At 37.3% G+C, this 216,273-nt stretch overlaps 1 long non-coding RNA gene across 1 annotated transcript; it reads right to left on the bottom strand.

The window, feature by feature from the left end:
• Positions 1-4,510: 4,510 nt before the first annotated feature.
• On the bottom strand, positions 4,511-137,941 carry LOC139084598 (uncharacterized). The gene is made up of 3 exons (XR_011542104.1): positions 137,738-137,941; positions 118,175-118,285; positions 4,511-6,412 (listed from the first exon to the last, which is right to left on the bottom strand). It is a non-coding gene; the product is annotated as an uncharacterized lncRNA (long non-coding RNA).
• Between the last annotated feature and the right edge of the window lie 78,332 nt (positions 137,942-216,273).

Below are 216,273 nucleotides of genomic sequence, written 5' to 3'. Positions count from 1 at the left end.
TGCACTTCTAATAGGAAGTATTTAACAAATGCTAAAAATATAAACAATCCAGATGACAGCGTTTTCAAGCAAAATTCACATGGTGAGGGTTTCTTTTTTTTAATCAAAGAGTTTAAAGCAATTTAACTTGTCTACATAAATTTTTTTCCTTATACCATAACCTGGAATAGAGCATTGATATTTTACTAAAGAAATAGATGTCAAATGATAACTTTTATTTTGCTATCTTATTTATACTAATAGTATTATCCCTTTTTTCAGGATCTAATTTATTCTTTCTCATTATATCACAGCTCCTTCATCCCATATATTTGTCTTCTAATCTGAATTCTTGATATCGTTGATAAAGTCTTCAAAAATATGATGGTGCGTGAAAGTCACTAGCATCCTAAAAACCTTAAAAACAGATATGATGACACCTAGTGGTCCCAAGAAAATGTATCTGGCTTGAAGCTAAGTAGATTCAATGAATACGCATAGAAAATAACTGAGAAAATTGACGAATTTCAAGCTTAAACATGAAAGCACACACATCTGCTGAGTATATACGTCCTTCACTTACTGGACTTTACATTCCAGAAGGGACAGGTCAAATTAATCCCAAAGTGATTTATCTTCTTACAAATCTTTTGTGTGCTGACAGAATACATTTGAACTTTCAATACAAAAACGTAGATGAGGCATTCTACAAAAAGATTAATCTAATTTGAATTAATCAATGAAATATTATTTAAGAGGTCACTCAGCGTTGATGCATAACCCCAGAAAAATCTCAAAGAGGCTCTTCATATTTCCCTATTTTTTATATTCATAGCTAACACAGAACTAAATTAAATGCTATACAACCTTTCAGTGTAATATTTACAAATAAACAAATACCCATCTTTCCCAATTCCTCAGAGAATTTAAAATGACAACAGATTTGAAATGCCAAAGTCTTCAGGATAATAATTTAGATGGTGTCTGTTATTGAAATTATCAGAGTGCCATCATAAACAGGACTTTGTGTTTAATTTCCTACCTGTCATATGAAAATGTCAAACTATATTATAACAGCTATTAAAGATGACCCAAAAATTGGATTCTGCCTTCTGTCCTGAGTTTTATTCAAGGTACATGCAATATCCACATTATTATGCTCAAGGAGAAAAGATAAACACAGTGTTAACTCTCAATTTTATCACATCATCATCATAGCAAATGGAAAACATGCCTGGCCTTTTGCTGTATTATTGGAAACAATAAAGTAAAACACGGTTTTAACTTGAAATAAAATTTGGTAATGTACCTGTGTAAGCTCTCGTGTGAAGAATGGAAAGCTGGGTGTCAGGAAACTCAATCTAGTTCTTGTTGTGCTTTCCCACCTGTGTGACCTCAGGCAGCTTCCTGATCAATTTATGCTTCAGGTTCCTCACCAGTCATACCAGCGTGTGCACCTAGATTATATTTAAAGTTTCTTCTGCTTCTATGATGATACACTGTTAAAGCTGTCAAAATCACAACTAATAAAAGACTAGTTGATTTTCTGCATAACTGTAAAGTTTCAGAAAATCACTTTCTTTTTCGTTTAGCTTTGTAAGGCTACCGTGTTCATTAATCACATTTTCTCCTCCTGAAAAATAAATTCACCAGGAATAAAAATCCCGCTTACAATCTCCAGGAAACACTAAAAAAGATTCATTAAATTTAAATATGCAACTTTAAGGCAATGAAACTGATTTCTGTAAGACTCTCCATGCAGAAAAAAATTCATTCACTTCTACAATATTTTCTTGAATGACATCACATTACAGATAATTATGCAGCAGAGAATTTCATTGGCTACTTTGACATATTTAGGGGGAAGTAGAGAAAGACACAAATAAACCACTGCATTTGAATTCATGTAAGAAAGAGCTGTGAGCTCTATTGCATTACATTTACAGAATCTGATTAATAGTATACCGCTATTAAGATTCTGGCTTCTGGTGGGAATTATAATGTATCTTAAACGTGACCTAACTTCTTCTTTCTACATTATTATTAATTAAGATCATCTTGGGAAAAAAAAGAAGCTATTTTTGCATTCCACACATACCCTGCAGGGAGAAGGCATAAACACATTCTTTAGGAAGGGCAATCAATTTTCTAATCATCTACTAAAGACAGAAGTTCTTGCTCAGGTTCATTTCATTCCAGCTCTCCATCAGCAGCAGAGCACAGAACCTGGACCAAAATATGTGCCACTCTCATTTTAGAGCAGAAAGGCCTTGGAAGAAATTATGAAAATCCACATATATTGTCACAATATGATACCCTTAGATCAAGAATTTATACTTGTTTTTTATAGGCTCATATCTCTGTACAAGCAATCATCCATATTTCACTATAATTCAAATATAAATATTTAGAAGAATGAAATTTGATTGTTTTCTCAAATATTATATTAAATCTCAAAGAATAAATCAAGATAGTCTTTGCATATTCATAAGTTTCAAACAATGCTTTTCTCCCTTTCAAATTAGCGAACATTAATATCTGCTTAAATGTATAAACATAAAACACAAATATGTATGAATTTTGATGCATGATGTGAAAAGGCTCTATTTCACTGAGTTGTTAATGATGATATAAATAAAATTAACAAGGCTAGAGTATTTTATACTTTCACTAAAATGCCAAGATGCAAATATATCTTTCTAATAAGTTAAAATGGGTATCAGCTTATTACTTATAATAAAGTTGCTGACAAATCTATTTACCTTAGAGTAATGTTAATGAGTGATACTTTGGGTTATCTATTACTCAATCCAGGACTTTTTTTCTAGTTCTTCTTAGATACTTTCAAAATCTTTCCTGGAGACTACTATCTGGCTGCAGTACATTACGTCCATTTTACAGATGGCTAAAGCAACACAACAGCATATTAATCAGCAATGAGATAGTTCTTTCTGAAAATAATCACTTTCTCATATTTTATAAACTAAAAATAAATGGAGCAATATTTATTTAACATATCTGATGTATCTATATTCAACACGAACCTTTTTGTCTGAAATAACACACATATCGTAAACTAGTTAGCAATTCAAGTTCATTGAATAGGCTATAAAAAGTCTATGATATTGGAACTATTGTAGGAAAAAAGTGGAAAATATAAAAATAAGGAAAAAAGTGTAGAAAGAATAAGAAATTATTATTTTGGTATGTATTTTAAACCCAAAACAGCTTGTTGAGAATTTTAAAGTTACATGAAGAAACTACTTTTTTTACAAAAACGTAATAAATTATTTGATGTTAACAAAACTATGGCACAATGATTGGTGGCTTTGCTATCAAAACAAACAGGTAGATACAGGGGCTATAACTTTAGTTCCCAGAAATGACTTTGAAAACCAGTCAACTGTAAATTAATCTTAACCACCAGGCATTGTGATTACAGATGTCCTCTCATTCATTCCTGTCTGAAAGGTTCCGCTCCATCTACCCACTCCAAGAACCCCACTGTGGTTCTCGCACTGATCTGCTGTTGGGCTGAGACAGGATTTTTCTTCTCTCCCTGGGACTATATTTTACCCACAGAATGAAAATAATATCACACAGAATTATTTAGAAGAACGGTTACTGCTGATTAATTCATGACTATAAAGTACTTTTCAGCTACTCTACATTCTTCCCAGGGAATGCAGCCAGAGGCAATTTTACCTTTTCAGATAGTCTTACATAAAACCTAAAAGATTCTGAACATAGCATTTTTCAAACAGTTTTATTCTTTCCAACCATCTGTAATGACTGGTTGTTTTACATTTCTAAAAGGCAAAATATTATATCATCAAAAACTTACTCCTGATTTCATAAGGGTAAAAGGCTTCCAGAAATTGAGGTTGTTAAAATGATGTGAAATAAAGTTAGCTCTTAATATTTAACTGAAAATTATGGAAACGAAAATAACACTGTCCTATGCAAGTTTAGCTTTAGCACTTTTTTGATGTCTGGCTCTCTGCTGTATGTTTCCTTATTGTAATTATAACTTTTCTCGGCTGAAAAGTCTGAAGAGCAGAATGCTACAGCAAAAGCCAAGTGGAACTGTATGGTCTATGACATATGGGACTTGGATATCAAATATTCTGAAGTTAGTAATATTTAAGCAATATTTAAGTTATTAGCAGTATGCCTCAAGGTTCCCTACTTCAGAACTTTTTGTAAGTTAACCTAAAGTAGAAATATACTATAAGGAAAAATAAATAACCTTGCACAGATCATTCATTAAGGTTTTCATTTGAAAAAAAAATTGAGAACATTTCTCACTTGACAATAATACAGGTGTAATTGGGGCAAAACATTGAAAAATAGCTGAATTTATCTGTAGAATATGTATCCTATGCAATATATTTGGCTTTGTAATCAATTGTATACTTATATCTGGATATGGGGTTGTCTGAGATTATTGGAATTCGGAAAAGATATTAAAGATGTAAAAAGAGAGAATGTGTTTAAAGGCCAAGTTCTGGAGAGCTGAGATTCTGCTTAATTTCTTTTTTTTGACGGAGGGTATTTCTATCAACAGTAGACTTGAATTGTGTGGTGGTTTGAATAAGGTTAGAGAATCAAACCGATAATTTGTATAAAAAAATGTTTCCAGATATTAGTTACCTTTGTTTTCAAGCGATAATAATTGCCCACATAAAACTGGGGAAAAGGAGAAAAACAAAAGTAATATTCATTGAAGATCTATTCCATATCAGACTATTCTAGTACTTTAAACAGACTGTACTCCCTCATTTCTCTGCCCTTCTGGAGACAGAGGGAGAACTTATCTTTCACGTGGATTCTCAGAACTCTTCTCAAAATTTGCAGAATATTCTATACCTCTTAGTAATACTTAGTATTGCTCTTTTCGCTTAGGCACGTTGTCTTCTTTATTTCTAGGCTCTAATCCTGCAGGCTACATTGCAGGAGTAAGAATAAGCAGAGAGATAGTGCTAAATTATCTGGTCTCCCCATCTCCATATCAGCAAGACTGATGGTTTTCACAGCCAATTGGTGATGAAACTACCACGTGAACAAGCTGTGCCTAGCATGGGGTGGGGGACCTCCAGGCAGGAAGATCACAGACTCTCTCACTTTTTCATGAATAAACAATTCTCAATTTACAGCTTGCCATGGTTGATTTCAAAAGCGCAGAAATGTTTGTTTTCACAGTTTTACCCAGTTTAACACTTATCTGGGGGGAGTGAAGAGTCACCCTCTTCTTCACACCATCATAACCAGAGGTCAATCCACTTACTTTTCTCCTTACCTTTTTCTATTTACTTTTCCTTGTCAGTAAATCATCAAAATCTGTAAATAAAGAAATCTTTTGGGGGGAAGTTTAGGTACTCAGTAAGTTACTTAATTTTTATAATTTATAAAGCACATCTATCTTGTCAAAACAGTACTTTACAAACATAATAAGCATAATAAACTGTTGATTTAATGGCAGTGCAAAAGAATAATCAGTGGCTTACTTGCACGGTAAGATTATTTATGCAGTTTATTTCTACTGAGTATTTATGCAAATTTGATGAATATGAATCTATAAGGCCAAAGCCAAAAATTGCCTTGAATTATCTATACAAGCTGTTTACAAACTTCTTTGTTTACACATTATCAAAAAACAATTTCTATCCAACACTATCCTTTACAGTTTTGTCTCTAAAAATTTTTCATTCCCAATTTAAGTAGTTGAAATGGATAAGATTTCAATTTTATTTCAACTATTAAATTTTTTAAATAAAAATTACAAATCCTTTTTTCTATAGATATCCAACAGAGATTGACCATAAAAACAAACAGGCAATTTTGTGGATAAACTCTCCTTTAATTCTTTGAAATTGTATAACATTTCTTTTTTTCCTTGAACTCCTCATTCCCCACTACTTACTCCTGAGACTTTTATCCTAATCATTCATATATATCTTATGCTTATTTTTAGCAGATATCATCTCTGTAACAAAATTTTGCATTTTTCTGTCTAACTTTAATTTTTACGCAAAAATTTCTTCTTTATTGCAACACAATTATAACTTATATGTAACTTATCAAAACTAAATAAATATGAAAAATAACTATGAGACAAAAATTAAAATTTCATTAGAATTATATCTCAATAAATGGCTGAGGATTTTTAAAATTTGTTTTGTTTGATACATTTCTACAAAGAGTTCAGGACTCCACTGGGGAACACTATTTACAGCTAAAATCTGACAGATTTAGAGCCAGCCCTGATGGCCTAGTGGTTAAAGTTCCGCGCTCACTGCTTCAGCGGCCTGGGTTTGCTTCCCCGACTGTCGTGGAACCACACCACTTGTCTGTCTGTAGATATTCTGTGATGGTGGCTCACGTGGAAGAACTAGAATGACTTACAGCTAGGATATACAGCCATGCACTGGGGCTATGGGGAGAAAAAAAAACAAAATGAAAAAGACGAAGATTGGCAACAGACGTTAGTTTAGGGTGAAATTTTCCCTGAAAAAAGAAAAAAAGACATCTAAAAAAAAAAATCAGACACATTTAAGCATCAATTCTACTCTAATTCCTATGTTTATAGATGTAAGCATTAAGAAACATTGTTTATAGAAATTAGGAACTAAAAGGCTTTAATACAAGAAAAATATGCAATACTTTCAATTCCTTCTGAGTTAAATGTCAAAAATCACATGTCTATTTATCAAAAATGTTTCTGCTGTGATCTAGCACCAGACAGCACTATTAGGTGCTTGCTTGTAAAATTTTGTTGAAAATAAACAATTTCTTAGGAGTACCCTGTAGAAGTATTTAGTACCCAGTCAATAACTCATTCTACTCAATATCAAGAACAGTAGTTTCCACTGTAATTTCTTTGTTGGTTTTAGGGTAAAGCACCAGAGGGAGAGTCAGGATATGTGAGAAGCATAGATTTCTTTGGTACACTGGAGAAGAGCAATGGCAAAATGAAAGGTGGAAAATTAAAACCAACATGATGCCTTGACTAAGGGATTCAGGTTCAGGAAGATCAGTTTAGAGAATGAATATATATGGAGCTGTAGGCTCTCGAAATTGATTCCTTATACCTGCCAATGCCCAGGTAACTGTGTCATGTACACTCAGTGATAAGTGTAACTCAGTTTTAAGACCATTGACCTACATCAAGCCCTAATGGTACAAAAGTAGCCTACAGTAAGTCAATTAAACATGTTTAACCTGAAGCTACATGTGAAGGACGGACGTGAATACACCATTAAATATGTGGTGTACGTAAAAAATTGCAGGTTTAATTCATTAGCATAAAGTAAACTTAAACATGTTTTCACATAAAAATCAAATGACTTGCAAACGCCAGTACTCAATTTCAATTCCTGCAAAATCACTGTGACTAAGAGGATCCATTAAGATGCTCTGAGATTCCTCCTTCTCTCAAATCCTAAAGCATGTATTTTACTATAAATCTTTTCTTCGTTAGGACTAAAATAAGTAAAATTTAAAGCAGGGACCCTTTCCCTACATATTTTAGACAATAGAGAACAAGCAGAAATAGCGAGGTTATTTGTTCCAGGAGATACCTACCCCGAGAAAAAAGAATGTGAGCCAATTAAAACAGCTAATTTATCAAGATTCACAACTCATTTACCAGCATTGCTTCAAAATCTTTGGCTCACTGTGCACACTAATCATGAGCCTTGATGAAAAAGACCTAATCAGAAGGAACTATTAATATTAGTATAATATTAATCTCTTAGACTTTTGGATACACATCTCTCAATTAAAGAGACATAAGCCTTCCTCGAATTATTTCCTTGAATTTGAAACTGTTCAGATTGGGGTCCAGAAGCTGAGAATTTTTAGGAATCCTCCTAAAGCAGACAATCTTGGAGAAGAAGGTAGCTTCTGAGCAAGACCTTAGGATCAAGACAATGAACATGTCTCGATGTTCAAAAACGAGCATGATGAAGTAGACATCTTCCACCTAAAATCCACAGAATACGATCCAGAAAACCGAAAGGTCTCCTTGTCACATTTTAACCTTATATTTTTAATTTTTGTCTACTCGACTGTTTTCATTTATCTTTGCTGGTTTAATACTCTGCATTGTCTTAGACACTCGAAACTATAGTTATGAAATTACTGAGCTTTAGTGCTTTGGGTTGTTTTAATGCCTGGTTCTGAGAGCTCTAGGGACTGTGATGGGATCAGTTCATTCACGTGGGTTAATGTGAGCATTTTGGGCTCCTGATGTAGTGGTAGACTTAAAATTGTGATCAAATCTTTCCTTAATATGCATATTGCAGGGCAGAAATGCAATTTCTCAGGAGTCTCAAATACTGCCCAGCAGCGACTGTACCAAACGATCTAACAAACAATATTCCATTTATAGATAAAAAAAAGAAAGAAAATCTGACATGTTTAAAAGTCAGAACTGCAATAAAAAATTCTGTATGCAACCATGACACACTGAATAGTGATGAATATCTGATATCTGGATTGATCATATTCCCTAACAATGATATTCTATCCTCCAGCTTAGGCTGAAGAATGCAAAAAGGGGGTACTAAAAACTGAAACCAACAAATTTACCTGCTCCTTTATTAAATAATACTGAAATCATATGAACTGTTCATCTCTAAGTAAAGCACTGCTGAGAATGAGTAGAGATAATTTGGCTATTTACTCCAGGAAATACTTGCTCCTGGAAAATAACACTATTAGGGAAATAAAATAGCTTACTTGTTGATATTAATTCTTTCCTTATCCATATTTGCTTCAAAACTTTGACTCACTGTGCCCAATCTAAAGCTATTCTATGTTAAATTTTGCCCAATCCCATCCTTCTCCCTGCCTTGAAAGACTTGCCTTAAAATCACTCCATGCGGGCCCTAAAGCCATATTAATATCCTCCCTTGACTTCCCCTTGTAAAACACTACTCACATTCTGCCAAGATGGTGTCCCTACTCATTGCATTATGTGTAACAGACTTATCTTCACTAGATTAAAAGTTGTTCTTGTATTTTGTGGAAAGTCAACAGTTGGCAATATGTACTGACACTGTAACACTCTTTGTAATTATGTATAGAAGTGTGATTTACTTTGATATTGTTATTCTACTATTCTTATTTTTTTTATTTACCAATCAGATTTTGAATACTGTTGTCAGAGACTATATCTCATTTGGTTATTTATAGTGCTCCATAGCACTATATCTTAAGCATCTAATATTTCATTTATTCAGCAAATGCATAGACAAATATGACTAAAGATTTTAATAATATGTACACATTCATTAAATTCTCACTGCATATATGTACAAACGTGTGCACACACACAGAAATATGTATGTGTATATAGTTTTTAATAGATACACATTCTAAGTATTAATTAGTAAAATATACATGATACACAATACTGAATATATTTTACATATTTTTAAATGTGCTTGTGGATACATAGACACAGACACACCACACATAATTTTGAGACTATATATAAATATTTGTGAGACAGCACATATTTTCCAATTTGTACTTTTGTTTTCTATCATTGCAGATGTTGCATACAAAAGAATATCCATTCAAATAAACATCTGAAAAAAATCTAGGCACCTTCATAATCTCACAAGCCATCATTTTAACATCAAACTTATATAAAAGTAAACTTATGCACAAAATGAAGAGAAAGCAGAGTCATAATTAGTTTTTTACTCAAAGCCTAATATGTGATATTAGACATTGATGATGAAATGGCACATAAATTATCTGATTCCCCAAAATAAAACCTACGATCGTATACATTTATAATTATCTTTCAAATATAAACATGTTTTCTTTTCCATATTTGCCCCATATGCAAAGCTATAAATCACGATTTCCTTTACAACTTCTCCTGATGCTCTGTGCCATGCGACTGTTATAACAAGCTAGTGATTCACATATGAACGTCTAGATTTAAGGTGAAAGTTTGTTTATTCTTCTGCACCTGTGAGTTTCAAGCCAGATAACTTTTTGCCCTGAAGAAATAAAATATTCAATTTAATATATTTGCGAAAAAAAATCAGTTGAAGCCACAAGAAATTCCTATGAGATTTCTAAATATTCCTGGAGCATATTTCATAGTCCCTAAGCAATGAACATGTATAAAGATATAGCAGCTTGGTAGAGGCAAGATGCAGCCCTTATTCACATCTGTCAGCTAATAGAAGACTAAAATGCTACAGCTGCCAGGGTAAATATTAATCACTCGAGAAAAGAAAACTGTATTAATCTCCTATGCATGCTATGTTTATATATGAGTGCTATTTATGCACCGCATGCTATGCTTTTGCTAAAATAACCCTGCCCTTGATAAGCCATAGGGAAGTTTTGTGATTGGAAACAAATCACGCATTTACGTGAGTTAAAGCATCAGCATGCACCGGAGATAAAGAAAGGCCAGCTACATTACTAAGTGCAGAGAATCACAAATGTAATCGAAAATCAAAACTGTGACTTTTCTTAAGCAGGATGATAGAACAGTACCAATACAAAACTTAGACTTCTGAAATAACCAACCTTTATTTTTCTTACCACAAACAATATAAAGCCAATTATTTGATACTGCTGTGAATTTCTTTTTGAAAAACAAGTATAACTGAGGGGTAGAGATTAATTTTAATTTCAGCTGGAAATCCTGATTTAGAATATGTTTAGGAAATCTTTTCAAACAAAAGTAAAAAAATCTGATATCTTCCCCTGTTTCTTGCTGTGACATGGTTGGCAGCTATTTCTGAAACACAACAGAGAGAGAAAGCTGGTATACCAGTGCAACCCTCTGTGGATCTTCCAGGAAGACTGTCCTCCGACTCAGCGCTATCCAGGTCCAGCATTACCTTGTTCTGCTCCTGCAGACCTATACACACCAGCTCCCTAAGGGCCAGTGAACTCCAAGAGAGCAACGTTAGAAGTGATCTTGGAATCGAGCCCTCAGCATTTAAAAGTAATATCTACTATTTCTTTCTATGGATTCCAAGCACCAGGAACTAATGTTTTTTACTTTCCTCCTCAATAGAAACACATGCGGAAAAGGAGACAGGCTGAGTTCTAGGTAATCAGAGAATGATCACATGACTAACAACTCAACTCATTTTCCTAAAACCTCACTAGGAAATAAATATAATAAAAACAGTGAGGAGACACACTGCAAAGCGTCATAAGTGGAGGAGAAATAGAATGAAGGAGTGATGGGGAATGGTAAAGAAGAGTGAGGTAGGTAGAAATACTTGGACAGGAGCAGACTGTTGGATTGGAAGCAAATAGAGCTTGTAATGACAGAGCATTTGGCTTGAAAATGCCAGAGAATGGGAATGAAATTTGGGGCTCAAAACAAGGGGATAAATTGAAAGCCCTATATATGGATTTTTAATAACCTCCAATATCATACTCCTACTTCAACAAGCAGAGAGAGAACCCAGGTTTCTAATTCCAAGTTAAAAAGAAATTAATAGTTCTTCTTTAAAGGATTTGGAAGATACTAGAGAAAAAAAAAATGCCTCAGACATGTTGAGATCTTCAGAGTAATAGCTGGTTTCTCTCTGGTTACCCTAAAATGCAATAGGGCAATCAGGGGGCCCTCCCTGACCGTGTGCTCGTAGTTCCCAATGAGTTCCTCTGTCCTTCCATCTTAAATATAAAGAAACAAGTAAGGACCACAAGACCTTGTTGGAAATGACAAACAAACAACTAAAATGACCTCTGAAAACACAGACAGAAGTCCTTAACGATTATGAAATATCCCCAATTAGATTCCCTAGACGTACGTACCATTACATCTCAGCCAGAAAACAAGATCCATGTTAAAAGAAAAAAATGAGTAACCAAAGGATAACACTGCTCTGAAAATAAAATATAATTACTAAAATGGGAAAATCAATAAAAAATTTGGAAAACCCTACTAAATATTTCCCAGAGAGTTGAACAAAAGATCAGAGATAGAAAATATGGAAGACAAAATACATAAACCATGAAGTTCAACATTAAATTAATAAAAGTTTCAGTGGAACAAAGAAGAGAAAATAGAAGAGATAGGTCTAAAAGAAATCAAAAAACAAAGAGACCTGGGCCTGGCCTGGTGACTTAGTGGTTAAGTTCCCGTGCTCTGTTTCAGCGGCCCAGGGTTCAAAGGTTCAGATCCCAGGCACCATCCTACACACCACTCATCAAGCCATGCTGTAGCAGTGTCTCACACATAAAATAGAAGAAGATTGGCACAGATGTTAGCTCAGGGCCAATCTTCCCCCAAAACAAAAATTAATCCCCAGAGCTTAAATCCAGGAGTCTCCAGATTAAAAGATCACACCAAGTGTACAAACTAATTTAAAAAAAATAAGGTTAATACAAAAGTGTGACCAAGATGATCTTAATGTTCCCCTGAGCTTGATCAAACTTTAGATAGGTTTCTTCCTCGTTCTGACTTCCATTTCATTAGAGCATTTACTTTAGAAAACTTGTAATTCTAAATCCTTTCTTTGCTCCTTTGAGATATAAATCCTCACCCCAGACTCTCCACCAATTTTATAATTGAGGAATATCGGTCTCAAGGTCCTGGGAGACATCCCTTTGAAATGTAATCATAGAAGAAGATAGCACCTTAATCTCCTTAGGGTGATAAGGTGAGGGTGAGGATAGGAGTCTAACTTCAAAAGCAACAATTAGCAAACACAGAAGGTATAATCACATTGGTCAACCTCCCTACTCTCCTTATTGTCCCCCAGTACTTTTCCACTAGCACACTCCAGTGCTTAAGCACTCTTCCAACTTTTGTTTCAGCAGAGTTGAGTTCAATCTCTCAATTTGCAATAGTCCTTAATAAAATCTTCCTTTCCTGTTTAACTTGTCTGATTCAATTTTTCTTTGACAAGTGCATCATCAACAATTTTCAGAATATCAGGGATAAGGAAAGGATCTAAAATAACTCCAGAGAATGGAAAAAGATTATCAATATTCTAAACTTCTAAATAACATTACTAGATACTGAAAGAAAAAGGAGCAATTCTTTCAAGTTATGAGAGAAAATAATTTTAAACCTAGAACTCCACCTTTAGCCAAGCCATAAATCAAGAAAAACAAAGAATATAAACAGTATTATAAACACAGAGAAGCTTTCTTCTTTAAACCTCTATTTAAATGGAATTAAAATAAAAGTATTGGTGTTAAGCTTGGTTGGCTTAAAGAAGAATAGTAAAATAGATATAATGAGACAACTAACATCTATCGTAAGATGGCACTCAAAAAATGTTGAGAGGATTTAGAGACTGGGAAGACTACTGAGGTATGATAAGCACACATAACATTAAAAAAAGTAAATTACTAATTTCAGAACCTGTTTCTCTACCCCTCTTTTAAAACCAGACAGATAAAATGGACAAGTATGTTAATATACTAGAGATATGGGTAGCACAAATAGAAAGCACATTTTAATTGACGTATAAAGATATAGATAGGGCAATTCTTGCAACCACAAATAGAAAAAAGCAAATTAGTTTCAAGCACATATGAAACACAAAAATTGACTATACATTTGATCACAAAGGAAGTCTCATCAAATACTAAAAGAGAAATATCATACCCCATTAAATAAAAAAGAATTCTTTTTAAATCCCCCAAAATCAACATGACCTAGACCACATTCTCTTACTATAATGAGATTAAAATTTATTGATAAAAAGGAGTCAATGCCCAAAACCATTTCATAATAAAAACTCTGAGTAAACTAGCAGTAGAGGGAAATTTCCTGAACTTTATAAAGAATATCTACAAAAAACCTACAGCTAACATAACATCTAATGATGAGAAACTCAAAGCTTTTCCACTAAGATCAGGTACAATGCAAGGATGTCCCCTCTCATCACTCCTTTTCAACATCATACTGGAAGTTATCGCTAATGCAATAAGGCAAGGAAAGAAACTATATACATATTGGGAATGAATAAATAAAACTGTCTTTATTCATAGATGATTTGATCATGCATGTAGAAAATCCTAAAGAATCAACAAAAATACTCCCAGAACTAATAGGTAACTATAGCAAAGTTGCAAGATGAAAACATAATATACAAAAGTTGTTTTCCTATATACTAGCAATGAACAAGTGGAATTTGAAATGAAACACACAATACCACTTACATTATCACCCCCAAAAATGAAATACTTAGGTGTAAACCTGATAAAATATATGTAAGATCTATATAAGGAATACTACAAGACTCTAATGAAGGAAATTAAACAACTAAATAAATGGAGAAATATTCCATGTTCATGGAGAGGAAGACTTCATATTGTCATATGTCACTTCTTCCTAACATGACCTACAGATTAAATGCAATCTCACTCAAAATCCCAGCAAATTATTTTGTGGATACTGACAAGCTGATTCTAAAGTTTATGTAGAGAAGCAAAAGACCCAAAATAGCCAACGTGATACTGAAGGAGAAGAACACAGTTGGAGGACTGACACTACCCAACTTTAAGACTTACTATAAAGCTACAGTAATCAAGACAGTGTGGTATTGGTGAAAGAATGCACAAATAGATCAATAGAATAGACCCAAGAGCTCAGAAATGGACCCACATAAATATAGTCAACTGATCTTTGACAAAGGAGCAAAGGCAATAAAATGAAGCAAAGAAAATATTTTCAACAAGTGGTACTGGAACAACTGGACCTCCACATGAAAAAAGAAATGAATATAGAGACAGACCTTACATCCTTGAACAATTTACTCAAAATATATTACAGATACAGGTGTATAATGAAAAAGTATAAAACTCTTAGCATAGGATAACATAGGAGAAAACCTAGATGACCTTAAGTATGGTGGAGAAAACCTAGATGACCTTGAGTATGGTGATGACGTTTTAGATACAACACCAAAGCCACAATCCATGAAGGAAATATTCATAAGCTAGACTTTTTTTAAATTGAAAACATCTACACTACCAAAGACAATGAAAACATTAGCCACAGACTGGGAAAAATATTTGCAAAAGACACCTCTGATAAAGGACTGTTATCCAAAATATATACAGAACTCTAAAAATTTAACAATAAAAAAAAAAAACAACCGGGGCCAGCCCCAATGGCCTAGTGGTTAAGTTCAGTGTGCTCTACTTCGAGTGGCCTGGGTTCAGTTATCAGGTGCAGACCTACACCACTCATCTGTTAGTGGCCATGCTGTGGTGGCAACCCACATACAAAAAAGAGGAAGATTGGCAGCAGATGTTAGCTCAAGGCAAATCTTCCTCAGCAAACACGTTTTTAAAAAAGAAAAAATCAATTAAAAAATGAGATAAAGACCTGAATAGACAGCTCATCAAAGAAGATATGTAGATGGGAAGCATATGAAAAGATGGTCTACATCATATGTCATCAGGGAAATTCAAAGAATAATGAGATACCACTACACACCTATTAAAATGGCCAAAATCCAGAACACTGACAACACCAAATGCCAACAAGGATGGGGAGAAACAGGAACTCTCATTCATTGCTGGTGGAAATGCAAAATGGCACAGCCACTTTGGAAGACAGTTTGGTTGTTTTTTACAAAACTGCACATACTCTTACTATACAGTCCAGCAATCACACTCCTTGGTATTTATCCAAAGGAGTTGAAAACTTACATTCACACAAAAACCTGCACACGGATGTTTACAGTAGCTTTATTCATAATTGTCAGATCTTGGAAGCAACAAAGATATCCTTCAGTGGGTAAATGGATAACTAAACTGTGGTACAGCCAGACAATGGAATATTATTCAGTGATAATAAGAAATGAACTATCAAGCCGTGAAAAAATGTGGAGGAAACTTAAGTGCATACTACTAAGTGAAAGAAGCCAATCTGAAAAGGCTATATACTGTATGATTCCAACTAAACGACATTCTGGAAAAGGCAAAATTATGGCGATTGTAAAAAGATCAGTGGTTACCAGGGTTGGGGGGGTGGGGTAGGATGAATAAGCAGAGCAGAGGATTTCTAGGGCAGTGAAAGTACTCTGTATGATACTGTAACAATGGATACGTGTCATCACACATTTATTCAAACCCATAGAATATACAACACCAGAAGTGAACCCCAGTGTAAACTATGAACTTTGGGTGACTATAATGTGTTAATGAAGGTTCATCAATTCTAAGAAATTTGCCACTCTTATGGGAGATGTTGATGATGGGGGAGGTTAGGTACATGTCAGGGCAGTGGGTATATGGGAAATCTCTGCACCTTCCTCTCAATTTTGCTGTGAACCTAAACTACTCTAAAAAAATCTTAATTTTTTTAAAAAGTAGCCAATGCCTACACTTCTAAAGTTAAAAATCATCACATTGAGATTGAAAAATTTCAATAGATATAGAAAAAATCATTTGAGTGTTTCCAGGACTGTGGTGGACTACATCTTTCTTTTTAAAAAATTATGTTCCCATGGACCAGATATCAGAAAGTAGCAAAAGTATGTACTTAAAACAAGTTATTGAGCTCAAAAGAAAGTTAGGGACAACTCTAAACAGACAGAAAGATAAAATAAAATAAAAGTATATGAACCTGAAATTGGAAAAAGACTGTTCTTCCTTAATGGAGATGTCAATGCTGGAAACTGAGACACAGGGAGAGAAGGGAGAAGGAGAGACAAGGTATTGTTCTAATAAATGAGGGGGGAAGCTGATACAGAACATCAGGCATAAGAAATTCAAGAAAAACACTTAGTGGAAGGGTCACTAGGGAATAATTTGTCTTCATGTGAGGAGACCCACAAATGAAACTGCCTCTGCCTGTGCCATCAAGAAATACAACTACTACTGATGATGATAATGATGATGATGATGATGATGATGATGATGAAGAAGAAATAATAAAACCAACAATAGCAATAACAATACTAACAACAATAATTGTAGTGTCCCTTAATAATTTCTATCCATGGGACTAAAACATTTGGGTCTGGGATTCAAATTTAAAAAACATTTTATTGCAGGAAGAAAATCACCAGGTGAAGAAATTAAACAGAATTTATTTCAGCTTGGTAATATCATATCAGCTGATACATATTAAAGAAAATACCAATCTTCTTTGGATATAATCATCCTCAATCAAGGTATTCCATGATCCCACAGGTGAAATTCATCTAAGTATGAACTAACTACAAAGAACTGATGAAACAAAACATTAGTAGCAAGTGTTGGCATAAGTATACCAAAAACAAGGTCAGATTTAAACTCCTAAAATCTTTAGACTTTAGAATTATGAATTGGAGCAAAACACCACTATGACTAAAGAATTGTGAAGCATAAATGATGAATCTACAAAATTATGCAAGCAACAAGACAATATCAAAAATGGCCAGAGAGATTTGAGGAAGAACCAAAATACTCATAGAGTATGTGTCGGGGGGTGGGGGGGGGGCGTGAGGGGGTGGGGGTGTGTGTGTGTGTGTATGTGTGAAAGCAAAAATTAAATCAACAGGTTAAACATCACTTTAGAGGCAGCTGAAAAGATCATTACTGAATGTATGATCCAGAAAGCAGACAGAGAAGTAGAAATAAAGAATATGATTGAGGTTAAGGGACTTGAGGATAGAAAAAGGAGGTCTACTATATGCCTAATTGGAGTTCTAAAGGAGAGAATGGGGGAGGAGTTATTAGGAGAGACAATGAATATAAATATCCCAGAATTAACGAAAAACATAAATCCAAACATATAGAAAGCACAATGTGTATCAAGTGAAATAAATAAGAAATGTCCACTGAGATATATTTATTGGAATTGCAAATACCAAAGAAAAGTGAAGATCTTCAGAGAAATCAGAGACAAAATGGAGACAATCTCTAAGGAAGTTACTATAACTATAAAAAGTAGAATTCCTAAGAATAAAAATATAAGGCAAAGCTAGTAGAATTATATCTTCAAATTGATGAGTAAAATATATATATATATAGTGAGATGTACATATATATAATATGGTTATATTTAGCAACTTACAGTTTAATACACAACAGGAATATTATTTTAATGATTATGGTGAAATAAATACATTTTTATCAAAATTAGGGAGCAAAAGATAAAAAGGAAAGAAAAAGTGGAAAAAATGAAATATAAGAAAATATAAGAGAAGAGGTGAGAATAAAGGATTGAAAAATTAAAATAAGCAATTACAAACCAAAATATAACTGGCATAGTTATATTGAAAAAAAAGGACTAAGAAAAAAATGGAAAACATCATTAGGGATATACAAGATCATCGTATATGAGAAATTCAAATTCTCCAGGCTGATTTAGCAACTCAAAACACACATGTACTAACAGCGTAGACTTAAAATTACCAAGTAAAAATTAAGAGAAACAAAAGGAGAAATAGCCAAATTCATCACCATATTGGGAAATTTCAAAACATCTATCTTTTATAAAGGCCAAAAGTCAGTAATGGTATAGAAAATTTAAAAAATATAAGTCATATTTAATGGTAATTTAGAGAACCCATACGTGACAATCACAGGATATTTTTATCAGGAATGTTTGTTTTGTTTAAAATGTTTTGTTGAACATTTTAAAAACTTGTCATAAATAAATCCTTAAAAAAAATCTTAATACACTTCTAAGAAGTGATATCATGCAGATAAGTTTTTGACTGCAATTCAATTGTCAGAATTTTTTTACAGATAACTTTTAAAATACTACATACTTTATAAAAATCACACTTTAAATATCTTAATTTATAAATAAATTCATAAATAAAATGACTGAAGAAATAAATAAAATTGTATATAAACCAGTGTACATGCCAAAGGAAGAGTAGATAATAAACTAATAGACTATATTAAGAAATTAGTAAAATTGTAATAAATGCAGAGTTAAAAAAAGAGTGATAAAACATGGACAAATATACGTAAAATAGAAAATAAAGATACAAAAATAATTCAACGAAACACAAAAAACATTGATGCCCAATATTTCATGTTGAGGAAGACACAAATCACCCAATCTGCTAAGAAACCTTGGATCCTATCTTCATCCATCGTATACCCAGAGTCTGACTACTTCTCAGCCCAGTCTGGTCCAACCTGCCGCCCCAGCTCCTCTGCGATGACTGCAATGGCCTCCTAACTGTAGCAGCTTGCTTCTTCTTCCTTTTCCCCATGTAGTGTAGTCTCAGCACCACACTCAGAGTGTTGCCTTTAAAAGAGTAATTCCTTTGTGCAGAATTCCTCACCTCCATTTCACTCAGATAAGGGCCCCCCCCCCACTTTCAGTGGCCCACAGGATGCTATGTGAGGTGTTTGTTAACTCTTGGTCCTCATCTCCTGCTACTCTGCCCCTTATTCCCTTGCTCACTCCCTACCAGCTGTTTCTGGAACATTCCAGACATTCTCTAATTTAGGGACCTTTGTTCCAGGTAGTCCTTCTTCCTGAAACTTCTTCCAGATGCCATTTGGCTACATTCCTCCATTAATTCAAGCTAAAATACCTCCACTTCAAGGATGTTGACAATGACCACACTAGTTACTATTTGAAGCTTTCCACAACTTCCAACCTCCCTATGTGTTCTAGCTTTTCTTTTTCCTACAGCACTTATTAATTCTAACATATTATAATATATACCAGTAGTAAGTTTATGGCCTGGCTCCCACCAGAATGTATATTCTGAGTCAGAATATCTAGTTGGATTTTAATAATGAAAAAGTCCTGCTTTATGTAATTTACCGGAGACACACCTAAGACACAAGGATTCGAGAAATCAAAAGAATCATAAGAGTTTATTTTTCCCGATATTTATTGCAGGTTTATTTATTATCAAATGATCAAAAACAACTGAAAACAACCAATAAGGGACTAGTTAAATAAATTACAGCTCTTCCATACAATGGGAAATCATGTCTTCACTAGACAGGATCGAGCAGCTCTAATTATAGTATATGAAATATTATCAAGATATATTGGTACAAAAATAAATATGTAAATAAATAAAGCAAAGTGCAGCGTGTATATATAGTATGCTACAATTCCATGTGTGTAAATACATGATTTACTTCCAGAAGCATATGATCTATTTCTGAAGGGAAACACATGTACCTTGTAACACTGGTGGTCTTCAGAGTGAGTAGACTATGTAGCTGGGGGATGGGTAGGAAGGGAGACTGCCCTTCCAAAATTGTGTGCCCCATGAATATAACTGCTATAAAACAATTAATTGGATATACCTACTAAAATATGCAACTAAACTGGGGCAGAAGTCTCTTGCTTTTAAATTTAAGTATATATTAAGTGGATAAATATACAAGAAGCTAAAATAGAAGGCAAATGATCTGATTATGCTCTCTTTCCCAGAAAAATAGTACTTTTAACACTTGTAAGAGAAATGGCTATCCTGATTGTCTCCAGAGCATCCTACATATTCCCCCGGACCACATTCCCATCCCTCCTAGAGACGTACTATGACTTATGAATGTTTTCTCTCCTGAAGATAAACAAGTGACTTTCTTCTACCTCTGTCTGCTTCAGAGAAATAAATGTGCACACGTGCATGCCCACACACACAATTTTAACCTTAGTCAGCACTTTCCTGTTATACTGCTTATTTTTCTCAGTTGTGTGCTTCATGTTTCATGGACACATTTACAATCAAATATACCACTAGGCTTTGATAGGTGTTTTTCTCTTGCTCAACCTGGCACACAGCCATCAGCATCCAAGACCATCTTGTGAAGTTGCCGTCCTCATGCAAAGCCCTATGTAAAGTGAGTTTCCAGTCTATGTCCTTGTGTGACACATTGAAAATGTATCGCAGAAGACATACACTGCATAAAACAGACAGAAAGAGTAGATCAGCAGTGAAATAGTGAGCTGACATTAGGGTCAAACAATGTATTTGCTCTGAATACTAAGGGCCAAGTTTATTGTGTCAATGAAAAGCTCACAGTAAACATACAAAGTTTTTGCTTCTCTTCCATTACAGATAAATCACATATTTATCACTTGTTCAACTCGATCACTTAGGCCTTGTAAGGCAATATTTAATTTCAATACAGTCATCTTCACGAGCCTAATCACAATCCTCCTGTTATTTCTGAAATGCAGAAAAGACCCCTTGAGGATTTCCACAGGGGCCAGATATCCTGGAGAACTTCCCTGAATTTCAGAACTCCTGCCTTACACATGTGTTTTTGTTAAGGCCCTACATGTTGCTTTCCAAGGGGGCAGACGGGCATTATATGCATTCCCTCTACAGTGTGAATGCGAAACAGAAGAGCACCAGGCAGGCCATCAGGAAGCCAGAGTTCTTATAATAGGATCCCAACACTTAAACGGTCAGATATTTTGAGAAAATATTTTAAGAACCCCTTATGGGAAAGTAGTCAGCTTCATCATTTCTAAGACTCTAAGTTCTAAAATTAAGTGAACGTCCATGTGGACATTTGTATATGAAGATGATTTAGTTGGTCCGTAGGGGAGTATATTTGTTTATCAGGCTGAGATAACACAGTACCACAAACTAAGTGGCTTTGAAACAATAGGAATTTATTCTCTCACAGTTCTGGTGGCTAGAATTCTGAAATCAAGGTGTTGGCAGGGTCTGCTCTCTCTGAAGGCTCCGGGTGAAATTCTGCCCCATGCCTTTCTCCTGGGTTCCGGTGCTGCCTGCAATCCTTGCTGTTCCTTGCCTAGTAGATGCATCACTCTGATCTCTGCCTCCATCAGCACATGGTGTTCTCCCTCTGCCTGTCTCTGTGTTGCTACAACTATTCTTATAAGGACAGCAGTCCTATCAGATTAAACCCACCCTACTCAGTATCCTATTCTTAACTCACACCTTAATTACAACCAACTAGGTCACATTTTCACAAGTACTGGAGACAAGGACTTCTACATATTTTGGGGGGAACATAATTCAACCAATAGCAGTAGCACAGAGGATATTGCATACTTCCCCATATATACCTTTAAAATCAGATACTCAGTTTACCAATCTAATATGTGGAGAAACTGAAATACAGACAATTAGAACTTAGAAACCTAAAAATCCCATAGTCATGAAGAATATCTCAAAGGACATTATCTGTCATGCCTCTGCATTTTATAAGAAAAATGTGCCTCTCTAAAATATTGCTTCTTCAGGAAAATATATTGAAATTGAAACATAAAAATAAAGAAGATCCCACATCAGATATTATTGCAGGAAATTCAAAATCTTCCACACTCATAAATATCTAAGGAAACAATTGACTTTCTTTAACAAAATTACAAATCTGGTAAAGTTTAGATGATACAATTGTAAAGAACGTTTTATAGTTCCTGATAAGGTAATATAGTGCTACTGGAAAGAATTCACTAAGGAAAATGAGATTTACATAAACAAATTTTCACTTATTTATGCAAAGTAGTATTATAATAATGTTAATTCTTGTATATATTAGGATCTAATAAATAACTGTCAAATTAATCCGTTCCCTTGTTTTCAATAGTGGATGGAATGTCTGGTTGATGTGTGTTCAGAGATGTCCTTGTTAAACCATAAACAGAATGTTACAAATGTTTTCCTGATGGTCTTCCTGCTTCTTGCACAGGGATCTCTATGAATACAAGAAAGGTCAGGCTGGGAGAGGTGGTTAAGAAGGAAAACTGTGTCGGTGTAATGGTAAATGAGGCTCAATGTAATGTGCTACTTTGTCATCTGGTAAAATCTAGAAGCCTCAAATGGCCTAACCTCAAATTTCGCCCCCCTCCCAACTCTGCTCCCATGGATAAGGTCCCTTAGCCAAACCGCCCTCCTACCTAACAGAGGAGGCAGAATGCCTGCTTCTTCCTGAGGAATGGGTTTCAGTTCCTTGGCAGCCTACAGAATTATTGGAACAAGCTAATCACATCCTCCCCTAGGAACCAGGGGTGGATTCACCCTCTTGATACTACAAAGCCTGCCTCCTACAACCCCTGGTTGTTCCTCCCATAACGCTATGTAGTCCTGCATGACATGCAATGTCCTCCTCCCCAGGCTGTGAATGCACATGACTAATGAAACTGCTGTTGATCACATCTGTCCAATGTCAGGTGTCAAGCATTTAGCCATCCACATAACCCTAGAGCAGGAATGCCTCCTTCACCAAACGGGTGAATAGGAGGCAATTAAAACAAACATTTAGTTAAATGACCACATAAACAAGGAATTCCTAGAGGCTCACAAAAGTATTTAGCATCTGACTGGATAAGGAGCTTGATCTCCTGGGGCATGAATAAGCAGCAGCTACCTGTGCATGCCCATCTTCTTACAAGCCATGTATTATACCAGGATATAAACATTACTTTATCAACTAACGTACCAAAAGGGAGCTAAATGGTCTACCTGTTTATAATTGTTTGGAAATAAAGAGTATTCTGGTTAAAGAGACTGAGTTAATTAAAGTATGGATTTAAACTTAGAAGCCTTGAAAGAAAGAGATTTATTTATTTTAGCCAAAGTTGTCATATTTACTTGTCTATAAACCACTTTTTTTGAGGAAAATCTAGTAACATTTAAGAGCATCTAGTCTTTTGCAGAACACATTTTAGGAACACTATTTACACTTTTGGCTTCTATTTACACCTCTGCAATCCATCATTCACGCAGCAAACAGTCATCTATCTAAAAAGCTAATATGACCATGTCATGCCCCTGCTTGAATCCCTTTGGTGGCCTTCCATCCCCCAAAAAGGTATAACCTCCTAAATATCACATACACAGCCTTGAGTGACTGGCTCCCATTCCACTTCCTCAGTCCCACCTCTAATTACGGATAGTGGCTTGTAAGCATGTTTACAGCCCGAGAGGAAGTGCCGGGAGGAAGTACATAAGAGAGGGGACAAATAAGAGAGAAAGATTCTATAGAAGGTTGGAAGAGGGCTCAAGGTTTTAAATGGGAAGAGATGTAGCTCACACTCTGATCTTGATATAATGGAGGTAAGATATGAGATGAAAGAAATAAGATTCAATGTAGGGAGTAGAAAAGAAGCAAGATTATTACTGAAGGCCCTAATATTCTCCCTGAAGTAGGAAGAAAGGTCATCTGCTGAGGCCGAAGGGAGCAGGGATTGAGTTGGTGTTTTGAAGAGCAAGGCAAAAATTTGGGATAGTTGTTCACGCGAATAGGAGGGGGATCTTACCAAGGGCTCAGGAAGGACCAATCTGAGGTAAGAATTTGATCTGTAGGGAGAAGTGTGTCAGCTAAACAGAACTCAATCACCTAGGGGCTGAACTATCAGAGCAGAGAATGAGAATCGTTTTATTTCTCCAAAGTTATAGTTTAACTGGACTATGCAGTAAAAAGTGGTTTCCAAGGCAATTGACAAAAACATAGTTCAGATCACAGAAGAAATGGAATCATGGATCTGTGTGGGTGAACAAAAGGAAAGAGAAGGCTATGACTTGGAGATAAAGCTCCTAATGAGCAAAAACCTCCATAAAGTCAAATATCATATGGAGACAGGAAATGTTGGGAAGCTTATGCTAATATAATGGACTTTTAACACTTCCCATTTCTGAGGTTATAGTATTTCTAAAGGACAAAAAGTTCTAGCCAATCTCTCTTAATGTCTCCTACAATTATGGCAACACTTGAACTAAACAGAGAAATTATGAAATTGTCCCCAAATCTTCCGTGAATGTGGGTAATGTATCATTTAAGATACTTCAATTTCAAGAGACAGAAAAACCTATGAAATCTGGAGAATTTATTGGCTCATGCATCTGAAAAATTTTGTGATAGTGCTGGCTTCATGGATTTAAGGGCTCAAATAATATTATAAAGATTAGATTTCTCTATCATTGAGTTCTGCTTTGCTATTCTTCGCATGTTGACTTAGATCAATTTCCATGTGGCAGCAAAAAGTCTATAGCATCTCCAACTACAGATGATATCATATGCAAGTCTGGCAGGACAAGTGCCTCAAATGGAAGCCCTAGAGTCAGCTGTAACTGTACCTAACCCTGAAACACACACTGTGTCCAAAGGTTTCAGGCACTAATTGGCTCGAGCTGGACCACACACTTTGCTCCTGGAAAAGGATGAAACCTCACTCAAACCAGAAGGATTGAGACTGGGGAAGGCATGGATTCCCCAAATGGAAATCAGAGTCTGTTAAAGGAACTAAGATGAAAATGATAAGGAAAAAAATTTCCCAATCTAAAAGCACTCTAAAGTCCCTAACCTCAAAAACGACGTGATACAAGCCCAAGATATGACACAGAACAATTTAAGCAGCTATGTTGCTCTCGTATAATAAGAATTTCCAACTCCCTAACCCTCCGTATAACCTCAACTCAGCCAAATTCATGTTTTATATTCTGTCACTTTCAAAATCCCACGATGGTACAAATTTCCATTTCTGTTAAAATTAGTTGCAAGCAAGAGAAAACAACACTAAATAATTTAAGCAAACAGCAAATAAACTGAAAGTAAATATTAGAAATCAATCAATTTTTTGGAAGCCTGAAGAATTAGTCTCAAAAAAAGGACATGGATAACAGTAATTCTGGATGTTGGATACCAAGAACTCATCTTCACTCTCATCATGGAAATGCAGGATTGAATGAGCTGTAATCTGTTTCAATATTTTGTGCAACTCTGTTCAAGATTCAAATCCCGGGACAAAGCATCTTACAGGCCTAGCTCGGGTGATGCTGATCTTGGCTAGAGGAGAGGCGGACATGTTAATTAGAAATCACGTTAGAATGATCCAAAGGTTAAGAAGTGAGAAATGTTATATGTACCAGGATACCAAAAACAAATGGCCACCATAGGTAGTAATGCAAAAGCCTGTGGATGAGAAACACCAGAGTACACTGGTAATCATTTTACAATATCTAAGTGTATCAAATCAACATGTTGTACACCTTAAACTTACACAATGTTATATCTCAATCAAAAATAAATAAATAAAAATAAAAACTCATGGCAGTGGTGGGGAAGCATAGAGAATGGTAAAGCCAGAGAGAGTATAAGCTCCAAAGGAGAATGGGTACAACCACAAAAGAATAATGAAAGCTCACAATCATTTATTATTCCTGACAGTTATTAGTGAAGAACCTGAAGAATGCAAAGGGAAGCCAGGGGAGCGGCTGTTTAAAAAGAATAGCGATCACTGTGATGGACTCCAGAGGGCAGTGACATCTATGTGGGAGAGCTGGGGTCTCTCTAGGAAATGGATGTGGAAAGAGAACTCTTTGGTAGAATGAAAATGATCAAAGTTTCACATAATGGACCAGATTGAGGTTTGGTTTTCTGGCAGTCAGGACAAGCTCCAGTGAAAAGGAGAAAAATTGCAAGACATCGTTCAGTCAACCAATGTCATGAGATGCATAATTGTTCCTGTCGTAGCACATTGGTACATTTAAAAGAAATATATGATACGGTCCCTGATTTCAGATCTATGTGCTCTAGCATTTCATCACTGTTCTGCAATAATGAAAATATTCTGTAATCTGTGCTGTCCAATTTGGTAGCCATTAGCCACATTTGTCTATTGAGCGCTTGAAATGTGGTTACTGTGACAAAGGAATTGAATTTTGAATTGTACTTTATTATAATTATTTGATTTGTTTAAATATAAACAGCCATGTGTGACTAGAGGCTACAGTAAAAGACAGCACAGCTCTGGATTATGTTATATGAAATAAACGGTGAGACTTACAAGATAAAATAGCATTAACTCGTATGACGTAAAAGTCTCCAAATTTTGTAAATGGAAATTTAAAACAGTCTTTGGATTTATACTTGTATGAATAAGAATTCAAAAATGAGTGTTAAATTCATCAAAATTCCCAAAGGTGGCTTGATAAAAAGCTGAACTTAAGTAATCTTTTTATTACACTTTTTCATCTTAGAATGCAGCTAGTGTAGCAGTAGTATGGGGGCATTCACAGGAGAGAAGACAAGGTTCAGATAATCATGGAGAAAAATTTCCAGAATCGGGGACATTCACAGCTCTGAAGATGATGACAGGTGGTGCATATCCAAACAGTAGGCTGTTCCAGGGACACCTCAAAGAACTCCTCCACCAACAACGTCGAACTATCACGGGGTTGTTCTCCAAGTGTCCTGTGAAAACTACTTCTCTACTACAAAAGTAACAGGATTTCTAGTAGTCTTCTTATTCCCTCTACCTGTCAGATACTATTCCTACTGATTTAGTTAACAAGAGGTTCAATCAGACAAATCTGAAATTGCACACCCACTGACTTAGATGATTTGGATAAAACTGCTTCATAGGTGACTGCCTTTTTTTCTCCAAAACCAGTCCTAGAGAGGTCACCAGATGAATTGGAAAAATATACCAAGGCTGTAAAGAAAGAATTTCTTCTTCATATTTCATTTCTCCTTTTAACCAAGTGGAAGTAAAACCCAGTCATTTTTTTTTTTTTTGAGACATTTTCCTATGTACCAGCCCTTTCATTAAACGATACACATTTATAAACTCATGTAATCCTCTATGCAACAGAATGAGGGAGGCTCCATTATCATGCTCACTCTAGAGAAAAGAGAACTAGTGTGCTGAGTGGTTAAGTAACCTGTCCAAAGTGAAGAACTTGATGCGGTAGAACCAGGACTCCAACAGGGCAGTCTGGTTCTAGAGCCTTTGCTTTTAAATTTCCCATCATACTGCTTCTCTCAGCTCACACATACACTTGCACGATCACACATACACACACAACAACGACAACAATGAGAGCACCTAAAACTGATTTTGGAGAATGAAGAGACGCACACTATTGTTACCACATGCCCTCCATGACCAGTTCAACTGACCCTGTCTGTCTCTTATCAACAGAGTGATTAAGAACTGTCTTTCAGAAAACGGGCAAGGTCCTATAGCCAGAGCATGCACAAAAGAGGAAATCTTGACCTGAAATGACTGCGGAGCCAAAGATCCTCCTCTCCACAGGACCAACGGCCAGGGACATGACTGGAACTTGAAAGTCAGACTTTTATCAGAAGCAAGGCATCCCTCATTCAGGAAGATCTGGTGTTGAGTTACCGTGGACATTTAATTGGAACTATGCAATAGGCAGTTGACGTGTTTGCTTCATTCGTACAACTTCTAGAATGGGCAATTTTATGCTTATTTACATATTTCTTTGTTTGATGCTGATTCTCCTACTAGATGTAAACTCCTTAAGGCAAACATGTAATACGTGCTTAATAAATAGATTTTTGTGGAATACATGATTCAAGTTGTGGAGAAATTTGTTTTATCGAGGATTTGCTACAGAAAGAATGCTTACATCCCCGTGAAATTCATATGTTGAAACCCAATCTCCAATGTGATGGTGTTTGGAGGCAGGGCCTTAGGATGGTGATTAGGTCGTGAGGGTGGAGCCCTCATGAGTAGGACTAGTGCCTTCAGAAGAGAAACCCCGGGGAGCTCCTTTATCTCTTTTGTCATATGAGGTTATAGGGAGAAGACAGCCATTTGTAAACCAAGAAAAGGTCCTCACCAGACACCAAATCAGCCATCACCTTGTTCTAAGATTTCCCAGCCTCCAGAACTGGGAGAAATAAATTCTGTTGTTCATAGATCATTCAATCTATGGTATTTTTCTTATAGCAAGCAGCCCAAGCTGACTAAGACAGTAGGAAAATGTACAGTTTTTAATCAAAGATGATTCCTTTCTCTCCTAGAGAGAGAGAGCAGAAAGTTGAACACCGTATCCCTTTCACAGACTAGGATGGGTTGAGGTTGGTGTGCAGTGTTAACAACAGTTACCTTTGTCTCACCCCTGTTCTAAGAAAATGACTCTTTAGAATTCTCAATGGAGACCCCAAGGGCATTCGTCTCTTCACCACTGGGGGCTGCAGGAAATGCACTGAGATTTACAGATCTCTTCAGACTTGGCTCTGAGCCTCTTTAGAATTTGACAAAGGCCCAAGGTAGAGACAGGCTGAGTGTGTGATGTTGCTCAAGCCTCCAGTTTATAAGACACCCAGTCTATGATATTTTGTTATAACAGCCTGAATGGACTAAGACAGGAGTTAAATAGTATGATAAAATCCAGTAATCTTGCTGCAGTGTTTAGTTGGGGGTGGTCGCAGTGTTGTCGGCTACATCTCCTCCGTCCTTTGTTGCAACTCACAGTGAGGAATAGCTCAGGTAGCACCACAAACACAACATGTAGAGCCATACACCTTTCCCAGACCAGAAGATGGGGAGCCGGGGGTCAAAATGTTGTTCAGAAGAGAGAAAATGCCATAAAAATCTCTTCTATCACTTCACATCCTCCATGATTCTCTCTCCATTCTGGACCTATGGGCTCCATCTCCTAGGAGGAATCTAGCAGGAGACTCTAGAAATCTGATACAGTAGGGTCCGAAAGAAAGAGATATATCATTTATACCATGGCTGGGGCTCACCAAGCCAAGAAAGGACATGATGATTTGGGATAGGAGACACTAATGGAGTGAGTACTTGGCAGGAGAACCCGCTGCCTTTCTTTCCAGAATCTAGGTATGGAAGTGGGTGATTTAAGGGGCGGAAATATTTACACAGGTGGCAAATGCCAATCCATTCCAAACATGACAGATTAATAAATATTATCTAGCTACAACAGTCATATATAGGCAAATTCCTTGATGCTTTAAATTCCTGGGATGACTCCTTCACACCCTGAAATTTTTCAACAGCAAAAAATGATGAAAACATCTATGTTTCTATTCTGTCTATATGTGCCATGCCTGCATAAATAAGACAATGAAAAGTCCACTAAAATATTTGCAGAGCATCTGTTGAAATCAAAATGCACACCAAATGGGTCTGGCAACTAATTAACACAGGCTACACACTTAATATATCTTAAACAATTGTCACATCATTTAGTAAGAAAATACTTTAGAGTCTACTAGAAAACTTCCAGTATTTTCAAAAAGCCGTCTACTAACTATCTTTAAACTATTTTTCATACTTCTTCAACGTACTACTTATAAGGACACCAGTCATATTGGAATAAAGACCCACCCTACTCCAGTATGACCTCATTTTAACCTAATTAACTACAACCGCAACAATGCTAATTCCAGATAAGGTCACATTCTGAGGTACTGGGAGTTAGGACTTCTACTTATCTTTTGGGGAACGCAATTCAACCTGTAGCAGGCACCTTACTAGAATATTATTTGATCTGCATAATAGACACAATTTTAGATTTTGATGAGAAGAAACCTGACTTGATCTACCATAGCAGATAATCATAGCCTTTTATCCCCTGAGTTCACAGATCCAAAACGTTTGATTTAAGGGGATGTGTCACCCCTTTGGAAAAGATATGGCAACACTGACATGAATACACCCTAAATCTTTCTCCACCCTTTCCCCCAAGAGATCTGCCATCACATGCTAGGGTAACTAATGCACTAAGGAACAAAACTGGCTCAATCTGCGTTACTGGAAATTCGTTCTGAGTTGATGTTAATAAACAGCGACCCCAAATGCCACATTGGTCTAGTCAAAATGGAGGTTTGTGGATACCAGATTATAAGTGGAATTTTGACACATCAGGGCTGCAACCCATGTGGTTATTTCCCAAGTTCCTGAATTTACAAAGAAAATGGACATATTCAGCAACTGGCAGAATTCCCACACTAATGTCCTGGCTTATGAAATGAAGGCTACAGTAGAAAGAACCAGGTGAAAGAGGAGCTTCCTTTCCCTTCAAGGATAGCAAACCAAGGGCAATATGGTGTCTCTGGAGGAATTGGGAAGATTAGTTTCACCACCAAAGACTTCAAAGATGGTGGTGATTCTTATCACGTCCCAATTTAACTCAGCCATTGGATTTATGCAATTCATTTATATCATTTTTCTCCCTTTTCTTGTTGTAATATCTCTTTGCTTTCCACCACCCTAGTGACTTCAGAAGCTGGTTCAACTTCATGTTCTCTTCCTAGATCCTGAAGTCATTCTCCATTTTTAACTCTCTAATGATCCTTTTTTTCACAATATCTTTTACCTTCTCAAAGTCAATTAGTGGTACTTCCACCCATCCCAGTTACAATCTGAACTTCATCATCACTCAAAACTAAGTCGTATCTGGATCTCTAACTCTGATAGTCCCTTTTTGATCACAGCCTTCCTATCTCTTTGCTTCCAGTTCTCAGTGAACACATTAGTTATCTACTTTCTAGTACTAGCATTCACTGATTATTTCTAAATCTTTGCATGGTTCGTAATTTTAACATACAGTCCCTGCTACTTGGAATTTTTAAATCACAGTGTCTTCCATTATTATCGCTCTATTATTCTCCAATTCTAAGTAAGCCGTAGTAAAGTTTTTCCTTTATTTCTCAAAAGTAATAAATTTTGATGATTGGGACCATTATAAGTTTATGTAATCATACCTTAGGTAGACTCTCACTGACACCTGGAAATTCACTTATCCAGACTTTATAGGTATCCTGATGCATTTTCATAATAACTGTTTTAAACTTTCTCCTGTTTTTTAAAGCTCATAAATCTCCATTTTTGTCTCAAAGAAAACGTCTCTATTTTTTATTTAAAAATGTTTTATCTTCACATTTCTTTCTTATCATTTGACTATTAGAAAACATGGCAAAATGCTTGAAAGGGGGAACAGCCGTGTCTCCATTAACCTAATTATTCCAAAAGTAAATAATAACCTGACATTCAAATTCAACACCCTTTACCTATTCCTAATCTCTTTTAAACAACTGCAGCATGCCACTTTTTACTAAATTCTTTTTCCTATTCTATTCTTCTTGTGTCCAAGTGTATACATCCAATCAGGAAAATACAACCTCACTAGGTATTTTACATAGAGGAGATCGAATGCAGGGAACTCATTATACAGTTGTGGGAAGGCTGACAGTGAAAAATGGACTGTGGAGGTAACAAAGAAGTAATAACAGAAAGAAGAGGTAACTACTACTATAGCAGGAGAGATAAGAAGTGATGAGGGGGCGCTACCAGAATCCAGGAGCTCAGAGCGGAGGCCCCGAGAGGAAGGTGCTTAGATTTTTAAAAGTCCATGTAGCTGGTGTCCATGCTGCTACCTTATGGTTGGTGTTCAGAATGCTAAAAGAAGCTGGGGGTAGGGTTAAGTCTGTCGCTGCTAGAGTCACACTGACAGCAACTGGAAAAATGGGAAGTCCCTCTTCTCCTTCTTCCACTTTTCAGTCTTCTCTGGTGTCTTGCATTAGCAGAACCTAACCGCACAACGCTTGTCAAGTGAATTTAGGAAATATCACTTGCTGAGTCCCAGCCTCATCATTACGAAGTTGAGCACAGAACCATGGGCTTGGAGCAAAGAGACAACAGGTGAATTTGTGGCACACCATGGTGAGAAAGCATCTTACGCCAGGCTGGGACAAAGCACTGTCCAAGAGAGAAAGCACAGGTTTTAGAATCAGCTCAACATGGAATTAAAATTCAGCTTCACATTTCCTCACTAAACACCAAACTTCCAATTCTCAGTTCCTACTTCTATAAAATGAGAATTAGAATGCATTATTTAGAGAGATTTTGAAGGGTTAAATTAAGTAAGGAACTGCACACTGAATGTGTATGAGTAGCCAACAATTAGTAGGCACTCAACATGTGTTTGTGGCTTCACTCCTTGTTCTACTCCATGCATCTATTTTTCCTGTTCACTCTTATTCCAATTGCTATTTCTATGTCTTCTCCATTGAATAATCTTTGTACTGCTTGTACTCCCAATGTCCTGTCCCTGGACCTATTCTTTACTCCTTCTACATTCCTTCCCCTGTAATTAATTTAATCAAGTTTTAAATCTTACTGCTGTGTGAATGCATCCCAGTTCTGAACATACAATTCAGACTCTCTCCTGGGTTCCAGACACATATATCCAATTACTCACTGAATTGCACCATCTGATCATCTGTAGATACCATAAACTCAGTATTTTACAATGGAACTCAACTCTTTCCACGAAAGCTCAATTCCTTTCCCCACCCAAACCAAAACACACACATACACATATACAGCATTACTCAATCCGTGTTTTCTTTCTGGGCTAATGCTACTACAAAATACTCAAGGCAAAAGACCTAGGAGAAATCTCTCAAGTATTCTTCCTCCACTCCATTTAGCCAACTTTGTCCCATCAACGTTGATTGTCTCAACTTACTTATCTGAAACTTGACCACTAAATTATCATCTAACTAATATTCCAAACATGTCTTTTACTGCTTCTACCCATCCTACACACTATTAATTTAAGGAGCATTACTGTAATGTTAATAGCATTAACATTTTTATTTCTGCCTAATGAATTAGAGCTAAACATCCACCCTGACACTAAGGGCCATTTGTAATACACATCTACTCCAACATTTTAGCATTCCCTTTCTCTATCCTTAAAGTTCCGCTCAAAAAAACCTAGTCATTCTATCTTAAGTATATTCCTTCCGTAGTGTACTCACTCCCATTTTTCTTCCTTGTAAGTTGCATCTCAAATAATGCCTGTTACATGAAACTCTGTTGGATAATACTGCTTCTTCCCGTGGTCTACATAATACTAGTCACATTTCTCTTAGGACCCTTCCCGTATTTTATTTTAGCACACAGTAATTGGAAAACAGAAAATAAAAGTTGAGGAATACCTTTATTGACATATACATCTTTGAACAATACTATTTACTTTTCGGAATAGGAGATGTGATTCTGTAAAAGGATTTTATGTACAGATTTAGAGGCACAAAGAATGAGTGTACTAATGAGAGTAAAGCAAAATATTAGGGCCTTTCCTGAAATTTCTACTTCCTGGGATTAAATAATGATTCTTAGGGCCAAGGGTTGGGTTTAAATTTATACAATTTAAGATCTGAGAGAAGAGAGCGAGATTGCCAATCTGTCTACATTCAAAGAGTCACTCTGGGAGTGAGTGCTATTCAACCAGGGAAATGCGCTGCCTGATGCTTCCACCTGGAATGAGGTCTTGCTTGCTCTGGACCAGGGCCACGGCTACTGGATTGAAGAGGAATGACAGGGACAAAATTGTTCTTTACATGTTGTTTGTTCTTGTTTTATCCCATCTACTAAACAGTAAAATGTTGCAGAAATGAAAGGTTCATGGGTATAATTCTACAATTTATCGCAAGACTCTTACCCAAAGTAGGTGATTGATGTTTATTGAAATAAATCATTAAATTTTCTCGTTTTGAAAAATAGAAATTTGACTAATTATCTTGGACAAGCTCTAACTGACACATCCAAAATACTATCTTTTTGGCAGAATTCTTCCTCATCAATCTTTCATCAAAAAGGACTTACTAAGGGGGCTGGCCCAGTGGTGTAGTGGTTAAGTTCGTGCACTCTGCTTTGGCAGCCCAGGATTTGTGGGTTCAAATCCCAGACATGGACCTACACACTGCTCATCACGCCATGTGGTGGCGGTGTCACACAAGCAAAATGGAGGAAGACTGCCACAGATGTCCGCTCAGGGACAGTCTACCTCACCAAAAAAAGAAAAAAAAAAAAATAGTAGTTACTAAGGCAGCCTCTGCTGTGGTTTTGAACTTTGATGCCTGAACAGGAATCCAGGACTGCTGTCTATGAAGCTGCTGCCACCAATGACTCCAACACATATAGGAGTCTCCCTTCCTCTTACCTTCCAATATCCTGCTTGCCTCCCACTGGCAGACTCTCCCCTTCATTCCTCCAGTCCTTCTAATAACATTATAATTAACGCCTGTATTAAAGTTTCCTTGTCTGGAAAAAAAAAAGTAGGTGCTAAGCATATACAATCTCATGTGTCTGAAATAGCCTCAATTTTTTTGTAAGGCACAACTTATTGGTGGATTCCTGTTTGATTGTCCATAGGTAAAATGGAATTGAGATTGTCAAGAAGAGGCTTTGGAATAAAGAAACCTGCTGAAATCTCTCTTCAACATCTCTGATATGATTAACAAAAGAAGTCTTTGTTTTTTTTTTCCTTTTCACATTTCTCTCAGGTGGCTACGTCTGATTAGAAGAGACCCCAGTGAGAACAGTTAGGAATTTCACAGGACTCATCTCCCTAGAAGAGTCTGAAAGTGATGTGATTGACTAAATGGACTTTGAAACAAGCTACTTAGAGAGTAATAACAGAAATTTTGAGTGTAAAGTTGAATGGCAGCCAGGTCCCCTATGGGATATTGTGGCCAGGGACATTCTATTATTCTCCAGGCCATATTACTTTGGATAAAAAAAGGTGTATCAGTGATTTATTAAAATCAATGCCACCATATTACTCTAGGGAAAAAAATGTATCAGGAAATTATTAATATTGGGTGCCTTCCCTCCCTCTCTTATCAAGCAGCAGTCGCATTTCAATTGTAGGATCTGTGTTTCACTTTCTCTGTTTTTGCCTTCGTATTTTCTTTCTCAGTCTTAGGAAGCTAAAGTTGGTTGTTCTTAATGCCTTCACTGCTGGCTTTACCTCCTCAAGCGCTGTGTATGGTGGCCACCAGGGAGATTATTTGATGGGATAAGCAAGACCACGTTCTAGAGTAACGAAACAACTTGAAAACTTCTATTTATGTCTTCTTAAAATCATATTCTTTGAAAATTTCCACTTTTAATATAGCTTCCACTGTTACTATATTAACACAGTAGAATAGGTATATAATGGACAAAAACCCATATAAAACATGATATATATGCATATGTGTGTGTGTATATATATATATATATATATATATATATATAACACACATAAAACATATCTCTAAATATCTGTAACTTTCACCAATGGAGTGTCATCAAAACTTGTGGACCCTACAGTGCTTACAAGCCACATAGGGACAGGCCTTGGTATAGAAGAAAAAGGGAAAACCAAGAGTGGCCATCAATGCCATCAGGAGGACTGTCTCTTAAACAGCCGTGTTATTTTAAAGGTTTAGAGGACATAAGCTATCAGTAACCTAATTCCAGACTTTTCTGACCAGCACCAGGTGACTGATGAACTGGTTCCTGAGTCTCGAAGTATTCATGATTGCAGTTATCCTCTCAGATAAGTGCCATGCTACCTTTTTATAATGACAGCTCTGCTAAAAGAAAAATACACATCTCAAACCATACCATTAGTTCTCCTCTCTGTTCTAGCACCACCAAATTGACCACATATGCCATCTTCAGGCTCAGTTTCTACAAATTTCCAGTCAATTCCTCGCCAGGGCAGATGATGTGGCTACATACCAGCTGGTGGAGTCAACGAGTCATCTGGCTCTAAGACTGATTTGTGGTGGCCCCAGAACCTTCCTGTGCACATACCTGCTTACCACTACAGTCTCTCCCTCAAACCTGATTCTTTTGCCTATTCCTTTGAATTGGACCTCTGCTCCAGTTGTGTAACCCTTATTGTCCTACAGGTGCGGGAGCACTGTCCCAACATGCATTGCACTGATTACTCACCTAGCCTTTGCCAGCATCCTCCTTAGATTGATATTTCCTCAATTGTACTATTGGCTGACACCATATTCTAAATGAGCACTGCCTCCACGAAGACTAAGTATATATACTTATATACTTAGTATATATATAGCAATATATAAGTATATACAAAGTATATAAGTATATAGATAAGTATATATAAAGCAACTGCCTAGAAATTTCTACTGCCATTCCGTACTGACATGCCCTGAGCTTCTAGCATGTTCAAGATATTCAACTAGGCACTGATAATACAGCATGGAATAAGCCAAATCTGTTCCTGGTGTTACGGAACTTACAACTAGGAAGAACTCTCTTAAATCAGGATTCTCACTCCCTCTTTAGCTGCCATAACTCACTTGACCTTAAGTATTCTTTTGTTTATGAAAATAAGTGAACATGGTAAAAATTATAATGGACCAATGTGTATACGATGAGAAGTTCTTCTTCCTCCAAAACTAGTCACGACCCCAATTCCCAAAAATATTTTTAAGCTCATAGAAATTTCCCATTTACATGTATGTATATATATAAAAATATAAATATGCCTACAAGTCTGAGTAAGCATTAAAGTCATGGCCACAGAAACTGCTAAGCCCATACACACAAACACACATATACAAAAATAAAAGTACTTTTTGAAATGGAGGGATGGAATATTGAAAGCTAGGAAAAAAGAACACTTTCAAAAATAAAATCTCTCATTGATTCATGAATTCTAGGATAATTTTAATAGTCTGATTTTGTGAAATTAAATGATTTAAATACCATATTAATGTCATTTTCATTTTTAATGAACTTTTTTATTTTAAAAGAGAAATTACATAGAAGATACACTTCAACCTTAGGTTGTGTTTGGTTGGTCTATAAATTTCAAGGCAAAGACAGCATCATTCAATATGACATTCTGGAGTTGCTGCAGGCTTTCTCCTACCTAAATGGAGCATTTTGCAATGCAAGTTGGGGTGCAACCATTAGTTATTTTATGAAAAAAACTGATTTCTGTGGGTAATACACTTTGAGCATAACACATGATGCAGCTCAGCATCCATGAATTTAGAGAATATAACCTAGTAGTATATTGAATACTTATTGAGCAAAGCAGAAAATTCTAATCTTGGTAAGCCACCAGATCTATGGCCTCTCAGTACCCAAAAAGCACTCCCTTGAAAAAGGCCACGTGATAAAATTACTTTCAAAATAACATTCTTCAAACTTATGAGGTGGCATTTCACCTACATTATAAAATATATTTTGATTATGATACTAAGTCATCATTTTATACTATAAAGAGACCTAAAATTGGTCTCAGATGTCATCCCTATGATTTTTGGCTAGATCCCTAAACATAGTCTACTTTCTTATCTCTAAAATGTGACTAGTAAACTTGGTATACTTTTAAATTTGTTTATAATAGATATAGAAACACTTTGAATTATGGAAAGCACAGAAAATAACTAAAATGCCAAAAGAATGAGGAAGTGAGAGCAAAATCAAGGCTGAATAACACGTGCAGAACATGAACGAGTATTCCGTTCTTTATTCCTGCAATAGAAAGTTGAAATGAAATTGTTGGCAGTTTCCACCATGCACAGGAAATTGGCATTGACTTCCACCGTGTTTACTGATTGGGTGAGCATATAGCGTTCTTGACAATGATAAAAGACATGGCAGTTGAAACATGCCAGGAAATCTTTCTCTTAGCTTTATTCCAAAGAAATGAGTATTGCTGATTTTCTTGGCAATTTCCTCAAAAATCTCACATGGCTATTTTATATAAGAAGAATAAGCACCATTATAAAGAGTGTTTTGCTTCACAGTCAACAACTTTTGGTTAAGATCTGAGTCAGGCTTTGCATAAGTGGAGGGTTAGAAAACGTGAGGAACCAAGAGTGAAATTTCTAGTAAACAACTAAACTTTTATCAAAATAATGATTTTTCTGATAGGCAAATTGATTGTGACCATAAGATCTTCACATACACAGATCAGAGTTTTGCATAAAATATTTTTCTCTGTCTCCAATGACACATCTATTCATACTTGTGACCATGAACACAGTCTTAACAACCAATATTATACAGGGAATAGAGGACCCTCAGCATAGGCTACAAGCACTAGTAGGACTCTGAGACCGAGAAATTGACTTATAACTCACTTTCTAAATTGAAACATATTATGAAATTTGAGGAAATTGTGGCTTCATGACATCATCAAGAACCTGTGAGATTCTTCCTGATTTTATAAGAAACGGCCATAGAGATTTGTTTCAGGTAGGATGGTTGATGTAGCCTTTTACCTATGGTATATGTTTTCTATTGCTGTATAACAAATTACCACAAATTTAGCAGCTTAAAATATCAGTTTCTTAGCTCACAGTTCTATGAGTCAGAAGTCCAGCGCAGCATAGCTGGGTTCCTTGCTCAGGGTTTCACAAGGGTGAAACAAAGGTGTTGGCTAGGCTGAGTTCTCATCGGGATGCTCTCGGGGACATCTGCTCCACACTCATTCTTTATATGCAGAGTTCACCTCCTTGCAATTATAGGGCTTAGGTTTCTGATTCCTTGCCAGCTGCCAGCTGAGGCTGCTTTTAGCTCCCAGAGCCCTATTCCCTACTATCAGGCCCCTCCGTCGACAAGCCCACAACAGTGTGTCAAATCCTTCTTTTGCTTCCACCTTTGACTTCCATCTTGTGACCAGCCAGAGAAAGCTCTCTGTTTTTAAAGGGCTCATGTGCTTAGGTCAGGCCCAGCTGTGCCATCTTCCTATCTTCAGGTACTTTAATTACATCTGCAAAATCTCTTCACAGCAATACCTAGATTAGTATTTGACTGAATAACTGGGAGAAGATGTGTGTACAACAGTGGCAAGGAATTTGGGGTCACCGCAGAATTTAGCCCAACACACATCTCCAAACTCTATCTAAAATTATGTTCCATATACATACACAAAATTTCACTCTAAGAAATTGTCCTTTTCCCATACGATCCTGTGAACAGAGGAGCCCTCTGAGACACCACAGGTCCTAAATACATCCTTCTGGAAAGAGCTGAGTTCTGCAGCTGAGTACCCCTGGTCCCAAGTCTGAAAGCCAGTACCAGTGATTGCCAAAATCCAAAACCCAATGTCTCCCTAAATTTCTCAAAATTGTAGCTCCCCCAGATGCCTTTGGCAGTACATGATTCCAGGATAGAAATACATAGTGTATGGAGAACACTAAATTGCTACCTTTCTAAATGTTTATGTATTTCCATTAGCTATTTTCTTAAATATCCATTCTTAGAACCAGTGAATAATATTTTATAACATAAAGTGCTTAAAAGACAATTAATACTCCTCAACTCCTGACCCTATATAGTTTAGGCCAAAAGTATTTACAAGAAACAAAGTATATTTTCTTCTTAAAAATCACATGGAATTTCAAGGGCCTGATGTTTGATATTTACATATATTAACATTTAGTAATATCCTACTGCTTTGTAATTAGAGTCGACTCCCAAGAGGTGGAACATAATTGCTCATTTTGTAGATGTGGCACTTTTGGATCAAGAAGTGATTAAAATATTTATACTGCACAGCTTGCTCAATTCACTTATATTATCAGATTAATTTACTTGGATCCTCTGCATATCGATATTTTTGTTTTTCCTCTAAAATGGCACTTGAAAGAAAATAACTTTTCATCATAGTCTTAACACCTGATTATGCATTTGAAATAAATAAATGATAAAAGATTAATATAGAGTTTGTTCTATATTAACACATTGTAAATATATTTATGTACAAGATGTAAAACACAAAAGGGACTAATAGTTAAAATCATTTTGAGTAGGACTTCCCTAGGGGATAGAATTTGAATTAGTAATATGAAAGTGATACATGATTTTGAACTTTTTGTCTATGTTAGGAAAATTTATTTTCCATTGTTCAAAATATTGCTAATTATGATGAAAACATTAAAGAATAATATGATGAATACATTTATTATCTTACTTTCTGGTAATGTTATAAATATTGTTCGATTTCCACTCAAGTGAACCTACGTATATTTATCATAGGGAATTGAATATTCAAGTGGAATTTGTAGGAATACTTTCCTAAATTCATTTCTATATTGTACCTTGGAGTTATAAGTACTAGATGCTGTGCTTGGGAGAATATTTTAATTATTAGATTTCTGAACAGTTTAATGAAAGTAGCCCCCAAAATCACACTCAGGAAAGATCTATATTTGGAAACTGATTTTCAAAGGGCTTCATTTCAAGTTATCTGTGTTACAAGGACAAAACCCAGTAAGGGAAATAATTATCCAGGATTGAGAATGCACAGCCATGGTCTCATCCACAACTAAATAAATTAGTTTGGGGCACTTCTGACAAACTAAAATAAAGAAGTGAGTATGAGAGGTTTACTTAAGTGACCAAAAAAAAAGTCCCCTGTTAGTAATTTTTATGAAATTATATTACTGAAAATGAAATCTGTCCACAATCAATTTTAATATCATTTTTGACGTATGTTAAGGAAATATAGACTTCAGCCTAGGGGCCATGGGAGGGGTGACTTTGTATCTTTGAGCCTCGCTGCCCCAAGGAGAGGTACAAAAGACGGAAGAACCGTCAGAACTCGGTGCCCCCATTCCTGTTAAACATTCACTGCCTGCAGTGTCTGACAACATGAAAGGAAAGAAAACAGAAACTTGTCCAGTTAGACCATAATATCTTTTAGATGACATTGTTGTGGTCCCTTAAGCAAAACAGAAAACAAGAATTAGGTTAGGAAAAGAGACATGCCAAAATATGAATGCACAAAATCTCTCTAGCCAGCAAAAGACCTCTGTAGTCAACATTATTGATTTCACCTGGAGGCAAAATGTTCTTTGCTGTAACAAACTAACCCAAAGAATAAATTCCAGAGAGATAAAAAAAAGCCTGTAAAAGATGGAGATGGCAACATCTGGAAAGAACCAGGTAAATGGAGAAGGAATCCAGTAAAGAAACTTTGAAAATCAACAATAAACATGGGAGTGCAGTGCTGTTAAGCTAAATTTGCTCCAAAAATTTTTAAGACGTAATCTCTCATTATAAAAAATAAATTAATTAAATTAATTTAAATTAAATGTCACTTACATACTTTGGGTAAAAGCTGAGGCCAACACTGAGGCAACTCTTGGGCAGGCTTTGGGGTTTCCCTGAATCCCCAAAGCTTGCCTTTGTGCTGAACGAGCAGAAGGCACCAGACAAGCGGTCCAAACTTGGGAAGACATCCAGATAACAGAGAAGTGCCTTCAGGGAAAATCAATGTGTTGGATGGATTTCTCTCCACACATAGGTGTACGCGCACACGTACATACAATGCCAATTATCAAGGACGATACTAGTGCAATGTAGGTGACTCTTGTCCCTTCCCCATGGCACAGAGAGTCCCTCTTTCACCCTTACCCATTCTGTGTTCCCACATGGGGGGAATGCTGGCGTCAGCCCTTCAAAGACCACCCCTATCAGGACCACCGCCCAGCTCCAGCCCATCATCTCCACCTATCTCTAGAACTTTGTCCTTGCGTTGCCTTCAGTCCAGTCACATCTTCTACCCTGCTGCCAGTTTGTAAAAACTGATGAAACAATAAGATGTTAGTAAACAACCTCTCTATAAAAATCCTAGTCACTGATCTACAGCATTTGCTGATTTCTGTGGTCTAAATACTCCCACCACAGCTAAGTGCAGACTGCCAACCTGATCTCACCAAACATGAAATTGGGAAGAGATGCACACAGTTGTCTCTCAAGAGCCAGTGCAAGCCATGGTCGCACACCTCTGAAGGTAAATGGAGCAGCCCAAAGAAAGGAGCTTTACGTTGAATGCCTTGAGAGCCATAGAAACCACCGTCCAGCCTCTCTTTCTTCTCCAAGACTGAGTGCTGGATTTAAACTTCTTAATAGATTATTTCAGAAATACACCTCCTCACACTTTGTCCTTGCTGTCCTTGGAAGTGTGTTGTTTTTATGGGAGATACATGGACCCCAAACATTTCCTTTCTCATCCCCTTCAACAAGCATCTCTATAGAAACCCCTCCCTTTCCTGGAGAGAAGAGCGAAAGTAAGACAAAAGGAACTGATCATATGAATACCGTTACAGTGAGACAGTGGGCTAATCGTTTTACCCATTCGTTTATTCTGCATGCATTCATGGTTCACTTACTCCTTCCCTGAACATTCATTTTAAGAAACAGAACTAATGTTCCTTCTCTTGGAACGTTTTCTCAACTTATCTTTGCAGCGTTCTTTGTTTGATTTTTTATAATCCTGCAGAACGTTTTTCCCACCTGCATTAAAGTTTTTAACACACTGAAATTACTTCTTTACTTATAGGAGACCGTAAGTTTCTTGAGAGCAGGGAACATCTTTTACTCAACTTTATACACCCAGAGCCTAGCACATAGCCTGGTGCATAGTAGGAGCAAAGAAACAGTGAACAAGGTTGGTAGACAGTGGAATAGCACTGGCCAGGAGGTCTGAGTCCCATGCCCAGCTCTGCTGTTATAGGCGATGACATTTTAATTGCTCATTTCACCTGTCAGGCTCTGTGCATTATATATAAAATGTAAAGATGAGCAGACACTTTTAATAATAAATGCTTACAAATTTACCTTACACTTCTACCAGGGATGATACTAACATCTAATAAAAGATGTCTCTGTCAAACCCCAGTAAGAAAATAGATATTGTCAATTGAATTGAAAATAAGTTCTTTTATTCTCAGCATTTTGATTTTCAGTATTGTGCTGCCTCTCACTGAACACAGACAATATGTGAGAGAAATGAATGAGGTGACCTTTAATTCCTTAGTCGGCCAACTATTTGTGGTCTAAAAATCTGCTGACACTTTTTCATGCTCTAAAGGGAAAAACAAGTGCCAAAATTTATGTATATTTTTGATTCAACTTTTATTTTTCCATGGCCAGGAAAAAGAATCAGATGAATCTCGTCTCTTGTGTTTGAGGAGACTCCACCCAAAAGTCAAATTTTAACAAAATATTTAAGAAATGTCAGCTGAAATAATCCATTTGCCATTTTATATAGTATATTTTTATAATTCTTTCAGACTGGATAAATTTCAAATTCTAAATAACCGTGAAGGAGTTCACCCCAGCAGTTTGCTTCTAAAACCTGCTCTAAGGGGAAAATGTTAAAAGTTCTGATTTTTAGCATTTGCTGATTTCTGTGGTTCAAATACTTCCACCAGGGCCAATTTCAACACAATAATAGTTTAACAACTGGCTCACAAAATTCCTTAATATTTAAAAATTGGTTCTCATGAGCTGGTTGTAGAAGGCTCCAGCATACCCCTGGAACATAACAGACTTCACAAGAATTTATGTATTGCTGCTGTGGACCTCTGCTCTAAAACTTTGCTACTGAAAGCGTAGCCCCTGAACCAACGGCGTTGGTAGAATTAAAGATAGGTGTCAGCAATCTTCAGTACCCAGGTCTGCCACCTTTTTTTGTAAATAAAGCTTTATGGGAGCAAACCACATCCATTCGTTTATACCTGGTCTATGGTTTTTTTGGCAATGCAACAGCAGAAATGAACAGTGCTGACAGAGACCACACGGCTCAAAATATTTACTACTTGGCATTTTGCCAAAAAAAGTTTACCAACCTCCAAACTAGGAGATTGTTGAAAATGCAGACCCTCAGGCCCCACCCCAGACTTACTAAACAGAATCTGTGTTTTACAAGATCTTCAGATGACCTGTATACAAATTAAAGTCTGAGGGGCACTGCTCCAGAGCATGCCGAGATGGGAGAAGCACAGTGAGGACCTAAAACATCAGGCCTGTGTGTCAGGCAGGCTTCAGCCAGAGAAACAGAGCCAGAGGAGGCATACTTTAAGATAAACATTGTCAAGGACTGGCTCACAGGATTGTGGGGGCCGGCAAGGCAAGTTCAAAAACCATAAGGCAGACCATCAGAAAGGGCATGATGTGAAACTTCTGTCCAAAGGCGGAATTGCTTTCTCCTCAGGAAATGCTCAGTTCTACTCTTAAAGCCTTTCTACTGATTGAACCAGGCGCACTCAGATTAGGATAATCTCCCGTATGTAAAGTCAACTGAGTAGGGACTTTTATCACATCGACAACATATCTTCATAGCAAAGCGCAGATTAGAGTTTGACCGAATAACTGAGGACTATCACCTAGCCAAGTTGACACATAAACTGGGCTTCCCAACAAGTGGGAAATAGCTGAAGCATGAAGGGAAAGAATCTAGACAGGATACACCAGAGAATAAATGTGACAGGGCTAACCAGTTAATATCTCCTAATTCATGATATCGCAGAGGGATACATATGACTCTACGGGTTTAAACAGTAAATGCAATCACCACTTGACTCTGACACCATAAAATGATTTGGGATCTATTATTCTATAAATTCTAATAAACCTCAGTAAAATAATCTTTTCTAGAAATTATGTGGTTAATTTTTTTTTTTTAGAAACTAGGCCCCTGAAACATCTATGGTCTCCAAAAGAGTAATTTTATGTTTCTATATATTAACGAATGATATCAACACTCTCTCCCCATCGAATCATAATATATAGTTTATTTAAAGACGACATTGGTGGCTGTTAAACTCCAAGGGACTATTCTTGGACCCAAAGATCATGAAACAATTTTTTAATTTTCAAAGGCAAAAAAAAATCACACAACAAAAAATGTTTTGGAGGAGTTAAAATGATAAAGGTTTCCACTTGTAATGAGATGCTAGTTGGAACAACTCTAGATTTCTCCTGGGGTCTTTACTTGACAAAGACAGACATAATATTTTCTCATTATTAGCTCTTCAGCAGAAAAGAAACCAGATATCATGTTCTTTTCCATCTCACTGAGGAAAGGACATTTTGAACCAGTAGTTTAGAGGGCCAAAATGAAGGAAAGACGGTTCCAGAACTTACAGTGATGCATAATTATTTCACTGAAAGAGATGGGCCGTGAATACTTCTGTTGATTCTGCTTCAAGTGGAGCTCTCCTGAGGAATGTGATTTAGGGAGAGAGGAAATAACTGGAACAACTCTGTTGTCAAGCACAGACACCTCATTTCTTTATTGTGTCTGGTATTATTCTAAGAGATATTTGTGTGACCACCAAAGGAGATATCAAACAGCCCAGGGTATATTTAGACTTGAGTCAACTTACTGTGTTTATGTGTATGGTAATCTGTATTTTATTTTCATACTAAAATCCATATAGTTTGAAAAACATTGAATTTTTTTAATATAAATGTTTGACCTCTGCAAATAGTAAACATTCATCTTAAGACATAAGTGCTGATCCACGTGTTGAGCTCCCTAAAAGAAATTGGAGGATCCAGAACAGGGGTTAACTGGGACTTTACAATAGAATCTGCGGGGGTGCTTTATAAAATAGGAATGTCTGCACAGTATCACAAATGCATTGATTCCCTGGGAGTGGAACTCACGGGCCAGTAAATTGAAAAATTCTCCAGCTGATTGCAAGGTGTAGTCAGGGCAGAGAATTACCAGGCAAAAGCCTGAAAACTTTGCAACGCTTCACTTTTACTCTATAGTTGTTGCTTTTCAAAGGGAGTAACAGAAATCCCGACTGCCCATAGTTAGGCATTAAAAATGCACAGTCTTCGGAACAGAAGTTGGGATACTGTTTACGTGCTCAGGCTTTGACTCAAGACAGACCAAAGTCCCCTTTCCTGCAGCACGACTTAGCTTCTCATCTCTAATCTCTCCGACAGGCCACACGCCTCTCACCCACTCCATTCTGTTTTCTCCCCTGTAACTAGAATGCTCTTTTAAAAATGTGAATATCGTTACAAATCACATCCCTCTAAACTTCAAATTCTGCAGTCTCTCTCTATTGCTCTTCCAAGACAACAGGTTTAACCTGAGCTACCACTTTTCTTCATACAACCTGAGCTCACTGTCCAGCCTCACCTTTCCTCCAGCCACACGACCCTTCTTTCCATTTCTCAAATTCAGTGACACTCCTTCCTATCCCAGGGTCTTCAAAAATGCTGTCTTCCTAACTATTGCTTTTTTGTGTACCGAACTTGTCAAGTGTCGCTTCCTGTGGGAAGTCTTCACGCAACCTCTACATTTCATGGGACTTTACACAATTCACAATTGTCTACTTACTCGAATGATACAAACCTACTTTCCTCCTGCCACCTAAGTCTCATGAGTGCAGTGGGCATGCTCCTTTTGATTTGGCTTCCCCTCAGCGCTTAGACACAGGGCCACACCCACAGTAGGCATGTGAATGGATAAAAATTCCTCGCATTACACATGATAATGCATAGAAAGTGCTTAGAAGTGTAGAAACTCACGGGCTTCATCTAGCATGATTTGTTAAGCACAATGCAGTATATTCTACATATGACGTGAAAATCTCTGTAAAAATATGAAATATACAGAATTTGTACACCAATTAACAATTATTCATATTCTGGGCTGTCAAAAATAAATAGCATAGATAGTAGAAACTTTTATTTGTAATGGTATTTGTGAAAGATTGTTGGAAATCCTATGGAAACAAACACAAAATCACAAATTAAAAATAAGCTTTATTTGGGTCTTAAGGAAAGAAAGACTAGAAGAGGAATGAGATGTACCACACTATGCTTATCTGAACTCTCCAAGTTTCTAATATAACAGAAGTTTTAAAAAAAAAAAAAAAATCTAGAATAACTATGATTTAAATCATGGCAAAGAGTTAAGGTCTCAACCAGAAAGACTGCAAAAAGAGGTGCATGAAGTTAAAAAGAGTATTTTGCTGTGAACAGCCCTGGGATCTTCCCTTTCTCAGTGCTGAGTCTGATGAATTGCAACTGCTGTCTTCAAAGGCATATAGTGTCATGACACATAGTTGTTTCAGTTTTACTTGAGCCAAAACTGGTAGTTTCTTACCATGCATGATTTAAGACAAACCAACTACCCTCAAATAAATAGCAGTCAAATGATTTAAATACATTAACATTTAGGATCTTTAAAAAAAATACCTCTAATGGGAGTGTAACAGATAAAAATGGAAAGAGTTGCAACAGCCTCCTGCTTTGACTGGCCAACACCAGATAAACTCATGGTCCAATAATTTTTTCTCTATGTGGCTATAACAGATGATAAATTAATATGATGGGGATGACTACTACTGGCCAACGGCTTAACTTAGCCATTGCTCAGCTCCCACCTCAGTTCCTTGTTTGAAGGAGACAAAGATCAAGCATCACCCAAACAATCAAGGTACACTCCATTCACAGCGGCTGAATTTTTTATGATGTTTATTTTTTTCTTCATTCTGCCATTTGATACTTGGGGGGGGGGCCTTTATCCCCCAAGTTTGCCATTTCAGGAGTAGGAATTTACGATCCACTGGTTCACTCTTTCCTAAGCTTGCCATCTCAGAACTGGTGCTTATTTCTTAATTCCTCAGTGGCTTTTACTCTGGATCTTACTATTGCATACAGATTTCTTGGAGGTACAAGGCTTTTATATCCAAAATAATTCCCCCAATAAAAGAAATATTCTTTGGTGAGATTTACTTTTGTTGTGTTGGGCTGTAAGGTTCTGTGCTTGATATAACAAAATAAGATAAAACTAATTTTTAGTCATGATATCTGTGAAATTCTACAGGGGTTGACTAAAGATGAAAAAAATGTATTTATATGAGCAGAAAATTCTGATGTAAAAATGGAGTCCATTTTTTGCTGCAAAGATGATGGCTACTTGTCATCACATGTGGAACACAAGTAGAACAAGGTGCTAGACAGCATTGTCAGTAATGTGTCAGCATTCAGATAAACCTGCCTTCATGTCTTCAGTGAATTCATGTTTTTATATTCTAATAACTAAAGATGCTGGCTAAATGCTGTGGGTTGCCTCAGATGTATTATTTTAGAGCAGCGACCTCTTCTCATCAGTGTCCAGATATCAACCAGAGAAAGGATGAGAGAAAAAGTGAGTTATTCTAGTATCACCTTTCTGGTTGACCCAGATATGTGTTCTCAGTTATATTTGTTGAGTAAATGAATCAATTGACCTATCAGCTTGAACAGAAACTTTCTTCAGGCAAAACTACCTCGTGAAGAATATTATTTTTTGTTTCTGGAGGAAAATATTACACTGTAGAGCTTATGTGATTTAAAAAAATCAATGGTCAGTGACTCTTAAAATATATTATTCAATGTCAACAATAATAAACATATTTTTTAAACAACAATAATAAACATCTATATGCATACTCACACATAATCACACAAATACATAAATTTGGATTGTATGACAGGTTAATTCTTTTGTTTATGTTTCCTTCTTATTGGAATATATTGTCTAACTGACTGTTGATGTGTTTCAAATCACAGTAAATTTAGGGCATGTCGAAAGGGCAGAGGAACTTACTTGAAAGGGCTACCAATGGCCAAATATGAGCCAATTTGAGCAAAAATGTTACTAACGGATTATATCCCATAGAATTGAACAAGAAACCATGAGAGCATACTAATATAAACAAGCAACTTAATAAATAAACAAAAAAGGAGTCCTTTGTTGTAGGATAATTCCAACTAACAAATGTGTAAGGAATGATAAAAATAGAAAAGTCACTTTTGGGCATCAGACAAGTAATAATTGTTTCAGACAAGAATCATCAGTGAATGCTAAAATGAGCACACTAATGCAAGACAAAAAGCAGGATATTTATATGGTCCCAAAGAATCCCCTCAGAATATACTTGTTTATTACAAGAAATATAGATAAACTCACAGTAGAGAAACATAGCAGACAACACCCTCACCAAGTGATTAAAGTTAACATCACCATTAACTGAACAAACAAATCAACATGACATGCCTCCTGATATGATGCGCTGAAATGGACACATTCTTGCTTTGTGATTTTATTTCCAAAACTGTGTAACATGAATTGAATCATAAGGAAACATCATACAACCCAAATGCAGGGGCATATTTTTCCAAATAACTGGGCCAGTGCTCTTCAAAACTCTCAAGGACTTAAAAGACAAAGCCTGAGGAGCTATTACAGATTAAAAGCCACCAAAGAGACATGAAAGCTAAACGCAATGCATGATACTAGTTCTGACCCTGGACCAGAAAAGGAACATAACTGAAAATTGGCAAAATTTGAATAAGTCCTGCATCTTAATTAATAACATTTATGAAGTTATCATTTTATAAGATGTAATATTTGGTACATCTGATGAAATTTATAGGACAATTCTCTGTAATGTGTTTGAAATTTTGCATAAATTTGAAATAATTTCGAAATTAAAAGTTAAAGATGTTTTGTGGGTTTTTTAGGAAGATTAGCCCTGAGCTAACTGCTGCCAATCCTCCTCTTTTTGCTGAGGAAGACTGGCCCTGAGCAACATCCGTGCCCATCTTCCTCTACTTTATATGTGGGACGCCTACCACAGCATGGCGTGCCAAGCGGTGCCGTGTCCACACCTAGGATCTAAACCGGCGAACCCCAGGCCGTCTAAGTGGAACGTGCACACTTAACCACGGTGCCACTGTGCCGGCCCCTAAAAATGTGTTTTCAAAGATACAACAATAAGAAAATTTGTTTTAAAAATAGGCAGAAGATCTGAATAGACACTTCACCAAAGAAGATATATAGTGTATGAAAATATTCTCAACATCATTTGTCAGTAGAGAATTTCAAGTTAAAACAACAGTGAGATGCCACTACATAGCTATTTGGATAAAACTCAAGAAGCCAATAACCGCAACTGCTGGAAAGATATGGTGAAACAGATAGTGATGCATTGCTTAACAATGGGGCTATGTTTTGAGAAATGCATCGTTAGGCAATTTCATCATTGTGGGAACATCACAGAGTGTACCTACACAAACCTAGATGGTACAGTCTGCCACACACCTAGGCTATATAGTACTAATCTTATGAGACCACCATCGTATATGCAGTCCGCGGGTGACTGAGACATCATTATGAAGAGCATGACTGTATTCTCATACATTGCTGATGCGAATGTAAACTGGTACAGACATTTTGGAAGACAGTTTAGCAGTTTCTCACAAAATCAAACAGTTATTTACCCAAGTGATCTGAAAACTCATGCCCACGCAAAAGCCTGCATGCAAATGTTTATAGCAGCCTTATTTAGAATTACCATTAACTGCAATCACCCAAGATAACCTTCAAAAGGTAAATGGAAAAACTGTGGTATCCATGTAGTGGATTATTATTCAGAAATTTTTTAAATGAGCTACAAAGCCATTAAAAAGCTACATACTGCATGACTGCAATTGTATGACATTCTGGACAAGGCAAAACTATAGAGACAGAAAAAAGATCAGTGGTTGCCAGGTGTTTGGGTGGTGAGCGATGGAATAACACATCTGGCAATAGATGGTTTGGTTCTCACTTCAGAAATGTATCATTAAGGCAGTTTATTTTCTATATGAACTAAAGCATTGTACTAACTTCCAAAAGCTGTCTAAGTACAATGAGAAAGAATGGTCTATTAAAATTCAAGAATAAAATCCTAGCTAGTGATATGGTGTGGAAGATAAGATGTGTTGGTTTGTTGAACTCCATTGAAAGAAAAGATGTAAAAGGATACAGGCAGTGGATGGATAAGGATACATACCAAATTCTACCCTGTTCTTTTCTGCTATCTAAATCTACATGGCGTAAAAGTGGTGTGGAGATGCAGATTTGGGCTGGCATGTTCAGAAATGTCAGAGGGTCTCTTCAGACTTAGGATGCTTGCTGTAAGTGAGAGGACAAAACATATTGCCACAACAGGGGTAGGGTACCAAAAATTGATGGTGAGGATATATGGAATTTTAAATTAACCTTGTCACATGACTTAAGATTGGTTGGTCATGCTCTTCATCTTTCATGATATCCAGAGACCTGATCAACAGTCGGCAAAATTTTACAGAATTGTACACATTGAATATGAAAATATACAGTAGTGAAAACCAACCCATTAGACTAAGTAACAAAAACCTATCTCGAGTATAAAAATAGTCATAAATCAAAACGGAAAAAAATATCTGTGGTTTTCTTCACTTGGAATAAACAAGAATCCAAAATAATTTCTGTATCAAGTATTTAAAATTAAACAAACTAGATTTTATGTCTACCAAATTTCCCATTTCTCTACTGCAAACAGACATGGATTTAAATTCCAGCTTCACTGCATACTATCTATGCAACCACAGGAAAATTATTTAAGTTATCTAAGAATTATACTTCTACCTTTGTACAACAAGGATACTACTACTTGCTACTTTATAGATTTGCTTTTAAGATTTAGGTAATGCATGTAACACACAGAAAAGAGTCTAACCATAATAACTATACAAAAATGTAATTTATTTATTGTTTATTAATTTACTGATTATTTATACTTTTGGATCTCCAAATTATGATATTGAGTCAGTTAATGAGAACTATATAGCTAGGAAAAATGTAATAGATATCTAGTAAAATTCTGCTGTATTTTCAATCAATAAGATTTTTTAAAGTTAATGTTTTAATATATTCTAAAAAGTTTCCACATAAACTCTTACAATACATGTCAATAATGCATAACTTATGCACCAATACACATCTAAAGTACTATACACAGTGCCTGACACATAATAGTTTGTCAATAATTGGTAGTTAGATAATGATGATGACGATGATGAGAGATGGATATGAGGAGGAAGAGGACAGGAAAAGGAACCAGATAACATATTTCCCCAGTTATACACATTCTCATCCAACAAGCTAATAAGGAAATATGAGAGTCATTATAGATGGTGAAACAAGCACAAACTGGTGAAAAAAATTTAATTCTGGGAAATACTTTTCAAGGTGAATACTTTCTTGTGAAAGTCTTTAAAAACATGAGATTCTTAATTATTGAGGCTTTAACATAATTCTTTCCAGTCTTAGAGAGCCTTCTCAATGCTTTCTCTAACCTGGGGGTCAGTGCAAACATACGTGATTTCTGGGAGCATCAGCTAGGAGAGCTCTTTGCTCTACAACAGGTATCAAGTACTTAAGAAGTTTCATGTAAATACTGTACCGACATTAAAGAAATTGTCACCCTTTCGTCAGGAAAACATGTGCCTTCTGATGCTCAGTCAAGAATTAGAATGCCCATCCTACAGTGCAGAATTCTATTATTCTACCAACTCACACCACGTAAGTGGATAGCAAAGTGTTTACATTAATGATCCAAAACAGCTCATAATCCAAAGTATAACACTGATTTTAATTTTGAAAATGTAAAAATTTTAAATAGTGTTTATTACAGCAGAGTTATGAGTCCTGTGTTGTTTGGTCAGGTTTTATGTTCCTTCCACATCACTCTATTCTAAAAACTCTAAATTTAATATTGCACACATAAGAAGACAATCAGTCCAAATTAAGAACATACTGAGACTGTTATTTTACAAAAGTTTTAAAACTAAAATAAACTATGCCATACGTTGGACAAGATAAAATTAGAGAGTCCCTCTAATGGAAACAAAAATAAGTCTATTTTAACCATGACCAGTGCAGCATATACATCATCCAACATGCAGTGCTTACTATGATGTTATTTAGAAACAAACAAGGAAGGGAAGCCAAACACAAGCTGACTCCCGTTACTCAAAAGAAACAGGCAACGCAGATAACCTCTAACTCACATTTCCAAACTTCCAATTCCCAGGGCCTTAAGAAACCACCAGTGATCACATTGCTAAAAGGCAAGCATTTTTGAAATTTTATCTGACCAATTTTTAGCCCCAATATGAGTCTGCAAAGTTAATTGAATACTGAAAACAAGTGTTTGAAGAATTAGTCCAATTCCAATTACTTTATAATTAAAGTCTAAGAAAATATGATAAAATCAGTTCTTTTACTTTTAATTTCTATTACAAATAATGCAAATAATCATTTTAAATAAATTTTTCATATATCACTTTTCATGCTATTTTACTTACACCTATTTCAAGGATAACAATTAGTATGTTTGAAAATAAATCCAAATACACTGAAAATCTTTAAGCTGTAGAGTTGTAGGTTCTGAACAACAATGTCAAAAGTTTTAGGGCTATGACAATTAATTAATAATCTATTTCCACATTCTGGACTCTGGGCTGTAGTTTGGAAAATATTATATAACATTCTGAAACAACAACTACCTGAGAAACAAAGTAATTTGAAGAGCAAAGCAATAACCAATAGGAATGATCAAAATATTACTTTTAAAGTACCACTTACTTTTGACTGTGCAAAACTTTCATATTAGGTGCTGAATCTGAGAGGGGAAAAAAAGAGAGAAAATGGGAGAGAAAGAGGAGTAGAAAAGAACATGAAAGATCCCGAAAAGAAGAAGAGGTGGAGAAACACCAACTGCCTTCCTAGATTTGTCTTTCTCAGTACATTGGTGAAGCTCTGTGTTTGTTTCTTAAAACATGTGTTTTCAGAAATCCACATTTGAACACTGAGGACTTCTGACCTGTTCAAGGTGATGTAAACTCTCTCTCTCTGCTCCTCTCACTGAGCACAAATATAAACTCTGAAATAATATACAAGACAACCAAAGGAAAACTCAAAAAGGTGGGAAGACAAAGGCAAACTTGGTTAAGAACAAAGGACTAAAGGAGCAATATAGCAGCAGGTTATGATCTTATGATTTAATGAAGACCCACCTAACAGAAGAAGGAGACTCAGGTCTCTAACACCCATCCTAGCCACTGAAGACAACTCAACTATGCTCATTGGTCTGTGGGATCGAACAGGAGTCTTGTCAACAACACCAGGCAAACCCAACACCTCTGGCAAGAGGGATCAATAAACACCCTAGGACATACTCTCTCCTTTCCCCATTCCCCACTGAGACTTCCTTCCCAGGCCAAGAGATACTGGGAGGCTAGAGACACCAGCAAGGGGGATCTTGCCATGACAAGTGCCTGTCTGGGAAGCCCACTCCACATGTTGCAGGTAGAGGGGATTCTACAGCAAAAACCACTGACCAGGGAAACTCTCCCTTTCGGCCAGAAGGGATTTTTCCATCCACAGGCAAAAGGCACCCTCAACTGGGAAACTGCCTTTGGCCCCCATCTCATGTACCACCAGCAGGAACCAGTGGGAGCCCCAATGACACAAAATAAACCAAGCAGACCAAATTAGCATAACAAGGATTCTGAAAATTAATTATCATTAGAACCACAGCTGACAAAGGCAGGCCAGGACCTGCATACTAAACCTAAACAGGTGAATGCCTGCTAAAACATAAATTAATTAATTCAGTCAGTAAGACCTAGTGTATCCTAAGAGCCAAAATGTCCAAGATATAATTGAAAATCACCCGTTATACTAAGAACCAAGTGACTAGTTGAATGAGAAAAGATAATGTAAACTGATGTGAACATCAAGGTAAATCAGATGTTGGAGTTATCTGATGAGGATGATAAACTAATCCTAAAAATAATTCAGCAAGCAATAACAAATTCTTTTGAAACCAATGAAAAACTAGAAAATTTCAGCAAAGAAATTGAGTTATAAAAAAGAACTAAATTGAAATTGTAGACATGAAAAGTAAAATAAAGGAAATGAAAAGCAAAATTCACTGGATGGGCTCAATAGCAGAGTGGAAATAACAGAGCATATAATCAGTGAATTTAGAAATAGATCAATAGAATTCACCAATCTCAACAATAGGGAAAAGAGTGTAGACAAAAATTAACAGAGTTTCAGGTACCTGTGGGACAATAACAAAAGGTCCAACATTCATATCATTGGATGCTGAGAAGGAGAGGAGAAAACCACTGGGATTAAAGAGCATTTAAAGAAATAATGGCCGAAAGATTCCTGAATTTAGCAAAAGTCATACACTCACAGATTTAAGAAGCTAAGCAAACTCTGTATAAGATAAACCCAAAGAAATTCATGCCAAGACTCATCAAAATAAAACTTCTAAAAACTAAAGACAAAAAAAAAATCTAGAAACTAGCCAGAGAGCATTGACATATTACTGCTAGTGGAACACCAATTCCAATGACAGCAAATTTCTCATCTGAAATCATGCACCAGAGGAAGTGGCACAACAATTTTCAAGTGCTCAAAGAAAAGAACTGTCAACTGTGAATTCTATATCCAGTGAAACTACCCTTCAGGAATGAAGGGAAAATAAACACATTTTGTGATGAAGAAAAACAGAAAAAAAAATGTTACTAGCAGATCTACCCTTAAAAAATGGCTAAAGGAATTTCTTCAAACAGAAAGGATATGATAAAAAAAGAAAATTGATGCTTTAGGGTGCAAGAAAGAACAATGGAAAAGAAAAGCAATATAAGTAAATTTAATCCTCCTCATGAGTTTTCTAAATGAGCAGTGATCTTTGAAACAAAAATTATAACATCATCTGATACTAAGGATGTTATTTAAAAGTGGGGACGATACAGGAACCTAAGTGGAAGTAAGGTTTCCACACTTCATTCCAAGTGTTAAAACACTGACATCAGTTACATCTATGTCACAATACACATGTCTATTGTAATACCCAGAGTAATCACTAAAAAGCACCACTTACAGCATAAGCACATTTAGCCAAACCCTTAGTTATCAAGACCTCCATAACAATTCTAAGTCTTGTTCATCTGCCTAATATCTATAATTTCTTTGTGGTCCAAATGAAGCTCCCTTCCTTTCCAAAATCTTCTCTGGCCACCCCAGTGTTCGAAGATAAATGAAAATCTATAGTAGAGATAATTCATCCCACACATTTCAAACATACTGTATGATATTCTAAATTGTTACCTATTTTTTCATACATGCCCTATCTTCCCAACTCGTTTGGAAACATGAGTATTGTAAAAATATTTTTGTCATCTTTGTGAATCCTCAGCCCTTGTTAAATAAATGTTTAATAACCATTGAATGAATGGTTGCTAGTTCTTGAAAGGAACCTAAATATTATCTAATGAAAACACATTTCAAAGATGAGAAAACTGAGGCCACTGAATTATTTATAAGATCATAGAGTTTGAATACAAAAAGTAAATAATGCAAAATGTATAAGAGCTTAATAGTGGGATAGGATGATAGCAGGGTACAGAATGATGGTCCAATTACCCCTAATTGTGACAATAGCAGAGCCAGCAAAGGCTGGATATAAGATGCAGCTTTGGCATATGTCATGCCATCATAGGCTTAGAAGAGGTAGAAAGACTTGAATCATCAGATAAACATTACATGACAAAAAATGAAAAGAAGAGACAAGTACAAATTATAAAGTAGCCATTTCTTCTGTAACCAAGGTTAGCACAAACCCCATTACACAGTAAATGCTCTATACCTAAAGGATGTTGTAAAGATGAGATCATATTTTACATCTGAAAAGTATAATAAGTTCTCCAGCTTAGTTATGAATAAAATTAGAATAGCTTTATACATTTAAGTCCAATTATTAGGTAATGCATCGTATTATTCTTCAAAAGGCACAGTAATATTAATTTTATAAATGATTATTATCAAAGGAAAAGGATTTCCCTCTACCACATAAACTATCTGTATGAATGATGAGATGTAAATAGTGTAGATGGAAATATGATTTTAATCAAGTACCTATCACATCAAATTATTCAAGAAAGAGGCAATAAAAGAATGATGAGGACATAGAAACATTCATTTACATAAAAAAGTGATGATCAATACACAAAATAGACACAGACTAAGTGAAATATTTGCTGAATGCAAAAGGAATCACGGGAGCTCATATTTAATTCTTCTGAAGTTGGAGCGGATATAGATTTCCATTTTACTTCTGTTGAAGGACTGACCTAGAGCCTTTCTTATAAAAGATGCAGCTCAAAGAGCTCATGTTTCCAGTTTCATGATGTGTTAAAGAAGGATACAAATCAAAGGGAAACGAGAAAACCTCAGAGTGGAAACATCTACATATCTGCCTTTGGAAAATTACATAAATGGTAATTGTGGATTATATTTTGCATCACGTTTTCAGTTGAAATTAAGGGCAAATAATATGTTTTCTGAGAACTAGCAAATGATAATTTGAATATGAGACATAACATGATTTTTAATATTTTTAACCAAAAGCATTCTTTCTACATTTTTCACGCGCTTTGATCTCCAAAGCATGGAAAAGAATCAATGTGCTAAAATATAACCAGTAGGGGAAAAGAAAGATGACTCAAAGGCTTCCTCCTTCACCTGCACTACAGATATTTAAATAAAAGCCATCTGAATGATTCTTTGCAGAAAGTTAATTTTTATTTTTAAAAAACCATGGAGAGGGAATGACTAGCACAAGGATTTTAGATATCACTCACCTTCTAAACATGGAGTTTGTTACTATCTGACTTATTTTCCTTTGGGTAGATGTTTGTACCTGCTGAAGAAGTCTAAGGTAGGATAATGGTAGCTGCCCACTCCCACCAAACCAAGTTATGAGGAATGCTACCCTAAGACACAATTCTGCAAGATAGCCAGGCATTTACCAACCAAATACTTACTAGCAATTAAGTACAAAAGGTGGTCTTACAGCCTATCTGTAAACTGGATAAGTTTTAGGTTTCTATCCTTTTAACTGCTCTAGTCACCAGCTTACACTAATTACTCATTTAAGACAATCAACAAAATCCAGAGGCAAGTTTCTCTCACCCTAAGGCTACAGTCAGGCAATCACGTTCCTCTAGATTACTTGGCTGGAAACTGGGCCATTGAGCATTGTTCATACATGTTGAAGATAGAAGCCTTAGTCCCCATCCATGCATAGGTAGGAATGTCTTTAAAATATTTTTGCCAACTCACATGTTTAGAATTTTCTCATGTCACCAAGAAGAGCCCAATTCTGAAATTCATCGCACTAAGTAATAGGTCATCATTTTCAACAACAAAATCTCATTTCTGATATTCAATAAACAAAATGTCCTAGTTGATGCAAATACGTGGAACAAAACTGCTCAGAGTGGCCACTTCTTATGCATGTGCTTCCTGTTTAGAACCACCGTAAACTCTGGTTTCCTGATTAGAACCTGGGTAACAAACACGTAATTTCACACTCCATATGCTGAAGCATTTAAAGTAAACTACAACCATCATGACAGCATATTTTCTTGTTCTAAAAGTAACTTATGTGCAAGTTATAGAAAAACTTAAAACTACAAAACATTTAAAATTTTAAAAAAATTCTAAATCAGAATTGTCACTCTGCTCCCAGGCTTAAGGTGTAAACACTTTTAACATTTTGACCTTTGACAAATACACACATACACACACTCACACACACACACACACACACACACACACTGGTGCATTTTGGTTTACGCAAATACAAAAATACTGAGTGGCCATAGTTTTCACCATCCTATGCATAAGAGAGATCACATTAACATACAAGATTAAATGTCACTACCTTATGAGCACCACTTGTACAAGCAGGACTTTAAACCCTTGTTTTGAGGATTCCCTTGACTCCATTCCTTCTAGTGTCTCCGTTTTCATTGTTCTATTTTCTTGTCATTTGACTTAGACTATTAATTTTATTTCTGTCTGTTAATTCTCAATTCTAGAATGTATTTCCCACCACGGGGCTACTGTGGCCAACACCTGGTCTCAGAGTAGACTGATTCACTCATTCATTTACTAGTATGAAAAATATTTATTTAGTTCCTACTATGGTGAACACACCTTTCCAATTTCTGGGACTGCAGCAAAGAAAACAGAAAAACATCTATTGAGATTTGGGTGGAGGGGTTAACAATAAATAAAATAACTGAGTAAAAAAGATATGTTATCTAGTGACAAGTAATAGAAAAAAAAGCAAGGAAGAGTAATGCGAAGTGCTGAGATTAAGGGAATTGCAACTTCAAATAAGGTGACAATAGAAACTGAGTAAAATCTTAAGAAGTTGGGGAGTGCAAAATGCAAATGTCTTAGTATTAGGACAGAAAGTGCATGTGCAAAGACTCTGAATCCGAACTATGTGTGTTGCATTTAAGAAATAACAAATAGATGTGGCCAGCCTGCTGGCGTAGTGGTTAAGTTTGCTTGGGCTGCTTCAGCGGCCTGGGGTTGGCAGGTTTGGAATCCGGATGCAGATCTAGCACCACTTGTCAAGCCATGCTGTGGCAGCATCCCGCATAAAATAGAGAAAGATTGACACAGAGGTTAGCTCAGCAACAATCTTCCTCAAGCAAAAAGAGGAAGATTGGCAACAGATATTAGCTCAGGGGCAATCCTCCTCACAAAAACAACAACAATAAAGATATAGCAAAAAGGCACAAATAGTTGGAGCAAAATGAGCTGGGGATGAGTAGAGAAGGATGAGGTTGGAGATAATTGAGGTCTAGATTACACAGGACTTTGTCAGCCAGGGAGGACTTTGGCTTTTATCTAGATGAAATGGAGAGCCATTGGAGTGTTTTCATCAGAGAAGTGACTTCACCTGGTTTTACCTTAAGACGATCATTCTGGTTTCTGTGTTGAGAATATAAATACGGGAACAAAGGCAAAATACAGAAACTATTGAGCTAATCAAAGCAAGAAAAGATGATGACATAGACCAAAGTGGTGGGAAGTGAATGGATGAGGAATATAATTGAAGGTGCAACCAATCAGATTTACTAATGGATCAGGTGTATGATTTGAGAAAGGAAGGAACACATTTTATGCCCATGTTTTGGGGGTGATCTAAAGACTGAAGTTACCATTGACTGAAACTGGAAGACTCTGTTTAAGGTATGAGACTTTATGAGATTACCAAGAAAGGAAGGGAGTGAAGATAAAATAAGAAGTCCGCAGACTAACTCTTAAGGACCTCCAATGTTTAGAATCAGAGGAAAATCAAGAGAATGTACTGCTCTCTCCCCATACAAGCCTTTTCATTAATTCCCCAGAGCACAACTGAGATCAGTTTTAATGTGTTATGCAACTTTACTAAAAGCTTAATGATAACCGAATTCAAGTTGTAAACAAGAGATAAAACAGGAAGGGCTACACTACCTGATGGACCTACGTAACCCCTGGTGAAAAGCCAACCTCCTGGGCATGGTGGTTTCAAGGTTATTATTATCCAACATTCCACTCTCCTGTATGCAGGAGAATGCTCTTTTTCCCGTTGGGGGAAACATAAACATGTCCAGACACTCTGAAAATAAGGCCAAGGAGAAGATGAAACCAGAGGGAAAAATGAATTCCATCATTATGTCAGTCTAATGCTTAATTTCCAAGACCTCATTTCCTAAAATTCAAGATATGTGTCTGTTCACACAGATTAACAGTGGGAGTCTATTCTTGTTCATCCTCATCTATGGACCTTACTTCATGACCTACTTTTAGAATATGTGTTCAGAACACAATCAACCAGCATTAGTGTAAATAATAAGCCTAGGTTAAGAGGGTACAGTCTTGCTGTCTTCTGTTTCCCCATTTGAAATTTGGAAATAAAAGGAAAGAGAATGTCTTTGAGCATCAGCATTGCTCCATGTCCTTCTTATGTTGTCTTTAATATCTCCAGATGTAGGCATCACTTGTCCAGCCCCAACTAGTTCTTCCTCCAGCCTTCTATGAAGATGATGACTTGACTTCTGTCCTGCAGTCCTGTGGGCCTCAGCTGCTGATCCTCTGTAAACTGGATCACAAACATCTTCACAGGAAAATGCCTAACTTTGCAGCCATAAATTCATGCTTAGGAAAGACACTTTTCTCCAGGAGAAACATAGTCTTCAGAGGTACATCTGTGTATCCTCAAAAGGATCACTATTTTAGGAGGACCTTAGTAAAATTTCCTTTTATAGGCACAACCCTTCTCAATATTCACCATATACTTAACGTTTTATCTTTCCTCTTTCATTAGAAAAGAAAAAAAGATGAGATGACAAATTGATACTGTTAACGATTATTCTTGGTAAGTCAGATGAGACTTTTGCAAACCTTTTTAAAGAAGAAAAAAATGTCTATTGCAATAAATGACCATATATTGCTTGGAAAGTTGCTGTGAGAAATCACTTTTTAAAACTTGTGCCAGCTTACTGTTCAACATCACCTCTAAAGTGCATCCATTCATTAACTTAGGCCAGGCACTCCTCTCAGCACTAGAGAGAGTGCAACGAACAGTACAGACAAAGTCCTCCTCCTCTTCTAAGTGACATCCTAGTTGAGAGAAAAGTGCCCAGGAATCTGGCTCCAATGAAATAATAGCTGTCTGAGCAGAACTCATAATAGGCACTCACATGCCTGAAAATAGATGAAGACAGAAGTCTGTTAGTGTTTTGTTCTTGGCCCCACTGAGCTGAGGACGAAGTGAACAGTTGGACAGCATCCTCTCTACCTCCAGGGTGGTAGAGTCATAGTCTCCTCCTGTCTAGGAAGGGAACCAGAAACCTGCCAACAGCTGTACAGCTAGTGATCCATGTTCATGAGATTCTATTTTGTATCCCAGCCACTGGACCTCAGTGGGCAGAAAAGAGAAAATACCTGCCCATGGGTGCTCAGCTGTCAGAGAAGACTATAGACAGACTCCTAAAGGGAGAGATTCTGGTAGAAGACGGCAAATGAACATACACAGACCACAGGAGGATGGTGCCAGAATGGCACACACATGGTGATGACGTATTTGTCTCAGATTGAAGACATAGCAAAGACTCTGTCACCCACAAAGCTCTAATTAAGAAAATAACTGAGAAAGACTCTATCCAAATATCAAAAACTCAGAAAGGAAGCCTGAAATCACCAAGACAGAAAGCAGTGAAGAACTGTACTGGGTTGCATAAAAAAGGATGATATTCTATCTGGGAGTTAATATAAAGGCTAAATAAGGATTCTGATTTTTTTTAAAGAAAAGATATATTGCAAGTACATTCTCTTAATGTTTTGAAAGTATGTAAACTAAAATATCAGAGCAAAACTCAGATTTGGGGCCACAGAGAAAGGGAGGAAGTAAAAGTGTTTCAAAGTGTTCACAGGGAGGGGAAAAGAGCGTGGGGAAATGATCTTATTAGAAAGGAATCACCCTTCTAGGCTGAGAAGGAAGAGTGTGAAAATCATATTCATGTAAACAGTTATTTTCTTTCCAAATTATAGTAAAGAAATGCACGTATGATTACGGACACTGTAAAAGTGAAGGTACAGAGAAGTTGAAAGACCACACGATACATCATCCAAGCAGGAGTACCTCTGAGAGCAAAGGGTCTGTATTAATGATTCCCTGGGATGACAGCCTCCCGAAAGCTTAGAGGACGTGTGTGCAGTCTAACTTCTACTGCCGGATGCGGGGTGTTCTTCATACGATAGCCCCAGTTTCTCATTTATTCCAAAAGCATTATAAGTGATTCTTAATCATTTGTAGTCACTAATCATTAAGAGTCTGATAAAAGCCAGCAGACCCATCTCAAGTAAAACACACATATGCATCTATGATTTGTATTTTGCACATCATTTCATGGAGGTTGCAGGCACTTGAGGCCCATCCATGGATCCTTTATGAATCTAGGTTAAGAGACTCTGGTTGGGACAACTAATAAAGTTTATAAAATTACCATAAAAGACGAATTTATGAGAAGATATAGGGTCTGTGTGCAGGAGGAAATAATAAACCTGTTATCCCCAGGTTCCTTCAGGAGCTAATATACAAGGCTAAACAGAGTTCAACAAGTTTGATTCTGCACATATCAAATAATATGGTTAAATTGGCTTTTATATTTATGATAATATATTTAGAAAAGAGAAATTTTATCCCTCATGTAGTTAGGCTATTAACAGTTAAAGTCATTCATATGCTAAGCCAGATTTTAGAACTGGTATTCAAAGCTATAATCTTGACACTGAAGACAGATTTGAAGGGCAAATCTGGGAGGAAAAGAAAAACAACTAAGATAGTTTGCTTGATTTCCTAATGGGATAGACTTCCACTTGGCCAAAACCATGGTGCTCCCACCAGGAGGCAGATAAACATGTCCTCTCCAAGAGCTTTTATAATGGAGACCACAGGAAAGGGGTTGGTGCGCTACAGAACTGGTAGAAGAAACTACTGAGACAGTGCTCAGTTATGTGTGGCCACACGTAAGTATCAGAGAAATCAAATCAAGAGAGGAAAAGCAGAGTGGATGGCAGGAGTAATATGAGAGCATCCTGAAGGGCCCGTAAAGAGACCAGCCCCATAATGGGCTCAATCATCAGAATGATGGCCATGAATGAGTATCACTTCTCATTTGCAGGATTGCAAATCAGAGGTAAACAATCTGTAATTACTGTTAAGGTGCTATAGCTAGTGAGTGATTTATTGTTTATGTAAATTAGAGTGAATTCAAGACTATCTCAACAATAGCATTACCCCTAACTTACTTGCATTCCAATATACCTTAAGCTGGCAAGTATTTCAAAAACATAACCTAAAACACATTGAATGATGCTAAAGGCCTCTCACCTGGTAAGAACATGGAGGTGGAATGCCCGAATTCAATTCCTGACTCCTCAACTTAATAGCTGATTGATTCACCAAGATTATTGACATTTTAGCACTTTAGTTTTCTCATCAGGAGAATAGTGGTAATTATAAGATTTATCTAAAGGTTTCTCCAATAGTTAAGAATAGTAGTTATGCAAAGAACTGAACATAGTATCTGGCTTATAGAAGGCATTCAATAAATGTATTCTATTAACTTTTTATTATCACTATCAGTATTGGTTTTAGCAAGCCACACTGAGAAACTCTTACAAATATACTGCAAATGTTTATGAGTTATGGATTATTTCAGTGGTTTACTCAGCCTCCATCATGGGAATTTTTGTCAAAATCTAGATATATCTACAGGAGTCTATCACACCTATTGCCATCACCTAGATGTGATATGGCAGGAGAGGAAAAGGAGATAATCCCCCTCCTAAAGGATCAGGAAGAGTGAACCCTGTAGGTGGTCATATATAAGGGCAATATAGACTCAGTTCAGGAAAAGGCAAAGAGAGAACCTGAGCTCAATTTCAGGTCATGAATTGCACAAATATGCCAAGAGCTTGGAGAAAGTAGTAAAACTGCAACAATTCTAGGGTAGCAGGTATATTTATAGTAACATGAGCAAGCTTTCTTTATTCTAATAACCAATGAGCAAATAACTCTACCTAGTCAATGATACTGATCATCAGAAAGTACAATTATGAATATAGGCATGAAGAATTCTTGCGAATTTTCATGTAACACTCAGAAGTCATTCATCTTAAACTGAATTTTCTCACAAAAAATAGACTCCATCATATTTTCTTACTACAGGTGACCAAAAAATAGCAAGAGTTAGGCACTGTCAGCATTTATATCCCACTCTATAAACATCCGGTAAAGGGCTAATAATGTTAATAAATTGCTATATGAAAATACTGTTATGTTTAATCAATAGCAGACCATCTCAAATCACAGACCAGCCACAAAACTTACAGGTGAAGGACACTTTGTGGAACACAAGCAAAATCCCTTAGTTAATGCCTTAGACAAGTGAAATATTCCTTTATTAAGTAGAATTAAAAAGGGATAACCATACAAGGGTTTCAGGAGTATGAGGTCGAGAGTTGTGGAAAGACTGCACTGAGACGACCTATACTCACATTTGACTGATTCAAGTTATTTTTAAAGAAAGTTTGGTGACTCATCTGCCTTATGAAAATAGGAGAGCAAGAAACATTCTCTGCACAGTATGAAATTCCTCTGTCTTTCATATTTCTAATTCCAGGCAGCATGCCGTCTGCTCTGAAGAGCAAGAACACAAATGCCAAGCTTTAATCAGAGTGGTATGGCTGTGGGACTTTCAGATCATTTGCTCAAACCTAACAAAGTTATTCAGATTCCCATCAGAATATCAATGCCTGGACCTTTGCTCATGCTGCAAAGAGAAGGTTGCAAAACACTGAATATGAGTAGCAATTCTGGGTTAGCTTGATATTCTTCTTCTACGTTCAGAAAAAAATAGTAACAATTTCAGTCTAATTTAATTCTATAATGAAACTAGAAATTAGAATCCCTGTAGTGTTGAGCTAACCTTTCTCAAGTCAGGCTTCTTTTTTTTCCCTTTAACTGTATCTTAGTAACACTGATGGCCCAAGGCTATCTGAGGAATAGCAAAAAAAAAAAAAAAGAAAAGAAAAGAAAAAAGTCTATTAACAAGAGAAATAGTTTAAATTCTCTTGAACCTTAAAAAACTGCCTTTTAACAAGGATCTTTGTTTTTGAAAATGCTCAAGCACTAATTATTTTTAACCACAAAATATTTGATCATTTTATTCTGTAGCTATTCTTTGTGAAATGAGAGAGACACAAGCACCAGTTTATATTAAGGCTTGAGACTTCTGGTTCTCTACAGCGCTCAATTTTGAATCCTAATGCTATGGATTTTTTTTGGATGTATTTTGTCCCCTAAGACTTTATATCTCTCTACTCTCAGTGCAATAATTGGAGTTCCTATTGGAAAGGAATTTAAAGACTATTTTTCCCATTGTCAAAGAAAAATTGCATTGGACAAGTTAAACAGGCAACGAAGACTTTGTTTAAGACTATGGCAATAGAAGAGAGAGAATGAACTCAAAAACCCTCCTCCTTTTTGTTTTGGCAGAATTAAGTGGCAGGAAAGTGGAAAAGTCCTGGAGGAAGTTGGGGGAGGTTGGAAGACCATCTGTGCTTCTAACAGGCATTTATCAAAGTTAGGTTCCTACCTTCCCACAGAAACCGGATAGAGGGACACAACCCTTCTTGAAGATTAAATTTCAAAAGGATGCTCCCAGGTCCTTGAGAGAGACTCTCTCTCAACCTGTAAAATCCTGCAAAAGGCTCTTTAAAAATTTACATCTCAAAGGGGCAGAGAAGGAGTTTACAAGTGTAAGATTTCTCAAGTAAATGCTCTAAGAAAAGGGACATCAGGGGCATCTAGTCAGAAAGAAGCCTGTGTAAAGCTTAGTCAAGCTAAGAACTTTAAGGTCATCTTTATCACCACAGTCATTATAAGAGAAAAGACATTCTACTTCAGGTTAATATGCTCATTTCTAAGAGTGCTAAAACTTCCATTAGACCTGAGCAGGAGATGCTATCAGTCTGAAAGCTAACAAAGTAAGTCTCCAAATATTTCAGTCCTTGTTAGGAAATTCACATGTTGCATGCTTAAAATATTTATATAACCAAATTAAATAATGTATAAAATATGATATATTCTACTCTTTATCAACCTATAATGGATTGTGTCTGAAGTTTGATATTTTGTGTGTAGAATATCAAAACTATTTTATTTATAGTACCCTAGTTTAGGATTTGCCTTTACAATGAAATAGAATCCCCCGTTTAAAATTGCGTGATTCAATCTAAGTCCATTTTTATTCAGGTTCATCGTGTTGTTGTTATTTCTACTTAGTTATATACTGTTTACAACAGGAATGATACTTCTAACCAACGATACAATTTGAGTGTCCTATGTCATGAAAAACCATATTTAAGTTCCCTGTGACTTTTAAAAATTACTCTGATATACGATTTCTTCTGCTGGTCAAACAACAGGAAGCGTAGTTGAGAGCCTCTGTTGAGGTACAGTTTGCACCATCTTCTGGTGCATTCATCTTCGTTGAATACTGATTTAAAGAGCTTTAGGACTTTAAAACTTCTTACCAGGTCTATTTGATCACAACAGATATTTTAATAGATTTTTTCAAGGCCATTTTAATACTTAGATTTTTTAATGATTATTATCACATTTTTATTTAATTTAGTTTTTTATTATTATCCTGTTTTATAAATTAAAGAATTGGAGTAATTCATAATAGAAAATTAGCAAACCACTGTTTCCTTCTCATACGCTCTTCATTGAGGAGAAAAAATGTGGAACTAGAATTTGTCCCTATTCGGTATGTACAGTAGGCAGAATATCCCCCCAAGGGTGCCCGTGCCCTAATCGCAGAAACCTGTGAATATGTCACATTATAAGACAAAAGGGACTTTGCAGCTGTAATTAAAGTTATGGACATTAAGATAGAGAGCTTATCCTGTATAACCCAAGCAGGACCAATCTAATAACATAACCCTTTACAGACAGAATTTTCTCCAGCGGGAGAGAAGGTAAGAGACTTGAGGCAGGAGGAGGAGTCAGAGATAGTCAAAGTAGAACAGGGACTGGACCCTTCATGGCTGGAGGGGCCACCTGGAAAGCATGGGAAGTAATGTTGGCAGCCTCTAGGAGCAAAGTCTGCCCCACTATGACAGCCAGCAAGGAAACAGGAACCTCGGTCACATCAAGGGATGGAATTTAGCCTGAATGATTTTGCAAGCAGATTGTTCCCCAAGCCACCAAGAATGAACTCAGCCCTGCCAAAACCTTGATTTCAGTCTTATGAGACCTGGAGCCAAGGAAGCCACCCAACCACACTATGCTCAGATTTCTGATCCACAGAAATGAAGAAATAATGAATCAGTCTTGCTTCAAGCCAGCAAGTTTTTGGTCATTTGTTATGGCAATCATAGAAAGCTAATACAATATGTTTATATAATGTATTTCCATATCTTCTTCTTATCATACTTTACAAATGTAAAATCACAAAATCGACCATATTTTCCAAACTGTATTACATGACAGATACACCTGGCAAAGTTTCCAGTCTTCTGTCACCTCTGTTGACCTGTAAAAGAAGTGAATGAATTTGCCTAGGATGAAATGATAGGCAAGGTCATTAAAATCACATATGTATGCTTATTTTTAACTTTTGGTTCTTGGGTGACAGGTAATTTTATTCTTTCATGTTATATTAAAACAAAATTTCAAATAAGAAAACTGATAGAAGGTTTTATTTTTTTTTCCTTTTTAACCTCAAAGATAGTCATCTTTATTTCTTGAGTAACTTTATATGAGATTAATACCTCTGCATCCAACAGATGTGAATTTTATAAATATATTTGTATTTATCCTGGCAGCCTGCAGTCCCTCACAATCTCTGCCAAAACTTATGAGAAGAAACAGCAACTGAAACATGCTCTTGCCTTTAATTAACAAAGAATCAGAAATAGAGAATTTAAGTACCTTACACATCACTTAGGTTGACAATATCACAGTTTTAACTGAAAATGTAGATGTATATTAGTTTCTTGTAGCTGCTGTAACAAAGTACCAGAAACTGAATGGCTTAAAACAACAGAAATTTATTGTCTTACAGTTCTAGAATCTAGACGTATGAAAGCAAGTTGTCAGCAAGGCCATGCTCTCTCTGAAACCTAGGGGAATTCCTCCATGCCTCCTACCAGCTGTAGTGGCTTGCTGGTCATCTTTGGGGTTCCTTGAATTGTAGTTGTGTGACTCCAGTCTCTGCCTTCATCATTACATGGTGTGATGTGTGTCTTGGTCTTTACATGGCCATTTTCTTATCAGGAAACTAATAAGTCATATTGGAATAGAGGTCTACCTACTCTAGTACAACTTCATCTTAACTAATTGTTTCTACAATGACCCTATTTCCAAAGCAGGTCACATTCTGAGATGCTGATGATTAGGACTTCAACATATCTTTCTTGAGGAGGCACAATTCAACCCATAATGAGAAGTTACCATACATTTTAATATAGAGAGTTTTAAGAATTAAAAATTATTCTTGGATTTTGAGAGTTTAAACCAAGCTCTTATTATTATGATTTCTTCTCTTTTTCTAGGAAGGCCAGATAGGGCTCACTGTCCCTTTGTCTCTATTATGAGCCCCTCCTCCCCAACTGCACTTTGACCGGGCACCACTCACCAAAATTAGAAATACAAAACCAGTTACATTTGATCCAAAAAAATGAAATATTTAAGTGTGAATCTAAAAAAACAAGCAAAGTACATGTATGCTAAAAACTACATCGTCAAAGAAGCTTTAAATATATCAAGAGATGCGACATGTTCATGGACTGGAAAATCAACATAGTAAAGATGTCAATTCTCCCCAAATTTAGACAGGTTTAATGTAATTCCTATCAAAATCCCAGCAAATTTCTTTGTACGTACAGACAAGATTATTCCAAATTTTATATAGAAAGGCAAAAGAATTAGAATACCTAAAACAATTTTGAAAAATAAGAATCAAGTGAGAGAAATCAGTCTACCTGATTTCAAGACTTATCATAAGCTATAGTAATCCAGGCAGTGTGGTCCTGGTGGAGGGACAGACACATAGATCAATGGAACAGAATAGGTAACCTAGAAACAGACCCCCACCAGCATGCCCAACTGATTTGAGAAATGCGCAAAGCAATTCAGTTAAAGAAAGATAACCATTTCAACCAACAATGCTGGAGTAATCGGAAATCCATAGGAAAATAAACAAGCAAATAAACAAATAAACTTTGTCCTAAGTCTCACTACTTAGACGTAATTAACTCAAAATCAATCATGGATTCAAACGTAAAATGCAAAGCTATAAAACTTTTAGGGAAAGAAATAGGAGAAAATCTTCAGAGTTTAGTGTTAGGCAAATTTTCTTAGACTTAACACCAAAGCACAATTCATAAAAGGAAAAAAATTGATAAATTGGACTTCATAAAATTCAAACCTTTGATCTATGAAAGATCCCATTAAGAAGATGAAAAGACAAGATACAGACTGGAAAAAGTATTTGCAAACCACAAATCTGATAAGGGACTAGATTTAAAATATATAAATAACTCACAAAACTCAACAGCTAAAAAATTAACAATCTAATTCAAAAATAGGCCAAAGATATAAAGAGATGTTTAGTGAAAGAGTATATACAGATGCCAATTAGTTACATGAAAAAATATTCATCATTAGCCATCAGGGAAATGAAAATTAAAACCACAGTGAGATGTCACTGCACATCTGTCAGAATAGCTGAAATAAAAAATAGTGGCGCCATCAAAACGCTGGTTGGGAAGCATAGCAACGGGACCACTACAGTCTGGTGGTAGGAATATAAAATGGTACAGCTCCTCTGGAAAGTAGCTTGGCAATTTATCGAAACACTATACATGCAACTACAATACAACCTGGCAATTGCACTTCTGGGCATTTATCCCACAAATATGAAGACTTCAACTCACACAAAAACCTATACAAGAATGTTTATAGCAGCTTTATTCCCTGCAGCCAAAACTAGAAACAATCTAAATGTCCTTCATTGGGTGGTTAACCTATAGTACATCTGTACCATCGAATCTTACTCATCAAAAGAAAATGAGGAACTATGATACCCACAACAACCTGGATGGGTCCCCACAAAATTATGCTAAGTGAAAAAAAAGCCACTCCTAAGAAGTTACATATTGTATGATTCCACTTATACAACACCTTTAAATGATAAATTTATAGAAATGAACAATGATCTGGTAGTTGCCAGGGATTAAGGTTAGGGTGGGGGCAGGGGGTCAGTGTGACTATAAATGGGCAACGTGAGGGATCCTTGTGGTTATGGAAATATTCTCTATCTTGGCTAAATCAATGCCAGTGTCCTAGTTGTACTATTGTATTATAGTTCTGCAACTGTTGCCATTGGAAAAATTGGATAAAAGGTAAATAGAATATCTCTTGTTATTTCTTACGACCACATATGAATCTACAATCATCTCAAAATTTTAAAAAATACTTTTAAAAACCCATCCTTCCTCTTCTGTTATTCAGTAAATGCCGCCATGGCATGACTTGATGAGTGGTGTATAGGTCCGTGCCGGGGATCCCAAACTGTGAACCCCTGGCTGCCCAAGCGGAGCACGGGAACTTAACCACTATGCCACTGGCCCAGTCCCCTCTGCTGGAATTCTTAGTGTTACCTCTCACCTGGTGACCTCATGCTCAACCTCAATGCTCAACTGACTGAAAACTCTTCCCTAAATTTTTACTTCTTTGTCGTATTTTCATTATACATTTCTATTTGCTTCCTCCTTTAAACTATGAGCTCCTTGTCAGAAAGCTTTATCTTCAAATGACCAATGACAGCCATAGCACATGGTGATAGTACCCAGCAAATTTTAGTGACATTAATAACTGCCATTTTATATCATAATACAATTTATTTTATGGTAGCTTCTTTATCCCTAATCTTCACAAGAAATCAGCAAGATGGCTGTCTGCATTTCCATTTTCTAAGTGAGAAAGCTGGGGTCAAAAAGGTGAAGCAATTTATCTGAAGTCTCAGAGCTAGAAAGTACCAATCTGGAATCCATACTTTTAAAAGAAATAGGTTAAAAATCTTTAGATAAATCTAGTAAGAAGTTAAGCTTCCTTATATACCTATCATTAGATCACCTAGCCCCAGGTTGTAGTAATCCTCATTTCTTAGCCATGGTTAGAATGTCATGTCTTAAAGATACAATTAAATCACTGGAAGAGCAGAATTTGAATGAGACTTTACATTTTTTTCCACTTATAAAAGAATAAACGCAGTGTGGCAGTTTCATACAAAACTAAATGTAGTCTTACCATAGGAAGCAATTGTGCTCCTAGGTATTTAACCAACCAACTTTAAAATTTATATCTACCAAAAGGAAAATGCATGCCAAAAACTAGAAGCAACCAAGATCTTCTTAAACAGGTGAATGGATAAATAAACTATGGTGTATCCACACAACACACTACTATTCAGCCATACAAGTAAGTTCACTATCAAGCTTCAAAAAAATGCATGAAAATTCAATGCATATTTCTAAGGGAAAGATCTAATCTTAAAAGATCACATACTGTATGATTCCAATTATATGACATTCTGAAAAAGGAAACACTGTAAGACAGTAAAAAAATTCAGTGATTCCCAGCAGTTTCGGAAAGAGAAGAAAGGAAGGGTGAGCAGGTGAAACACTGGGGATTTTTAGGGTGGTGAAACTACTCTGTATTATAATGTAATGATGGATATACAACATTATGCATTTGTCAAAACCCACTGAACTTTACAGCACAGAGTGAATGTTAAAGTAGGCAAATTAAAAAAACAAATCATTTAGGAGGTGGAATGATCCCAGGAAGGAACACAGACTGACAGGGGACTCCAACTGTATTACAAATGTATGAAACAACTTCACTGAAGAAGGTGAGGGGAAAAGGTGTGACCAAAGTAACTCCAAAATGCGTGGAGTCTGTAAGACTAAAGGCAAAAGGAACCACACATAGTACTGTACTCTACTCGAAGTTACTTCCCATGGGAGTACTGGTTAACAAATCTGCTATCGCTATACCTGTATACTGGAATTGAACAATTAAGTAATAGATGGCAGATGATGGGAGCCAGGTTTCTCACTGTGAGAATGGGAATTTATAGATATGCAAGGTGAGGAAGATAGAACAGTCCATGTGGTAATATATTACAAGTGGAGACATCAATATGAACTCATATTTAGCTTAATATAGATACAGATAGTTACAAATAGAAATATCTATAAAATGTGTATATACATAGATTAGTATATATGCACATATATTTCCTTGCTGTGTCAGATGACAGGACCTAGAAGCAAAAATACCACAGGAGGAATGAGCACACCTAGCACCCAGTACTTGATTTCTAATACCATTCTCCAATAAAAGGAACAAGGGCTCCATGGAGAGATGGCTCCAGGCCTGGGGCAGAAAATATATTTGTGGATATATACACATACATGGATTAGTATATACATACATATTTCTGTGTTCTGTCAGCTGAGAAGCCCTAAAAGAAATGACAATATCGTAGTAACGAGTACAGCTGTTATGCAGACCTTGGTTTCTGAACCATTCTCCTATACAAAGAATCAGGTATCTATAGAGAAATGGCTGATGCCCAACTGTGGCAGGAAGCATAGAGGATGAACATGGAGTACCTTGTAACACCAGAAAGTCAGAGAGTGTTAAAAAATAAAAAGCTACACTGATGGGGGTTATGTCAAAGGGACACAGGAACCAACTGAAAGATCCCAATGACCAAAGCTAGAATAATTTGAGTAAGAAAATGAATACACTAGTTTTGGATTATAACACAAAGTATAAAATATCCATGAGTCCATGATACCGATACAAATAAATGATTAAATAAATGAATGGGGGAGTAGAAATAAATGTCCCTCGCAGAAGAATTCCAAATAATTTATGTGGATACTACACCCTCGAGGAGGTTGGCACATCAATCCACAATTCTTAAGTGTGGGCTGTTCTTAGTGACTTCCTTCTAAGAAGGACAGCATGGGTGGGAGCTGGAGAGGGGAGGGAGAAGGTAGCTTTACAGTGAAGAACCCTGGCAAGCACTACTTCAGCCAGGTGATCAAGGTCAGCATCAACAGTGACAAACCCTGTTGATAGTACATACCCTTGATATGAAGTGGTGAAAATGACACTTTCCCTCTGTAGGCTTCCTCTTCCACACCATAATCTCTGTCTAATCATGAAAACATCAGACAAATCCCAATAGAGGTGCATCCTACAGAATATCTGACCAGTACTCCTAAAACTGTCAATGCCATCACAAAACAAGAAAAGTCTGAGAAACCATCACAGCCAAGAGGAGCCTAAGGAGACATAACTACATGTAATGTGATATCCTAGACGGGATCATGGAAAAGAAAAAGACATTAGGTAAAACTAAGAAAACCTGAATAAAGTATAGACTTTAATACCAGATCATTAATTGTAACAAATGTACTGTACTAATATGTTAATAATAAGGGAATTTGGGTGTGGCAGATATGAGAGCTCTCTGTACTAACTGTTCTATTTTTCTGCAAATCTAAAACTGTTCTAAAAAATAAAGTCCATTAAAAAATAAACACAATGGTCAATTCAAAACTTAAACAAAACAAAAACCTAGTAAGTCAGTGCTTTGCGCCTACATGTGGCCTTCATTTCTCTAGTGCTTTATGCTGACAATAGACTGCTTAGCATCTCGGTGTGCGCCATATTGGTTGCCAGTGGTGTTGGATCAGGGGCTCAGCTGGTTCAGGGATTTAATTAACAGGTGTTGCTCTCCCGTTCTAGCTTTTGCGTAGGGTGCAAAATGACTCATTCCCAAGTGGGAAAGTAGAGATTTTCATATCTGAACTTTTTAGTATGAACTAGCATTTTACCTTGATAGAAAGTTTGCCAAATTTTTATATTTATAAAAGTTTTAGCTTAAGCATACGGTGGTCAGTATTTATTTTCCATATACATTTTGAGTAAATATTAGGGTGAAAGCATTTATCATCTACAGTGCATACACAATAAATTGCTTTTCTGAAGTAAATTTTTCACTCTTCCTCATCATCAAAAGATGTTTGCCACTCACAATTAACATATACCTTTTTGGTTTCTGCACACAAGTTACTAAGCAAGTATGGTCCCAATTATCTACTCATTTATAATTAATTTAACTCAAATTCTCACTTTAAGGTAGTCACGCTTGTGTTAAATGTGTAAATGCTGATTATTTAATATAGGAAAAGAAACTGTCAATTAAAAAAATGTCAAGAGGCAAAGCCATCCTTCAGGGAAAATTTTTAATTATGCTGCTTAGGTACAAAAAATCCCCTATTTATTATTTTCCCTTGCTTAAAAATATCTTCATCTACTAAAGTAGTCATCTTTTATTCAACAATTTCAATTTTCTTTCCTGATGATATCATTAAAATAATTCTATTTAACTTTGTGCTAGTTTTCTCAAGCCAGTAATCAGAATACAAAAAAAAGATCATAAGTATGTCTTGAGCATGTATAATTTTTTAAGTCAAGATTGCCTGTGTTCAATCTTACACGATATTTAAAAAGAGAGGAATGCTTTCTAAAGGCCTCAGAAATAAATGTTCTATTATCTGTTAAGCACACCAGATGATTTAGGAATGTTATTACAAAATAACCTCCCACATGTTTTGCTTTCTGACAGGCAGCCAATCACATATAAATTACAGAAATTCAGGCATCATAACCTCTTCAAGTCATTTCTGAAAAACACGTTTAACAATCTTTAAAAACTATATTAATAAAATGTATGTGTAGCACCTTAGAAAAATCAGAAAAGATAAATTAAATGAAAATAGGAAGTAACTGATTAAGAGAAAAAAAGTATTGTTAACTCAGTCCTCATCTGGTGCTTTTAAATTTCTCTTTCCAAGAAAATCTCTGCTGACAGTGCATTCTGACAAGGCATTTGCCTATTGCCAAGCCTGGGCGAGGAGCCAAGCAGCACAGGGAACGTCAGGTAGAGGGAGGCACAGCAGTGGGAACACCCCAACGGAGGGTGGTCAAGGCAGAGGTGACAATGGAGAGAGATGGGCAACACCATTCCAGAGGTTTGGAATTAGAACAAGTCACGGAGTCAGTAACAGGCAAAAGTCAGTCCTCAGAATTGGCTTTGAAGTAAAACTGTGAAACAAGCCACACCTACAGTTAAGAGCTCAGAAACCCATAGGTCCTGGAGATCAAGGTAAAGCTACAACTGCCACACATAGGAATACAAAAGACTGATACTGGAAAGCAGGGAAAAGTAAATCAGGAAATTCACAGGACCTGAAATGGAGGAGCAATGCAGAGGCCAGGCTGACTCAGAGCTCCCGTTTGCAGTCGGGAAGCCGACTCCAGGTCTCCTGCCAGCGTAAGAACCGTCCCACACCTTCTCCTTCAACAATCCCAGCCTTACAGGGCAAGCAGGCAAGTCCACAGCCAACCAGAGCAGAGGAAGAGCCTAAAAGCAAGCACATTTCAAAGCTTTCCCTACTAAGTGTTATCATAGAATTTGTAATTCCCTTCCTCACCCCACACAGCCAATTACAATACTCATGAAATAATGAAAAGCAATAGGACATACTGGAGTATATGAGGAAGCCATTTGGTTTAAAACTAATTTGATCTGACCTCACATTTCTACAAGAGCCTGACATGGCCTGCTGAGCATGCATTGTACATCTTCTGTAAACATTGATGGTGTCCCCAAGCTGAGAATAATGCCCTTAAAAATAGGGATGTTGTCTCTCCCCATATCAGCATTTCTTTAAGGATAAGCATTTCTTCCCAGAAACTAAAGATTAATTACTGACCTGTTTTATCTTGTTACCAGTGACCAGCTGACCACCGATGCTGTCCTCACCTTGTGACCACTGACATGCTGTGCTAAGCATTTCACGACAGTAGTAAAAGAGATAGTCCTGTCATATGTGATGTCTATTCTTTGTTCCAAGATAGTATATAACCACGCTCTGTGCCCCACTTCCTTGGAGAGCTTCCTTCTTTGGTGGAAAATTTCTCCTGGGCTATAGTGCTCAAACTGGCTCATATAATAAACTCACCCCAATTTTGACTTATATATTGACTATGGATTATTTGCGTTGACAATAAAATAGGCCTAAAAGGCTCAACCAGATCCCTCAGATTAAGCCAACTTCAGTGGGAATTCAGAGTCCAGTTCCTTTCTTCTCACATAAGTAAAAGTCTTCCTAAAATTAAGCTCCTGGAGAATGTAAAGCAATTTGTTCATGGTGCTCTCAGTACATCGTTTTTTAAATCTATAAACAAAATAAATTGAAAAATATTTTTTGACAAGAGCTGCTCATACAAGAGAACTAAAACAATTCAAATTGTCCAAAAAGTCATTGAAAATAACAAATCACAGGATGTCCTCTGTGTTGGGGCAAAAGTCTTCATTTTTTTTTCAGATTACATTTTCAATTTCTAATGAACTTGAGATGGAAGATGGGCATTGTTTGCCCTTCACAAGGATATATTTTCTTTGTCTTTAACGTGTGTTGTGAAATAAATGTGGTGAATGAGGGCTTACTGTGAGCCTTGAATTTTCGCAGGTCCTGGTGGCTGGGATGCTTGAGGGAGTCTAAGCTCTCTGCTGGCCTGGAACCCCGCACGGCCTCGGGGCACAGCATTCATCTGTGGTCTAATTTGTTTCCACTTTTCAGAAACAGTATAAAGTCATTCACTTTCCATTCCAAAGATTTAAATATCTGGTTTTCCATCTCATTGATGATGAGTTTACAGAAGCTGACAGAGAAAGGCTTTCGATGAAGTGTGCCTGCCCCACCCTCCTGGGGCTCACAGAGGATTCCGTAGACTTCTGGAGCCTTGCTCTACTTTTTCAGATTCTGTTTTGGATCAATTCATTATTTCAATAAACATCTATTGGCTGTCTGCTATACCCGGCACTATATTGGTGACTGTTCCCCAGAGGTGTTTTGAGGAGAAAATATGAGTTAATAGACAATGGCAATATAATGTGTAAATATTTTAAAAACGGTGTCATTAGAGTGGGGACTCTGGGAGCTCATTGACTTTTTGAGGGTTCCCAGAAAGCTTTCTGGAGGAAGTGATATCTAAGCTGAGGTTTAAATGTAAAAAGGAATTAGATACACAGATTTAAATGATGTGAGATGTGTTCCAGTCAGCTGAAATGTTCTGTAGCCTAGTCCAGCTAGAAGATAGAACAATACAAAGAATTTGAGATGAGAGTAAAGAAAAGGGGGTTCCAAATCATGAGGAACCATTTGACTAAGAGCAAAATTAAGTGAATAGGAAGAGAAAGAGGACCTCCTGAATAAGGGCATGCAAAAGGACCAGAAGTAAACCCAGGAGGGTTGTGGTAACTGAAGCTAAGGAAAGTGTGTTTCAAGGATGTGAGAAAATGATGAATAGCAGATATGAAAGGCTGATTACACGATAGGACATCAGCCAGACCCTAAGTAAAAATAGAACTCTGACCCACAACCTACAGCAACCAGCCCCGGAATCCAAACCACAGCATCTGATCAATAGACCCCATTTGGCCAAGACTTGATCAACAACTGAGAGCTTCCCTAATTTTTACCCTTACTTTCAACTTGCAACCAACCAGAGAAAGCCAAACACACACCCTTAACCAACCCCATAGGACACTCTGCTTCCAGCTAGTCTGCCTACAGCTTCTCCATACCCACAGCCTTCAAGACACACCTGAAGCTTCCCTTTTGTTTTCTCACTATAAAGGTTCTATTCTTCCCTGCCTGCCTTTGAGTCTCTGTCAAACACAAGCGATGGTGGGGGACCCTCTTGCTACAGGAAATTCTGAATAAATAGCCTTTGCTTGATCTCATTTGAGTGGTATTTATCTCCCCAAGTATAACCAATCTTTTTTTAAAAGGAACGTGATTTGGAGAGGGAAAAGAAAGAGCACAGAATCTGCCAAGATGATGGCAGGCAGCTCGATGATTACTGTCCAATGGCTTCTAATTTCTTTGACAATGGAGGGGGAGATTATTTTCTTAGGTCATCTCAAGAAGTAGGATGTCTGAAGCAAGTAAGAAGACTTAGTTTGCTGCTGGTTTATCACCAAGACTATGATCTAAATGTTGGAGTGCCTCAGGGCACCAGGAAGGGGGTCTCCAGACCTCTGCTTGCTTTAGTCTTGACTCTTTCCTCAGACAGCACAGCATAGCAATTAAGAGCTTGGACTTTACAGTCAGCCTGCATTCACAATCCCAGCTCTACCACTTACTAGCAATGTGTCTTTAAGAAGTCATTTTGTTTCCCTGCGCCTCAGTTTCCTTCACCTATAAAATGGAGATGATACTAGCACTAACTTTTGGGGTTGTTTTGACAATTAACTGCTTTTGTAAAAGCATGTAGAACAGTGTCTGGGACATATTAATTACCATATAAGTATTTCTTAAATAAATAAAATTATTCTCATGTCTTCGGAGGATTGCTAACTTCTATCTCCAGCCCAGATAAACCTTCTAAGTCCAAATCAGTACATCTAACTACCTAAGTGACTTCCTTTCTTGAATGTCTCCCAAGCAACTGTCACAGGACAAAAATCATAATTCTACATCTCTCTATGGATTATCTTATATTTGATAGAAATTATACAGTAATGGAGAAGAAAATTCGAATCACAAAGTTTCCATGAGAGCTTTTTCTCCATCTCCATAGGATGTTGCCCTCAGCTTCTCAAGCAGGGGTGATGAATAGGAGTGGAGGAAACTTCTATAGGGTGGGAGGAACGCTATGAGAAGTTCCCTGCGATTCATCAATTAGAAAGTGCATACATGTCCATGGGAATGTGTCCAGCTGTTGTGCTCACTGATAACAATGATGCAGCTCCAAGGCACCTCCCTGGGTTTTACAATTACTACTCTAAAGTTACACACCTGTGACATGATGGCATGTTCTCAGGGGACTGATTCCAACCAAGCCTTTCTACCTCCAGTAGCCTCAGTGGATTTACTATTCCTTCTAATCTACACTGTAGAAACAGACAACACAACAGGCTGCCCGTCATCCTGCATTCCTTTTCCCAGGAAATGGCACCACCAAAGCCCCAGACTGCCCATGCAGAGACCTGCCAATCTCTCCTGGAACTACTTTTTACTTTCACACTCACTTTTTCCAAGTGCTGTCAATTTGACTTTCTCCAAACTTTTCACTTTTTGCATGGTCAAAGCCACCACTGTGATCCAAGCCACCCCCATCTCCCCAATATCCTGCAGTAGCCCGCCAATATCCCAGGGTCCTGCCTTCAGACTCCTCCTCCAATTTTCTCCATTAGCAATGGATCAAAATACAATCTTTCTTCTCTGCTTAAAACCTTAAAGAACTTCCTGCTTCTCTTAGCATAAGGTACCATAATATCCTTAGCTTTTCCTAAATAATATCTTGCATGAACTGGTCCCTGATTTCCTCACCAGTCTCTTACTGAACCCTGTCCTCTCTCCCCAGACTTCAGGTATCTGGTCTTCTGTGAATTTCTTCTTCAAGGGCTTTGCATAAGTGGTCCTTCATTCCTGAACTGACCTCTACAACTTTGCCTAATTAACTCCTTCTAACATTTGAGTGTCAAATGAAATGACACTTTCACCAAGAAGATTTGCCCTTCATCTTTCTGCTTAACATGGCTTATGACACCTGCAGGAAAACAATTTATTGTGCCATTGTTGTCTGATGCCTGTTTCGTCTCCTTGACAATTAGCCTCATGAGAGCAACATCCAGCCCATACCTGGCGTTGGTTGAAAGCTTGTTGTATAAATGTGAGAGGGCTATGGAGAAAAAAGAAGGATTTGCACAGAGAGAGAATGATAGATTATATAACAACATTAACGGTCTGCTTTAGGTTTAGGACATAATTTAGGATGACATCGTACAGTGCAGCAGTTGAGACTGGAGGTGAAGGAGGGTTTTGTTGAGTATACAGGAACAACAGAGCAAGGTAGCTAAAAATATGTCAAAAATTATTCAAATTTATGAGATTTAAAAAGAATAGCTAAGAAATAAATTTTTTTCTGGTCTCATGCATATAAGACTTGGTAGTATAGGTAGATTCATAAATTTCATTTAGAAATTCTAAACTTGATCTCAACTTAGACCAGAGCAGAGCAAATTGTTGAAGGAAAGGGAATACTTTTTCTGTTTTGAAACTATATTTTAAGCATCTGTTGATTCATGGCAGAAACAAGTACAGTGAAATCAATAAGAAAATAAAAATTACTGGCAAAGAAAAGGATAATGATAATTAGATTATGTATTTACCTGCATAAAAGACCAAGTTGATTAATATAGCACATTACTAAAGTTGTGGATACAGACATCATTAATCCTTTTTTTCTCCTAAGTAGTATTTTTAGAAGAAATGAGCATAAATAGTATAATTCACTTCCAAAAAAATGCATGAAAACAATTTATTTATAAGACCTGGCTGGTTGATGCTAGATTAAAATTATATTAATTGCCTTTACCAATGAGGTAATGTTAGTTAAAAGGAGTTTTTTTAATATTTTATTTGATACTAAGAAAATGCTGAATTGGTTATCAAATTACCCGAGGCAGAGATAGTTAGAAACGAATTTTACAGGAAGAGCTGATAGATATTTCGCATTCATTTAAGAAGCTATAGGACAAGTAAACAATTATGCCAGATGTTTTGTGTCAGAGCAACTGCGTTTTGTTTTAGCTGAGCCCAGCAACTCTCACAGGGCATCCTGGGAGATGACATCTCGTGCAGGGCAATATATGAAATCAGGTGTTACGCACAGAGGGAGCACAATTTACTGCAAACAGCTTTAACAGTCTCAGCAAAATATTTGTTTCATGAAGAAAAAAAAGTTCAACTCATCTCTCCTTGCAAAAGAGAGTGTTAATAACTTCACAAGATAAATGTTTGCCTTTCTTTAGACTTTTGCCATCTTGTGCAGGCTTTGTGGGATTTATAAGTGGGATTTTAAAACAATTTTCTGCATCTTTGATGTCATAACCCTTAAGCCCCTCTCAAGGAATCACAGATCTAAGGATGTGGTGGCAGGGTTGGGAGGTTAGTAATGAAGATGGCCAATACATATGACGTTTTTAATTGTCAAAGAGCAGTGTGAATATTCAAGGAAATAATTCTGTAGATTTCCCTTTCCTGGCCTATTTCATTTTCACAGGACTGCTTCTATAATATTTCTTACTTCAATTTTAGGAAAATCTCAGAAAACTGACATCTATCCAGACTATGTAAGCACCTCAGGCAGTCGAGTTATCAAGCTGTTTACATGGCAACAGTAGCTGTCCAAATATCTCAAAAAAGCTATCATAAGTCATCATGTCATGCTGTAATTCTATTTTTTGTGAGGGCATATAGGCAGACATTAAGCAATCTGGCAAGAAAATCACAAAAGATAATCATGCATTTATGTTACTCAGTCTGGCTCAAAATTACAGCTGGCAGTAATACTGTAGCTCATTTGTGTAACACTTTTCTGGAACTCTCCAAATGCAGAAGCATACCAGAAGTAAAAAATATACCCACAAATTAATTGCCTAAATATTTTGAAGATTGGAAACTCATAGTCAAATGAGCAAGGAAAAGTTTTTTAAATTGTGTATTTTGAGTTAGTGACAATAATTTTATCTGTGTATCAATGCAATCTTTCTCCAAATAACCACTCGTCATAGTCTAAATGAGAAGGAATTTCTAAATTGATTCAGGAAAAATGAGGACATTGTTATATGTTTAAATTCATACTGTATTCTAATATATTATTTTTCCCTTTAGGAATTTACAGAAAATCACCAGGAAAAAAGGAATAGTCTAATGCTTAATGTGTCTGTGCAGCACAGAGGAAAAGTAGCAGTTCATAGACCTGATCTGTGTATGGGATGCTTACTGGGGAGGGTAATGGGTTGAGTTGTGTCTCCCAAAAAGATATGTTGAAGTCCTAACCCCTGTACTTGCGAATGTGACCTTATTTGGAAATAGGGTCTTTGATGATATAATCAAGCTAAGATGAGGTCATTAGGATGGGCCCTAACCCAATAACACCTGTGTCCTTATAAGAAGGAGAGAAGAGGGACTGGCCTGGTGGTGTCGTGGTTAAGTTCCCATGTTACGCTTTGGTGGCCCAGGGATCGCCAGTTCAGATCCTGGGCAGGGACCTACACACCGCTCATCAAGCCATGCTGTGGTGGCATCCCATATAGAAGAACTAGAAGGACTTACAATTAGGATATACAACTACATACTGGGGCTTTGGGGAGAAACAAAAAGAGGAAAATTGGCCACAGATGTTAGCTCAGGGCCAAGGTTCCTCACCAAAAAGCGTACCTTTAAAAAAAGGAGGGGAGAAGAGACACAAAGACACACACACATACACACAGAGGGAAGGCAGTGTGAGGCCACACAGAGAGAATGCTATGTGATAACCAGCAGAGAGACTGGAGTGATGCATCTGCAAACCAAGGAACACCAAGGGTTGACGGCAAGACCAGAACCTAAGAGAAAGAGAAGGAACAGATTCTGCCCTGGAGGCTTCAGAGAGACCACGGCCCTGCAGACCACTTGATTTCTGAACTTCTAGCCTCCAGGGCTGTGAGAGAATAGATTGTTGCTTTAAGCCACCTAGTTTGTGCTACTTTGCTATGGCAACCTTTAGAAACTAACACAGGATATGTCCTCAGAAGCAACACCTAAATGGAAGTTAGAGGGAGAAGAAACTCTGATGCAGTTACAGCAGGACCTCAGGTGATCTCACCAGAGACCCGGGAGCTGCAGTGGCCCTTCAGGGTTGCTCCCAATTGAGTCCATGGGCCAGGGCTTGGTTCCCAGTTGTGGCCATGGCCTGGGCCTTTGTCCCCCTGCACAGAGCACACACTGGATGTAGGTCACCCCAGGATGTAATCTTCCAGCCAGGGATGATGCCCAGACAGAGACTCGACTGTGACCCCCCAACAAGCCCGCTGCCAGGAGCTTAGGGAAGTGAGTGCCTCCATCTGGAAAGGAAGATCTGGACTGGCCACCACAATATTTACTACACCCTTGTGCACACATGTGAATATTTCTGTAGGACAGATTCCAAAATTACTAACATTGTTTGCTCAAAAATTGTGAGTATAAGTTTGATAGACATTGCCACGTTGCCCTCGCTGAAGTTAAACACCAATTTACTCTCCCATCACCAGCACATGAGAATGTCCATGTTCCCTCATCCACCCACGGCCAACCAGATGGATGAAATAGTGTATTTTATTTTAATTGATACTGCCAAATTATTAATACAGCGCAATATCTTTACAATGTAATTATTGACCACTTTTTGTTTCTTCTAAGTTTTATGCATATTTTTGCACATTTCTTATTGTGTTTAAATGATAGTAAAAATATATATTTTCAATTATTTGCAGGAGTATAAATGGTAAATATTTTTTAGCCCCATTTTTGGAGCGATTTTTATCTTTGTAAAATAATATCTTTATAATACTGGAAAGTTCAATATTTCTGTTTTCAAATCTCAATAGTTTATGTGTTTGTGTTTATTGCCTAGTATTGTCTTACATAAGATTATAAAAGCATTTGTGTATAATGTCAAAGTAATATCATTACATTTATCTTTTAATCATTTGGAATTTATTATTATGAATAATACCAGGTAGGGGTTCAACTTTTTATTCTAAATTGATCGTCAATTGTCCATATAATGCTACTTGTGCAGTGATTAGTTATACGATAAATTTTCACATATAGGTGTTTTACATTATTTTATTACTATAATTTTATAGTATACTATGATATCAAAAAAGTTTTTAATCCCTTAAACACTTCCTTGGCTTCATTTCTCTCTTATATACTTGCAGAGAAACTTCAGCTTGTTCAATTTTATTTCCAAAAAATTCACTGGGAATGTCATTGATTGTACTCCATTTTCAGATTAGCTTTGTGTTATTTGACATCGTCACAATCCTGATTCTTTCCATTCAGGAACTTCCTTGGTGGAACTGTATAGGTTTCTTCATAAAGGTCTTATTGATGCTTTTAATGTTTTCTTTGCTTCTTAATCTTTTAAAATTTATTCCTAGGCATTGGAGTCTTTGGTTCCCTGTTAAGACATGAGTTTTTGTTTTTCTTCATTACACTTATTGATTGTTATTTATCACTTGTGTATTAGCTAGTTGACTTTATTTCCAAACTCTTTTTCAAAATATTATTTATTGGAGATTTTCTAATATGGCTCAGGTTTTCCAGAGAGAAAAATAATGTCATCTGCTAATTATGACAATATAGTATCACTCTTACAATAATGATAATCACCCTTTTCCTATTTGACTTAGAATTATTCTAAAATTTAAAAATAAAATACCATGTCTCTTACAACATTTTGAGACATAAATTTTTTTCAAGGTAAGAAACTTTTCTCTCTTTCTCAGCTTAGGAAAAAATTTTGTTATTTTTGGCTCTTAGAATTTTTTTTTAGCTTCACAATAGGTCATGGAGAAGTCCAGCTCCAGACCAAAATCCTATATGTGATCCTTCAGACTCGACTCTAGGCAGTTTACCTGGCAGATCTCATAGTGGAGGCTGCCTTCCCTTGCCAGACGGTGCACAGACAATGCCTTGCAGTCTCTGGAGGGAATTTCAGTCAAGGACTCAGACCCCACCCTCCAGGCTAGCTGTGTTCTTGGGAATATTTACATTCAATGTCTATGCACTTCATTCAGAGATGGCCCTTGGCCAAGACCTTTCTCAGTTGTCTCTGCTAAGACCCCCTTATCAGGGGAGTTGAAGATACCATTCTCACTATGACTCAGAACTCAGCAATTTTCCTCTCCTAGTCTAGTCTTCCCCTCCCCCTTTTGCCAGGCCCTGGGTCCATAAAATGGCAGAGTCCTTCATTCAGGGTTCTCTTGGCAGTGAGACTCATTGTTTTAATGGACCACCTCGACACCTGGCAGCTCCGATGATCTCTCTCTCAGCTCTTGACAGTAATAGAGTTTATCAAATTCTCTTCATGGATCTTTGAAATGATAATATGATTCTTCTACATTAATCTGTTAACATAGTGAATTGCATTAATAGCTATCAGAATGCTGAATTACACTTGTACTCCTGGGAAAAATCTCAGTTGGTTACGGTGTATTCTTCTAATAGACAGGCAAGTAAGCTTTTTGTTGTTTTATTTAGGTTGTTGGCCTCTGTGTTTCTAAGTGAGACTGAACCATAGTATTTACTTTAGTTGGCGCTCTCTCTCTCCCTCTCTACACGATCTCCTTGTTTGGTTTTCATGTCATTCAGACCCTATGGATGTTTTCCTCAGTTCCATGCTCTGAAATAAGTGAAAAAGCCTGGTTATTAGCTCTAATATGCAGCTGTGTCAGGTGTTGAGGTAGAACTTAGATGTCTGAAGTGAGGATGGAATATTCACTTTTGTTTTGTTTTTCATTTTTACAAAATCTGAGCATCTTTGTGTTTTAAGCAGGGGTTTAAAAAAAACAATTTTTTTGATGGCTGGAACTTTGGACTTACTGTTTTCAATTTTTTCATTTACTGGATGTTATGTTAACATTGTTTCCGTCTCTTTTCCTCTTTTATCCTGAGAATACACAATGCCTTTTTTATTCATTTTTATTGTTTTCTCAGCATTTTGGTAATTGAATATTAGATTTCTATTTTTCCAATGTTCTTTCTTATACTAAAACATATATTTTAACTAATACTTTTGTATTGATGAGAATTTATCCCTATCCATCTCCATTTATAGATACACTTTTCTCAGCACCAAAAAGGTTTTATTAAAATCATATGGAATTTTCATTCCATATTTTTTTCTACTATGCTTTGGCTGTTTTAGAAATTGTTTAGAATTCAAAGCCACAGAGTATCAGCAATTACTTGCTTTGCATAAAGATTGTAAGTCTAGCTGCACCATTTTCTTTGCCAAGCACTCTTTCTTATAACCCATGATATCCTCTTTCTCTCACTCCTTTATGCTTGGCTGCATTCTTGTGATTTTCTGCTTTTGTTTTCAGGCAAAGTGGATAAGTGGGAGGTAAAATTTCAGATTCGATGCATATTTCTATTTTCTCATACAATTTAAATGACAATTTGCCTGAATACATCCTTGTAGATTGTCTATAAGCCTGACAAAAATTTGAAAACTGCATAATACAAAATGTAGGTGTGTATGGATATGGGCAATAGAAAGGCTCATGCATTGTCAGTGTGAAGTAGACTAGTGTAGCCATTTTGGAAAACTGTCTAGCATTAGTTAATCAAATTAATTATACAAATATATTATGACCCAGTAATTCCATTTCTAGATATATATAATAATGAAAATTGTGCATACATACAAATAGAGACATGTATGAGAAATTCCCTACAGTGTTATCTGTTGGAGTGGCCAATTAAAGGCAAATGCAGTTACACTAATAGGAGAGTAGACACTTTAAATACAGTGAGTATGCACAATAGAGTATCATAGAAGGAAAAGACAGAATGTACACATAATAAAAAATTTTAATTACATCCTACTTGGTAACATGCAAAAAAAAAAGAGAATGAAATATAAAATACAAAAAAATGCATATAAGAATTCCTAGTAACATACAGCCTACCAAGACTAAATCATGAAAAAACAGAAAATCTGTACAGTCCAATAATTAGAAAGATGAATTAATAATCAAAAACCTCCCACCAAGGAAAAGTCCAGGACCAGATGGCTTCACTAGTGAATTCTATGAAACATTTAAAGAATTAATGCCAATCCTTCTCAAACTCTTCCAAAATTTGAAAAGGAGAGAACACACCCAAACTCATTTTACGAGGTTAGCATCAGCCTGATACCAAAGCCAGATAAGTACCCTATGAGAAAAGAAAACTACAGACCAATATCACTGTTGAGTATAGATAGAAAAATTCTCAACAAAATATTAGAAAACTGAATTTAACTGGTACATTACAAGGATCATACACTATTATCAAGAGGATTTATCTGTGGGATGCAAAGATGGCTCAACATCCACCATCAATATGATACACCACATTAATAGAACAAAAGATAAAAATCGTATGATCAACTCAATAGATGCAGAAAACATATTTGACAAAATTCAACATCTGTTCATGACAAAAAAATAAAAAGAGCTGTCAACAAATTGGGTATAGAAGGAACATACTTGAACACATCAAAGGCCATATAAGACAAGGCCACAGCTAACATCACACTCAATGGTGAAAGGTTGAAAGCTTTTCCTCTAAGATCAGAAACAAACAAGGGTTCCCACTCTCACCATTCTTATTCAACAAAGTACTGGAATTCCTAGCCAGAGCAATCAGACAAGATAAATAAATAAAAGGCATCCAAAATGGAAAGCCAGAAGTAAAATTGTCTTTGTTTGCAGATGATATTACTTTATATATAAAAAAGTCTAAAAGTTCCACCAAAAAACCGCTAGAAGTAATCAATTCAGTACAATTGCAGGACACAAAAATCAACATAAAGAAATCAGTGGGATTTCTATACACTAAGAAAATATCTGAAAAAGAAATAAATAAAACAATCCCTTTCACGATGTCATCATAAAGAATAAAATTCCTAGGAATAAATTTAACCAAGGAGGTGAAAGATCTATACACTGAAAACTACAAGATTTTAATGAAAAAGAAAACAAAATGGAAGACACTGGCAAATGGAAAGAGATCCCATTTTCATGGATTGGAAGAATGTTGTTAACATGTCCATACTACCCAAACCATCTGTAGATTCAATGTAATCTTTATTAAACTTCCAATAGCATTCTTGCAGAAATAGAAAAAACTCCTAAAATTCATATGGAATCACAGAAGGCTCCAAATAGCCAAAGAAATCTTGAGAAAGATCAAAGCTGGAGGCATCATACTTCTTGATTTCAAACTATCTTACAAAGTTATAGTAATCAAAACAGTATGGTAGTGGATAAAAACAGACACATAGGCCAATGGAACAGAATCAAGAACCCAGAAATAAACCCCTGCATATACAGTCAAATAATATTTGATAAAGGAGCCAAGAACACTCAACGGGGAAAGGATTGTCACTTCAATAAATGGTGTTGGGAAAACTGGATAACCACATGTAGAAAAATATAATTGGACCCCTTTCTTACATCACTCACAAAAATTAACTCGAAATGGATCAAAGAAACATAAGACTTGAAACCATAAAACTCCTAAAAAAAAAACATAGGGGACGAGCTCCCTGACATCAGTCTTGGCAACAATTTTTTGGATATAACACCAAAAATACAGGCAACAAAAGCAAAAATAAACAAGTGGGACTACACCAAACTAAAAAGATTTTGAACAGCAAAATAATCAACAAAATGAAAAGGCACCCTATAGAATGGGAAAAATTTGCAAATCATAAATCTAAGGATTTAATATCCAAAATACGTAAAGAACTCATACAACTCAATTGCATTAAAAAACTCACAATTCAATTAGAATATGGGCAGGGGAACTGAATAAATATTTTTCCAAACACCAACAAATGGTGAACAGGTGCATAAAAAGATGCTCAAAATCACTAATCATCAAGGAAAGGTGAATAAAAACCACAATGAAATATCACCTCACACCTGTTAGGGAGTCTGTTATCAAAAAGAGATGAGTGTTGGCAAGGATGTGGAGAAAAGTGAACCCTTGTACATTGTTGGTGGGAATGTAAGTTGGCACAGTTCCTATGGAAACCAGTATGGCGGTTCCTCAAAAAAATTAAACATAGAACTACCATATGATCCAGCTATTCCACTTCTGAGTATACATAGGAAGGAAACGAAATCACTATCTTGAAAAGATAGCTGCACTCCCATGTTTATTGTAGTGTTATTCACAAGAGTTAAGATAGAAACAGCCTAAGTGTCTGTGAATAGATGAATAGATAAAGAAGAAAAGGATATGTGAGGATTATACATACATGCACACACACACACACACATATGCATACACACACAGGCATATACACATACTCATATATATACATACACACACACAGGAATATTATTCAGCCATGAGAAAGGAAATCCTGTAGTTTAAGACAATATGGATGGACCTTGAGGGCATTATGATGAGCAAAATAAGTCAGACAGAGAAAGGCAAATATTATATCATATCACTTATATGTGGAATCTAAAAAAGCCAGATTAGTAGAAACAGAAGTTAGAATGGTGGTTGCCAGGAGCTGGGGATGGGGAAATGAAGAGATGTTGGCCAAAGGGTACAAGCTTCCAGTTAGAAAATGAGTAAGTTCTAGGGATCTAATGCACAGCATGGTGATTATAGTTAACAATACAGTATTATACACTTGAAAGTTGCTAAAGGAATAAAACACAAACATCCTTACCACAAAAACATGGTAATTATGTGACATGATAGAGGCATTAGGTAATGTTACAGTGGTAATCATTTGTATCGAATCGACAAATTGAAATATAACATTGTGCAAATTTAAGATGCAGGATTATATCTCAGTAAAACAGGAAAATAATAAATGAGATTTCCAAACAAGTTCTTAGATGTTTGTCAATTCCATCCTTTAAATGTTTTATTATTAATATATTGCTTTTATTCTTTATTATCTTGTTCCTCCTGCTTATGTCACTTATAGGGACTTTAGAAGTATGTCCTTCATAGCAAAATCTTTGAAAAAGCAAAAGTTTTGAAAAACTATAAGTGATTACGAATTCTTAAAGTAAGCACAATGTCTCATTGTTTATTTGTCCTAATTTTCTTTAGGTGGTTTTTAGTCATCTGTTTCTGAAGGTTTGCCTAAATATCAGTAAACATTTTAAAGGGGAAGCTGGAGAGATGTAGAATAGAGAAGATATTCTTCATTTTATTTAGGCAACAAATATTTATTAATCAATAATATGCAAATAATGACAATAAACATTTATGCATATGGTTATTTCCCTTTGAAGACCTCATTATAAACAGGCATATGGAGAGAGGAAAGATAATCGTGACTAATTATTTTGGAATTAGGATGTGTGTTTAAAGAAACAATGCGTATGAGTAATTCTGAGATGAGCAGTTAGGAAAAATGTGACTACAATTTATCCCCATACTTTTAAAACTGCATTTATTCCTAATGCATTTTAAAATGAATGGTATGTAACAAGCAAGGACAGATACTAGCCAAACATGAATTATTTTCAAATATAACTTGCCAGTTACGCAAATAATTTTAAATCATTTATAAAACATACCAGTGAATATTAGACTTCACAAAAATTCACTTTTTTCTCCATGGCTATGCCATTAAATAGTAAAATAAAATTGGTCCCAACATTGTTTATGTCTTGAAAATGAAATATTTTTAAATGTTAAAACTAAAACAGAGTCAAAGGATAGAAGTGGCTGCATGGAGCTTTCAAGCTCTCAGAATCTTTGCAGGATAATCATTCTCTATAAAAACATTCTATCTAAAACAACCACCAAAACTACCCCATTTGTTCCCAATTTTCACCACCATTTTTTAATTTTCTCCACAAAATGTATCACAGCTGACATAATATACATGATGACCCAACACAGTGATTAAGGGTACCACGCAGAGCCTCATGGATCATCTGGATGTGCTTTGGCTTTTAGTGTAAGTGAAAGGGGAAGGATTGGAGGATTAAAGCAGAGAAATGAAGTGATCTGACTTACATTATAAAGGGATCACTGGAGTATCCATGGAGAATAGATGGCAGTGGGGCAAAGGCAGATGCAAGGAGACCACACAAAAAATGGACCAAGCAAGAGATGATGGTGACTTGCAGCATGGCAGCTCAGGAAGAAAGCAGTGGACTTCCATCTCCAACATCAGAAGTGAAGACAACAGCCTTCAGAGACAACACAGACTGCTCAGCCAGCTCCCACAAGTACAGAAGTTCATGTCCCTGTGACAAACCCTTAATATATGTAGCAGAGAAAAAGATGGAGAGAGGAAAAAATATATATACGTACATACATATACACATACATACATATATACATTTCCCAGTGGTTCTGCTTCTCTGATTGGAATCTGACTGATACAGGTAGTTAGGTAAGTAATATTCAAGCAAAATTTACAAAGTGAAATAAAGATAATCTAATCATTGACTTGATGGGAGTGAGGAGGTCTAAAGGAGATGGAAGAATTAAGCATGGCTGGCTTGGAGGACTGGATGGATGGTGGCGGCATTCACTGAGATTGATAATGTGAGACAAGCAGCAAATTTACATGGGGAAGCCCAGACCCCATTTGAATCTAATATTTGACTGAATATCCTGTAGTATCAAATACCTATTAGAGTATTGGGTAGAGAAACAAAGGGTGAGTTAGAAGATGAACATTCTGAGTTAAGAAGAGGAATAGGAGGAAACCGTGTCCAGGAGCAGAGCTGCAGAACTTGAAGGTGGAAGGAGGAGTGAACTGAGTCAGTTGCAGCGGAGGGTTTAAGTAAGGAAGAAACTGACAATGTCCTCTGCATTTAACAATTAGGAAATCATTAACAACCTTAGCTAGAGCAACTTACATTTTACATTTACATTTATTTTCTTGGCAATAGGTAATGAAAAACAGTCCCCAAAATGGACATCAATGTGTCTTATATGTGATTTTATGTGCATTACTTTTCTTCCCAAATAGATTTTATATATCTTAAAGGAATAAAAGTGCCTATGGTTCGGTATTTACCTTGGAGATCAGTATAATGCAAAAATACACACAATGCACTCAATCAATGTTTTTGACCTGACATGGTTTTGTAACCCTTGGCCTTTGCTTCTGCTCCACTGTAATGCTTTTGTTCTCATCTTGCTGCCTCTCATTTCCCACATTATACTCCTGACCCTTGATCTTATCTTTCTGTATTCGTAGGTTCTTCTCCAACTTTTAAACAATGACATTCAACACTGGATATTCCAATACTAATGGCTCTTCAAGATCTACTGATAGCTTCAAGAATATTTTTTTTACTAGCTATTCTTTCTTTTGTCCTCCAGAGTCATTTTATTTCACAAGTATTGGTAACACCTCCCCCTCCCCCAGTTCAAACCTCCCTTTAAGGATTATTAAAGTATAGACTCCCTTAAAATACGTTGATAAGCTTTAAAATATTTTTTCTTATGGAATTGGGAGCAACTATTATAATATTAAAAATAAAATAGCAAAATGACTATTTTAAGCATACACACTATAGACCAGAAACTGTTGCAAATATTTTATAGGTATTATCTCATTTACTCCTCATAAAAACTCTATGAGAATATTATTATCCCCAATTATAGATTAGCAAACTAAACAGAGAAGTTAAATAGACTTTCCCAAATCCACACAACTAGTAACAGTTGAAAAAAACATTGAGTAAAGTCTTTCGGACTTCAGGACCCCAAGATATACATTGATATGTATTTAATGTGTACATTAAGTAAGAGATGACCATTTTGGGATTCACGCAAATAACATGAATCACTCAAGAGCATGACTTATATGTCGCCAGTGAAATTTCTATTCCAGAAAAAGTTGACATTTTAGAAAGACAGCTGAATTTTCTATGTAGGCAACATTTTCTGAGATAAAGTAAGTTTGATCACAGTCTTGGTACTCTCATTAAAAAACACAGTCGTTTTAGAAGGTGAAATCTGAACAGTAACCAAAATTTTCTTTGTTACAAAATATCTCTCTCAAATTACGTACCCAAATTTTTGAAATTCTCAAGGTAATTACACAGTTGTGCTAGTAGATCAAAATCTGTCACACATGACAAAATGGTGTTTGAGTTTGGAGGGAATGGGAGAGAGGCAGGTACTTGGATGAAGGGCAGAGTGAATACGTACTCGGAAGGAAAACTGGTTAGAAAAGTAACAAAGGATGATAAAATTGCCTCCTGGAAAGTAAGAGAAAAGAAATGGAAATTTTCCCTGGGAAAATTGGAAAGGACAGACAACATCTGCCCACAGGTTTCAGAGAAAGCAAGAAACGCAAACACACAACTGCCAGGATTGCTGTCAACAGATGTATTCCAAGACCCAGAAAAGGGAACTGGGCCACATGACAATGACACAGGTGCTTTTTCCTGAGCCTGGCCTCAGTGCGGCCCCTCCCCATCAATCTGCTTTACAAGGTTACACAGCAATTGAAAATGTCTATGACTGATGAGTCACCCCAAGGAGGCCACAACCAGGAAGAGGGTCCACAAATAATCATTTGGTTGAAAGTCTAAAGATATGATCCTTTGGGCTAATCTATTGATAATTTATAAAATGAGTAGGATAACATGTTAAAGTATAATTCGTCCCTAACCCCTTGCTAGCTATTGTTTTAGTAAAAGATGATTTCCTCCATGTTGCTGAGGATATGGAAGTTTTGAATGATAAAGTAAGATAGGCTTTATTTTGGAAGACTGAAAAATGTTATTTGGGGATGGGGTAGAAACACTAATGCTATGCCAGAGGCTTCCATCAGCCAGGTATGACCATGTCTTGCTGAGGTAAAAAGCACTGGGAAAATGTGTTGCCATAAGCAAGAAGGATTAGAGTGGGTACAAATTTCTAAATCAAAACTTGGCCAAAAGGAAAATGAAAAACGTCTAGTATAGCAAACACCTTCTGCTTGTAAAGGAAACATCTTTGACCACAATGGGCCATTCCTTTCAGTCTACTGTGGAATCAGGAAGTGATCAAAGCAAAGCATAATTCCACAACACGGACAGTGAGAGGACACAGCTCCCCTGTGCCTCCCTCATTCCACAGGGAGCCGGGTCAGAACTTCACTGATAAATGCAGTCCTGTGTGTGAATAATGAGGTGAAGATGAGACCAGAGCTGGGCTCCCTGCATTTCATACCAATAGCCATGCAAGGGGATGTATCATCCTTTAAGCATCTTCCCTAATACCTTATGAGGAAATTTTTGCTATGCCATATTTCACATTTCTACGTTCATCTTTCTGAAACAAAGGTCTTACAGAATGCCCCATCCATAGCATACTACAACCTATAATTACCTTGATTCATACAACATTGTTATGGTCAATTAATGTCCAGCAAAAATGTTCTGTCTTTTATAGAGTAGAATTGCATTGAGAAGTAGCTTCTCAACCAGAAACTAGATTTAGCCACTAGGCGTGACCACATGATCGGACTTCTTTGAATGGAATGTGAGACACTTTCTGGTCTGGCCCAAAAAAGGTCCCACGCAGTACTGCTGTATGCTTTTCTCATTCTCTGGCTAGAATACATACACTCCCTGGTGTGAGCTTAGAAGCCATTTGTTGAAGATGGTAGAGTCCCCTACCACTGCCAGATGTCTGTGTAAAGAGGGCTGCCCTGCTGACCTTGTCAACCCTCCCAATATTTTAAGTAGACAAGAAATAAATTTCTACTGTGTTTAAGCCATTAATCACTTGGAAATCAATTTCTATTGGATTTGGTCCCCTAACTAATAGAAACACCTAGAACAACATGACATCCCAATGCTAGCAGACTACCTCTACGCTTTGATGTAAGTGGGAAGATTGCCGATCCCATTATGGTTTCATTTCTTTTTGATGAGGCCTCACCTGCTCAGTCACCAGCACAAGTAGTTAGAGATGATAATGCACTCAAGAAATTTAGAAGTGCTCAGGGGGGTCATTTCAGAAAAATTAAAATAGCCTAACGGATGAGCAGGTATTCTGCTCCTCCACTACCATAAAAGACAGTTATTAGAACCAGCGATTATCATTAAGGACAACTTTCTGACCCAGGGGAGTTGGTAAAAATCATCTGGGCTTCACTTGTAACTATCTGGCTTCCTGCACCCCAGTGACTTTTCAGAATGACCAATTAGCTCTGTGGGAAATGTAGCTGGAGAAAAAGATATAAGCATGACAGAAAAATTTGAGCGATACCTTTCATTTTCTTAAAGTTAAATGTCCCTTTTTCTTCCCAGCAATATCATGCCAGCCATTCAGTTTCAAAGGGAGAGAGGTGATTTCGTTGGCCCCTAAAACATGCACTTAGCCACAGGCACAGTGATGTATAATCACTCTGTCTGACAATGGCTTTTCTCTGTCATTCCCAAGCTCTTCCCTGTGTCCCCTTCACCCCATTCAAGTTTTTAATTTGCTTGTCATACAATCCCTCTAACCTCACCAATAAATGAAAAATATATAAAAAGCTCTCAGTGTGACAGAGCATCACTGTACACCAGAGCGCTCAAAATGGCTGTATTTCACTCAATTTCCAAAATCCCTGTTGCTATGGCTGCTGCTGATCACAAATTCTCTAATCCAGCCAAAGATGCTGCTTTCTATGATCCCCATGGTTGAGTTGTCAAAATACACGATCCCCTTTTTGAAATTTCCAGCATCTCCCCCAAAGTACTTTACCTTAGGCCTCCCTGCCACAAGTCTCAGCTGCTTCAAAGACTGACAACTTCCCCAAGAGGGTGTCTGCTTGATGAAATCATGTCTGCCTCAAAGTGTGGGCTCTGTGGCCTCTCTTTGCCTTGTTCTGTGCTGATATAGCAGTGGGAAGACTGATTCTAGAATCAGAAGTTGGGAGCTTAAAGGGATCTAATGAATCATATAGTACAACTCTCTCTGGGGCCTGGAGGGTAAGTGACTTGTTGAGGTCACCAGATTAAATAATGGAAAGTCAGATACATTAACCCAAGTCTCCCAGTTCCAGTCCTCACTCTTTCCTATGCTGTGTATGAGGATTGGTATTACGAAACCCCACATAGTCTAAAAGAGAGTAGGTCGAAGATCAGTTCTTTGCCTGCGCTGCTCTATTCCCAAGATTAATTAGGGAGTTCCTCATGTAGCTCTCATGTCAGTGATGATACACAGCTCACTTTATGCAGTTGAATTGGCAAATTTCTCCATAATTTAGCTTCCAGCTAGAAACGGAGGAAAGCCTCAGCACTGAACATTTCAGTGTGTCAACATCAATTTACCACTGGACAAGCACATGATCAACAATAAAGCAGGAGGAAATTTTATGGGAAGGAGATTTTTAAAAAATGTAAACTATGTATCTATTAGAACAGCCAAACTCCAAAAATACTACCACCACCAAATTGCTGGAGAGGATGTGGAGCAGCAAGAACCCCCATTCATTGCTGGTGGGAATGCAACATAGTACAACCATGTTGGAAGAGAGTTTGGTAGGTTCTTACAAAGTGAAACATGAGCTTACCATACATGATCCAGCAATCATGCTCCTAGATATTTACCCATAGGAGTTGAAAACTGTTCACACAAAAACCTGCACATGAATATTAATATCAGCTTTATTCATAATTGTCAAAAATTGGTGGCAACCAAGGTGTCCTTTAGTAGGTGAAGGGATAAACAAACCATGGTACACCCAGATAATAGAATATTATTCAATGATTTTAAAAAATGAGGCATCAAGCCACAAAGATACATGGAAGAACCTTAAGTATACATTGCTAAGTGAAAGAAGCCAGTCTGAAAAGGCTACATACTGTATGATTCTAACTATATGAAATTCTAGAAAAGGCAAAGTTACAGAGATAATAAAGAGATTAGTGGTTGCCATGGGTTCAGGGGGAGGAGAGGAGGGATGAATAAGTGGAACAAAGGTCATTTTTAGGGTAGTGAAATTATTCTCTATGATACTGTGACATTGGATACATGACACGAATTTGTCAAAACCCATAGAACTACACAACACAAAAAGTGAACCCTAATGTAAACTATAGACTTTAAATAATAACGACATATTAATATTGGTTCATCAATTATAACAAATATACCACATTCATACATGATGCTAATAATAGAGGAAACTATGTGCTGGAGAGAGGAGGTAAATGGAAATTCTTTCTGCTCAATTTTTCTATGAACATAAAACTGCTCTAAAAAATAAAAGCTACTTTTTAAAATATAAACAATGCATATTCAACAAGAAGAAAAGCATTACCATGTTGATACAGTTCTGGCTGACATAATCTTTCAACTGTAAATTCCCACAGTTCAATTCAAGTTAATGAGGCCATCCCTAAGCCTCCTGAATCACTTATGACTGGTTGATTCAACAAATATTATTTAAGCCTAAGTCACTGCCCTTGTGGTTATTGCATTCTAGTGATAATAGCATCACACACTTATGTATTGCTGACATACTTGTCAGACATTGTTCTAAATTCTTTGCATGTGTTAACTCATTTAATACTCACAACAAAACTACAAAGAATGAGATTATTAGTATCATCCTTATTCAGACATGAAAACTCAGGCTCGGAGAGCTAAGTAACTTGCCCGTGATTACACAGACAGAAAGGTGCTGAAAGAACTGAGCTCCAAACCCAAGCCACCTGCATCCAAAGTAAGTGCTCATAACCACTGCATCATAGCAGGTGAAACTAAGGCAAAACTTATGAATCTGACAAGTGATTACAGCTCTTCCAAGAAAGCCCAAAACTTAGTGGCAGAACTAAAGAAACAAAAATGAACAGAATAAAATTAGGAGCCTCAAGGAACTCAGTATCAACTAACAGTGTTAAACGCTTGGACCAGGAAGACAGAAGACCTAAAGGAGATCTTGGGAAGTCAGATCTCACAGAGGAGACTTCAGCTAAAAGATCCTTAAAGGCAGAACATGGAACAGAGAGGTACGAAAAGGCACTCACACTTGGAAACTGAAAATAGTCTGATAAACCCACCTGAGCATGAGGAAATGGTCCAAGATTAGGGCAGCCTTGGTCAGACCAGGGAAAACATTCTATGCCAGTGCTTCTCCAAGTGTGTTCCCCGGACCAGCAGCATCAACACCACCTGCAACTGTTTAGATGTGCAAATTCTCAGGCCCTATCTCAAATCTACTGAATCAGAAAGTGAGGATGGAACCCAGCAATCTCTAGTTTAAAAGCTCTGCCAGGTGATTCTGATGCACGCTAAATCTTGAGAACTACTGGTTTAAGCCATTCTCAAATGTTTGGACCTAAGTTCGTTAGCAGATGGAAAGCTACTGAAGGATTTTATGACAGGGAGAGACATTACAGGTGTAGCAAGCAAAATCCTTACTTGGTAGTCAAACGGAGTCCCAAGGTTGTTCTGAGGTGCTTTGAAAATATAAAAGATTTTAGGATCAACTGATTATTTGCATCTCCAATTTTCAAAAAACTGTCTCTCATGCTATTATTTACCAAAATAAAGAAAGGGACTTTTGGCCACAGCTCACACCTCACAGCATCCCCACTTCAGACATGAACACACAGATATACATTTCACTTACAAGAAATGCTCTGATATGAACCCAGAGAACATATTTGGGCTATGAAACCAGGAAATAAAGGCTTTGGGAGTCAATAAAGAGCCAAGTGTTTTGTTCCCTTTCTTTTCCTTTTGAACGCCCCATCTTAGAAGTGGCTGCTTGGGGGCTACATGCATGTATAACGAATCCATCCCCTTTTAAATCCCAGAGGACCACTGGTCTAGGACGCCAGGACTGGATTTGTGGGGAGAGGGGACTGTGTCATTCACCATGTTTCCTCTATTCCCTTGGGAGAAAGGCTCTTGTTTTTACTCCAGCTGGTTGAAGACTTAGGAATTTGGGGTCTTCAATAATTAATTTGCAACAAAAACATCACCTGACAAAACAAATCAGAGTATGAGTAAAATCTTACAAAAAAATTGGTTCGTGATAGAATATGGAAAAATGGAAATAATAAAATTATGAAAGGCGGAAATGACGATCATAAAATATTACCATGCTCTTGTTGGCAACTGTAACTCATGTGGAGGAGAATTAGACACTATCACTAGGGAAAGGATATATGAGCAAAATTTTGAGGAAACTATTGTTATCACTATCAAAAATCTGTTGCCATCTACGCTGTTCTTGTTCAGCCAACATCTTAGGAATCTACGGGAAACCCCAGTTTGAGATGACTATACAATTAGGTAGGTTGCTTCCCTGTATGGTCTATTCCATTTGTTTAGGACTTTTCAGTTTATAGGCCTAAAGGATTATGGGGAAATGGAAGCATTTATTTACTATAGAGTGATCCATAATAAAAATAAATCCATCACTTTGCTTTATGTGATTTCTAGGGCCACTAGAACTGAATTTGCTGTCTTACTGGTAAGTACCATGAACTTTCCACCCGTGCCTCCATGGCAGCATCTGTCTCGCACATGACATGCTCCAAGCCCCTCAGAGTCATTTTTCAAAGTCAGTTATTCAAAGTGCAGTAAACTTTAGAACAAATATTAATAATATTTCGTTCCCTTGCCTCTGGTCTGCCTACTAAAGAAACATCAATCCCACTTTCTCCTTTCCTACCTAGGGTTTGAAGAAACTATATACACACTTCACTGGTTTTCTACTTTAATAATTCCTTTCCCATGTGAATAACAAGTAAAATAATCTAACATCAAAATTAAGGAAGTGAGTGATCTACAATACTAACTACTACTTTTTAATCAACCATAAAATAGATATATTATGACAAAGCAAATATATGATTTTCTCTCAAAAAAATAGAGATTTTAGAACACTTCCTTGAAGTCTTTTCTGAATAAAATGCCCATTAGGATGTCTCTAAAAAGTAATGTGTAAATAACTTTAAATCAAATCACATTTATTTAGAGAGTTAACCAATTATGTGGCTATATCTGTCTTTGAGACAAAGTAACTCAAGATATACAATAAAACTTTTCTCCCAAACACTATTTTTCCCTTTTTTCTTGTTACAGAAAATCCAAAACTAATGCCTAACTCTCTTAGATTACTCTTTATTTTGTTAACACAATGAAAATTTGTAAGTCTTTCAATTTTAGAAATTCAGAGACAAATAAATCCAACTGATGAATTAAATTTTTGAAAATATAACTGAGAACAGCATTATTGTTTCTATCAGTTTTGTTGAATCAGTTCTCACTCATGTTGCATATGGACAAGAGCTTCCAAACTTGACTAACTTTTGAGTTCTATTGAATATACTTTTAAGAAAAGTTATAACATCATAGAACAGCACAGTTATAAAAATTATTAAGTTTACCAAATTCAACCTCTCACCAGAAACTCCATAGAATTTTCAATAAACTAACCAAAACTTCATTAGCTCTCACTGCACATTTTCTATTTAGTCTGATTTGGTAGAAAGTTCTTCCTTATATTGACCTCAAATCACTTAAATTTCATTCTGCATCATTTCTAGTTCACTTGGGAATAATAGTATACTTTTTAACAGTTTCATGTTTTCTTATTTTCTGCTCTGCCAACTAATGACTTTTTTTAATAGTTCTTAATATGCCAAAGTTTTAGGCCCTCTTGCATCCATGTCATTCACCTAAAAAGAAATCATATTTTTTAAATGCTATTTTTGAGAAATGAAAGTACATGATTTTCCCTGTACATAATGAGAAACCATTCCCTGAGCTTGATGTTCTGGGTATGGTTTAACAAATTAAGGACTCAGACTACCAGAAATAAATCCATTTTTATTAGAAGCCCAAGATCATCTTATCTTTATACTAGCTTTTATGCACCTTTCCTCATATTAGGTTTGGAGTTAACAACAAAGACTTTTTGTCTTTTGGGGGGTTTTTTTGGTGAGGAAGATTGGCCCTGAGCTAACATCTGTACCAATCTTCCTCTATTTTTGTATGGGACGCCTGCCACAGCATGGCTTGGTGAGTGGTGTGTAGGTCTGCACCCAGGATCCAAATCCACAAACTTTGGGCCACTGAAGCAGAGCACGCAACATTAACCACTATGCCACCAGACTGGCCCCCTTTTTTGTCTGTTTAACGTTAGTCATTGCTAAGCATAATCTCCCACATTCCGTACTTTACAACAGATTTATTGTAGTAAAAGTCGGCTCATCAAAAATGGTTTATAAAGGTAAATAATGATGAGAAGGCTACAGAGAAATAGAGATTGCTATGAGACTTAATTGGAACAAAACATTTGAAAATCAATTTGTCAGTATGTAATAGGAAATGTGTTTTTACCTCAATTTCTGAATCAAAATTTCCATTTTGGGGGATGTTTCCTCGGGAAATACCAAGAGCAAATGCATAAAGATATGTGTAACAGCAATATTTTTAATGTAGATTTCTTTTGGTAAAAATAAAACCTAAATAATTTTAAAAAATGGGTATCCACTATAATTACAACTACTAAAATCAAACACAGAGATCAGACTTGAAAATTTCCTGAGCAGACAAAATCACTTTAGTCATACAAGCAAAGTTTCATTTAGCTTATATTGCAAGACAAGCAAGATCTGACCTGGGTCACTTCTTGTTAATGCTTCTGAAAATCATAAGCAAAACTTAAATTGTTCCCCAAAACTGATATGAGGTAACCACTAACCAATTCCCTATCATCAAGAAAACTCTAACATTATAACCAACCACTGTGCAGAATAAGCAGTCCCTACCTCCTCACTCTACCAGCTGTTTTGGAACAATATACTGGGAGCCTCCTTCCGCATTTCTTTGAGTCTTTTTGGTGTGTGCACAATCAATTTTGCTAAGTAATGTCTTGGTGATAGCAGTTTTACTTCTGCTATTTCTCAACTTTTGACACAACTGTGTAAAACAACAAACAGAATTCTGGATGGAAAAACAAGGACAGTAAATGCATATTCTAATTACATTAGCTTGGAATTTTAGTACATTTGAAAAAATTATTTTCAATTCACCCAATACTTCATAATGCTTTTGCTACATTTATTATTATAAATTTCTGCCTTTGGAGTCCTGAGACTTGGGTCAACTTCCACCTCTTCCATTCTCTAATTGAGGCCAAGTTGCTAAACTATTTTAAGCTTCATTTTAGAGATGCAGTTTCTTCATCTTTAAAGTTGAGATAATAATGCTCATTTCACAATGTTCCGGCAGCTAAATATTTATTTCTCTTAAGTCTAAAATGCTATGTCAGCATTTCCCAAAACTGTGTCAACATGACTAATGAGATTTTTCATTGTTTTCATTTTGTTTCTTTTCCTAAAGAAGCTACTATAAAAATATTGTGATCCAAAGAAGACAACTGACATGTCTACCTACCTTCTGTATTTCTTAAGGTCCCACTGAAAGAGCAAAAAGGAAATATAAAGGAAAGCAGAAAATCATCAAGAGGCTGGAAAACATGAAGTAGAACAACAAGAATCCAGTACAATAGAAAACAGACTGATGGAAAAAATAAAAACCAGGAGAAACACTCACTCAAGACAGTAGAAGGAAGAGTGGTCCTTCCCCAAAGAGCTCTGGACAAACTTCAGCAGAGAAGCAACAAATATAAGGAGCAGGTGTGGACCTCAGAACCGCCAAGAGGGTAATTACTTAATAACCTTTTTCATGAAAGCTGGCCAGGTGGGTGCTGCCTCTCCTCCTTCCCAGGTTATGTGAAGAACAGAGAGAAGCTTTAACTTCTTGAGTACAACTCGAGAACCACTCTCAAAAGAAAGTGGTTTGTCTAGTTAGCAAACTAGTAGTACAGGTGATCAAGTCAAGATAAAGGAGCAAAGTTTGAAGAAACTCCAGACTTGACATATGTAACAAAAATGTAGAAGGAAGCTCGACTCAGGAATAAGATGCAAGCAAGTGCTCTCCCTGCAGATGAGAACGGCCTTTATATGTGCTGTTGTGGGGATCCACAGCCTGGCTCCCCCGTCATCTATGCACACCTGTGCCCACTTTCAACAAACACCCATTGGTCCTTCCATTGAAAGGAATGGGCTGTTAGGAAAACAGATCTCCACATCTGCAAAGGAAAACCACCCAAGTCAGCTATTCTCATCAACTTAATTTTTCGTGGTAACAAATTTTAAGGGGTGATCACCAAGTTTCTGAGGAAAATTAACAGCATGTCTTAAAAAAGACAAGTCTAAAATGGAGTTGCTTATGCTAAGCCCCACAACACCAAACCAAGACTTGATTACAGTTTTGGCTCTCCCAGAAGTCGAATCCTAAACCAATGAATAACTAGTGACCTGATGGACCCCCACCATCCTCCAAAGGAAAGTAACTTTGCAATAACCAACCCACGTTTTTGCCAGTATAACTTCCTTGTTCCTGCTCCCTTCTGCCTCGGAGCTCCTTTCTACCCACTAGATTGGATGCTGTCTGATTCAAATCTATTTTTGCTCAAATAAATTATTAAAATTTTTAATAAGCCTCAGTTTATCTTTTAACAGTTCTGGTGCCAGAAGAAGGAACACAAACAGACTCCTAACAACCCCCAGGAGAAATGAGCAAATTTATCATTTCTCAAAAAAAAAACCTGGGGTAGGCTCCTGTTGAGCCCCTTGAGCTCACTGCCTCTGCAGGTCGTGGGTAAGTTCCTCTCGGATCCTGAATCCCAGCCCCAAAGCTTTTGCCTTATTATTTTTCAGACATTATTTGAGCATTTCTTTTTTCCAGGCTGGTCCAGAAACTGGCCAGAGTTGGACTGGGTCTGACTTAAAAACTAACTGGGTCCAGCGTGAGGGCTTGGATAAATAAAATTTTGTTTTAAGGCTGAACAAGCAAGTTAACGTTACCAAAGATGATCTTGCATTACAGTGGCCACAGGGGAGAACTTTTAACCATGTTAGACAAGCTTATCCATTTAGGAGACGCCCTGGAGAAAAAGGGCCCTCACACAGGCACTCACTATAAAGGGCAGAGGGGAAATTATTTTTGTTTAAATAAACTCAAAATTTTTAATATGCCCCAATTTATCGCTTAACGCATGAAAAAGGATCAATATTCAATCATTTCCTAATCCAATAATCATAGCCATTTAATTTTTGAACACAAAGAAACTGAGATGTAGATTTTGTCTAATGCTTTGCAATAATTCGTTAACTGCTAACAAGATTCCCCTTCAATGAATCTGATGTGACTTGTTCATGGTGAACTCTGGAGTTAGTGTGCTTCAATTTATGTCTCCCATACATGCAACCATTCCATTCTTTAAATAATATGCATAAAAATCCTGCCAAAGATCTTCATTAAACAAACTAATCTCTACTTTTTTAAGTCTGACATTGTCTCCAACTTAAAAATCAGAAAGGCATTGTGTTGACACTTGTTCCATTCTCCATGTCTCAAAAATGACCCACCTGATCAGCAATTTCCAATTTCACATGCAAGTGCCTTTGGCAGGATAAAAAGAAATCTGAGGCAAAAACTTGACTTTTTTGAAAAATAACATTTTGTGTATCTGCACAGAGTTTTATAATATTATTGATTATCCATAACAAATCTATGAGTCAGATGTTTTTCTGCCCACTTCTAAGATAAGAAGAACAGAAGAATGATGCTCAAAGAAGTAAAGAACTTCCTAAAGTCCCAGAACTAGCGAGTGACAGTGCCAAGTTCCAATCCATGTCTGTTTGGGGAAAACAGTCCTCTTTCCATGGTATTTTTGGTTTTATCTATGTCCTTTCAACATCTTTTTTCTTTATAAAAATAACTTAGAACATAGAAATAGAATAGCAGTTAAAGAGGTCAAGCCTTGCCATTTCACCATATACTCTACTAGCAATACCTTCCTCTTCTGATCTTTGTAAAGGGAAAAACTAAAGAGATAAGTAAGTGAATAAGCTTGTGTTGTTGTTAGCGTTTTGGCCTCAGCTCATTTCAGGACACAAGCTTCTTTATACCCTACAATTCTGTGCCAACATCTTATATTTACCCTTGAATAGATAGTCCCATAACCTCTTCTCTATCTTGTGCAGATCCTTTCAGAAACTGGAATTCAAAAAGCTCCTGCCCAGACAACCACAGTGGCATCTTTAGATACTGTGCCCTATTCATCACATGGAAGTTCAATAATTGCACACTGAATTGCATTTCAAGAGAAGCTCACCCCTCTCAAGCCATTTCTTTTCCAGAGATTTGTTCTTTGAAATGGAGCTGACATTTTACTTAAGCTTTTGAAATCTGCTATCATATCAAAGAGCAAAGCTATCTGGTTAGCCTCAACTTCTCCTTCCTTACTATAATATATCCTTGGATAAAACAGTCACATCTCCTTAAGTTCCCTCTCCAACTTCTGTTAGACTGCATCCGGAGAATCTGTTCAGTCAATTGTTTCCTAGGTCTTGCAGTTCTCGTGTGCTCTATGTACATATAAGTATCACGTAGGATGTCTGGTTTAAAAAAACAGAAACTTTGGTTGCACATGTAGAATTTATTGCATCTTTGGAATGCCCAAGAATCTGAATTATAAAATGTATACTGTTAAGATTTTGGTGTGGGGGGTGTTGCATATTCATATTTTGAGAAACAATGTTCTACCTGGTAAGAAATAAAATTTTCAAGGATCTGTCACGATTTTCCCTGATTCTCTACATTTAACCCAAGAAGCGATCCAGCTAAGGCCTAGAACCTAGCCACTCTGAGAGCTTGCCTACATCTCTTCTTCCCTGTCATTAATGTTATCAGTTTGTCCATCTGGCCATGTAGTGCAATCATTTTCCTAGACTAACGCTTAACGTCTCCATTTAGCCTCCTGAAATGTCCACTGATATCTGTAATTTTCTGTGCAGTACAGATATTTTTGACATGTCAGATTACTCTGCCTTCTCTTTCACAGTTCTTTGTATAATGTATACACTTACATTGTGGTTGAATCTCAAGGACTTACAGGGGTTCCATAAGTTGAGTGACTGAGTCACTGTCTTTAATCCTTAATTCCATTGCATACAACCTCACTGATATCAGTGAAAGGATATCCTCTACCCTTGGTCAAAATCTGAAGGTCTTTTTCAACTCACATTTTACACGTTGTAATTGGGTAGTAAAGCATATCTTATAGAGGATGTTACTATGAAATTAGGCCATAGCCAGAACTATCAGAAACACTCAAGAGTGACTGTTTTCACAGTAAATATGTCCCAAAACACTATTAATTCTCTACTTTTCCTCCATGAACTCCATTCAATATGTGTTGGTAACTCACCACAATTTTGTGTCAATAACCAACACAATACATAAGAGGAGGGGAATTTTGAGACTATATTTCTATCCCCTTTACGGAAATATAGAACGAATTAAGGAATACTACTGAATAAAATCAAATGTAGAGGACTTATATACTGTGATGAAGACATACAAAAGCCATATGTTTTCACATACTGAGTTCATTGAAACTTACCTTCCTGCCAGGGGAATGTTCTGTTCTCATCAATCACTTTATTCAAAAGTCAAAATGACTGAAATTATAGTGGCAAATGTGCCTTTGTTTGGATTTTTGAGTCATCTTATCCCAACTGAGCTACTCAGTCCTTCCACGAAAATTCATAGAGAGAAAAATGCACAGGGAAGCTGGGCAAGGGTACATTCTGTTTATTATTACAAAGCTTTCGCCCCCAAGTCATCACTATGATGTCTGAGCATCACTGAATAATCTCTGCAAAGCTGAAGGCCGAGGAGTAAGGTAGACTTAGCAGCATCCCCAGCCCCTTCTCCTAGGCTATACTCTACTCTCTAGTCATCCTCTAGTATCAAAAATATCCTCCCAAATGGCAAGTTTGAACGTCCAGTTATAGTTATCTTTTTATCAAAAAATTATTGGGAACAATAAATTATACAAATGTTTATTATATGGATTGAAAATGGAGCCCCCCTCCCAAGTTTGTCATAAATATATGACCATTTGCATTGGGTCAAATTTGTGAAGTTATAGATTATATTTCCTGGTTCTAAATTAAACCACAAACTGGGAAGTTGGTTCTAAAAGATGTCTGCAAAGAAATCAAAATTGAAGCTGATGTTAATAATGCAAGCACAATTTAACAGCAAAAATATATTAGATGTGATCACTCTGTTGTCTTAGTTGAAGCTCTGTTTTATGAGTTTAGAAACAATGGTGAGTGGCCCAGTGGCATAGTGGTTAAGTTTGAGCACTCTCCTTAGGAGGTGCACAGTTTGCAGTTTCGGATCCCAGGTGCAAACCTAGCACAGTTCATCAAGCCACATGAGACAGTGTCCCACATAAAACAGAGGAAGATTGGCACAGATATTAGCTCAGGGCCAATCTTCTGCCAAAAAAAAAAATGGTGAAATAATTAGGTCTGATAAAAATTAGACCAAAAATTTGTATCAAGAAAACCATTTATCATTTGTAGTATTCTTCCATCTAAATGTATGTTGTGAGATATTAGCTAATAATCAGAGCTTCACTTTTGTTTTTTTCTATTTATTTTTTTGTGGGAAAAATGGTTTATAACAGTATACAAATTTCAGGTGTACATCATTATATTTTAATTTCTGTGTAGATTACATCATGTTCACCCTCCAAAGACTGACTAAAATCCATCGCCATACACATGTGCCTAATCCCCCTTTTGCCCTCCTCCCTCCCCTCTTCCACTCTGGTAACCATCAATCCAATCTCTGTCTCCATGTGATCGTTCGTTGTTGTTTTGATCTTATATTTGTACATGAGATCATATGGCATTTGACTTTCTCCCTCTGGCTTATTTTGCTTAGCATAATACTCTCAAGATCCATCCATGTTGTCACAAATGGCTGGATTTCATCATTTCTTATGGCTGAGTAGTATTCCATTGTGTATACATACCACATCTCCTTTATCCATTCATCCCTTCATGGGCACCTAGGTTGCTTCCAAGTCTTGGCTATAGTGAATAATGCTGCAATGAACATAGGAGTGCATGTATCTTTAGGCATTCATGTTTTCATGTTCTTTGGATAAATACCCAGCAGCAGAATAGCTGGGTCAAATTATAATAGAATAGTAGTTCTATTCTTAATTTTTTGAAGAATTTCCATACTCTTTTCCATAGTGGCTGCAACCAGTTTGCACTCCCAACAGCAGTGTATGAGGGTTCCCTTCTCTCCACATCCTCTCCAACACTTGTTACTTCCTGTCTTGTTAATTATAGCCATTCTGGCAGGAGTGAAGTGATACTTCATTGTAGTTTTGATTTGCATTTCCCTGATGGTTAATGATGTTGAACATCTTTTCATGTGCCTGTTGGCCGTCTGTATATCTTCCTTGGATAAATGTCTGTTCAGATTTTTTGCCCATTTTTTAATTGGGTTGTTAGTTGTTTTGTTGTTGAGATGTATGTGTTCTTTATATTTTGTATATGAACCCCTTATCAGATATATGGTTTGCAAATATCTTCTCCAAGTTGTTAGGTTGTCTTTTCATTTTGTTGATGGTTTCCTTTGCTGTGCAGAAGCTTTTTAGTTTGATGTAGTATGATATGTCTATTTTTTCTATTGTTTCCCTCACCTGGTCAGACATGGTACTTGAAAATATGCTCCTAAGACTGATGTCAAAGAGCATACTACCTATGTTTTCTTCTAGAAGTTTCATGGTTTCAGGTCTTAAATTCAAGTCTTTAATCCATTTTGAGTTAATTTTTGTGTATGGTGTAAGAAAATGGTCTACTTTCATTCTCTTGCATGTGGCTGTCCAGTTTTCTCAACACCATTTATTTAACCTTGCTCCGTTGTATGTTCTTGGCTCCCTTGTTGAAAATTAGCTGTCCATGGATGTGTGGGTTTATTTCTGGGCTCTCGATTCTGTTCCATTGATCTGTGAGTCTGTTTTTGTGCCAGTACCATGCTGTTCTGGTTACTGTAGCTTTGTAGTTTATTTTGAAATCAGGGAATGTGATACCTCCAGCTTGTTCTTTTTTCTCAGGATTCCTTTGGCTATTTGGAGTCTTTTATTTTTCCAGATAAATTTTAGGATTATTTGTTATATTTCTGTGAAAAATGTTGTATCTTTGATAGGGATTGCATTGAATCTATAGATTGCTTTAGGAAGTATGGGCATTTTAACTATGTTAATTCTTCCAATCCAAGAGCATGGAATATCTTTCCATATCTTTGTGTCTTCTTCGATTTCTTTCAACAACGTTTTATAGTTTTCAGTGTACAGATCTTTCACCTCTTTGGTTAAGTTTATTCCTAGGTATTTTATTCTTTTTGTTGCAATTGTAAATAGAATTGTATTCTTAATTTCTCTTTCTGCTACTTATTGTTAGTGTATAGAAACGCAACTGATTTTTGTATGTTGATTTTGTATCTGGCAAGTTTACCATATTCACTTATTATTTCTATAAGTTTTTTTAGTGGATTCTTTAGGGCTTTCTATATATAAAATCATGTCATCTGCAAATAGTGACAGTTTCACTTCTTCCTTTCCAATTTGGATCTCTTTTATTTCTTTTTCTTGCCTAATTGCTCTGGCTAAGACTTCCAAAACTATGTCAAATAAGAGTGGTGAAAATGTGAATCCTTGTCTGGTTCCTGTTCTTAGAGGAATAGCTTTCAGTTTTTCTCCATTGAGAATGATATTAGCTGTGGGTTTGTCATATATGGCCTTTATCATGTTGAGGTACTTTCCTGCTATACTCATTCTATGGAGAGTTTTTGTCATAAATGGCTGCTGTTTCTTGTCAACTGCTTTCTCTGCAGGTATTGAGATGATCATGTGATTTTTATTCTTCATTTTGTTAATGTGGTGTATCACATTGATAGATTTGCAGAGGTTGAACCATCCCTCCACCCCTGGAATGAAACCCACTTGATCATGGTGTATGATCTTTTGAATGTATTGTTGTATTCGACTTGCTAGTATTTTGTTGATGATTTTTGCATCAGTGTTCATCAGTGATATTGGCCTGTAATTTTCTTTTTTGTGTGTTGTCTTTTTCTGGTCTTGGTATCAAAGTAATGTTGGCTTCATAGAATGAGTTATGAAGATTCCACACCTCTTCAATTTTTTGGAAGAGTTTGAAAAGGATAGATATTAAGTCTCCTTTGAATGTTTAGTAGAATTCACTAGAGAAGCCATCTGGTCCTGGACTTTTATTTTTTGGTAGGTTTTTAATTACTGTTTTGATCTCCTTACTGGTGATTGATCTATTCAAATTTTCTATTTCCTCTTGATTCTGTTTTGGAAGGTTGTATGATTCTAAGAATCTATCCATTTCGTCGAGATTATCCAATTTGTTGGCACATATCTTTTCATAGCATTCTCTTATAAACTTTTGTATGTCTGAGGTATCCATTGTAATTTCTCCTCTTTCATTTATGATTTTATTTATTTAAGCCTCCTCTCTTTTTTTCTTGGAGAGTCTAGCTAAAGGTTTGTCAATTTTGTTTATCTTTTCAAAGAACCAGCTCTTGGTTCATTGATTTGATTTTTTCTATTGTTTTCTTAGTCTCTATTTCATTTATTTCTGCTCCAATTTTTATTATTTCCTTCCCTCTACTGATTTGGGATTTGTTTGTTCTTCTTTTTCCTGTTGCTTTAGTTGCACTGTTAGATTGTTTACTTAAGATTTTTCTTGTTTGTTGAGGTAGGCCTGTATTGCTATAAATTTCCCTCTTAGAACTGCTTTTGCTGTATCTTGTAAATTTTGGCATGTCATATTTTCATTTTCTTTTGTCTTCAGGTATTTTTTTTTATTTTTACGTTGATTTCTTCATTGAACCAATCGTTATTCAGTAGCATTTTATTTAATCTCAACATATTTGTGGCTTTTCTGGTTTTCTTCTTGTAGTTGATTTCTAATTTCATACTGTTGTCTTCAGAAAAGATGCTTGGTATTATGTAAATCTCCTTAAATTTATTGAGACTTGTTTTGTGGCATAATATGTGATCAGTCCTGGAGAATGTTCCATGTGCATTTGAAAAGAATGTGTATTCTGTTGGTTTTGGATGGAATGCTCTGTGTATATCTACTAAGTCCATCTGGTCTAATATGTCTTTTAAGGCCAGTATTTCCTCATTCATCTTCTGTTTGGATAATCTATCTGTTGGTATAAGTGGAATGTTAAACTCCCCTACTACTATTGTGTCACTGTCTATTTCTCCTTTCATGTCTGTTAATAATTGCTTTATATATTCAGATGCTCCTATGTTGTGTGCATAGGTATTTCAAAGTACTATATCCTCTTCTTGGATTCTTTCCTTTATCACTATATAGTGCCCTTCTTTGTCTCTTGTTACCTTTTTTGTTTTAAAGTCTATTTTGTCTGATATAAGTATTGCTCCCCCAGCTTTCTTTTCATTTCCATTTGCATAGAGTATCTTTTTCCATCTCTTCGCTTTCAGTTTGTAAGTGTCTTTAGGTCTGAAATGTGTCTCTTGTATGCAGCATATCAGTGGGCCCGGTTTTTTATCCATTTGGCCACTCTGTGCCTTTTGATATAAGCATTTAGTCCACTGACATTTAAAGTAGCTATTGACAAGTATGTACTTATTGACTTTTTGTTATCTTTTTTCTGGGTGTTTTCATAGTTCTTCTCTGCTCTCTTCCTCTCTTCCCTTATGGTTCAATGGCTTTCTTTATATTATGTTTGGGTTACTTTCTATTAACTTTTTGTGTATTTATTATGGGTTTCTGGTTTGTGATTACCATGAGGTTCATATGTAATAACCTAGGCATATAGCAGTCTATATTAAGTTGATGGTTTCCTTAGTTTAACCTCTTTCTAAAAGCTCTACTCTTTGACTCCCATCATCCCATATTTTATGCTTTTGATATCATATCTAACCTCTTTGAGTATGTGTGTATCTGTTACCCTTTTATCATAGAAATAGGCAATTTTAGTACTGTTGTCTTTTTACCTTCACATTATCTTCATAGGTGGTTGATCTGCTACTTTACTGTATTTTTGGCTTTATTAGTGATTTTATTGCTTTTTATTTTGATGATTTCCTTATTCCTATTTGTGGTCTTCTCTTTCCCACCTAAATAAGTTCCTTTAGCATTTCTTGTGAGACTGGTTTCTTGGTGATAAACTCATTTAAGTTTTGCTTGTCTGGGAAACTCTTTATCTCTCCTTCTATTCTGAATGATAACCTTGCCAGGTAGAGTATTCTTGGCTGTAGATTTTTTCCTTTCAGCAGTTTAAGTATTCCATGCCACTCCTTTCTAGACTGTAAGGTTTCTGCTGAGAAGTCAGCTGATAGCCTTATGGGGTTTCCTTTGTCTGCCACTTGTTGCCTTTCTCTTGCAGCTTTTAGGATTCTCTCTTTATCTTTAATTATCAACAGTTTAATTATAACATGTGTTTGTGTGGGCCTCTTTGGGTTTATCTTGTTTGGTGCTCTCTGTGCTTCCTGTACCTGGATGTCTCTTTCCTTCCTTAGGTTAGGAAAGTTTTCAGCTATTACTTCTTCAAACAGATTCTCTGCCACTTTGTCTCACCCTTCTCCTTCTGAGATACCTATAATATGGATGTTAGTGCACTTGATGTTGTCCCAGATGTCCCTTTGACTGTTCTCATTCTTTTTCATTCTTTTTCTCTTCAGCTTGGGTGATTCCCTCTACTCTTTCATCCAGCTCACTGATCTGTTCTTCTGTATTATCTACTCTGCTATTGAGTCCCTCTAGTGAATTTTTCATTTCCAGTGTTGTATTCTTCATTTCTGATTGGTTCTTTTTTATATTTTCCAATTCTTCATTGAAGTTATCACTGAGTTCATCCATTCTTCTCTCAAGATCAGTGAGCATCCTTATGACTTTTTGTTTGAACTGTTTTTCAGGTAGATTGTTTATTTTTGTTTCTTTTAGTTCTTTTCCTGTGGTTTTGCCCTATTTCCTTGCTTGGAACGTATTCCTTGCCTCCTCATTTTGCTTCTTTCTCTGTACTTATATTTATGTATTATGTAGGTCAGCTATATCCCCTGATCTTGAAGAGGTGGCCTTATGTAAGAGCTGACTTATCAGGCCGAGCAGTGTGCTTTCCTCTTGTCACCAGTTCCAAATGCCCCTGTGTGGCCTATGGATGTCCTTCTGTTGTGGCAGGGTTGCTTTTGCTCCAGGGAGGCTGTCAACCTAGCCAACTGGTTGTAATGCTCAGCTGCATGTGGCTGCTAAGGACTCTTTAGTCACTTTATTGGTCATGGGGAGCCCCAGCACAGTTGGCTGCAAGGTCTAATAGCACATTCCTGTTGCACTTTTTCTGTTAAATGAGTAGGCCCCCAACATGGCTGGCTGTTAAGCTCAGGGCCTTACAATTGCTGTAGGCCTCCAGCTTGCAAGGCTCTTACCAGCTCTCTCAGGATTGCAGCTGAGTGGGTCTGGCCCCAGGCACAGGAGCACCCAATTGTTTCAGGCTTTGGAAGGTGAGGCCAATCCCCTATGTGGCTGTTTGAGAAGCACAAACCTCCTGCAGCTGAGAAGCCCCACCAGTCACAGGGCCACACATATTTTCAATACAGTCCTGCACCAAGTGTGTGCCCTGACCCCCTGAAGCAGACCCAGTCGCCCCACTGCAAAGGCCCCACACACTTCAGCAATGCCCCACACACTCTACCCACTCCTCATTTATGCCCTGCCTGCAGAGGCAGACCCACTCAGCAGACTGAAGAGGATCCAGGCACCCGGCCTATGCAGGCCCACAAGTTGCCTGAGGGCTTGCTATTGGGTAAGGCCAGTCCTAGCCTTCCCTGGTTGAGCTGGATTAAATCAGCACTTTAGTGGGTGGGGCAGACCCTGGGCTAACATGCCAGTGGAAAAACTCCAATGGCGTCTGCAAGTGTCTGAGTCAATGCTCCTGTAATAGGTCACAATAATGGCTGTCACCAATGTTTCAGTCCCTGGAGAAGGCTCACCTCTCACCGAGATGCACCCAGAGCCTATCAGGGGAGTGTCTTTTCACGAAAGGACTGCATTTTTCTTTCTGGTGATTTTAGGTTGCTTTCTGAAATGAGTGAATTTGTATGTGGCTTTTTTTCCCTTATGCTCGATAGCTTTTCTAGGGGTATTCCCCATTGTTGTTAATAGCCAGCAAAGCCAGATATTATGACACTTATCTCGGTTATGCTGAGTCCAAAAGATGCTTATAGTGGTAATGCTCCCCCACTGAGGTCCCCCACTCCTCCAGGGAAGGCTGCATACCTTAGGATTGCTCCCAGCTGGCCACGAAGCACCATAGCTTGTGAAGGTGGCTTTTTTCTCTCCAGAAAGGAATTTCTGCCTATTCCACCTCAGTCAGGACTGCCCCTTTTGTGGGGGTTCTTTTTATCCAGTTTTCAGTTCTCTCTCAGGGGTAATTATTCCAAGAGTAGTCATAAATTTGTTGTGTCTATAGGAGGAGGTGAGTTCAGAGTCCACCTATGCTACCGTCTTGACACCAGCCCCTCCTGAGCTTCATTTTAAAATTAACTATAAAGAACGTGAAAAGACCTCTTTTTAATTTTTCAGCAAATGATAATACTGAACCTTAAAAACTTTCACTGACCCTAATGATAAATGCCAAGAAGCATTTTTTGAGGTTTCTTACTTAAAAATAAAAGACAAAACCCCACAAATTTAGGAAATGCTTGTTCTTTTGGATGCATTAAAAATGGCTAAAATAATACATGAAAAACAGTGTAAAGGCAAAATAAAATATATTCCTTTGTCAGCAAATACTGCTAGAAGACATGGAAAATATTGGTGAAAAGTTGAAAAAACAATGTTAGAAAAATATGTAGTGTGGGAAAACTGCTATGTAGTTGGATGAAAATACAGATATTGCTAATACATCAAGCTTATAGTACTTTGGTATATTATAGATTCTTTTGATAATGAAACACATTGAAAAGCTACTTTTTGTGAGACAATAGAAGAAACAAATACCAGAGAAGATACAGTCTCAATACTAAATTATTTCTTAGATAGAAAACAATGTTTTATGGAAAAAATGTGTAAACAACCATTGATAGAACAGCTGCTTTGGCTGGAACAAAGACAGAATTCCAGAGTGAGTCTATGAGCTAGCACCACAAGTGAATTTTCTTCACTGTATTATACATAAGCAGGCAAATGCAGCAAAAATGTACAATGTGTTACATGGATGTGGTTAATTTTTATGAATGGCACATTTAAAGTGTATTAGAACCATTATAACATTTGTAGTGAGATGGGAAATGACCGTGAAACCCCTTAGTACCAGAGGTATACCAGTTATCTTGGGATAAATTACTTAACTAGTTGTCAGATTTCAGTGTTCCAAAATTACTAATCTTGTTTGGGAAGACTAGTGGCCAAATGGATGTTCTTCCCAGTTGATATTTAAATGCACTTGCTCATACACACACGCGCGCACACACACACACACTTACCCTTCACAAAGGTGACAGTTTAACAAATGAGAAAATTGACCATTTGTCTAAAGAAACTTATGCTGCTGAGGTGATATTTTGAAAAAAGTTACTTAAAAAACACCTGATCTCCAATCGTGGCTTTGCCCCACTTATTTGCTGTATGCAATTTGGCAAATTATGGAATCTCTGTGTCCCTCAGGTTCTTTATCTGTGAGGGAGATCATAGAACCTACTTCACAGGATTGTAGTCAGGATCTTATGAAATAACCATATGAAAAGCTTAGCTCAGTGCTTAACAAATGGGAAGCATTCATTCAATAAATGTTGGATCCTGTCCATATCACTATCCCCACAACTATCATCACAGATTTTACAAGTGTGGTTACCTTGGTAATGTGCCAACATGACTAGATGGAACTACATTCCCCAGAACTCCCTTTCTTGTATGTTTCTGGTTAGGATGGGCCACAGGGAAGATTCTGAAAGCATTTGGAGGTTGGAAGGAAGGCAACAACCACTTTGTAGCACATACACACTGTTGCTGACCGGCTGAATCACCTGACTGGTGTAAAGCAGTGACTGGGCCAGGTGGATGTCTCAGCTCCATGATACCCTTGTCACCAAGGTCAGAGACAGCAAAAATAAGCATGGATATCAATCTATTCCAAGGGATCTGCAGGGCTCCTGGACCCAACCTCACATCTATTCCATCATCAGTTTTCAGAACATTCTTCCACTGTTGAAAGTCATGGGCTCCAGGGAAATGTGTTGCTGGGATTTTTCACACTCCTGTTTGGTCTTGATCTCAAAACTCAGATTTTTCATACTCCTGTTTGGTCTGGCTATCTCTCTCTCTCTTCTCATCCACATTTCTATACATTAACCATTTCTGCCTCTTAAATTATTTCTCCTTGTCTCCCAGCATGCTTCATGCTACATAATTAGCACTAAGCATATTCCTGGTAGCTAACAGGAACTTACTGGAAATACTTGGCAGAAAGATAGATAGATAGATAGATAGATAGATAGACTTATGAAATGCACTTTTCTTGTGTGGAACATTTCTGGTGACCACAAGGAAAATGATAAAAGGAGAGAAGAATAGACATTTTACTGAGGAAATATGTTACAAACTATTAGGCCAGATGGAGGAAATGAATGCTATGTTCCACAAAGAGATAACATAACTGACATGAGGTAAAGATTTAATTTGCTCATTGCTTTTAACCAGAGCAATTTAGAAAAAAATAAAGCCACTCTACTTCGTGAAAGATTTGGTCAGTTCTGTTGCAGGCTCTCCCTCCCACCTTCCCTACCATTACGGATCTCCTATTGTCTATAATTCACTTTCAAGACTTTGATGGCATTCTCATAATGGTCTTCTCAACAATATTGCCATTAGAGTTTATTCAAAAAGTCAGATTGGCAGAAACTCTCCAAGAATAGGAACATTCTCTCAAGCATCATAAGCACTATTGGAAAAGATCTGCAATGTCTAGCAAACAATTAAAACCCCTAAAACAGACTGTGCAGCTATTCATCCTCATTAAGAGGTGGTAAAATATAGGTTGAATTACCTTACAGCAAATTAGACGGAAAAGTGGAGAACATAATCATGTAATAAAAGACCTCATTAACTCCTCCCATTTTTCAAAGTACACCACCAGTTGTCATTCTAGCTTCCCAAATAGACTAATACTCCAGATCCAAAGCAGAGGATGGTTGCGGAACAAGAAGCAGCATTTTCTCTTTAAATCAACCTTATATGCTTCAATAAAAGTCCAGCTTAGAACACCCAGAATGAGGTGCAAGCAGTGGTCATCACCCTTGGATTTTATACTTCATAAAATATTCCTGGATTTTATGAGGTGTCTCTGCACATCAGGAGAGTCGCTTCTATTTTCTTACATTGGGTCAATTTCATACCCAAATGTTCCATGTTCAGTATACGAATAGAAGTTGAAGAGAAAACAGAATTTTCTATTCAAAATGCTTGAAAAACTGAACTGAAATACATCAACTTCATTGTTGACTAAAATACATCACAATAAAGTAGAACATAATTTATTAGTCTTTTAAAGTTCAATAATTTATTTTGCCTAATCCTTTGCCAGTAGAATGTGATTTATTTGTATAGCCCAATTTTAAGGTCACTGTCTACTCTTGAGAACTACATTTTAAAACCTTTTTGATTAAATCTTAAAGAATATATTAATATTTATATTTTATACTAACTCTATGATCAAAAGGGTATATGAAACACATACTTTGAAAAAAACTTCCTGCAATTTATTAATTTAGAGGTGATTTCATTTTCTTTTGTAGGATCTCATAGCTATTTGTGCCTCTGAGCTCTGGAACAAACACTTTCTTCCCTGAGGAAGCATTTATTTCTCAATCATCTCAGGTTTTAGCCACTCAAGCCATCACTGCTGCATTTATTCTATCATTCTGTTCTATAGTTCAGTTCTGTTCAGGAATTCTGTAGCAAACAATAAGGCCAACAGCATGTTATCAGAATGGTTTGCTGACTCACCAGAAAACAGTGGAACTTAATGGTCAGTTTCATGTGTCAGTTGAGGGTGTTAGTGCTTCGAAGGTCGCTCTTGGATGTTTTTGGCTCATCTCCTTATCTCAAAATCTATAACTATAAAGGATAGATAAGAAATAAATCCATTCGAATCAATCACCAATCAATCAGGCAATCAAATGATATCCATTAGAAAGTCAACTAAAATTTATCACTTAAAATTTAAACAGAAATAATGAACTGCAAATAGGGTCAGTTAATGCATGAAGTGAAAAAAGAAGGTAAAAGGAAACTTTAAGTTTTTTTAATATACATTTTTCACTTTTTATGAAATGGTGCCAATAACTACACAAATGGCAAGGCTGGTGTTACTTAACCAATCTGGATGGAATAGGATATAAAATGGGAGTTTATTGTTTCATTTTCATCCAGAACCCAAGGACTTAGATCAAAACAACAAATGATAATACTTTGACATTCCAAAATGAGGAGCTAGACCATTTAAGTAAGACTTGCACATAAGTGGGGAGAAGCCAGTTATGCAATTCTTAGATGACAACCCACTCCCTGCCTATAAAAGAAGTTAGAGATTAGAGAAAGGGTCTATTAAGCATTATCAGTGTGCAGTTAATCTCAATAAATCTTCACAAGTCGACCCACATCCACTTTTCCCATGAACCAGACACTGGCTTGGGGTTGCCTAAGAGGACCAGCTAAGGAGAAAGGCAAGACGTCAGGGGTTGAGGGGAAATTCAAAAGTGAGCCAGAGGAGATGCATTTTGTAGGATCCAGGAAATGTCTGGTTAGAAATCTCCAGCTTCAGGAAGAGAAGAGAGGTGGTATCTCTGAGGAAGCTACAAACATGTCATGAAATTAGTGTCTAATTTAACAACCTTCTCTGTCCCTTCTCATCTCCACCATCAAATGGCCCCTCTCTATTAGATCCCAGAGGGGTCAGAAAGTATGGAGAGCTAGCTGGTGAGAAGAGAGAGAAATGAAAGGCATAAAGAGGAAATTGATCATGCCCCATTTCTGACTATTGGCTTCCCATCTGGAGGTGGCCCAACCTGTGAGTGGCCCTGGGAAGACAGATAAAATAATCTCCTTTTTAAATCTCATAGGAAAATTAAGTACACTCCCCTACCAAAGAAAAGATTCACAAAAGGGCCCAGGGTTAGTTAGTGGCAGAGCCAGAAGCTCTGATGCCTGGTTTAGACTTGCTCTACTGCTGTCCCTACCCAGTGGATGCAAGCATCTGACCCAAGGTGATATAACTCAGGACTGTGAGCATTGGTGATCTGAGAGTGAAATAACCTTAAGTTACTGAGAAATTATAAGTAATATTTCATTTAAATAACATATGCATGTTCTATGGAAATAAAATTATACTAAAATATCAAAAGAATGTTCACATAGTAATAACTACCATTTATTCAGCTCCTGCCGTGAAGATGAAATTAACTTCACTTGTGTATATATGCATATATAGTGATAATATATGCCAGGCGATTTGCACACATTTACTCATTTGTCTCCCTTCAGGATTATGATCAAAGTGTGATTTGCCCTATCTTACAGATGAAAAAAATAATATTCAAAAAGTTAACTCATTTTTCTAAGGTTACTCAATAGGCATGAGGTTTCAGGAGAATTCAACTCAGGGCTGCTCTCCAAGGCTGCACTCTTCAATACACCCACTCCAGAGAAGAAAAAAAGGAAGGGAGGGAAGGAGGGAGTGGGGGAGGAGAGAGAAAGGAAGGACAGAAGGAAGGGAGGGAGGCATAAGGAAGAAAAAGAGAGAGAGAGTGAGAGAGAAGGAGGAAGGGAGGGAGGAAAAAATGGAAGAGAGAGGTGGCAAGGAAGAAATACTAACAGCCATGAACTGCTGGAAAAGAGATACGCAGGGCAGCTATGAAATACTTTTTATTCCAGGGACAGCAGTTATTATTTTAAAGTGCAGATGGTGCATAACTCCAAAAGGGAAAAAAAGGCCCTCCCCTCTTATCATAAAACTTTTGTTAGTGCCCTTGAGTAGATTCTGACTTCTAGGGCCCCCGTGTACAGCAGAGCAGAACCCTGCCTGGTCTTTTTGCGCCATGCTCTGTCCTCTCACCTTCCAGCACTATATAAGACAATGCTCTGCTGCTATTAATAGGGTTTTCATGGCCAATGTCTTTGGAAGTGGGTGGCCAGGTCCTTTTTCCTAGTCTTTCTAGTCTGGAAGCTCTGCTGAAACCTGTCCACCATGGGTGACTCTGCTGATATTTGAAATCCTGGTGGCATAGCTTTCAGCATCCCAGCAACACACAGCCTCCAGTCTAACAACAAACAGACAGGTGGCATGGTTCCTTGATGGGGAAAGGAACCCGTCTATGATGGTGAGAATGCCGAATCTTAACCACCAGACCACCAATCTTAAAATTAGGGAAAGGGAGATATATGAGGTAAAAATTTTAGGGATAATCAAGGTTAAGTGTGTGTCACTGCTTTCAAATGGAATTGCCTAGAAAAGGAAGTCTTTGGGTACGTATTGAGAGTGTATCAAATGTATAATTAAGAAAACAGATATGTTCCTCTTTTATGAACAACACCTTCATTATCGGCAACACCCACTCGAAAGCAGACATTAGTGAAAATTAAACCCCAAAATCTTTAAGTTGTTGTCATGAAAACAAAGAAACAGTCTTGCTTGGGGTTTATGTCCCGGTCTATTTTGTTCAGGCATAAACATTTCCCTAATTTTCAAACATCAAAAGACAAGAGTATTACATGACTTCATGCACGAAGTGACATGCCATTAATAGGCAAATTAATCAGTATGACTAATTAATCTCTGTTTTCTATAACACAGGATATTGGAAATACTTCTGAAATTCAGTATCTCATCCAGCACAGTCTTTGAGAGCCCTAGCTCAAAACCAACGTGAACAGAACTCTTGATTATGCACCCTATACTGCCATCTAGAGGCAAAAATCCCAAACAACAGGCAAAGCCACCCTGAGGAGAGAGAAATTAGCCTAAATTGCTAAGGGAGGCACATACAAGCACAATCTTAATTGTATCTATGAAGGCAAACCTCAAGGATTACATTTTGATAAGTTGTAACCAAATGAGTAAATTCTATAATCAAAAACAGTAACTATTCATTTATAGACAACTATCCATCTGTAATTCAGTATTCCCTGCATAGTATAGCTTTCCTTTTTTGCATGTTCACTGTCCAACTAATGTGATGTCCACTACTTGGAAGCTGCCTTCAGCTACTGTGACAACCTCTGTGCGAAGGAGCTGGAAATGAGGTCCTGGCATGGTTTGGGAATGCAGAGAGCTAAAAGTGTCCTGCAACACACTCTGACTCAAGTACTCTGCATTATAGCAAAGCACCGATAAGTGGGTCATTCTGAAGACACACGTGAGGTGTTTTTAAAGGAGGGGGCAGCATTCTTTGAAAATAAAGAGGAAGATTAAGTCAATCTTATTCTTTTTTCAAACCAAATACCACAAAACTGCATTATTCTGATAAATGGTGATTGCAGTGTTGATAGAGTCACTAGCAAGATGCTCTTTGATTTCATTACAATAAAACAACTTGCCTAATCTTGATTCCTGAAGCAATTAATCCTTAAATTACCATGAGATAAGCTTGAAAGATGTTTAGCCTAGCAGGAGAAATATATTACTAGCCTAAGGTCATGGTTGCCATTGAAAAGTACAGCCATCTGCATTTCTGAAAGTTAGGATCTTCAGGTTTAATTACATAAGTTATTTCATTTTAATCTGTGTAGAAAATATGCCTTTTATTATAAAAATGATAATAGATAGTGAAAACTAACATAGGGCTGCTTGATGCTAATGTCAGAGGAAGTCTGATTATGGAAAAAAGCAAAGGAAATTATCACTTTACCTTGACACCTTGGTAACTTCTAATTTGTGTTACTTAGTTGGAGTTTTTAATACATGGAATTTTCTTATTTCTTTGTGTTATTTTCTAATATACAGAGCAATTAAGCAAAAACTACTCTGACTAAGAATCAAAAGGTGAGCAAAATATTTGAACAAATATGCAAAAATATGGTTAAAAGGTAAAAATATGTAAAATATTTACAAATATGTAAAATATATGCATAGTTATATGTCATGAGGTTTTCATTTTAAAGTAAAATGTATCCTTAAATTATCATTTATTGTATGTTATGATTATAAAGCCTATTTAATAAAAATACAGAACTAGTAGAAAGAAAATAAGCCTTGTACTGACCTCCCTCCTAGAGAGAACCTACACACACAGAGGCCAACGTTGAATCATAAGTCACATAGTCTATTACAACCTGTTTTGTTCTTCTAAAAATCTGCCTTCATGGTTACTCTAAAATATAATCATTAATTATGAAAACAATTGGAAAATAATACATCTTTCTAAGGGTAAGGAAGTTAAAGCAATGGATAGTGAAAACACTAGAAAATGCCGATTGTCTTATTCATCATTCTCTTTGCCCTCTTAGTTTTACGTATGAATCTCACTCAGTGAGCCAAATAAACCATAAACGGCATGAATGGAAAGGAAAACAGTTATTTAAAAGACATTTAGGAGTGATAAGTGATTGATTGGGTGTGCTAGTAAAGGACAAATCTTCTCTTCTTTCTGTGCAGAACTGAGTTTTAGTTCCCACCTAAAATGTGTGCTTCTTCTTAAGTCTGGCTCCACACAGAATCAACCAGAGAGCTTCTAAAATGTACCATTTCCTGGGCCTCAGCACAAACCAATTAAATCATATTATTTGTGGTTTCTGACAGTTTTTACAAAAGCTCCCTGGGTCAGGATGCAATGAGGATTAGCACGCAGTAATGAACAGGTGGTGAGGATTGATAACTACTGATCTAAACAATGTTGAAACCATGAGACTAAATGAGATCATTAAGAGATTGGTTATAGATCAGAAAGAGAAGAGACCTAAAGAGCGAGCCCTGGGATATTCCAGCAGTTAGGGAGGTCAGAGAGATAAGCAAACAGTCACAGATGCTGAGAAGGAGCTACAAAGGAGTTCCAGGAAAACCAGGAAAGCATCAGTTTCCAGTAGCCAAATGAGAGAAGCATTGCAAGGGATAGGTCAGGAAATGTAAGGAGTGAGAATTGACCATTAAATTTAGCAAAACAGAGGACACTAGTAACCCTGAGAAGAACAGTTTTGGCAAACTAATGGGGACAAAATTTGATTAGAGTCTGTTTAAGCAAAAATGGGAGAAAATGAACAGTAGAAACTATTTCAAGGATTCTTGTCACAAATAGAACAGAGAAATGAGATGGGAACCCAGAAGATGTAGTGTCAAGGAAGATATTTTCAAGGCAGAAATGATAACAAGCCTGTATGCTGACAAAAATGATCCAGAAAAGAGGAAAAAATGTTAATGTAGAAGACTGAGGGGACAAATGTTGGAACAACATCCTTGCGTATATGTGGTTTTGGATGGCTCGGCTCAATGGTGGTTCACATACAGGAGGAGGAATGGCAGAGCATATGGTGTACAGTGTGGAGGCAGGGAGATTGGAATGGATACATGAGGAAACACCTTTTGACTACTTCTGTTTTCTCCGGAGAGAAAGAAACAAGGTCATCAGCTTAGAGTGAGGATGACAGTGGTGCTGATGGAGGTTTGAGTAAAGAGATGAAGTGAAACAGGATGCTAATAGTGACTGACATTAAATGATCTAGGTAAATGGACATCCTCTACCAGTACTATCAGTATTTTGCACATCACAGATGCTCAATAACTATTTAAGCTAAGACATGAATTTGTTTCTTCACGAAGTGTTGCTCCGAGGCAAGCTAAAAAATAACTTTGATAGTCTAGGTTTTATCTTTGTATCCACCAAAATCATCAGAAAGATGCCTAGTTGAGCTGTATTTCTTTGCTGTGCCTGAATGACATGTGCTATTATATCCTTGGTCTTTATGGAGGGGCAATAAAAGAAATAGCCCCTGCCTCATTAGAGGTTTTGTTTGTTTGTTTGTTTTCTTTTGAGGACTTTATCCCTAAGTTGCTTATTGCCTCTTCCATGAAATTCTAAGTAAAATTTTTATTTCAGAGATGTCAGAAAGGGTTATTCATATTCCATACTCAAACAAGCACAGCGTACGTTATTAAACAATATGATCTATATAAGTGAATATCTCCCTTTTTTGTTATGTCTTCAAGAAACTCAGAACCAAATTCATGCCTCAACTATAACCGTTATTTGGCACATCTGGCCTGCACAACTGGGAAACAATATTCCCCCAGAAGCTACTTCCTATTCTAATTCACCTTTTTTCAATTTTAAGTTCATTCAAATTTACATTTTACCATTTTCTTCTAAACTGCCAAGAATTTATTTATGATTTAAACCAGTGTATAAATAGAAGTAAATTAGTACAAAAACATATAAAGTTGGAATTGCAAATATGATTTGTCTACAAAATATTGATGCTTTACTATATATACATAGTTTTTGATACTTTTATATTTATCATCTCATTTTGATGCTCCCCTTAATCCTTGACTCACACAAACCAGTTAAGATTGCCTGAGTTTCCTAGGTAATGAACAAAGGTTCATATCTGAATTAGCATCTTGCCTCTCATGCAGCCAGTGTGTGCTGAAGTTTTCACCGAACCAAGTTCTTCTCACTACATTCAATGTCTCTAGCTCCCCACAAGCAAAAGAGGTTAGAAATTCTGTTCTCAAACTACAAGTGGAATGTAGTTCTCCAGAAAGTTTTTATATTTCAATTTTTTCTTTCCAATATAAAGTAATAAACAGGCAGCTATCTCCTGCTGGCACTGACCTGTCAGTATAGATTTTCTTCTTTGTATTTCTTTCTTTATATTAACAGCTGGTTTTTCCCTACCAATATTCTAAATTATTTTGTATTTCTGGCATTTGCTTTTATTTTTGGTATTTGCATCAACATTACACAAATAGATCTGCAAACATGCTCCTCATACTACAAAATTATTTGCTCATTTTTACAGAAATATCTTGAGAAAGAATGAGAGGGCTTAGAAAAGAAAATTTCCTCCAAGTGCAGGTAGATATATAAATACTAATAGAAAAGGACAGTGTCCTTTCATTTTGCTGACATTTAAAGGACTATATTTCTCCTGGTGAAATGGTGACCCCCTAAAGGCTTCTGACCCACCGTTTCATGGACCTTCATTTAAAGATGTCATCGTGTTGTGTTGACCGACAGAAATAGCACTATCACATATAAAATCAGGCTGCACAAAACTTGTTCAGCCTCAAAGGCACAACAGATCCAGAGCATTTTTAACATTTAAATTCTAAACAATATTTTCATTTTAGGCTTTAAGCTTATATTTTTACAGTTACCAGTTTAGCATTCTTTTTACAGCTCACACAAACAGGGCTGTCTTTGTAAATTCCCAAAGGGACCACTGAGCCAGTGATGTTCAAACTGCACCATGACTGTTAATTCTTAATCTCTGCAGGAAAAGTGCTGGCTTCAGGGTGAGTTCTTAGACCTGACCATGGAAAATGGAGAAAGACAGGAGTGGGGAATGGGGGACAAGGGAGACAAAAGAGAAAACAAAGCAGTCGCAAGAATCAGGATCAGAAAATTAGAGCTTGAAGGAGGTGAAATTCCTGCATTAGACAATTGAATAAACTGAAGGCCAGATGAATTCCAAGACTGGTCCAAAGTCACTGGGCTAATCTGTGTTCAAGCTAGGACTGTTCTGTTATTCTCAGGCCCTGCATATTACATGACACTGTCATAAGAGAAAGAGTTAATTCACTGAAGGAATTAAAAACGAAAATTCAAGTGTTACCATCATTATGATAATTGAAGTTTCATGGTGTAATTAACATTTTATTCAAAACGCTGTTGTTGAGTAATAAGTCATTATAAGACTGCATTAAACCGACTAGATTTTTAAATGAAGAGAAATTTTATTCCCAATGAGAAAGGTCTTACTAATAGAAAGCAATTGAGAACGACATGATAAATATCTCCAGGTAAGGCAGAGATACAACACAAAATGCTAAATACCAGCCAAGGAAATATCAAGATTATCAGAAATACAAAAATAAAAAAGCAATTCCTAAGGTAGGAAAAATTATAATAGAAGTGCATTTTAATTAAAATGCTCTGTCACGTGTAATATCTTGATTCCAGCATTCTCTACGTTAGGTCATCTTGACGATCATTTCTCTCCATACTAGGAATGTTCGTTTGTGTATCAAATTCTCATCTGTAGCAAAGAATAATAGAGAAAGGAAGGGAAAGAAGTGCCCTTTCTTGCTCTGACAAAATATTTTCCAAAATGAGACTTGAATCCCATGTGCCAATATTGTAATGGGATGACACGTAATGTTTCTGTAAATTTTCCAAAGGTTGAAGTATAAGAAATCTTTAGTCACAAGAGGGTTTCCTTGTGCTTATCCATTTTAGAATGTGTGCAAAACCAAAAGCTCAAAAAATGAAAATTAAGTAACAAATGAACAGTGTTGCATTGTGGAAAACATTATTACCCGTGAAAATGAAAATTTGTAATGAAAATCCAATATTACACTGAGTTTAATAAAGCCAGCAATCATCCAAACTTAACAATAAAGGAATCTCATAAAGTGATGAATTGACAATATACAGTAGTTGTGAGCTACTTACATGCAATAAAAACTTTCAGGAAGCTAAGATATTGGTATTCCTCAATGTTATTAATAATAATAGTAAAAGTGTTTAGCTTATGCTTAGCATAGATCCTCCTTCTAAAAAACATGAAGGACTTCACATATGCACAGTTTCATTTGTATGACAATTATTGTGTGCTTACTGAGTACACAATGATAGCAATATAAAGATACGTGTGATTTGGTCCTTGCCATGAAATCTTTGGCACAGAGAAAGCACTTGAAAAATGGTACCTATTTTTAGGCTTTCCTCATCTCCTTGACTGCAGCTAGCAGGATTTCCTATTCATTAGAATAATGAGGACAAATGAAATTATACCCTCATTGTATATAGCATGAATAATCCCTTGTGGAGACTAGATAATATCATCACATTATACTAATACGCTGCTTTTCCAAGTTACCCAGGAAGATAATCCTATATCTTCTCTAAATAGAAGGATCACAATAAATTTACCTTATTTAACAAGAGTCCTGAAGAATTCAATGATAAACAGACATTTTGCTCAATAAAAATTATAAATTAACCTGACCTTTTTACTCCATTCCTTCCTTGTCAGCAATCTCATCTGCTGCCATAGTTTCAACTGCAAACCACAGGCAGGTGATGCCCACTCCAGACCTCACCTCTGAGCTTCTCTAGGTTCTTAGGGCCCAGTCACATGCAGCTACATCTACCTCAATACCCCACAGCACCTCAAGCTTCATATGCTTCAAACAGAACTCATCACATGCCCCCTAAACCCTGTTTCTTCTCCTGCACACACTCTCATCTCATAGCATCACCATCTAATCTGTCATTCCAGCTAGAAACCTTGCCCTCACCTCTCACCTTGGACTCTATCTCTGCTTCAAGCCCTATACCCAACCAGTCAGCAAGTCCTAAAAGCTTTTTCTCCAAAATACTTCTTAGAAGCATTCCTTCTGCTGCATCCCTAGCACTATTTTCCTGGTTCAGGCCCTCACCACTTCTCACCTGAGCTACTCCAATAACTTCCTCACCAGTCTCTCTGCTTCCTCTCAAAATAGCATGCCGAGGGTCTCCATCTTGTTCTGTCTGTTATCCTGGGCACGTTTCTCTGCTGTAAAGTTCCAGCAATGCTCCCTCTCACCAGCCGGCCAGAGCCAGATCCCTTAGCACGGCCCACGCTCTTCATGATCTGGCCCTGTCCTATTTTATTAACTTTATCTCCTGTCACTGCCAGTGACACTGTCCTTCACAGAGTTTATTACTATTTGTTCACCTTGCTCATGCTCCTTTTATCTACCTGTACCCTCCTTGACTAATCAACCTGTGCTCAGCTTTCAGGCTCAGCTCTTCCAAAAAGCCTTTTCTGAAACCAGAGACTCACATAGATGCCTGAGCAAATGCATAGAATCATATTGTCATTTCAGACTCAAATGAACCAAAGATCTTATCTGTTAACAGGTTTTACTAACAATTTCAAAGATATAAGCAATCAGGAAGCTCAAATTAAATATAGAGAGGTCTGGGGCTTTGAGGGTGGTTCCCAAATCCTTTCTTCTTGCCACAGACACCTGTTCTAGGGCCCACAGTAAGCGAGGTATTTAGAAGTTACTTCCTCACAGTGGGATGTTTAGTTTATGAAACAGATCCGTTTTATACTCCAGCTTATGTGAGATTATTTCAGGGAACTTATTTACCACAGGCAACCTTTAAACAGAGACATCCTGTTAAGAGCATTCCACAAATAAGAATGTTCTAGCAAATATCATTAATCTATTTGCCAGGAGGTCCAGTTATTGTATTGACAAAGTTACCCAGGTCACCTGTCGTTTCTGCTTTCCCCCAGGAGTCCACATCGACACCCATCCCCAAGGTAGAAAAACTGAGAATAAAAACAACAGGCCAGCTGACTGAACTCTGTCCTCTCCACTGTCCCCATCTTATATTTTGACAAGAATACCTGAAATTTTGTCAGAGCTATTTTGATGTGGCTATATTCACAGAGGTGTTCACATTGGGAGAATGGATATTTTTACACAGTCTATTAAAACAAATTAAACCCTTGTTCCTCTTAAAAGCTCATTACCCTGTAAATGTGTATAGCAGACACCTATAGCGCATCCCACACTTCAACCCAATACACCTCAATGGTTATATTTCTGGATGGGATAAGGCTTAAAGAAGAGGGAAGAGTCAGGATTGAAATGGTCAGATATCTGTTGTATCCCCTAACAATTAAAAAAAAAAAGGTCACCAAAATAAATATCAAGGGGCCGGCCCGATGGCATAGCGGTTCAGTTTCTGCGCACCCCTTTGGCAGCCCAGGATTCACCAGTTCGGATCCCAGGAGCAGACCTACGCACCACTCATCAAGCCATGCTGTGGCAGGCATCCCACATATAAAATAGAGGAAGATGGGCACGGTTATTAGCTCAGGGCTAATCTTCCTCAAAAAAAACAAACATATAATAAATAAATATCAAAAGAGTAAGGTGGAATTGCTTTTTTGTTCAAACACAACATGTCCACATCACTGTCTTTAACAAACTTGTGTTGAAACTCTCTGATAATATATGTATTCATAATTAACCTGTAAGTTTCTGAATTTCAGATATTTCCAAAAATCCTAAACTTCTTCAGTGATATTTCCCTCTAAGCCCCTTCCCTGATTGAAGGAGAACTTTCCTCTATTAGCACAAATTCCCTGCTGCTCTCTCTAATAAAGGTGACTCATGTGTTCACATCTCAGAGCCCTCAAGTTCCAGAACTGGTGTGAGAGTCTTGCCTGCTCCATAGTGCTAGTCACATCCATTCTTGTAAGAAACACTTGTTCTTTTCAGTCGCAAGCTTCTCATTTATAACAACTTATGCCCCTCCAACTTATTATGGAAATCTACTGAAGCCTGGATACTTTCTCTCTTTTCATTTATAATAGATCCAAGTACTTAAACCTAGAATTATTCAAACTTTCTTCTTTTCTCAGTTTTAATAAAATACATTCTTCTTGAACTTTACGTCATCTAAATTAAAAATCTGTTGTCATAGAGTTGTTCTGAATTTCCTTTTATATTATTTGTAATTTCTGTAGGATTTGTTGTGATATCTCTTTTAAGTTCTCAATAGCAGTCATTTATAACTTCAATTTGTTTTTATTAGTCTTACTATGAGTTAGTCAATTTTATTAGTCTTTTAAAACCTAAATTTTGTCTTTGTTGGTTTTTGTCTATTGCAATTTTGTTCTCTTTTATTACATTTTTTCTGTATACGTGCTTTAAATTTAATTTGTTGTTCTTTTTCTAACTTCTTGGGACAAATATGTAGGTCACCGATTTTCATCTTTTCTTCTATTTAAGGAAATCAATTCCCTGCTAAGTGCAGTTTCAGCTGTCTGTCACAGGTTTCAATGTGTCATAATTTTTATGACGCTTTAGTTCTATATATTTTCTACTTGTCATTGCATTTTTCTTGGGCTCTTTAGGGGTAAACTGTCTAATTTAGAAACATTTGGGTATTCTTATTTAGCATTTTGTTTTTTATGACTAGCTTGTTTCAATTGTGGTCAACAAGCATATTCTGCAAGATTTTAATGGTTTAAAATCTATTGACTTGCTTTATGGCCCTAAATATGGTTGATTTAGTTAAATAATCCATAAGTACCTGAAGAAGTGTGCATTCTAATTGCTGGGTGTGGTGTTTTACATAACAATCATGTTGTTAATCAAGACATTGAGCTCTTTTATATCTGTTCCCATATTTAATCTGCTGCATTATCACTTTCTGAGACAAATTGAGTTTGTATATTTTTCCTTTTATTTTGATCAATTTGGGCTCTAGATAATTTTCTTTATATATTTATATACTTTGAGCTATGCAATTTGGTTTATTTTAATTAAGAATTGTTAAATCTTCCTGGTTGTTTTATCCTTTAATCATGATGAAATGTCAACCTTTCTCTCTATGCCTGTTGCCTTAATATTCACTTAATCTGATATTGGCATATCCACACCAGCTATCTTTCATTAGGTTTCCCTGAATATGCTTTTCTACCCTTTCATTTTTAACATTTTTGTTTCTTATATTTAAGGTATATCTCTAGGAAACAGTAAATAGTCAGATTTGGTTTTTCACTCAGTAACAGTTTTTGAATTTGTTTTTATATAAAGTAATTCATCATATAACTTGATTTAAATCTGCATTCTTACTATTCGTTTTCTATTTGCACCAATTCTTCCCCTGTTTAGTAGCTGTACTATTTAAAACATATGACCTCTTTGGTCAATGTGCTAGGGGAAGAATGACATGGAGAATTGTAAACCAACTCTTAAATTCTTCCACCTGGAAGTGACATGTCACTTCTGATTACATGTCACTGGGCAAAGACAGTCATGTGGCCATGCTGAAACTGAAGGAAGCCAGAACAAGAATGTTCTGTGTTCCCAGGAGGAGAAATGAACCAGATACATCAGGAACACTAGTAATATCTCACATGCTGTACATAAATTTTAAAAACTTCCGTATGTCAGAGAGCACCATAAACAGTATTCAAAGTCAAGTGACAACTGAGCAGAAACTATTTCAAACATGTATTGTAGAAAAAGATTGCTATCCAGAATATATAACAAAATCTCTCTTTTCATTTTTAATAGATTCAATTACTTAGATAGAGAATTATTCAGACGACCTTGTGTCAGTTTTGGTGAGTTGCATTTTTCTTTAACTTGCCCCATTTCATCTAAAATTAGAACTTTGTTGTCATAGATTTCAGACATTTGAGTACCCAAAACATTCATTTCCCCCATATCTTTACTCAAGCACTCCAGCAAAATGAGAAGTAAATCAAATAATCCCACAAAACAATATGAATTGACGAATTTAAAATTAAACAGTAATGTAGTCTTAATACATTGATATATATTTAATACATTATTCTCACCCTTGGTAGATGAATATTTAAGGAAACAGCATTTTCATATACTCCATGAGAGAGTATAAATATAAAGTTTGAAATGCATGTATCCTATTGCCCAGAAATTCTGCTCCTAGATATGAGAAAATGAGAGCACAAAAAGGAATATACTATGGAGTAAATCTAGACATATTGACCTGAAAATCTCTCTGAGACATATTGCCAAGTTAAAAAGAAGTTGCATATCAATATTTAGAGTGGTCTATTTATGTTAAAATTATGCACACAAATAAATCACAATCATAGGAGCTGTCTATGTACACAGATGTGTAATATAAGTATAGAAAATGGTCTCATAGGACCAACCACAGAATATGACCATTGGATGAGGGTTAAGAGGAATTTTTGCTTTATCAGCATTATTTGAATATTTCACAATGATAATTTAGTAGTTTTTGTATATGTATAACATGCTAAATAATACCAAATATTAATATATACTAAATAAGACACATTCTAAAGAATAACCAGATTGTTTTCATGTTTATAGATTTATACTCTATGTATTTTCAAGTGATTTTTCATGTTTCATCAAAGCACTATATGCACATAATAATAAATCAAGTGATAGAGAGGGCTCATGACAAAAAGCAATAGTCCTTTTCCCCATCCTTCCCCAGAGGTCACCATCCCAACACCATTCATCCAAGACAAACTCTTAACTCTTTCTGTTTCGAATCTTCTTATACTTAGGAAAAAACATTAAGGAATACATTTATACCTCCATTTGCCAGTTTTAATAATATTTTTGATAACTCCCTATAAAAGCAAGAACATTGCTCATTCTACTGACTCATACTACCTTTCCTTTTCATAAAGTTGTATAGTTATAATTATATAAACTTTTCTATCGATTACTTGAGTTGCTTTGAATAACATATTTAAATATTTCCCACTCCATCAATTTTTTACAATATCAGTCACCTTTCACTCTGTAAGGTGCGAACATTAGCACCCTTACCATTCTTTCCACTTTCCATGCAGCTCCCTCACATCTGCTCTCTGCACAACAGGACTTTCACACTTTCAAAGTGGAAAACACGGATATTTTGTTCCGCAACCACAAAAAAGTCTTCTCTGCTTAGTTTATAGGTTGATTCTAGAAGTTGAAAGACCAGTCAACAGAATTACGTTATTATGACTATATAAATATTAACTATTTGGTTCACTTAGCGTGTGAGGATTGCATTTCCTTTCTTACATTCCAATGTCATGAGCTTGGGATCCTTGAAAGACAAAGTTCCTAGTACAAATGTCAAATGAATTATTCTTTTGTTATCCTTTATCAGTGACTTATTATTGTGATGCAATTTAGTTTGCTTTGTACTTGGACCATAGCTTTGAATTTGCCATTTGCTTTTCCCCAGAGTTTTTGTGTGCTTTAATTTCTCCGTCCTCTCAATTATATTATTTATCCAGTGGAATACTCTCTCCTTTCTCCGTGGGGGCCTCCATCTTCATGCATCACTCTGTACTCTGGTACTGCTTTGCGCTACCATTGTGAAAATTCCTTCACTAACTCATCTAGGATGGATCCATTCTTTCCCAGATCTCATGGTCACCCTTGATTTACTTCTCAATTTTCTGGAGTACTTAATTTACTTTCTAAGCAAAGGCATGGAAGGAGTAAATATTTTGAGTACTCAAATGTGTGAAATTGTTTTTTTCTCTGGCACACTTGATTGATATCTAAGACTTATTTCGAAAGTAGCTTCCAAATAATTTCCCCTCAGACTTTTGAAGGCATTCCTCTATTATCTTCTAGCATTGAATTTTAGAGATAAAAAGTGTGCTTTCAAACCTAGGTGCCCATCAAGGGATGAATGGATAAAGAAGATTTAGTATATATACACAATGGAATATTACTCAGCCATAAGAAATTATGAAATCCAGACATTTGTGACAACATGGATTGTCCTTGAGGGTATTATGCTGAGTGAAATAAGTCAGAGGGAGAAAGTCCAATACCATATGATCTCACTCATAAGTAGAAGATAAAAACAACGACAAACACACACATAACGGAGATTGGATTGGTGGTTACCATAGGGGGAGGGGGGAAGGGGGAGGGCAAAAGAGGTGACTAGGCTCACATGTGAGGGGATGGACTATAATTGGTTTTTGGGTGGTGAACAGGACGTAATCCACACAGAATTCGAAATATATTATGATGTACATCTGAAAGCTATATAATGTTATAATCCAATGTTACCTCAATAAAAAAATAAATAAATATTAAAAGTTTGCTGTCAGTCTGATTCTCATTTCTTTGTATGTAACCTGAATGGTTTTTGCTTGCTTTTTCTTCCTAAGATTTTAGAAACTTCTCTTTATACTTGTTATTCTAGAAACCTTGAAGATATGTTTAGTCTGGGTTTATTCTCTTTTTCTTCATTCTTTAGACTCTCTCAGTGTGAAGATTTGGATCCTTCTTCAGCACTAAGAAATTCTTATTATTTTTAATTTCCTTGAGAAATGTGCTCTTATCCATGTTCTTTTTTCTCTCATTTTGGAATCCTTGTAGTCAGACGCTGCATCTCCTAATCATCAATGCCTCTGAGGAGAGACAATCTAGATGACCCTGGAGGCCTTTCTCTTTGCCTTGGTAGCCTAGCAGAGAACAGGCTCAGGATATCAGAGTTAGTTCAACAGAGAAACAGGATGACAACAGCCAGTGGGCTCCCAAGGACCCTCCTCCATAGCAAGATTACCCACATGACCGGGGAGTTTCTGCTGTTGCAAAGTCACACAGATGTTCCCTCGCTGTACCCATAAATACCCAGCACATTAAGGGACAGCCCCTCTTGGCTGCAGCATTGATCATCATCATGCAGACCACCCACACCTGGCCTACGTGTGGGACAATGAGAGGTAGGGAATGCATACACCCTACTATTTCTATCTTGGTAAAATCCCCCCGCTCAATAAATTCTGTTCACATCTGCACTGCGTAGTAGTCTAATATTTTTGTTTTTTATCTTGTTGCTCTACATTCCTTGGAGTTATCTGAATTTATTTGTTAATTTCTATGAACTCCTTCTTGTTCTTGAATTATTCATTTTCCATACGATTCTGGGTTTTTTACATTGATTGTAATATCTTCCTACATCTCTCTGGATATATTAATGAAAGAAATGTTTTAAGTTGGTATGTTGTATTTCAGCTCTCTTTAGTTTCTATATTATTTCTGTCTTCCTAGTACCAGCTTTGTTGTTCATTCGTCTTCATTTCTCTCTTTTGTGCTCTTGGTTCCCCTCATATGCCCGGGGATTCTTAAGAGCTGGCATGGATTTCCTCTGCTGATTTGTAAACAGGTCTGTTTCCACTTGAGCTCTTTCTCCTGAGAGAGGATTCTAATGGGAGCTCTGTGTAGGAACACAAACAGCTGGCTGTCAAGCTGCAGGTCTGACATAACTTTTTCTTAAGAATAAGCAGGTTGGCAGCAACATAAGAGAATGGTCCTGATAATAATACAACCAACATACAAACTCATGGCCTGACTGGCGGGCAAGGCATGGCCCAGAGGCACCAATGCACAAGAAGACCATACTGAGGAGTGAGCAGGGCTGAAGCCAGCGGCACAGCCATCCTGCCAGTACAGTCATTTCCCCGGGGGATGCTGCTCTGGGGGTGCTTTCTTTTCACTAAGACACCAAGCTCTGGACCTGCAGGGTTGCATCCACCCAGAGGGAGAGCCTGTTCTAATTTATTCAAAGACGTCCTATAGACTAGCTGTGGTCCTGTAGTCTTGCTGGAATCTTAGGAGAATAAATGACCGAGATGAGAATCAAAGCCTCAAATCCCAAAAGCGGCTAAAAGATAAAGCGGGTCTCTAATCAGATTAAATAAATTTACATCACCTATTTCTTCTCCTTACTTTGCATTTGAATATTTTTTCTTTCCCATGTAAAACGAGATATGAGAATTTTAAATGAGACTTTTACAAAACTGAGGAATCATAGCAAATCTCTTTTAGACCTCCTCAGTTTATAATAGCACATGAAAATTGAAGTCTATTCTTCAATCTCTTCTCCAGAGCTAAAATGATGAGGCTTTTAGAGTATTTTTCCATAAAATTGTCAATTCTAAATCTTCATTTTTTTTAAACAAAGACCATTTGAGCCAAAGCACACATTTTTTTCTTGAAAGCTACAAACAGAAATCTAAAAAGTAACTGGGAAGCCTAATTAGCCACTATGTTTTCCTCTTCCTAACAATCTTAAAAACCTATTTGCTGAGCATGCATTAATAATCCACAAGTAATGAATTAATCCTCGTATCAGTGGGATATCCACAAAACCTCCTTTATATAACTCCAAAAGTATTAATTTGCCCCTGCATGGTAAGGCAGAGAGCTCTCTCCTTCATTGCTCAGCACTCTCTTCGCCTGACCTATGGGCCTCCATAAACGATGGCAGGGGCCTGGGAGGGAAGAGACTGCGCGCAGCCTGGGCCAGCTCGTTGCACAGACACCTCCTAACCCAGAGGCTGGGACTCAAGGGCTTGTCTCCACAGCCCGCAAAGAGCAGTCCTGAGCTTAACAAAAAGATAAATTCATAACTTTGCAAACCTGGAGAATGGTGTAAATGCACCTACCATCTAATATGCATGCTTTCTGTTAGTCAGGAATAATTATACAGAAATGGCCTCTTTTTAAAAAAATAATGTGATTTCTCTGTAATGATTTAGACATAACTTGAGATTTTAAAAAAATTAATCAGTAATTGATAAGCGTAAAAGGATTATGTTCAGTTATTTCTCATGAAAGGCAAAGTACTGAAAACAGATGTGATAAAGGAATACTCTCTTGAAAAGCAATCTGGGGCCGCACATCCTCACAGCCGCCCACGCACACACGCTGAGAGATCTTGATTAGCATCCCATAATGCCAGAGATGGACGCTCAGCCAACGTCCTGACACAAGAGATGTTCTGTGTGTTTCAGAAGATGTGTCTCAGGCTTATGGTGGAAGAGAACGTCATTAAGGCATGGGGGAAATGTAAAAGGGTCATCTGCAAGTGTGTGGGCGAGTGACTGGAAAATAACAGCCAATTTGACAAAGAGAAGAGGAAAAACAGGTAATTGCTGGGCTAAGAATACAAGACAAAAACGTAAAATGTTAGAAGCATTTTAAAAATGTGGAAAATAAACAAGGTACAAGCATTAAGAAAAAGCAATCACTTTGAAAAGCCTCTAAATAAATAAAAACCAAAAAGAAACCCAAAATAAGATTTTTGTTTTGTAAAAATATAGGTCTCTACCTATTTATAATCTGATTTCCTACACAGAATTAAGTGCTACATAAAACAGTAGACTAGGTTTCCTATTCATATATAGTCCTTTTGAAAACATGAAAGACTAACCCTAAGAGACTGTTCTCATTTTTTTTGGACCCATAATTGACGGATGTAAAAATCTTGCACTGTCCTCAATATGCTTTGAAATGTCAGATAGAATTAGCGTTGCTTTCTAATCCACATAAGTATTAATAATAATAGAAGATAAAATTCTCATTCGGACCTTTGAAGACTTTTGGCTTTTAGTACAAGTCACATCATATCCGGGGTTCCCTGAGCCCACTACGTTTTCTGTCTCAGATAACGTGGAAGATGGAGCACCATTCTCCCACCTGAAAGTTTATTTTGTGGCTTTGTGTCCATTATATATATATATGAATATCCAAAATAACCCGAATCATCTCCCTATCTTAAGGTTCATAACCTTAATTGCATTTAAAAAGCCCCTTTGCCATGTGACACAGCCTACTCGCAGGTCTAGGCATTACGGTGTGCACATCTTTGGGAGGCCACGCTACCTACCACACACACAGGTACTGGAGCAAGTGGATAAGTGATAAAAAAAAAAATTGTCCATTAGTTTTCTAGGGCTGCCATAACACAGCACCACAAACTGGGGATCTTAAGCTATAGAAATTTATGGTCTCACAGTTCTGAAGGTGAGAAGTCCAAAATTAAGGTCTTGGCATGGCTGGCTCCTTCTGAGGGAGGTGAAAGAAGGATGTGTTCCAGGATCCCTCCTGGGCTTCTTCATGCTCCCCGAGGGCTGTCTTCATGCTCACATGGCATGCTCCCTGGATGCTTGTCTGTGTCCATGTTTCCCCTCTTATGAAGACACCAGTCATACTGGATTAAGGGCCCACCCTACTCCATTGTGACCTCATCTCAGCCAATTACATTTGCGACTACCCTACTTCCAAATCAGATCACATTAGGAGGTACTGGGAGGGTAGAACTTCCACATGTGAATTTTGAGGGGGACACAATTCAACTCATAACAAATTGATAAATGCTATTTCTTTGAAATTTTAAAAATTAAGTAAAAAATATTTTCATAATGTAATTCTTCTCAGATACATATTCTTAGCATTCTGGGTCATGAGAAAGAACCATAAATAAAGACTATAGAAGATAGAGGATGTTTTTAATATAACCATCTATAGGAACCTTCTCTTTTTCCTCCTGAAGGAAAACTGCTCTGGTACAATAAAAAAAGTCAAATTTCACAGTTAATTATTCCTGGAATATTAGAACTCTGGCCTCAAATTTTTCCAAAAGAAATATCTATTTCCTTAATATCAGGAAACCTTAACATGATGTGTATGTTCCAAAATTAAATTATTCCTGCGCAAAGAAATGCATTGCGTGTCCTTGCTAGCCAGCTCTGGAGCTTGTAGGATGCTTCAGTTTTATAGATGTCACTCTGGTTAGCTCCGTGCACACCATGGAGTCAGATGTCCTGCAAGCACAATCCCAGTACAAGTCCTCAAGTGGTGACAAATCATTGAACCACTCCACAGCCTGAGAAACTGATGACTGCTCCAAGTTGCTGCTCCTTTGGCTTTCGGGTAAATCCTACACTCAGAGATCAGTGTATTGTATGTGGAGCAAGAGCAGAAGCACTATGAATAAGAAATATGGGGCCAGCCCCGTGGTGTAGTGGTTGAGTTCAGCACACGCCACTTTGGCAGCTCAGGTTCACAGGTTCGGGTCCCAGTCACGGACCCACACCACTCATCGGCCATGCTGTGGCAGTGACCCATATACAAAGTAGAGGAAGATTAGCACAGATGTTGGCTCAGGGATAATCTTCCTCAAGCAAAAAAAGAGGAAGATTGGCAATAGATGTTAGCTCGGGATGAATCTTCCTCAGCCAAAAAAAGAAAAAGAAATATGAGACATTTTCCCTCCTGTAATGAACAGATATGGTACATTATGTGAGCCATTATATACGGTGCACCTGGCACAGTGCAAGGTTACAATTTTTGCATAAAATTAGAATTCATCAGCAGTGACATAGCCCCCAAAACTTAAAATAAAATGCTGCTCGTGTCATTATTCATTCACTCTACAAACCTTTACTGAGCACTAGCGAGTTCAAAGAACCACAATAGGAGGAGTTGGAAATCTCATATGAGTGATGAGACCTGATCTTAAAGGTAGAATTGTTCAGCCCCATGGGATTGCAAGCAAATCTGGCAAAGGAATCACTCTCTTCTCTGCAGCTCCATTTTAAATTAAAAGGACCGATTCAGAAAAACAATAACCCTTTTTGTCAACAGCTTGCCTCTTTTTATACTTCCACTGAACAAAATGTTCAAGGGCAAAATCTGTTGCGGAGATAATAAGAGCGGAGAACTCTGCAGCAGCAGGTGTTAAATGAACGGAAGCATGACAGGGTTACCTATGGCTTCCAATTTTCCAGGGAGGGTTTTTCTGCCTGGTTAGGCAAGCAAGTAAAAGCAAAGGATAGAAGGACACATTTTGCCAAGTTTAAGACTCTCAGAATATATTTCTTCAAGATTTTCAAGAGAGTTCAAAGCTTTTGGATTCTGAGGGATTTTTTTCTACTGAGAAACTGGAACATTTCTTAGAAAATGGACGCCGGAAACAAAAAAGATATGTGGATAGATGTTTTCCATAAAATATTTTAAACATCGATGTGTTTAATCAGACATTTAATCCATTCAATCTTAAAATGGCAAGACTATTGTGTGTTTAAGGAGGCCATTAGATTGATGTGGCTTTAACGCCATGGCAGCCTACATAAGGACACAAAATCTAAGCCTGTAAATGCCTCAAGGTTACGAAATCAAAATGCTAAGGACAACCCATCACAAACAGCCAACTTGGCTTTAAACTAGCCAACCAGTAACTTCCTTTCTTTCCTTCTGCACTTTCTTCATATGAGTCTTTCTCTTGGCTCCTGTCCCTTTTGGCACTGCCCTATTCGAATCCATTTTTGCTCAAATAAACTCTTAAAAATTTTAGTATGCTTCAGCTTATCTTTTAACATGGGTTAGCTTTTTACTACCACCCTAACAAATTACCACAAATTTAGTGGCATAAACTACACCTGGTTTTGGCTCACAGTTTCTGTTCATCAGAAGTCAAAGGACAGCATTGGCTCAGTTCGGTCCTCTGCTGGAGTCACAAGGCCCCCAAAATCAAGGTGTGGGCAGGACTAAGTTTCTCTCTGGAGGCTCTGGGGAAAATCCCACTTCCAAGCTCATTCAGATTGTTGGCAGAATTCAGTTTCTAGCAGCTCTAGGGCCGAGTTCCTCGTTTTATGGCTGGCTGTCAGCCGGGAGTCTCTCTCCGCTCCAGAAGGCCCACATTCCTCATCATGCTGCCGCTTCCGTCTTCAAACCAGCATACAGAGGGTCCAATCCTTCCTGTACTTCAGATTTTTCTTCCATACTTCTACTGCCTTCTCCTGCCACATCTGTCTTTTGATTCCGGGTAGAGAAAATTCTGTGCTTGTAAGGGCTCAGGTAATTAGATTGGGCCCACCCAAATAATCTGAGAAAACTTCTCCATTTTAAGGTCCATAAACTTAATTGTATTATCAAAGTCCCTTGTGCCATGTAATGTAGCATATTCACGTGGACCTTAGGTTGTGGACATCTTGACAGGCCATCTGCCTACAACAAATACAGTTATTAGGGCAAGTTGATAAGTGATATTTCTTTCAAACTTCAAAAATTAGACATGAAAATATTTTCATAATGTAATATTTTTCAGATCCATATCCTCAAGCATTCTGGGTCATGAGCAAAAAAGACATACGTAAAGCCAACAATCTTGCTTTGGGATCATGTTCACTAAACTCAAAAAATTACCCATGAATTGCCTCTATATGAGTTATTACAGTCCAACGAAGGGTGTAAAATGTATCATTAGCCTTATTCTTGAATCTGATAGTGGTTGAGTCACCCATCACTCATCAATGACTTCCATGTCTTGGCTATGTGAAAGATCAGTTCATATTGATTAATGTGAAAATGAACTCACGTCACTTTTCTTGGTAATCTAAGATAGAAAATATTAAAAGCAGTGCAAATAGCTTCTGTTAATTAAAGGTTATCCGTGGGAAAAAGTGACTGGTAGCAATGTTGTGATCCGGTTTCACTCTGCAGACTGGGCATTCATTAAAGACGAATGAAAGGAGATTCTCTGTTTTGATATTCATTTCCCACCTCTGGGCTTAGCATGTGATGCTGTTATGGAAGGCTCTATTTCCAGACCTTTGAAACTCCAGGAATGATATAATCAAGTAAGATGTGACAATGCGTGGCATTGGTAATAAATTACCAGCACCCCATGGGTTACAAACCTGTGTTCAGGGGTGTTGCTTGAGGCCATAAAAATAGGCTTAAGTATATTTGCATATTGTCAGGAAATTCATTAACCTTTTTGTTTTCAGATACAATTGAGTGAAGTATTCCTGCACATTAGAAACCATGGGAACATACATAAATTGGATCACCTGGATGTTTAGGCTTCTAGTTTCTTGTCGTACTGAAGAATAAGCAGGGCCACAGGATTTCCAATACCCACCTCTCTCCACTTGACGCAGAAGGCATTTTCATCCATAATTAAATTTGTGCTCTTTCTTGCTAAGAGAATTGAAATATCCTACAGTGTTTTATAAGAAGTTTTGACATTATCTTTCCATTTAGAGCCATGTTACAACAGCTCAGAATTTTCCCTCTAAAAGGGCATGAAAAACACATCACACACTAATTGAGGCCCTGCCTAATCAGGCAAAAATCAGATTTCTTTCAGCCAAACTGCAGCTTATGGTAACTCCAGATGTGTCAGTGAACTAAGTCAAATCACCTCCAAAAATAATATGGTAAGGAAATATATTTTATGCTACTATAAATATTTCTCATTATGAAAGTTGCCTCTTTCTGCCCTTCTCCTCCTCTGCTGTCTCTTCCTCCTCTTTTTCTTGTTCCTCCTTCCTCTCCTCTCCTTCTCCTCCTTGTTCATTATAATAGTCTGAGCTCTCAGATCAACAAGATCCAAGGGTTATCTGATTTTATGTATTAAGAAACTTAAAATAAAGAACGCTTCCATATGGGGGAGAAATGAAATGCCCAGTAAGTTCCACTAGTCATGAAACAAAACCCAGTGTCAAGCACCTCTACTAAAAAGATGATGCAGAAATTTGCAGTTGAGGTATTTCTGCTTACTATTAGGAATGAATGAATTTATATTACTTGTTCATTTCATTCTTTTAATCTTTCAACAAACACTCTACCAAGTGGCTACTACACGCCAAGCATTGTAGTCGGTGGCCGGGGATAAAATGGTTGCAAATCTGATGCAGCCATTGTCCTTGTGAATGAATCTTACAGTTTATTAGGAAAAAAAGTTAATAATCAAACAATCACACTGAGAGATAAGTGCAAATTAGTATAAGTACTATTAGGAAAAGAGCATATATCAGGGGCCAGAGAGGCTATTCTAAGGATGTGACCTTTTGGTCCTGAGATCTGAATGAGCGGAGTTTATCAGGCAAGGCAGAGTGGAGGCCAGCAAGAGAGCATTTCAAGCAGACCCTGAGGTGAGAGGTGTGTTTATGTGTGTGTTGCTTTGAGGAGAAAAGAGAGAGAGATTATTAAACTTTAGAAAGAGGAGACCATCAAATTTCAGTTTGTTTCAGGAACAGTTCTTCAAAGATGGGACCCAGAAGAGGGAAGAACTAATCTTGTGATTTGAGAGCCTTTGCTTGGGCAATTTAGGTTTATCAACACATGTGGGCACTAAGTTCATGCAGGGACTGCCAGGAAAAGAAAGAAGGAATGGTTGTGGGAACTAAAGTCACGTGAGGACCAGAGTAGAAGATTTCAGGCATTCAAGGTTTCTCACAGTCTCTCTTTTTGGTCCACAGGGATTCTGAGTCACATCATGTGACCATATCTTGTTGTTTTTTTATTCCAGTATTCCTGATCTACACATCTGGTCAATAGCAGTCTTAGCCTCTTTGTTGATGATGCCATCACGGCTTCTTGTGACTTTTTTTCTTTGTAGTTGAATTTCAATCATTTGTTGAGTGAGTCACTGCATAAAAGCATTTCAGTCTCTGGAAGAAACAAAAGCAAAGACTATGGAGAGAAGTATTAACTTAAGAATTACCAGAAAGCCTTGAACAATGCCTCTTAACCAAGATGCACTCTGAACTGGGATCACCTGGGAGAGATCTCATCCCTACCTCAGGTCTATAGAAGCAGAGGTTTGATATTAATAGATCTGTGTAATAGCGATTTACCCAACATGACCTGAATAGGGGAAGGAATTTAAAGAATCTCATTTTTACGATCAAAATCCTTAAACCAACATAGCAGGAAAATGATTGTCAGGAGAAGAAAAAAGAGAAAGAGACAAAGAAGAGGATGGTGATCTGATTCATTGCGCCCAGCAGTAATGGGTTTTGATCTGAAGGACTGGAAAAAGACAACTACTTCATCACGCCATCTGCTACTGGAGACCCAAAGACAGTCTCAGTGCTTGATCTTACATTGGCATGGATGTCTGGGCAGTAAGTGTATGCTGCTTTTTTAACTAAGAGACCTGAATCCAAGGGGCAGTTCCCAGGAGTCTCTCTGCAGTGTTTGTGGTTCAGCATCCCCTCCACTAAGGTTCAAGAGCAGTCTTACATTGATCTCATTTTCAGTAAAGTAGGTCTCCAGGCTGAAGGACACGCAGTACTTCCTTATAATTTATCTTTGAGTAAAGCCACACGGGCTTAATGAAAATAAGCTTGGCCGCAAGGTTCTATAACACTTGGCTATATTGGTCTCTAAACAAGCAGAGTCATATATGGGGATGATATCCCCAAATACATGGGCATCCAGGGGCCAGTCCACATGGGACAATCTATTAGTTCCTGTTACAACGGGCCTAATAGCCAGGGGAGCTAAGAGTAAAACCTTTGACCACAGCAACTGAAGTTGCTTAGAGATTTTTGCAAGTTTCCATTTTAATGGGCCATTCATTGCTCCTGATTTCTCCGAGGACTGGTGATCCTAGGACAAATGAGGCTTCTAGGTGACAGGCAAAGCCTTACAGAATCCCTTGATCACTGCTCTGGCTACATGGGGACCCCTAAAAGAAGATAAATAGGTGAGTATTACTCAGGTGGGAAACAGTCTAAAAGTTGCTTTGCTACTGTCAGACAGTTACTTTATGGAAAGAAAGCTATTCCAGCCAACCAGAAAATAGACAATATTCCGTGATTAAGAACATATTCACAATTCACAGCAAGCAACTGAATGAAATCCATTTGCAGATGTTCTAAACGGCCCAAAATTTTGGCTTACGTCTTTGTCCCAACTTTACAGTTTTTAAAGGGTTTGAGCCCCGACAGCTAGAACAAAGACATGCTCTGCAATCTCATTGAGGCCTCCCTGTTAATACTTATTTAGGATGTTTTTACATTTTCTTTTCCACGGATGGTTATAGCTCGTTTTTTTGAGAGACTTTATTTTAATCTCTCAACACAGACCAAATAACCATCTTAGTGCCACCAGATACCATTTGGTGAAGCAAACAACCTGATCTTTTCCAATGTGTTATTACAGAATCAGGTGCTTGATTCTGGAATTGACTCAAGACCTGATGCCATTAGCCAGGAATTCATTTTGGCTTTGGATTTTTGACTTGTTGGGCAGTCTGGATATGTTAATATAGCTTGTTTAGTATATTAATCTGCTAAAAGATGAACCTTTGCTTCTTGAAACTGCTTTTACGTAGTTTCCTTGTTTAACTGGAGTACACAAGTTGCAATTAAGAAGCAGTGTTTCTTCCAAAGCATGTCAAAATCTTGAACCATTCCAAAAGCATTTCTGTATAGACATTTGCTCCCTTATCTCTAGCTGACTGGCAAGACTTAGTAAGGGCCATAATTTTGGAAACTTGTGCAGATTTTGTGTCTTAGAGAGGGTTGGATTTGAACAAGTCTTAGTGGGTTCTGATTGCATATCCAGCTTGATAGCTTCCTTGTTCAGTTCTAAAACAGGACTCATCCACAAATAACTCACAATCTGGGTTGTCTAAAGGGGTTTCAAGGAGGTCAGATGAAAGCAAGGAAAACTCCCAGATAAGTTCATAGCAGTCATGAGTTTCTCTCGCCTCTGGGAGAGAAAGAAGAGTGGTAGGTTTTAAGGTATTTCAGGATGGATAGAAATACGTGCAGGTAGGAACTAAAGGCTTTCAAAGGAAGTCAGTCTAGACACAGAAAAATGTCCTATGTTTTCAGTCAAAAAGAAGGTCTGAATGGTATGAGGGAGCATGGGGTTAAGTGGAGATCCTAAAACTAAGTCAGCAGGGGCCTCTGTTGACCTTGAGCACCTGCCACTGTGTGCAAACAAGGAGGGCAGACTTTTGTCATGAAATCAATGTGAAGATATAATAAGCAATGGGCCTCTGATGTCCATTTTCTTGTTAAGTTAGAATCCGCAAAACTTGTCTCAATGTACAAATAGAAAGAAAGATTTATGATCACTGGACAGTCTTTCAAGTTGTAAAAACCATTCTCTAGTGAGTCTGTGTAATGCAAAGGCTCAGGAATGTCAGCTTTCATTGGCTTATAGGAAGAAGCAGCTGGTCCAGAAAAGTTAGGAATCCAACGTCTACAATATCCTATGGGACCAAGAAATCCTCTAAGTTGTCTTTTGGTAATTGGTCAGGAAATTCATGAAGAGGTTCAAGTCTTTAGGGGGAAAGAGACAATTTTTGTTTGATGTCATGGCCAAGAAAATGCACTTGAGTCTGGTGAAATTGGAGTTTATCCTTAGAGACTGTGTGTCCCTGTACACTAAACACGTCAGCAAGTGGAAGAAATCAATTCTGCAACACTGTATATCCGGATTACAAGTAGAAGATCACCTATATATTGTATAAAAGTGGAGTGTGAGAAATTGGATGCCCCTAATGATTCAGGTATAGTTGAATATTTGCAAGAAGTAAGAGGAAGCTTCTTCAAACCCTTAGGCACAAATGCCCAGGAGTATTGTTGATTTTCCCAAGTGAATACAAATAGATACAGTGAGTCTGGGAGGAAGAAGGTACATAGCAAAGAATGCTGAGCATAGATCTGTCACTGTAAAGTAAGCAGCGGTCTCAGAGAGTGAGGTTAGGATGTCAGAGACAACAGAGAAGCAGGGAATTAAAATCTCACTGATGGCACTTAAATCTTGTACCAAGTGGTAGCCATCCCAATTTGTCTTTGCAGTGGACATTTCAATAATAATAATAAGCCCTTTCTGGAGGCACATGGATATAATGGGCCATAGTCCTTCAATAGGTTCCTTTTTCAGTGGGTATCGGGCAGTTTCAGCAAGAAATACCTAGATGTATATTGAGATATTTACAGGTTCAGCCTCTTTTGTGTGTCCCACATCTGAACCTTCTTTGGCCAAGAGGCTATCAAGCACAGTCAAAGTCTGAGATGTCCATATAAGAGACATCAGGGAGTCGTGATCAAGCCGTGCCATTATCAGGTTGTAAGCCAGAGATTCTTCTGCTTTTAGGAGTTCCAGAAATATTCCATCTGGTCCACATTTAGTAATACTACCCCATTTGCAAAGTAAGTCTCATCACAACAGATTCACCACCTGGCTTCTATTACTCCAGAGCCCCATCATCCCATGGATGATCCTGATCCATTTCTATGGCCACTGATCCTCCTGCCAGCCCCAGCCTACAGAGGAGCACTGCCACTGGACTTCTTGGTGGTGCTGGTGCTGGTTCCCTCCTGCTAGTGAGTCATTGATGCCTTTGTGAGTAGTGTGCGCTTCCGGCCCTCTCAGGGCTCTTCTGGTCTTACCTGAAATATCCATTACTTCTTTCTACCTCCCCCTCCCTCTGTTTATTCCCTCCTCCGCCACCTGCCAGAGTAACTCAGGCATTTCCTTTTCATTGGGGACTGGCCATCAATTTTTTCCAGGATTCTTAGAGTCACTCTAGCCATAAGTTTATCCCATTACCTGGGTTCCTTGCCATAATGTTAAATTCCAAGGCTTGAGAAAGTGCCTCTAAGTCAATGAATTCTTGCTCATCCAACATAATGTTCCAAGCCCCCTGATCAAACAATCTCAAAATCCAACCCCAGGGATGCTCCCTGACTTCTTCCAGCACACACTAGCTAAGCTAATTCATACTGCAGCTTTGGTGTAGAGTTCCATCCTCCCTTATCAGGCCCAGCATCTCTCCAGCTAGGTCATGCTGAGATTTACCTTAGTTATTGGCCTGGCACTGATTTATAATATAGCATATTAATAGAAAATGTGAGCTGTAGTAAGACCACTAGATCAGGAAATGACTGTGATTGAAAGGATAGTTTATTACTCACAATTCCCAAGAGAGGGGGAATGTCACGCCATGGGGTGGGGAGCACACAGAGAAGCCCTGCGGTCAGTAATGAGGCAGAAGGAGAGGGAGGAACTGTGGGAAAGAGCCTTTATTGTGGTTTTTGCAGAGAGGACTAGGCAAAGCAGGGTAAGCAGGCTTAGGAGAGGCTGATTTGAATACTTTCAGCAGGCTCTGGGGCATAGGGACTGTCCCTAGTTGTCTGGTATCTGGCCCTGGAGTGATTAGGGCAGGTAGAAAGTGCCCTGAGTGTGAGAGCCCAATAGAGGAGTATAGACTCTGGATTGGCTGGTTTATATTAGAAAAGGACTTCTCCCAAGGGTGGGGAGGGAGATGAGGGAGGCAGGAGGTCAAGGCAAGGTGACTCAGGTGTATTATGAGGTTGTCCAGGACAAGGCGTATCCAGCATATGCACGTAGGGCAGATATTGGATTAGCATCAAGTTTACAGAGGTTAAAAGCATGGTTAATACAGGTGCCCATGAGAGGAGGCAGGGAGAGCTCCTGAGGTAGACACCTGTTTCCTTGCAGGGGAGAGGCTTCTGCAGCGTCTTCCAGCAGGTCTTAATATGGAGGGATGGGCCCTCTGCAAGCTCTTGTTCAGGGAGGTTTATGACATCTCCAGAGCCAAAATCTTCAGAGGCATCCATTCAGATCTCCCCACCCCATATTTCCGGGTCCTGCATTTTCCTAATCATGCACCTGAGCCTAATATTACAGACCTCCATTGGCTGAGCATTCAAACATCTCCAAAGCTCTGAGACCCTAATGATAAAATCTTTAGTCTCCTGCTCTTCCACTGCAGGAGAAATGGCTTCTTTGTAAGCCACCATAGAGGCTCTTTGGCTCTCACAAATTAACAAGTCTTTATCTTCTAGTTAATGATCCTTGATTCATTATTATCCCTCCACAAGGCATTTCTATATACATTAGTCTGAAGCAGCTGATTCCACTGCTTTCGTAAGCTTTGTCACTCCCCCCCTCATGTCTTTCAAATGCCTGAGTCAAGGCACTGCAAGGGACCACTGCAACTGGGCTGCCACCTAGTTCCAGGGACAACCCAAGCTCCATCCACCACTCAGGATTCTGTGTTCCTCACCTGCTGTGTGGTGAGTGAGCCAATTCCAAATCCCCATCTTTTTGCCAAGTTTTTGGACCATTTGGGGACCATTTGCATTACTCTGGGTCTGCCAAGAAGCAGACATCAAGATGGGATTAGACATACAAGAAATTTATTGAGGAAGGAGGCAGGCAAAGGGAAGAAGATAATTCAGATCACAACACAAGTCTGATACCTGCAGAAGGAGAGACGGAAGGAAGTAGCATTGAATAGAATGAGTATTGGACTGCAGAGCAATTCAAGAAATGTTCAGCCAAGTTGATGGGGCGTCCTCAAGTCAATGTCACCCTTAGAATGAGTCCTGCATCTCACCAGAGTGAGCCTGTCTTAGTATTTCTGCCATACTTAGTCAGTGGCCTGGAGCATCCAGTAGGAAGCATGGCCTTAACATGAACACTATGGAGGAATCAGAAGGCATCAGCTGGGGCCATTCTTAAGTGAGTCATCAAATGCATGCTAACAAATGTAGAAATATAGCATTCAATTTAATTAGCTTATCCAAATTCAAATTAACCTGTACAAAATAGGAATGTAAAATTATCCTTGAATATATTACATGATAATACATTTAAACGTAAGTATATTTATTATTCATTTTTTAAAACATCATCTTTGAGAATTACTATCACAACTGCCTGTGTAGTTGAATAGATGGGCATATCAGAAAAGTTTCCCTCTATATACTTTGCTCTGTGTCTTCTCTCTGCACATCATATCATTGCTTATGTTTCTACCTCAGAAATCCTCAGGAATAGTAGGCATTTTACAAATCCATGAGCTCCAATGCTATGAAGTTTCACCCATTCGTTTACTCATTCTTCCATGTTTTCATTTATTCAATGCCACTATCAATCATCTTCTATGTACCAGACCCTACCAAGCTCTGAGAGCCCATAAAGCTGATGGCATGTAATTATTGAAGACACGGAATAAGCAACAACATCTCAGAATCTTTTCCTCTTTTCCCCATTTACAGTTTACCACGGATAGCACTACATCCTTTACAAATTATGTAAGCTATCCTATCCTAAGCAGCACATCAGACTCAATCAGAAGCAAAGAATTTCCAATTGTTTTTCCCACAAAGAACACAAATATATGTTTTGCATTCAAACACCCAGCTACATGAGTGGAAACCTTCTATATTTTTCTCAGGAAAGATTTTCTAAACCACTTTCTGAGTCAACTTTGTATGCAGTCACAGCATATTGCAAATCAAGGAGAGGTTTCATATCAGAATAACCTTAGGGCAAGTAAAAAAGCAAAAAGTATTTCTCAAATTATTCAATGGATATTCAAAGAAACTGGCTACAATTAAACCTCACCTCCAAGAGTGCCATGCTGAAAACCACAGAATATAGATACCATATAGTATAGCAGACTGGCAGGCTAGCTGATGTTTTGACAGTAATTGAAAGGAACATTGTATTTGCTGGAGTTGAAATTTCTGAGACTGTCAGCGCACTTACTGAAAATTCATTTGAGACTTCCCTTCTGATGTCTGTTTAACCTGAGTTTCAAACCCCCAGGAAAACCATGATCTCTTCATCTATATCTTACACAGCAGGAGGCAAGACACTTAATAAACTGAACAAGACTTTAGAAAGATGGAAGTCTTAAATCTGAATTCAACCCATGGCTTACTTACTACAGACACTTTTTCCTGGAGAAACCTCAGGCTGTTACAAATGAGAAGAAGAGGTGGGAGCCTACCCTATCACATACAAATGTTTCCTCTCTGTTTGAGGGCTGTGGCTGATGGATTGGTTTCTCCTGAGGCAGACCATGAGCAGTGTCTCTCTGTAAAAGCAGTTGGATGCAAATTTGTGACAGGTCAGAATGATGACAACAACAACAAAGGACAGAAGAGCACCAATTAGCAGAAGAGCCAATTAATACAAAATAAATGAATGATTTCAGAGATTTTTAATTTTGTAACAATTAGCTAAAATTTTCACAAGAGGTATTTTTTAATTTAAGGGTCACCAAACAAATCCATGAGACAAGGTTTTCTCTAACTCATGATCATTAGTCTCATGACCCCTAAAACTTCTGTTTACACAAGTGAGTTGGTTCACGTATTCATTCATTCATTCACACATTGTATTCTTTGGATGTATAACTCATGGATGCTATTCTTGAATGACTGCCACTTTTTAATGCTGAAAAGTCAATGGGATTTGCAGCTGTCCTTCATATATGGGGATATATGGGAATATAGGCAGAGGCTCAAATAAGTCTTTAAAACGATGGGACTAAAACCAGCCTATGTTTCTTCCCACAGCTCTAGTGACAAAATAAATCTATACAATAATTTCAGGTCAGACATTTTGGCTTTACAAAATAATAATAGATTGGAAACACTTGCCAAAATTTTATTGAGCCAGTGATCTACAAATAACCCATACAATTTGGCATCTGTAAACAATATGTGAACATGAACATTTAATGCCCAAACTCTGCTATATGAAGACTCTAAAACTATACTACATTTCATATTGTCAAGGTCAAAAGAATAAATCAAATCCAAATAAAATTGTTTCTATAATCCATATGCACCAAGAAACTCTAAAAATCCCTGGGGTAAAAAGGACTCTTTCTAGTCTGGCTTTGTATTTCCTCTCTGTTCCCAACTGTTCAGAAACATACCCAAGTGATTCAACAGCATCACAGGCTACTCACCTCCACATTTCTAGCTTTCAAATAGTTTATATGGTGAAATCACAAAGGCACTGATTGTCATTCTCAAAAGACAGAATCACTCTGCTATCACATCAAAAGCATTTGAATAGTTCCTCTAGTTATGGAGAAGGTTAGAGCTAAAATGTTGAAACTGTTGCATTATTATTTTGAAATGAAATAGCAAACCACATCAGACAGCTCAATTGACACGGAATTGTGCATGCCCGGAAAACTAAAGACAAATGCTTAGACTACGCTCAGTATCTCTTATACTTGATTTATGTTTATTTTCCATGCGCAAGTCCCCATATGCTCTAGTTTTCCATTAAGAAACAATAGGGGAGTCCTTCTGAAGCTAATTTAACACCTGTGAATTCCCATAGGCTATAACCAGAGATAGTAATCTGTTTGATTAAGTGACTGCGTTAAATTTCAAAGGTACTAAGTTCAACATCTGCACAGGGACTCTATTTTCATGAGAAGCCCATTTTTAATTTTAGTGATTGTATGCAATGGGACAGAATTTCAGTGGCTAACAGATGTACATTTTTAGTTTCCTGATAATGGAAGTATGAAAATTTCCTCAACTTTGACATCAATGCAACTTTTTGAAATTCATACACCACCAAAAGTGTAGAATAACCAAGGAATACTTAGGTTAAAAATAAAAGGATCTTGTATCACTAGGTTTCCTCACGTGTCCTTCACCCATGAGCACGTCGGACACATGGATTATACATAAAACACAGCATACTCCCTTTTCTAGATTTATCTTCCCACTAAATAAGAGTTGGACTATTTCCCCAAGCTTTTAACAAATTTCAGAGTAAACTCTCAAATAGGGTAGGCCACTGTGATCTCTTTTTCTGAAAGCACAGATTACCTTATGGGTACCACAAAAGTATGTCAATTTTTCTCCAAGTAACTCAGCACGGAGCCAGGCTGTGTTGGCTTCGATGGAAAAACTTTCTCTTAAAGAATTTACACAGTTGCAATAAAATACTAATATTTCTAACAGTACAGTTCTTCCAAGGGAGCACTCGTTGGTTTAGGATTTCTTCATGAAATAAGACTAAAAGAATGACGATCTGTCTGAGGGTGGCGATAACATTGTTTCTTGGCCTTTCTAATCTACTGCTCCTTCTGCAAAGCAAATCATTAATCCATATCTGGCTTTGCAATCAATTCAGACCTGGAAATAAATTAAAGCTTTGTAACGTGAGCAAATGCATTTTTCATCTTACACCATCCCCTCACTACAGTGCCCACTTCTCCTTCCTTCCTGTGTGAGCCATTCTCCAGAAAATGAAATCACACATGTTATGACGAGTGAATGTATCTCATCGTCAAAACTAGAGAGAAGTCTGCAAGCTGCAATCTAAGGAATTTACTATCAACATAATACAAGCTAAAAATATAGGTCCCCAAAATGGTTAATATACCCACAAAATATAGACTCATGAGAAACTATTAGAGGACATTAGAGACAGGGTACAGTTCTGATCTTTTAGGGTAAACCACATGAAGCTGATCTGAGAAAATTCATTCCCCAGATCTCGGCAAGACTTATTTCTTCCCATCTTCCAGGTCTTTCAAATGCCACATCATCAGAGAGGCCTGGCCTGAATATGGTATCAGAAGTAATGCCTCCCTCTGAGCACATCTCTCACGATGCCCTGGTGTTTTCTCCTGGCAGTGATCATTACCCAACTTTATATTATGTATTTACTCGTTTTCTGGTTGTTTCTCTCTGCCCCTAGAATGCAAGCTCTATGGGGGAATGGTCCGTTATATTCATCTCTACTCCCCAGTCCCTGGGACGGTGGGACTTGGTGGGCACCCAAGAAATGTATATTAAATGAGTAATGAATAAACATGTTCCAAAGCCCTCACGCACCATTAGTGCAATCACCAAAGGGCAGAAAATGAGCTAGGATGAAAGTCCAAAGATAGTACTTCTTAAAAAAACAAACAAATATTATCGCAAGGATTATGCCTGAAAACCTAGAGAAGTAAATAAAATTAAACTTTGCAGCTTCTGGAACACACACAGATACATTAAGTTATTTATATTTTCCTGCAAGCACAGAAATCCATAGTTTCAGAACCACTAAAATCATTTTATATTACATAATTATTTTAGAAACAATACTTAAAACATACAAATAGCTGATTGCAACAATGAAGCACTCAAGAGCTCAGAGCCTCTAGCTCAGAGTATGCAGCTCAGTCTGTTTTGTCACATTGGTTAGCACATCGATTTTAGGTTTCTAGGAAGGAAACTAGGAGTCTGGGAATGAGAGCTTCTTAGGCCAGGAAACAAGTTGTTTCTGCTGTTTCCTTACGGTCTGAGAGTAAAGGCATCTGAGTCATCCTCTACAGCAAACTTGCTGAGGCTTTCCGGCTTGGAAGTATGAGTTCTGGTGATTAAGGCCCTTTAGCTAATCAGAACTTTACCATCAGAAGATATGCCCTCTTTCAGTGTCCTCTAAGCAGCATCACCCAGAGCTCTCCTGGATGGGGAACAGGGTCTCTTAGGTGACCCTATACTGACCATACCATCCTTCCTCCCATTTCACGGCTTCTTGCATGTGCTTTTATTGTTGGGTGCGACCACAATCGGGACAGATTTCGTACGGTCTCCTACAAAAAGTTAGAACACCAGCACACTTTGTATTTTCCTTTTACACATCAATGTTACATAGAATCTCAGGATCGTTGAGTAAATAAAATCATTAGCAGCAATTATAAATTACTTAGTCTCTGATTTGATGCATGATAAGATAGTTATCTTTTTATAGTCTTATTAAAATATTCTAAAGGATGCTTCCTAATGTAGCCCTTAGGAAGGACTTTCCTTCCTCCCAATTTATGCCTTCCCCTAAACACTCAATTTGAGCATAACCATATCCTTGCACCGTCTTGTGGTTACTCTGTCCTAATTTTTCTTCATCAATCGGTCAGGTTAACCTTTACCGAGAGTCTTATCTTATCTGGATTGCTCTTCCATCATTCACCAAGTGCTGTCTTCTTTAATATTTCCACTTTTATCACCTATTTTATTATTTGGTGTTAAATATAACCCTACTTGCCAATACCTGGTAAGCCGTCGCTTGATGACTGTCTTTCACACTGCACCTCAAAGCACTACAGAGCTAGCCCCCACCTGAAATAGTCTCAGGCCTCATTTATAGACCCAACCTTCCACATGCAAATTCATGAGGAGACCATTCATCTCTTCAGATCCTGGATGTGGGCACGAATGGAATGGGGCACTTGAACCTCTAATTGCTAACACCTAAGTAAGGGCAATCCTCAATTTCCTAGAGCAAATTCTTGAGAAAATGAGTTACTAATTTTTTATGAAGGAGAAGGAGGGTAATGTGAAACGAGTAATGTAGATAATAAAATGGGAGGCAGTTTTACCAAGAGATAACCTGTTTCCATTGTTTAATTAAAAATATACATTTTTACAGGCTCTACATAAATGATATGGCTGTATGGCACAATAGAATCTTCATGAAAAGATTCTAATTACACTGCTGAATTACCTGGGATTTTTACAGGCAAAATGAATGCATTCTTATCTTTTCAATTCTGTATAGGCAAAAATGACTTCCTGCTTTCAAATATCTCTTCACATTCTTTCTTACCTTAGCAATAAAAGCCAGACCTGCCTGCTGTATAAACAGACATCCTTGTTTCTAAGTCCCGTGTCTTACAGTACATAAGAGCATTATTAATGAAATAAAATAGAACACCATTCACACAAAGAAGGCAAAGGAAGAGCAAGCATGTAGCAAATGATTCCTGGCAAGCAGACAAACAATTAATGACTGACTACCAACAAGGTACAATTATCCGGAACACCGTAATGATTATAAGTCATGCTGCTGAGAGGGGTTTTGTTTCTTTCTTGCCCCTAAGCAAGTACACAAAAGCATATGAGAAAAATGCATATTCAACCTGATTCCTCTGCATCTGCCCGTCACTGCATTTCCGATTGTCACGCCTTGTCGGTGCTCAGGGGATCAGCCCCCTGGAAGCAATGCAAGGTTTCTAAATAATACATCAAAACTGGGCTCATCATTTACCTTCATCATATTTTTCTATGTCACCAAGATGGAGTTCTATTTTATGTTTGTTTCAAATTTCCATAGTCATCCTGGGTTGCAAGGTGGGGGAGAATGAAGAGCCCTGTGAGAGAGGGAGAATGTCAGGTGGAAAGAATTGTGTGGGATCAACAGGCAAACAAAGAATGGCAGTGAAAACTGCAGGTGGAAAGAAAGATGCTCATTACCCCCGACACAAAAATCGATGTCTTTCTGTCTGCGCAGCAGCATGGTCCACAGGGACTTGGAGACCATCAGTTGAGTCTGACACTGTGTTCTGTCATAGCTGCAGAGAGATGGCTGTGATATGGAGACCACATAGGCAATGGCATCTGATAGATGGAAATGAAAACTCCTATGAAATAACCACTGGAAATCCAAGCAGCATTGATTATAGCTTTGAGTGTCATTTGCATTCCAAACCCTATATTAATCAGAATTTTCCAACAGTTATTTTTAACTATTGCCATGTCATATTTACTTGACAAAAAAGTCATTTGATATGTTTGGAACAAAGGTCTTGATAAATCTTTGAAATCACACTTTTCTTCTTATGTATGGTTTTCTCTCAAGCCTAGTGACACTACCAGGAAATTGAGCATCTAATGAAATGCTCAAAATAGTAATTTTCATTCCTTTTAACATATTGAATATTTTCAAGTAATTGAGCTCCCATTAGGAAATCTGGAGTAAAATCAAAATAATGATTTATTTTGGGGCCAGTCCAGTAGCGCAGCGGTTAAGTGTGCACGTTCTGCTTCTCAGCGGCCCGGGTCGGATCCCGGGTGCGGACATGGCACCTCTTGGCACACCATGCTGTGGTAGGCATCCCACATATAAAGTAGAGGAAGATGGGCACGGATGTTAGCTCAGGGCCAGTCTTCCTCAGCAAAAAGAGGAGGACTGGCAGTAGTTAGCTCAGGGCTAATCTTCCTCGGGGAAAAAAAAAAGAATAAAAAAAAAATAAATAATGATTTATTTTCCAAAAAGTTTTTACTCTAGCAATCTTTAATGCCAAACCTGTATTCTGCTAAATGAGCTTAAATAATATATTTATCAATATTAATCCTCACTAGGATGTAGAGAAGAGAAAATGAAAAAAATCTCCTACTATTTGGCAAACCTAGTATTGTGATAATAGGTCCTTTCTGCTTTTCTTAGAAAACATTAAAGCCTTGGCTTAGGTGGTTGCATGATTACAACAATTAATTTCAACCGACATCAATTGAAAAGGGTACGACATCCCTCAACAACAAAATTATGGTAAGAATTAAGCAGGAGTCGTTTGAGAATCAACATTTTTAAGTTGTTTCTCCATTGTGACAATCCTTTATTCTCACTTTGTAATATCAAAAGCAGAAGCACTGCCCTAGAAAATTCTTTGAAAAAGGTAAAGGGATTTTGCTAGCTTAAGTAAATATCCATTTTGGTGGCTCTCATCCTTTTATCCTCTCCAGTGTTTAGAGTCTCTGATGCCTAGTGTCCCCCAGAGAGTAACATTGGTCCCAACCAACAAAAGATACCATCACTTCTGTTCTTCTACAGCCACTAAAACATCTGCCTTTTATGTCTTGCCTCTTCATAACTAAGAATCCACTCAGGCAATCCAAATTTAAGGAACAGGCTAGTTAATTTAAATTGACTATTTCAAGTTAAAGCGATATTGCTGGATAATTACTTTTATGATGATCAGATATTTTAATGTTATTATGCACTGGACTGTCAGTCTCTTAGAGGAGAAGGTGTCTTACAACCTTGTAAAGAAAACACATGTATTATTTTATTAATTTAACGCAAAACTACATTATATGTGTCAGATGCTAAAGTCTTTAAAAACCTTAAGGGTAAATCCATATATTAAAATTATTTTTTATTTCCCTCATATATCTGAGGGCATAATGGGAATTTCTGGAACCTTGAGAAAAACATGTGATCAATAAATATTTGCTGAATTGATTTATGTTTGATGTTTAGCTCTCAAGTGTGTCAAAGACGGAATTAGACAGCCTGGGTTTAAAACCTGATCCCAAGAGCTACTCTATCTGTGGTCTGGGAACTTACAAACCCCCTGTACCTCAGTTTCCACCTGGACAAAATGTGCCCAATATCAGAGTTTAGTTTGTTTAGCGGGCATGGTGATCAAATGGGATCATGTGTAAACTGTGCTGAGAATGATGCCTGGTCGATGAATGTGACCTATGGTTATCATTTTTATATTATATACTGACTTTTATTTTAAATAGCATATTAGTATATTTAGCTTTTAAAATGCTGCATAAATTTACCTCAAGGTAATCTCGCTCTCACATTTCCCTTTAAAAATAAGAATCTCTCTGCCCCATCCTAGACAATAAAGACAAATTCTACAGCATCACAAAAAAAAAGTGACAGAAATTTTTAATAGGCTTCAAATTTCATAACTAAATAATTAAATAGTATTTGAAGTAGTACTAGGTTAGCATAATTTTTCCCTATTGAGAATATATTAAGTTTTCTATGACACACTGCATCATTCTAGAAAAATAGTAAATGTAGCAAATGGACATTGTGTTTTCAACATCTATTGAGTGGGCTGAAGTGCAGTTTAGTATCTTGCTTAAGGCCACACAGCAGTTAGATCTAGATCTCATATTAAAACCCAAGCAATCTGTCCCTAGATGGGCCATGATCATTAATCATTATCCTTCCTGGTTACCTTTATTTTCCATGGGGGTCTTGGGAACTGCCATGCTAAAAATGTCCTGGTGTAAATTAACTATAACTACCTCCACCTGCAAAGAAAACTAGAGCATCTTCAGACATTTGCTATGAGGAAACATCATTCCCAGGAAAATAGATGCAACTTTTCTGATGAGAATTGCATTAAAATTCCACAAAGTATCCAAAACGAGGAGTGACAAATGTTGGAGAGGTTGTGGAGAAAAAGGAACCCCCATACACTGTTGGTGGGAATGCAAACTGGTGCAGCCACTATGGAAAACAGTATGGAGATTTCTCAAAAAGTTAAAAATAGAAACACCTTATGACCCAGCCATGCCACTACTGCGTATCTATCCTAAGAACCTGAAATCAGCAGTTTCAAAAGTCCCATGCACCCCTGTGTTCATGGCTGCATTATTTACAGTAGCCAAGACGTGGAACCAACCTAAGTTTTGGAACTGTTTTCCATAGTGGCTGCACCAGTTTGCATTCCCACCAACAGTGTATGGGGGTTCCTTTTTCTCCACAACCTCTCCAACATTTGTCACTCCTCGTTTTGGATACTTTGTGGAATTTTAATGCAATTCTCATCAGCCCAGCAACTGACGATTGGATAAAGAACATATGGTGTATATATATATACAATGGAATACTACTCAGCCATAAAAAAGGATAAAATCGTCCCATTCACAACAACATGGATGGACCTTGAGGGTATTATGTTCAGTGAAATAAGCCAGACAGAGAAAGACGAACTCTATATGATTCCACTCATTGGTGGAAGTTAACATATAGACAAAGAGAACTGATCGGTGGTTACCAGGGGAAAGGGAGGGTCGGGGGAGGGCACAAAGGGTGAAGGCGTGTACCTACAACATGACTGACAATAACGCACAACTGAAATCTCACAAGGTTGTAAACTATCATAATCTTAATAAAAAAACAAACAAAAGAAAGAAACAACAGATACCAATAAAAAAAAATTCCACAAAGCTTTCAATTATCAAATCTTCTTGGAAAATTTTAAACACAAAAATAAATTTGCACATATAGTTACAGAAATATATGATTAAAGCTTAAGTTTAAGAAACAACCTTACAGAAGAAAATAGTTGCTCATATCAGAGAAAATATCAAATTGAAAACTTACTACTGCCATAAAGAGTACTAATAGTTGTGTTATGAAATCTTCCTATTCTAATTCTTTACAGGGAGAATGGAAATGTCAGAAAGCTGGCTAGCTTTGGTTAGGGGGAAATCTTTTTTACCCAAAGAAATATAAAGTCATCATGTCAGCAGTCCCAAATGTGGACGATTTTCATCCCTTGAACTGGTTCTCTGGTAATCCTAGGCTGACATATCAACTCTTTTTACTGTTGTATTAAAATTATAATTTTAAACTCAGCCAGGGAAGAAGACTCAAAATTATACTTCACCTAGAAATAGTAATTTAGGCCCCTGCACGCACACGTGGCATTTCAGGTGAGCACAGTTCTCAGTGGTGCTGGAATGACTCTTGGTGTGATATCACTGTTGTTATAAAGAGAGAATGGCAGAGAGTGAAAACTAGGGAGCCTCCGGGATCCTATATTTTTTCAATTATCATTTTTACTTCAAGGTAAACTCTGGTTTCTAACACACCACTGTGAAGTAAGGAATAAAATGAAATGGTGCAGGTTGGTCTAGCCCCTGCTCAAGTGGACAGAACGTGCGTACATTGTGCAGATGCTCTTTTATATGTTCAACTGTCAACATCGACTCTATAAGATGGTGGTATTTTAATAGGTTTATTATTACTTAGATATGGTAAGGCCAACAGATCAGGGGGCAACTGCCATTGAAAAGATCATTTAGGAGTGATGCCAGCAAAATGGCAGAGTAGGAGACACCAGCATTTGTCCCCCACAAAAAAACAACAGACAGCTCTCCACAAGTGAAAAAAGCCCTGGGAGGGTTCAAGAGTCCAATTAAGTCCATAAAACCACAATCTCACGGAAATACCTACATTCCCATTTCATTGCAGCATCATTCACAGGAGCCAAGATATGGAAACAACCTAAGTGTCTGTCGACAGATGAATGAATACGGAAAATATGTATATATATGATGGAATATTATCCTGTCTTAAAAAAAAAAAAGAAGGAAATCCTGACATTTGCAACAACACAGATGAACCCAGAGGCCATTATGCTAAATGAAATAAGCCAGACACAGACAGACAAATACTGTACGATCTCATTCATATGTGGACTCTAAACAAGTCAAACTCATAGTAACATAGAGTAGAATGGTGGTGACCAGGGGCTGGGAGGAGGGAAAATGGGGATGTGTTGGTCAAAGGGTACAATTTTCAGTTATAAGACAAGTAAGTTCTGGAGACCTAATGTACAGCATGGTGATAATAGTTAACAATACTGTATTGTATACTTGCAATTTGCTAAGGAGTAGATCTCGCGTTCTCACCACACACACAAAAAAAAGGTAACTATGGGAGGTGATGGATATGTTAATTAGGTAGACTGTGGTAATCATTTCACTACATACAAACAGAACATTGTATGCCATAAATATATGAAATTGTTTGAAATTGTTATTTGTCAATTGTACTTCAATAGAACTGGGGGAAAAAAGATAATTTATTCTCCCAAGAGTGGGAGTACATGTCATGCCAGGTGGGGCCACACAGAGAATCAGAGAGTTGGGACACAACGCAGAGGGAGAAAAGAACTGTGGGAAATGTCTTTTCTGTGGTTTCCATGGAAGGAACGGATGAGGGAGGGTGACCAAGTTCAGGACGGGCTCGTCTGAATCATTTCAGTGGGCTCTGGGCAAAGGGGATGTCCCTACTTTTCTGGTACCTGGCCTTGGGGTGATCAGGGCAGGGTCATTAGGCTGGAGTGTGAAAGCCCAATAATGGAGGTTGGGGTGGACTTAATCAGCTGTCTAAGAAGGGGAAATGACTGGCCTCCATCCAGGGCCTCAAAAGTGGGTCAAGATAGCATTTTAAAAACTATATTACACATGGTTTAATGAATTCGGGAACAGGCAATCTAGTTCATTGTTATCCATGAGAACACTAGAAATTCTTTTTGAAAAAGGGGGAAAAAAGATATCTTAGCATCCGGCCTATAGATTTTCTCTCTTAAACAACTCCCATCAAATGTAGCACAGTTACTTCCCACCTCTTCCCAAATCTCCTATATTCTGATAGCTATGAATGCCAATGAAGTTTTTTTATCTTTTGCTCAAGGTTTCACTCAACACATATAATAAACACTTATATTTAATCAAAACTGGTGCAATGAACATTTTACAATTTAAGAATCAGTCATCCTAATAGGACAATGCTATTAAAATAATAGTTACTATATTTTTAATGCCTTCTATGGGTCAATACGCTGTGCGGGCTGCCTTACGAGCATAGAATCTAATCTATTATTGTCTCCAGCTTACAGATGAGAAAACCAGTGCTCACAGATGTCAGACAGCATACTCACTGTTCCTCCACTATCAGGATTCAGAACTGGTATTCAAACCTGGGTGTATCTGACTCCAACATACACACGTTCCTCTTAACCACCTCGGTATCCTTGCTTGAATAAATGGCTACCTGAGTGTGTCCAAACCAAAACATTTTTTTTTTCTTCTGCAGAAAGGTTCTTTCTTCCCATGGAAAGGTTTTTTTTTTTTTTTCCTGCTTTCACAATTGCATCAATTTTCTCCTTTGAAGATATTAAAGCAATTAGTCAGTATTACACAGATACATCACTTTAACCCTAAAAGAATAACAGAGATGTAGTCTTTCCCCATAATAATAGATCAGTTTAGTATAAAAGCTGAGTCAATGTTTCCACTTCATATAAAAATGTCTTGGATATGTATGTCAAGGGCTCAGGACATAATCCAAACCGACAACGAGGCTGCTCTGATGAAGTGGACAGAACTAATAGGCCATTCGACCTTCCTAACTCCAGGCTGACTGAGACCGGGAAGTTACGCACTTTGCCCTTGGTGTCTGTGTCCACAATGAGGAGCAGGCCTCTCTGGGTGCAGAACCCGTGTTCTTTCCACTAAGCTGGGATGCTTTCAGAAGGATGAAATTTTTCCTAATAGTAGCCAGTCCAAATTATTCCAAATTTGAGTTTCACCTGAGTAATACTATAGATTAAGAAATGTGTTTTTAGAGTCAGATCCCCTTCTGGCATTTGAGTGTGCAAATAAGACGTCCTCAAGGGCCAAGAGGACAAAGGAAGGCGCCCATCCCCACCCTGTCCCTCCAAGTTTGTCCAAGATCACCAGGCCAACCACCCTCCAGAGAGCCAAGCTGTCCCACCATCACAACAGTATGAAGCGGTGTGGCCAGCAGAACAGCTGCACTCTCGACAGCCTGGGCCAGCCTTGTTCCTTCCAGGAAGCTTTTGCTTTGAAGGTGCCAACATACCCTCAAGATGTGTTGAATTTAGATGGCCAAGAAATCAACCACAGCAAGTGTGAGAAGGATGGAGTAGTGGAGTAGATGATGAGAGGGGAGGGGAAGCAAAATGGAATCCTGCAGGATGTTTTTCATTCTTCTCAAAAGAGAAGGTGGTATGAATGCTGACATAATAGAGAAATATCAGGATCAGTGTGCCATTTACATATTAATATTTGTAAACATAAGCATACTTTTTAACTTAAACTATTTTCCTTATAAATTTATCCATTCCTAAAAATGGATATTAAACTATCTGTGTGGCTATTGTATCAGTATTTTTAGAACCAATGATTAAAATATTTAACTCACACAAATTATTTGACAAAACAAGATGAGCGACAATTCCAGCAGATGTGTAGAAAGAGCACTAAGAAAATAAAAACTGAAAATCAGCAACTTGGAGAGGCATTTCAATTATTAACAGAAATTGTTCTCTGCAAGTATCAAATTTTATAGATTGGGGCCAACTGTCTAGTTGCTAAATATTGTACTTAGTGGGTAATTACAAAAAATAACTGTGTCTATTTGTCATGAAACATCTGGCCAGCCCAGTAAAAAGAAGAAATTCGGTAGACCTTTTCCAAGTATAATACGGACACGGACACCAAGTAGAGTATTTATAGGATATCATAAATTTAACAACAGTTAGTCTTTTATGAAAGATTCTATGTTGAAGGCAAGAGTGAGATATGGTCTAGCATTTATTTAGGAATATTATTAGACACTATGAAATCACAATATTGAAAACTAGAGTTTTACTGAAGTAAAACAAAAGCCCCTACTTTTGTCTTTTCTCTTCCTTTGTTCTTTTCTTGGACTAACATGGGTATGTTTTCTAATTTTAATCCCCAACTCTATCAAAACGTGTTTTGGGTATGCTGTTACTTGGCATCCTGACTAGTTTTTCGTAAGTCAGAAACTTCCTCACACCCTCAGGGCTCACTGTTCACCCAGGCACTCGTCGTGTGCATCCATAAAAGGCTTCTTCCAGCTGCTGATTCTCCTCTCACAGTATCTTTCAAAACTCCACCTGATAAAGCGGCTTTCTCTGAAGTTCTCACCTGCTTTTATTTTAAAAGTTTTTCCCCAGCCATTAGCTTTTCACCGGCCCCTTTGACACTCAAGATAGGCCCAGGTGCCCTGGCCAACGTGGGGACAGGGACAAGAGTTTCTCTTTGTCCTTCACTTTGAAGTCTTGAGAAGACTTCAAGTCATAATAACCTCTATCTTCCATCTGATGCTGGAAACTCAACTTCAGAGATGCTCTCATTGCTCTCCTGGAATTAGCATTCACCTGAAAGTTGTAAAATAGGATTGCTGATTTGGGAGAAAAACTACAATTTAAATTTCTGTGGATAAGCTACTAAATTAAAGTTAATCCTACTTGGATATTACAGTGAAACAGAACAGAATTTCCCTAGTGAAAAAGAAAAGTCTGGAATCTTCATGCCAAGGCTTCTGCTTGATGATTCCACTAGACTCCATGGTAGTAGTCATTCATTCAAACATTCATTCAATCATCAAGGGTTTAGTGAGTTCCCACTGTGTGCTAGAAATTATGCTAAGCATTGAGGATACAACAATAACCAAAATATTGCCACCTCTGCTCTTGTGGAAGTGACTTCTGCTCTCCTTGTGCAGATACCTTAGAGTCTAAAATAAGAAATACGGATGAGAATTCCATGGAGGGTTTTAAGTAAGGAAGTGACATGATTTTCCCACAAAAGGATGGCTCTTGCTATTTTACCAAGATTAGCTTGTCAGTAGGATCTGGTAGAATCAAGGAAGCCAGTTAAGACGTAGTTTCATTAGATGGTGGCGTAAGCGAGTATGGTAGCTGTGGAGGTGATGAGAAGTGGTTGAATTCAGAATTTATTGTAAGGCAGAGTCATCAGTATTTGCTGATGGACTGAACATGAAATTTGAGAAAAGAAAACTAAAAGATAAAGGATTACTGATGGGAGATATAATACAGTCATGTGCTGCTTAACAATGGGGATACATTCTCAGAAATGCATCATTAGGCAACTTTGTCGTTATACGAACATCATAGAGTGTACTTACACAAACCTAGATGGTATGGTCTACTACACACCCAGGCTATATGGTACTAATCTTATGGGATCACTATCGTAAATGCAGTCTATCATTGATCAAAACATCATTATGCGGTGCATGACTGTATTCAAGAATTCAGTTGGCACATGTCAAGCCTCTTGGATCCTCACTGAATCAGAAGAAAGGCAGTACGCTGACCCAAAAAGAACTCAGGAGAAGGAATCTGATGGGTATTTATCAAACTACTGCCAGTAACTTGAGGAGGCTCGTTGAGAGTATTGTTTTTGAGGAAGCCTAACAGGAAATTTAACAAGGCTCAAGTTGTTAATTATATACAGTCAAAATGCAGCTATATATCAATGCTAAAGCTACTTTTCAAATTTATGAACTTGGAGTTTAAACATAATAGTTTTTAAAAATTTAGAATCCTGACTTCTCAGAATAGACCAACATGTTGACGGTAAAGCAAAATGCATCTGCTTTGGATCCATGGTAGAATTCTCTCAATAATGTTAATTCACTTCAGACCCAATATCGGATCCTTGTCAATTTAAAAGGTCTATTCTTGTGGTGCATTTCATCAAGTTCTTTGTAAATTTCACCTTGGATATTAGAAAGATTAAATTATAACTGAAAAATACATAGTAAAATATTTTAAAAGATGGACATATACTAAATGACTCTCTCCAAAATGGGAGAAGCCTCTAAAATTATCTACCCATCTATTTTTCTACTGATCTATTTCTCAAAGATTGTCAAGGGAATAAATTGAGGCCTAATGTAGAAATCTTTAAATGTATACATTTGGGCACACTGATTCATAGTTTAGGATATCAGAGCAATGTAAAAACAAAAATCAATGCACCCAGTATTTGTACCTGGGCTTGTCCTCTCAGGTGATGTTTACCACCCTCCTCCAAGCACTCAGCTCACTGCACTGAGTCTCACTTTCTCAAGATCCTGCTTTTTACTGAAGCCTACCCTACCGTAGTTAAGCACAGAACAAGTCAGGAGGCATCTGGGGGGATAAGGGCCCTGACCTCCTTCACAGGCACTTCATAGGGGCGGAGCCTCTGCTGACATATAAACCTGGTCCCTGGGATGAGTGAACAGGAAGTAGAACCCAATGTCCCACTGTTAGTATATGACAGCATGATGTAAAAGATACAAATCAGAATAATTTCAATACTCAGATAATGCTAAATGGATTTAATTAAAAGAGGTAAATGATTCCAAGTAATGTTTTCACAATAGAAAAATTAACATGTAGAGGATATTAGTCTTTTTTTTAATACATCTATGAAGTATTTGTATGTTGAATTGATCCTTTAGTTTCTTATAATTAAATTGTTTTTAAACATCACCAAGAGCCAGGCCTTCTGAATATTCTGGTCAGTAACTTCTTTCTAGAAAGACAGAAGATATGCATATTTCTATACCAAAAACTAGTGGAAAATTTAATCCACAACATAAAAGGGCTGCTTTGTGGGCGTCTTCTGACCCCCAGAGAGATGTTAATAAACTCACATCTGAAGAATATTATGTTCTACTCCACTTCTCTGAATTCTCCTTCAGGGCAGTCCACCCCCGGGGGAAATGTGCCAAGCTATATCAAAATTTGAAATATTCTCATTCTCACTTGCTAGTTCCCTTCATACATCCTTAAAAGACAAGAAGTTGTTTTAGGGTTGAAAATAGTGCCTAGATAAATTAGTGCTCAGTAATTCACATGATGTAAAAACTCTTCACAGGAACTTTGTGCCCCCACCTTGCACTGCAATTGACTGGTATTATAATGATATCTATATTTTAAAAATGCTGAAAATTATGGATAAATGACAATATACCATGAATCAGTTACAGCATCAGAGATTAGGGGTCAACAGAGCAAAGTTCTAATCTTGCCAACAATAAGCCTTGTAAACTCGAACACATGATGACGGTTTTACAGGTATTACATCCTTTGCTCCTTTATAACTGCCGCCACCCTGGTGCATGTCCATCACCTCACATGTACCACTGCAGTAACTGCTTGCTGGGCCTCCCAATCTAACTATCTCTACCCTACGACGTCCTGCCACTCCCTGCTTGAAACTCTTCAATGGATTTTCATTGCTATTAAGAGAAAATCCAACATAAGGCTCTGGGTTTACTCCATGGCCTGTGCCTTCAGATCTGTCTCCAGATTTACTCCTAGATACCCGAACACATATTTTATTCTCAAAATGTACTGAAATTCTTTCACTTCTTCCATCTCACTAAGCTGTTGATGTTCTTTGCCAATGATGTTCTTTCTGCCAAGAACACTCCTCTTCCTTCACCTTCTTTTGGATAACTCCAGTGTTCCTCCAAGTCGCAACATAAGCATCAGTTTCTCAGGGAGGCTGTCTCCAGCCCACTGATCAGCAGAGCTTCCCTCTTACACGCCTGCATACTGCCCTACATTCCCCCATTATAACACATGCCCCAGGTCATCGTAATTTCTTACCCAGCATCTCTTTCCTCACTGTGACATTACTTCCATGAGAAAACAGATTATGGCTATCTTCCCACTGCAGTTTACCCAAGACCTATCCTTATGTCTGACACAAATTTGGCATTTGAAAAATAGTTAATGAATAAATGATTTAATAAATTTGGCAGATCGCATACCCTAAGGCAATCTTGCTCTTTATTCATTAAACAAAGCATAGACAAGACCCATGGAATCAATGAACTATCCTGAAGGAATGTGTAAGCATAATTCACGTGGCATATTACCTGAGATTCTGGATTTCTGTGGGAGCTACTGGAATACAGATCCCCTTTCTTGTCCTCAGAAGGAGAGTTTGATATTTATTTGCTTTTCTACTGTATTTACTTGTTTTTATTGACTGTCACAATATTTAACTAGCCAACATTAATCATTTGAAAGTCTTTGGAAATCAGAAAACTGGGCTTATATACAAATGTGTTTTGTTTAAATTGTTTCCAGATGATCATGCTAAAAAACATCCCATTTTAAGAAGAATCAACTGTGAGTAATGTGAGAATTAAAGTGAGGAAATGGAGTCTTAAGGTAAACAGAGAGGAGGGGATTTAAAAGGAAATTAAGATAAGATGCATTAGTCTGGTACAAGAGTTTTCTTTTTTTTTTCTAGTGAATTTAAAGGCAGTCTGATAACAAACATTTTAAATGGCTTTAAGTACATCACTGAGGATGCTAGCGCTATTTATCCCATTTCTCTAACCACTGTCTGAGCAGTTTCCCAAAAAGGGAAGCCCTAATGGATTTAAATAGGTGTACCTGAAATTTAGTTTTATGATTTCTAGTCCTACCTTCATATCCTTTACATTACTCTCCTTCTCCACACTAAAGAACATTCAAAGAGCCAAGTAGTTATTGATTGCTCATTTCCTCCTGATTTATCTGTGGTTTCGTGTTTCCTTCACAGTGTGTCACCTGCCCCTTTGTGTATGTCTAGCCCTTTGATATCCCCCACCCCCAACCCTATTCAACCTCATGACCTTATAAAATAATTGGTGATGCCTAGGGAAAATCAATGTTCCATTATTGACCATAATTGCTACTGTTCAAGAAAGCTTCCCTGAACACCACCTGTCCCCTTCCTTTACATTAGGACCCCATGCTAGTCACGCCTCCCTACAACCCTCCTGGCAAACTTAGACAACAATGGGGATTATGTAATGGTTCTTGTAATGTCTTCCTTTCCCATGGGACTGAGAGCAGTATGAGTAAAAGGATCATTATAAATGCTGGTCAAGTAACCTTAGTTCTGAAGAATACATACCCACCATTTCATAAAAATAATTAGGTGAATTCTTGGTCATATAGAGAGGCAGTTCACATTGATTGTTTCTGCCCTTTAATTTTCATTTTTAAAACAAGAAAATATTCAGGATTTAAATTTGACTAGTGGAAAGACAAGATTTCTCTTCATAGCTAGAATTGTCATTTCTACTTTCTTCCTAACATTCTTGATCTTAATAACTCACATAAAACTATTTGTGGACCCTCTCATTTGGACTTCCAGAAAGAGTTCATTTTGGCTTCAAACTATGTTTGCCAGAATAAGCTTCTTAGAATACTACTTTATTATGTCAGCACAATGTTTGTTTTTCAAATATACATATTGACAATCTTATAAAACCAAAATATTTATCTAGATATTAAAGGTTTTCCACAATATGGCTCAATCCTATTATCCAGTCTTGCTTTGAACTATTTCTACTTTGCTCAAATTAATTTATTCACTGCCCCTTCAAACCTATTTGTGCAAAAATTTCTCCATGATTTGTTTTATCTTGTGATATATCTTGACTATCCATCCCTACCTCCAATGATTCAAATCCTACTCCATCTTACAAGATCCAGTAAAAATCCACATCTTCCAAAAAGTGTACTTTAGAATATCCAGGCTGAAACAAACTCTTACTTTCTTAGTTTTCATTAATTTTGGTTCTGTATTAATCAAGTAAACTATCAGCTGTAACAATGTTAATGGCTTAAACATGAAGTTTACTTCTTGCTCACAGAACAGTGCTGAGCAGGCTCACAGGTGGAAGGCAGGCTTACTCAACACTGTCATTCAGTGACAGGGAGACAAGGGGTCTTCAGTGCATCATTTACAAGGTGACCTTGGTGGTGGTCTCCAGTCCAGCCTACCAGAAAGGAACAGATGACGGAAAGCAGGAGATCCAGCCAGAACTTGAGATAGGGAACATCATATTTACTCACAATTCCATTGGTTAGACTCAGTTACATGTCATTCCTAACTTCATGGGAAACCACAAAATGTAGTCTAGCTATGTGGCCAGAAAGAAGAAGATGTGAACTTTCTAAGAAGCTAGGTTTCTCTGTCACAGAAATAGTGCTTCTTCAGATACTTGTAACATTTCTCCTTTAATTACTATTTACGTCACTTTTATTATTTAATATTTTGCATATGTATTGCTTATTTCCTTAAATACTCAGTTCTTTGCAAATATTAGAGATCTTAGGCAAGATTTTGCCAAATCCTGGCTTGTTGTCAATCCTCACTGAATTCACTAACAGGGACTTCTAAGTGCAGATATTTTGAGATGTGATAAAGAGCCAGAACTATATGTTTTATGCACCAGATGTAAGGAGACAGAGTTGCCAAGACGTTGTGAAAGTTGAAGAGAGAAAGTTGTGTTCTCAGCCAAACAGAAGGCTTACCCACTCCAGCAAAGATGTGAAACTTAAGGAAAGAGGTATGCAGAGTGACACCATGGTTCTTTTAAAGCATTCAATCTATCTCTGTCATGTATACAGAAAAATAACACCCAATACCCTCCAAAAGAATCAAGGTTTAAGGAAAATCTCATATCCTTATATTACACCAGTACACGTTAGCAGCTCTGAATAATTGCATGAATTGAGGAAACTTGATTGAGGAATTCATTTAGATTGGTAGGAATATAATTGATGATGATGTTACTTACCCTGAGCAAGAGTGCATTTAAATCCCTCATGCCGGATCACGAAGAGCCCGACTGGGAAGTAAGAAAGAACCACCAGAGTTAAACAGGAGGATGGGTTAAGCGGGAAGCAATTAGAAGATGTTTAAAAAGGCAAATGAAACATAATTGAAATCTGATGGGTGATGATATGTGGAGATTCAAGTATGCATGGTAATTGACTTCAACAGGGATCTGGAAATAAATAGCAAAATCCTTGAAATGACTATGTGTTCAGAGGCAAAAAGTCCTTCCCCCAAAATACTGGAAAAGCCAATGACAACAGCCATTGAGGTAGCAGACATAGGTCCCAAGGTAGCAAAGGGGGCAACTATTACAAGTAGGAAATTAATCAAAATAATCCTCCTTTGCATATCTAATCAATTCTGTACTGTAGATTCCATCTCTAGAATTGGTCCATGCCCACACCACAATCCTAGTCCAAACCACCAACATCTTCACCTGGACTACTAAATATTTTCCTTATTGGTCTCTCTACATTCTCTCTTAACCCCTTCCAATTGACTTTCTATATTACATCTAGAATGATCTTTTAAAATTCTGTTATTATGGATTACTCAGATAGATCCTGAAATAAGGACTTGGGTGTAGGTAAGTTATTTGGGAAGTGATCACAAGAAGCACAGGTGAGGGAATGGGGGAAAGGAGACAGTAAATAGCAATGAGCCCTAAGTGAAATACTGCAGTGAGCAACTGGAGCTCAATCCTGGTGGGTACTTCTGAGTGACCATGCAGAACACATGTCGGAATTGTCCCAATGAGGGGAAAGCCATCATTTGTTGCTTACCTCAGTGGACATTAAATCTCAGCCATTTCTAAGTCTATCGATGGGTGTGGCAAGTTTTTATGGCACTGAGGCAGCTTCAGGCAGAAATACAGAGAGATGAGGATGCTAGAAAGTGGAAGCTATCAGCACAACCAAGAAATATTGACTGCACTACAGGTCAACTGAGATATGGGGCATCTGCGGCAGGACATCAACATCATTTGCCCTAGTTCACTCCTTACATGACTCAAAACCACTCATGCTCTATTTAACCACAACCTATAGAGAACAACTACCACTGAGCTTCTCAGTGTTTCTGATAACCCACTCACTAGAGTATTCCTCATTCCTCTAGTAAAAAGAATGTCTTCTGAGTATTCCCAGGAAGTAGTCAACTGGCATTTCTGGCCCCATGTAATAAATCCATTCCAACATACCTACTCCCTGAGTCTTCTGAAACACTCTGCAATAATCTTCCAAGAAGTTTCTGTAACTGTAGACCCTTATTGCATAAAAAGCTTTAAAGGGCCATCCCAGTCATTTTTTTAGGACTTGTTCCAGAGTCTTTGCCATGATGTTCCACGTTGGGAGGCTCCTCTCCTTTACCAAGAGGAAGGGAGTCACTTCTGCCTGCCCAGAGTGTTCAGGAATTTGGACTTCCACCCAAAATTCCCCATCCCATGTCTCAGGGTCCTATTACTTTAGTATTAGGACCTGGACTTTTGCATAGGAGACCTCCAAGGCTGTGCATTCCATCTCTTTTAGATTTTCATCTCCTGTCAGATTTTTAATACAATCTTCCCATGAGTTTTCTAGTTTTTCAAGTGTGCCCTGAATGACAGTTTCTTGATCTGAGCCTGTTATTTTCTTTCTTCAGTCTTCTAGGGGAGTTAATAAGTGCCAGACAACTCTACAACCTACATATGATTACCATTGCTGCCATATTGTGTTTAAGTACAAGGGTCATTGCCTAAGTTAGTGGTTCTGCTTCAACATTTACCTCAACCCAATCCACAGAGGAAGACTGAGGATGATGCTACAACATTCTGGGGATTATCACTACCCACTTATAACCACCGGCAATGGTTCCTGATGCCATATGACCAGTAAATGGCCCAATTTCCATAACCCCATTCCTAAAATCTGCTTTTTAGTATAACTTCCAGCACTAGCCCTCTTAGTTTGCGTTCCTTAAATAGAAAACCCTGAGCTAAGGACTTTCATATAGGCAGTTTATTTAGGATATGATCCTAGAATCACAGTTGAAGCAGTAGAGAAAGTGTGCCAGAGAAAGGAGAAAGCTGATAAATAGGTTACTCTGAGGAGCAACTGGAGCTCAATACCTCTAGGGCTTTCTGAAGGATCATGTAGAGATTCCTCTGAATTTTCCCTCTGAGGGATGAAAAACTCCACTAACTCTCTCCTTTGTTGAGAATTGATGGGTATGGCATAAATGTCCAATACTTGCTGGCTCATATACCAGCTAAACAAGATATTGTGGTACCAAAGAAGTTCCCAGGCAAGAAAGCTGACAGATGAGGCAGGAAAGCTGGAGATCAGAAGGCCCAGTGAGGCTAGGAATTGACCATCACAGACAGCTACACGTGAACTTAAAATAGTGCCTAGCTCACTGATTATGCCTTTTCACTCCTTAAAAGCGTTCAGTGACTTCCCATTGCCAAGTCAAAAACCTTGTTCTCAGTTATAACCATTCCACTCCATGACTCCTTTGTCTCTGCCCTTCAATCATGCTGTTATTCTTTCTGTTCCTCAAGCAACTTCTTCTAACATCAAGGTCTTTCCACACACTGTTCTAGCTGAAGCCGTCTGGCCCTTCTCTCTACTTTGCTATTTCCTACGTACACTTCAGATTTCATGAATGCCATTTCCCTCGGGACTGCTTTTCTAAAACTTCAGGTAAGGCGAGCCTATTGTGATTTACCTCCATGGCATTCTGCAGGGCCACTTTTACAACACTTGTCATCCTTATTATTATATACTCCATGTCTGACTTGCCCACTCCTCCACGAGAAGAGAATTGTATTTGTTTTGCATTCTCAGCATCTAGCCAAAATGTGTCACACAGCAAACTCTTAACTAATAAGTGTTGACTCAATAAAGGAAGAAAAAACTTAGAGCTAAGGTATAAGATTAGAGGAGGACAATTGGCAGAGCCATTCTGATTTGAAACATTGAGCTAGTGACTAAGGATTGATTTTAAAACCACATGTGACACTTAAGAGGAAAGAGCAAGAGGGCCAGAAATGGAGATGGGAGACATCATACCTGGGAAAATAGGCTTAACACACATTCTGGCAACCACCAGCCAATATGTGCAACTGTCCATTACAACTCCTCTTTAGAAGGGACAACATTAACACGTCACTAATGTAAGCAAGCACATCTTATCTTCCCACTCACTGTAACATTAATTCAACATACGATCATAAGGCCCGTCTAATGGAGTCAGGGCTCTTTGAGAAAACTTGTTAAGTTCACAGTCCTCCAAGAGTTTACAACCTCATAACACAGAACTCAACCATTTTATTACATAATTTGGATATCGACAAAAATAGGCAGTATTAGGACATAATTCTTTTTGTAATAATTCAACATAATTATGGCATCTGCTATTTTCCATATCACTTTTCTGGCAATAGAATTATGATAAATGCATCAAAGAATTATTAACAGACTAAGATGTATATTTGAATCTGCTCATAGGCATTTACAAACTGTAGATTTAAAGGCTTACGTAATTTTGATGAATGAGACAAACACAACATACTGCTCCTAATTATTTTAACAATAGTATAAAATGGGGTACAAATGAGATCCTTAGTAGCATGGTTGCTTCTGAAACCTTGTACTTCATCAGCCATTCAGACCTCCAGGCTAGTAACAGAGATTTCAATTGCCTTCTCCTTCTAACAGGCCCCCCTTTAACAGCAAATTGTTATGACTCAAGCATTTTAAAGCCAAAAATATGGTTATTTAGAAGAACTGAGACTTAGAGAACTACAGAAAGGTTATAATCTCTTCACTAGCTATTCAATTAAGCAGACAAATACATAGAAAAGAACACAATATAAATACATGTGCTGCATGGTTAACTTTCCGCCCCTCCTCACATGAGTACTGGTTAGCTAAAACTGGTTACTGCAGAGACTGTGTGGTGCTGTGGCTGAGTCCTTTTCTGTTACTCTGACCCCACAAGTCTACCAGTGCAGCTCCAGTATCAAAGCTGATATGATCATCATTGGCAGTTCTGATGTATTTTTGCTGCCCCTAGATATATATCTATTGTTCTCTTATTTCTACTTCTGTTGTTGTTACTATACCAGATAAAGAGGTATTGATACAAAGAAGGTGTAGGAAAGAACATACGCTTTGGCCACATACGGGTCAGGATCCAAATGTTTGACCAGACATTAATTTACTCAGTCAACTCTCTGCACTCTCTGAATTTCAGTTCCTCACCTGGGTGGTGGGGAGGAACATATGGGAAACACCCCTACTTACACATAATGGCACCTCTCTACATCTCCTGGGATCTTGGCCAGGCTTTTAGCACTAAGCGGCACTGGTGCCACTTTTTTTGAATGCTTGCAAATGCCTGTGAATGTCTTCTGATTCATGTTTGTGGAGCAGAAAAACTGAATCTCATGAAAAAACAGTTTGGAAAACTCAACCTTATTCTTTATTTTTAGAAAGAAAACATATAACTAATATTGGAAGAAACTGAAACATAATAGAACACCTATTGATACTTTCCTGGAGGGAAATATATCTACAAATATAATTGGGCCAAATAGTGTAGAGAAGATTTAGGAGCATCACTTAGAACACAGTCTCAACAATTTTCATTACACACTTCTCTTCTTCCAATTTTGTGTGTTTCAGAACAATATAACATTATGTGGATAAAATGAATCACAGCTGAGATCTGGCCCACATGAGATCAACGACACTTCTCCCCTCTGCTAGAGCACATCCTGCAGTGAAGCGTGCAGGACACCTGCAGCCGTGCTCACCTTGGGCATAAGAAATGGTTCTGGCTGCAACTCTGCCATTACCTAGTTCTGAGCCTGTGGACAGGTGATTGTCGTGGGTTGAATGGTGGACTCACAAAAATGTCCAACCAGAACCTCAAAATGTGACTTTATTTGGAAAAAGGATCTTTGCAGATGAAATTAAGTTAAGGATCTCATAATGAGATCATCCTGGTTTTACAGTGGGTCCTAGCTCCAATGATATGTGTCCTTATAAGAGACAAAGGGGGAGAAAACACAGAGAAGAAGGCCATGTGATGATGGAGGCAGAGAGTGGAATGACTACCTTAAGCCAAGGAAGTCTGGGAGCCACAAGAAGCTGGAAGACGCATGGAAGGATTCTCCTCTAGAACCTTAGTGGGGAGATTGGCCCTGCCAACATCTTGATCTTGGACTTCTGGGCTTCAGAACTGTGAGAGAACAAATATCTGTGGTTGAAAGCCATCACGTTTGTGATTACTTATTAGAGCAGCCCTAGGAAACTAATACAGTAAGTTTCGTGGGGCTCAGTTTCCTCGGACATAAAATAATGGTGTTGGAATGGATGATTCCTAAAGGGTCTTCCAACTCTGATTCAGTGCCTATGATTAGCTGGCATATGGGCAGATGGGAAAAAAAAATTCATGAAACTATAGAGAGGTTATTAGTGAATATGAGGGATTCTCATTCTTTTTCAGCTCCCAGTTCTGTATAATTTCCTCACTCTGGTTATATGCAAATTTCAATCCAGAACTCAAACAAGTTTAAGGGTGAAAAAAATCAATCTTGTCATGATGCACATCTACAAGATATTTATACAAACACTGTTTCATAGCTGAGAAAATTTATTCTAAGGCTTGCCATTTAACACTTTATTTTGGTCGTTAGTACCGTTGAGTCAATTCCAGCTCCTAGCAACCCTGTGGACAGCAGAGCAGAACCCTGCCTGGTCCTTTCGTGCCATCCTCTCACCTTCCAGCACTGTATCAGACAATGCTCCACTGCTATTCACAGGGTTTTCATGGCCAATTTTTTCGGAAGCGGGAGGCCAGGTTCTGCTTCCTAGTCTGTCTAGTCTGGGAGCTCTGCTGACAACCGTCCACAATTGCTGACCCTACTGGTATTTGAAATACCAGTGGCATAGCTTTCAGTATCACAGAAACACACAACCAGCACAGGATGACAGCCGACAGATGGGTGGTGTGGTCCCCTAACTGGGAAACAAACCCTGGCTGTGTCAGTGAGAGTGCCAAATCTCAGTTACTGGACCACCAGGGCTGGCTCTAAAATTTTATACTTGTAGTGAAAATGAGTTTAATCCGTTATTTTTCCTTTGGTTAAGTGGTCACTTGAAATTCATTCAGTTGTTCAAATAGCATTTATTGAACATTTACTTTGGCATGACATTTTAGGATGTGCTGGAGGCACAAAAATAAACAACAGAGAGCCCTGCCCTGTCTTTGAGTTTAGTGGGGGGGCAATAGACAAGCAAAGCAACAGCTACACAAATTGTAATAAGTGTGACAACTTCTACTTTAGAGGTATCCTTGGGGAAATATGGAACATAGGAGATGAGCATTTAACTCAACACACAGGACTCAGGGAAAGTTTCCTGGATGAGGAGACATGTGAACTACCCTAAAAGATGCATAGATGTAATCAGGAAGAATAGAGGGTAAATGTGATTATAGTTAAATGCATAGTTATATGGAACAATGCTTAGGAAAGTGGACCTTGGAGAGTTTAGCTGGGGCACAGTGTGCATGTGATGGTATTATGGGAATAGGTCTACAGAGACAGGCAAAGATCATTGCATGTGGGCCAGATGTGCCTGAACCGAGTTAAAGCCATGGGGATGGACAGAAAGTAGAGAGCTGACAGTGCTTAATAACCGATCTGTGTTGGAGATAAGGGAAATAGGTAATACCCGTTGCTGAAATGGTGACTAGGAGGACAATAATATCACTTTTGTTTATTTTGTTTTGGTTTAGAAGAGGATAACAACTTTTATTTACACTTGAGTTCAAGTTCAGAGCCACCTAAGATAGGATCTTAGACAAAGTGGGAAAAAGCACAGATCCCGAGATCAAGGTTCAAATTCCAATAAAAGCCTGTTAACTGTGTGACAACAGGCGAATGTTATGGCAGTTTCTTCAGTAAAGCGGGGAGAGCACCACCTCAGCTTCCAGCAGCTGCTACAGCTGCCTCTGCCCCAGGCTCTCCCCAGGCACTCTACCTCACAGGCAGCTCAGCTGAAAGAGTGTGGGTGCTGCAGGTCTCAGGTCTGCTGGTTAGCATGGTATTTGGTGAAGTACCCCTAACCCCAAGGAGGACAATAGCATCATTTACCACAAAGGCAGGGACAGTTTTGACAGAGGATACAGGGAGAGGAGGAGTTCAAGCTAAAAGTACCTGCAGGTTATCTTCATGGAGCTGTCCAGTAGTGAAATAAATTTGAAATAAGAAAATAAATTCAATGCCTAAATATGAACTTTTACATCTTCAGTAGATGAGATCTTTCAGGGATGGTACATAGTTAAAGAAGAGGGAACCAACACAGTAATTCCAGGAAACATCAGCCCTTGAGGAGGACTCTCAGGAAAGAGTCCATGAATGAAAGAGAAGATACTAATAGAAATGAAGGAGCAACATCCCCAGAAAGTGTGTCGACTTGTGAGTCACTAGAGGATGTGATTCAAGAAAGAGGAGGTTCCAGCAGCATCAAGTACTCTGGAAGGGAAAATAAAAAGAGAGGAGCCCATTAGAGATGGCCACGTGAAGATGATTGGCAAACTTAGGATGAGTAGTTCAATGGAGACATGAAATAAAACAAAAAATCCAGATTACTAAGTGATTTAGTTAGAAAATGAACCTAAGAAGCACAAAGCACATTTGGCAGAATCTTGGCTCTAAAAAGAAAGATATACAGATATAGAGTGTGAAGAGATGGGGAGAAGAAAATAAGAGAAGCGACAATGTCCTTGAATATGACCAAGGAATTAAGATACAGAACACATGAACACAGGTGGAGGAAATAAAATAGCCAATAAAACAGAACAGTCTTTTTTCTCAGCTTTATTGTGGTATAATTGGTATACAAAAGACTGCACATAATTAATATATGCAATTTGATGAGTTGGGACATATGCACACACTCATGTTACCATTACTACAATCAAGGTAATAAACTGAGGGAACAGAGGCCAGAGATGATGGTATGTTTACAGTGATGGTAACAGTGCACTCCACAAGGACAAGCTCTTTCTGTGCTTTGGTCTCCTTCTTTGTAAAAACAAATAATTGTACCTATCTCATAGTTTTATAATGAAAATTAATTAAGAAAATACATGTAATACAGTAAAATCATGCTTATACACATTAAGTAAGCTCTCAAACATTGACCACTATCATCATTATTATTGTTGCTGTTACTATCTTCTTATTAGTAAGAGGGGTACAAGTAGTAGTATTTTCTGAGAGTGTGGTGTTTGAGGGGAAAGCAGCAGTCTGAGAGAATGACAAAATCTTGACGCGGCAGTTACATAAATAAGAATGACAGCTGTCTTAGAGAAACACTAAAGGATCATCGACTAGAAACTTGATATCCCAGTTGGTGACTGGAGACCATAAATTTGTGATTTTCTAAATTGGAGAAAAGTAAGAGCATGGAAGGAAATGGGCTGGGATGACCCAGAGCTGGAATTAGGCAGGAGGGGCACAGAGGAAGGCCCAAAGAAAGAGAACTTGGAGCCTGGCAAAAGAGTTTGTAGTTTACGGACCGTGAAGCTCCTAGATGGTAAGGAGTAAGCTGGGCCCCAAGTGGGTGTGGATTGAATTTGAGTTTTCAGAGATTTTAAATATATATATACATTAGAAAATCAGATTACACATAATCTATATTATCTAATAAGTATTAATATATGTTTACATAGGCGTAAATATATATATTGTGTATGTTTTTATATGTGTGTGTATACATATGCATTCTCAGTGAATGAGCGGTAAAGATGTGCTAAAAATACCACGGTTAACCTCATATGGTCGACATAATTGCTATGATTTTTTAGACTCTGTTATCTACAGCTAGAAGAAAGTTTTTTTTCAGTGAAAACTTCAAAACTAGATCCACATTTTAAAACTGACGAAGAAAACCAGAACAGAGGAGTATGAATAAGAAATAACAGCATGCACAGTAACGAACATCCATATGCTTTTCCTGGTGATTCTCATCCTTGGAGCTTCTATTTTTCATCATTACACCCCTCACTCATACTCCAAACATACTATCTTTCATGGACCTTGGTTTATCTTTATCTTCAAAAAAAATATGTATTTGTTCATGACACGTTAAAATCGAGAAAGGATATAGGTTGAATAACAGGAGACTGATTTCTGATTAAGTATTAATACCTGTATCTGAGAATACTAAGACAGCCATGCATCTATTTGTAGTTGTCATAATAAACTTCCTTATTGTCTAAACTAGGCAATTTGATATAATATATTTGACTTCACTAGAGACTGAAAAATAGGAAATGATATCCTCTTGTTGCATGGCTAGTTCAGTTAGATCTCACATAAAATAAGTCAACTTGACATTCCATCATTCAACTACTTTCTTTAGGCTGAAATAACTCTCTATTACCCAAAATAAAGCACTGTATCAGAAGATCTCAATTTGTCTTGGTAATGAAGCTAATGGTATCATCAATTACAATCATATTGTTTGAATATGGTGATTCTAAGTCTGGGCAATAACTCAGTCCTTCACATGAAAATGAGACAAATTATGTAACACATTAGTGAAATTTATTTTGTCTTCCTGACTTCCAACCACCTACTGATTAAATCATTATGCTGCCTGAGAGAATGGATTAAATATATATACTGAAGTTCACGTTTTTCTTTAATTTCAAAATCGTTACAACCGGTTTTCTGGGTAAATGCTAGTGCTGAATTGAAACATCTGTTAAAATAATCTACTAATCATTATCACTAAATTTACTTAAACTTAGAAACTCATGTTATTTTTTTCCTCTATTTTCCAAGAAGCTATCTCCCATCTAATTCCAGTATGTTTAATGCAACCTTACAAACAATATAACAAAATGATAATGCTAACTAAACTTTTCACAGGCCTGAAAATTGTCATAACCAATGCTCACTTTGTAGCCTTTCTGCACAATAGTTCCACAATCTCATATACAGACACCTATATTAATTTATTCAACAAAGATTTATTCAATTAATTATGTCCTAGGCACACTGCTGAGCATTAAGAAAACAACATTAAACAAGATACACAAGTTCCATATCCTCCTGGAGCTTAAATTCACAAACCTTTTGATGTTAGAAGAGTTATCGCAGCAGTAGAACTAATTTGCTGAATTCACCAATTTACTGATTTGCTGAGAACATATAGAAGGAAGTCCCCTATTTGAGTACATAAATTGAATATTTTTATTAAGTTGTTAAAACGCTGTTTTTAATTGTTAGTAACAATCTTGTCAAAACAAGAATAATATTTTGTTAAGTCAGAAAATTTTGTAAATTTGGTAATTTGGCCACTTGACAAGTTCATCATTCAGTGAGTTGATTTTTGGAAAGTTGGGTGTGACTGAATTGACCCGGAGATGCTTCCTCCTACCCTTGCAGATGTCCAGATTCCCAGGACCGGCTTGTTGGTGCATCTCACTGAATCTCACCAAAAACTGTGCTCAGCTATTGCAGGAGGAACTTAGATCTGCCTGTAGATGATGACACTGAGGCTCAAATATCTGACAAAAGTCATAAAATTAGTGTCTCACATGACTGAGCACTATCTCTTTCAACCCTGCATCCAGCTCACTTTAACAGCAAGAGTCTCTGCCAGGCCTTTGGTGCTCAATGGACAGGACCTGTATTTTTTTTCTTAGTGTTACGCTGACATGTGTGGACTAATCGTGCTGGTAATTTCTAATATCTCCAAGCAGGAAGCAGTCCACCTCAGGGAGATCCCACATCCAGCCCATGTCACTAGAAATTCAGAGCTGTAACCTGACACTATGTTGGTACTAAGGCCACGTTTGGATTCACAAATGAGCAACACAGTGAGCCAAGTGGAGAAGGGCAGAAGGTTCTCTGGAAGCTTGACATGTCCTGGTAAAATCAGGGGTAAAGTTTACACAGTAGCAATGCTTATGGACTTTATAGAAACTTGGGAGGATGGAATTGCTATCAGACAACATATCTGGCTAAGACTTTTCATTTATCCAGCAAATATTTGAGGTACACAGTTTAATTATCAAACTTTAACACGTCACAGTCTCTCCCTTCAAAATTTCAGCTCTGGTGGAGAAAGAAGGTGATATGATCCCACGGGAGTTTTAAACTTTTGTGCCTCAGTTTCCTCAATGACATGCTGGAACTTACAGTGATAATTTTCTCATCCAGTAGTGATGAGGAGGAAATGAGATGATAAAGTACTCAGAACCTTCTTCTCAGAGCTGATACCTGGATTGCCTCTAGAAAGGTGAAGCGATCTTGAGAACAGCATATGCACAGGTCACAGAGGCAGATCCTGGGAGCTTCCACAGGTCTGGGATATCCCAGTCCCTAAAGAGAGGAGCCTGGAGAGTTAGCAAGAATCAGATCAAAGGCCGTTCAGATGCGCCAAGGGCTCCGAATTTTATCCTCTAGACTTTGAAGAGATACTTGAGTGCTTTTAAGCAGAGAGTATCATAATGAGATGTACATTTTAAATTGATTGTCCAAAATCTAGAAATTGAAAATTAAAATCACTACATCAATAAAATAGTAATGATTAAGAGCTTATTGTGCACATAAGGAGAGTTTGCAAATTGGGAGCTTTCAAATCCAAAACTGACATGAAACTCAGAGGCATGACGTTATAGGACGGCTTATAAAGTGAAAATGAGGGCTGTTTAACCTTCACAGTGATTGGTTATTCCAATAGGGGTTTCCACACAGCAGGGGATTGGCTAAAAGTGATTGTCTTATATCATTTTCAGGAAGATAACTTAAGTTTCTTTTATGATTATCAGAGGTATTTACAAGAAATAAACTAAGTTTCACTTATGTTCATGAAATAAGCTGGATTTTGTTTTGCTTACATAGCTTAAATGGCTTTGTCTCCTTGGAGGATTTTCCAGACTGCGTTCCATTTTATTTTAACAGGATCATTCTACTAATGGTGTAGATGATTAGATATAGATATAGACATAGATAGATAGATAAGGGTAGAGATAAGTTGTAGATATGGAGATAGATATAGATACAGGTAGAAATAGATATGAAATAGATATATAGGTATTTACATAAGATTGAATAGATATAGATATGGATATGGATATAGCATAGATATGAATAAATATAGACATGGGTAAAGGTACAGATAAGATATGCATGTAGGTGTAGATGTGGATGTAGCTATAGACATGGCATTTAACCAATAAAAGAAGTTTCTTCCTTGTGCCGCTCTGTGCTAGCTGCTTCACACACAGTATTTCAGAAATTAACAAGAGAGCCTCTGGGCCCTCAAGGAGTTCATATTCAGGAATGAGGGAGGTTTTTGCGACAAGACATTTCAGAGGAATAATACTGAACCCCAGGCTGTGAAGTGCAGTAAAGGAAAGAGTGCTGCCTATGAAGCAGCGTCCTTGCACAGACCCGAGGTGAGGTAACACGCTGCAGGGGGCTGCGGCGAGGGGACTCGGGGTTTGGCCACATTAAGAACAATGTACTTTTATTACACGACAGGCACTACATCCATTATCTAACATAATGCCCACAATAAATATGCAGGACATCTTCTATTACTATCCCCATTTCACAGATGAGGAAACTATAGTCAATGGGAGTCATTCCATGAACTTAAGCTGGAGAATCACATATTCTGATTTTCTTTTTAGAAAAATAACTCTGGCAAGAGCAACCTGAGTATAAATTACACCTCACTGCCTTTTCTTTAAAAAGAATAGGGGACAGATTGTAGGAATATGAGTTTGAAAGTATGGAGACCAAACTCGAAACAATTGGAGTGGTTTGACGCCAAATTATAGGGGTCTTAATGCAAGTCAGTTGATATGATAAAGGCCAATGGGACCATTAGAATGAGAAAGGGAGGGAGAAGCCTAGAGAGAAAAAAGTTAGAATGACTCCCAGACAACTCTTTGTAATCTGGGTAAAAATGTAAACATGGAGTTTAAAAGAAAAAGCAGGTCTGGCAGAGGCTTGGTAGAGTTGATTTCAGGTTTTAATGTTTTAGGAATAAGGCGCTTTTGGTGATCCTGGTGGAAGCATCATTTGGAGAAACGCATTGGAGCATAGGAGCAAGATCTGTAAATTGGCATCATCTAGCTGGTGAAGCTGCAATGAGTTTGCCTGTAGAGAAGCGCGCTGAAAAGTGAGTGGTTGGAAAGCTGTCCACCAGTGACTCAACAGCTGTGTCACCTCTCCCTTGAAGCACTCCCATGATGACATAGCTCTACAGGACCTGATATGGTCAAGGAGTGAAAGACCACCAGGTGTGCAAGCATCAGCTAACATAAGGCCATCTAGAAAAGAAAGTTCTTGCAAGGTATCACAATGGGCTGCTTCAAACAGTTCCGGGAGCCACGTACCAACAGAAAGTACTATAATTGCCACGAGACTCAAATCTGATGGAGGAATTGACTCTATTACAGAAAGGCTTGAAGAGTCACGAGCGCAAGAGGCTGCTTTGCTACAGCCCTGAAGTCTTCCTGGAGGGCGCCCACATAACCAGCATGAGCCAAAGTCAGTGAGTAAAATGAAACCACCATGAAGGAGACCCTGCTGTCCAGCTGGTCTTTCCACATTCATACTCAGTAAGCAGTATCAGCAAAAACAGGTTTTAAAATAAAGTTCGGTGGTTTTACACAACATTTTATTGTTCTGTCTTTTCTAAATGATCAAAATAAAAAGCTTAACTAAGAGATAGATTGATACTTCATTTTGCCTTACTCTAAAGATACGGCATCTGTGTCCTGAATATTCTACATTTAAAAATCATTAAATAAAAAATATTCTAAACCCACAGTAATAAAGTCTGTTAAATTAAGACAAACTATGTTCAAATGAGAACAGCAGTTGATGACCACTTTTATTTAAGAAGCTAACATTTTTTTCCTTTGAGTTCAAAACACTTGGAAAACAAAACCAGCATGCTGTCCATAACAGAATAGGATCCTCCTGGTGCAGAGCATTTTAAGAACTTCTGAGAGTAGATTATTACTATATTTTGGATCCTTAATTCAAAGCATTTCTAAATGCTTTGAGGCTTACAGGCAGATTTTCATGATTATATAGAGAACTGCATATAAAAGATAACAAATGTGAAATAAACAAAACCACCTCTGTGAGTGAAGGGCGATACACACCAACGACCCTTGGGAAGTCAGTGAAAACAGAAGGTGACAGATAAATGGCCTAAAGTCTAGTAGAAAAGAAAAATGGTTTTAATTCCTCCTGCTATGCACCTCCCAAGTCCATCTTAGTTACTAGTCATTAAAGTCATTTAGAATTTAGCTTAAATTAAAAAAAATGTAACTATCTTTTTAATGTTTTTCCTTAATATTTTTGTACATATTATTATTGTATTATATTGAAAGCTGAGAGGGGACATTTTTAAGAACATCAATCTATATCCTGATAACAACTGCTTTCTATTTTTAAGGCTACTTTCTTATATAGTCCTCTACTCAAACTCTTCATTCCTAAACACCCACCTACACAAATATACAAACGTATAAAATCACACACAGTATTTTATAATTTGGTAACAGGTCCTGCCCAAATCTTTCAAACCTGATAAAAATATAATTTGAGAGTCCCACTAAGCAATATTGATTCTAGTGCATGTAGTTTGCCCTACATAATTCAGTAACATTAGAAAGCTATTTTTAAATGATAGTGATGTGTTTGGCATAGAAAAAAATGTGGAGCACAAGAAATATATAATTTCTCTTTAGTCATGTAACTTGATCTACTCTCTTAGACAGTATAGTTAGCATAATGAAATTTTAAACACCCAAATTTTAAGGTGCTAACAGACCACATCTACAAGTCCCACATCTACTTACCCAAGATGTGGCTCAGTTCCAGAAACTTTCTTTTTTTTTTCACTCTGGTATGTAGCTCTCTGAAACAATGCGTTACCTCAGAAGGTGATACTTCTAGAAGTAGTCAATCTTTTATTTTGACCAAAAGGTGGCTATGAGTTTTTCAGATTCCCATATTTAGGTTGGTTGTTTATCTGGTATTCACTGAGTTTTTCAGGAAAAAGTGTTTTAGATCTACTACTCAGTGCTAGATGATAGATCAATATGGGAAAAATCTAAATATTTTGATTATATAAATACCCACCTCAATGCAAATAGGCTCCTCTAATTCTAATTGTTAGGTCTTAGAAAAGCTTTTAAATAAAAAGTATAATTACTTATTACCATTAGTGCAAGTTCTTAAAGGAATTCTGGATGTCACAACAAGGTTATGTCATCTCTGTCATGCGGTCCAAAAAATCAACAGATACAAGTGAACAATACATATATTAAGAAACAACAGAATCTCATTTGATGGCAATATATGCCAGGAAGTGATCTTTAAACACATAAAAAAATTATGTTGACAAAAATTTTTAAATGCTTAAGGTATTCTATGATAATGAATTTAAAAGTATTTAACAATCCAGAAAACTGGAAAGGTCAACAAATATGTATTCATTTGCATACATATATAAAAATATATACACATATATAACCAAGTATATATTTATATAACTAAGCATGTGTTTATATTACTAAGTACATTTATATAATTAAGCATATATAACGAGGTAAATATAAGATATTCAAGCTTTAGTCATAGTTATTAGGCATTTTGTAAACAAAACAAAGAAAAGCAAGCAGGTTTGAGACCTAGTTAAGGTCAGATTACAATTCCCATGAGAACTCTGTCTGTTTTCTTCCTTCTTGTATTAGTCTGCTCAGAATGCTATGACAAAATACCATAGACCAAGAGGCTATGACAACAGACATGTATTTCTCACAGTTCTGAGGCTGGGAAGTCCAAGGTTAAGGTGCCAACACATTCTGTTCCTGTTGAGAGCTCTCTTACGTCCTCACATGGCCAAGACCAAGTGATCTCCCTCTTTTCCTCTTCTTAAAAGCTACTAATCCCACCAGGTGGCCCCACCCTCACGACTTTATCTAACCTTAATTACCTCCCAAAGGCCCTGTCTTCAAAAATCATCACATTGGAGACTAAGATTTCAACATACATATGAATTTAGGAGGGAAACACAATTCAGTCTACAGCACTTCTTATCTCTTCTTACCCATCACTTTTTTTTTCTGCTGAGGAAGATTTGGCCTGAGCTAACATCTGTTGTCAATCTTCTGCTTTTTGTGTGTGAATTGCCACCGCAACATGGCCACTGATGAGTAGTGGAGCTCTGTGGCCAGGAACTGAACCTGGGCTGCCAAAGAGGAGCACGCCGAACTTAATCACTAGGCCAGTGGGGCTGGCCTCCTCATTACTTCTTTTATCTTCAAAAGAAAATTATACAAGAGATGTGAAAACTTTGGGTGGCCAGATGTGCAAATTTATGTACTCAATGTTGCTTCAGTTAAGGATATCCAGGCAGATGGATAAAAGATTCCAGGGGTGAAAGACACCAGGAATTAACCGCCAACATCTGAGAAAAGTGTTTACTATTTTCAGTTAATACTCGTTTTGTAATACAAATATTGCTATGTGTCCCACGTTATGTTATATATCAATCTAGTGAAATTACATGCACAAAATACATAAAAAGATATGTACAAAATGAACACTCCTGGTAACAGTTATCAGCATAGCCTCCAGAGCCAGATGGTTTAGGTTTGAAGACCGTTCTGTCACTTACTAGCTAGCTGACTTTGGGCAAGTTAATTGACCTGCCCGTGCTTCAATTTCCTCACCTGTCAAATGGGAATAACAATAGTATTCACTTCATATGATGGTTGTGAAGATTAAATGAGCTAATTTATATAAAGCACTCAAATACTATATAAAGAGCAATGTCTGATAGATAGTTATCTTACTATCCTTTCATAGCAATAAATGAAAGGATTGCTAAATATAAAGGTGAAACCTAAAATATGCTCTCAGAGGAGTTTCAATTATAAATAAGACTGGAAAGGACTATGGAATTCACTACCAAGTCATGGAATAACCTTGAAAATGCAGGGAGTTTCTGAAGTGGTCAAATTTCGTGTCATTGTATACCAAGGCTAACCTTTTATGATGGTTACCAGAGCGTCCATCAAATCAAATGTAAGGTTTATGAGGACATATTTGGTTCATTGATGAATCCCCAGAACTCAACCAACTTTTGTTGAATGTATGAATGAAGAAATATGTAGGGATGAGAAATATTCAACATAAATGGTGGCAATAAATTAGGCCAGTCAGAATTTCACGGAAGCACACTACACATCTGGTCAAAAATAAGAAGAAAAATGTCATAGTTTTCTCAATTGTGAAGTCTGCATTGTTAGCATCAAAGAGAGTAACAAACTGAAATGAATATAATACCTAAATGCCTAAATGCCTTGAATTCACCTATATAGAACTAACTAGAAGCCAGTTATAAAAGACATTGTGAGAAGTCTAGTAACAGGCAATAATTAGCCACTTGCTCCAACAGTGTAGGCAAGAGAGCTGTTACATATATGCCTTCTGCTTGTTCGGCAATTGAAGTCATTTCTTTTAGCAAAACCACATGACTCATCTCTGAATAAAATAAAGTCCTCCCAAATAAGAGAATTTCAGCTTGAAAAGGCATCAGCCAAAAATTTGGACCTGTGTTGGAAGCTCAATAGAAAGATAGCTTTGCTCTATTAAGAGTCAACTGTCGTTCATTGTTGCAAAACACAATCTATGACTCGCAGCCATATGGCCGTCATGCATAGGGTTTTGTCACAGTGTGACTTTAATGTATAAATAGCTAAAATTTCAAAATCTACAGGTGCTTGAGAGTGCCATTAAAGTCTCCAATAGCCTTTTAAAGTTCTATTTCTAGAGTAGTTAAATGACAGGAAGTGTAGTATACATTTACGGACTGCTATCTTCTTCTGGCTATTACAAAGTTTTTAAACACTTATATTCTCTAAATTTTAATATGTCCAAGTTTTCAAATGTGAATGTATTTTTTAATTTGCCAAATAACATGACAAATGGCTTTTAAGAATCCTGTTTACTATCTCAGGAAAATTGCTTGATCCCTAAAAATACACAAGTTTGATTGATCAGGTGAGCCGAGGAATGAATGGGAGTTGAGAAGTACAGATAGTGAAAGTTGACTTATACATATATATCTGTTGCATTTAGAATCACTAAGTGTATTAATAAAAGCCAAGTTACTAATACCAATAGAATACCTACTGAATTTGAATTTCTAATAATAGAGCCAGAGAAAATGTATTTTGAAGAGTCTTTACAGATGGTCCTGATATGTAGCTCGGTTTGTGAAACACTAGTGTAGATGACTCTGGGGGATGTGTTAAAGAAGGGAAGATCTGAAGAGGTTTAAATGCTGTTTGGAAATAGTAAGTCGATGGAGAGATAATGAGGAAAAGAAATAAACAGTGATCACTGCAAACAAGTTCTCTCTGGGGACAGGGTGAGACAGGCTGATGAGCACAGGGTGAGCTTCTAGATTTAGAGAGAAGGAACCCACCCTATACTGAAGCAGAAGGCGTGGAGGAAAAGAAGAGTGGAGATGCAATTCAGTCTATAGACTGAGGGGCAGAAAATTGATATTTCTAGACTTTTCTCAAAGCCAAGCCATCTCCTGACATTGAGGAATGATGAGTTGAGGTTAGATATTCAATACAAGTGCAGAAAGCTTGAAGTAGCTGATTGCTTTGCAAATTAAGATACTATATGTTCTTTCCTTTGGAGAGGCATTGAAAAGAGATTCACTAGAAACCTCTCGTTAGTAAAAGAGATTCACTAGAAACCTCTCGTTAGTATTTCTTATGCGCCTTAAACTATTATAACTACCATCAATCCAAACATGAAGTCTAGGATTGATGAATGGGACAGGACAATTATAACAGCTGAAAAGCCACACTGAAAGAAATTTATCAATTTCCATTAAGGCAGGGTTGGTCGTGACAGCCTTTGTTAGTTGTGGGTGTCATATCATCTATGATTATCATCATCTATAATGAATCATCTATAATTTCCACATCACAGCTTATTTTTAAAACATTTATTCCTGGGGGAGGATGAAAAATTATTGTCCCTCCATAAAAATGTACTTCTGTTGAATCAATCTAGGTCTTCTTCCTTAGGTGAATTGTGGTAGAAAGAAGATGAACATCCTAAATGAAGAATGCCAGAAAGAGAGCGGGTAGGAGAGGGAGGAAGGAAGGGAGGGAGAAAGGGGGGGACCTGGGGGAGAGACACAGAGAGAGAGAAAGAGGTGGGGGGAGCTGACTCATCATTTCCCCCAGTTTTTATATGGTATGTTTACTGTTCTTTATGTTGGCTGAAAGGCACAGGTGGGTTCAAGTTGATTCATGAGTCAGACATATCCATAAACCACAAGAAATTGTATACTCAAGTCTAACCACCACCAAATCAAAATACAGAACTTCTTCATACCCCAGGAAAACACTGAACTGCCTCCTGTCACTATAGATAAGATTTGTCTTCTCTAGAGCTATATACAACACAATCACCCAGGAAGTACTATTTTGCGTTGAGCTTCTTCAGCATAGTTTTTGAGATTCATCCATGTTGTGTGTAGTTTGTTCCTTTTTATTGCTAAGTAGTGTTTCATTGTATGGATGTACCACAACTCGTTTATCCATTCAGACTTCGGATTGTTTAAAATTGCCAGTAAAAACAATAAATGAGAGTTCTGTCTGCTTCACATCCTCACCAACAACCTGGATGGTCAGTTTAAGAATTTGAGCTATTCAACTGAGTGAATAGTTATCTCAAATTGTTTATTTTCATTTCTCTGATGACCAAATGATAGTAAGTATCTTTTCATGTACTTACTACTACTTACTCTGTATCTTATTTTGGGAACAGTCTGTTCAAATCTTTTGCTCATTTTCAGTTGTGCTGTTTTTCACATTATTGAATTGTAAAAGTGAACACAGATAGATATAGATACAGACATACAAATAGTAGAGATTTATTCTAGAATCAAGTCCTTTCTCAGATAACGTATCCCAAATATTTTCTCCCAGTCTATAACTTTTTTCCATTGCCTTAACAATGTCTTTCAAAGAGAAGTTTTTAATTTTGATGAAGACTAACTGTATTAGTTTATGTTTGCTATGCCAAATTACCACAAACCCAGTTGCTTAAAACAACACAAATTTATTATCTTATAGTCCTATAGGTTGGAAGTCTGACACAGTCTCACTGATCTAAAACCAGAGTATTGTCAAGGATGCATTCTTTTTTGGAGGCTCTAGCAAAGGGTGCATTTTCTCACTTTTTCCAGCTGTTTTTCTAGAAGCTGCCACATCCCTTGGCTCATGATCCCCCTCCTCCATCTTCAAAGAGAGGAACATTGCATCTCTCTGGAAATTCTTCTTTAGTCACACCTCTCTCTGCTTTTAATAATTCTTGTGATTAGGGGCCAGCCCCGTGGCCCATTGGTTAAATTTGCGTGCTCCACTTCAGCGGCCCAGGGTTTTGCCAGTTTGGATCCTGGGCACAGAGACGGCACCGCTCATCAAGCCACACTGAGGCGGCATCCCACATGCCACAACTAGAAGGACCCACAACTAAAAATACACAACGATGTACCAGAGGCTTTGGGGAGAAAAAGGAAAAATAAAATCTTTAAAAAAAAAAAGAATTCTTGTGATTAGATTGAGCTCACCCCAATAATCCAAGATAATCTTCTCCCATCTGCAAATTTTTAACATAATCACATCGGCAAAGTCCCTTTTGCCATGTATTCTAACATATTTAGAGGTTCTGGGGATTAAGATATGAACAAATTTGAGGGGAGGGGGCTTTATTTTGTCCACTACATTATCTATCATTTCTTTTACAGTAAGTACTTTCAGTGTGCTTTCTAAGAAATCTTTACCTAATCCAAGTTTGTAAAGAATTATCTTCTGTTTTCTCACAGATATTTTATAGTTTTAACTTTTATGTTTAGATTTACACCTATTTCAAGATAAATTTTGCCTATGGTGTGAGATAAGGGGTGATGTTTACTTGTCCCATATATAATTATCTGTTAGACCATCTGTAGAAGTGACTATTATTTCCTTCTTGAATTACTTTGGCAACTTCTTTATTCTGTTCTATTGATTTGTAGGTTTACTCTCAAGTTGATTACACCATTTTGATAACTTTTTAGTAAGTCTTGAAATTTCTAGAGTTTCCTCTGGAACCTTGGCATAAATATAATAATATTATATAGCATAAATATAATAATCTTCTTTTGTGATTTAAAAATTAATGACAGAATTCCTTAGGTAATGATAATAATGAATTGCTGCAAATTTGGCACTTTATATCCACTTATACAAAAACTGTGCCTCTTTTTTTCAAGATCCAGCTGGAAACATGCCCCAACTGTGACCATATACAAGAATTACTCCTTATTAGAATATCAGAGCATTTACTGCCTGTACCACCCGTGACATATATTTTATATACCATCTTACATTTTTTAAAAATAATATATGTAATATTTCCCATTCTAAATGGTAATTTCCTCAAATGGATTAAACATACATTTATATCTCTAGTGCTTTGTATGTAGCAGGTGTTCAATAAATGATTGTCAGTAACATGGAAGGCTATCTGTTAACAAAAAAAATAAAAAAAGAACACTTTCAGGGAAGTAGAAGCAGTATACTAACATTTGTTGTTAATAACAGATGCTTCCTGTAAATAACAATACTCTATAGCACTCACCAAAGAAGATTCGACCAAGAATGGAAAAAAAATCAGCAGAATGCTGCATAAATACTGGAGCACTCATTTAAGAAGATATAAAAACTGACATGGCTGCTATCAAACACTCGGCCTGAGGAATTTGCTATGGTTCATCTAAGTTCATTGACTCTGCTTTTCTTCTTATCCCATTATAATAATTGTCTTCATTCCTTTTCCATTAAGTGTTGCATTATTCTTTGGATAGATTCTTTCAAACTGCTTGGAATATAACAAAATTATCTATGCTGCCCAAATTTCTTCATCTTGACTAAAGGATTTTAGTTCAACATCTCAAAAATGAGTAGAACTTGCCCACTCTGGTCCCTGATGTGGGGCTATGGAAAGACAAGGTGTACATGCGGTCAGTGAAAAGACAGACACACGTGGTAACACAGCAGGATTACTGTTGCAGTGGACTTACATATGCAGCACAGCTTGCTCAAAGGAGCAAGTGCCCCTGTCCATCAGTGATAGCTCCACAGAGGACAAAGCCAAAAGCTGAGTGATTTCAAAAACAAGTAGGATTTCCCAGCAGAAATCCAAGAAAAGGAAACATTTGAAGTGTGACTTCTGGAACTTATCTTTGATATATAGATGTAATTTTTCACATTATTTTCTATTCAATTTAACATTATTTGTTTGGATGATTTTCCAGCCTGTTGAGTGCTTTTTGAAGATTCTTAATGTATTACCTAAGAAAATTAGTATGAGGTCATTTATGAAGATGATATGTACTTATGTCAAATTGGACAACCCAAGAGCAATCAGAAGTATGACCCCAGGAACCAATAGGTACGAATTAGGTGCCGATTAGGTATTGATAACTTCTGAGAGTGTCATGAAGACAACAATGAAACAAGTTTCCAGGTGCTTGGAGTGCTCATTATCATCTATAGATAGGTGGGACAGAAGAGCTGCAAATCAAATAAGGTTGCCACGTAACAAGGGGATCAAAGACTCTGATGTCAAGACCTTGATGAATGCTGTGTCAGTTTCCTAGAGCTTCCATATCAAAGTACCAAAAACTGGGTGCCTTAAAACAAGAAAAATGCATTATCTCACAGTTCTGGAGGTTAGAAGGCCAAAATGAAGTTGGCAAGAAGGCCATGCTCTCTCTGAAGCTCTAGCGGAGAATCCTGCCTTGCCTCTTCTATGGTCCAGTGTTTGTTGACAATCTTTGCCCTTCCTTGGCTTGTAGATGCATCACTCCAGTCACATGGCCATCTTTTCCCTGTGTGTCTTTATATCACCTTTCCTATGCGCATTTCTGTCTCTGTGTCCAGATTTCCCCTCTTATAAGGGTGCCAATCATATTGAATTAGGGCTCACCTTAATGACCTCATTTTAATTCTATTACCTCTGCAAAGATTCTCTTTCCAAATAAGGTCTCATTCTGAGGTACTGAAGGTTAGGACTTCAACATATCTTTTTTTTTGGTGGGGGCGGGGGGACACAATTCAGTCCATAACAAATGTCTTGCTGAAAGCTAGACACATATAGTGTTTATGTGTTTATTGGTATATATAGGAAATAAGCTTAATTAGAATGACTAGTATTTAATTAGCTCCAACATGCTTCAGAGTGGTCACCTTTTTCCAATAAGCACACAGAAATCCTATGTTTAATAGTATGATTAAGATCACATTTACATCTCTATGTTTTATTATTATTCATATCCTATTCATTGGTGTAGAAACATCTGATAGTTTCCAAAGATAGCGTGCCTTTTAATTCCTCATTGCCATTTCCTGATGGCTAATAATTTTTCTAAACTATACCTTCTGTTCTTCATGGTGCCTGGTTTTATATAGTAGTTTTAACCTTTTCTCTTCCTATTCAAATTTCCATTTCAAGCTCTCTTGATCAGGATTCTGTCTCTTCTTTCCTAAACCACTGTTTGGAATTTTTATAGTTTGTATGTTTCTAAAAATCTCTGGTCAAATAGAATACATAGTGTTTTTAAACAAATTAAAATGGACTTATTTACCCTAAAACACTTCAGGATTTTGTATACTAATTTGCATTGGAAAGTCTAAAGAGAAAGAGATAATATGCAATGTTCGCCATAGATGTTAGCCCACATAATATCACACAGGAAACACACTTTAAGAACTACTGCCCTAAGCCACAGACCTATTATACATAGTTTTTTAAAGTCTTATTCCTTAAAATCATCTGTGTAATCAGATATTCAGTTTTCATGGTGTCCTTTCTCTTCATTGTTATGGCCATCAATCCGTAAGAAGAGATTCAAATATTATCTTTGTTTTCTGTTCAGCCTATCTTCTACTTAGTAAAAAATTCACCAAAGTTTTCCAATTCTTTCTCCTGAGTCATCATCTAAACTTTGGTGGACTTCAGTAGGCATGTGCGTGTCTGCCTAGAATCACTTCCTTTGGGAAATCATCATTCTCTCATTTGAAAAAAATACTGCTCAGCCAGTTAGGTTGGGTTGGCGCCAACCGTGCCTAGGAGCAAGCAAGACAAGAGTATTCTACCTTCCTTGCATCATCATTGTACACACAATGCAAAGCAAGACAGATTTATACCTGGAAGTTTTACAGTCAAAAAGAAAAGAAAAACTCTTGGTTTGCTTGCAAACTCCAAGCTGTGAAAATAATGTAGGTATTTCATTTTCAGCAACCAATGTGATCATATCTTTTTTGCCTAGGAAAGTTTGAGTTAATTTTCTATCTTAGACAACTGAAAAAGTCATAACACATGCGTTTCAGGTATTAGCAAGGCATCCATGATTCCTCTAGTTCACACTTAGCCAAACAATACTCAATACAATTGAATAGTTCTCCATTTAGAAAAGGTACTAAATTCACACAGAAACATCAATAACTAACCTCCCAGTCTAGTTTCATTTCTGTTTCCTCTAGGAACCAGCTCTGCAAGTACAACAAGGCTTTTTCTTCAGAGAGTAAGTTGCACAAGAGCAGAGACGATACATTGCCTTACTGCATCTTTCATAAATCTTAGCAGACTGTTCAATAAATACTTTTTAAATTGAATTATTTATTTGATATCTTAGTAGATAATGCATCATAGACTTATTGATTACAATTAATTGTTCCATCTCCAATTAAAATTCATTACTTATAACTCAAATAGCATATCCATCTTAAGATATTTTACCCAAATTGTGCCCCAAATTGCACATCATGTTGAGGGATTTCCTTTGCTCCTGTTTCTGGCAGCCTGTTTTCCCTTAGTCTGAAATATTAGTCTCTACAGACTAGTTTCCTATGAGCAGATTATCAAGATTAACAATCATTCTGCACTTCCTATTCCACAAGGAAAGCTTTTTATTCAATTTCTCCAGGGAAACAAATGCACTCTCTATTCTTTCTGATTTGTTGGGTTAACTCATGTTATTTCTCGTTGTTGCTGCTGCTGCTGCTGTTATTGTTATAATGTTCAATTTTTGGAGTTAAGTTCTATGAACAACATTGAAAACATCCCCACAGAGCTTTGTTTTTTTCTTGAAATACTGGGAATTGCATTCCTGCAGGAACTAAAGGAGTGAGATGGCCTTTGATCCCTATATATTTCCACTATATGGGAATATTCAGAGCTTCTTAATTCACCCACAGGTTTCACTAAACATAAAGCTTTAGCAACATTATTCCAGCACCTACTTTCTGCTAGTTTCTGCCTTTGGCATCGTGGAAACACAGCTGAAAAGCACACTTTCCTTTTCTTTCACCAAATGCATTTTTTTCCCTGAACATCAACCCTTATAGTCTAACTCTGATTCTCTATTTCATGTTTCTGCTATCTTTTTTGCTTGGACTTTTTGTAACTTTTTGTGTTGGTTAAGATATAGATTTGGCTGCTCTGTGAATTGAAATAGCAGCTTAAACACAATCTAATTTTTTTCTCACTCACCTCATAGTCTGGGTGAAAGGAGTCCAGGGCTTATATGGTGGCTCCACAGTGTCAGGGACACACACGCATTCTTTGGTCTTGTTGTTCTGCCATCCTGAGAGGGGTGGTGCTTTGTCCCTATGGTCCAAGATGACTCACCCTCACATCCGTAATCCTGCCAGCAGGAAGAGAAAAGAGAAATGGAGTGCAGGCCCAATCCCTTCAATTCAGATCCCACAAGTCCAGAATACGGCTACATCTCTTTACAAGAGAGTATAGAAAATGTCTCTCTTATTCTTGGCTGCTAAGAACCAGCTGTTCTATAATTATAGGAAAAATGAGAAAAGTTATCAGTGACGAGTAGAGGCTCAACAGAGTTTACCAGCTCTTTCCTACCTCTGCTTCCCCACACAATTCACTGGGTGCACAGTTGTTAACCAAGGCCCTGTTTGAAATTATACGGAATTCTGCCAGTAACAGCAGTTTATCCTTGGTTGCAGAAGGTCATTACTTGTTAAGAACCATAAATTAAAATGAGGTTTTGCAGCTAAATTTCCTTTAATCACTAGTTATTAGTTTGTATTAAAACTGAACTCTTTGCTACACTCTCTTGACCAACTGCCCAGGCACTCCCAGGAGGTGTGAATTTTAGGTATTTTTCTCATTAATTGAGCAGACCGTCACATGGTAACTAATCCTAGTCTTTGGAATTCGGAAATTATAACAGATACGTGTAAATTCCATGTAAGTTTTATCTTTTGCGCTTCCACAAATGATGATAGGTGCCTCATGGTAAAACAGAAAAAATACAGTTGTGTGATAACAATATAGTGGTAGCACAATTGGTTCTGCTCGTTTTAATATTACTTTTATTATTAATGCCTTCTCATTACTTTTCATTTAACACATCATAAGAATAAAGGAAAAGAAATTAGTGTGAGATATGGTTGAGATGTTTTTCACATACTCATACAAAGGTGATATCAGAGAGAGACCACTTGTTCAAAAGATGTTAGCATTGACTTTAGGGAGAGAAAGTGAAATAATTATCGGCAGCTGAGAAAAAAGAAAGCTAAGAATTGTTTAATGTTCATAGGCCATCCCAAATAGCAATGAAAAATCAGGATGTAAAAACTAGTTTTGCATAGTAAATGTGCTTTATGGTACAAAAGCATTGCTTTGAAATGAAGGTACAAGGTACATCAACTCTAAGAGCCCTATTCATCACATGCAAGGCTTCCACAGTCGGGTGGCATTTATTCTATGGTTTTGTATTCCAAGTCAGGCCACAGGATACATATTATTTTACAAGAAAATATTGGAAATGGTTGGAGGTACTTGCAAACATATACTAGAGATGGAATAATGATGCATAGCACATTTACTACAGACACAGAATTCAGAAAAGTAGAAGGAGGATCCTTGTTCATCTTAAAGAATCAGCCCACCAGTCCTTATGTAAGGTTGATGCACTGGTTTGACACATTCACATTATGTAGGAGAAAGGAGATGTGCACCAAACAATTAATTTAAAACCTTGAGGAGCATAAGCATCCCATTAACGGCCTAGAAACAAGAAAGCCTTCTCTCACCATGGTAACCAGGAAGAGCTGTCAGAGTTTTCACAGTTCAGGCTTCTGTTGTTGCTCAAGGGAATCCTTTGGATGCCTTAATTTCCTCTGTTTCTAGACATGTTTTCCAAAGGTTAAGGCACTTTTTTGAGGGTCATGTTTAAGGCTCTTTTTTAGTATTGAGGATAAAATCAAATAAAGCAGACTGAATTGAAAACTCTGTGCAACACATTAGAACTTACTAAACAGGGTTGGCTTCTGCAAAACTCTGGCAAAAGGTGTGAAAAAATGGCATGGTGCCCTGGAAGGCAAGAATAGGTCAGAGTACGTGGGTGCAGAGGGACTTTAGGAGACCCAGGGCTGAACTTGCTATACAGGCATTATTTTCACTGTCTGGGTGAAAAGCTGTCTAAGAATTGCAAGTGCTTTATGATTCTAATGGGGAAGCCATTTCAAAAAGAATGCACAAATGTTAAATTGCAGCCAGAATGGATAACGGATAATCATAGACTGTCCATTAAAGAAAGGTTAGGTCATGGATATGCATGGCATATATCTTGACGGGAGTGAAATGGCAAGGAGATGACTGCTCACATGATCTACTTATAAATGAACTCTCTCCCTCAAAATGAGCTGTTGTCCTTCACACTCCTGCTTTTCTTGCTGTCTATACTTAATCCAGGCTCACCAACTCCTTGTGTTTTTTTTCTCAGTTACTAATCCTTAAACCTCACATGCTATGTTCCATGTTTTCTGCTTGGGCAATTGATATTTTCAAATGCCTATCACAGTGACAATTGGAACCAGTGGTCTTAGATCTAAAGGGCCCACAGTAACATGCCCTTGATTCAAATAATGAGAGACAGTTCCTGGTCCCCCAAGGAGGAAATGTCTTCCTGGGCCCAGTTATCTCAGATTCCTCTCTTTACTATTTTTAAGATAACTGTAAGATTCAAGATTTGGACATATGGTATTACAGACATACTATGTCTTGATTCCAATAGGACACTCAAAAAAAAGGACTGAAATGTCTTTGGGGGTGGACTGATAAATACAGACTAGAAAACAATATAATTATATATATACATAGCTGGGTATACAACCTACAATAAAAATCTTGGTCAAAGGGTTGATGGAGAAATTATTTAAAAGAGAGAAAATGTTTCTAAAACATTTCATAGTTCCCCCCTCGGCTTTTTCTATTTAACATAGAGATATAAAGGGTTATTTTTTTTCTGGAATTTGAATGTAACATAGATTTTGGAGGAGTAGTTAACTGATCAGTTGATGTAATTATCATCCAATATTATTTTACTCTAGAATAACAGCTTGAAATGTGTAACATTAAGCCACTGAAATAGAAGGAGAGACAAATTTGATATTAGTCCACACGGAAAGGGCCAATATAAGTCAACAGAGGAATGATATCCAAACAGCAAATGTGAAATAAGGCTAATTAGATTAATGGAAACAAAGCTCTGAAACCAAGAAAGATGATTCACTCGCTCAAATTCAAAGAGTATTTTAGGCACCCATGCACTTTGGAAAGGTTTTGGGTTTAAAGTGTGAACAAGGCCTAGACATCAGAGAACTTTCACTACGACAAGTGTGGTGGGGGAGACAGACTTATAAATACAACTGTCAGAGAGTGTGCTACTCAGAGCTGACATCAAAATGCTGCCCAGCACCATGCAGGTTTGTGTTAGCTCTGCCTAGTGACAGATAGCCATGCCATACCAATTAATGAAACAATAATAAAATAAAATAAGACAAATAATAAAAACAAATAACCCAATTTAAAAATGGGCAAAGGATCTGAACAGACATTTTTCCAAAGAAGACATATAGATGGCCAACAGATACACGAAAAGATATTCAACATCACTAATTATTAGAGAAATGCAAATCAAAATTACAATGAGATATCACTCCATGCCTGGCAGAATGGCTATTATTAACAAGACAAGAAAAATAAGTGTCAGAGAGGATGTAGAGAAAAGGGTACCCTCATACACTGCTGGCAGGAATGCAAACAGGTGCAACTGCTATACAAAACAGTATGGAGAGTCCTTAGAAAATTGAAAACAGAACTACCATATGATCCAGCTATTCCACTTCTGGGTATTTATCCAAGGAACACAAAAACATGAACATGAAAAGATATTTGCACCTCTATGTTCATTGTAGCATTATTCACAATAGCCACGACTTGGAAACAACCTAAGTGCTCATCAATGAACGATTGGATAAAGAAGACATGGTATATATACAGGATGGAATACTACTCAGCTATAAAAAAGATGAGATCTTTTGTGCCATTTGTGACAACATGGATGGAACTTGAGAGTATTATGCTAAGCAAAATAAGCCAGATGGAGAAAGCCAAATACCATATGATTTCACTCATATGTGGATGATAAAAAAAAAAAACACATAGATACATAGATGATAAAAAAAAACCCACATAGATACAGATAACAGATTGGTAGTTACCAGAGGGGAAGTGGATGGCAAAGGGCAAAAAAGGTAAAGGGGTACATGTGTACGGTGACAGATGGAAACTAGACTTTTGGTAGTGAACATGATACGGTCAATTCAGAAGTTACACCTGAAATTTATATAATGTTATAAACAAATGTTACCTCAATAAAAATAAATAAATATATATATACACTTTTTTTTAATATCACCTGAGCCTGGTGATAAGTTTCTATAATACTGTTGTGCCTAAAGATAGGCAGAATTTCTAACAAGGCAGGAGTCAGGAAACAACAGTGAAGACTGAGGGAGCATCGAGAACACAAGCCTAGAGACGTGAAAATGATGGACTAACAGTAGGTGGCTGTGACTAGGGAAGGAAGGCCCATGGAAGGGCTCTGACGGAAGGCAAACCCAGGGATGGATTCGAGAATCACTCACGTGGGTACAATGTTACCATGACAAGGATGAGTACAATCTCCAAGGAAGAGAATGCAAAAGGGAAAGAGCAAAAGGCCCTCTCAGATAAAAAGATTTATAAGAAAAATAGTAAAAAATTAAAAATCACTGAAGATCAATAATGTCAAACAAATGGCTTTCAAAGAAAAGGAGAGGAAAAAGCCCAGACAACAGAGTCCCTACCCTCGTCCTATACATCTGTGTGATGAGATGCACTGATGAAGGACACCATAACATCAACTAGAACAGAACATAAAGTCATGAGGCCTTAATTTTATTTGTGCTACTGGAGTCAACAACTTCTGCTCACATGACCCTAAATAATCCACTGAAAAATTTAAACCAGTTGCTGTTGACATGTCTCCAAATGTTAAATAGTTGAATTCATTCCTTCCAAGGGCTCTTTGGGGCCTAATTAGTAAGGACAAACTGAATGTGTGGGTTTTCTTACTCTGGTTTCACCAATTTTCTTTTCCCAACATCTTCCTTGGTAACTATGGCAATGTTTGAGGGGGAAAAAATGAAAAATCTTTTATAGGATTTAGCTCAGAGGCGCCCAGAATTATAAATGATGATTTTCATGGGCATTCACAACAGTGTGAATGGAGCTCCATGCTTGGAAAATGAAAAGGTTCATTTCTGATACCTCTCCAGTGCTCTCCTGCTGCACCCACTGACGTCCTCGAGTTGGCTCCCGCAGCAGCACTCTGTCACCTAATTTAACGTCACACCTGGGAGGAACTTTGTCTACCTTCCCCATGCAGAACACCAGCAATAAGAGGAAGTGCAGCTCTGGTAGGAGGTCACAGCCAGGCAATTTCATCGTTATTATTGAAGACAGCGGTCAGTGAACATCACCCTTGACAGAGATCATTCTCAACAACCTGAATTTCATTTTATGGCTCCTCTTTACAAAGAGCATATACTTATGAAACCGCCCTTATGAAATTCAGCACGATCTTGATTGAACACTTCTGTATTGTTGTGGAATGCAGTACAGTGGCTGAAGCTGAAAATATCCTTAAATCAAAATTAGTGATGCCAGTTGCAATTTTTAAGTTGAAAAGGAAGACATGCTTCCCAAGAATCGTCCTTTATGCCAAACCAACTGCTGGAGCAGAGATTACCACCTTTACTGCAGTCACCGTATGCTCAGAGAATCTGCTGCAAGCACAAGTAACAGCTGTCACCCCTTTCGCTGGCTGCTGAGAGCCAGAACCAGGTGGAGCCAGGCACGCCTGGGTGGACTCACTCATGTCTTATTAAGGTTCATGTAATGTGAAGATGCATGCTGCATAGGTGCTGGGCTTTTGCTGGTGGCACATACTATGAGGCCTGGTCACATCTGTGTGGCAGCCCACGGGTTGAAAATGCAGGCTGTGCTATTTGCAGAGAGTTTATTCTAAATGATTTTACCTTCCCCAAAGGTATTGCTCTGGCATTATCTAACATCGAATGCCCTTCAATCCACGGGCACAGAACACTGAGGCCACAGAGACACGCAAAAACTTTCATCAAAAACAATCCACAATTGTCACTTTATTAAAGGGGTCACCTGTCTATAGCTCTTGACAGTTATTTATTAAATTTGTGGTAGTTAAACCTTAAGCTCTATATCTTCTTTCCTGTTGTTCTTCCACACACCTCTCAACTAGACATTTTTACAGCCTATATCATTGCCAGCGATCCAAGAAGTGCAAAATTGTAAAACAGTAGACAGAGAAGGTGATGCAACACACTCACTCCATTTAAAGGTGAAAATTGAGTGAATATTTCACCATTTTTGTTTATAACTTTATTCAGCCCATCGATTTTTTTTTTTAATCTCATAGTCTTTTTCTGGCTCCCTGTTTCCACGGAATATTCAAGGTTTCTGCTAGATTTCAAAAGATAAGTCAGCTTCATTCTCATGGATATTCTTACTAGGATGTTCTTTCTATATCTACTCTGTAATCTAAGAAAAGGCATAAATGAAATATTAACTCCTTTTCCTCATACATCAAGTCACTTTAAATTGGAGAAATAAGACAACAGAGAATATCACAGTGTGAAATTTGTATATGTATATATATTTTTTCTACTCTACAGTATCTGCCAGGAGGAAATATAAAGAACAGGATTCGTGGACAAATTTTAGAAGCATTGAGTACTACAGATCACTATTTTAAATTAAGGATTTTTAAATCTAATTTACATATAAGTTTAGAGCTAAGCAATGAATACTAAAGGCACCACTTGGCTGGAAATGGACTTCTTAGATAAAAATACTCTAGGAATTGCTCTGTGAGCTTGGTCCAGGGTCTGAAGGAAACACCTAAGCAGTTAGAAGCCAGGGTAGATTCAGCCGTGACCTGGATCTAATCTCAGAGCATGATATCAAGCTAACAGAGGCGAGTCATTTAACTACGGTGATTGAAAATTGTATCAGGGAGACACAATCATCATGGAGCTCCGGCCTCAGCTCGCACCTGACTAGGCTGAGTTCCAAGACGGATTGTAAACACTCGTCTTGATTCAGCTGAACAGCAATGGCAATGGACAATTGTTTGCCTGGGAATTGTGTGGAAAGCATCTGCGACTTTAAATTCATGGTGCTCTGTAAGGATTCTGCCGTCATGCAAATGCTGTACTTGTAGAACTCTGTACTGCCCAGAGAGAGGCTCTCTAGCAGTGCACGGAGTAGAGGAGCACTGTGCTGAAGGCGCTCTTCCCATTACATAAAATTCCCGTTGGTGGAACAGCTCCATGAGGATGACTGCTGACTTCAGCGCCAGCCTTGATCTAGTTTGCTCTCTGTCCTCATAAACATTGCCAGATATGTAGAGACAGATGCTGTCCTTAGCCCCGGTTCCAATGAGGTCGTTATTTTCATCCTATTTTCTTTTCAGAACAATGAAAACAGCGAAACAATAGAGACAACAAGGCCTCAATTTCTAGGCATTTTTTAAGAGTAGTTAATAGAATAACGATGCTTGAGTGCATTCCAACTTGGGGATACAAAACCAACTATCTGTCAAAGTTGCATCAATGAAGGCACACACTGCTTCAGACAGACATCCAGTAGATGGGTAATTGCAGACACAAAGAAGCGCAAACAAACGCTTCCTATGCCAGGCCCTATGCCAAGGAATTTACTGGAGGAATTTTATTTACTTAATTCTTAAAACACCTTGAGATAAGCAAAGCTGTAAAAGAGCAACTAATTTTTCCCAAGTCACAAACATAATAAAAGGCAGACTTAAAAATTCTAACTCAAATTTGTCTCACTTAAAACTGTATCATCTTTTCACTATACACTACTTTGAAATAAGTATTCTTTTAATTCTGAAAACTAGCTACTAAACTCATGAGAGATTTCACACTTTCTTACAGACCATATCATATATTTGTAAAAGTGTATAGAAAAAGTTTAACAGAAGCAATAGAAGATAATTATGAGAAAATATTTTAGGAAAAAAATGGACTAGGATATCAAATGATGTTGAAATAATTGCCATCAACACTTTAAAAACTGCACAATTCTCCATCTGTTTTGAATGATATTGAAGCAGCACTGATTTCATGAAGCAGACAAGGGAGAGTGTTATTTATTCAAGAGACATTTGGTTTGGATATATAACCATGAACAAAACAGCTAAAACATTGAGTTCCAGCTTCATGAATAAAGTGGTCAAAATGCTGGTCCTCCTCAAATGCATTCCTCACTTTAGGAGAAACGGGGCTTTAAGAAATAATCAATGAAAACTTTTTCATCTCAGCTTACTGAAGTTTCCTCTTGTTGTATAGTGTGCCCTGCCTGGTATCTTGTCTATAGAACTGTGTCTTCCAAGCTTCCTTGAGATATAGACAGGTGAAAGTGTAGAATCATGAACAAGGTAGGCCTCTCAAGTTTCAAAAAAAATAAAAGAGGAAGAACTTCCATGCACTAGTCATTGAAACTAAGTCCTAGGGAAACAATAATAAATAAAATGCAGACCCTGGTGTCGGTCAGTTATACGAACAAGAGGACCAGAGGCTAGATTATTACATCAGAATGCCAAATAGTTTGTCCTTACTATAAAAGTCTCAAAATAAAACAAATTCATATGATAATAGAAAAACTAGCAAAAACTTGGTAATTTTTCACTTCAATGAATATATTTAAACATATTGTCTCTCCTCTGTTGGAATGAAGTATCCATAAGCATTTGCATGTCTCTCTACAGCAGCAATTGTAGAGAATGATAGATGGACTCACAGAATGATGCCATTCTAGAATACTAACACAAGTGCTGATCTGGGGCTGGCCCAGTGGTGTAGCAGTTAGGGCGCACTTTCCACTTCAGTGGCCTGGGGTTTGCCGGTTCGGATCCCGGGTTCGCACATGGCACCATTTGGCAAGTCATGCTTTGGTAGGGTTCCTACATAAAAAGTAGAGGAAGATGGGCACGGATGTTAGCTCAGGGCCAGTCTTCCTCAGCAAAAAGAGGAGGATTGGCAGCAGATGTTAGCTCAGGGCTAATCTTCCTAAAAAAAAAAAAAAAAAAAAAAGAGTGCTGATCTGAAGGTTGCTAGGCCTACCGACCCGACCCGGCACTCTTTACCACGGGTTCACTGTCGAACTGTGCAAGTCACTTCGCTTCTCAGATCTCAGTCTTCTCAAATGAAGACGATGGTTTCCTTCAAACTCTAAAATTCTAAGTCAATGATTAATTATAAATTATAAATATTTACTGGCTTTATGCACCTATTAAGAAACCATCCAAAGAGAAAATTTCAGATATAGTTGTGTCCTCTTAAAATATATAAGTTCCAAATTTAGATATTCACTCACTCTACTGTGATGACTCAACTACATTAAGAAAGGAAGATAAGGCAAATCTGCCCTCTAGGTCCAGAAGGAGGAAAATCACCCATCCTTTCTTATGCTAAAAATGTTGGTGCTTTTGCTACAATTAAATCCACAGGAGAACTAACCTGTCCAGATAACAACAAATTCTTCTATGAATTGTTGTATATTCTGAGGGCCCACCTAAGGCCTATTCCCCATATTAAAGAAAATGCTGAACAAACTAGACAAGCAGAAGTTTTTATTTTTTCACTTATGTATTCTTTATTCATTTTTCCCATTACCTATAAAAACTACTTTGTTACAATTTAGAAGAAAAATTTTCAAATAAAACAACATAGGCAACATAGGCTCTCAAGGTTAACATTCTATACTTTTCAAAGCTCCAGCTCAGTTAAAGCTTAAAACAACGCTGTGAAGACAGTAAAACTGGTTATCATTCCACTATTTTGCAGATGGGGAAACTGAAGCCTAAAAACTTTAGTCGCTTGCCCAAGGTCAGAGGGCCCGTAAGCACAACCAATGTCAGTTCAAGGGAAGAGAATTTCTCCCTCCCACTACTCAGTGACGATCAGTTTTCACTCTGCTATAATTCAAATCAGTAGTGAGGATTTCATGTTCGATGGATTAATGGTGATAAATTTTTAGTATCATACTAACTGCTCAATTCCCCAAGCATTAGTTGGTGTATTATCAGGAACTATATACTAACTTTAATCTTAACATAAAATATTCCAAAAATTCCTAAGAGATGTGTGATGAAACCAAATATTTGGGATTAAACTTATAACTTCTCTCAGTTACTTAATATTTAAGCTTTAAATCAGTTGTAGAAAGAGATAAGTTTTGGGTTGAACAGTAAAAAACTCTTTGTTTCTTAGATTTCATTAATTTGGGTGTATTTTTTTTCATTACTGAATTTAATATATATGACAGAAATTACCAGAGCTCAGAATAATAAATGGAATATCTTGAGGAATATTTGTTGATAAATATAATTTATTAAATGATCCATTTTACTATAAAAATTACTATATTCCAGGAAGACAATTGAAATAAATGAATCAGATACATCACTGTCCATCTCGGCAGTCACATACAAAAAGTTATCAGGCACAGCCATTTTTCTACCACTTCTGGTTTTGTGTTGTTTTTGCTTTCAATAACTGACTTCTTGCTAACAAAATGTTATAGATTAAATTTTAAATTAAATTTTAGATTAAATGTTCTCATTACATTTGTAGACAAACTGTCAAGAAATAAATAAATCTCTGCAACTTCACTGGGATCTCAGAAAACAGATTCCTCCACAGTTCTAGGCCGTACAACTCTGTGCTAAATTTGGGAATTTAGAACAGCTATCAGAACAGATTTTCTGAGGTTACGATGCCTGTGGAGTCTGACAAGAGGGCTGCAGGGCCGTCCCGCCCTTTCTCTTGATGGATCGGGGTCTGTCAAGAAAGACAGGACATGCTCACAGGTAAGAAAGGAGAGTTCTTCAAAGGGAGTATTTACGAAGTAGGGAGATCCAGCAAGCAAGAATGGGGCGTCTGCCACCAGGCAAAGTCCTGACGGTAAGGGAGGGAGCCCTTATGTTCCTTATCGTAAGGAAAACACTCATATGAAATGAACTTGTTTATCACTTTGTCATCAGTCCATATCTTAATTAGAAGCTCTTTTGAAGGAAAATGAATAAATTGATATTTTGTAATAATTTTGATGGAAGCATCACTGTGGAAACTTCTTTCTTCTCTATCTTATGAGGAAGATCACCTACTGAAATTCCAGTACATACATGTCATTTGCCTGGGGATTACACATGTTGAATATCTTGTTGGTCATTACTCAATCTTAAATTTTGGGTTGATTCTATTAAGTCTTCCTATAGTCATGAAGGAGCAACATGGATATATAATGCTTATTAGGCAACACACATATCTTAAAAGACTAACTATATCACTGGACCCCTGAGGGACAGCTGTGGCCAGGAGCCCGGGCGCTGGCCCTCCTGTTCCCGGCATAAAAGAATCCTCTGACTTCACTCTCCTGCTCCCAGCTCTGCCGACACCTCCCATTAGCCAAGCCTGATCAGAAGTCAGAGGGCAACGGCATCCCTGGATGCAGCAAATGAAGGTCAGACTGTAATGGGACAGCACAGGGTGGAGAAGGGTATGGACTGAGCAGATCTGGAGGAGCAACTGAAAAATATCCGGGACAAGCCCTGGCAAGAGCACGTGACAGTCAGAGACTTCCCTCGAGCAGGTTTGGGAAAGGTATGAGAAGAACAAAAATACAACCAAGAATGACAGCCATGTGAACATGGGAATGAAGCCAGGTTACACTTTATCTAACTTTATATTAACATCATGCTTCATGGTCTGCATAGACATTATTATCCCACTTTACCCATGAGAAAACTGAGGTGCAAAAAAGTTCACACAACTGGTAAGTGGTAGAATTGGGACTCGAAATAAGGTGTTCGGATTTCAAATCATATGCTTTTCCAGTAAGGAACCCACAACCTAGTAAGATGTGAAGAGCTGTATGATTTCCTACTGGCCTGAGATGTCGCCCTGGTAAATAGCAAATTGTAATCAACTCTATTTGCATCTAGATTAGAAACAGCCAAGGGTCTCTAAGACTTGGGTATCCAAGAAATCCATTAAATAACATGAAGAATAGGAATAGGCTTGAGAGTTTGTTTTCCCTTCACCTTTTAATCTATTGAAAACACACACTGGAAGAAAATGTGTCACCCAAGCAATTTCTTCTCTTTGCCAGAGGCATTTCTACCACTTGAGAGAAGAGACTGTCATTTATATAATACTAGAGTGGTTAATATTTATGCTCAATTGTCTACCACTATCTGCCCCAGGACAGCTTGAGCTAATTTTTAGAGTACCGTATAACTAGCAATACGCTTCACAAAAATAATGTTAAAAATATATGTCACCAAGCTGTTCTTGATTTGGTCTCAATAAACTTCTGTTCCACTAACCTCCTTCAATTGTCCAACAATTCTCAAGAAGAAAGATAATTTCTCTTATGTTCCTTATCTTAAGGAAAACATTCATGAAATGGACTTGTTTATCACTTTGTGATCAGCCCATATAATCTTTTTTTGTTTTTCATTGAAATATATATGACATATACTGTTGTGTAAAGTTAAGATATACAACATGCTAGTTTGATACATTATATATTGTAATGTAATTGCCACTGCAGCGATAATTAGTACTTATATCACATTACATAATGATTATTTCTTTTTCGTCGTTGGAGTAATTAAGTTCCAGTCTCTTAGCAAGTTTGATGATTATGATATTGTTGTCTAAATTCACTATTAGAGTTAGATCTCTAGGCTTCATTTATTTCTTGTTGCAAGTTTGTACCCTTAATATGTATATGTATCACATTTTCTTTATCCATTCACCTGTTGATGGGCACTTAGGTTGTTTCCATATCTTGGCTATTGTGAATAATACTTCAATGAACATGGGAGTGCAGATATCTCTTCAAGATCCTGTTTTCATTTCCCTTGGGTACATATCGAAAAATGAGGTTGCTGGATCATATAGTAGATCTATTTTTAATTTTTTGAGAAATCTCCATATAGTTCATATAATCTTAATTAGGAAGCTCTTTTGAAAGAAATGAATAAATTGGTATTTTGTCATAATTTTGATGGAAGCATCATTGTGGCAAATTCTTTCTACTCTAACTTATGAGGAAGGTCACCTACTGAAATTCTAGCACATACATGTCATTTGCCTGGGGATTACACATATTAAATATCTTGTTGGTCATTACTCAATCTTAAATTTTGGGTTGATTCTATTGTCTTCCTATAGTCATGAAGGAGCAACATGGATATGTAACACTTATTAGGAAACAGACATATTAAAATACTAACTATTAATGTTGTATGGCACTGTTGGGATGAGGGGACCAAGAAGCTGTAAAGGATAAAATGAAACACACACATACGAATACACACAGACCCACAGAGATCATCTTTAGACCAAAAGATGACACTGTGTGATGGGATGGCTGGAACTCTCCTCCGAGATAATAGATGAGACAGCTATGCAAAGAAATCATCAATTTGCAGAACAACACATGCACTGTTATGCCATTTTTGTAACTCACATGAAAGATAATACTGTCTATATTATATAGGAACATGTATATGCATATATAAATAGAAATGGCCTGATATAATATTCCCCACACTGAGAATAGTGGTTCCATCTGAGGATTGTGAAAAGGAAGAATTGAGGGTAAAGGTCAAAGAGACTTCACCCTCATCTATAACATTTCAACTTCTATAAAATGAATATAGTTTTGCAGATTTCTTGTATTTTTCAAAACCTTTACAATAACACACCTACTCTAACAGTGGTGTATGCAAAGTTGTATTAGCAAAAATGAAGGAAATGTGAAATGTGTTTGTGTAGTCATGGAAGCCATCTTAGAGGAGATGCCGTTTGAATTTAATCTTATGGATAAAGACAAATTCTCTGATTAGAAATGTGAAGGTGGCGCATATCAAGAGAAAAGCAAGAGTGTGCAAAGACAAAGAAATAGGACAAAACCTGGTATGTTCAGATTTGGTATGGCTGACAGGTAGAATGTGTATGTGTAGAAGGGAGGGAATGGTGGAAGAAAAGGGTTACTGTGTTTGTGAGAGGCCTGCCTGCAAGACTAAAGACTTTAGAGTCAGGATTATCAACTTGTAACCCATGACACCTTAGGTAAACAGAAACATCTGCTGTCCTTTTAATGTTTGTTGAAATTTCAAAAATGAATTAAATATTGCAACTAAGGAGCTGGCCCAGTGGCGTGGCAGTTAAGTTTGCACATACTGATTCGGTGGCCCGTGATTCGCCAGTTGGGATTCCGGGTGCGGATCTACACACTGCTTGTCAAGCTATGCTGTGGCAGGCATCCCACATATAAAATAGAGGAAGATGGGCATGTATGTTAGCTCAGCACCAGTCTTCCTCAGCAAAAAGAGGAGGATTGGTGGCAGATGTTAGCTCAGGGCTAATCGTCCAAAAAAAAGATATTGCAACTAAAAATGAAACAGAGAAATAATACCTTTAGAATTACATACACACTCGCAGATACACATAATTTAATTATATGATCTGTTTGCTGGCTATAAATTTTCTCTTCCATACATCATGAAATAGAGAACACAGAGTTCACATTCAATTTATACTGCTTTATTTCCATAGCCAACAATACAACAAGCAACTTCTCGATTGCATACAGGAAACAAAAATGACATAATACCCAGAGCCAGCAAGAGGACATCAGTTTACTTCATAATCAAATCCTACAAGAGATTTTCTAAAACTTAATTATGCCAAATTAATCAAACATTAATTTTTAAAAACTAAACTTTTCTGGGACGTTTGACAAAAATGAACAGCTCTGAGTAGGGTTTTGCACAAGCTTTCTTCTCGGCCAGGGCAAAGGAGGCTGTGAACTCGTCCTCTGGATCTGTTCCTCCCCAGATGAGGCATGCTTCTCTGCCTTTCCATCACTGTCAAGACCAGTGCCCTTTGAGATCTTCATTAGAGGATGAGGCATTTGGTGCCGCATTTTTTTATCTGTGGCTGGAGCTTGTATACAGATGTTGTAGGGTTTTTCCCTCAGTTTCAGGTTCAACACATTCAAAGTTCAAATGTATCTGCCAAATATGCTAAGCTCTTTTGAAAATTATCATTTTTGGAAGTTTGAAGCATTTGGTATTTTTCCCTGGTGTTGCAAAACCGGAGCAACTTCAGGTCATAAGTCTGGGCAAGCACACTTCCCTTCGAGAGGAAGACTGCAGCACGTTTTCTATGGACTAATTTTAATGATTTACAAGCAGCCTATTCCAGGTCTTCCGAGCCAACCTTCGTGGTTCACCAAACTAGATATTTTTTTTCTTCTTAACACTGGATGTTTACACAAGAAAAGAAGCCAGCTCATTGGATGGATGAGAAAAAGGAAAGATTTTGGAACAGTGTCTACCACCTAGCTCCCCCATTGTCCGATCTACGCTGGGGGTGTTTAGGAGCCTGGTGTGGATACTACTTTTGGAAGAATCTGTGTTACTGACTCCTTCTGGAACAGGCTCAACTGTGCAGACACCATTTTTCAACCACAAGCAAACCTGGGGCAGGGGGCTGTGTCTCAGTGCATCATGCTAATGGGAAAATTGTTATGTCAACCACAGTAGAATGCAGCTAGGCTACCATTTTTTGTTTTTTGCTTTTTAATTGTGCATGTCTTTCTTGCCTATCTAAAAAAACAAAAACCAGATTCTCACTGAGCCATTAAAGTAGCTAGGAAGAGAGTATCGATTGCATTGATGATTTTCTTTTAAGATCCTGCAGAGTACAGAGTTCCAAGCATTATTGGATGAGCTACTAGCTTACTTAGGAAGAAGAGCTAAATAGTTCAAAATATTCTTCTCATAAATTTATCTTTTTTGATTTGTAATACATTAGGACAAAATATATTCATCACATCAGCTCTAAAAATGAATAAGTCCTTGGTTTCAGTTTTTCTTCCCCTCCCTAGATAGTGAAAGCATCTTCAGAAGAAATTCCCAAACACAGGGAAAATAGCTTCATTTTTTTAAAATTTCAAGTCCAATGGGAAGATACTCGTAATCTAAATTTCAAAAAGTCTGACAGACTTTCAGATGATGTCATTATGGAAAATAAGCAAATTCTGTTTATCATTTAGAATCTTCATCCTGCAACTTGAACAATCTACTATTCAACATCAGTTTGTAATTAACCACATTGATGGTAAGAATGAACTCTTCACTTGGATCACTAGACAGGGGTTTTGAAATTAATATTTGGTGGTGAACAAACTAGTGCATTCCAGAAAGAAGAGCTTGTGTCCTTTCCTTGACTTTCCACTGAAAATTCCTATTACAAAGCCAGCACAGCTGGCATTTCATCAGTTAACACTCCGATCATTTTTTTCCTAAATTAATTCATTATATCAAAGAATTTTATTCAGCTGTGAAGCTTTCATCAGCTTTATTGTGATCTTCAGAACTTGACACAAACTTGGCTATTTTCCACAGGATTTTTACCCACATATGCATAACCTAGAAACTGGGGAAGAATTGCTTTACCGTAAAATTCAACACAACACAATAAATAGCATACGAGTAATGATGTCATTCTTGGCATATTTTACAGTTTGATATGCTAAATTATTAATTTGGTGCTTGACTATTGCGATAGTTAATTTCATGTGTCGACTTGGCTGGGCCAGGGTATCCAGATATTTGTCACACATTATCCTAGGTGTTTCTGTGAGGTATGTTTTAGATGATGTTAACATTTAAATCAGCAGATTTTGAGCAAAGCAAATTGTCTCCCTAACGTGAGTAGGACTCATCCAATCAGCTGAAGGCCTAACAGAATAAAGACTGACCTGTCTCTAAGAAGAGGAAATTCTGCCCCCAGACTGACTTCAGACTCTAACTGCAGCACCAACTCTTCCCTGGGCGTCTCCACCCCGCTGGCCTACCCTCAGATTATGGACTTGTTAGCTACTGCAACCACATGAGCCAATTCCTTAAAATTATATACATACATATGTATACATGTGCACATACACATCCTATTGGTTCTGTTTCTCTGGAGAACCCTGACTAATACAAGTATACATCCAAACAAATTCATATTCTGGAACTTTTTCTCAATTTCCACTCCAGGTAAAATTCGAAGTCCTTATAATGAACATTTTCATGAAGTTTCCTCAGAGATAAGACATTTTAAAAAGTTATTTGTAACTAGAAATGTAAGTTCTCAGATTCTAACTTTTTTAAGTAGAGTTTGCATGAGAATGACTTGATTATTTTTCAAGTAGTCAAGAGGGCCACACAATATTATTGCTCAGAATTTTTAGACATAAATTATTCCAAAAAATTGCAATCTTGATCTTTTCAACAGATGTGAATCAATCGTAGATATAAGCTTTGTAAATTTTCGAATTTTATACTTCCATCATCAGCTACCTAAAATAAAAGGAAAGAAAAGTAGTGATGGTCGCTCTTGAAGAGAAAGAAACAATGCTGGTTGTTATGAGTGATTGGTGGAAATCTTCAATAGCACACACTCTTTTCTGAGCCATGAAAAAGGACCTCGGTGTTTATTTTCAGTATATACCTCTATTCACAGTCTGTTCTCAGTCGGCAATTGGCAATGCCCTCAATTAAATATAAATTATTTCACATTGATAATCTTCTGATACTTAACTAGCAAAGCCAGATGAAAACTAACTCCTACAGAAGATGAAATAAGATACAGCATGCTTCTCAGTGTTCAAAGGTGCTTTCCGTGTACCAAATTATAGTACAAAAATTAAATTTTATTTTAACAGACATAATCAAAAACTTTAGTGGTGGCTATGTGCAGAAGGATATTTATGATTTGCTAAAAAGAAGTCACGTGACAGGCAATCACAGCACTGATTCAGTGGTTCCAGGAGGCCATCAAGCCCAGGCTCGTTCAACCTTGTTTCAAGGTGCTGGCTTTGTCCTGAGGCTTGAATCTTCATTGTCACAAGATGGTTGCTTTAGCTCCAGGCATTATTCCCAACACAGAAAGCAAGAGGGCAGCCAAAAGAGCTATTTTCTCATTACAAGTCTCCCTCTCAGCAAGACGGAAGCACATCAGACTTGCTTTCATAGGCCACTTACCAGAACTGGGCCACGTGGCCCCCAGAACATTCACCTTCAAAGGAACACAGAAATGCTTTAATTCTGAGACCAACTATGATTTATCCACGAAAGCTAAACACTTTGCCATCTGAACAAAACTGGAGTTTTGTTAGCAAGAAAGAATAGAAGCATAAACATTGGATGAGGAGCCCAGATGCCAACACTATCTGCCTTCCAAAATCAGTAGACATGCACTGTATCACATAGGCATGAGAACATTATACATAATTAACAAACATGCCACACTGCTTGTAATAGTAGAGTTTATATCAAATGCTTTCTCATTCTATAGTCAGCATGATATCAAACCTGAAGTGAATTTGCACTCCCATTGCATAGCAAGCCAATCTCTGACACCGAGTGTAGTGGAAGAAAGTAGGAATTTTATTATTGTACAGCACTAAGCAAGGAGAAAGGGTAGCTAACACTGAAATCCCAAACTCCCCAAAAAGCTAAATGGAAGGGTTTTTATTTGGGGTTTTAGGTTGGGGCGGGGGAGCATATGGCCTTGCTGATCAAAGCTTTCCCACCGGCCTGTGTTTGGCCTTGAGACTACCTGCAGAGAGGAGGAAGCCCGTGACCTTGCTGGTCAGCAGCTTTCCCACCAGCCTGTATCTCTTAGTGGGGAGGAGATAATGAATCCAGGTGTTTGTCCTTGGCTGTGTCTGTCTCCATGGAGGACAGCGGATTCTAGAGCTAGGAAGCCAGGGAGTAAGCAGGGAATGAGGGTTTTAGTTTTAACTCCACATATACTGGGTTTAATGTGGGGAAACCGATATCAGAGTTGGTATCAAGCATATTTCCACTTGCCATGGAAATTTTGCAAGTGTTACTTCTTTCGTTTTTATTTAGTATTTATTATTTTACTGATTTTACATTATGAAATCATATAAGGTTTTACATGGATAAAATACAAGTTTACCCGATGGAGTGAAATTTCTCAAACTCCCCCATATCTTTATTCAGACACACTTTCTCCACCCCAGGTAAAGAATCTTTAGTTTAGAACATTTCCTAATATAATGCTATCTGAGGGTTTTAAGTGGGAAATGGAAAAGATGAACAACAGATGTATAGGGAAACTGGAGACTGGACACCAGTGAGAAAGCAAGTAAAACACTCCACCGAGAGGAAGATGTGAGGAAGGACACAGTGCCATCACTGACCACATGAGCCTTCATTCCTGACAGCATTTAAAGCAAGGGAATAAAAGCTACCTGGCAAGGAGGCTAAACATGATTGACACATCGGTAATAATCGCCCATGTTCTGCTGATTTTAAGATTCTAAATACGTAAAGAATACATTAATAATGCACAGTTGTAGATGTCTACTTCAGCTAATTTACTTTCTGGAATAATACAGGATATTCATTTTATTAGCACACAGAATATATAAAACAAAAGTTACTGAGAATGAAGCTTTACAACAGCTTCATAATAATATACCTGGTTATGATATACCATGTCCCAGTTTCCAGTCAACATACTATCAAGACAAAATATGAATTGCTTGGAAAACAGGTATTTGTAAACAATTTATGAAGTCTGAGAGAATTTCTTCTAACTACAGAGAAAATAATGTTTCAGTTTTAAACACAACCAGTGACCTACACTCAATTTGTTCTAAGAATTGTCATCTTCTTAGAAGTTGTTATAACGAACCAGTTCAGAAACATGGCGTCTGAAACTGAGAGGGAAATGGACGGCTGCATCCACCCGCTTTGCTCCCTACCATGCTCCACTCTCTTGACCACAGTATAAGTGCAATTTTCTGAGGCAGTTAAAATTATGTGCTGCCCATTTTTCTAAATATGTTTAGTGACTTCAACCTCTCAAAAACAGTAATACAAAAAAGTAACCAAGATTGAGTCCTATGTATGGGCTCTTCAATCAGTCAGTGTGATCAAGACACCCAGCCCTGGGATCAGAGTTTTGGTGGAAGGACTACAGTATGCCTCCAATTATTTGGAAAAAAAAATTTCCCACTAATAATCAGAGAAGAGTGAATCCCAGTCCAGTTGTCCCACATCGGACTAATGCAGTCTGGATATAATTTGGGCTCATTACTTATGCTCATTAGCATATAATTCAGTTTCAGATTTGAGGGCGGATTCTTCCGTTATACAGATGTGCTGAGCAAAAGGCTAAACCCACCCCCACATTATCAGTCATTTGAAAACATGAAATCCCAATGGGGCAAAGCCAGCTCTCTCCTCACCATCTGTTCACTCGCCCAGCTTCTGTCAGCAGCTGGAGCAGGTGCCTCACCAATGTCTGCCCCCAGCCCAGATCTCTCTTCTGAGGTCAGACTTGAATATCACACTCTTCACAGGACACAGTATTTCCAAGGCCAAACTTTAGATCTTTCCCCAACCTCATCTTCTGCCAATATTTCCTACTTCCGTGAATGCTACCAAAACCCAAAA

This window comes from Equus przewalskii, chromosome 7, assembly GCF_037783145.1.
Source record: "Equus przewalskii isolate Varuska chromosome 7, EquPr2, whole genome shotgun sequence".
Classification (NCBI taxonomy): Eukaryota; Metazoa; Chordata; class Mammalia; order Perissodactyla; family Equidae; genus Equus; species Equus przewalskii.
This window is presented reverse-complemented; position numbering and strand designations above follow the sequence as displayed.